Here is a 227234-nt window from a genome sequence, read left to right on the forward strand (position 1 = left end):
CCAAAAGTAAAGGGTGCCTAGCTGCCAAGAGGGCAGGTGTCCAACTGGGCAGGGAACGGTGCCCATCAGGTTTTGGTCTCTGTTGAGAGACAGCTAACAGTTGGCAGCCTGTAATACTGTCTTGCAGGCCTGAGTCACCATGCCCATGTCAGGGGTAGTAAAGCTGGAAAAAGCCTGTTTAGAATAGAAGGTCTGAGAAATAGTTATGCATAGAAAGAAGGTTTTATACCAACAGTTACTGTTTTGTTTTAAATCCATGAAAAGGAATTAGCAAGAAAAGTCAGAAAATCTTAGAGTAGATCAGTATGTTTTTCTCCTTATGTAATTCCTCCGAAATCTGGCAATGCTAAATAAGTACGTTTCTTTGCATAGATCCAATGAGACTGGTTCCTAATAATGGTTTTATTAACGAAAAACTTTGACTGGAGTGTCATGTTTTAAAGAGCCCTGTCTGAGCTCTAAAGACTTGAAGCCACTAAGAATGCCACAAAGAAAGCCTGGTATCCTGCTTGGGAGCCCTGAAGATGGCTGGCGCTGGAGTGTCAGGCCCATGCCCTACCATCACTGGCGGTTGGTAAGAGTAGAAGGGGAGCAGTAAACATGCCTCTGCATCCCTGCGGAACCCCCACACACTCTGGGCCACAACGAGTAGGAGGGCTACTGAGATGGGCCTTAAAGCCTGGAGCGTGGGCTCAGGTGGAGTTGCTACAGGTGAGGGATTCACCTAACTCAGCAGATACTGCAGGCAGGCCTGATGGCATCTGGATGGCTTGGCTTCCTGGCCCTACGGGGCACATTAAGGTTCAACCATGAAATTCCAGCAAAGATAGTCAGTTACCATTCTTGTTGTGTTTATGCAAACATCAGGACAGTAGATAAATTAATCTTGATTTGGCTTTTTGATAGGCATGGAGGAATTTTAAGAAGAAAAATCCTATTTCAATAGAAGTTGTTGAATCTAAAATGGTTTCTTTCCCTTCCACCGGACCATTTGTTAAGCTTATAGGGATAGTTCAGTTGATAGTTCTGTATGCCCAGTACGGGCCTCTAGCAACGGTGGAATAGAAATGCAGTCCATCTCATGATTGAGCCGGAAGTTCCAAGACAAGGGGGGAATGAAAGGGCGAGTCGTCTCGGGGCCTGACCACGCTGCTGGCGGCCTCGGGCACCGACTCCCCAGCCCACGGCGGGAGCCCGGCGCAGGCTGCCACCCGCCCGCCTCCCCCGGACCGGACCCACGCGGCAGCAGCGGCGGCGGGGCGGGGCACATGCCCTCGCCCGAGGAGATGGAGGAGGAGGCGATCGCCGACGCCCCCGGGAACGAGACGGAGGACGTGGACTTCCTGCCTGGGCTGGAACTGGTCGATCTACTGGACCCCCAGCAACCGGACTGGCCCCTGGAGCCCGGGCTCAGCTCGCCCTGGGCGGGGCTAGGACTGCACCCTCCATCTTGCCCTGGGTCCTCCATTTTTGGGGCGGCCGCCATGTGCTCAGGAGAGTGCCTTCTTCCCGGAAGCCCAGGCCCCTGCTGGCCACGCCCAGGACAATCAAGGGACGTGCGCGCCATAGAGATGACCTGACTCGCGCCTGGCCAATCAGCGGGGCCCACAGTCCCCTCTCCTGCCCTCACTCCACCCCCCTTTAAAACCCCCTGTCCCATCAGGCCTCTCTCTCTCTCTCTCTCGGCCACTGGAGCTTACCGTTACATCGGTGAGTGTGGCAGGGGAGCCAAACCCGGGTTTGAAATAGATGACTCTTTGCTTTTGCATCGGACTGACTGGCTCCCTGGGGGTCTTGGGAACTTTGAAATCTGGGCACAACAGAAGGGAGAGGAAGAGAGAGATAGAATGAGAGAGAATCATCCATCCATCAATCCGCTGCCTCCTGCACGCCCCCTACTGGGTACTGAGCCCACAACCCTTGCCCTGACCCTGAATGGACCCTTGGCCACCTGGCTCATAAATCAATGCTCAACCACAGAGCCACACTAACTGGGCTGTGCCAAATGTGTTTTTAAGAAAAATTTAGATGAGGTATGGCACCAAACAAAAACGGAGGAGCATCTTACGGTATGAGGGGAATGTCACCCCCAAGAATGCAGCTCTGGTCCTGTAATATGGCATTGCAAAGGGTTGAGCCGAGGCCCCAATTAGGATCTACTACTGACTTCCATGTAACTAATGTCAAAAACCATTTCCAATGCCCTTCTCCATTGCCCATGACCTCCTGCAAGGATTGGACAATCTATGGCTCATTTATATTCCAGCGGGAGCAGCCATGTTACCTAGTTCTGGCCAACGAAATGTAAGGGCAAGTAAAGGAAGCTGGGAAGCTTATGAAGGTTTCTCTCTCAGCTAAGAGAAGTGGGGGGAAGAGGAGTAAGACTTTGCAGCTAGCTGCCCCTGCTGCCTGTCTGCGATCCTGAACGTGTGAGCAGCGGCTGCTGGGAGCTGCTCAGCCCTCTGACAGCCATGAGAATCACAGAGCCGTCAACCCAGAGCCCTGACCTCGTGAGCCACGGAATGAACAACACCCACCAGCATCCAGGTTTCTTGTCGTGTGAGAAAAATCATGTCCTGTTGAGGCAAGTGCCAGTCAGACAGCCTGTCGTTCAGAGCGCCATTCATTCTAAATGGATGCTGAATGGAGGCACTTAACGATAGGAGAAAAAGGACAAATTGGATGGTCGTTGGAGATGGCAGCAGAGCCCAGGTTTTGGCTTCGTTTACTGAGCCGTGTTTTGTTTCCCAGGAGAAAGTGTCAGTGCCTGTGTCTGGACCAGTGGTTCTCAGCCTTGGCTGCACATTAGAATCAGCTGGGAATCTTTTTAAAATCCTGATTTCTGGGCCTCCTCCTCCGGAAATTCTGTTTCTTTGTTATGGGGTGAGGCCACAACATTAGTAACAAAGAAACAGAATTTCCAGAGGAAGAGGCCCAGAAATCAGGATTTTAAAAAGATTCCCAGGTGATTCTAATGTGCAGCCAAGGTTGAGAACCACTGGTCTGGACTGTGGAACCCCACTTTTCTGACCAGGTGGATTGCATTATATGTTGTCATCCTCGGAGGAGACCTTCGCCTGAAGAGTAATTAGCACTAATTAATCTGCTTCATCTCTCCCTGGGCTTCCTGTGGCACAAGGACTGAGAAGCAGCTAACCGGCTCTGGCCTGGCAGCTCTGCTGCATCTAGAAGTTAGGAGGACAGGGTTACTGCTGCCGGCCATCCACGTGAAAAGGAAGAAATCTCTCCAAATCCCACTACACTGTGTGGTAGGGGTTATGGAAGGTGAGTGTCCTCTACTGAAATATGAGTGGGTTTACACCACTGTGAAAGGATATGGCCCCAGCAGTGAAAACCCTATAAACAAGGAAGTATTTGTAAGAAAGTGAATGTAACCTTTAAAAGAATATGGAATACTTATACAATCAAATGACTTTTTTCTTTACAAAACAAATTGCTATTGAACTCCTTTAAATATTAAATCCCCTTGACGATGAAGGAAGAACTTTGACATTCTCAACCTAAACTGGTAAGGAACAATGCCAATCGAAGGCTAATTGGAAATAAAGACAAAGAAACTCCTAAATTGCAATAGGAGAGAGTGAGGCAATATTGACAGACTTATTCACTTGGGAAATACTGACTGTCTTCCATCTTTTTGCTGAGCTGTCTGGACATGGTCCCTGCCCTGCTAGAGCATGCAGTGGAACATAGGAGAGAAACTTTTAACCAGCGGGAGACTTTAATATATACCATATTTCTATGCAACAGTCCTCTGAAAGGAACAGGGTTCTAAAAGAGAAAAAGAGGATCCTAATTTAGACATCAAATAAGGTTTCTGGAGAAAGTGGCATGGAACATAGACCTGAAATATGACTAGGTGTTAGAGGAGAAGCAAGGCAAGCATTCCAGGTGGGAATACTCAACTTTACGGGAATACTTAGACTGCAAAAATATATAATTGAACCTGTAATATATTCATTAAACTTGACATTTGAAAGCAGCTGGACAACCCAAACTATCATCCACATGAATTTTATATGCCCTGGCCCTTGTCAGTACCAGTTCAAAGCTTTGGCTGTACCACCATTCTCTGGCCATTTGCACCCTCCCTCGCCCCCTCTCAGCCCCCAAGGAACTCATCATCTTTAAGCTAAAGACAGTAAATAAATGACAAGTGGCCTCTCAACTGATCATTCTGAGCAGTTGAGAAGTGGCCCCTACTAATTACCGTAACGTTTCTCCAGGAGTTGTTCTTTCTGACACATCTTTCACATGAAAAAAAAGAAAAGAAAAGGAGAGAATGTAAGAGAAATTAACGTCTTTGAATCTGAAACACAAAGATGACTCTTCTACACATTTTTAACCTTGGTAGATCTCTAATTAGATAGATCCCCAATATACTAGCATTGTGAATTCAACTCCAGAGAAAATAGCATGTGAATGCTATCTCTCTCTCTCTCTCTCTCTCTCTCTCTCTCTCTCTCTCTCTCTCACACGCACACACACACACACACGCACACACACACACACGCACACACACACGCACTCACATACACACAGAGGTTGCAATACACTTTGAGAAAATATTCTAAGGCTCAGCCCTAATCTTCCCCAAGTAAAGAAATGCTATTTTAGTTACCTCCAAAAAGAGGATTTCTACAACCTTCCAAAGTACTTCTTCTCAATATTATAAATATCCCCGAATTTCCAATGAAACATATACACTTTTAGTTTACTTGGTTTTAATCAAATGACCATATTTGTCAGTTCTCTATATATTTGGGGATGAAATATTGCCATTTAATTTGAAAAGTGTAAGTTATCATTCCCATTTCCCCCCAAACATTTGTCATATTTGCTATTGTATTTATTATTTGTAGTGCACCATAACAGTATAAGATTCTCTATGGTAAATAGGACATAAGAGAAAACAAGCAAACAAACAAAAAAGCAAACAATAAGCCCTTTGCTCTAAAGGAATTATCAGCAAGCACCTCCTGATCTCCCCAAGGTATCAGTTAGATTTGCTGAACAGCCATGATAAAGCACCAGGGCTCTTAATTTATTTCGCTCCATTAATTTTCTTCTATAATGTCAGAGAAAGCAGAACAAGAAGTGAGTGTGAGAAATCACATATCCAGGAAAGGGAACGTTAGCGCATGCATCTAGATTGCAGAAAGGCTCTTCAAGAAAAATTGGCTTCCTAGGAAAGTTTGACATTCCTAGACAATGAAATGCCCGGTATCGTAGTTTCTGCCCTGATCTTAATGTACACTCGAGGCTGTTTCATGAGAGGAAAGGGGAAGCGGGTTGGGGTTGGGGGGTGGAGGAGAGAGAGACCACACCAGTGCACCTCATCTATAAGTCTGGCATGTTGCCAGGCCCTACTATCCTTAGTGAAACATGGACTTGGGTTTGGCACGTATCAGAATGGAGCCGCAAAGAGCCAAGACTGGACTTCCCCACCTCAATCATGAGTCCCCTGGAGGGAATTAGAAACACATTTTGAAGTGAACATTGGAATCTTCCTTTTCATAGAATTGTGTACAATGTAAGCCCACGATGCTAGCCCTTTTGTAATGATCCTGGTTCCATATGTAACTATAGATTGCTACTGGTGATATTGTAAAATTAAACTTTTCATAGCCTGAATGTTTTACTAATCCTTAACTTAAAACCAACACACATGAGCGTTTTTCGTAGAGAACATTTAAAAGATTTAAAAGCTTTGAGCTGGTGACATAAAATGTTGAGAATGAAAGGCACTGAATGAATATTTTGCTTGTTAAGATAAAAGATGAGGAAATATTTGTTAGATTCCTTGATGACACTAAAAAATATGATCCATATCTTGCACATGAAAGTTTTTTTCAGCAGATTTTTTTGTTGTTGCTATTCTTGTTAATCCTCACCCAAAGATATTTTTCCATTAATTTTTAGAGAGAGTGAAAGAGAGAGAGGCTGGAGAGAGAGAGATGTAGAGAGAAACATCAATGTGAGAGAGACATATCCATTAGTTGCCTCCCCCACGTGCCCCAACTGGAGCCAGGGATTGAATCTGCAACCCAGGTACATGCCCTTGGCGGGGAATGGAACCTGTGATGCTTCCATGCGTGGGCCAACAGTCTAATCCTTTGAGCTATGCCGGCCAAGGCTCATCAGATTTTTAACTGTTTTATGCTTTACGGTGAGTGTTTATAGTTTGTTTATAAGTAAACAAAGTAGTATTGTCAGTGAGTGGATGGGAAAGTTAGATGAACTCTGAAATTCAATATTCCGAAGTCCACCTTTGCAATGGAGGAAACAATGTACTCAAATTTAACTTTACTCAGTAATAGATGCGGCATGCGGAGTGGACTCGGCCTTGGCGCCTTTGCTCTACCTCTCAGTTGGTTCTGAGTGCAAGTGGGGAACAGAGTCGCACTATATTAGGCTCCCTTGAACCTCAGCATAACAAGTTTAAACGAAGGGAGTTGCTTTTAACCATATTTTCAAAATGTTGTATAGAAATGGGTTTTGACAGCTCTAATAATCTAGAGCAGTGGTTCTCAACCTTGGCTGCACATTAGAATCACCTGGGGATCTTTCTAAAATCCTGAATTCTGTTTCTTTGTTATGGGGTGAGGCCACAACATTAGTAACAAAGAAACAGAATTTCTGGAGGATGAGGCCCAGAAATCAGTATTTTAAAAAGATTCCCAGGCGATTCTAATGTGCAGCCAAGGTTGAGAACCGCTGATCTAGAGGTACTCTTCAGCCATTCAAGTATTATATGGTGATTCATGTTATAATTAAAAAGCATCTACAAGTGTCCCAAGACATGGAATAAAAGTCATCTATATGATCAAGTTCCTTAAAATAATTGAGGTACCTGGCATTACAGGCTACTTGATCCAAGCACATCCATCAAGGTATTGTATATTATCTGGCTTCGAACTGTTACAAACATTTATAATAATGGAATATATTGTTTAACATGATGAAGTCTGAATGGGCTCATTAACTCTAAATTTGATTCAGTATCTCCATTTCTTTTCATTTGCAGAACCATGATTCCATAGTTCTATAACATTAGCTTAATTATGTGAGCAGTGAATCATCCCTAAACCTAGATTCATGTTTAGTTTGGTGCAAAATAAGTATTAATGTTGGGATTCTTATTTCTGAAATGCTTTTCTGAACAAATTCATTCATCTCCTTTATTTTTCTTGGGATTTCTAGAATACAGCACAATTAGAAATTGTAGAATCATGGAATTTTAGGGGTGAGGACCTTGGTGATCACAGAGATGAGAAGAATGTATTAAATGACTCATGAAACAGCAAATAGTCTTGCTAAATAGTTCTTGTCAAGGCACCAGAATTATAATCTACACTAATAAAAGAGAAACATGGTCATTGGCGTACTACCGCTACCCTTTTCATTGGCTAATCAGCGAGATATGCAAATTAACTGTCAGCCAAGATGGCGGCCGGCAGCCAGGCAGCTTGAAACTAACATGAGGCTTGGTTGCCTCAGTGACGGAGGAAACCAACATTCCCCTCCTGCGGCTGCCTCTGAGCTGGCAGTTTCAAACATTGTAACAAATACTGCCGGACTTCAGCCAGCAGATTCGCAACATTGTATACAAAGACCAGAAACCTACTTTCAGGAGCGGTGGCCTAAGAGCTGGAGCCAAGCCTCAAGCTAAAGCTGGCCCAGAATAAAAAAGAAAAAAAGGAAAAAAGGAGCGTTTGGGAGTTCAGTCACCCCCAGCCTGAAAACAGCCCTCAGCCCCTCACCCAGACTGGCCAGGCACCCCAGTGGGGACCCCACCCTGATCCAGGAGATCCTTCAGGGCAAACGAGCTGGCACCCACCCGTGCACCAGGCCTCTACCCTATATAGTAAAAGGGTAATATGCTTCCCAGCACCAGGATCAGCGGAGCCACGAGGCCTCCTGGCACCGGGATCAGCATGACAGGGGGCAGCGCCCAAACACCCTGATCGGCCCTGCTCTGTGTGTGACAGGGGGCGGGGCCACAACCTCCCCATCGACCCTGCCTTGCGTGTAACAGCGGGCGGTGACCCAACCCCCCAATCGGCCCTGCTCTGAGCCTGACCAGGGGCTGCACCTAGGGATTGGGCCTGCCCTCTGCCACCCGGAAGCAGGCCTAAGCCAGCAGGTTGTTATCTCCTGAGGGGTTCCAGACTGCTAGAGGGCACAGGCCGGGCTGAGGGACCCCCCCTTCCCCCCGAGTGCACAAATTTTTGTGCACCGGGCCTCTAGTTACATTTATAAATGCCAAAAAGGAATGAATGGCAAATATTACAACAAAAAGGTTAGAACTAAAAGCTGAAATAAGTAAATTATTAGAGACTTAAATTTAATAACTTAAAGCAGATTCATTAAAACCTGAATAGATAACTCAAAGGAAGCTGAGCATATTGCTGAGTATAGGCAGGAATTTACTTCCAGATGTGTGCATGCTCACTCCGGCCCTCACCAATCGCATGCCAAGCTTTCCCCTGTAAAACTGAACATGAATCTTTTTATTGTGATTTTTTGACATATTCCTACTACTCAACGTGAGAATGTTTTGCTTCTCCTTCCTAATGAATTACTTTATTCTTTCCAAACTATAACCATTAAAAATTACCCAAGAAATACTTATTGAGAAGTTAATCTTACCTTAGGTTTTCCCATGGGGCGGTACATCTTTACATTATTGGTTACGCTTGTACAATTCTTCTTCTAATTCTTCATGGCAAAGACATCTAGTACAAAGTTATATCGTTTCAGATCCATACAATTATCTGACACTTGAGATATGATTCATCAGGATACCAAGCAGCATTCTCCTGTAATGCAGGCTTCTAATTTCTCCAGCCCTTTCCTCCTAGTAGGTTCCTCTCTGTGCTTATTCTTGTGACAGCTGATTGGCCTTCGCCAAATAGTCCCTGACAGCGCTCCGACTTCCCTTTTCCGTATTTTATAGGACATTCGGACTAGTGGCCACAGAGCAGTGTGTTTTCCGATTTTAGCAGACGTTAAGGTAATGTGGAGGGCTATGAAAACACAGATTGCTGGACCAGCTCCATAACTCTCGGGCGGAGGCCTGAAAACTCTGCATTTCTAACTAGGCGATGCCCATGCTGCTGGCTGATCGGGAACCCAGATTCCGAATCTCAGCTGCAGAACATTGGGAAACCAGGGAGCTGCACAACAAGGGATTGTTGCAGATTTTTCACAGTTGTTGCCGAAAGTAGTTTGGGAGTTAAAAAAAACAATTGGTGTTTGCTGTGTCTGAAATGAAAAGGAATCAGGAAAAAAAGACAGAGCTGGAAGCATTTTCAAAGGCTGAAGACTTGCAAACATTGAGAGGCCTTAGGATGCCTGGAGCTGCTCTCCCCTCCCAGTGTCTGCCACCTTGGCACCCCAAATACAGGATATCTACCTTGTTTCTATGCGCTTTTCAAAATTATCCTGCTCTGCGTTGACTTGACCTTTCTAGAGTGTCATTCTGAAGGTCACGTTCTCTTTCTAGACGTGTTTGTTTACCTTTTAATTTCCAAGGTGTAGTTACAAAAACTGAAAGTCTGTTCCAGGGATGAATGCTGTTTTCCCCACTATGGTGCAGCTTTCCCAGAGTAGTCTGTGGTTGAATCCTGTGAGTTTCCTGCCCTTGCCTTCTTCCTCCCTACTTGAAGCCTCGAGAATAGATAAGTGAACAGAAAGGCGAAAGTCTGGATAATTTTACCTTCCCAATTCATCTCGAATGCCAGTGCCCAAATCACTATTAAATATTACCTTAGCAAACAGAGGGTAGAAAGTCATCTGGCCAGAACTAGAGGCAAAATCATAGGTTTCCTCAGGTTAGGCATGGGTACCTGAATTGTCTCCATATATGTCCTGGATCATTTATTTAAGGAAACAGTATATCTAGAAAGAGATCTAGGCATACAGCCAATGGATTCCAGCATTGTTTGCAATATTAAAAACCGAAAACAAGCAAAATGCTTATCAAAGTGGCTTTCTCTGGGGGCTCCATGATGTCACAGTGCGGTGTGGCCTGGCCTTGAAGGGGAAAATAAAGATGGAGAAGACACGCCGGCTCTCGAGCCCAGCTGAGAGGTGACACAACTTAATGAAGCTTCTCTACCTACCACTGCACTAGGACCAGCACTAAGTGAGCCGGTAGCGTGGACTGTTAGAGAGAGGATTGCCGCTTGTCCTCTCTTACAACCCCCCCACCCAGAGAGACTTTGGTCTCTCATATTTCTCTTCCCCCCTATAAATATCAGAAGTCAGCAAGCAGGCGGGTAGGTTGAAAAACCAATTCACAAACGTGAGATACCACCCTTTTCCAAATCATATCTTTATATTCTCCCTCAATCTTAATAGACGTCACCTGAAACATGAAAAGGGCGATGAGAAAGGGCATGTGGCCTGAGGCAGGGGTTGGCAATCCAGCGCCCAGCGCCCAGACCTGGTCTGCTGCCTGTTTTGGTGCACATTACAAGCGCCGTACAAAATTCATACAGAGGAGAGTTTGTAGATGTTTAAAGGTTGGGAGAAACTATGTCAGGAATATTTATGGCAAACGAAAATTATCTGCAGTTCAAATGTCAGGGTCTATAAACAAAGTTTCCTTGGCGCACAGCCACGCACATTCGTCCACACATCGTCCATGGCCTTTTCTATGCACTTTTGTGATCTTTCGTGTCACAATGGCAGATTTGAGAAGTTCCAAGAGAGACCCAGGGTGACCCAAAAGCCCAGAATATTTCCTTATCTGTCCCTTCACAGAAGTTTGCTGACTTGTGGTGAAAGGATTTGGAAACAGCCTGTTAAACAAAGTAACACCAACTGTTCTTTGCCGGGGAGCTTCCCCCTTTTAAAGTGCTAATGTGGCTTTGCAGCTCCAAACGGAGGCTAGTTTCTGCGGCATTTCCTGATCTGACAACTGAGGAGCCCTTCTTTTCATAGCATGTTTCATGCCGTTCATATTTTGAGAAACGCCAATCCGGGCAATGCCATTCTGGAGCACAGGCCCTCGACGTGGGGGCCCAAAGTGAAGAAGAAGGGATGAAGAGCTAAAGCTGAAATATCTGTGAATGAATTCGCAAGAATGGCCCAGATGAAACGAGAATTTGAATTCTAAGTGTCTCTCAAATTATACCCACAGGATGGATGGCTCCTACTAGGGAATATAACAACCGGGATAAACAAATTTGAGGAAATAATCTTTTTTATTAACAAATAATCCCACTATGCATTGTAAATAGAAAAAGAAAAAGAAATGGTCATTCTAAATAAGGGGAAATGTCACAGAAAAAAGTGGCTGTCAGTCAGTCATTTCAGGAGAACGTTTGGTAAATGTTCATGCTAAATGCACAAAGCGTGAGTTTTCTTTAGTTGCAGTTCCTCACGCACAGGAAGTCCGTAAATATTAGGCAACAACGGTTCCCATCACTTCACGTGGGATTTTATAACAGGATCAGGCTGTTCTTTCTGGAAAAGAGGAAAACAAACATATTCTCCTTTTGTGGAACAATAGCTACCTCCAGTGGCTGTCTTGTTATAATGCTTTATATTTCTTCAAACTCTCCTAAAAAATTATAGAAATGGAATTTCCAATTTTTTCAGATTTTAAATGTGAGTCCACTTATTTAATAACGATGTGTTGAGTGATTATGATGTTGTCGGCAGTGTTCTGAGAATTAGGAGGGGAGAGCAGGAGCCCTGGGCGGACTCAGAGGCCTGAGCCCACATCTGAGCCGCAAGACAAATATTATATCTAAAAGCTCTGACTCTATGTCGGCCTATGGGCTGAAAAGTCCCAGGTTCAATTCCAGTCAGGGCCACATGCCCAGGTTGTGTGGGCACCATCCCTAGTGGTGATGCAGGGGCTGGAGTCAGCCGATAAATGATTCTCTCTCATCACTGATGTTTCTATCACCCTCTCCCGTCTTCTCTGAAATTAATAAAAATATATTTTAAAAGCTCTTTGCCTCTAGACTGACACCTTTTGACATCCCTGAGCCTTGGTCTTCTCACAGCATGGTTTTGAGTAACAGTGAAACTATAGGCAGAAGCACTCTATATTATAATGTATATTGCAAATAAGAAATGCTAATATGTTATTATCTCATATGACTAGAGGCCCGGTACACAAAATTCATGTGGGGGGGTGGGGTGGGGGAGGTATCCCTCAGCCCAGCCTACACCCTCTCCAATCTTGGACCCCTTAAGGGATGTCCGACTGCCCGTTTAGGCCCGATCCCAGTGTGATTGGGCCTAAATGAGCAGTGATCCAGCCTAAATGAGCAGTCGGACATCCCTCTCACAATCCAGGACTGCTGGCTCCCAACCACTTGCCTGCCTGTTTGCCTGATTTCCCCTAACCGCTTCTGCCTGCCAGCCTGACACCCTCTAACCACTCCCCTGCCAGCCTGATCGACGCCTAACTGCTCCCCTGCTGGCCCGATACCCCTAACTGCCCTCCCCTGCAGGCCTGGTCACCCCTAATTGTTCTCCCTTGCAGGCCTGGTTGTCCCCAACTGCCAAGAAATTTGAGATACATGGGATCAGTATAGGAATGGGCAATAGAGCAGTTGGGGCCCAAGAAGAGGAGAAAATAGATTGCTTTCTGAAAGCTAAAATGTGACGTCAACTCTAAATGGACTGGGAAAAAGAAACGTGAAGTCTGATGAATTCCCTGAGCTGGGCAGCATTGGTTGCGTCCTCCTTCCCTGCTCTCCCCTCCTGGCAGCACCTAGTTTTGTTTTGGGGCTTGCCCTCCGATGCAGTGTGGGTCACTGGTGGCTGAGTCAATCACACTCCTATTCCTCAGTGAATGGATTTGGCCATGTCTATGTGACCCCTCCCAAGTCCGTGGGGTCAGAATTCTTCTTGGGGCCAGCAGCACGCATGGCCACGCTCAGAAAGACTTTTTTCTGGCTATTTCAAAGGGGTTTAGAAAAAGCCCCACACCCATTTTAGAGAAGATGTTGTCATGTCTGCGTGTGGCGCCTGAAACTCCTGCAACTATCGCTGACTGTGAGGGGAGACATGGATGACACCCTGGAGGTGACAGAGCAGGGAGGCCGGCGACACTGACGACCTGAGCCCTTAATGACAATGTTGCAGGGTGGGCTTAGCCAACCTTAGAGCTGTCTGCCTCCCCCTTGTGATGCCGAGCCCATTACTTTTAAGCCGTCTTCAGCTGGGGACTCTGTTACTTGCAGTGGAAGGCATTCTTACATATTCCTCTGAGGCCTCAAGGCTTGGATATGCCTGGACCTTGGGTTTCTTTCTTTTAATCATCTATAGCATACGCTCAGAGTTATAATTCAATGTAATGTGTACTACAATTTTTATATTAGTGAAACAACAGGAGGTCAGACAAAAGAGGAATCTATGTTGGTAAAATATCTGTTTGATGAAGGATGGCATCACCAGGCTTTACTTTTATGAACAGGCACACAGTTCTTATCCCCTTTCACTGTGTGCCAGGCACAGAGGTAGGATTACTGATAGGATTAACCAGTTAACTGCCACGCATCCAAAACGGAAACCATCCCCACACGCCACGATATTTTGAATTTAATTGCATCTATAGACGCTTATGGCATACAAAGGGTTAAGTAAGAGTCTCATTCTGAAACATAAGTCCTCATTGAATAATGGTTTTCCTCTCTTCCTAGTCTCTACCAACATATATCCTTTCATCCATCATATCTTACTGAGAGCTCACCTTCTCACATAAGCTTTCCCCAAATTAAATGCACCTGTTAATTTATGTCCCCTTTGCACTCAAGACTATGGCTGCATTAGATACAACTGCTTAAGTTTTCAGCTGCATACCAGCATATTCTGTCTCTCTAGATACACACCTGCTTGAACAAGGAGCTCAAGCAAGGAGAGATTTTGGCCTCCACTTGTTTGCAAGTACGTATGTTCTCTAACTCTTCTCAATTCTTCCCTAATCCTCCAATATTCAGCCTTGGATCTAAACATAGACATTACCAGGAAGTGGTGAGAACTGCCCGCCTTAGCAGCCCTACTATCATAATGGTGTGGAGCTGTACAGATGGGCTAATGAAGGTCAGAATGACCTTGCTCTTTATTATGCAGCCTGCAAAGTTCCTTTTTAGTTTTATAAAAACTAGTCCCTCTCCGTGAGTGGGGAGAATTTGGCTACTTATGTGGGAAGGAAATAAGTTGGAATTTGGCCAAAGAACAGATAGCACTATCACCCAGACTCAGAGTCCTGCTTTATGTCAGCTATTAAGGCAGAGTTTCCTTTCAACTCTGGACATTCTTGAAATAACTAATGGCAGAGACTTAATGAGTGCCTTTTATGTGCCTGGGATCATTCTAAGAGCTTTTCCATATGTGTACTCATTTAATACTCACAGCAAACTGATGAGGAAGGCATAACGATGATCTCTGTTTTACTCATAAGGAAACAGAGGCAGAGAGGGATGAAGAAACTTGCCCAACTGGCAGATCTGGGATTCAACCTAATCTCACTGCATAGCCTGCTTTCTTAATCATACATTACACTGTAGTGTGTGTTCCTTGCTGCACCCCTCTCCTAATTAACTATTGATCTATTCATGAGACATATAAGCACCTACTGTGTGCCAAGACTAGAAAGTTCAAAGACAAGTTAGACATCATCTCTGCTCGAAGCAGCACCACAATCCAGTTGGGAAACAAATAGAAAAATCGGAATCGGATTGAGGACCCAACATCCCTCTGGACGTTCTCTTCCTACTATGTCATCCATCCATTCAGTGCTTTCTTTCTACTGTAATAGATTAATGCTCAACTGATGCGTGCTTTTTAGCCATGACGACTTTGCTGTGTATATTAATTTACTAGGGCTGCCATAGCAGAGACTCTCTGGCTTGAAACAAAGTTTATTCTCTCACATTTCTGGGGGCTAGAAGTCCCAGATCAAGGTATCAGCAAGATTGCTCCATCTGAGGCCTCTTTCCTTGGCTTGTAGATGTCCATCTTCTCCTTGGGTCTTTACAAGGTCTTCCCTGTACACCTGTCTGTTCCGAAATTTCCTCTTCTAATAAAGACAACAGTCACATTGGGCTAGGTTCCAAACTAAGGACTTCATTTTAACTTAATTACTTCTTCAAAAGCCCTTCTCTCCAAATACAGTCATATTCTTAGTTACTGGGGGTTAGGACTCTAATATATGAATTTTTTTTGGGGGGGGGAGGGCACAACTCAGCCCATTATAGTGCATTAACTCCTCCTCCTCACCAACTTCTCCAAAAAGTGCTTTGACAACTTTAATGATTTTAAACCCCCAGCACTTGGAAGAATTAAAAACCTTTCTCAGCTCAAGGCAGGGAAAGAAGAACATAATTATGCATATAGCAAACTATGTGTATAATTAAGATGTTGTGAATGAGTCCTAGGGACATGCTTTCATTTATTCAAAAAACACTGCCTGAATTGTTTTCATAGGCTGATTTAATATTCTTCTCATTGCAAGATATTACATATATTACATATGTGTATTACATATGAAGTGAAGTTTATCCTAAAGACAAAAGATAGGTTGAAGTCCCCTTTCCTGTCCCCTTAAGGGGTTAGCATATCTCAAACACCTTCTGGGGCAGAATAAAATGAAGAGTTGCCCCTAAGAATGAGGATGAAGGAAATAGAAGGGTTGGGAAGACCTTAATACATAAGTTATAGTGAGGCCCATTACTCACTTCAGTGAAACTGAAGGCAGTGTTTCCTGGGAATAAATTTTACCTTTTTAAATAGTCACGGGATGTAAATTACAGCATAAGGAATAAAGTCAATAATACTGTAATAACTATATATGGTGTCAGGTGGGCATTAGGTTTATTGAGGGATTGCTTCATAAATTATATGTGTCTAACCACTATGCTGTCTACCTGAAACTAATATAAAATAATATTGGATATCAACTGTAATTGGCAAATAAAAAACTCAAAAAATTACCTTTCTATACAAATAAGTAATAAAAAAACAAATTAAGAAGTGGATGGTACTTTGTGATTTGGAATGTGCTGTATTGAAGTAACACAGTCATGTCACAGGCTGAAGCAATATTCAGATATTCCACACTCATTTCTTCAAGATGGTAGTCTATCCCCTCCCAGCACTCATTATTCAGCTATGTTCATCTCAAAACCAAGTAACTTTGAAAAGGAATTTCTTTTTTATGTAACTGGACAGAATTCCATAGTGTAGGGGTTTAATCCACCCTCCAGGGACATAGGCAATATAACTGAATTCCTACCTGAATTTCATCCTGGTGTTGTCTTACACACTGAAGAATCCCTGTGGCCTAATATAATCCTCTAATAAAATTTCAAAGCTTCATTTATTTCTAATGATTCATAGCAACATTCCCCAAACTGCTGGAGAGGGATTAATACATTGCATAAAAGCCATTGTTAAAAATTGAGTAAACGACAATTTTATCATGTTACTAAACTGCTTTCTTTGAACATAAATGAAAGGTTTATAAAAGAACACAAGGTAGGTTTACATCATGAATTTTTCCGATAATTAAATATTTCCCAACAATTGCCGTCTGTTAAGTCCATCGGAGCAGCTTTTCATTTCTGGATAAAATTTGAAGTTAGTATATTAAAAAAATTCTTCTGAAGAATTTTATGTTATCATGGCAGCACATCGCCTTCCTCCGGGATTTTTTCATTGCTTATCAATACAAACGTTATAAAGATTTTCTTACTCATAAAACCCAGAAAACTTTGCAAACAGAACCTTCCATAATCCTAGCACTGCTCTATTCCAAGGTAAAATGTTAGATTAGATAACTTGTAAGTTTCCTTCTGTTTCTAATATTCTTGCAATTTTCTGATTCTTCCAGATTACTATCAACCTAGCTAGAATAGTGTATTTTTTCTAAAAATAAAGAGTAAAAACTTATGTAAACTTCTTTTAAAGAAAAACCTGTCTTTAGCTCCCAATGTTGACTTAAATTACTTTATAATAATACTAGAGGCCCGATGCATGAAATTCATGCAAGAGTAGGTCTTCCCTTCCCCAGCTGCGGGCACTGGTTTCCCTCTGGCTGCCGGCAGGCACCCGGGACCAGGCTTTGCTCACAGCCCTGGCTTCATCTGGAAGGTCCTCTGGTCTAATTAGCATGTTATGCTTTTATTATTTTAAATTACTTACATAGGTTCAAACACCAAACTAGGGACATTCTTATCATTCTTATGCAACTGTAAAGCAGGAAAACTTATTTATAATCAAACAACAAAAGTTTGATTTAATATACCCGATCCATTCTTTCCAGAATTGGTTATTGAGTATGTACTATATGCCAGGAACTAACCCAGGTGCTGGAGTCACGGCAGGAAAGACCACAGACAAAAATCTCTTCCCTCTTGGAATTTATATTCTAGTGGAAGAGAGACAGAGAAAGACAATTTTTTAAAACATCAACTACATACAATGTTAAATGGAGATGAGGAAGTGGGTAATATAAGAGGAGTGTTCATTTTTTAAAAATAATTCTTTATTGTTTAAAGTATTACATACGTCTCCTTTTTCCCCTCATTGACCCCCTCCAGCCCGTCCCCACCCCCACCTCAGGCCCTCACTGCCTCATTTTCTGTGTCCACTCATTTTTAACAGAGGGCTGCATGTGCCAGTGCCAGACGTGGTGCATATAAGTTCAACTCACACTCTCTTTCCCAGAACTCATGGCTTCACCTAACACCGAGGAAGACTGGGAAGGTGGGAAAATTGAGTCTAGCTCTATGACTAAAGGAAGAGAAAATGCATTTTGGTGAAAACACAGCAGTCATGGCATGCTAATATTCCCTTCCTAAATTAAGCAGACTTACTCCTGAGAAACAACAGAACATCCCTTGCAGGTTTGAACCCACCTCACTGAGCTTATAGCATGGCTGAGACAGAGGCTCAGAGTGCACCCTCTCTGTGGGCGAAATCCCAGAGAAAGTGGAGAAAAGGGTGATTGATTGAGCTCTACTAATGCTTTCAATCTCATCTATCAGAGGACGGGGGAAGAGAGACTCCAGGAGTGCTACTCTAGGAAAATCGTCCACTCACAAATATGATCCTTTTTCCTTCTCCAGCCTCCTCGACCCAGCTGCCTGCGTAATCCTGTCGAACACAAGTCAGATGTTATCACTTCTTTGCACAATGCCTCCATCTCACTCAGGGTAAAAGGCAAAGTTTCTTAGAATGGCCTCCACGGCCCTTCCTGAACTAACTCCCCCACTCAACTTCCTTATGTCCTTGCCCACACTGCCTCTTCGACGTCATCTTTGCTCACTGCACTACAGCCACATGGGTCTCCTTGCTGTTCCCTGGATGCACCACATTTGCTCTCATGTCAAGGCCTCTGCACTGGCTGTTCCCTCCAAGGTGTCCACGTGGATCACCCCCTTATCTCCTCCTCCCAATGAGCAGTAAGATGCTAAAAATGTCTGAACCCAGATATATACTGAGGCATGTACGGTTGATGTGACATCCATCCTGATACAGATATGCCCTGAGACACACCTTAATTCCTCAAAATCTCCACAAGATAGAAAACATGGGAGCCTGAACCATAGCAGAACCCAAGCATTGTGGATCTTCCATAAGATCCAGTCATCCAAGTAGGCCCTGCCAGTGAAAGACTTCTATCCTGGGTGAATAAATGGGCTGTCCAGTTGATATGATTTATGTTTTCTCTTTTTTTGTCTATACACCAGAAAATGTGAATTTCATGTTCTTTTTGTAATATCTGGTTTTAAAGATTATTCAATTTAGTGTAACCTGGCAAATATAGCAAGAGCTAAATAGGCTATCAACCATTGGCTAGCCCACAGAAGTTACACTGTGATAAATTGAAACTAGACTATTCACAAGAACACACACATGTTTGTGTGCTAGCTCTCTCTCTCTCTCCTGTTAATTGAAAATAATCCATGCATATTTTAGCCATATAGCCTTTTGAGTGCCTTTATTTTTAATTTGCCTTAATAGCTTTATATTTCCTTATGGCCTGCCTCATATTAAGCTAGGTTTTATAATATTCTGCATTTTTTTGCATATTTTTATTAGTTTCATCTTATCAATTTGTATTTATTTCCATCTCAATTTGTATTTAATTCTTCACAGGCCTGTGTTTATTTTCTTTTTGTCACCTTAATATTTCAGAAACTATTTAAATTCTATACAGGCTTCTTTGCTATTAAAAATTATATTATACACCTAATTTGGGTAAAGTTCAGAAAATTAGTTAGTTAATTATAAACACTGACTAGTGTAGGAATTGAGGAACTGAGATATAACTGTTGTTATTCATTAATTATTTTAATCCTCACTCTCCCCTCCCCCCCGCCCCAGTTATCTAAATTATCTATGATTCTCAACCTGGCCACACATTACAAGTATCTGAGTTGCTTTTAAAATTACCATTGTGAGAGCCCCACCCCTGGTCAAGTTAATTCAAATGTGTGCAGGTTTGTGCAAAAAATAAAAATAAAACAACAACAACAAAAAAAGACTTTCCTGGGTGATTCTAACGTATAGCCAGGGTTTTGATTTATTCCAAAGTTTGGATCTGGACTTGAAGTGAATTGACAGTTCTCTCTCCCACAGCCATCACCACAAATACATCTGAGTATGTATCATAGGAATTTCAAGTTCTACAGATCCGTTTGGAGACCCCCAACAGAGTCCAGCCTCACAGCAGAAGAACAGAAGAGGGATTGTATAATTGTACTCGACCTGAGTAAGAGAATCATCCGAGCCACAGCACCTTAGAGCTGGAGAGATCTGGAGAAATCATCAGTCCGACACTCATTTTACAGAAGAGAAAATGGACTAGAAGGGGCTGGTCTGGCCCCTCACATTAGTTATGTGTAGCAAAGAGAGGAGAATTCAGACCAGATAACTTATATGAAAACTGACACAGGGACTGGCTTATGAGAAAAAAAAAATATTTTCTCCCCCTTATTCCTTCCCAGAGATTTTACTATGTGGCAAGAGAATCTGTCAATGGAAATAGAGTAATGCCGAACTCTTGTGATGGCTCTGTGGGACTCAAGCTCAATGGATGTTTAGGAATTAGTATCCAAAGTAATATACGCCAAAATGAGAGATTAGTCATCCTGCAGGCTAGACCAGGGGTGGGCAAACTTTTTGACTCGAGGGCCACAATGGGTTCTTAAACTGGACCGGAGGGCCAGAACAAAAGCATGGATGGAGTGTTTGTGTGAACTAATATAAATTCAAAGTAAACATCATTACATAAAAGGGTATGGTCTTTTTTTTTTTTTTTTAGTTTTATTCATTTCAAACGGGGCGGGCCGTAGTTTGCCCACGGCTGGTCTAGACCTAAAAAGAAAATTAAGCACAAAGCTTGGATTAAAACCCTGACACCTGTGCTGTTCAAGCCTAAGGCTGTCTGGCTGGCTGTCTCCCTCAATTGTGCTGATGGCTGTTCACTAGCCCTGCGGGAATGCACTTCGACACAGGGAAAATATTTATAAAAGTGTCCTTCTAAACAGCTGGCTGGAAAGGGCCGGAGGAGGGCCTGCATTCTCTCCCCTCTGGTATTTGACAAAGTGTAGTTTCAAGCTGCTCATGTCTAACAGCTGTTACGGATTGTCAGCATGCAATTCTCTGAGTGTCTTGGGTTGTAGATACATCCTCCCGCGTCCTGACTTTCTGGTGAAAGAGAAAAAGATTATATCAAAAAGGACCCCCAAAAAAGGCAGTTTTTAAAAATAAAGTAATAAATTAGAACAAAATCTGAATATCATTTGCAAAAATAAGAAGGAAAAAAGGAGTTGTGTTGTGGTAGGAAAGTTTTCTGTTGGTTTTGGCTCACATCCCAAGAGTTTGTATATGCTGACTCTCCACATCTAGTCTCTCAAAGAATTTCATGACACACTTGTTTGGAAGGGTTCTGGTTAGTGAGAAGGACAAAGAAGCCCAAATTAAACGTCAAAGTTGTATCGAAGACTGAACTAAGTAAAAACTCATTTGATCATTTGAAGGAGTGAAAAAAGAAGAAAGATTATTTTTAGCAATTTATTGTTCTGAAATTTGATAACTTAATCAGGGAATATAAGCAAAGAAATGAATATTATTAGTTTCATTCACACTCTCCTTCTCCCCCCACTAACTTTCCCATAACCTTCCATTTCCATCTGCAATAGTTGCAGCAGAAGCTACAGGAATGGTTGGACTCTGAAAGTTCATGGTTTCAGAGAAGCGATCCTGCTAAAATGAGGTTGAAGAAACAGCATCTGAGCTGAGGTGATCAAAGGAATTAGCTAGAGGCCAAAGAAGTGAAGTTACAAGTCAGAGTCAAGTTAATGAACAAGGTGGTGAATATCCAAGACAAAGAGAACACCCGTTGAAGAATACAGTCCTTAAGACCAGGGACTGGAGTCAGACTGCTGGTAAAACAAGTCCCAGCTCCTACACTTGCTACTTGCATGACCTTAGGCACTTCTTCAAATTTCTGTTTCCTCATTTGTGTAATGGGACCGGTGATACCTATCTCATAAAGTCATCCTGAGAATCAAAGAAGATAATCTGTTCTGTGTAAAGTGTTTAGAACAAATAGTGCCTGTTATATATTAAGTGCGCAAAAATTACAGCTCTTCATTACTTTTTATTACTCAACATGTTTATTGGTGCTCACTGTGGAACAGGCATTGTAGTAGATACTTGAAATACAAGTGGGAGTAAGACATTCTACCTGGAGGAGCTCAGCAGGCCAAGTCCTTGTAGAGCAAGCATGTCAAACTCAAGGGGCCCACAACGAATATTTTTGCAGCCCAGCCAAATGACGATAAGTAAGAAACATTTTAATAAAAATTTTGTAACTTAATTTTTACAATATCCTGTTATACATAAGTATTAATAACGAACTACAATTTTTGCTAATGACTGATTACTATAATCGTGTTGCATTCATTTCCCTTACGTGCCTTACACGCAGGCGCACTATTTCTCTCCACTAATACTAGCAGCGAATATTTTAGCAGCCGTTTGCCACGTCATTAGTCTTGGACTGACTTGTTTGGTGTGAGCAACCGGAAATATTTTGCTCTCAGAGAACAAGAAAAATAGGTTTATTTGTGTTACACTTATTAATTTGTGCAGTTATTCAGTGTCTGGTAAGTTAATGTTCAAGAAAAAAATATTAATTTTTATCAAAAGGTTCTATTATTTTATGTTAATGATTACTAATTTATTTCAGCCCTTTGTATTCCGCACGTCTCTATCAAGATAAACCTACGTTTCTATGAAAATTGAAGCTTTTTTTTTTTTTTTGCGGCCCACGTAAACTTAAACCTGGTTTATTTGGCCCGTGTTAGCCTTTGAGTTTGACATGTGTGGTGTAGAGTGAGCTGTGCTAATTGTGATGCAAAATAACCTGGTTAGGTCATCCCCTGATTGTGTCATTTCTATGTAGTATTTGCTCTCTCTGAACTCTTCTTATATGTATGTTTTAAACATGATCGTACTCTAGTTTCACAATTCCTTTGTGTGGTTATGTCTCTCTCTAAAACTCGATTCTAAACTCCTTGAGGGGAGAGCTCTGTGTATTCCTCAGCACCCAGCCAGAGCCTAACCCAAATCAGACAACCACATACACATAAATGGCAAAACTGACTTTCTTTAAACGCTTTAGACATGAAAATTTCTAGGCTCTGTTCCCTCCTGACCCCTTGTCCTGACCTCTCCTTGGAGTCTCTCTCACTCTTCTATGTTCCCAAGATAAGCTGCCCTTTAGACTCTCCCAGCATTCCTGGGAGGAGGTGTCACACTCAGAGAACATTGTGGCTCAGCACTGTTAAACAGCCCCCGTGGCAGCGCTGAGATTCTGATCCTGATTCATCTGCGGCCAAGCCCCTCAGCTCCTCCAAGCCAGCATGCTGTACATCCCCTCTGAGCACATATGGAAGACGGGGAAGAGGAAAGTATCTGCAGGACAGGCCGTGTGCAACCACAGGCTGCTACGCCACAGGAAACTGATTTTTAAAATAGTAATGCCAGCCCTTCCACCAAGGTAATGCGAACTCCTGTTATACGTGAGGATTATTCCTCCTTCTCAGACATGAGGAATGTATTTTTGAAGAGTTCTCCCATTTTCAGTCATGGGGATAGTTATTTAGGAGCTTAGTGTGAAGAACTGAACAAGCATCAATTTTTAAACATTGCAATCAATCAATGTCAGCTTTGAAAAATACCATATGGATCAAACCTTGCATATTGAAATTTCTTCACATTAAACTTTTATTAAGCCATTAAAATATGTATATGGAAGGGGAATTATATTTTCAAGTGTTTCTATTCATTTTCTAACATTTCATTTTCTACCATAGAATTCTGCCGGGGTTCTTGTCCCAGCATCAAGAAGGGTTCAGGAATCTGGAGAAGGCTGTGCGTAGATTTAATAGGAATCCAGAGACTAATAAAGAGTCCGGAGACGAGATATAATTTAGAAAGGCATTGAGGGTCAGAGGAACTTAGCTAAAGGAGCTAAGAGCCAAGATCTTAAGTCTAAGATCTTAGGTTCTCTCTTCGTCCCCAGGACCCCATGCTTTTTATTAACACAACTTGTCCTGAGGCGAGGCAGAGATATACACTTCAAAGGCTCAGGGTTTGGTACAGAGTCCACTGTCAGAATAGGGGGAATTAGCCTACGGCTGTTCAGGTGTTTGGCCAGTAGGAGGCAATAACATATAGATTAAGATGCCTTTTAGCTGTCTGGCAGCCAAGAATAATCCCTTTTCAGGTTTGGGGAAATGCCTTCAAACCATTCCCAGATGCAGCCCTGCTGTCATGCTGGAATTGGTCTCCGGCAGAATTCCCTTTGACCATGCAATGCCCATGAATGGCAAGGTGACAAAGCAGTGCCAGGGATGCGCGTATCATGGGGGAAGTCCAGTTTGCTGACACTCAGAGAAGTGGGACACTGCAGTTCTCTGCTGGGGCTGCTCTTCATTTCTGACTGGGAAGCTTACACATTGCATGCATTCAAAGCAAATCTGCCTCCACACCGTAAGAACACAAGAACACCTCCCTACACCTGTCAGCCTAAAGGTAAAAGCCAAAGGGAGGGGCAAGAGCATTTGGTTGACATCCAAAAGAATGGCTCTTTAGGAAGCACTGATTCAGGCAGAAACCCAAACAGTGTGCTGATTCGGAGGCAAAGGCGATGGGTATTATTTATGAGAAAGAGAAGGGCAACAATTTACATCAATGGCAGGAATTTCTATAGATGCAGATAGGCTGACACGGGGATGTTAATTCTAAAAAGTGTCTTTAATTTTTAACCCTGCAGTCATAATGTCTGCTTCCTTGCTATGTTTCCAGTTTTGTGGGATTCAGTGCTGCTTTAGGCCTAGCCCAAAGGTTATTGCGCCCAGTTTTAACATTCCAAAGGCTTGAGAAGTGAGATGTACAAGGCGGTTCATCTGGGATGGCAGCTCTGACTCCATTTTAAAGTGTCTGCATTTATATTATGTTTCACGCACCAAAGAGCCCTGGGGACACCCACTAATTCGATGTGGCCTGTGCTGCTTGGCTGAGGGAGAAAGTCCCTCCTTAGGCCCAGACTCACCACTAAGTTGTCTTCTGATGATATCTCAAACATGACTTTAGGGAGCTCCCTTCACTTTGAGGCATGACAGACTAAGGGAGGCCAATCTTTGGAAAAGCAATTTGCATCCTGGACGTGTCAAGAACCTGAAAAGCATTCATGTGCTTTGATCTGGTAACCTTCCTTCCCAGACACTTCGCTGAGACGAATGACCTGATTCTTACCCTAAACAACTCCTCCTACAATTTTCCTCTTCTCAGATAATGACAACACCATCCCACCAGTTGCTCAGGCTCTAAACTGTAGAGTCCTTCTGGAATCTTTTCTTTCATACCCCATCCCAGATGCCCCAGAGGATTCTGTTTGTTCCATCTTCAAAATATACTGAGGATCCAATCACTTCTCACCATGTTCATTGCCACTGCCCTGGCACAAGACTATCCTCTGTTTTCCAAATTATGGTTATAGCTCCTGATTGTTCTCCTTGCTTCTGAGCCTGCTCCAATACCATCAGAATAAACGTTTAAAACAGGTCAGACTGTGTCACTTCGCTCCTTAAGGGAAAATCCTCTCCAAAGGTTTTTCCACCCACCCCAGACTAAAAGCCAAAGTGTTCTTACCCTGGACTATAAGGCCCCATGGGCTCTCTGCCCCTGCCCCAGCCCACCCCCAATCTCATCTCCTTCACTCTTTCTCTGACACCTCTCCATCCTCCATGGTTTCTTTGCTGTTCTTCAAACACATTAAGCACAAACTTACCTCAAGGCCGCCGCATTTATGGTTCCCTCTTCCTGGTACAACCAGGCCCCCAAACATACACATGGATCCCCTCCCTTCTTTCAGGATTCTGTTCTGCAGTCACCTCATCAGAGCAACTGATCCTGATGTACAATAGCACCTTATATAACATAGGTCACCCTCACTCAGTCTGATGCCTTGGTCTTAATAGCACTTTCTGACATAATCTAAAACTTAATTTTTTTTTACTTCTCCCACCTCAGAATGTAAACTCCATGAAAAGGAGAACCTTATCCATTTTATTCCCTCTGGTATACCCAGCTTGGTGGTTCGAGTGAAGCTACTGGAGCAAAGGAGCAGTTGTGCTGGAAGAGAATCATTAGCACAAAGGTGGCAACAGATTAATATCCCCCACCTGCCCCCCCCCCCCAATTAATGGGCTTTCTATTTTATCATGAATTGGATTTCAGCTTCACTGAAGTAATGGGTAGTAGAAACCAAGATCTTACAGATTATCATTATTTTTTCCTGAACCACTTGAAAACAAGGTACAGACAGAATGCCTCATCACTACTACATACTTTAGGGCAGGGGTGGGGAACCATTTTTCTGCCACGGGCCATTTGGATATTTATAACACCATTCATGGGCCATACAAAATTATCCACTTAAAAATCAGCCTGCTATATTTGGTCAAACATTTAATTAACTCACCCCTAATGCCTTGGCAGGGCCCGACCAAATGATTTCGCGGGCCTTGTTTGGCCCTCTGGTGGATGTTCCCCATCCTTGCTTAAGGGTAATATTCCCACACAAGGACATTCTACATCAGTGAACATCCAGGTCAGGATTCAGCATTGATAAAGTGTTATCATCCAATTCACAAAGTGAACTCAATTTTTGCCAACTGTTTATTTTTCCTGCCTGGTCCAGGAGCCAGTACAGCATCATTTGTTGCTTTTAGTTGCCACATCTCTTAAGTCTCTTTTAATTTGGATCGATTGGTTCTTCCATCTTTCTCTGACTCTCATAAGCTATAAGAGTTTTGAAGAATACAGACCTTTCATTTTGTGGGACGCCTTTCATCCTGGGCCCACCAAAAGGTCCAGATCCAGGCCATGCATTCTTCTCAGGAATGTGACAGAAAAGATGCTGTGCCCTTCTCCACACATCGTAACAGGAAGGACGTGATGTGACCAGTTTTCCTGCTGGCGATGCTCATCCTGATCACTTGGTCAAGTTGGTGTCTCCCAGGGTTCTCTTCAGTAAATCAACCATTTCCCATCTTGTCAATAAGTACTTTTCAGAAGCTACTTTAAGACTAGGCTCCATCCTGCTTCACATCAAGCATCCACACACCTACCCGCACACCTTAGCACCCACTAAGGACTTCTGCCTGAGCCAAACAGCATTGCCAAAGGGTGACTTTCTATTTCCATCCATCTTAGTTGACATTCTTCCACAAGGAAGAGATATCCTTCCTTCCCCATTTATTTTTTTACCAGAGGCCCAATGCACAAAATTCATGCAAGGGGCTCGGCCCTCACAGCCACAGTGGCTTGGCTCGGCCCTCACAGTCCCAGCTTTGTCCAGAAGGTCGTCCAGAAGGACAACTGGAAGGATGACTGGAAGGTCTTTAGGCTGTGGGGCCTAATTAGCCTATTACGTTTTTATTATTATAGATTCTATCATTATTTATTTATCCCTCCATATTAGCATGGATTCTTGTTTTAACCTCTGGGTTAAATCAGTTAGAATCAGTTACTATCATTATTTATTTTGATGCTCAAATTGTCCCAGATTTGGCCAGTGGGAGCCCCATCCAGCTGGCTTATGCATCCTTTTGGCATGCTCTCGCCACGCTCTGAGAACTTCCCTCCAAGCTTACTTTGCACTTTCCCAGCCCAAGCCCTGGAATCGGCCCTGGTTCCTTTTAAGAGCATATGGCACTTAGAAGCCAAGATCCTCCGGCCACTGGATGTATCTACTACTTCTAGCCTCTGAGAGAAGATAGCTATGGTGTATATATGTATGTACTAATATAGATATGCATATATGTGTGTGTGTACATATATATATCCATATAAAATGATTTTACATTCATTTTTAATCCAATCCAACACCTTGGGGTTCTTAGTAGTTTTATTTCTTTCCATATTTGTAAACTCCGTCGTCAACACTAAGAAACCTGGCTCCCAGTATAGTCAATATTTCACTTATCTGTCTAACACCCCTGTACTTAATCAATCTCTGAGCCAGGATGCTGTCTCCTTGATCCTGCAACCTCTCCGGCTTCTGGAAAGAAAGGGTAAAGAGTAGCTGTGCATTCTTAATGACACAGACTCCTCCAGTGTTGTGGCTGGAGAATTGTTAGGACATAAGGAGGTTTGGGGAACCGCCTTGGTTTGCTATGGTATCTGGACAGAACCTAGTTGGGCGTGGGGAGACCAGGGGGAGCCAGTGGGCCTCCCTCATCTTGGTGGCTCGGAAATCAGGGAATCAGGCAGTCTCCACGTTTGCCTGCGGCGCCAGGCGCTATAAAAAGCACCATCCCAGTTGCCTAGAAGCCTATTTTCTAAAATGAAAGCACACAAATCCAGCACATCAAATGCCACAGAGACAAATTCTTCCTAGTAGTTCTTTTTGTGCCTGCTTCTAATTTGGATATAGCCACCAGCTATTTGCATGGCTGCTGGATAAAGAGAAGTTGCTGGTGAAAGGTCTTTAACAGAAACCTGTAAACGACTAAGGTCCTGGGGGAAAGGGACACTTTTGTCTGCATCGTAAATTGGGTCCTGGTTTGTCTGAGAAAGTGCCAGTGGGAAGTACCATGGGAACCATTGAGAACCCTCTTGCAAATTGGTTTAGATACTTTATACAGCACGTATCTCAAGTCAAGGAAACTGTTTGTGCGAAAGGAAAATAACCAAACATTTAATTGGGAGGGAATTGTGCTGTGTCGGTTTTAAGAACACTCCTCTAGAGGGGATGTACTCTCTGCTGACTGGTTGTGATCTCTCTGCACAACTGGAGAACGCGCTATAAACAATACTAACCCAAGCAGACCTCCCTTGCCTATTGCGGCTGTGAGGCCTCTGTTACCAGTCCTGACAACCAGAATAAACACAACAAAGAAACAGCTCACCCAGCTTCTCTTCTTGTAGAGTTGGGAACACTCATTCTACAGAAAACAAATGTCACACATTTGCGTCCAGAAGGGAGGAAAGAAGCCCATTCCTGTACTCACCTGAATAGAGTGGTCCCCAGACCAGCGGCACCACCTGGGAATTTGTCAGAAAGGCACACGCTGTCTGGAGCCCTGCCCTAGATGTGCTGAATCAGAAAGTCTGTGGCAGGACCCATCAGTCTGAGTTGTAACAACCCCTAGGTGATGCCGATGCACACTTACATTCGATCGTCCCTGCCCTAGATCTTCCAGGCGTGGCTGGGAAGAAACCCCCTGCCCCAGCTGGCCTTACCCTGTGGCCCTCGGATGGGTAACTACGGACAGTTGCTCCTGCGAATGGGAAGGCTGATTACAATAGGTACGTGTACACACACACACACACACACACACACACACACACACACACTTCGCTGTATGTAAGGTGCAGAAAGTCGTTCCCTTAAGCATAGGTCAAGGGGGCGCGTCCCTTTTTGCCTCTCCCGATGCAAATCGCATATGGAGTTGAATTTGAGACCCAGCAGGGGTCGCTGCTGCCCATAAAGAGAGACCCAGGGAGCTTGGCAAGCGAAGCCCCGAATCTTTGACATCACACTAAGCTCCTCCTTGCACGCACACATCACACACACACACACACACACACACACACACACACACACACACACCCATATACAGACACACATAGAGACCGAGTACTTCTCTCTGCCCGCTCGCACCCGCTACCGGGAGCCGGCCTCTCCCTCGGCAAGTGTGTCCGGCGTGGCTGCCAGCGAAGCGAGGAGCAGGAGCGAAGCGCCCGCAGCGCGACCGAGCGGCACGCAGAGGAGCAGCGGCCGGGACTCCCTGGGCAGCACCCCGCGCTCCCAGCGGCCGCGCCCGCCCCCGCCGGGGCTGAAGGGCGCAGAGCCGCCGCCCCGCTCGCTCTCGGCCCCCTGCCACCCTTATGAGAGGAGAAGCCCGGAGAAGGCGCAGGACGCTCGGCAGCTGGACTCCTCCGCAAGCCTCGAGCGCCCCCTCCCCCTGCTCCCCTCCGGCGCCCGGGAAGCGAAATGCAACCGCCGCGCTTGGGCTGAAAGGGGAAGGGGCCGGCGCCTCCCACCCGCTCGGAATCCGGTCCCCGCGGCGGCTGCGCGTCCCGGCCGCGGCCCCCCGGGCTTGGGAGTGAGCAGGGGCCCGAGCCGGAGGAGGAGGCAGCCGGCCCAGGGTTGGCCGGGGCGGGGGAGGAGGGACGGGGCCGGAGGAGGGCGCGGGGGGCGGGGAGGGGGCCGCGGCGGATGAAGATGGCAATGTCTCTCGTCCAAGCCTGCCGCAGTCTGGCTCTGTCAACATGGCTGCTTTCCTTTTGTTTCGTGCATCTGCTCTGCCTGGACTTCACCGTGGCCGAGAAGGAGGAATGGTACACCGCCTTCGTGAACATCACCTACGCCGAGCCCCCGCAGGACCCCGGGGCGGCGGGCGGCGGCGCCGAGCTGCACACCGAGAAGACCGAGTGCGGGCGCTACGGGGAGCACTCGCCCAAGCAGGACGCCCGCGGGGAGGTGGTCATGGCCAGCTCGGCCCACGACCGCCTGGCCTGCGACCCCAACACCAAGTTCGCCGTCCCGGCCCACGGCAAGAACTGGATAGCCCTCATCCCCAAGGGCAATTGCACGGACAGGGATAAGATCCGGAACGCGTTCCTGCAGAACGCCTCCGCCGTGGTCATCTTCAACGTGGGCTCCCACACCAACGAGACCATCACCATGTCCCACGCAGGTGAGCGTCCCGGGGGCGCGGGGGAGGGGAACCCCAGGGATGGAGGCGGTGGGCCTGCGCCTGCCTCCTGGCGCCGATCTGGGGAGTCTGCGCTTTGGCCAAGACGCGTCTCTGTTCCCTGGACCTACTAAGTTTCGCTGGGCGTCACTTTGTGCGGGTTACAAAGAACAAGGGTTCACTGAATTGGGGGACCGAGGGAGGGCGTTCAGGGTAGATAGATTAGAGCCGCTGGGACTAGGGTCGCTGAGGTGGCCTAACTTCTCGGAGGAGGACCTGAAAGGTGCGGTTCAGGGGCAGGACCCAGGTATTGTGCCCGGCGAGGGACGCCCCGCACCTGTGTGGACCGGGTAGATCTGATAACTGAGCCCTGCCCTCGCTGGGTGCATCAGGTATACGCCTCCCGTGCGTGTATCAGGAGGTGGGTAGGGTTACTGGCGCGAGCAGCTCGCCTCCTCTGAGAACTAGCTTCTCAAGTCAGGTTTCAGTGCTTCCGGGGAGGCTGGGCACCACCCCCCTCCCGCTGGCTTGCCGCACATCATACACAATGTTAACAGCCCTGTGCTCTGCCAGGCTGTCATCCGGGGAAGCTGACAGGCGGGCACGATGGTAAATAATAGCAATCCTCACCAAGCCAAGAAAGACATGGTGGCCATAAAGTTACGTCTACTTTTTCAGGATTGCCTTGTCCTTTGCTTGATTGGGAGGTTAAATATGTTTGTGCCAATAAGAGGATTTCAGGACAGAAAGGCTAAGCTTTTCTTAGTGATCGCAGGGGGCCAGGGCTAGAAAGGGGTTACTGCCCTAAAAGTGGCGCTTTACCCTGACTGACACAGCAGTGCTTCCCTGGTAGGAAGAACAGGAAGTCGTCTCCGGGCTTGTCAGCATCAGCAGCTCCATTTAGCGGATTCCCGGAGTCCAGGGCGCTGCTTGTTCCTATGTGCCCACAAGTGCACCCTCCTTCCACGGAGGAGTTCCTGGGCGGAGGCTGTGACAGCCATGGGGAGAAGGGAATAGAAATGACAGATGCATTTTCTGACTGGAGTCACTTAAGCAAAAAAAAAAAAAAAACCCAAAAAACAACTACTATTGTTTTCCTTAAAAGCCAGATATGAATAAGCAGTTATACTATTGAAATGGAACACCAAGCTTTGGCTACATTGGGGTGAGGGAGGGGTGCATTCTTTGGGGACAAGTTTTCATTCCAAGAGCTCATGTCACCTATTAGTGAAATATCCAATTGGTTTTTTTTTATTACCAGAGAGTCATCATCACTAGCCGTTTTTAGAAGAGGAAATGGTCAACCGTCACACAAGCAGGTGTGGACAGCAATGCTCCTAACACCTGGACCAGGAAAATGCAGTGCGGTAGTTAATGAAGAGGCAGAGAGGCAGTAAACTTAGAGGAGTGACAATCGTGCAGATAGGAATACATTATGTGCTTTCTCAAGCTCACAGTTTTGTAGGGGAAAAGATTGCATTCTGACCTGGAGTCATAGGAGCATTACTTAAAGTATGATATTCAAGGAGTTGGAGGACTTTGGGAGAGCACTCTAAGTCATGTAAAGTATCTTTAAGTAAACATATTTAGTATCTTAACTTCAACTGGCAGGGTGGTGGGAAGGAGATTATTTATTTATTTATTTATTTAGTCCTTTAAATGCCAAGATTGTTGGCTGACTTTGCAGGATTCTTTCAATGTTTCTTTGTGCATATGCATGAAATCTTAAACTTGGCTTCTTGGAACACAGACTAAGAGGCATCATTTGTTCCTGTCTAAAAAGTTCTGCCAGAACTGCCAACACATTGGATCAATTAATGGCTCGCCTGTTTTTAAAGAAAGCAGTAAGCTGATTTTCTACACAAACGATGCTTGATTAAGACCTCGTGGGAGTAAAGGACTTAGTAATAGTTTGAAAGTTAAAGACTAAACAATGCGAAGGAAATTATCTTCTTTCTAATTATTCTGTTTTTGAAAAAATGTGTTAATGCTGCGTCTGCTAATAGCCATGAAACTTCCCTAGTGCCGTTTGATGTATTGCCACACCAGGAGACTCCGTATTCACTTTACTCAGAAATTGCATTGATTTCTGCTAAAGTCTCATAAGTAGATACATGACCCAGCAGCTTGGCAAACCCTTCACTTCACTCTTAAATTCTTCTCCCTGAATCTCAAACAGAGCCAGCACTGGTCTGCTGTCAGTGTCTCCCTCTTAGCTCCCCAAGGCTTCCATTTTTCTAGTTAAATTTGAGTCTGGTTTTTAAATTCATTTTGGGTGCTAATCAGATCTTCTTTTGTGAACATGGGATTCAGTATTAAAAAGTTCACAAATGCAGAGAAGCCTTACATTTGTGAACTTTTTAAGTTAGTCACAAAAGAGTTAACATCAGCCTTCGCATTTTCCAAAAAAAAACCTCACCTTCTCTAGATCTTTTATTTTTGGAACTGATGGCTTTCAGGTTAGGAAAAGGTCTGAATTTAGAGTTATGCAACCCATCATGTAACACTTATGCATTATAGTGATATGACTCCCACACACCCACTATCTCAGAATTCCATGAAATGGAAATCATTTCCCCTTCACATTTCCATATAGCAGTTCTTTTACAATGTATTCCCTTTCCTGCTTAAATGATTTGGGGTTTCTGTCACTTCTGCAATTATGGTTTCTCATTCACAAAGACACAGATTCTCCTGGGATAGACTAATAGTTTTATTTTGTAACCAGGTTTTAAATCTTATTTAAAGTATGACAGCTTTATTGCCATACAATTCACATGCCATACAAGTCACTCATTTAAAGTAAACAATTTAATGGCCTTTACCATACTGACAGAGTTGTACAACCCTCACCACTAATTCCAAAAATAAACCCTATGTCCATTAGCAGTTATTTGTCATTACTAACCAATCTCCAAGTTCTAGTTAATCAGTAATCCACTTTATGCCTCTATATATAATTTGCCTATTCTGAACATTTCATATCAATGAAGTCATGTAAGATTTTTTTTGTATAACTGTCTTCTTTCACTTAGCATAATATTTTCAAGGTCTAGCAATACTGTAGAATGTATCAGTATTACATTCCTCTTTGCCAAATAACATTTTTTTGTATGTACACACCACCTTTTGTTTATTCATCAATTAATAGACATTTAGTTTCTTTTCACTTTTTGGTTATTAAGAATAATGTTCCTATGAACATCCATATACAAATTGTGTGTGGACATTTCTCTTGGGTACATACGAGGAGTGAAATTTCTGAGTCACATGGCAACTGTATGGTTTAACTTTTTGAGGAACTGCCGGATCATTTTCCAAAGCAACTGTAGCATTTCACACCCCCACCTGCAATGTATGAGGATTCCAGTTTCTCCACATCCTCATCAGCATGTGTTGTTATCTGTATTTTTTATTTTGATCATCCTGTGGTTGTGAAGTGGTGTCTCCATTGTGGTTTCAATTTGCAATTCCCTGATGACTGTAGTTACTTTCAACATAATCTTAATTCTTTCTCTGCTTTTTATTTTGCTCCGTTCCCCTTGTTAGTCATTTATTTGTTCTTTCAACCCATACACTTGTTGTCCTAGGGAAGAGAGAGAGAAAGACATTGGCAGAGAAAAGAGATCCATCTCTTTCAATTAAAAAAAAAAAAAAGCCCATGGACCAGGGATTTTATAGGTCCCCTATAAAAGGATGAGAGAAACTTGTCTTCATTGCTTTATGGAGCTTCTGGCACGGTTTGCCTTGTGAAAGTGACAGGGGCGTGGAGCAAAAGGCTATACATATAAGAATACAGCCTCCACCTAGTGAGAGCCCCGGGAGTGAACTTGCAGGTGCAGGCAAAAGCCATGAGACCCAAGTTAAGAAGTGTAGCCTCGAGAGCCGACCACTTGAGTTTGTGGCTTGGCTCTGCTACTTCCTCTCACTGTGCATCTTTGAGAAAGTTACTCAACCTCCTGGGGCTTCCGTTTCCTCACCTGGTAAGTGGGAGATAATACTATCTACCTCGGTTGTTTTGTGAAATAAATGGGTTAGCGCAATGCTTACATCTGTAGCTGGGACGTAGCCGTCATAAATATTATCCCTCATAAGCACTGTACACAGTGACACCGGGAGCCACAAACTGGAGCACCCAACCCCAGGGCTCAGGGGGCCCTGGCAGCCTCAGGAAAGCTCTTTATTTACCCTTTCATGCATTAGAGGCCAGAGCAGTTACGCCAGTCTTTGTGGTTCATGTGATTTGAGACAAATGTTCCAGCTCTTTCAGATGGTTGGTGAGCTTTTTAGGATTCTCCTGTTGCATTTGTGCTTTCTCTTGGCGTAAACTGAAATCTCATCATTGGCAGGACCTATATGATAAACATGGTGGGTCTGCAGGTGTGCGGATGCAGTGTCTGACTGAGTTGTGATATGGAAGAAATGGTGTGTTTCCTCCCCCCCCCCCCTTTTAGAGTGTGTTTGCCACCTTTTTATCTATTGTTCATACATAGTTAAAGGGAAAGGAGGAAACTAAACATCTGGCCTTCTAGGAAGACCTGTTGAGAGACTGGGTCCCTAATAGTAACTTAGGGATGGAGGGAGGAGATGGCTGCAGTAACTGTCTAGACCAGTGGTCAGCAAACTGCGGCTCGCGAGCCACATGCGGCTCTTTGGCCCCTTGAGTGTGGCTCTTCCACAAAATATCACGTGTGGGCGTGCATGTACAGTGCGATTGAAACTTCGTGGCCCATGCGCAGAAGTCGGTATTTTGTGGGAGAGCCATACTCAAGGGGCCAAAGAGCTGCATGTGGCTCGCGAGCCACAGTTTGCCGACCACTGGAGTGGTTCTCAACCTTCCTAATGCCACAACCCTTTAATACAGTTCGTCATGTTGTGGTGACCCCCAACCATAAAATTATTTTCGTTGCTACTTCATAACTGTAATTTTGCTGCTGTTATGAATTGTAATGTAAATATCTGATATGCAGGATGTATTTTCATTGTTACAAATTGAACATAATTAAAGCATAGTGATTAATCACAAAAACAATATGTAATTATATATGTGTTTTCCGATGCTCTTAGGCGACCCCTGTGAAAAGGTCATTTGACCCCCAAAGGGGTCGCGACCCACAGGTTGAGAACCGCTGGTCTAGACACTAAGCCCAGCCCTTGGCGAGGAAGCACCCAGGATGAAGTGTATCCCATGTATTCTAGGACTTTCTCCAAGGTTCGGGGAGAAAATGTGGGATATTTACTGAGGCTCTTTCCTGCGTAGGTGGGTGCTAAGAGCTTAATTCCCTGGTTCATGCTACATTTATGGCCATTACTTTAAATGCTAAAGTCCGCCTTTGCCTTAACTTCTACAAAGGAACTAGCTGCTATAATTAATCCCCCCCCCCCCCCGGGACTCATTTTTCTAGAATATTTTCAGGGTTTTATAAATGTGTGTGTTTTTTTGCATTTTCCTTTAAGTAATATGTTTGCATTAACTCTGTTTTCAGCCCTCTCTTTGGGTAGGAATACTATTGTTCATGTAGTACTTACTTTGCGTCGGGCATGTATTATGCACTTGATGAACGTTCGTTCATTCAATCCTCACAACTCTGCTGAGATAGGCACTGTCATTATCCCTGTTTCACAGACAAGGAAACTGAGGCCTAGCCAGGGGAGGTAGTAGGTGGCAGAGCTGGATGTGCAAACCCCAGCAGTCTGGGCTTGTAACTACTGCCCCATATGTCCTCTCTACTTGAACGGATGCTCTAAAAATTAGACGAGGCCAGTGGTGACTTAATCATGGATGTGGGGGAGGATCTGAAGCCAATTCCTTTTTCAGAATTCTTGCACGAGTCTACAGGCCAAATGCACCACCTTGCAGACGGCAGTTCTATGCTGGGAGAAGCGGGACCTTCCCTCTGATTAACCATTTGGCTCTGGATCAGCCACTTTTTCTCTCCCGGGTCTCAGTTTTCTCACTTCAAAAGTGAGAGGTGTGGTTAGTTGTTTTCTAAGCGCTGTTTGAACTCCTTGTATATTCCAAAATTAGGATATTTTTTACTGAAATTCAAATTTCTGGTGTCGCATCAGAAAATCCGATGGCAGGGACTTATATGCCTACGTGGCCGCAGGCAGCCGGAGCAGAGCTCTGGCCGGCCCTGTAGATGGTCAGCGTGCCCATTAGTTGGCCCAGGTCCCCATCACTTCCTATGGTCTGGCTCGTGGCCTGCACTGCTCATTGATCCCCTTGCCTCAACCCCAAGGCCATTTGCGGCCTCAGCTATATGGAGTCGAACAAGGGTTAGTGAGGAAAGTTTGCAGAAAGCAGACTTGGCCTGGTAAAGGCAGAAGTTCATAAGGCTCGAAAACTGTTTAGAAATTGAAGAGGTTTCCCTGGGAGGGGAAGCTTTCTCTTGCATTCAGGTGGAAATCAGACGTGAATGGTGCATGCTTGCTTGATGCAGGATTCGTGCAACAGGTTCTGACGGGTGATTCTGAAGGGCCTTTCCATGCCTGAAGAGCCTCCGGGTCCACTTCATTTTTCCCTTAAGATGCATACAGAAAGCTACCATTTCTGTGTGGTCTTAATCCCCCAGGCCACCACACTCTCTCCCGCCTCTCTTCGTTTTTGTGTGTTTGTTTGGCGCTAAGCGGTACCTCTTCACCTGTCTGTCTGCTGGCAGCCAGATAGCCAACAGCCAGGAACTCCAGACTCTGTTATTGAAAGCCATACTTCAGTGTCAGTGTGCAATAACATTATTGGCAGTGTAACTTAATATGGCCTGGGCATTTCAAGGAACTGTGTGCCTTGTTTACTCCTTGCAGGTCATCGAAATACATGTCTGGGGGATTTGAAAGGCATCCTGTCTCCTACCTTCTAATCTTTAGTACGGATTCCATCCTCATCTCTCTTGATGCCTCTCTATTCTTAAGACTCCCCTGAGGTCTCAAAACAGAAGGAATTTCAGGACCATGAAAACTGGAAAGGTACCTGGGACTTTGTAACTCATCTGTTTAGTTTTTCAGAAGAAATGAGTATGCCTCTGGTGCCAGGTTACTTTGTTTAGAAACCAGTCTCAACTTTGTAAAAGAAGGAGCCTAACCATTATTGTTTCACTTCTGGACATGAAACTCAGTATATAAAGAATTTGCTATTTTGCTGGTCCCTGAAAGTCTTCAGTGTATCCCCACAAAGAGATACTTGATCTTGCATGTCCTCTAAGGAGGATCTTAGCTGAATACTGACTGAAGTGGTGCTGAAATTCTGTGTATATGATCATGTAAATTCAGAGAGGCTAAATTTGAATTAAAACGAACCTCAAATCCTACTCAGGTTATCACAGCTCTTAGCGTTTTTATTGGTAATATAAAACCCAGAGAAATTCTGGTAGTTCTAGTAGATGAACACGTTGTCCGTAAGTATAATTTTTTTATTTTAAAATTTCAGGGATTGATCACTTGGCAGTTTAACATATGATAGACTAAGTGTGCTTTATAGATTGAAGTCAAAATATTAATGATGAGGATTAGATCTAAGTCTTTTTTCTATATAAGAGACGAAAATTAAATGTTTTTACTGCTTCAAAAGCATTGGTTATAAAATTATTCCTATAAGGTTTATTTTTAAATATCTTGTATATTCTATAATATTGTGATAGTTAGAAAATCTTTTTTCATGCATATAAGCATAACCAATGGACATAAGACACTGGGTGATAGGGGAGGCTAGGGGACTGTCTAGGGCGGGGGGATAAAATGGATACATATGTAATACCCTTTGTAATACTTTAAGCAATAAAAAAAAAAAAAAAGAGAGAAGGATAAAAAAAAATCTTTTTTTAGTAGAAAGAAGCATCGTTTATCAAAAAATTGAAGCTTATTTTTTAGATTGTCTGAACATTTCATAATAGAGATTTAAAAAAAAGAATTAGATGTATTTTTGGATGCAATATATGGCTTATCCATGTCCTTTCCAGGCAAAGATATACGAGTACATAAATTAGGTAAAATCCAGGAAATGTTTTGTTTCTTAACCAGTCAGCCTGATATCTCTCCATCGTAGATGGTGTTCTACACATACAGTCCCACTCAAGCACTATTGAAAAGTCAGAGAGTTGAGGTTTTTCAGAGGTGTTGACAGTATGCATACGCAATACTCTTTTCCCCCTTAAAATATGTCTTTTCTGTGGTCATCATTGTCTACAGAAGATATTGTCTGGCCATTCTATAGCCACAAACTGACTACACCCTCATCAGGAATGTAATTCAAATGATCCAAAGAATAGTGGGAGAGAAAAGATGTTTCCCCCTATATTTATCAAGGAGATGCTTGGAATGTTCTTCCTCCCAGATACCCACAGGACGGGCTGCCTCTGCTTCTCTCAGGTCCCTTCTCTATATGACCTCATCACTCAGGCACTCCCTGGCTACTCTACTGACAACAGCAGCGTCCCTCCCTCACATCCCATCCCCAGCGCACCCTACCCCTCTCCCTGCCCTCTCCCTGCTTCATATAACGTGTTTATCCCATCAGAATGTAAGCTCCACAAGCAGCAAAGCTTTGAGACATTATTTTTATTGTTGTTCATGGTAAAGTTCCCAGAGCCTAGACAAGTCCCTGGTGCATGGAATGTGCTCAGTAAATATTTATTGTTACGATCTGTTAAATAATCTGCAGATTGGAACGATGGACTCTGTTAATGTTAGTCTCTAATTTCCTGAAAAAAATATTCTATGACATTAACAAAAATTTTTTCTTAGCTTTTGACAGGGAAATTCTAATTTGAGTCTCCCATTAAAATGTTTAGTCCTCTTGTAGAATGTGGCATGAAGTGGGGGCCTGGTCCATGTTCATGGTCTAAGAGGAAAAAAGCTGTATTAAGTAACAAGCAGAAGGATCCAGGGTGTCAAAAGTTATAAACAAATACAATTCTGTGCATGTGTTTAGGGTCCTGCTGCTTAGATAGCTGGATAGATAGATCTATATAGAGATGTATCTATATATATGTGTGCCTTTTTAAATGAAAGAAATAAACCTCAGAAAATATAGAAACACTTAAAAAGAGGACGATAATGACCATCAATAACTATCCTATATTATTATTTTTCATTTTGTGGCTACCTATTTACTTTTATCAAACTGGTAATGTTACATATATGTTTAATAGCTTTTTAAAATGTAAAGCTATATTTTGACATTTTCTTGATGCTTCCTTGACATTTCTATGATGTTTCCACTTTTCCTCTACATAAACACTGCTGCTGCACCTACATCCTTATGTACCTAAAAATGGATGCATCTTAAGTCAAGTTCCCAGTTAGTCAAAGGCTCCTCGAGCGTGGCTGCAGAGCAGGTTTTAGCATAGCCCATTTAGTGAGGTCTTACCTCTGTGCTCACTCACTAGTGTGGCGCTCCTTCGGAGGAGAGAGGACAGCTGGCAGTTCGGTGCTGGGGTCCAACCCCAGCAGGTCCAGGGGTTCCCAAAGGCGTGGACGGAGTCGGCGAAGAAGGAAGGACACGGAGACAGTGTTCAGTTGATCAGCAGCCTAGCCAGGATCTCTAGCCAAGTTCTGGTCTCGATCTCCCGAGAGGTTCTGCTGAGGATCTCCAGAGAGGTTCTGTCCAAGTTCTCCAGTCAGGTTCAGTCACCAGGTTCTAGTCAGGTTCTCTTGCCAATTTCTGTAGTCAGGTTCAGTCCAGGATCTTTTGCCATGTTCTCTCCAGCGAAGTTCTTCTGTCTCTAGAGAACGTTCTGTGTAGGTTCTGTGTTCTGAATTCTGTCTGTTGTTGTCTTGTTGCATCTGTATTTATACCAGTTGATTCAATCCTATCAATCTCTATTACAAAGGTTAGGGCGTTTCTTATCTCCATTCCAGGGAGTAAAGATTATGTAGCTTAAGCATGATTGTTTGTAGTTAAAGTGATTAATTACCCGCCTGGCACTTAGTTGAGGGGTTTTATTCCCTCCCTAACTTCAGGGGAAAATCCCTACCTGGGGATTCAACCTTTCTCGGAGAGGTGACCTTGGTTAAAACACAGCGCCAAGAAGGTGAGCAAACATATTAAGAACCGTATGCCATATATGCCAGGTCCTTTGAAACAGCAAGGATGGACCGGCTCCCGGCAGTTCAGGGTACTGCCGATGGTGCTGCTGCAGCCTTAGCACAGCTTTTCTGCATCCCTTTGCTCCAAGGTAAACTAGTTGGCAGCTGAGGCAGAACTTGGAGAATCAGAAGAAATGAAGCCTCAGTGATAGAAGCATCAGAATTACAACCAGTGAAACCCCTGCCTTTCCCTTGCACCGAGTCATCTGTGGTTTATGTCTTGGGGATGTTAAATGCAAATTGAACAGGGAGCTAGTAAACCTGGGTCTTGGTTGTGGTTCTACCACAAATTGGCCTTACCGTTGGCAAGTCACTTCCCCCACTGGATCTTGGTTTAGATCTGTGACTTCCACCCTTGCTTCACATTAGAACCAAGGAGCTTAAAACTTACAGATGCCCAGAGATTCTGATGGAATTGGTCTAGTGTTAGGAGGGGACACTTCAGATGACCCTAATGTTCAGCCAGAGTTGATAGCCACCACGCTGAATGAATCTAAAGTCTTCCTCAGCCTCTCAGATTCCATGATTCTTTAAGTACTTAAAGAAATACTTCAAACTATTCCTTTGATATCAAAATCCTACATGAAAAATTTTAATATCTTAACTCTAGTGGTTAAAACTATGATGGTATGTTCAGTTAACTATTACCTCAAGACACGAATTAGTGATTCGCTAATAATAACCAGGTTTAGAGACCAGCAAGAAGGCAGATGGCAAATGCAGCAAGTACAGGGAAGCATGCACTTGTGTAAAACGGTCAGAAAGAGTACAGCAATGTGTCAGAAATGATTAGCATCGATTCCCTTCCTTCTAATATTTATCCCACCCAACAAAGATAGATGTTTGAAGTTGTTTGGTTGGTGAGAGTGAGATGCCACCCCTTCTGGGATGTGAGCAGAGTGGGGCAAGGGGCTGCCCAGAACTGGGGGTTTTTTCTGGGCAGAGAGGACCAGGGAATCTCAAGAAGCCTTGAGATTCCACCTGTGAAATCAGCCTCACACGTTATCCATCAGAGCTGTTGTGGACACCTGCACTAACTAATGCAGCAAAGGGGAAACTTTGAGCAGTTAATAAATGATTAGCCATTTACATTAAGTTCAGTGAAATTTTATTGCTATGTTCATTATCTTGATTGTAGGCTCTGGACATAAGAGGCAGAGATACCCCCTGGTATTTTTACCAAGTAGGGGAAGTACCCCATTCCACTTACCTGGGTTGTCATCAACCCAGTTTGGGAGGCAGTATAGGGTGATGGTGAAAAAGATGATTCTAGTACACAACTGATCTGGGTCTGCACCTGGAGAGAATCACCTCCCTGGGCTGTCAAAAGAAATATATTTGCTCCCAGCCAGCGTGGCTCAGTGGTTGAGCATCGAGCTATGAACCAGGAGGTCATGGTTTGATTCCAGGTCAGGGCACATGCCCAGATTTTGGGCTCAATCCCTGTGTGCAGGAGGCAGTCGATCAATCATTCTTTCCCCTCAGTGATGTTTGTATCTCTCTCTCTCTCTCTCTCTCTCTCTCTCTCTCTCTCTCTCTCTCTCTCTCTCTCCCTTCCTCTCTGAAATCAATGAAAATATATTTTCAAAAGGAAATATATTTGCAATTGCACTACATCTTAACACCTATATTGTCACCAGCTGAGTCCCAGCTATCCTGACCTCTGCCTGGACTGCTGGGCTCCTCTAGTGAGTAGGGTGATGAATTTAATACATATGCCTGGAACCAAGAGGTGGTTTTCAGAAAGGATGTCTTAGCTTATGCAAAAAGGGAGAGGCTTTCCCTCAGTCCTCTCCCAGGGGAAGAGAAGGTAACTGAGGAACAGCTCAGTGGCTCTTTAGAATGGCGAATGAACCCTCACATGGTGGCTGCTGACAGGCTCCCCAACTGTCATCTACTCATGCCACCTGAAGTTCTTCCGCAGGGATGCTCAGGCCCTGGTCCCAGGGCAACTGGTGTCCAACTGCTGTGCAGCCTGAAGCTCATGAACACCAAGGCACAGTCCGACTTTGTCCATCCCTGAGTTGCTAGACAACAAGGCCCTGGGAGATGGAGAGGGTTATGTCACACCCATTTGCATTTGAACTCCGCTGCCCCGGTGGCCTTGGAAATTGAACACAAAAAGTTTTCGATGACCCTGGGTTCCTGGTCTGTCCTTACGCCCAGATAACCTCCTTCCTGATGGAACATGAGCGCAGTTTTTGTCCTCCAGTAAGTACCCGGGGATTGCCGAAATATCTGAGTAGCCTTTTAGCCTCTGAACCAGTCGCTTTCCGGTGGGTTTCAAAGCATCCTGCCCTGGTAATAAGCAGCTGAGGAGTCATCAAAGACCTGAGGAGGAACTTGCAGAATGTTCTCACTGCTCTGCGGTGCCTTTTAATCCTGGTCCTTGGTCTCAAGTTCTGGCAATTCTGGTAGCCTTGAACTCCATTGTTTCCCCTTCCCAACGCAGTAAGGCTGCTGCTTTCTGTTTGGTCACTATGGGTAGAGACTTAAATTGTCAAATTACCTGAGGCAAAAAAGAAAAGCAGCAAATGTAGGGCTCACTTAAGTGTATTTTTCTCCTTTCGAGGATGTTGGCCTCTCATGCCCTATTGCATTGATTACTGTCATGATCTTTAAATAGCTATTTGTTTGATTTTCTTAACCCACCTTTTATTGTTGTTGTTAATGGGAGGGCTATTTTGTTACACTCTGCTCCAGCATAGGTAGAAGAAGAAATCACCCTGTTTATTTCTGCCCATGCAGTTTTGTTCCTAGGTTCACCCTATGATTGATGTTGCACCAATTCATGATCTAAGAACCCCTGTGTCACTGACAATGGACATGGTATTTGTTGAACTAGAAAAAAAAAATGAAGAAAACAAAAGCAGGATAATAGCAAGTAGGTTATGTAAGAATGAAGGCAGTTGGAAGAACTATGGAGAAGTATGACCTACCCCAATAGTTGTAACCAAATGTCCTCTCCGGGTCTGAAGCAGGCGCAAGCCAAGAGCACCACAGAGATGTGAGCTATTTTGGAGAGCATTTCACACCATTCCTCCCTGAATGATATGCTAGAGAGGGAAGTGCAACAACGTCACTGAGCGAGGAGTGCTTCCGAGATTATCGGAGGGGACGAAGAACTGGAACAAGTTAATACCGGGTGAACCACGCTGGCTGTGACAGAAAATGTGACTGGTGTGCTGGGATGTGTCAGAGGACACCCAGGAGATCTGAATGAAAGAATTAGCTGGCCACTGTCTACCTTGTCTCACCCCAGTGTAATGGCATTTTAATGATTCATCAGAAGAAAAATGTGTGTGACTGTGTGTGTGTGTGTGTGTATGTGTGTGTGTGTGACATTTGAATGGATGTTAAAATGGTTTGATCTTTTCTAGTTTTCTTGGCAATCCCACTCATATGGAAAGGATGGCAATACACTATACAGATAAAATCCCCCTTTCCTGGAGCCGAAGTGGCACGGGGTTATTGGCAGATGATGTAGCAGACCTCATGCTCACCGGCATATGGCCTCATCACCGGAGCATCATTATGTTCAAAAGGAAACTAACATTTCTCCAGAATTCACCAGGGGTCAGGCATTGTGCTAGCCCGTCACATCACTATTTGGACAGGCGACACTGTTCAGTAGTTAGAGCCAGGCTAGACCCAGGCCCAGCAGACACAGATCCTAGCTCTGCCTCATTATAATAATTAACCAACCTCCCTGCTTCAGTGTCCTTGTATGTAAAAAGGCAATAATAACAATAATAGGACCTATTTCAGGGGGTTCTTGTGAGAATTAAATGGGTTAATATGCATAAAGCACTTATCTACATAGTAAGCACTAAAAAAGCATTTGCTAATAAGAAAGCAGAGTAACAGATGGTACTAGGATTCATGTCTATTTTAATAAAAAGCCTATGCTTTTTCCCCCTATAATCTAGTGCTTCTACATGCTAACTAATATCATTACCCTGTAAAGATCACCTTAAATTGATGTCACCTTTGATTTCTAAGAACAGTGAATGCTAAGATAGAGAAAATATCTCTTTTTATTGCACTTATGTTTTTTCCCATTTGGGCATTGGCTATAGCATATTTTAACCTTTGATATATTTTAGTCTGAAAGACTAAACATTAAAATATTATATTCTTGGGTCATACTTAATATATTTGTCTCTCTTTGACATAGTACTTTTCTCTACTTGATTTCATTTATTCTGGTGGGGTTTTTTTTTTTAATCCTCACCTGAGGATATTGTTTCCCACTGATTTTTTTTTTTAGAGAGAGTGGAAGTGGTGGAGTGGGGGAGAGAGAGAGAAACATCAATGTGAGATAGATACATTGATTGGTTGCCTCCTGCATGCACCTGGGGCTGGGGATCAACCTGCAACCCAGGTACCTGCCCTTGACCAGGAATTGAACCCGAGACCCTTGGGTGCATGGACCGTTGCTCTAACAATGGAATCATACCAGCCAGGGAGATTTTATTTATTCTTATAATATAGCATTTCCCAGGTGAAAAAGATTCTAGTATCCCAGCCTACAGATGAAGGAGTTGTAGCTTACAGAGGTTAGGTTCTAGCCAAAGTAGGACTCAAATTCATGTCTTTTCACTCTTAAGTCCAGTGTTTGTCACTGTGTTCACAAACTTCCTTAGCAGTTGTGAGTTGAGCACTTACCATGCATAGGTGTATTAAACCCCAGCTATACAAAGATGAGATACCACCTTTTTCAATACAGGTTACCATTTAGCAGACAAGAAGGGTACAGTGGATGTGTGATATTATTAGTGTGAACAGAGTGCTATAGGGACATCCAGAAATAGCCTCGAGATTTGAGGGAGGCTATGCAGAGGAGGTAACATTTTAAAATAAGTAGAGTTGTGTGAAAGGCAGAAGATGAGAGCACTTTATGTAGAGGAAACCATTTATTTGATTGTTGAGGGAAGGTGAGCGGCCCAGAGTACAAGCCAAGGGATCATATGGTGAGGTGAGACTAAAACACAGTTTGAGACGGGAAGGGTGCTGAGGAAGTTGGACATTTCCTATAAGTGATAGGAAATCATGGAAGGTTTTTTGGCAAACATTGTCAGAATTCTGTTTTAGAAAATAATTGTGCTAGCGTACTGAAGTGTGTGTATAAGAGACATTTTTTTATTTTTTATTTTTTCAGAGGGAAGAAAGACTTTATTTTAGTAAATAAAGAAGCCATTAAACACTGGAATTGTCTTTGGCTCTTGGTCAGAGAAAGCTTCATAAAAATAGCAAACCTTAAGAAGGAAATTAAGGCAGAGAGTTTTGCTGAGAGGACAAAACCACGAAAACAATATTCAGATACTTATCTGCAGAGCGTAGCTGTTGGACTGGGATTTGGTAAAATCCTACCTCAAGGTTTTTTGTTTTTGTTTTTAATTGATTAAGGTATGACATATGTGTCCTTATCCCCCATTGACCCACCCCCACCCCCTCCACTCATGCCTTCACCCCCCTGGTGTCTGTGTCCATTAGTTAGGCTTATATGTATGCATAAAAGTCCTTTGGTTGATCTCTCCCCCTTACCCCCACCCTTCCCTACCTTCCCTCTGAGGTTTGTTTGATGGTCTGATGGATGCTTCTCTGTCTCTGGATCTGTTTTTGTTCATCAGTTTATGTTGTTCATTATATTCCACAAATGAGTGATATCATGTGATATACTTTTCAAAAGAGAACATAAGGAAGGCCAAGAGACATGTGAAAACATGCTCAAAGTCACTAATTATCTGAGAGATGCAAATCAAAACGACAATGCAGTACCATGTAACACCTGTCAGAATGGCTATCATCAACAAATCAATAAATGACAAGTGCTGGAGAGGAGGCGGAGAAAAGGGAACCCTCATGCACTGCTGGTGGGAATGCAGACTGGTGCAGCCACTGTGGAGAACAGTATGGAGTTTCCTCAAAAAACTAAAAATGGAACTTCCATTTGACCCAGTGATCCCACTTCTAGGAATATATCCCAAGAAAACAGAAACATCAATCAGAAAGGAAAAATGCACCCCTATGTTCATAGCAGCACAATTTACCATAGTTAAGATTTGGAAACAGCCTAAGTGCCCATTAGCAGATGAGTGGATTAGAAAACTGTGCTACATCTACACAATAGAATACTATGCTGCTGTAAAAAAGAAGGAATTCTTACCATTTGCAGCAGCATGGATGGAACTGGAGAGCATTATGCTAAGCAAAATAAGCCAGTCAGAGAAAGAGACATTGGTTTTAGAGAATGTTAATTATGAGGCTGTTAACAATAGTCTAGAGAGTTCAGAAATAATTTCTAGAAACTGGTGTGTGAATATAAGGGCAGAGTAAAAGTGATATATTTGTAATGGGTGAATGATTTATGATAGTATAAAAATTGAATATAAGAAAAAGAAGAGGCTTGGAAGGAAAATGTGGATTCAGTGTTAGGCGTGTTGCATTTGAGATTGCTGAGGCTGGACACAGATGTTGGCACCACTAACATAGGACAGATAGTTGAAACTGTGAGACTGGATGGGAGCAACACTGGAAGAGGTATAGGTAAGGATAGACACCTGGGGTGGGGTTAGGCTATAGAGAACCATTATGGGGATTGGGAATAGAAAGCAACTTTTTGGTTAGAGGAAAGCCAAAACAACTAACATTTTGGAAACCTAGGAATGAAAGAATTTCAGTAAGTAGGTACATAACAATGCCAGATACTGCTAAGAGATCAAGAGGCTGATGGTATTGGATTTGACGTGCAATGATGCACTTGAACCCAATGATATCAAAAGTCCCATTCAGTTAACATACTGGCTCTTTGAGCTTCCTCTAGATTCTCCCAAGAGCAAATAATAATATTAGAACAATTTCTGGAGAAATTCTTCAATTTCTGAAACCATTACTAGAGGCCTATTCTTGTTTATCTATGGGCATGAATTTGATACTGTCATTGCTAATCCTGGCATTTAAATCTCCAGAAACAAATTTGTTAATGGTTGGGTTGTATAGAATTCAGATAACTATATTAATTTAACCTTCTAAACAATAGGCATACATGGTAGGGATTATAAAATGAGTGCATGCCTGGCCAATGTGGCTCAGTGGTTGAACGTCAGCCCATGCACCCAGAGGTTCTGGTTTGATTCCTGGTCAGGGCACATGCCCAGATTGCAGGCTTGATCCCCATCAGGGGGCATGCAGGAGGCAGCTGATTGATATTGATGTTTCTCTCTCCTTGATATTTCTCTTTATCTCCCTCTCCTGTCCTCTCTCTCTAAAATCAATAAAAACATTTTTAAAAAGAGGGCAAAGCATAGTCAACATATTAATATTTGGATGCCAAGTCATAGTTGGGATAACTAATGTCTGGGGGCTGTAGTTGATGTATAAAGGTACGGGTGTGTGTGTGTGTGAGAGAGAGAGAGAGAGAGAGAGAGAGAGAGAGAGAGAGAGAGATCACCGTGATGGTGCTGTATATGAATGATCATTGTAAATGCTGGCATTTCAGCAACCATTACCTTTTATTTGCAAAAGAGGCTAACAATTTGCGCTCCTCTTATTTCTGCACCCAATTTGGATTTGGGACATTGAATGGAATCATCAAGCTGTTGTTGTTGCTGTTATACACAGTATCATTTGTTGAATGAAGGCTTATGAGAGAGGAAAGCAGTGTTTTGCACAAGCTTGAATATGTACGGTTAGTGTATAAAGAGATCTAAGGGCAACATCTAGTCTTTGGAACCTCGCAATCTTTCATAATTAACTCTTTTCCCCCTTAAAGAATATAAACATGTCATAGCTCTTCAGCTGCCAAGTTGCTACTCAGCTCCAACTGCCATTAGCTCTATTGGAGGTGATTCAAAACAGAAGGCAGAGGCTTCTGCGATGATGTAGCGGTTGGGATGACGGCTCTTGTGGTTGTGCTTGGAGCCCATGTAATAAGGATGCGCAGATACTTTCTTGATCCTTATGAGTGGCCTCTGTCCTGAGTCGCAGGAGCCACTGTTCTCTCAGTGCTGTGAGCAGCAGCCACCTAACATTCTCCACCAGCTTCGGGGGCGAGCCAGTTAGGAGATGTGCACAAACCAAGAGAACTTGGCCTTCATTCTTTTCTTCTTGTGCCCCCAGACCTCATCACCTCCTGCTTCTTTTCACAACCCCTGATCAGAACATGCTGTCTCCATTAAGTATTTCCTTATTGAGGTGTAACCTTGTTAAATGTTTATGTGTTTATTCAGAATTGAGGTAAAACACTACTTCCCCCCTGTAATCTTACTGCATGTCCTTTCGTAAAGACTAAACGGATGTCTGAGACCTTTGTGTTTGTCGTATTGTGTAAATGGCATCATCCTAGTATCTGAGGGAATGGAACTTGACATCTTAACCTCCCATACCAGTGTTCCTAAGACTTCCTGTAAATAGGGCAATTTAATTACATTCCCACCTGTCTCAGTAACCTTTTATATTAGTTGTTTTTCTGACTGCAATTCAAATAATAAATTTAGAAGGTTGGGCAACACTCTTACAAATGAATCAGAAAAGAAAAATATTACAATTCACTGCATAGGGGTAGCTATTGTTTTGCAAAACGTTTATTACATACCCACATATGTGTGTGAGAGGTCACCCTGGATTTAAAAGCTAAGGTCTTCGAGAACATCCTAGCGATTCATGATGGGTTTTTTGCTCTGCTCTAAAAAAAATGCCCCCAACGTTCAGCATTATGATCCGGGGTCATCTCCCCTGTCCCCCGATTCCCCCTGTTGCCAAGACGTTTGTTAATACAAGCTCACACACAAGGGCTTCTGAGGAAGGGGTATTCACAACCTCAGGGCTGGACTTTCCCAAACCAAACACCCTCCCTGGATTGTGCAGAGGCATTTGTAGTTTTTAGCGGAGACAGAGGGCCATGCGTTCACGTGGGGGTAGGGTCTCCAGCAGTGTTGTCTCCTGTGAACCAGCAAATAGGATCCAGATCCTCTAGAACCCTGTGAGTCCAGTTGGTGCAGGCGGCCCGTCCGGGAGCAAGGCTCTGTGCTGTGACCTCCCAACCACGGAGGACGGCGAGGTGAGGGTACTAAAGTTGGTCTCTTCGTTTTCAAAGTGTCTGAGGAATGGAGGTGAGTGAGCGTATGACAGAGAATCAGGGGGACAAAAAGGCCAAGCTATGGACTGGAAGCCACAACCCCTCTCCTCTCCCCAGGCTATGTTTTAGTCAATACCTCGTGAGGAAGCACGCACCGTAGTAACACCAGAACCACACTTGAATTATCTACTGTTTTTATTATTCAGTTATTTATTTTGCTTAAAGGCCCTGTTTAGCAAGCCGTCTGGAGTTCGTCCATTGTATGAGATGCATTTTTCCAAGCCTGGTGTGATAAGTTTGGAAGTCAAAGGCCCTCCTATTCAATTATCAGCTCAGCAGCCGTGACAGGTACCCCTGTGGTCACAATCACTGTGTGGGCGTCCAGCTGAGCTGGGAAAGTAGAGTGGTTTCCAGACAGGGTTATTTTTGTTTGTGGACACTGCCACTTACATAGGAATTTCCCAGCTATGGGGTGGAGGTGACATTATCTACTTCTCTTTTAATGTGAAAACAGCAACCCTCCAACTGCTCCCTGGTGTGGGAGGGAAGGTAGAAGGCGGATAATGGCAGAGTATGTGTGCTGACAGGCGGGCTGAAACGTTCATGGCCCTTAGGAACGGAAAGGATTGGGGAGCAGTGGCTTAATGTATGCACTGTTGCTTTTCCTTCTTGTTTCTTACATTCTGTCTTTTGACCACTTTCACTTTCCTAGATGGGTGAACTAAGCAGTGAAATCCTAATCGATATTTTTTTCTACTTGCTGATAGTATGCTATAGTTTTAGCAGAGAAATGGCTCGAAAAGAATAACATGTGGTTTTGGTTATACATCGTCTGTGGGTATACTTGAAAGCTTATCCAAATATATCTGTTTCCGGGCAGTACCCTCAGTCAGTGACTCCCAGGTTAGATATCACTGAGGCTGCTAAGTGTCAGCAGGGGGAAAGGGGGAAAGGTTGTGTGTCTGTGTCAACTTGCATTGTATTGATCAGTTTGTAACGTGAAGGTTTGAACATCCCTGACACCATTACTTATTTAATAGCTGATATCCAGTATTTTAGATTTTCACTTTAGACAAGATAGGAGAAAATTATTACTCCTTCCAGTAGTGCAAAAAATTCCAGAATCCATTCCAGAATATTTTCTCCAGTTGAAGGTGAAAATCTCTTACCCTATTCTTCCAGTAGAAAATTATGTATCTAATTCTTTATGGAAGTCACTGCCACTGCCCTGAAGCCTCCATAGGTCACAACACTGACAGACTTCAAACCAGTCTTCATCTTGAGGGGGCAGGGACACCCCTCCCTGAACTGAAGTCCAGGTCCCTAATGCCAGAGAGGAGAAGATGATGGGGAGAGCCACCAAGTAAACTATGATATGATGCTATCTTCTTTACAATTTTGTTTTGTAATTATTGTCAGATATTTTTATACTTACTTAGGTACTAGAGGCCCAGTGCACGAATTTGTGCACGGGTAGGGTCCCTCAACCTGACTGGTGATGGGGGCCCATCGGGGACAGCCTGCCAGCAGGAGGGACTATGGGAAGTTGGCTGTGGAGCGCACTGACCACCAGGGGGCAGCTCCTGTGTTGAGCATCTGCCCCCTGGTGATCAGTGCACATCATAGCAACCGTTCGACTGGGCTTGTGGTCACTTAGGCTTTTATATATAGAGATAGATCGTACTCCTAAATCACTCATATGCATACATTATGGGAAAAATATAAGCAAAATAAATTGGTTGAGCTGGTTATTTTATAAAACTTTTTCACAATGAGTGCAATACCTCCAAATCACTTTTCAACTCAGAGCATCAACATCCCTGTTTGCTCACACTGTTATCATCTGTGCCATCAGAACTTTGAGGATGCAGGATTTTATAAAAGAGAGCTCTGCTTAGTCCTCTGGGGTTTTTCCCCCCTTTCTGTGAGAGTCAGTGCTGGCACTTTCTTAATCTTAATCTTAAAGAGGGTATCAAAATGTTTTCAGACGATATTCAGCACTTACATTCCTTCCTGAGGTGAACTTTCAGCAGTTTTCTGAAAATGCCTCCAAGGTGTTGCAGGGTGGAATAGCGGTGTGAACCATGTCCCAGCTGCCACCTGGCTGACAGTAATTTTAACATGCCATCCACTCTAAGGGGCATTTTGATTTCATAGATGTTAAAAGGTTAAAAACAGTGAATCAATGAAGTGTGGAATTTGCTATCATAGAAAAAATCTATGTATCCTAAAAAAATCCCTTGTAATGTTTATGCTGATAGCACAGAAAATAAACCTCTAAGGGATTTACCCTTATGTAGTTATTGTGCATGGACAGTTTTATAAAGATGATTATTGTTTCAGAAAGTGAAAAATTGAAATTGCCCACATGTCCATAGATGGGGGAGTTGGTGAAGCAAAGCAGGACACGGACGCTCCAAAATGTGATGGCCTTCGGTGAGAGCTGCATGTGTGGGCACAAAAACATGTATGTGGTGTTCTAAGAATAAAGTGTATAAGAAATTACTGGTAACTTTTCTTTTTCTTTGTTTGAAGCTTTTATACAGTATCTATCATTGGAATAAAAGAACAGTGCTCTTTTCTTTTTAATAGGTCCCAGCCCCCAGTGGAAAGGGTTCCAAGTTTATTGGCATCACATTCAGAGTAGGTTCCCGCAGATTATGTAGTGTGTGTGACGCTGAGTAAAGGGACAGATGGCGGATTAGCCAGACGCCCAGGAGGGGCCGTGTGGGGCAGTGCAGGTCGTAGGAGGTTTACTGTTTCTTTGTTTAAGGGTTTTGAGTACCTGCAACATCCAAAGCACTGTGATAGCTGGTCTGAGTTAAAGAATGCTTACAGTAAGGCAGGTGCATATACAAAATGCTCTGCATTTCCAAGGAGGAAGAAATTCATTCAAGTTTGGGGCTCATAGGAGGCTTTCTGTAGGAAGTGGCATTTGACTTAGAGCAAGATTGGGAGGGTGTTGAGAATGTGTTGAACCATATGAAAAACAACAGAAATCCACTTATGCAAGCCAGAGGCTTTTTAAAAGTGTTACTTTTTTCAAGGTGAATTTCTTATTAAAGTACAACATGCATATATAAAAGTGCCCAAATCATAAGCACACTGCTTGATGGATTTTCAACAAGCGATCAAGCCCTGATTAAGAAACAAAACACTAACTAACCCATTCGCATCCTTATGCCCCTTCCAGTCATTAATCTTCTCAAGAATAACCACTGTCCCTGCTTCAAATTCCAAAGATTAGTTTTGCCTGTTTTTAAATGTACATACAGAGAAGTATACAGAATGTGCTCTTTTGTGTCTAGCATCTTTCACTCAATATTGTGTGGTCAGTTTTACCCCTGTTGTCACTGGGTAGATGTAATAACAAACTCTACTCAGGTATAGACTTAACCTCCTGAAGGCACGAAAGTGCCTGAATCGTATTTGTAATCGCAACATCTGCCGTCATATTGGCTTAGACTTGGCACTGAGTAAAGGCTTGTGAAATATATGGGTGGCCGCCTGAAACAAATTAATTTTCTGAGCCAAAAAGCAAGCAAATGCACTCAGCGAGCAGTTATCAGTAGGTAGGGTGCCTGGCACTGCACCAGGTGCTCACACAGGTCCCTTGTTCTACGGAGCTCACGTTCTATTTGGGGAGAAGTGAAAGACTCCCCAGCAACACGGTCCTGCATATCGTGGTCTGCTTTGGTAAATAATGCTTTTATATTCAGGCTGCTGTCTCAGATAAAGACACATGAAAAGAGTAATTGCATCACATTTTCCACTTGCTGAGGAGATGGCTGCATTTCAATGAAGCCCGAAAGATTTTCAGAGCTGGAAAGAGCATTAGAGAGCATTAAGTCCCACATAAAGAGCTCGCTGTGGTTGTCGGCCACTGTTACTCCAACAAAGGAATTTGGAAGTCACTTAGGGATAAAAGAAATACAACACTGATGATTCTTGGAGTTCCTTGGAATTCCAGGCTAATTGGAGGCTAATCGGGACCTCCGCATCTCTTGCCTGTGTAAAGGAGTATGCAGTCTTGTAAGTCACCGTGTTACCTTGCCCAGAATAAAAATGAAAGGATTCTTTGATCACAGTACACGTAAATGCCATTTAAAAAAAAAGTGGGCAAGTATCGCTAGAAAGACTTTAAAGTACGATTAAATATGGTATCTTTATTTTTAAGCTTATTATATGACTTTTTGCAGTGTAGGAAAATGAAAGCGGTACAAACCTTTTGTTCATCCTTAGCACAATGAGCAAGCAGTAAATGTGGCCACTAACCCTCTTTCTACCCTCCCCCACTTCAGAGGAAACTACTGCTAACTGTTACATGCCTGTCTGCACAGAACTCTTACTTTAATTACAAAATGTATCATGTATGCATGAGTGCGTGTAACATGCATGTAAAGTTAAAGGGTAATGATAAAGAACTACAAATAAATCTATTCCCAGCACTCTGTATATATACTAACTGGATTATTCATAAGTAGCTCATTAGAAGCCCCTGGTGCCTCTCCAGGATCACATGTGTCTTCTTCCCAGAGGCAGCCATTATCCTGAAAAATTTTTCTATTATTATTTTGTTTTCATTGATTTTATTTATTTTTATATTTGCTTAAAACTGATTTTATTTTTGTTTTTTAAATCTTTATTGTTGAAAGTATTACATATGTCCCCTGTTTTCCCCATTGACCCTTTCTAGCCGGCCCCTGCCCCAAGCCTTCACCACCCTATTGTCTGTGTCCAAGGGTTTATTGATTTTAGAGAGACAAAGGGGGAGAGAGAGAGAGAGAGAGAGAGAGAGAGAGAGAGAGAGAGAAACAATACATTGATTTGTTGTTCCACTTATTTATATATTTGTTGGTTTATTATTGTATGTGCCCTTGCTGGAGACTGAACTTGCAACCTTGGGATATCGGGACAATGCTCTAACCACCTGAGCTACCCAGCCAGGGCTATTCTGAAGTTCTTAAATCATGCCCTAGCTTTGTTGTTTAATCCTTTCATATGCAGCCCTAAAAAATGTACATATATATATATACACACACAAATTGTATACAACTTTATAAAACTAGCTATTTTACTTAAATGGAATAATTTTTTCTCTGTGTTGAATTACTCTATTTGCTCTGCAGGTTCCCTCTTTTAAAGGGTAAAACTCTATCTTTGGTTTTGTTTCCTGGAGAAAAACTCTAACCTGGATATTATCTTCTAGATAAATAGCTTGAAGGGATATTTGAGAATATGTAGCATTTTACAAACGCAGAGGAATGAGAAGATAATATTCATTTCAATTATTTAGGAGACAGTGATAGTACTTCAGGTCATGGAAAGAGTTATTTCTTAAGCCGAAGTCATTGAATGGTAAACATACAGGACTACTAAGCTGTCGTTTTTTTGTCCTGTGTTTCCGATTCATGCCTAGGGATGAAATGGACTCATTCCACTTGAATATACATTCTCCTTAAATTTAAATATGATTCAAGTTAGGTGCAGTCTTACTCATACCACCTTATACTACTTATTAAGAGATGGAAATTAGGTATATATGGCAGAGAAGGGGATGGGGCACTTATAAAATATGTTTATTGCCAAAGAGCATGTTTTAAATTTTTGCTCAGTCTTCATGTATGCATATTTTAGTAAAGCTTTAGCCAGTTGCCTTTGTAGCTTTCATAAATGTCTGGAAAGATAGCAGGATCGTGTGAGGGATTTGGGCTATGCAGTTCGTGCACATGCATGTGAATTGTGTGTCCACATTCTGTCACACTAGCAGAAAGAACTCCACAACCAACTCTGTGCCCGTCCTCGGGGTCCCGATGCATCTGGGGGGAAAGGAAGGAACAAGTGGAGAGGCATAACAGGAACAGTGGAGATGTACTCCTCCCGGGACATGGGCTTCCTACTGCCCAGGGTCCTCCCTGTGCCCTTCATACACTCATGTGTCTTTTACGATTCTGGGTCTTGGATGGTTTCCATATCTCCCATAACTTCAGCTTTGTAACTTCCAGAAAGGCAGGGCCAAAACTCACTAAAACCATTGCCACCAACATGTAAACCAAACCTGTTCATAGTTCTTTCTAAACAATAGAAGAGGAAGAGGAGGAGGGCAAGAAAGAAAAGGCTTAATTTAGGACTGAGAGAGTGGCCTTTAGCATAAAGCATTCTCACAGAGCCATTTGATTCAGTGTGTGTGTGTGTGTGTGTGTGTGTGTGTTTAGTGTGGTTATCGATGATTTTCCTGTTTGTGGTAAAGAAAAAAAGTCAGTATTTAAGGCTCTCAATTCCTAATTATACAAATTCAGAAGAGCTGGTTATTTTCCTGTGCTTTCTGGCTTCTTGATAAATCTCACTATGGTATGAGGGGGAGCTTTATGGTACTGTTAGTGGATTAACCTTCTTTCATGAACCATTCTGATGGTTCATTAGGAATATGCCTTTTATTGCAGAGGGTCTTTAAAAAGTCAGAACACAAGAGTACAGAACACAGAATACAGGAATATTCTTAGTCTATATGATAACTATCTACAGAGGGCTTAAAAGAGGTTGGGAACACAAGAAAAATGGTGTATTACTTATTACTGTCTTTTTTTCAGATTAATTATTGTGCCCAATAATTAATCTTTATAGAAACCTTCACCTGAAACTGAAGGGAAACCATACTGAGCATCGTATTTGCAATTGTAGCTAACATGCTACTGGAAGATAAGTTTGCCCAATGTTCTTTGACTTGGCAGACAGCCTGCTCTATTAGGCACATATTCCCCCTCGCATTGAGTTAGAAAGGCAGAGGCAAGGAGGTAGAAAGTCGGGAGCAGGAGATCTGCCCCCAAATCATTCGTTTCAGGACAGGAAGACCAGAACAGTCAGAAAATGCTAGAAAAACCATTCATGGTGCATATGGCTGTTGAACAAGAATTGAATCAAATCCCTCAATTACCACGGTCATTGGTTTCCAAGTTCTGTTGTTTCCCCGAAGCTAGGCTCATACCGTACACAGCAGAGCAGCAGTGACGGGGGAAATCACTATCGAATCCCTCAGTTACCATGCACATCACTTTCAGGCATTTTTAAAGAACCTTCAGGGAACATGGTCAATAATATGTCTGACTACTCTGGATCATTTTAGTCCCTTTTCTCTGAACAGTTCGAACAGCAGAGGGATGTGAAGCTCAAATGATGGTGTGGCACCATGGGGCCATGTGGGGGACTGAGCAGATAACCTGAACGGCAGATAACCATGACGCATGCGTTGGGGGAGCAAACTGCATTTGGTTTCTTTGGTACAAACACATAATTATACTCCAACAGTGAAACAGTATTGAATGCCGAGTGACCATAAAGTTCTGAGAACCCTGAGGCACAAGTGGGACAGTTTATGGTTTTGAAAATTAAGCAGAAATCCCCACAGGGAGTAAAAATTGGAAAGAAAACTAAAAGCTCTTCTATTCTCCTGATATTAAATGGGGGCATACACAAACATTATTGAAGGGATCCGTTTAAGGGTTGTTTTTTTAATACACATGAAAATTGCCTATCTCTAAAGGAATAATTGGTTTTTGGAAAACATTATCAATCTATTTCTTGCTCTAAGTATAGATAGGTAACTCCCCCCCGCCACCCTCTGTCTCTATCACACACACACACACCAATAGTTCAATTAATTTTACTTTTTTCTAAAGGTCTTCAATCTCACAGACCTCTTTGCTTGTATTTCTACATTATGCTTTTAGATAGTATCCAATAAACTTTGGAAGGTAAAATTTCACTCCTGTAGTAGGGAAGTTTCATATGTCTAAAGTTGCTAAATATGGAACACACAAAATCCCTCCTGGGCTAAGATTTGGTTGACAACGGTGTTTTCTTGTCTCTGTGCAATCGAAGCAATGGTCCTAGGTGCTTCCATGTGGAGCGGTGTGGGTTCTTTTTTGTCTCATGTGCGTCCTGATCTCCCTCAGTAGACAGGAGAAGGCCTCTCCTAGAACTCTCTCTGCTTAGAGTGAGCTGTGTGGCAGATGGAGTTACAGAGGGAGCTCAGAGAAGATACAGAAAGAAGGCTGAGGAAATCTCCCCTAGGTCAAAATAACAGCTCAACAAACACCTAAATATCATGTATCCTAATGACTGATAGGGCTGTTTGTGAAATAAAATAGAGCTCCCCAAATGCTGACACATCCTTGGCCCTGGCCTTTTTTTCCACAATTTGAGCAGTAATGGCTGCTTGCATCTGACAGGGTCTGGACCTTCAGGGCTGACAGCACTGAAGGCTGTAGATAGAACAGCAGGCCCTCCAGTGGCTGTGACTTTGGTGTTGTGTTAGAGGTGCTGTGCCATAGGGGGCCACTTATCCAAGGGAAATATTTAGGAAATCCTGCTGACAACCTTCATGGTAACAACCACATGGGATTCATGTTCCAGCAAATAGGTCACTTGACCGAGAGCCATACGAGCAGATCATGTTTGGTCATCGGACTTCTTGCATGTGGCCCGAGAACTTTCCATCCTTGTGGCAGTGCTCCCTGGCTTCGGAGAGATTCTTATTGACTTCCTGTCACCGTGTCGCTGTCCCTTCGCCTTCTGTCCGACTTTCCCAGCGGGGCGTGCAGCTCCGGTATCCTAGTCTCTCCATCACGGTCAGCCTGTCTGGAAGTCTCTCTCTACAGCCCTCCTCAGAGCTGAGCCTGAATTGTCACCGCTGACACCTGTCCCCTTGCTCTTTATCACACAAATATAATTCTTTCAGAGGCAGAAAAGAAAAAGAAGTGCAATTTTAGGTAAGTAGTTGCTACTTCACAGAATAGAACCTTTCTTTGGAGTTGTTGTGAGAAGAGAACACATTTGAGATGAGTCAGGAATATAAAGTGAAGCTAATGAAGAAATTAGACATGTTTTAAGCTGTCACAGAGCCACACTGTGACAAGAGAAAGGAAAATTTAAATTGATACTAGCAGCTGGAACTGGATTGGGTGAAGAGAGCAAAGTGGCCAGAATGAGGACAGGCAATTTCAAAATTGATGGTGAACCACAGGTTTTGTTTTGTATTTGTCCTTTGCAGCAAAAGCAAAACCAGCAGTAGCAGACTGGCTGAGGCATCCTAGTAGAGGGGAGGGGAGAGGACAGATTTTGGAGGTGCCTGAGAGAAGAGGCAGGGACTTCCTGACAGATTATGGAATGATTTGCAGATTAATCTTCCTGCTACAGCCCACTAATCCCGCCTCCCTGGGAAGAGCTGTTTTTCAAGGGAGAAGTACTTTTTCAATTTTTGTTTGTTTAAAATGTTTACTTACATATGTCTTTTTTTGAAGTAGGAATCTTTTTTTCCAGTTTTTTGTATAATATACACTTTGAGAGCAGCATCTGTCTTAAAATTTTAAACAATGTATGCGGGAGTCCTGACTATACGTTGCTCTCCGTATCACATACAATCATCGCGGCAATGCTCTGGACTCAGTATTGCTTTCCTTGCCATTTACCTGTAAGGGGCTGAACCTCAGAGAGGTTAGCAATTCACTCAAAGTGTCACAGGCTTTCTGGTCCAGAGCTTACAGTTCTGACCACTACTACCCAGGAGCAGGAGAGCAGCTAAAGGCCAGGCATTAGATCTGTACTTAACAGACCTGTCAGGAGGTACTATTCACCCCATTGTACAGGTGAGGGAAGTGAGGCTCAAGACAGGAATGCATAGTAGGATTTTTAAATTGTGTCTGTCTCTCCCTCTAAATCATTCTCTTCCTAATGATGTTTGTGGTGTTCAGCAGATGTTGACCTAATAACAGCAGCTACTTGTACAGGCATACCTCAGAGACGTCGTGGGTTCCACACCACTGCAATAAAGCAAACTAAACTCTATACAGCAAGTCATATGAATTTTTTGTTTTCCAGTGCACATAAAAGTTATGTTTTATACTATATATTATTAATTGTATAGTAGCATTATGTCTTCTAAAAATGTACATGCCTTGATTTAAAAATAAACAAACCTTTATTGCTAAAAAATGCTAACCATCATCCAGGCTTTCCATGAGTCAATCTTTTTGCTGTGGAGTGTGTTGCCTCCATGTTGATGAAAATGCAGTATTTGCTTCATGCAACAAAGCAGAGCCCAATAAAATGAGGTATGCTTGTTCTTTTATAGACTCTACTGTGTGCCAGGCATTGTTCTAAGCACTTTACGTATATTAACTCCTTTAAAAAAATGATCCTTCGTGATAAGTACTCTCACTTACCATCCCTTTTCTTCAAATGAGGAAATTGAAGATGGGAAGGTTAAGTAACTTGCCCAAGGTCACACAACTATTAAGATGTAAAACTGGAATTTGGGCCCAAGCAGTCTAACTGTAGCAATTGATAACTTTATACACACTCCTCAAAGAAGGAAAATGAAAATAAGAAAAGAAAAATCAAAGCCACCTTTTGGCTTTCTTGGGAGTTTTAGTGGCCTAAAGTTTTTTCAGAATAAAGCAAGGCTTCATTTGCTGATTGAAAATAGGATAGGATGTGTGGGATGCAAGTGCTGCAGTTGGGGAGAGCAGAAAGTCAACCTTTTAAATATATATATATATATTTATATAAAAACACATATATATGTTTTTATTGATTTTTAGAGAGAGGAACAGAGAGAGTGATAGAAACATCCATGAGAGAGAAACATCATCAATCAACTGCCTCCCGCACGCCCCCTGCTGGGGGTTGAGCTTGAAACCTAGACATGTGCCCTGACCCGGAATTGAACCTGGGATCTCCCAGTGCACAGGTGGCTGCTCAACCACTGAGCCACAATGACAGGGCACAAGTTAACATTTTTAGCAGAATTGACCTCTCCAAGCAGTCTCCACACAAAGAATGCATCACAGCAGCGATATCCGCCTTATATCCTTTACAACAAATTAGGCAAGTCTATCAGCAAATTGCTTCTATTAGAACCTGGCGAAACTGAGAAAGATGATGCGAAACACCACTTCATTAAATGGCACTATCTAACCCCATGCTGTCACTGGGAGGTGGGCTGAGATATTTTGCATTTGAAATGAAAGAGACTTGTTATGAACCTCTCTTTCATCTTAAACTCCTTTTAAAACTATTTATAGACATAATCTGCTCTGATTTTGAAAGCAGGCCTGGTAATAGTTTAATATGGGATAGAGTGAAATCATTTCCCTTGCGAAACAGCAAAACATGTAAAATGTAGGCCCTCCCCTCCAACATCCCTTTAAAAAAAATCCCACAAGGTCTTCTGAGATTTGAACTTGAGTTTCTAAAGAGGAGAAGATGGATGCCTTTTCCTTTCATTCACTGAGGTCCATGTTGGCCTCAGGTAACCCTGTCACACTTCACATTGCCCACTGACCCAGGGCATGGTCAAGTACAGGATCTACAGTTGCATCGGGTCTCATTTGGGACCAGGATAAACTCTCAGAGAACTGATTTATGCTCTTTGTGCTGCCCTCACAGTTTCCAAGCATGACCACATTTTATTAAAAATTGAGAGCAGACTGTTGTGCTTCCCTTGGGATGCTTTGGTTTCAAGGGGGAGAATGATTCTTTTTTTTTCCCCTGGCTAAAATCTCAGAGATTGATGCAGGCTACAACTGCTGGTTTTTCTTTGTGCTGTTTTAAAATTGTTTCAAGAAAAATCAAAGACTTTGTAATTTAGGTCAGAGAAACAACTTAACTTCATGGTCAGGGAGCAGGACCAAGCCCCAAGTGCAGCCCGTCCCTGGCCAGGTCTGCAGCCTCGGAGGGCCGGTCGCCAGTGGGTCTTCAGCAGCGTGCACAGCCAGGACAAGCAGCATCTCTGCAGGTGCTGACCCCTGACACATGGTGAGAGCACCAGCCTGGCTGGTCCTGCTTAACCAGGGAGGGGAACTAAGGAAAAGAAGGCTAGAATCTTCCCCAGGTTGTTAACTAAACGGTGGTGGGATTTAGTCTTCATGGCCTCTGTTCTTCTTTCCACAGTCAGGAAACTCCTCTCTCTCTCTCTCTCTCTCTCTCTCTCTCTCTCTCTCTCTCTCAACAAGTAACAAAAACTCATAGACACAGACAATAGTATGGTTGGTGGTACCCAGAGAGAAAGGGGAGGTGAGGAGGAAGAGGATCTAATATATGGTGGCCAAAGGAGATTTGACTTTGAGTAGTAAACACACAATGCAATACACAGATGATGTATTATAGAATTGTACACTTGAAACCTATATGATTTTATTAACCAATCTCTCCCCAATAAATCTAATAACAAACTAAAAAAAGAATTTTAAGCACTTTTATTTTTTCTTTTAAATCTTTTTTTAATTTTCAATTACAGTTGACATATAATATTATATTTGTTTCAGGTGTACACCCCAGTGATTGGGTATTATAAAACTTATTAAGTGATCATCCCAAGAATTCTCATACCCATCTGACACCATACATAGTTATTAGAATATTATTGACAAAATCCCCATGCTGTACTTTACATCCTTTATGACTGTTCTGTAAATACTAATTTGTACTTATTAATCCCTTCACCTTTTTCAGCTATCCTCCCAACCCCCCTTCCCATCTGGCAACCATCTAAATGTTCTCTGTATCTATGAGTCTGTTTCTGTTCTTCTTGCTCTTTTATTTTGATTTTTAGATTCAATTGTTGATAGATATGTATTTATTGTCATTTTATCATTCATATTTTCTTTATTTTTCTTCTTAAATAAAAACCTTTAACATTTCTCATAATATTGGTTTGATGGTGATGAAGTCCTTTAGTTTTTTCTTGTCTGGGAAGCTCTTTATTTTGCCTTTGATTTTAAACATTTTAAAATGCATATGCAGTGAAATTTACTTTTCTTGTACAGTCCTATGAGTTTTGACAAGAGTTATGTACCACCATCACAGTCAAGATACAGAACAGTTCCATCACCTGTCAAAATTATCTGTATTGCCCTTTTGTGGTCAAATTCTGCCCCACTCCCAACCCCTGGCAACCACGGCTCTGCTCTCCACCGTGTTGTTTTTCCTACTGTCATACTAATGGGATCATACAGTATATAGCTTTTTGCATCTGGCCTCTTCTACTGAGAACACTGCATTTGAGACTCATCCCTGGTGTCCTGTGTATCAAGAGTTTGTTCTTGCCCTAACCGGTTTGGCTCAGTGGATAGAGCATCAGCCTGCAGACTGAAGGGTCCCGGGTTCTGGTCAAGGGTTTGTACCTTGGTTGCGGGCACGTCCCCAGTAGGAGGTGTGCAGGAAGCAGCTGATCGATGTTTTTCTCTCATTGATGTTTCTAACTCTCTATCCCTCTCCCTTCCTCTCTGTAAAAAATCAATAATATATATATATATATAAAGTTTGTTCTTGAGCAGTATTCCTTTTTGTGGATGTACCAGAGTTTGGGTAGTCACTTATCCACTGAGGACATTTGGGTTTGGGTGGTTATAAATAAATAAGGCTGCTATAAACTTTCATGTTCAGGTTTTTGTGTGGACATCTTTTTTCACATCTCTTAGGTCCCCTCTCACCTTTGAATAGGCCTAACTCATTAATTTTTATCTCCCCTTTTTAAAAATTAAATTTATTGAGGTGACATTGGTTAGTAAAATTATATAGGTTTGAAGGGTACAATTCTATGATTCATCATCTGTATATTGCATTGTGTGTTCACCACCCAAAGTCAAATCCCCTTCTATCACCATATATTTGACCCCTCTTACTTTTTACTGCTTCCCTGATTCCCTTCCCTTTTGGTAACCGCCATACTGTTGTCTGCGTCTAGGAGTTTTTACTTGTTTGACTTGTCTGTCCTTTTCCCTTTTCTTTCCCAATAAAGGGAAAAAGAAGTGTGGTGAGCATAGAGAACACCACAGCTCTAGTGCAGGCGATGTTTCCAGGTCCTTGGCTGCTGCTTCTCAAGCTGTACCCAATAGACTAACATTTGGGGGGTTGAGAGGCAAGAATAGTAATTCCATTGATATCAGGTGACTGAAGTGGTGAATTAGACTGAGCTGTCTTCTTTCAAACAGGATCATTTTGACCAAGGGAAGGAAATGCCATTCACTGGCATATGAATGAATTCAATACCTAAATGTAAATAAAACTTAAAGCAAAAAATAAAAAAATCTTATTTAGTGCTTATTATATGAAATATTTTGTGAATTATATTTGTGTTTTATAGGCAATGTGTTTTTCTTTTCAATCAGAGACTTACAAGTAAAGATCTCGAGAGGCCCAGCATGGCAATTCGGTAAAAGTCTCAAAGCTGATGGTGTAGGGGAGGGAAGTCAGGAAGGGCGAGTCAGGGTTCACCCACACAAAGACGCTAAACTTGGCAGAATGAAGAATAAAGGAAGAATAAAACGCACAGTTTGAAGCCTTGAAAGAAAAACACATACTGTCGAGGTGGGGAACCCACCCCTGAGTGACTGGTTAAATCCAATCAGATTTGCTTGTGTTTTAGAATCCATGGTCTGATCTTATGCTCTAGGTCAAGGAAGAGATATTAGTAATAAGCATCTGTCTTAAGAGAAAAGAAAAAATGAATATGAATGATACAATTGTGTGCTATTTATAAAAGCAGCTTTAGTGTAGAAATGGGAAGAAGGTATAACTAAAGGCTGGTGGAGAGGAGAAATTAATTTGGAGCAAAGAGCAAAAGGCATTGGAGCAAAGCTTGCAAGGCCTGGGAAGCCCTGGAGATTGTTTGACCTATGCCTGTCAGCTTATTTTGTGCAAAGTTAGAAAACTTAAAAGAAATCGTAAAAGAATAGTTCCTATTTGTAATTTTATAAAAGATATGTAATCTTTTAAAGGGTAGCATTTCCTCATACATTTTTATGAAAACAACTGACTAGATAGTGTAATCATTTTTTTATTAGATCTTGAAAAATATTTTTAAAAGGAAATGTTCTTATGCTAGAGATTTTCCCACCAAACCTCACATAAGAAAAAGTAAGAAGGAATGACAAAAGATTGTTTTAAGTACAAAGAATGAAACTACTTAGGAAAGCCCAATGGAAAATTCTTTAAAGTCCTATTTGGATTAGATGCAACTCAAGTTGTACAGAAAAGCTCTCAGTCAAAAGTAATGAATTAAAAACTACATTAGAGCCCTAGCCAGTTTGGCCCAGTGGCTAGAGTGTCAGCCTGTGGGCCCAGGTTCGATTCTGGTGTCAAGGGCATGTACCTCAGTCGCAGGCTCTTCCCCGGCCCAGGCCCTGGTTGGGGCGCGTGCAGGAGGCAACCAATTGATGTATTTCTCTCACATCTATGTTTCTCTCTCTCTTTCCCTCTCACTTCCACTCTCCCTAAAAATCAATGGGGAAAATATCCTCTGGCAAGGATTAACAAAAAATTAAAATTAAAAAAAAACTACATTAGAGGCAAAATAAAACTAAAGAGATTTTTTAAGTGATTTAATATAAAGGCACAGATCAGGGGAAAATATAATAACATTTTGAACTTTTGATTATTAGAATGAGATTAAAGGGGATAATTATAGTTAGTAAACAACAATAGACATTGGTTCTGACTTCAAGTTTTTAGCTATTATTTAATGTTTTGTTTTGAGGGTTACTTCAAGATGGGCTTCCTTTACTTGGCTGACATTGGTTTAGATCTGGGTTGGCAGACCATGGCCCTTTCTGAGGCCAAATACAGCCTAGCGCCCATTTTTGTGAATAAAGGTTTATTGGAACACAGCCACACCCATTTGCCTCACTGTAGTGCAAAATTGAGTAGTTACGATAGATTAGATGGCCCACGACGCCTAAAATATTTACCTTCTCACTCTCCAGAAAAAGTCTGCCCACCCTTCCTCTAACTAGGGCTTCCCTTATTGGGTGACTTTGGTCTAGATTCAATTCCTGGGACCAAGATTTTTTTTTAATAAGTTTGGTAGGTTTTAGTTTGTATTTATTTTTTTTATTTTATAACTTAAAATTTTTTTCAATTACAGTTTACATGTAATATTATTTTACGTTGGTTTCATGTGTACAGCATAGTGGTTAGACAGTCAACAGTGTTCCTCCAAATATTTCCAGTACCTGTGTGGCATCATACAGAGTCATTACAGTATTATTGACTACATTTCCTATGCTGCACCCTACATCCCTGGGACTGTCTTGTAGCTATCAATTTGTACTTCCTAATCCCTTCACCATTTTCTTCCAAGATCTTGATTTTCATTCAGAGAGATTGAGCTGCACTAACAAAGCTCATAGGAGACTGTATTCCAAAATTGAAAGCACTATACCTGCTGCAATAGTCCCTGTGGTGCTGCTGCATGGCTGTGGGTGGACAGGTGCTGAGTGCGAATGCCCTGGAATCTTAGTAGAAGCTGCAGGTCATACAGAATGCCAGGCCCCAGACCCACTGGCTCAGAATCTGCATCCTAACGAGATCCCTGGGCGGTTCATATGCACGTTGGTTTGGATGCCACTGCCCTAGAAGTTGCTTGAATTATGGCAGAATCTCTCTCTTTTTTAAAACTTTTTTTTTCTCTCACAAAGAAACAAAATAAGAGTCACCAAGAACCAGCCCTGACATTCTGGCTTTCGCGCTTTGGGACCGCACAAATGCAGCGTTGTCCAGACTTCAGATGTGGTGGATGGCCTTTATTCTGAAAGAACAAAAGCTCCCATCACGCTTTCTTTCAATTGCAATGTCTGTACTTCCTAGAAATGTGTAGGTGGCTCTGCTGCCCGCAAACATCTCCCTCTTAACACATGACCTTTCAAGAGCCGTAGGATGTTGTGTTTTCATGGGAGAATGAAAGGTTATCACACTCAGAAACTTCATATTTAGATTTGTACCATATTTTAGTACATTAATTAAACTCTAGGCCTAAATGTTTCATGCTTTTTCTGGCAATAAATTTCCTTCCTCCCTCCTCCCTTCTTCCTCTTATTGCCTCCCTTTACTTGCTTTCTTTCTTTTTACTTCTCCTTCTTTATTTATTTCTCCCTTTTGTTGTCAATATGCAAAAGTCTCTCTTAAAAATTAAACTGGGAATGCTTCCCAACTTTCTTATTCTATTTTTTTAAAAAGACAGCATTCATCAGTAATAACTTGGGGAATTTTTTTGTTGGCTCAATCTCAGTGCTAACACTTGCCAGATAAACTTCCCAGCTACATGCCCTTTATTGAGATTCAAACCCACCACCCTTCTGTGCCGGAGCCATCACACTAACCACTGAGAAACACTGGCCAGGGCCTAGTCTGATTATTTTCAATAATCATTTCTGTTGCTGCCATGTAAGAATTAGGTAACATTTACTGTTAGTTATTGAGTTCCTTTTTCCAAGTATCCTTTTCTTTGAGTATATTTTATTTATCCCCAGGATATGAGCAAATAGCTCAATAGCTCAAATTTAATTTTCTGAAATGGTAGAGAAATAATAATTAAACCTCCATGCAGTCATAAAAAGATGGAATTTTAGTCCAATATCCATGGGATCTTACATGAATGCACATCCATGCTATAGCAACACATGAGGGGAGGTGGAAAACACCATTTTTTCCCTTTATATTTCTCATATTTTGACATAATTTACATTTACAAATGCAAGGCCAAAAACAAATGCGTCCTTCCTAGTTATAGGTTATTCTCGATACCTATGTTTAATTTTAGATTTGGTTGCTATTTATCACATATTTGACAGTTAAGTAACCCTAATTACACAAAATCTTCTAAACTAAAATGGATTTAATTTTATAGTGCTTTATGCCAGCTTTCTCAGTCATGAGGGTGAATGTGTTTGCAATAAAACATAGAATTATTTGAATTGAAATCTATTTAGAAGTAATGTAGGATGGCTGTGGAAGCTTCAATAAAATTCTTTTGTAAGTACACATAATTTCCTTCTTCATATTATGATCAAATAACTCATTTGGAGATAAAGCTACCTCTTCACAAGGCAAAATATACATCCAGAGTTTTATAATATCAAATAAAAATTATGTGTTGTTATGAAATTTAACCAAATACTTTTATTCTCTAAAAACTAAAAGAATTGGCTGAGAAGTCAGAAATATGAACACTAAGGAGTGTTAAAGTTGTCCTTTTTAAAAAAATCTTTATTGTTTAAAGTATTACATATGTCCCTTTTTCTCCCCCATTGACCCCTTCTAGCCTGCCCCCATGCCACCCCCACCCCACACCCCAGGCAGGTCAAGCCGAAGTTGTCTCTTTTATTCTCATATTTTTATGTTTATAAAACATCATATAAAAAATATGTTTTTTATTATCTTGTGAACTTCTCCAAAATAGCCAGATTCTTTTAAATCTTAGATTTTTAGGTGAATTACCTCAGCTTTCCATCTTACTTTGCCTACATAGCTAAAGCTCAAATTGCAACCAGAATTCTTAATGAATAATTGATGGTATTCAACAGAAATGTTTACAATGGTGGGAAAAGGTTACTGGAAAAAATATGGAACTGTAACTGGGATGGATTCTAAAGAGAAATGCAAAAAATTGGGCCCTGGAGTAACACAGTTACTGATGAAAACACACATTTTGTTAGATTAGAAGAATATATGACTCTGAGGCTGAAAACAAATCAGCAGAGAACTTTCCATTTGATGATTGATTGGTCAGTCAACAATATATATTTCTAAACTTTGTGAAAATGATGCAAAACCCAATTAATTGAAATTTGTATCTGGAAGCAATCAAAGGATCATAGAATAAAGGTGAGGAGGCTAAGGAATAAGTTATTTGGCTAAATGTATGGCCCCCTAGATATATTGTTGGTGGCCAAGAAAATCCCAGTGAGACAGGGGACTGCTCAGAAGGAATGGGAACTGCAGGGCAGGACAGACTTTGGAGCCAAAGGAAGTTTCATGGGTTTAAAGTAAGAGAACAAATCACATGATCCAAGGTAGTAGCCAAGTGTTGTCCCCTATTGCTCTCCAAGCTCTTCAAAGAAATCTAATGCCACCAGGCTCACTGAGTTCTGAAGGGGATGAGATTACAGTCCTCTCCAAATGTTTAATGACATTTTTCTGTTGTCTTAGACCTACCTGGGCTCCTGCCAGTTAACACAGTCATCCAGCCAGCAGCCATGCATTCAGTCATCCAACATACTTTTATCATCTGTCAACTCTATGACCTCAAAGCCCATAAGGACACTGTTGGTGCCTTCAAGAAGCTCACACCGTCCATCAGTGGGGGTGACTAAGGCACAGGGGAAACCCAATGGTTAACATTTATTAAGTATGTTCCTGTACACCAGTCTCTGTGCTACATACAATGCCTACTACATTTTATTTAATCTTCACAACAATCCTTTGAGTTAGCTGCTGGTTTTTCCCCACTTTAAAGATGAGGAAGTGGAGGCGTAGGGCAGTTCACTGACATTGCTAGTAACCAGTGGAGACTGGATTGTGATGCACTGAAGTCTGGTTCCAGACCCATGCTCTTCCTACCACTACGTGGAGTTAGCAGGATGGAATTCTATGTAGCTATTAAACCTCATGATAATGATTATGTATTGACCACAATATATTCGCATTATATTTTGTGGGAAAAAAGCGGACTAAGGAATCAGAGGGTATATCATATACTCAATTTTTAAAAGCCACCAAAATATTCACAGTATTGTCCCTAGAAGGTGGGATTAAGGGTAAAGGTTTTTCCCTTTCTCCTCCTCCTCTCCCACCCCCACCTTCTCCTCCCTCTACATCTCTCTTTTCTCCCTTTCTTCTTCCTTTTTGTGTTTTCCAAACATTTACAACAAATGTAGTAATTTTACAAGAAACCTGTTATCAAAGGTTTCCAGCAAGAACATATCCCCTATATACGAAAAAAAAATAGATGTTCTCTCATCTTAATAGCAAGGCATCTGTTTGGCATATCAAGATCAGAATATAAATTGGATGTACACATTTAATTGGTAATATGTACTTTTTACTTTGTGTACAGATTTGTTTCATCCGGTAGATCATGGACCACAGCCCTAGTGACTTCCTATTATTGCATAATTATTTCCATTTTATTAAAGGGTAAGTGATGCTTGTTTATTAGAAGATCTCATGGAGTTATGGCCAAGGTAGTGAAGTTTAGTCTTCATGCCACCACTCTCAGAGCAGAGGGTTTGGCCCTGTTGCGGGGGCAGGATGTTGGGGCGTGGGGTCTTGCCCAGGGTTGCTGTGTGTGTTGCTGAGAGGGCAGATACTGGAATACAGGGGCTCTGTCAAGTGACTGTTGATTCCTGGAGTAGAGGTGAGAGGTTGTCAGGACACAGGGGAGTCCAGTGGAGGCCAGTGGGGTGGCGCGGAGGAAAGAGAAGAGGTGGGGGGCTGGCAGAGACAGCGCTCAGTGACTCTCCTGCAGAGCCTTTATGAACACCTACTGTGTTTTAAAGGCCCAGAGACATACTCATCAAGCAGACTGTTTCTCCAGGTTCTTTTTTTAATGTTAAAGCTCCTTCATAGAAAGCAAATAGAGCACCGTGCTCTTAATTACCTTAATGTGAATTATTCGCTTTGTGGATTTCAAAAGAGAAATATTGACCAACTTCTTTCGTTTTCTCTGCATATCACTGAATGTCTTGCTCCCAGAATTATGACAATGAATTTGCCAAATGGATCACAACTTTATTCTAAAACCAAACAGATGATTTTTCAGTGATCTGTTTTCAATCACCCGTCCTCTTGTTAGTCTTGATTGGCGACTATAATTAGTTGCTTCTGCCACCATCGTCACATCAGTAGCTCGAAACACCCAACCGGGGAATCTGAATGGTTGAGATACCTCATCCCGTATTAATTTCAAATTAAATAACCCAATTTGGCTCTCAGAGCCTCCAATTGGACAATGTATTCCCTTCACCCCTGCTTAATCTTGACAACTACCTCACTGGTTGTGAAATGTTGGTTTATTTCATGTATAGAATTTAACCACAGATTTTCATGTTGGCAAACAAAGTATTTTTTGTTGTGCATTTTATATAGGTAGATTTTCTTCTTTCTTCAAACCCTGGGCCCTATGTACTGTGATAGTCAAAGTAATGCAAGGCTATATGAATAAGTTATAAACTCTCTCTGAAAGGTTTAGATCTCGATTATGTGTTCTTCCTTCTGTTGCATGTTTTAAAAATGTGCCACAAAGGCCTCAGGCAGAGGAGAGAGGAGGGGAGCGGCAACCCAAGACTCTTCATGAGAAGATGTAGCAAAGGCTGTCAGTGCTGACTAGTCAGTCACATCCTCTCACCAGCCCACACTCTTCTATTTCGAGGGCCTGGGCAGGTGTTGTAGGTATTATTTTTTTAGGGGGTGGGGAGGGTTATTATCTAGAATACATTGGCTGGAAAATGCTTTTCTCCAGGTTTAAGAGTTCTTTCTCTTACGTATATTTATATAATAAAAAAGAAAAAGAACATTAAATTGTAATTAGAAAAATATTTACCCATAATAAAAACCCCAAATTCCACAACCAGTTTCATTTCTTTGTCTGATCTTTGTTTCAAACATATAAGTAGTTTTTTACAATTTTAATATACATATGCATATGTGTATGTTTTTTCTACTTTTTCCTTAATATTTTATGTGTTTCTTCACATTTATTAATTATGCTTATCTTTTTAATTGCAGCATGATATTCAATATTTATACATTTAAAACAACAATGGAATCACTGAACATATTTACTAGTGTTGTTTTCTCATTGGCAAATATCTCCCCAGATGTCATCAGCAATGGATGAATTTAACTTTTTTACTCTAGTCCAATACTAACGACCTTTATGATTTAAAAAAATTTTTTTTTTGCTGAAATATTTGCTGGTGTAATTCTCTTCATTTGTATTTCTATAATTATTAACAGTGTATTTCCTCTTTAGTTAAATTTCTGACTCTCTCACCCACTTTTATCCACTGGGATTTTGATGATGATTTTGTTTATTTTTAAAATATGGTTTATTTTACTAGAAATTAATCCTTTACTAATTATAACTGCTGTAAAAAATTTTTCTCTTTCTTTAAGCTTTTTTAATCTTAATTTTGTTGTCCTCTTAGCTCTTATTTTTACCATGTTCCTCTCAGGTATGCCACTTTATTTTTTCTCTAGACCCCATATCCGAAGATTTCTTTAGGCTTACGTTCGTATCCTTAATTATGTTGGCTACACTTTTCATTTGTTAACTCTAGTACCTATTGATAGACTGTAATTTCTTTTTCACTATTAGCAAAATACAAACCTTTGAAATACCTAGATCCTCCTTATTCTTCCCTTTGCTTCATATTTTTAAGATATTTTTCATCCCTTAGTTGAGGCACAACTAATTAACAACATTTCATAATACCTGTCACTCGGAATAGGTGCCGACCTTGAACAGCTGGCTGGCCCTGCCGGTGGCTGGGTATCTGGCCTGACCGCTGCTCTTGTTTGGAAAGTCTGCTACTGCACCCCTTGTTCTTAGATCTTTATCAAAATGGAGTGTGAAAAGTGAGAGAAGAATTATGTGGATTTTCAGCCAGCTTGGTATATTGAGGTAGCTTCTACAAAACTATGTGTAGCAAAGAAGCAACTAGGAAAGATACCCCCTTTCTTTTTTTAAAATTAAATATATATTTATTGATTTCAGAGAGGAAGGGGGGAGAGAGAGAGAGAGAGAGAGAGAGAGAGAGAGAGAGAGAGAGAGAAACATCAATGATGAGAGAGAATCATTGATCAGCTGCCTCCTGCATGCCCCGCACTGGGGATCAAGCCCAACTGGGGCATATGCCCTGACCTGGATTCGAACCATGATCTCCTGGTTCATAGGTTGATGCTCAACTACTGGGCCACACCAGCCGGGTGGGGAAACCCCCTTCTTCATCATATAATTGCCACGGCCAATTGTTTCTCACCTGCATGTAGTTCTGACCCATCCTGAGGGCTGCATGCCAAGGTGGTCTTCTTGTGGGCTTTGTTGCCCAGCAGTCCATTGCTGGGTCATGTTCTGTTTGTAACATTCCTTTAGAGCATGGCTAAATGGAGACCTTGTGCTTCATTATACTTACAGCAGCTTTTTTTTAGCTTCTTTTAGCTTCCCTTAGTTTACTGCTCAACAGTTGCTGTGAATCACCATGCCTCCTCCTCCCCACACATTCTCAGCCCCCTGATACTGTTACAGCAAGTGGTAGTTCACTGGTTCCATTCAACACTTTGTTTTTTGTGGAATCTGAACTGTGACTTTATGCGACATGGACGAAGGTGCCCATGAAAGCGAAGACAAGGGTGCAGAGTAGATCTTGGTCTCTAAAGACTCTAAAGAAAGTCAATACTCTGGTGTCCATTTTAAATTAATTTGATAGAATTTCCTGTGTTTTGGGGTTGCATTTGGGCATTTAAAAAATATTTGGCCCCCATTTTCTGTTTTTCAAGGTTAAATGACTTTTAACAATACCCATTGATACACTACTTGAAAGTACTTATTTTTGATGAAACGTTTATCCTGTGAGTCATCATCTATGTGTGCATCTATCTGTGATCCGTTCTGGGAATGTGCTTAGTCGCACACGCCAAGATCCTTGACCGGGTCTAGCCTGTGCCTTTTGCTGCTACAGATGGAAACCCCTTTGACAGCGGAGAGCTGCAGGCGTGCAGGAAAGGGTCAAAATTCCTTCAGTGGGAAAGATGGAAGGCATTTGATATGTTCAGAGTACTGTCACAGCAATGTAACATATGTAAAAACAAGCAGCTTTTAAAAGCCAATCCTCGCACATGTTTTTTGAACTTTTTGAGATGTAGGCAAGCTGTGAAATATTAAAGCAGGGAAATACACACACACACACACACACACACACACACACACACACACACTCCACACACTGCTCCCATGAGCCTGGGAAGGTCTGGATTGGGCTTCAAAACTGAGTTTGAGTATTTTTTTTTGCGGGGGGGGTGGGGGAGGGAGTTTAGTTTTTTCATTGTTGTCTTGGACAAATATTAATATTAAAAAGCAAAGAAAATGATCCAAAAATGTATTGCAGACAAGGTGAAATAAGCAAGATCTCTCCTTTTATCCTCACATGTGTCTAAAGAATGACAAATACACATTCTCTTACTGAGGCCCAGTAATTGTGAGGCCACGTGACGGCCTATCTGGCAGTCATTCCCTCACTAGTGGAATGAATGTGGCGAAAACTGAGCACAATGAATTGCCTTTTGGTTTGAATTCCTCTCCAGCTGGCCCAAAAAGTAATAAAAACGGTCATGGGAACAGAGCAACACAGATGTTCAGAAGCTAAGGAAGCAGTCAGCAGTTTGCAAAGAATTCTTCATGCACTGTGCTTCCAAAGATATGGAACCAATGACTCACTGAAGTATAAACTTCAATTTTGGCCTTGGTGGGTGTCAGTAAATAACAGTTGTATGAAAGCAGCGTCTACTCTGCAACTCCCTCCCAGACTTGTGGTTGTGCGTTTCCTAGAATGCTCCAATAACAAGTTTATATATGTCCCAGGCCTTGGCAACCGAAGAGTGAACTCTAGTCTGGTCATGAATGTAACAGAAAAGAATGCGTTCTATTTAAAGAGGAGTGTTGGTGTCTATTTCGGTAGGAGACAAAATTTGAAAGCTTCATAGAAATATAGTTCCTCCAGCCCCTACCCAAGGTTATAAGAAGGAGAGACAAAACCTTATCAGCAATCGCTCAGGCCAAGCTGATGTTTGACAGCATTTTACCTGCTGCACAAAAGCCCATCTTAGGATCATAATTCATTCCAGTATTTTCATAACTCTAAACATTTCCCATTTCTATGCATCTCCTGATAGTCCCCCTGCATAATTCGGTCCTTCTCTTTGGCCTTCCTGTTGTCTTTTTTCCTCTATATTTTTCCCCGCAAAAAGCTTTGTTTCATTTGGTCCAGTGCATGGGAGAGGGCTTCAGGGTGGTTAAAAGAATGGCTGGTAGTTTCGGGAAGAGGCTCAGGTAAAAGCCAGACGCCAGGGGGATGCAGAGGGGCCCCTCAAAGGCCTCTGGGCTCCGAAGGCTCCTACTCCTGCTTGAGGGAGAGCCTTTCGAAGGCTCAGCTCCCCCTCGGGGCCGGGCAGCCTGTGGATGTGAGTCAGGTGTCTCCCAGCTTCTTGATGAGTTTCACCTCCTCACCCCGGAAGTGGTTCTCCAGGGGGTCGCAGAGCTGAGGGTCTGTGCGGGTAGAGCCCAGGGCCTGCAGCTCCAAAGGGCCTGGTCCAGGTTCCTCTCCAAGGCCAGGGCGGCTTCCAGGGCGTCCTGAGTTTTGCCCACTCATCCTGGAAAGGCTTCCGCCGTCCTGTGGCCACCGCGCTTGTTTTGCAACTTAAGGGATGCTCAGCGCCTTCAGGCTTCTTCTCCGCAGAAGTGGCCCACGCCCTGGAGAGCCACATCGTCCAGGTCGAAATAGAAGCCCCGAGAGAGGGAGGTGTGGGAGGCCCGCAGTGCAGGCTGGCCAGGCGGGTGACCGCAGCCTCCGCCTCGGTGGGATAATTCTGAGGAATTTGGGAGCTCATGGCTGTCCGGCAATAAGGAGCTAAGGTAGGACAAAACCTGGTGTGCTGCCTGGTGCCAGAGGTGGTTCTGGAGGTGGTGACGGGATAAGACGCAGGAGAGTGGCCCGAGGCTGGAAGAAGGGGCGTCCCTGCGTCTGTTCCATCCAAACACTGTGGAAGCAACAGACAGATCCGGGACCGCCGAGGGCACTGCCCCTTTACATTTTTGTAAGTTATTTCAGTTTGAAATATATTGCAAAAATTTTATACTTAAGGAAGAGAAGAACTCTTGGGGGGATTATTTATCTAAAAGTGGTTATAATAGTGGATAAGTATGTTTTTATAAATAAAAAGAGAAGAAGGGTCAACAGCTTTTAGGTTACAACATCAGCATAATTGCTTGAAAGCAGGGACCTGACTTACATAAATGTTTAAAACCCAGAATCCAAGTTATAGTGGTTTGAATGGAGTAGGACCCTAATAAGTGTTTACTGAGTTTAATGTAGAGTTTGTTGAATTCAAAACATTGATTTTAGCAATGCTTATCAAACTTCTGTGGCATGCAGCTGTACACATTGGAGAATGAACGGGCTGGTATGACCTTCTGTTTAGGGTTCTGTGAATTCTCCTATTTTGTCTTAAATTGTTGCATTCTCCACTAGTGCATCAGTGTTGGGAACTGAGTAGAGTGTAATGATTCAGAACATGGCTTGCATTCCTGGAGCCAACACTTTTTATTTTAATAAAATTATATCCTTCAAGAAACATGTATAATCTAAATCTTGACCATTTAATAGCCCATAAAGCAGATTCATTTACTGACACTTCCTAGCAGCAAATTCTATACATAAGCACTAACTAAAAGTTCAAAATGTTGGTATTTTTAAAGGAACTCTGGGTCTATATCCAAATCCTGGCAATGGAGACAAAAGTACCAATTTCATGTAATCTAAGCAGTAATACATGAAAAATGGGTACATAAAATTTCAATGGCCATTCTCACTCTCTGAACCTCCCAACTTTTTATATTTTATGATTAGTAATAGCAGAAAAAGAAAACTACAGAAAAAAATCTTGGACTGGAAAATATTATTTTTTTGCATCTAGATGTAATCAAAGAACATTAAAAACCATTTAGACAGATAAGAAACCTCCTTCTACTAGTCCAAAGTTAGCACATCCAAAAACTAGCATTTATAGCTAATCCCTCACATGTTTGGGGACTTTTATTTGATAAAAACAAGTTACAAAATGTTGAAGCAGAAACACACACACACATACACACACACACACACACACACACACAATGTGCTCACAGGAGCCTGGGAAGGCCTGGACTGGACTTCAAAATTCTGAAAAACATCTTATTGGCACATCAGTTAATGTCAATATTTGTTTGGGTTTGAGAATAAGAGTAATCTGGTAACATATCAATCTATTTATTTTTAACTATTTTTTATGAAGCACTTCCTATGCGCTGGAACACTAGGATATGTATTTTATGAGCATTCTCTCTTTTAATTCTCGCCATGATTCTCTATGATTACATTCCAACAGAATTCCCATTGTATAGATAAGAAAACTGGCAGCTTTGAGAGGTTAAGAAACTTTTGGCCAGGGGCAGTTCTGTATTTGTGCGAGAAGTATGATTTTTGTAATTTGGGTTTAAGTAGGATATTATTTCTGCATGCATTTCTTTGTGCTGTTCCACTGTCATCTTTTCTCATAATGTACTTTTATTCTCCCTCATCTGGTGTCCTCCTCTTTGCCCTCTTGCCTTTCCTTACCCGGGTGATCATCCCACCATCTCTGATGTCAGAACACTTTATTTATACCTTGGTATGGCCTTTGCCATGGTATGTTGTGATTTAGCTGTTTAGGTAAGACATTCATAAGACTCGGTTTTATTTGTATTACAACACTTAACACAAGAGGCTGTCGTTCATTAGTTATCTATCTCACTACCTGGGCTCTGAGCTGCTCAAGGATAGAAACCACTTTCAGATCTTCAGGCTTAATACTACATAGTAGGTGCTCAATTAGTTAGGTGTTTGTTTATTGTTGAAACAATAGCCGACATTCACTAAACAGTTTGGTAAATGTTTTGGAGAATAGTGACCCCAAAAATGAATGACAACACTTTTAAAAGTTAAAAGTTTTGCCCTAGCCAGTTTGGCTCAGTGATAGAGTGTTGTCCTGTGGATCAAAGAGTCCCAGTTTCGATTCTGGTCAAGGGCATGTGCAGGAGGCAACCAATCGATGTGTTTCTCTCACATCGATATTTCTCTCTGTTCTTTCCCTCTCTCTTCCACTCTCTCTAAAAATCAATGGAAGAAATATCCTTGGGTGAGGATTAACAAATAACACACACACATACACACACACACACAAGTTAAAAGTTTTCTCAGCCAGGCACATAAGGCCAATGGTATTTTTAGGATCCATTGATTGAAAATACATAATGATCAAAATCTATCACACATTTTGTAATATTGAAATGTACTTGAATTTTGTAGGATACTATGTAGTCATTTGAAATCAGTGTTATGTGTATAAATGTGTATATTGTGAGTTCACCTACTGACAGTCTTTATTGGGCATTTCAATTTGTGTACTTCTTATACAGGCAGAAAACCATTGATATGTGTTTTTTAACACCTCTCCATACAGGACAGACCAATGGTTTGCCTAGGACTGTCCCAGTTCATGCCCATTGTTCTGGTGTGTGCCTTGATTTGGGCAATAAATTATGTGACCACTCTACCTATAGGCAGATATTTGCATTACATTTCTTTTATCTTAACCCAGATAAATTACACATAAAAGAGAAAGTTGGAAGCCTATTATTTCCATCTCCAAGGGCATTTTCTCCACTAATATTGTTAGTCTGATTTACATTTTCTTCCTTGTTGAGCTCAAAGTAGAATATACTTTGCATTTTCATTTCTAGCCTTTGATCAAATGTATATGTGTTTCTGTGTGTGTTGCATTATTATAGTAAGTTAGAAAATAATTACTCTCAGATCATATTTAGTTAGTCCTTTCTTCCTCATTTTCTGGAGTGACCTGATGGTCAACAAATCTCACTGGTTGTCTAATTCACTTCTACATAGGTCACATGTGTGCAGTTGGAGTGTGTGTGTGTATGTGTGTGTGTGCGTGCAAATTTTAAGAACTATTACAAGGTGGGGAACATCCATCGCTGAGGCCATATAAGGCCTGCAAAATCATTTTAAAAAAATATTTTTATTGATATCAAAGAGGAAGAGAGAGAGAGAAATAGAAACATCAATGATGGGAGATAATCATTGATTGGCTGCCTCCTGCACGCCCCCTACTGGGGATGGAGCATGCGACCTGGGCATGTGCCCTGACTGGGAATTGAACCATGACCTCCTGGTTCATAGGTCAACACTCAACCACTGAGCCATGCCAGCTTGGCTAGGCCTGCAAACTCATTTGGTCTGGCCCTGCCAAGGCATTAGGGGTGAGTTAAATGTTTGACCAAAAAAAAGCAGGCTAATTTTTAAGTTGATGATTTTGTATGCCCTGAGAATGATGTTATAAATATCCAAATGGCCCTTGGCAGAAAAAAGGTTCCCTGAACTCTTACAAAAGATTCACAAAACACATTCATTTTATAATGCACACTTTACTCCCCAGTCACCACGTAGACACAACTCAGCTGTTTGCATCCTTTCTGAGGGTTAACGGTGTCTTGGGTGTTCTTGAGTACTAGTTATGGGGACCTCACCCCTGAACTCTGAATCTGTCATCCACATTAGAACTTTGAGTCACCACCCAGAGTCACCTCCCTTTTCCAACAGCCTGGATGTCTTCCATGAGGCAGTTGCTCCCGTCTTGCTTCTGGTCCTGTTCTCCCTCCTCTATTGTTGGGGCAGGAGGGCTCACTTAAGACCCCCTGCCTTTAGGGAGTAAATGTGATCTCCACTCTTATCAATTCTTTCTGTTCTATGACCAAAGTCTCTGCTTCTCCTTGTGTCTCTTACCATCTCCTACTATTCCAAGTCATTTCTCTGTTCTTTTTGCCATCAAAATGGGAAAGAAGTTATTTTTTTAAAGCTATTATTAGGTTATCAAATGTCAGTCTGTTCAGGCTGCTATAACTAACTACTGCAGAGTGGATAACTTACAAACAGCAGAAATTTAATTCTCACAGTCTGGAGGCTGAAAGTCTGCCGGCATGTCTAGTGAAGGTCCTTTTCCAGGTTGCAGACTTCTTGTATCCGCACTTGGTGGAAGGGGCTAGGCTAGGGAGTTCTGTGGGGTCTCTGTTAAGGCATTGATCCCATTCATGAGGGCTTCACCCTTGTGACCTATTCTCCTCCCAGAGGTCCCAGCTTCTAAGACCATCACACTAGGTGTTAAGATTCCAGCATGTAAACTTTGAGGAGACACAAACATTCAGACCATAGCATCAAAAGAAGTTGCCAGCTCCATTCACTCTTCAGACTTCTTCCTTGATTTCTGGGACTAAATCCTCTGGACAGGGTAGAAGATATTTAAGTGGTACCACCGAAGGTCATGTTCTGAGGCATGGCTCAGAGTATAACATGCACCCCAACTGTCTCCATCACTTTCCCGAGAGATTGAGGGGAGTCTTGCCTTCCCTCTTTGTTTGAGAGTTTTACTTTCTGAAACTAGACCATCAGCCAGGCATCCCCTTCACCTGGAGCACCGGGGGTACACGTGTAAACAGAATCAGGTGTGACTAACCCGATGTCCTGAATTTCTCAGGATGGCGGTAGAAAATAAAGTCTGCCTTCTTTGCATGTTATAGTTATTTAACACAGAATTTAAATTCAGTAAACTATAAATATTTGAACTCAGCAAAAAAAAAACAAACAAAAAAAACACCAGTTATTTCTATTTCGGCATATTAGTATATATGATTGTTTACATGTTGGTTGCTTTAAAATGTAAATTTCTCTAACGGAGATACATCTAGGTGGAAACTTAAATATTTTTTTGTGAGACTCTGGTTAATTCTACAAGGCTGTGTACATGGTGCCCACTAACTGATTTGCATGGTTAATCTTCCACTGAATGTCTTTTCTGAAATACTATACAAATGATATTGAATTTGGCTCTACCCACTTTCCCAGGGAAAATGAAATCAACTTTTACAGCTGGAAATAATTCAGTCCTTGGCATTGAGCGCCTTAACTTTCTCTCTCGGGAAAAATGCCTTTTTGATCTAACAGTTTATTGTAAAAATATGGTTCTGGCTTCTGTTTACATGATGAAAAAATAAAATGAATTATATTATTTTATTGGAAAACTGGGATTAAATGTAATTCAAAGTAATTTGGAAATTCCAAATCTTGTTGAACTATTTCATTTCCTTCAGGAGAAAATGCAGATCTAATATTCTCATCAGATTATGTTTGTGTTTTCTGTCTTCTCCCAAATTCTCATAATGAAATTGATTTCTCTTATTGTTATCAGCTTATCCTCACATTAACATATTTCCTTAAACATTATTCAATGGCTTTTTCCCACATCATCATGCATTCCCCCTAACCCTCCTTCCACCTCCTCCCCACCCCCACCCCCACCCCACAATCACCACACTGTTCTTCATTGGCTTCTTAAAATCTTTATAAATGATGATGTATTGACTTAAAGTAGGTTAATTTAGCATACACTGGCTGTTTAAGTGATGTGCAGTAAACTTATGGGTGATAGATACATTTATGCTTTCTAAAAGAGCGAAGGGATGATTTAGTAGAAAGACAATAAGCAAGAGCTATCTTACCTACTAAAAACAAAGCAAAACCAAAAACATGTACCTTTAAGGTAAGATAAATAGGTTACAACATTCTAAGAATATGCTTATCTTGAGCTTGCTGTGCTGCTTGATATTAGGATATTGGTTTTGAATACTTTTTTAAATTAAATGTGACATCAGCATCATCAGTATTTTTCAGATAAATTTATAAATCACAATTCTAACAAATATGTTGCAATTGGGATTTTCCTTAACAAAACAGAAATAGAAAATGTGGCCATTTTGCTATAGAGATTCATCAACCAGCTAATGGTTTTCCCCGGGTGTGACCCATTGGTTCTCTAACATCCCCTAGGATTGCTTACAAGTTACTTCCCAAAGTGCAGGAGTCGTTCTCAAAAACTTTGAGTCATATTATTGCTCACAGAACAAAAATACTGAGTTGTTCAGTGGGTATAGAGTTTTAATTTGCAAAATGAAAAAGTTCTAAAGGTGTTAACAACATGAATATACTTAACACTACTGAACTATACACTTAAAAATGGTTAAGACAGCCCTAACCGTTTGGCTCAGTGGATAGAGAGTCAGCCTGTGGATTGAACTGTCCCAGGTTTGATTCCGGTCAAGGGCATGTACCTTGGTTGTGGGCACATCCCCAGTAGGGGGTGTGCAGGAGGCAGCTGATCGATGTTTCTAACTCTCTATCTCTCTCCCTTCCTCTCTGTAAAAAATCAATAAAATATATTTTTTAAAAAATGGTTAAGACATAAATGTTATGTGTTTTATGTATTTTTTCCACAGTAAAAATTGAAATATTAAATTTAATATTTACATATTAAAGGCAGTCATGATCTGGCCTCTCAACTGTCTTTCTTGCATCATCCTTTGTTCATTCATTCAACAAAACTTTGCAAGCACCTGTTATGCTTCAGAAGCATACAAAGCACAGCAATGGAAAAGATCCAGCCCCACATGCAAAAATTAAAATAAAATATTGCTAGAGTGGAAAGGACTTCTATGTTCTTGTTCCTTATGCTTTTGCCATAGAGCTTTAATACTTTGCATGTACACTTCACATTTGCGTACTTCTACAGCTTTGCTTATCATAGTGTCTTAGTCCTAGCTGCCCTCCTGCTTTCCACACGCCTCAATGCTTATTCTTACCAATTGACAGTTCTTTTTTAAAGAATCCATTAAAAATGACCCGAAGATAAAGCTCTCTCTTTGGCAGCCATGTTGTGTTGTGCTATGTAGCTCTCCTTGTCTTCTGGGCCTGGCCCAGTGATTGGTGCAGTGCTGTGCATGTACTAGACACAGAAGAGGTTTGCTCCATGAAGTGACATATTAAACTATCTTAAATTCTCTTCTTAATACATACCAAATACATTGTTTTCATTGTCTAAATATTTATTTATTTATATTTAATTTGTAATTAAAATAATTTACATAAACTTATGTTTAACATTTATTTATTTATTGTAGTCATCTTTCTTTTTTTGGGTCTGAGGTTCAGTTGCATACCACTAAATGCCTATATGCTTCATTACGCTTATCATGTGTACTTAAATTCTCTCTTATGAAGGAGCTGAATCAGTTCAGGGACATGGCCTTGAGAAGAGTAATTAATGAGGCTCATTGCTTTAGAATGCCATTTATGAAGCAATAGTGCCATTTTGTGGGATTTAGATCTATTTTACTACTTAAGGCTTAGGAATACATGTACATTTCCCCATTGTTATTAAATGTATAATTAACTTCTGATGTGTCTTCTTCTTCCTTTATCCACTAAGCATCCCATAGCATTCTTCTTAGCATAAACTATAGGAAGGGCTCCCATGTCCATGACATTGAAGGCTGTGAAGGTCAGCATGAGCTGCAGCAGAGCAGGGCTCAAATTTGGAGCCTCTTGCTTTCTGGCTCACACCAAGAGGACTAGCATATGGGCATGTGCCAGTTTCTGCATTCCCCAGAGCCAGAGTGAACATCTAATTTTAAGTAAACATTGTCAATTATTCCTTTTTTAATTTCAGCTTTATTGAGGTGCAATTGACATATAAAATTGTAAGGTATTTAAAGTGTACATCATGATTTGATATACCTATACATTGTGAAAGGATTCCCACATCTGTCACCACATGTTTATCTTTTTTATTTTTTTTTTCATGAGAATATTTATGTTATACTCTCTTGGTAAATTTAAGTTTCGTTCCTTTATTTTTCTCTCAGCTTTGGAAGGAAGAGTGCCTAACCACCTCAGAGTTATTAAAACATGTTGGATCTGTGGCTTTTTGAGTCAAATTATAGAGAGCTGGTTAAAGGAAAAGATACTTTCATCACCTCACACATTGCATTGATCAGCTGAAGAGCAACCAGCACTGCCTTTGGGAGTCATCGGATCAACTGTGGTTTCTTTGACCCGCCAGGACTATGTTTTGTTTTGTAAATTTTTAAAGTTTTCATTGTGGTAAACAACATAAAATTTACCGTTTTGAAGTGTACACTTGAGTAGCATTAAGTATGTTTACATTGTTGTGCAACAGAACTCTCAAAGTTTTCATCTTGCAAAACTGAAACTCTACACCCATTAAACAGTAACTCCCTTCTCCCCTTTCCCCAGCCCCTAGCAACCAAGATTCTATTTTCTGAATCTATAAACCTGACTACTTTAAATACTTTACATAAGTGGAGTCATATAATACTTGTGTGTTGTGTGTGTGTGTGTGTGTGTGTGTGTGTGTGTGTGTGTGTGTGTGTCAGAGAGAAATGGAGAGGGAGAGAGAGGTAGAAATATCAATGATGAGAGAGAACCATTGATCAGCTGCCTCCTGCAAGCCCCACACTGGGGATCGAGCCTGCTACCTGGGCATGCGCCCTAATTGGGAATCAAACCGTGACCTCCTGGTTCATAGGTCGATGCTCATACCACTGAGCCATACCAGTTGGGCTAATACTTGTGTTTTTGATACTGGCTTATTTCACTTAGCATAATGTCCCAAGGCCCATCCATGCCATAGCATGTAACAGGGTTCCATTGTATGTATATGCCATATTATAATCATCTCTTCATCTGGGGATAGATACATGGGTTGCTTCTACCTCTTAGCTATTGTGAGTGATACTGATATGAACATGGATGTGCAAAGATCTCTTGGAGATCCTGATTTCAATATTTGGGGTTATAGAAGTGGAATTGTTGGGTCATATGGTAATTCTACTTGTAACTTTTTGAGAATCTGCCATACTGTTTTCCATAGAGGCTGCACCATTTTACCTTACCACCAATAGTGCACAAGGGTCCCGATTTCTTCACATATTTGGTGATACTTTTCTAGTTTGGTCTTAATAATAGCCACCCTAGTGGATGTTGAGGTGATACCTCATGGTTTTGATTTGCATTTCTCTCATGATTAGTGATGATAAGCATCTTTTCATTATGCTTGTTGGCCATTTCTGTACCACCTTTTAGAAAATAAAATATCTATTCAAGTTCTGTGCCCATCTTTAATTGGGTTATTTGGTTTTTTGTTATTGAGGTGTAGCTCTTTAAATATTCTGGGTATTAACTCCTTATCAGACATATGATTGCAAATATTTTCTCCTATTTTGTAGTTTGCCTTTTCACTCTGTTGATTAATAGAACTGACATTAACATTTGATACTATAATTTGTATAGAAATTGTCTTTGGCTGGTCTGCTGACATGTAACCAGTAACCTCTTCTGCCCAAATAAGTATATCTGACCATGAAGTTCAGTTCTCTGTTAAGGTTATCCAACTTCCATAAAATTAATCACACTAGTAAGGGCAATGCTGTAAAACTTTTCTGTGCACTAAAGCTTTAATGGAAAACTTAGCATTTTCCTTCTTGTAACTGCACTAGCATGTAAAGTGTTAAATGGTACTCTGGTTTAAGTTCTCCATAAATGGGTCAATGATTGAAGTGGGAGGTGCAGGTAGGCTGTTTTCCATAAGTCTGGTGTGACTGATCCTGAGTTTGTGGAGGAGGATGGCTGGTTTATATTGTGTGGCCGCTTTCATGGAACTTGAGAAATTATGAGCTATGCCAGTAGGGACAATCTGAAAGTTACTTGGAGTTGCATGGGAATTCAGAACCTGTTTCTATATATCATCAAGGAAATGATATATACTAAGTAACCAGGATAGAATCTAGGGACAGTATTTGCCTTCTTTTTTTTTAAGGAAATGTATACAATCTATGGTTTCTGCAGAACCTTTCCTTTTTATCTCAGGGAATATCAATGTGTTCACAAGTTATATATAGTCAACCTCTCCATTAAAATGCAGCTAGCTATTAGGTGATTGCAAGAACAGCTGTGAAAGTATCTAGGCCACCCATTCTTAGAATCATATGCTCCCTAAGTAGCCACAGAGAAAGCAAGTAATCATTCATGATCATGGTGTATTTTAATAAATAATGTGGATTTAGGTGAACATTAATGATATTTTTTATTGCCAATTTCTGAATCTTTCCTAAATTAATTTCATTGTATCAGAGAAAGCCCAATAAGTAAATGGTTATTTTTTAGGATATGAGCTTTACTGACAAAGTTTATTTTTAATGTGAAATGGTATTTTTAATATTGGAAAACATGAAATTAAGTGAAGTTTCAAGATTATTCTTAGGAATTTTATAGTGTTTTAAATTTAAAAAGCACTTCATTTTCATTGTAATTCTAGCACTAATACTAAAGTCCAGAGCCTTAAATACTCAACAGTTCCTGCTTGAAAGTAAATTGCAAAATCACAATCAATATTTAATTTTCAAGAAGGATATTAAGGGGCATGGGGCTGTGTTGTTGATTCCTTTTATTACTTTGTCATTTTTTTTAATGTTCTCTACTGACAGTAAAATTCATACTCCATTTGTCTAAAGAGTCATAAAGCTGGAATTTCCTAAGAGCACTGTATATAATGATTATGGCAAAATTCCAACATTTTCCAGTGGGAAACAGGCTTTTATTCTTTTTTAAACTGTCAAGCTGTTGGCAAAAGCAAGCACTCCAGTTAAATGACTAAGCAAATGGTTTCTGAGACATGCCCCAGTCCTTCAGAAGGATCCATAAGAAACATCTGGCTAAGTGACTAAACTCCATTTGTGGCCATGCATATCAAAGATTAATCATCAAGGATTCTGACTAATTCCAGCCACTGCCTCTTAATGGGTGCCAGATGTGAACCCATCAGCTTTTTTCATATGCCATCAGAAACATTTGAATGGAGCAGTTGTCTAGCGCTCTACGGACTAATACGATTAATTTTAAAAAGGGGTTTGGGGGTTCCAGCTTGTCCTAACACTGTGTACTCACTATGCAAAGTGAGATTTCAACAGTGTATCCATCAGTAGCAGAGTGTTCTCAATCTTTTGCAATCCGTCATCTGTTAGATTCTAGCTTTCAATTCCTGTGTGTGTGTGTGTGTATGTATATATGTATGTGTGTGTGTATATATCTTTATGAAACAGGATTAGACAAAAATATTCTAAGCTCATTAACTAAGGATCTTTAAGAATGCTAGCAGAGAGATTAAAAATCAATTTCTAATCCAAATGTCCATGAATGAGAGTGGTTTAAAGCAATTGGAATATATCCATATATTCCATGCAATGGGGGCAGAGAGGGGTGCTCTGCTCCATTCAGCCATTCAGGGTCAAGGTTGATAGGGGCCTCACCTTCCTCATTACATGACTTCCAAGGTTGCTGTCTGTGTGGACATTCAGCCAGCAGAAGGGAAAAGAGAGGGAGGATAAATGTGGAAGGTTGTTGTGGGATAGCCAGGTAAGTGATACATATTCCCTTGACTAAGATGTAATCACATGGCCATATTTAATTGCAAGGAAGGCTGGGAATTGTAGTCTATGTGCCAAGACAAAGAAGAAGCAAGTTTAGATACCAACAACCCAACCTCTGCTACAGAGGTGGTGGAAGCTAGGTAAAAAAAAGAGCATTTCCTTAAATTCCTATGAGAGTGTGTGTGTGTGTGTGTGTGTGTGTGTGTGTGTGTGTGTGTGTGTGTGATTTAAACAATGTAAACATATGACCTATTCAAAAAATGAAATACATTTTTCAGAAAAAAAAACACACAAAATCATTGTCTAAATAACACTTAGAGCTCCTTACCTAATTATAAACCATGTACGCCAGACAATGTTGTTATTTATCATAGCTTCTGAGCATGCTCTAATTCCTTTTTAACCAAGCTGGTTCCGGACTCAGGGTGAACTTCTCCGTGACCTGGTTCACTGCATTTGGGGTTTGTTTTTTTTTTCCTCCTCTCATCTCAGTTGATAGGCCAACTGAAGAGGAATGGTTGTATGATAACCAGACAAGAAGGAAGTTCGCCCTGGCTGTGGTTCACTGGGGAGAGCTTCCAGCCACACCCATCCTGCAGACCCTGCTCTCAGATCTCCTCAGGGAGAGGCAGCCTTATGGGCCACATTTGCAACCCAGAAGCCTTACTCCTCATTCCCACCGCTCGAATTTCTTCGGAGTTTCATATTGCTCCTCATCGCAGGAGCCACACTTTTTAGACTATCTGATAAGATTTCGATCTGACATTTGCCTGTTGCCAGCTTTACATCTTGCCATTTTTTATTTCTTTTTAGTTTTCCCTGTGCCTGAAACCAGTTTCTCACACTGATATTCCACAGCAGGTTTTTCTGGGAGGCTTTATCAGGTGTGCTGTAGACAAGATGTACTACATTAGTTCAGAAAGTACTAACACATTTGGGAAACATTATTCTGCATTCTGCATTTCCTCTCAGAGGTACGTACGCACTGAACTGCTGAGAAGGTCTGCAGCTTAGATGCTGGTTTAATTTTGTTCATCCTGGAACTTACATACTCAGTGGAACATAGGAAATGCACTGTGCACCCTACCTAGGGGTCCGTGGGCACAATGATGCACGGAGCATCAAGTGGGATCGCACTAGACACATGGAACTATGGAGCACTTGGCCCGGGCCTCATACTTTATTTCTATTGGACAGCACTACTCCAGGATTTCTTGTGGCTTCTTCGCTGAATTCTATTACAATTGTATCCATTTTAAACAATTGATGCTTGTCTACACTAATAAAAGAGAAAAATGGTAATTGGCGTACGGCGATACCCTTTTCATTGGCTAATCAGGGCTATATGCAAATTAACTGCCAACTAAGATTGGCAGTTAACTGCCAACAAGATGGCGGTTAATTTGCATATGTAGGCACAATGCAGGGAGGCGAAAGGGAAAGCAGGAAGAAGCCCCCTGCAACTGACAGTGATGGGAAACGCAGGGGGGAGCTAAGAGCTGGGGGGCAGGGCAAAGGCGGCCCTGGGGCCGCCTTTGCCCTGCCCCCCAGCCATGATCGGAGAATCAGGCGCCTTTTCCACCCTGGCCAGTGATAGCAGGAAGTAGGGGTGGAGCCAGCGATGGGAGCTGGACAGGGTCGAAGCTGGCAGTCCCAGGACCTAGGGGTCCCTTGCCTGGGCCTAAAGCGAAGCCCGCGATCGCGGGGCCGCTGCAGCTGCGGATCCCGGCTGCCCGGGCCAGACGCCTAGGCCAGAGGCGTTAAGCCTGGGCAGGGGTGGAGCCTGCAACCGCGGGGAGCTGGGGGTCCCCTGCCCAGGCCTGACACCTCTGCCGGAGGCCTCAGGCCTGGTCAAGGGGCCGATCCGGTGATTGGTGATTGGAGGGTGATGAGGGTCAACTCCTCTGGCCGAGGCCTCAGGCCTGGGCAAGGGGCAGAGCCAGCAATCGGAGGGGTCTGGGGGTCCCCTGCCCAGGCCTGACACCTGGGCCAGAGGCATCAAGCCTGGGCTGGGGGCAGAACCAGTGATGGGGGGAAATGAGGGTCCCTTGCCCAGGCCTGACGCCTCTGGCCCAGGCGTCAGGCTGGGCAAGGGGCTGATCCTGCGATTGGAAGGTGATGGGGGTCAACGCCTGAGGGCTCCCAGTATGTGAGAGGGGGCAGGCTGGGCTGAGGGACACTCCCCCCCACACACACACACACCCAGTGCATGAATTTCGTGCACCGGGCCCCTAGTTTATATATAAACCCATTTTTATCAATATGTTTTAGTACTTTTTTTTTTAGCAAGGGTCTTTTAATGGTAAACTTTGAATCTTTGTCTAAATATGTCCTTATTTTAACATATTTCTTAAATGGTAGTTTACCTAGTTATGGAATTGTAGATCATCTTCTTCCAGCTCACTAATCCTCTCTTTAAACTGTATCTAAATGAATATTTAACCCAATCATTGAGGTTTTTATTAAGTGACTTTATTCATCATTTGTAGTACAATTTTGAATTATTTGTTTTCATCTACCTGGTCTTTTTTATGTGAACTTTATTCTTTTTACTGTTTTAGCTGACTCCTTTTATGACTTTAATGTTTTTGGTGCATTTATTTTATAAGCTCTCTTTGTTATTTCTTTGATCAGAATTGCGTGAGGAGGTCTAATCCAGCTGTGGGTTCTGTCAGCTAACTCTTGCCCAGCATGCATTGTTTTCTCATTTGGTTTATAATTTGGAATTGTGAGCTCATGTTTGGTGGCGCTTAACCAGTTATAGTCTTATGTGCCCTGGGATGAAGGTATAGCCCCCATGAGATATCTTGTGTTTGCTTCTCCAAGCACCTGGTAGTATTTCTGGGAGTTACTGAAACATACATGTTAGTTTAAGTTTGAATCCCAAGCCCAAGTGGGAAGAGACCCATATGAACTTTAACAGGAGACATCTTTCCCCATTTATCCTTATTGTCTTCCCCTGTGATTAAAGGAGATTATTTCCCCTGGTTCAGTGTTCTCCTGTGGGAAACACATTCTGTGGTCCCATTATTAGAGATGGATTTCAACTCCAACTCATGTCTTGAGCATCTGCCAAGCCTCCGTTTTTTTGTGTGAAAGCCAAACTTCTCAGTTGCCTGGGACCAACCCATTGGCAGCTCAAGTACCACCACCTACACCTCCATCTACTTTTTGGTTCTAGAAATTTTTATGTTCCCACAATTGTAACTATGCATTTCAAAGAATGTGTTTCAGCAAGCATTCCTTAGGGTTTTATAAGAGGTGGGTTTACAGGGTAATTATTCTGCCATATTGCCATAAACTGTTAACGCATGTTAAGTGAGTCGTGGTCTGTGGATGAAGCATAAGAACACTCTGTAAGAGACACCAGAGCAAACAGATAAGGGAGGCAGGAGTGGTTTGTTATCATTCAGTTTGTCTAGACAGATGCTGTCTAACTTGGTAACCACTAGTTCTCTCTGGCTGTTGAACCCTTGAAATGTAGATGGTGACTTGAGACACGCTAAAGGTATAAAATACAAACTAGATTTTGAAGACATGGTACAAAAAAGAATGTAAACTATCTCAATTTTTATGTTGATAATGTATTGAAATGCTGTTTTTATATATTGGATAAAATAAAACATTAAAATTAATTTCAGCATTTTTTTAATGTGGCTACTAGAAATTTTTAAATTTAATTTGTGGCTCCCCTATTTCTATTTGGAGTACATTGTAGGTACACAATAAGTACTGGTTGAATAAAAGAAGAGTACATTCAAATTGTCTCTCACTGTTCCTGAACATGGTATATGATGAGACCCACAGTACCTACAAATACTTCCCGCCCTTGCTCTACCATGGACCCAATTCTGATAGCAAAGGGAGGAGTGTGAGGTGAGAGAATAGAATTTAGTTCACTGCAATGTAGCAAATTTAGGTGGAGAGCAGTTGGAGGAAATGAGTTTAGTAAATGCTTTTGACAATCATTTGATTAGAACAACACACCTTTCTTTCTTTGGTAATAGTCTTCCATATATATATATATATATATATATATATATATATATATATATATATAATTTTATTGATTTCAGAGAGGAAGGAAGAGTGAGAGAGAGAGAGAGACAGAAACATCAGTGATGAGAGAGAATCATTGACTGGCTTCCTCCTGCACGCCCCAACTGGGGATCAGGCCTGCAACCTGGTCATGTGCCCTGACGGGAATCAAACCTGTGACCCTTCAGTCCGCAGGCCGACGCTCTATCCACTGAGCCAAACCAGTTAGGGCAAGTGTTCCGTGTTTTTGTCACATTTTGTTTAGATGATATAAAAAAGTTTTGACACAATATATAATGAATGAAAAGCACATAAGAAAAGGAATCTGAAAAAATAAAATAAAATAAACTTTCTCAATTTGATAGTATTTTTTTCTCAACCATTTTAGCCAATCTGCTTCCCTAAATCAGTATTCATTCATTTATCACGTGGGTGCACAGAATGAAAAAGAGAGTGCTAGCACGTGGGAAACACCATACACTTAAAATATGTGTTTCATTCCAGGTTCATTAAACTTGCTCAGTGATTGAATGGTATTCTGCCTTTAGGTTGAGAAATGAGCTGTAACTGTAAAGTCAGACAACCAAACAAAAAATTTCCAAAGGCATCATCGCACTCCGATCTGTGGCTAGTCATTAAGCCAGTAATGTGACATGTTAAGGGTGTTTTGCCATATTTTGTCTTTGTCGCTCTGTACATTTCACAATAGCCCTTCTAACAAAGTCCATGTGTTTTTCCTAAGTGGTCGGGTCGGGGGGAGTAAAATTATGAAAGAGGATCATAAGCTAACAGATCTGAGGCTTCCAGAGAGCTGGTATTCCACCAGCCTGCAGAACAACCCCGGCACAAGCCTTGGTTCCAAGTTGCGTTTCAGCTGACTGTCTCCAGAGACCACTTGTGCCTGTGCAAAGAGGCCTTCCTTTCTCATTGTCCCTTATTCTCTTAAATTGGCACCGGTGCCTTCGCACAGGGGCTGGGCCTCCAGTTGTAGTCACTGTAGCTGCCATCCCAGGAGCTGTGCAGATGAGGAATGGGCCATGAGTTGCAAAGCAAATTCTCCTTTGTCCACTCACTTCAGGGGGAGTTAGCAAGCTGTGTGTCTCAGCTAAGGTATCATGTTTTCCCTTTGAGTCCAACCGCCACAAAAGTTTCATGTACAGTTTCTTCTTGCGTGGAGTACCGGTGTGGGCACCAGGGACAGATGGGCTTTGTCCTGGGGTGTCACTGATAACCGGATTCCCACCTGGTGGGCCTTTACCTATAATAGTGGGACACATCTGTTCCCCAAGGGCCTGAGACAGGCATATGGAGCAAATGATGAAAGCATTTGGAAATGGAAAGTACAGCCGTCTTTGAAGTGGAATTATCTGTAACTTTTATCAGATGCCATCCTGATTCCATCCATATGCTTAGTGTTCAGTTCGCAGGCAAGAAATTGTCCATTTGCTACCTCCATTGTTGCCCAGAGGAACAAAACGATCCTAAAGCCTAATGGAGAACCAGATTTAGTGATTATGCCTCTTTTCTTCCATTACCTCTTGACCCCCAGACTTCCGATGCCACTCACCAGTGTTTGTGAGCAAGATAGCTAAATTATCTCCGCTGGAGTGGAGCAGCTGAGCCGGGAGGACGAAAACGTGTTTTACCTGTTCAGAGCAGCTTAACCACAGTGCCTGTTTATGTTCGTGGCCAATGTGAAGGGTCTAGTCTAGCCAGGCTCTCATCCGCAACCCTCCCTGGATCTTACCCGATAATCTAATTAAATGTAACAGCTTAGATCATGAAGAGCTGCTGGGGGGAAAAAACCATCACCATATCATGGGATGATGTGTACTAGCTTTAGCCTGACTGTCATGGGCCGGCTGAGCTGAGTAAATAGGAATGAATGTACGGTTGGCCGTGGTTCATAGGGTTTGCCACATTGTCCTGCTTGTTTAGAAAGGTTGGGGTTTAGAGACCCACAGCCTCAGCATGTACAGCCTTTAGCAGTGGCTTGACCTTAGAATGCGGTTGTACCACGAGTGCATATCACTGATCCAAGTGAAACTCTTCATTACTGGGGACGGGGAGAGGGGGAAGAAGAGAAAAAAATATTCCCACAGACCACAGAGTCAGTGCCAGTACACACCACAGGCAATGGAGCAGTCAGGCCGAACACAGAGAAACCCACAGAAAGCATGCATGAAAGATTTGAAGGGCTTTTCTTGCCATTGTCCAATAAAACAAAATAAAATGAGAATAAAGCAGCAAGCCCAAAAGAAAATCTCCAGTGGCCATGGAGAAGAGGGTGCTTTGTGGATGAATAAGCTGCATAATGAAGAGTCTAGAGAAGCGCTGGCTGTCTGAGTTGAAGGTGGTGATAAACTTGCCAAGCAAGTGGTCCAGTCGACACCAGCCAACTACTTCCATTGTCCCTATGGGTGGTTCAGGGAGTTTGCGAGGCTAATTTTGCCTTACACGCTGAATTTAGAACCTAACCCTAAGATACTGAACTATTCAGTGTATGTATTTAAAGCTATCAACTTGAGAGGCTCCATCAAAGGACAAAAGCAATAACCTTGCTCCGGAAACCTTCTATAATGTAAATACCTGTTGTTCAGAAAAACTATTTGAATTGGTTAGCATTAAAGGCACATGAGAAACATTTGCTCTTCCCAGACTTGGGAATGTAGAAAGATTTTCACATGCATGTTCCAGATGGCAGATTATCTGAATTGCAGTTTAGTTCTTAAACATATGCTGGGGAATTTGGTGGTGGGGGTTGGGAGAGTAATGGTAATGATTATGAAAATGTAGCACATATTTCTATTCCAGAGCACAGCTCACTTGAGAAGTCACTTTAAAACACTATGACTTGGTCTCAGATTTTCTTAAAGTAAAATTTGCACTCAAATGAAAGTGATCGAATTGTTGATTTTCTTCATCTAAGAAGAACTAAATGTAATCATCCAGGCTCTTAAAAAGTACGATAGTGACACTTTTAAAAATAACTTGCCCAAAGAATGTTAGAAGAAATGCACTTCCATGAATAAAATGAATTTAGGATTCCCTGAAACATAATTCCTTGGGTTTTTATATCTGGGGGAAATTGTTTTAAATCAATTACATAGAACTAGATGCCAATACCTAAAATTATTTTCATTTTTTATATATATTTTATTGCTTTTTTTACAGAAAGGAAGGGAGAGAAATAGTTAGAAACATCGATGAGAGAGAAACATCGATCAGCTGCCTCCTGCACACCCCCTACTGGGGATGTGCCCTTGACCAGAATTGAACCTGGGATCCTTCAGTCTGCAGGCCGATGCTCCATCCACTGAGCCAAACCAGTTAGGGCTGAAATTATTTTCTTGATGATCATAAGGTATTTCACTTCTGACATGGATCTTTTCATTATAGACCATTGGTCCCCAATGTGGGGCACACACCCCACAGAGGGGCAATTTGATTTTTAAGGGGGGCAATTTGAGAATGAGTTATTAACAGTGAATGAATTATTTGCTTTTCTTATGGTTCTAGGGGCCTCATATACAGTATATAAATATATACTATGACATATTTATGCATTTCAGTTCTCTATTATGATTTGAAACTTTATTTGCTATTTTTTCATATCCCTTCATATTATCATTTTTTTAACAGTTTCTTAGTGATTTCTTCCTCAGTATTTCAACAGTCCTTTCGTTCTTTTATTTTTCGCTTTCATGGATGCCATGTTCTTTGGAAGCTTGTTTAGACCAAGTTAATGGCCTTTTAGGCTTCCTCCATGTGAATAGGAGCTTACTTTTTGAATAATAAGAATTATTTGTCATGGGCGGAGAGGGGGCATCAGGATTTTAGAGAGGCTTAGGTGGGGCATGGCCAAAAAAAAGGTTGGGAACCCCTGTTATAGACCATTGTTTTAACTTACATTTTGAAATCCATGAATTGGTTTCTCTTTGTAGACAAGATTAAAACGTTAATGTGGTCTACACAGAACCAGAATTATGTTTCAGGGAACCCTGGATTCATTTTATTCATTGAAGTGCACTTCTTCTAACATTCTTTGAGTAAAGTTCTTTTTTTAATATATTTCTTTGTTGCAAGGTTGCCTTCAAAGGATGTGTTTGTCACTCTATACATGTATAGAAGGAAACCCCCAGCAATGCTGTATAACTGAGACAGCCCCTAGGAAAGAGACTTGTGCAATATTTCAGTGAATATATTACCTTCCCCACTTTATTTCTTTGAGTCAAAAATATGGGATCAGTAGTTTTAGTGGCAATTTCACTTTCCTTTCTTTAAAAAAAAAGTGTGCATGAATGCAATGGCACCATGCTGAGGGGGTGGCAGGTGGCATCTTCTCTTCCCCCAAGTCCTTTGTGATTGCTCTGGCAGGCAGTGGACAGCTGGGAACCTTTCTGTGCATCCTGTCTCTTGGCTACCTGTCCCTGGACCCCTTGGTGAAGATGACAGAGGGGAAGCTCAGAGGAAGGCATGTAAGGCCAGGAGTGTTACTTTGACTGTTTCTTTTCTTTTTTAAAAAATATATTTTACTGATTTTTTACAGAGAGGGAAGGAGAAGGATAGAGAGTTAGAAACATTGATGAGAGAGAAACATTGACCAGCTGCCTCCTGCACACCCCCTACTGGGGATGTGCCCGCAACCCAGGTACATGCCCTTGACCGGAATTGAACCTGGGACTCTTCAGTCCGCAGGCCCACGCTCTTTCCACTGAGCCAAACCGGTTTGGCTTTGACTGTTTCTGATACAGGAAATGTAAGGGAATAGAAGGGCAGCTCTGGGATCTGTGGGCGGGGCCAGCAGCATTTAAAGGGACACTGAGGTGGACGGAGCCAAGAGTGTCCCTGGAATAAGCGAGAGGTCCTGCTGCAAAGGGAGAGAACTGGTCTAATTAAGGAAGAAGGTGTAGAACAGGGAGCATTTACTAAAGATGTCTTTAGGATGAAGAAAAGCAGAGACTAAACGAAGGCAGTCAATCCCTTTTCTCTCTACCACCTCATTCTTGCTCTAATAACAATTTTCACTAGGTTTGCCTTTGAAGATCCAAGTATTCTCCTTCTAAAATTATATCATTTCTTTACAATATGGTTGTTGTGGTTTCTGTCACTAAAGCATTGACACTATCAGAGCCTCTCACGTCTTAACATCCTTAAATTTATTGATAAAAAATAAACATTTCTCCCAATTGGAAGGACCACCTGGCGAGGATATGTTTTTATTGATTTTTTTTTTAGAGAGAGAGGAATGGGGGTTTGAGGGAGAGAGAGAGAGAGAGAGAGAGAGAGAGAGAGAGAGAGAGAGAGATTGCTTAGGTATGTGCCCTGACTGGGAATCGAACTCATAACCCTTTGGTGGGAACCCATGACTCTTCATTGCACAGGATGACGCTTCAACCAACTGAACCACGCAGGCCAGGGCCCCACCTGGGTTTTTAATTGTGCTGGTCATTTGTTTCTATATGTGGTGTACGCATCTGTGTAAGAGACAGCTATGGATTCACATTTGCTCTCAAGTAGCTCAGACTCCCTGGGTTCACTTTGAATGAAAAAGAACCCAGAAACTCTGACTACTTGTGATATTTTTCATAAGCTCTTAGAAATGTTTTAAATCTAACTTTGTAAGTAAGCTCCTTACAGCAAAAATTTCTCCTTTTAAAAAAACAAAAACAAAAACTGGTTTTCCCCTGGAGCTTCGACTCCAGTGCTTAGCGGGGAGTAGTGTCTCAATTAGATGTTGCTGTGAGTTGTTTGCAGACAAAACAGAAACTTACATATCCCTCCAGTTTCTAACATGGGTGTGTCTGTGACAAGCAGCTTTGTGTCGGTTGTATTCTTGAATAAAGAAGTTAGTGCATCTTTTACATACAAAAAGAAAAAGCCACAACACTTTCTTGTACATATGTACACACAGTCTCCATTTTTCATGTGAATCTTTGCATTTTGCTGCTCTCTCTCTCTCTCTCTCTCTCTCTCTCTCTCACACACACACACACACACACACACACACACACACACACACACACACACAAACTCAAACTCAAACTCAAAAAAATTGTAATGCTATAATGCAGGAGGAGAGAAGGGAAAAGCCAATTTCCTTGCCCATCAGTACCCAGCTGTTACATTGAAGGGATAGGGAAATTGAATTCCTGTGGCTTCACAGCCAGGTCTGGAGGGCAGCACCCGCCTCCCAGCCACACCCCACCACCATCCCCGCTGGCCATCCAGGACAAGAAGCCCTGAACTGTTTGCAGACAGCTTCCCAGTGTTCCTCCAGGACAAGCTGCCTCCCTGGGGAGCTTTAATAGCTCTTTGTAGGGCTCCTTGTTATGATTTGAATTGTGGCTTTTGAAAGAAAAGATCCTTTCTTTCACAGTAACTTCAATGTGATTGGCAGTGATTAGTGAAAAAGTAATATCTAAAAAGAGTAGCTGTGCTCAAAAAAGAATGAGGTTAACCAGTATGCAGCTGTGGCCTTAGATTAGGAAGCCTTGGAGTTCTATTTAATAGCAGGAATGTTCTTTGTTCTCCAAATCACCAGGTACATCCCTTGATAAGCTTATAGAAATTCCTTTCACTCTAAGAAGATTTTTGTGTGCATGTGAACCTGAAGTGTGATTTTGTATGCCCTAAGTCAGAATTTATAATCACAGAGTGAATGAGAGTCACTTAGATTCTAATTTATCATTATGGACTTACTTTTGTGATAATTGAAAATTTCGAGTTGACTGCAGTGAAGAGAAATATAGAGGACAGGAGAAGACAATGAACATTTATTGGCTATCTTGGCACTATGCCAGGTGCTTTTATAGAAATTATTCTATTTAAATCTTACAATTTGTAGGCTTTGTGGTATTAACCAAGCCCATGTCACATAATGACAGAACTAAAATGGAAATCATATCTATTTGACTTCAAAGCTTATTTTTGAGTTATTGCGGCATGCTGTCTAGACAGGGAGTATATTACAGATTTTTGTTTTTCTCAGAATGAGTAAGGAAAGAAATCAGATGATCTGTCAGCTGTGTTTTTGAGAGAAGGGTGGATTGTGGGAGAAGCAGAATCTGGAGTGGGGGTAGACCACTCAGTTCAGTTGCCAGGAAGAGGTCTTCTGGTGGGAAATACCTTTATGACTTTGGGCCTACGGACTGAAGTGTCCCAGGTTCGAGTCCATTCAAGGGCACCTACTCGGTTGCAGGCTCAGTCCCTAACCCTGGCCAGGGCACGTGTGGGAGTCAACCAGTCAATGTGTCTTTCTCACGTTGATGTTCCTCTCTCTGTGTCTCTCCCCCTCTCTTCCACTCTCTCTAAGAATCAAAGGAAAAGTACCCTCTGGTGAGGATTAACAAAAAAAACCTGACTATCTCAGATATCTGTTGTTTTCTTACAAACGTCTATATTTTAGGCCAACGCTATTCTCAATACAGTATAAATTCAAGTATGCATACCTTTTGCTTTAAAGGAATAAATACATAAATCTGATTTGTTCTCCTATGTTTTACAATCTCAAGTGCAATTCTGAAACTTAAACATATGGAGTTAAGAAAAATCTCAAAAGAGAAAGATTTATTAATCTTCAAAGCACTTCTTCCTATTTAGAAATTTGCTATTTAACTAGACCATTGGGTGCGAATGAACATCACAGCTGGAAATTTAGAACCTGTGCTTTCTCAGTGCACCTTCTTGTCCCTGAGGCAGAGATAAGATTTGAGTAGGGCCACAGCCTCAAATTTCCAAATGTCAAGTAAAACAAACAAGCATGTATTGCCTAATCAACCCTGTCCGGTTCAATCACGTGTTACTGAGAGGATTCAGTATGAAGGAACTTGACATTTGTCTCTGGTTTTAACTGTGTTCCCTCCCCCAGCTTCTTGTTGCCAGATGTCATTCTGCCAGGGATCATCTTGGTCAATTCTTACTGTTGCCACACACAAGTTTACAGGAGACTACAAACCTGACAGCTAAGCTAACCAGTGAGAGACCAAAGGAAAATCCACCAAAAGTAGGGCAGTGTGTGTACATCTCGTTCCTCCTTACTCTTCATTCTGGTTCTTAAAAATAGAAGCCAAAATTTTAGCAAATTCTAGGAATGAAGTGCTATTAGAAAAAAAAGCGAAAGAAATAATCCTTTTTGCTCATAATATTTAAGATGTGACCAGAGTCAAATGTGTGCCTCTATCATAAGCACGTGATGTACTCAAGTTATGAATGGGTTGTGTTCCAAAAATTAATTTGTTAACACCCATGTTAATGTAGGCACATTTCTTGCAGGTTTCATCTTCAGGAAACATTCAATTCAGGAAACATTTCCCAGTGTAAGTATGTGGTACAGTGCTTGAGCTCTCATCCCACCTTAGAGAAGCCTACTGCTCCTAGAAGTCTAAGTGCTTGGTAAATAAATACGTCCTCTCTTACCAGGCATGAGTGCGAGTGCGGCACTGGTCATACCTGGGTTGCTGTTTCTCTGACTCTGACAGGCTCCATCTCCTTTGCTCAGCAGTGCATGTGGAATTCCTCTACACTTGAACCCAGGCTGCCTCTTCCTCCCTCTGTGCCATCTACCTAATCAACTTTGTCCACGTCCGGGCTTCAAGTACCATCTACATTCTGACAGCTGCTAAATGTAGATCTCCCCTCCTGAACTTCTCCACAGATCATCCACAGTATCTGTATGATTTCTCAAAGTCACCTCAGACTCAGCATGTCCAAAAACATGTCTTCTCCCCCCGACCAACTTAAAAATGGCTCCACCATCTGTCCAGGTGGGTGGGTCATTCTTGGCACCATCCCCTTCTCATCCCTCAGGCCCCTATAAGCGCTGCCCATTGTAACTTCTAATCTCCCCATTTCTCTCCAATACTCTGAACATTCTGTGCTCTTTCCTGCCATGGAGCCATTGCTCGTGCAGTTTGTTAAAATAAAAAATCCCTCACTTGAGCTTTATTTTTATTTTAAAAGAAAGTCAACTGCTGTAGTCAATGATTTGTTGATTCATTCAAGTCTAAAGAGAGAAGAATAGAAAGTAGAGTTTTGAAGTTTTCCTGCTGAATACCAGGTAGAGAGCAATTTCCTGTGACAACCAGGATTAATGGTTGTATTAGAAAGGCAATAAGTTGAAGCCCATGTGGCTCACATATGGACAACTTCTTAAAAAAAAAAAAAAATCTACCAAGGACAATTTGTAGTTACAAAATACCCCCCAAAAAAGTTACTATAAGACTCTAAGTTATTATAGAATCAATGACACAAGGGTCACTGACCAGATTCCTGTCCCCAGACCCACCTGGGTCTGTAACCTCTTACCTTACTGGAGTATTCTTACGAACAGCTGCCTTTTAGCAAGTTTTCATCATTCTATTAGCCACCTCTGAATAACATAATGTAGAAAACGATAGATATAACTTTAAAAAGTTCAAGGACTTAGAATTTCCTGCCTCCTCATTTTCCTTCTGCTCCCACTCCCACCTCTGCTGAGAAACCTAGTCATTCTTCAGAGTTCAGCTTCAGTGTCAAGCCTCAGAAAGCCTTTCCTGACTCCTGGCCCTGCCCCAGGCTCCTTCGTAAAACATCCTCAGCGAGAATCTCATTCCTTTCCTTCTTGATAGCTATCTGAGTTTATAATTGTACAAATATTGGTGGATGCCTTTTTATTAATATATGTCTCTTCCACTAAAATTTAAGCCCCCTGGATGTAGGGAATGTGTATTTTTTGTGTTCACCATCATTACAGTCCCAGAGCCCAGCATGGCACGTTGTAAATGCTCAGTAGACATGTGTTGAGTGCTGTTGAATGAATAAACTGAACACAGTGCAGAACCACGATGGCAGATAGAACATCTCTTTGAGAAACTGCATTCAGAATCCTAATTGGTTTCTGGTACACAACCCCACACCTTCCACTCTCTAGAAGAACCATCCTTCCTCCCTGACCTTGGGGGGCCTCTGCTATCTGCAGGCACTTCTGAGATCTACACAGCTGGTAGTATTCTGATGGCCTAAATTATGACTTACCAGAGCTATGGCTGGGGAAGCAGAAAGGTAAAAGTGAGGAAAGATCTGGAAAGGCAACATGATGGAAATAGAGCGCTGGACAAGAGTGAGGCTAAAATCCTTAGCTGTGAAGGTAGCATCGTTTCACAGAGAACCTTGTAGGATGGCTTCCCTTCTCTCCAAAGGCTCTGGTGGTTGAACTGCCCCTTCAAAGACCCGTCTCTATTAAATGGAAGACAATTCAATCTTGCAGCATCTTTTGTTTCCCCACGCTGGGTCACCAAAGGCACCCAGAACTTCCTTCCTTCACTTGGATTTAGGAAGCTGTGGGGAGAACAGAATGGTGTGCCTGACTGTGGACGATTGGACTGTGGTCAGTGTTACAGACATAGAAAAAGGCAATGGGAAAGGTGAGGATCCAAGAGAGGATTAGCCATTTACCTCCTCAGCCACCAATCTCCTCAGCAGACTTCAGTGAACTGTTTGTCCTGGTAGTCTGCCAAGGTTGTAATTCAGTCCAATATCAATCTGTGTGTTTGGAGTAGGGGACACTGCCTAGGTCCCTGAGAGAGTTACACCGTATGGTGCATGTCCTTTTCTGTGATATAAATGAATCCTGAAAGCTAGCACCCGTTGTAGCCCTGTTTTGTATGGTGTGCTACACCCTAAAATCATTCCCATGGTCCTTTCTCTTCTTGCTTCTCAAAATTCAGTAGTTCCCTAATTTTTTCTTTTTATCTCTCATACTTGACCCAATAAATAATAAGTAATTTTGTGTCTCCTCAAGAAAAATATATCTATCAGGGCAGAAAGAGAAACTGAGTCTCCTAAATGAATGACAGTCACTTTAGAGTGGTGGTGGGAATCCTGCCAGTTGGTTCATTCTTTCAACAAATGTCTTTTAAGCACCTACTATGTGTCAGGCAGTGCTGTAGTGCTTTAGGCATTAGGTATACGGTGATGAATACTACAAATAATGTTTTTTCCTTTTGGAATTTTGAGAGCTCCCCTTGAAGAGCTTAAAGGACATAACTAGAACAGCCCTGTGAAATAGTCAAAGCCGACGTACCTCCTCATTGAGAACATGGTGGCTCCATGTGGGAAGGTGCCCAGTTTTCTTTCCCTCTGCAGTCCTTCACCTCTGCACTACATCTGACTTGCTTATAGGCTGCTAGCCCTGTTTGCAGTTATGCCCCTTAGTGCATGCAGCAGTCCTGCTTAAAAGGTTTAGCAATTTTTTGGGGAGATTAGGCCAAACGGTATTCTTTTCGATGCAAGCCCAGAGAGGAGATGCATTCTCTGACCCGAGATGCATTGAGTAACTCACAAGGGAAGCATTTCTATAAGACAGAAATAGTGGGTGTTTATGTAACCACATCATTTTGACCCACGCTTTTAATCATTCGGTGTGGCACAGTTTAAGATAGTGAGGAGAGGAAGGAGGTGGGGGAGGGAGTTGGATTAAGGGCTGACATCATATGCAAATCAAAACAATGAGGTACCATCTCACACCTGTCAGAATGGCTATCATCAACAAATCAACAAATGACAAGTGCTGGAGAGGAGGCAGAGGAAAGGGAACCCTCGTGCACTGCTGGTGGGAATGCAGACTGGTGCAGCCACTGTGGAAAAAACAGTATGGCATTTCCTCAAAAAATTAAAAATGGAACTCCCATTTGACCCAGTGATCCCACTTCTAGGAATATATCCCAAGAAACCAGAAACAGCAATCAGAAAGGATATATGCACCCCTATGTTCATAGCAGTACAATTTGTAATAGCTAAGATTTGGAAACAGCCTAAGTGCCTATCAGCAGAGGAGTGGATTAGAAAACTGTGATACATCTACACAATGGAATACTATGCTGCTGTAAAAAAGAAGGAATTCTTACTATTTGCAGCATGGATGGACCTGGAGAGCATTATGCTAAGCAAAATAAGCCAATCAGAGAAAGATAAATATCACATGATCTCACTCATTTGTGGAATATAATGAACAACATAAACTGAGGAACCAAAATAGAACCAGAGTCATAGAAACATCAAACAGACTGTCCAACCTATGAGGGGAGGCAGGGGGTTAGGGGGTAAGAGATCAACCAAAGGACTTGTATGCATGCATATGAGCATAACCAATGGACACAGACAAGGGGGTGGGGGTGAGGACACGTGCTGGAGGGTGGGGATGGCCGGGAGAGGTCGGGGGGGGGGGGCGGGGGGAGGAAGAGATTTGTGTAATACTTTAAACAATAAAGAATTTAAATTAAAAATTAAAAAAGGGCTGACATCATAGATCTGTTCTTAGAATGAGAGGGTGTTGATAGAACCAGGGAGGAATCAGATAACCTGTCCTGGTGTGAGCTTAATTGAATACAGTAAAGACTGTTATGCATGCGGCTTGGACAATAAGCAAATTCAAGGAATTCCCTGGTGAAAAGCATTTCTAACACTCAAAATTGTAACTTCAATTAATGCTGCTTTCAGTGTATAATAATCTGTGATAAAATTATTTGCTTTCTTTAAGCAGAGCTGAGATGTTGTATTTTTCCAAACTAAAGTGGGGACTCATACACAGAATGATTTCAGGTGATGTCTTAATCCAGGGGTCCTCAAACTACAGCCCGCGAGCCACATGCAAATACAAATATTCTATTTGTTCCCGTTTTGTTTTTTTACTTCAAAATAAAGTATGTGCAGTGTGCATAGGAATTTGTTCATAGTTTTTTTTTAAACTATAGTCCAGCCCTCCAATGGTCTGAGGGACAGTTAACTGGCCCCCTGTTTAAAAAGTTTGAGGACCCCTGTTTAATCAATATTGTAGATAGAAACATATACACATATAGGTATAAACACACATATATCATTCACATCTAATTTATTTCACAGATGTTATTTATTACTATGAAAGTTAGTTTCATAAAATTTTGTTATATTTTTAATTCTCTTAGAAGATTATATAAACTGTTGCTTTCATTGCCTTTTACAATTGAGAAAAATCTCTGTTGTAAAATTACTGAAACGGAAAAGACAGGAGAGAAAAGAGTGGTGAGGATAAACGAGGAGGGAATATTCCAAGAATGAGCAAGAACTTGGAAATATAAGATAGAAAATAGCCAAAGAGAGAAGTATATATAAAGCATATCTAAAGAAAAGAAAGAAAAATTACTCAGAGAACTAGGCTTTGATGGAGTAACACAGAACTCAATTCATTTTTGAGGGATTTCCAAGATGGGTTGCATTTTACAACCATAAGCATAGTGGGAATACAATCTCTTAAAAGTTTTCCATAAGCATATAGATATGGGAAACACCTGGCCTGTGTCTTAGTGGGTTAAATCTGTGCACTGCAAACATTTTTCCAACATAATTACTCAATTGTAAGTTAGGTCAGGTTAATTTATTTAATTTCTTTTCTGTGTAGCAATTTTCAAAAGGTCACAGATAAATTAGTACTGAATGAGTCATTCTGATAGTTATTATAGCTTAAGACTTGTTAAACTTATTTATATTTGTTGCCATTTGTAATTCTAACGAGCTGAAATAACTTTTGAATAAGGATGCCTATGGCCAGGAATTGACATTTATGAAACCTCCCAAACAAAACCATGTTTGAAATACAACATTTTAAGCAACTACTCATTTGGATGTTTGATTCATTTTTTTTAATAATTGTAAAAAAAATTTCCTCATTTAAGGTGTGGGGAGGCAAATTTTTAACTAATCCCATTACCTCTGTCTTTACCTAAGCATGTGTCTAGAACAAAGATAAAAATTTTAAGTCAGTGTAAGCACTTATTTTTATCTTGAAATTGACATACTTTTCAAGATCTTCTAACTTGTGCATGAAAATATTATTGCATTTACTTTTAATATTCTTAAAGAGTTAAATTAGTCTGCCACCTGCATGGCAATTTGATGTTGCTCAAGTTGAAATATATTTGTTGGTAAACCAATATGTCTGTGTGCTTACGGTATTCAACAAGGACTCAAGGGATAACCCGCTCTTGCATCCAAAGTTCGAGGGACTTTCCAGGTTTAAAGCTATAACCAGGAGTCTCCCTACATGTACTGACCGAAGGAATCTAGAATGTATTTATGAAATTTGTGCTTAAATATCTTCTCTTTCCTGTTTTTGAGCTACTTAAGTAGATAAAAGATTGCCCTGTGTTCAGAACTATTCACTAGGAGAGATTCGGAGGCAGAATTTTCTAAACCAGTTCCTTGAAGAGCCTTGCTTGTCTTCAAAAACTGGTTTCCACGTTCATTTCAACTCCTACTCTGATAAAGCTCTTTCGTCAGCTTTGCTGGGAATGAACACAATGGGAATGGGTCTGTCCAAGGTTCAGGATGAGTTCAATGTTATGAAATTGTCACCCTCAATCCCGGGCCGTATTTTCTCTTATAGCCACATCCCCCAAATCTTGGTAGCAAACCAAAGTGCCATTCTTTTAGCCTCCTTGTCATTAAGAAAATTATCCCATGCCCAAACCATAAGGATATCTGTTCCTAGGTGTTGCTATGTCATATATACCCTTGATAATAAGAATTCAAATCTTAGACTAAAATTTTTAAAAAAGCATCTGTGCTTCAGTAGGCTTTTCAATATTGCCCTTTCACCAGAAGAGCATTCCTGGAGCTTTCTCTTCCAAGTGTTGGATTGCCCACCAGCAGAGTCACTTTCCTCTTTGGTATCAATGACACCTGAGCAATGTGTGTTTTAGTGATTGGCTTAACAACGCCTCTCTTGCTTTGATAGCAACAGGAGTTGTCATAGTTGTCTGTGTGTGAGATGGAGTGCCTCTGTACTGCCCTGTTTGGGAGTGTCAAGGTTTCTGAAAGGTGGGTTTTCAGAGTAGTAAATTCTCAAGGTTGAGCATGTTCTGCCTTGAGAAGGCTAGCAGAAGTCTGTATAAGAAAGATTGTGTCTGCAGCCGCATCTTTGTGAGGCTTAGAGATCTAAGTAGATCTGCTCACACTGATCTAAATACAATTTTTCTCTTTAACTGTATTTCTTGTGCATATATAATTTCCCTAAATTCCCTAAGTAGAACCCAAAGTTTACCTTGCTTCTATAATAGCAATATATATTTTATAACATTTAGTATGTTAAGAACTTTTTTTAAAAAATATATTTTATTGATTTTATACAGAGAGGAAGGGAGAGGGATAGAGAGTTAGAAACATCGATGAGAGAGAAACATTGATTCAGCTGCCTCCCGCACACCTCCCACTGGGGATGTGCCCGCAACCAAGGTACATGCCCCTGACCGGAATCGAACCCGGGACCCCTCAGTCCGCAGGCCGACGCTCCATCCACTGAGCCAAACCGGTCAGGGCATGCTAAGAACTTTTATAGTCATACTGGAGGCCCGTGCACTGATAAGGTCCCTAGTAGCTGCCAGCTGCTGGCCAGGGCCTCCCTCCCTTCCCCTGGCTTCCTGCCACCACTGGGGCCTCCCAGCGCTAAGGAGCAGTGAGCCGAGTGGTAAGGAGCAGCGAGCAGGCGGGCAGGGGTCCCAGTCTGTGAGAGGGATGTCTGCCTGCTGGCTTAGCCCACCAGCAGGCAGACATCCCCTGAGGGGTGCCGGACTGGGGGGCTGAGGGACCCCCCCCATCCTAGTGCACGAATTTTCATGCACTGGACCTCTAGTAATAATAATAAATTATCAAGTGTATGTAAATTATTATTAATAATGTATAATTATAATATATAACTAATGCATACTTAAGATACAATATTATTATTTCATCATAGAGATAAAAGAACTGAGATGCAATGAAATTAAATGCGTGTGTCACACAGCCATGAATAACAGCAGGACTTTAATTTTAACTATTCCAGATCAAATTTATTTTCCACTATCTCATGCTATTTGTTAACACTGAGTAGTGCTGAGCACTCAATAAAGAGTGGTAGGTTGATTCAACATAAGCTTCCATCCAGATAATCCAGGTGAAAACCAGATGGGTGACAGCCTTGAGTGAAAAATCCACCCTGCTCTCTGCTCTGTGAGCCTGACAATGAATCATTTTGCCCTCCAGGGCTACCTTCAGGGAATACTTAGAAACCTTTTTCATTTTTCATAGCCTAGATTTCCTCAATCGCAGTCCTTACTTTTTTTGGACTTGATGCCTTCTAAATGTGGCTTTTGTTGTGTGGCCGGCCACCACAATAAGGTCACTCACTGTTCAATATTAGCTAGTAGCTTCCAGCTTCGGTTTGTTAGGGCTGTTTAAATAGGCAGTGGATGCCGAGACCGGTTTGGCTCAGTGGATGCCGAGACCGGTTTGGCTCAGTGGATAGAACGTCGGTTTGCGGACTGAAAGGTCCCGGGTTTGATTCCGGTCAAGGGCATGTACCTGGGTTGCGGGCATATCCCCAGTAGGAGATGTGCAGGAGGCAGCTGATCGATGTTTCTAACTCTCTATCTCTCTCCCTTCCTCTCTGTAAAAAATCAATAAAATATATTTTTAAAAAATAATAATAATTTAAATAGGCAGTGGAGGGAGGGTGTGTGTTGAAGCAGCAGCTCTGCCACCAACATTTATTAAGAATTGACCTCCTGATGAGTTGTATTCTCGCCTTCAGCTTGCATCCTTGGCCCGATACACACACAGATCAGCCCAGTCCCAGACTTGTCTCTCCTCCCAGATTCTTTGGGCCCTTGCCTTCCAGACATCCCAGTAACTCCTCTGTGTGGGGAGATGTTAATCTGCCTTCAGTTTACCACACTTGATCCTTGGATCTCCACTCCAAATGTGGTTAATTGGCTGGCTCCTTTTTTTATCCTTTCTGTGAGCAGGTCTCTCAGAGTCTGGAGGCACGCATGCATGCCTCCGTGCTGCATGCGAAGGTTTAGGGAGCTGAGATGGAGCGAATAATTATTTGGAAAGCTCTTACATTCTCAGAGGCTGGTGGCAGCTATTTTTAGGCCCTAGGAGCAAATTATCATTGTTATGCCAACAAACCCCCACACACGCAACCTTTTTCATGCCAAAACAGACCAGGCCTATCATCCTTCCTAGCCAGCATTTTACATTGAGTGAGTGTCACAGCCTTAGTTAGAATTCTGTCCCCAGGATCTTGCTCATGTGCTAGGATTTAGGTTTGGAGTATTGGGTGTGGGATAGCAGCTAGTGGGGGCAGGGAGGAGAGGGGGACAGGGATTAACTATCCTTCTCAACTTTGAAAAAGAATGACTTTAATATTTATTGAAATTAGCCTCTGGCTGAAGTCAGTCTATTCCAGCAGATTGAAGGCCTTAGGGAAATCATAAATCATCTTACTTCTCCAACCATGTAAATACCTGGGAAACACAGGGGCCTTCACTATAATCTGGAAAGATCAGGTTCGAGTTGCATTCCTCCGGGGGTCCTCCTCTAGAAATATGTCTGACTTCCACCTTCAGTCTGGTAAGCAGAATAATGCTCCCCCACCCCATCTCCAGAACCTGTGACTATGTTGCCTTATATGACATAAGGCACTTTGCAGGTATGATTAAGTTAAGGGTCTTGAGATAGGGAAATTATCCTGGATTAGCCAATGTAATTATAAGGATCCTTAGGCATGAGAGTCAGAGAGAGAAGAGGAAATGTAACAAAGGAAGCAGGGGGTGGAGTGATGTGTCCACAAGCCAAGGAATGCAAGCTGGAAAAGCCAAGGAAAAGAGTTTCTGCCCAAGAGCCTCCAGAAAGAGCACAGCCCTGCTGACACTTTGATGTTAGCCAGTGATACCCTTTTCAGACTTCTGATCTCTAAAACTGTGAGATAATAAATTAGTATTGTTTGAGCCACTAAGTTTATGATAATTTGTCACGGCAATGGGAAACTCATCCTATAGAATAAAAGGCTAATATGCAAATTGTCCCTTCAACTGGGAGTTGGACCAGGGGGTGGGGCTGGCCGGCCAACTGCCCGTGGCCCCTCCCCCCGGCCGGCCCGGCCCCAACCCATGCACAAATTGTTGCACCAGACCTCTAGTATACTCATAAAGGTGATTTGACACCCTGAGGGAAGATGCATCACTCCCAGAGCATGATCTCTCATCTTCTCCACCGGGTCCCTTGCTACTGTGAATCAAAGGATGTCCCTTGATTCTTGTGGTGGAGGAGACTGACTACCAAATCCCAGCTCTTCTCCCTCAACAAGAAGAAGAGCCCCTCACCATGCAGAACTGACACCATCTGCCATGGTTGTCGGTGGGTCAGAGACAGGAGAAGGATTTCTCATTCCCATACCGGCTTACCCTTTGAAATAGCTATGTCTGCGTGCCTCCCCCCCAACCAGGGAGGACCAGTATCAGAGAGCCTTGTCATGCTGAGAAAAGCATCACTCACAGCGTTAAAGGTGGAGTGCACTGTACTTTTCTCTCAGCTGCTTTGGCAATGACCAAGCTCCTGTCCTGCTACCAGCCTCGGGAGCAAGGCCAAGGCCAACACTCATCTGAGGTGCTACCACCCCCTGTATGTCTCCCACACCTGCCCCGAGATACAGCTCAACTGTGCAGCCTTCTGCTATATCTTCCTTTGTTCTTCCCAATCCTTGGTTAACTCTTTATCTCATTAACCCTATCCAGTTTATCTGAAAATGCCTATGTACTCAGATGGAAATTCTGAAGGCTAAGCATAAGGCACTTAAAAATATACTTAAGTATACTAACATTTTAAATAAATGGAACTGAGGTTGGAATCATTACTGCACGTTCTTTTGTGACAGGGAATCTGAGAACTTGGAGAATTTTTCATATTAATAAAATCCCTCCCACCTAGGAACCAGACAGATTGACTATGTTGTATGTATTTTCAGATGGCGTTTGGCATTATTTTAAGAATTTTGGTTCTTGGGTGACCCCTTTAAGATTTGCACTGACGTTAAGAGCATTCCCATGATTCCAGTCTTTCCACACTTGGAATAATTTATTCTACCACTGTGCTTGGAACAATCAACCATGCTTTTCTTGACTCTCTGAATTTATCGTTTAGTTACTATGATTCCCATATAAATTGTTCTCACATTTCAGTTAGAATTTATTGATTTGCTTCAGATTTTGAAAGCTGTTTTATCAGTTGCTAAGCAACCCCAATATGCAACTGCATTTTGCCTTTTGCCTTCACTAGAATCTTATTCAAGGCTGAAGTCTTGACATTCAGAGTGGAATGTTTCTAGTGAGGAAACAGAGTTTTATGGTTGGAATCTGTTGGAATGGTTGTGAGGCTCCAGAACTAATATTTGCAAATGATTTTCCAAATCAAAGTTATTAATGTGATGAAGAAAGCCATCATTTTGTTTCACTTTGGAGTTGTTTATAAAAGAGAGAACAAGTAATAATTTCCAGAATAAGCCAAGGGAAACGATTAGCACCAAATAACGGACACTCTGTGTAGACTGTGAAGACAGCATATGGACAGCCTGCGAGGGTGTCGGCACAGGCCTTCAGCTCCGTGGTGGATGCAGATTGTACACATGTTACACAATGGATATAAATTATAAAATAAATGACTGCACATGAGCAGGGTTTTTTAAAGTAACCTATCTAGAATTTGGAAAATTCAAATAAATGCTGAAAAACAGGTCCAAAAGAAGAAAACAACAATTCTTTCTCATTAGTTCTTGACTTTTTGTTGTTGTTGTTTTTTGTTTAGTAGCCACAGTCTCTTTACATAAATTAGTAGTGACATCAGTCCCATGTCTAAGGACTCTCTCTCTCTCTCTGGATGCAAAAATGCTCTTACCTTTTGTATTCAGCAGCGACCCAGAACTGGCTGGGTCTTTCTAGAACCAGCCCATCAGCTTTCACACATCCTTTGCTTCAAGTACTATCATCTCCAAGGCCAGATGCTCAATAATTAAGAAGCATTCAAGAGTTGTGTTTCATGTGTAAAAAACTAAAAAGGAGGTAGAAAGATGATGATTTGCTGCTTCAATTTACACATTTCCTTACAATATATATCGTTAATGGTATTACAGGATCAAAGCCCAAGAGAGAATTATCTAATCACTAAGAAAAACTTTCCAAGCCAAAAGCTTTTCTGAAAGGCAGGTATATTGAGCTATATGCACGTGAGAAAGGACCACCAGCAGCAGCAGGGCTGGATGGAGAAGACATGTCCAATATTCTGAGATTATCGGGGTTTTATTTATTTTTATTTTTTTAATTATATTTTTATTGATTTCAGAGAGGATGGGACAGAGAGAGAGAGAGAGATAGAAGCATCAATGATGAGAGAATCATTTATCAGCTGCCTCCTGCACACCCCACACTGGGGATTTAGCCCACAACCCAGGCATATGCCCTGACCTGGAATCGAACTGTGACCTCCTGGTTCATAGGTCGACGCTCAGCCACTGAGCAATATCAGCTGGGCTGACGGGGCTCTTTTATACAAACTGTTCGGAGAAGAAAGATACAAGTTGCTTTGAAAGAATTTACATTGGCTCTAGATAAAACGATGGGAGAAGGTGTAGGGGGCTAGTTCTAGGACAGGTGCAGAGTCTATAAGGGAACTGTGTTTGCTTTTGGGGGTTGCTTTGGGCAACAGTCCAGAAATAGCACGCATAAGCAAGATGCAGTGGCACCTGGTGGTTGGCTTCTTGGCTATTCTGTCCAGATGACTGCAGAAATAGCCACCTGGATGGAAGTTAAACCAAAGCTTGGAGGTACTAGTATATTTAGGAATGTTATCGGTCTTTTGTTGGTTTCAGCCTGCAGCTGTTACCTGATTAACCTCTCTTGTTTCTTCTGTCCACCCTCCAGTCTTCTATAATTTAATTGAGGACATTTCAGAATTTTCTTTTTGTTGATACGAATATTTAAATGATTTTACTTCTTCCAGGAAGCTTAGCTTATGCAAAATAACAACATTCATCTGTAAGATCATAATTTCTCTGTTAGCAATCAGTTACATTCATCTTTCTAAGCATTTTTAAAAGCTTGCTTCCAAGCTGCCACAACCCCCTTTTTGTCTTGGTTAAGTCTCTGGGCCTCAGGTTTCTCTTTTGAAAAATATGGAGATTGGACTTGACAGAGGGTCGCTGGGTGGCACCCAGAAGTAGAACTCTGTGGTTCTGCAGCAGCTTTTCATGGCTCTGTCCACATCTGGAACCTCTTCCAGTGGTCGGCTGAAAACTGGTGTTTTCTTTGGGTGAACAGATCGAGTGAGCAGGAGCCAGAAAGCCCTCACCACCAGCCTCACCATTATAGCACACCCCTGTCTTCACATTCCTGTTGGGTCCACAGTATCTGAGCATAAAGGCTTCTCGGTCCTCTTTTCCAATGATGATGAGCTCGAAAGTTAGGGGTTAAACAAAAGGGGGTGATTCTGGGAATGTTGCTGACACCAGGCCTGATCCTCCAGAGGTCAGCATTGCTTGGAAGCAGTCAGGTTTGGGCAGCAGTGAGGCTGTGTGGAGTTTCCTAGCTCTGGAAACTAAAATAGTAAACTTTAATTGCTTTTAAGAAAGGGATTTCCCAATCTGGATCTGTAGTAGAGGGAGATCTTCTAATTTTCAAAGACTACTGAAGACGACTTTGGAGAATATTGAAAGGAAGCATAGAGATGAGTCCAGTGAAGTAATGTGCATTTAATAGTTGTCCAGTTGTTGACCATAAAACAAAGGTTGACTAGAAACTTTATCACACACACAAGAAAGATTTATTTGGGAAAAAGAAAGGATTTCAGTCTGGAAAGTGCAGACATGGTGATCCCTGCGCAAGTTCTGCCTGAAACAAGAGGAAGTACCTTATAGAGGGGAAGAGGAAGTCAAGGGGAGGGGTGGTTCCAACCCTAGAGCTATGTTTAGCATAGGGTTCTTCCTGTAGGGCCCTAGCAGTGACATAGAGTGTGAGAACTCCTCCCACAGGCCTTCCTGATTCCTGTTTAGGTTAAGATCTCTGTCATAACTTCTTTAAAATACATTTTTATTTATTTTTGAGATAAAGAGAGAGAGAAGGGAGAGGAAGATAGAAACATGGATGAGAGAGAAACATTGATTGGCTGCCTCCTGCATGCCCCCTACTGGGGATCAAGCCCACAAGCAAGGCATGTGCTCTGACTGGAAATCAGTGGCCTCCTGGTTCATAGGTCGACGCTCAATCACTGAGCCATGTTGGCGAGGCCTCTCTCATAAATTTTGATTCAGTAAGTTGGCAATTCCAGGTCACTTCTGCCAAACAAATAAGCAAAAATTGTGAGAAGAGATGCTTCATGTATATTTCCCTGTTCTATACAATGGTACATAATAGTATGCCATAAATATCTGTAAGTTCATTACATCTAAGATATTGTGATTGTTAATTGTAATTTTAAGTTCTTGCCATATATTATTAAAATAGTCTAATGGAGAATAATTGATGTGATAGTTCCCAGTAATTCAAAGCAAAACAAAACACTAATCCAGGTTTGCTTTGATTATCTATTTCAAATGAAAAATTAAACAGTTTTTATTTTATACCCCCTTAAGAGAATAAAATGAGTTGGACCATTAGTTGCTAACCCCTAGTTAATGATCATTTTTTCCTTTGAAGATTAATGTTCTATTTATCTGCCTCAGAGATTCCTTTCATTGACTAATGTGCAGGGGAAAGTTAACCCTTTCATGTTGCAGAAATGACAACTTGCTCAGCCTGGGCCTCTTGGTCCTCAGCTATTTGGAGGGGTCTGTGTAGTAATCGGGTGCTCTCGGTTGTCCAGAAGCTCAATCTTTGTTTCTGGGCTCCAGTGGAAGCCAAGGCCGGTGTGCTCCTTCCCGCCCCCACACTACCTCTCTTGGTCAAAATGCAAGGTTTACACTGCCTGGGACCTTTTAAATAATTGTTTGGTAGATGACATTGATGATAATAATAACTTAATATTTATTGAGCACTTAACTATGTCCTGGGTTCTTTATATGCATTATCTCATTTAATCCTCACTCAATCCTTTGGATTAGTCAGTACATTTACTATTAGAGTTTTTGAAGATAATGAACCTGAATTTTTTAAAATTAGGAAATCTTCCTAGGTCACCCAGCTAGAAGTTATGCTAAATGATTCTGCTTTTTAATTTCATTTATTAGAATATTAGTACGAGAATAATGCTGAGGTATTTTGGTCTCTCAGAGTTTCCTATCCTGTGATTCCACTGGTCTCCTCCTTAATGAGATTTACATGTATATTGGTTTTGTTCAAACTAAAATGAGAATTTAAAATATTTTATATGCAAGCAGATGGTGCTTTAAACATGATTATTTGCTTTAATAAAAACTGAATTGGCCGTGGCTGGGTGGCTCAGTTGGTTGGAGCATTGTCCCATACACCAAAAAGATTGCAAATTTGATCCCCCATCAGGGCACATACCTAGGTTGCAGGGTTTGATCCCTAGTAGGGGGCATATACAGGAGGCATCCCATAGATGTTTTTCACATCAATGTTTCTCACATCGATGTCTCTCTCTCTCCCTCTCTCTCTCTCTCTCTCTCTCTCCCCTCCTCTCTAAAAATAATAAACATATCCCTGGGTGAGGATCAAAACAACAAAACTGAATTATTGTAAAAAATCAATTTGGTATTCAATGATTTGTTTTATTTCAGCCTGAACTCTATGATATCATTTTTAACCATTTAAAATTCTCACGAAGACTAGAAGTAAGTTTTATTTTAAGTCTGATTTACTGACTATGTTCTAAGAAAATGCCACAGTGAGGCTATAAATAAAATACCTTATTTTATATTTATTACTTCTCCTACAGCTATCATAAATTCATAGAAAATTCTACACATGTGTAAACCAGGAAAAATGAATTTTTTTAAAAGTGTGAGTCATTGATCATCTCAGATATAGGTGAGGAGCCAATATTGGTGAGGTAATTAAGTTACTAGAACCATCAAGGAAAATAAAATTGACTATATTTAGCACCTCCTAATTTTTTTAACTCATAAAAGTTAGTTGTTATTGATTGTCTACCTCTGGTTGTAATGACGAATCTTCACTTAAGGGGTCCAGTGCATAATTGAAATGCACTTCAGTCACACCCAGTGTTTGACATATTTCAAGTTTTCAGCAAAGCTTTGGGGGAGCTCAGATTAACCAGCTTTTACCCAACAACCAGGTGAGCCTTTAATATATTGAGCTTAGAGATCTTCTGGAGAAATCATGTCAGTTAGCTTGCACTACAAATTATTAGTTTGGTTCCCAAATAATAAATGTTTACACTCCTAAGCTAGACCTACTCTGAATTCATTTTTATCCCTGAAAAAAAAATATTTTTTTACAGAATTAGACTATGTTCCAGATAACATCCTTCCCATTCCCAACAAGTATAGTAGTAAAGGGTTTCAGGAAAAGCACATGGTTCAGGATAGCACTAACCTCTCCCTGGAATAGAAAAGCTAACAGAACACACTTAAGAGCTATCTAGCATGATTGCTTATTTATGGCCAAAGGATGGCTTTGTAACCACACATGCAAAGCAAGCAACAATAATTTTGCTTGGCATGGACATTCTTTACTGAAGTGTACACAGATGGAAACACAAAGGGTGAATTTTACAATGAACTCAAATAAATAAAATTAAATTGTAGATCACTTGAAAAATTGCATGGCAATGTAATGAAGTTTAATGACTCTGGTTTGGAACTACCTGTTTACATAATGTGGGAGCAAAGGGCAGAAAACTCAGCCCAGACTGCCTTTAGCAAAATAACTGCAAAGTCTGAAGGTTCTGATTTCAGTTATGGCTTGATCAAGGCTCAAGTCATGTCATCAGATGATTTTTGTCCTGATTTTTTGGCTCTCCTCCTGTACCAGCCCTTTTCCCAGTCTTTTCCCCTTGTGTTGCTAAGATAACTGCCACAACTTAGCCTGACAGATAATCCTGTTTAAGACCAGCAGAGAAAGAGGGCGTTTGCTTTTCTCTTAATTCAAATAAAAGCCCTGTGTGCCCTGATCATACACAGCCAGGGGCTATGCCCAGGAGGGCACTGTGCACTGACAGGATTAGGCCTGTGTAGTTGCGGATTCCTTGTACCATGAGAAGGGTGGGGCAGAGGCATTCCCATTTGTCTATTTGACAGTAATGATACTAATAAAACTTAACATCTATAACCTGGTTTTTATGTGGCAGGCCATATGCTAAGTGCTTCACTGTGAATTGCCTCATTTACTAATAGGACGGAAAAGTTCCCTCTGACGGGCATTTTTCTCAGTGACTCCGGCAGTAAGATCACTAGCTGAGAATATGAATGGGAAAGGGCATGCCCTTCTAATGTTTTCCCCTCCACTTAATGTACTAATTCTGTAAGATACTCTTTATCACAGTAAGGAAATTTCTTTATATTACCCTTAATAAGAATCAGGAATGGGTGCCATCCTCAACATACAGTTTCCTTCTCTAAGAAGCTGGTTGTTCCCACATCTCTCTATCTAAAGTCAGAGAAAAGGGGAGATAGGGCCTGGGGTGCACATACTCAGTCCTGTATGGATGGGACCCTGGAGTAGCTAACATCATCTCCACTCCCATCTCAGCGACCGAATATTAACCACAGAGCCACAGCTAGCTGCAAGGGAGGGTGAGGATTAGCACCTCACTGAACAGCGCGTTCCCCGGCTAAAACACGAACACTGTTGAAGTATAAGAGATTGGAGGACAGCTAACTACACAAGATAATCATATGCTTTGTCCCTTTAATTTTTTTGATGCGCTACAAAACATTAATATATTTTCTAATGTTAAATCACCCTCACCTTCCTAGGATAAATCCCACATTGGTCAGGAAGATTCTTTTCACTGGATTGTTGGAGTTGATTTGTGAATGCTTTATTTAGGATTTTGGCACCTATATTTACTAAAGTATTTTTAAACTAATGTAGAAAATTGTAATACTTTACATGTATATGGTACTTTGCAGTTCCTGAAATCATTTCACATATGTTATCATCATGAGAATTGATGGTTATCAGGAGCTATTAAAAAGCAGTATATAATAAATGTGTAAATAGAAAACATCTATAAATGGAAACTGCCTTTTCTTATTATTACCTAAACTCTAAAGGGCTGTCAGTGAGACTAAAGTAAAGATTAAGAGAGAAGAGGATACAGAGGACTGAAAAAAGGTTTTTGCTCACAGGAACTTAGGAGGGAGTTACCAACCCCACCCCCAGAAAGCACAGGGAGGAATGGGGCTGCTGGCCCTTTAAATGTCTAGCCCTGTGCTGGTGTTCTAGACATTCTATCAATGTAATGTTTAAACAACCCGGTTCTGAATTTATAAGTAAAGGATTTCCTGGTTATTAAACATTCTTTCTTAACTTTGTTTTGATTTCTTATCTGCACAGACTAAATTAGGTCGTGACAACTGAGCTCTCTCCTGGGGAAAGGAAGCACTGAATACACAGGGTGCTCCTGCTGCCTGTCTGGCGGCCAGGTCGCATGCATGCCCTGGTCACACAGTCTCCGCGGGGTTAAGGAGCTTTTCCAGAATACACAGCAATTACATAACAGTGATCACCCAGGAGTATAAAGTGCCTTTGGGAGGAAAATACATGGCCGGCTGACATAATTTTGCAAAAAGAGGCAATTGATAACAGATTAGGCATCACAGTAAACATAGAATTGCCCAGATAGCAAGGCCTGTTTGTAGAGCTGACCCATACAAAATATACCGTTTGTTCACTGCTCTTGCCTGAGACTCAGAGCCTCTGGTGTGCCATAGGTTAGGTACTCTAAGATCACTCAGCAGAGCTTTCAGCGCTCTCTGCCCCTCCTCAGCCCTCCCTCCCTCCTTCCCTCTCTCCCTTCCTCCCTCACATGCACCCTCAGAAGCAATGACACCACAGTGTACCTGGGAAGAACCTGCTGGCTTCTCCTGAGGCTGGCTGCACATTCCAAAACGAAGCAAAGATCAGGGAATTGTCTGATAAGTCACATCGGTGCACGTCCCATTGGAACAATTCGATCCCACAGTAGCTTTTTGCCCTGGACTTTGTGCATTGATCCAACTGGTCAGATAAGTCATCCAAATCTACTTTCCTTTGTGCTGTTTGGGGAAAGCCTACGTGCCTAAGTTCTTAATGACTATTTCTTCTGGGATAAATGCACACCATGCACAATACATAACCAAAAGTGCATGGAGAAATACCCCAGAGACCCATCTATTACTTACCATCACCGGCCCTAGAAGTTGATTTTGAATATGGATGATGAATACAGTGAAAGTCCAGGTGACTAGAACCTCCCAACTACCATTTTCCATCTTTCCGAGGGGATGTCATGTGTCACGAAGACACAACAGTGGTATGAGCTACACAGGTAGTGTAACTAAGCACCTCAGTTAAAAATAGTTAATTATACTTTACCCTACAGGAAGGAAAAATGTTTTCTCGGGTTCCTGAAAATGGATGATGAGTAGTTTAGAACTTCTTGGATGTCCAAACTTTGGTTGCCTATTTTTAAAATGCTGAGCTGGGGTTTGAAACAAGCTGTTCAGTTCCAGAGCCCAACTCAGTACCATTAGGCCCTACGGTCTCTTCATATGAGTAGATGAGAGGAAAAATGTAAGGGGAAAAATTAGTGGAAGAGGAGTTAGGCTACCAGATAGTAAATTTGCTAAAAGCCTGGACAACTATAATAGCCTGATGTGGGTTCAGCGAAAAGTAGGTCAGCCTTTCCGTGAAGTAAAATCCAAAGGTAGATCCGAATATATCTCAGAATTTAGGGTAAAGGTAAATTTCATCCTAGCTGCCTCCCCTCTGCCATCTCATTATAAGAGCTCAATACATGTTGTGTTGTTGTCAAATCACATTTAGGTTGTTCAAGATTTAAATGTAAAAAGTAAAACTAAAATGTTTCGAAAAGCAGTTTTAAATGAGTATTTCTGTCATCTTTGGTGGAGAAGCTTCCTACGCAGAGTGTTGAAACTAAAAGCCATAAGGAATAGAATGGTAAGATTTGACTACTCAGAATTTTAAACCTGTGCAAGTCTGAGCATACAAAGTCTTATAAATAACCCCAGATCCTCTTCTCAAAAAGTATCTTATTCTAGAGCTTTGAATAGATAAGCTTTAAAAATGTAAGCAAAGGGATCGATTAAGTGAAAAGTTACGAATCTACCCACCATTGAAATCTCTCTAAGGTGGCTACAGCACCAGGATGAGCCCCACCAGGCCAGATTAGTCCGCAACACAAAGAAGTTATTTCTGTAGAGACAAAATCTGCTGGCAGCCGTAATCCCTCCCAAAACCTCAGACCACATGCAGCCATTAACCAAAGTAAACATGGAAAGAGGAGCATTGGAATTGTCAGTAAATTCTGCAGAGTTGAAATTCAAGCCATCAGTTTCAGTAATTCCCAGAAGTTGACAGCTAAATCTAAACACTGTGTGGCTTTGAGATTTTACAGCTGGGCCCATGCAAAGGTTTCTGGAATTAAAAAAAAAGAAGAAGAAGAAGAATATAACTGATGTAGCATACACAGACACCTTTGTATGTCATTAGCTTTTAAAGTATTTATTTAGCCCCAGTGAATAAAGGAATCAAGGAATGCAGGATTGAAAATCTGCGTAGAGATCAAAGTCAAGTGAAGGCACTAAGTAGCTTCTAAGAGACTTGTACCATCCTGAGCCATGGTAACATGGCAGTTTTGTCTGATTGGCCGCAGCCTGTGAATAGGCCTGCTTTAAGCAGCTATGGGGGTGTTTAATTTTGTCCCTAAACTGCAACATCCTCATTGTAAATTTGCTCTCTTTAATTTGTAGTGACCTCAGGGAATAGGGTGTCTCCGTTGGAAATGGGGCCCAGGAAGAGCTCTGTGGGCCTAAATTTGAACGGGGTGATCCCTGCGAACCTATCCTAGTGAAATTGATATTCACAGTGATGTGCCAAGTTGGTTCATTTGGAGCTGGTCTCACCTCCTTACTAAAGACCCCTTTGTAGAGGCCCAGAACTCCTCACCGAGAGGCTGAGCCTCACATAGTGTCACAAAGAATAGGGACAATGACCCAGATAACTCTGATCCAAAGAAGTTGCCTCTCTTGCTTCAAACTATCCAGTAATAGGGGTGTTGTGGTTGTGGGGGAGTATTTGGGAGTGGAGATGAAATAATCCTGGAGTTATCTATTCAGCCTCCATCTTCCCTGGTTTGGTATGGAGACGCACAAGTGGTTTACATTGAACTAGGTAAAATAAGCAGAAAATATTTCTGAGGCCATTTGTTTTATGTTAACAGATCATGTTAGAGCTTGTTAAGAAACTCTATTTGGACCCAGTGATCCCATTTCTAGGACTATATCCCAAGAAACTGGAAACACCAATTAGAAAGGATATATGCATCCCTATGTTCATAGCAGCACAATTCACCATAGTGAAGATCTGGAAACAGCCTAAGTGCCCATCAGCAGATGAATGGATTAGAAAACTGTGGTACGTCTACAAAATGGAATACTATGCTGCTGTAAAAAGGAAGGAATTCTTACCATTTGCAACAGCATGGATGGAACTGGAGAGCATTATGCTAAGTGAAATAAGCCAGTCAATGAAAGAAAAATACCACATGATCTCACTCATTTATGATAATAAAGACCATTATAAACTGGTGAACAAAAATAGATACAGAGGCAGAGCAGCCTCAAACAGACTGTCAAACTACAGCCGGAAGGCTGGGGAGGGTTGAGGGGTTGGAAGGGGGGTAAGAGATCAACTGAAGGACTTGTTTGCATGCATATAAGCATAACCAATGGACATAAGACACTGGGGGGTAGGGGAGCCCGAGGGATTGTCAAGGTGTGGGGAGGCGGGAGGGGGAATGAGACATATGTAATACTCTTTGTAATACTTTAAGCAATAAATAAATAAATAAATAAATAAATAAATAAATAAATAAAAATAAGAAACTCTATTTGGGGTAGCTTTGGGTACTCACTGCAGAAGAAAATTGACTTGAAAATGATAAGTATAGATCTGTGATCAAGTATTCAGAGTGTCTGAGTGATGGAAAGAGAAAAAGGTCGCAGACAGATGGCAAAAAACTGCATTTGACCTTTGTGCCATGGGGTCAGAGTGCCTTTTCCTCTCTTCAGGGGGCGGGAGGGTTGTGAAATGCAACTTAGGGCTGTAAACTCGGACTGGTTGGAAAGCGGCCACCTTTATTTAGCAGGGTCAGCAACACCTTGGACAGTTGAAGGGTAGGTTGATCATGACCTCGCTGCTACCAAAATTATGAGTTCATTTTAGGTTCTTTTCTCATAGTCAAGACAGCAGCATCTCAAAGTAGCTGAAGAAAGAAAACTTGCTTCAGTTTCTGGCTGTTCGATCTTAGAATTGCACCTGGATATTAGATCTGGCAAAGAATCATCAAAAATAATGTCATTATGTGGGTGTATGTTACTTTATCCAGACATTTCACTTTTACTTTCCTGCTCTCTCTCATCCCCTTACCCTCGTCCCTCTCACAACAGGCGTAGAAGACATCGTGGCGATAATGATTCCTGAGCCCAAAGGGAAGGAGATCGTCAGTCTGCTGGAAAGAAACATCACCGTGATGATGTACATCACCATCGGTACCCGGAACTTGCAGAAATACGTGAGCCGCACGTCAGTTGTGTTTGTCTCCATCTCCTTCATCGTCCTGATGATCATTTCCCTCGCATGGCTGGTCTTTTATTATATCCAGAGGTTTCGATATGCAAATGCCAGGGACAGGAACCAGGTGAGTAGCAAAAAGTTTTTCTAAACTTAAAAATTATTATAAAAATAAGACATGTTATTGTATAAACTTAGAAAATCACACAAACTACTAAGACAAGACCAAAATTACCCTAGGATATCCCATCTCCAACACTCAAGATAAGCACTTAATATTTGCTGCATAGTTTTTCAGATCTTTGCCAAATACACATATTTTGATGTTTTATTTATTTATTCTATAAAATGGAGGGGCTTTGTCCTATATACCTAGTGCTTATCTTTATTTAGGCACATAATAAAAGGAAAAAGGGAACGTGAGCTGAGATTATGCTAATAGTGGCAACATGGTTTAGGAAGAGCCCAAATTTCCTCCCTGTGGATAGAAGAAAATGAGGTAAATAAAAGCTATTTTAAAAAGCAATTAATTTTTGAACAGATAATATATACACATGGTATAAATTGCAAAAGGTATAAAATGATGTAAATGCAAAGTAATTGCCTTCCCATGTGTATCCCTTAGTTACCCAGGTCCTCTTCCTGGAATTTCTTCTCTTCTAGAGGTATTTCATGTGCTTGAAAATGCATGTGCATTCGTGTGTGTGTGAACAAATAATAGTACTCTTAATTCTGTACCCTTATTTCTCACTATATCTTAGAGATTAGTTTATATCAACACTCAATCCAAGCTGCCTTCTCATTTCTAATGCCTGGATTACATTTCATTCTCTGTGTATGCTGTATTTATTAAACCAGCTCCTATTGATGGACACGTTTTCTCTTTCTAAAAAAAGTGTATAAGTGACACTAAGCACATCCTACTGATTGAATTTGTTCCTTTCTGGCCTTAGAAGTTAAGATTGGTTGTTAAGTCCTTTCTAGTATCCAGTCTAAGACCCCCTGACTCCGGGGGCTCCACAGAGGAGGCTCAGGGTTCTTCTACTCAACCATCACCTCCCTTCTTAAACTCTGAGATGGAGAGCCAGGGTCCTGACAGATCCTTTTTAATTTTGTTTTATTGATTGATTTTGAGAGAGAGGAAGAAGGGAGAGAGGAAGAGGGAGAGAGAAACATCAATTTGTTGTTCCACCCATTCATGCGCTTGTTGGTTGATTCTTGTGTGTATCCTAACCAGGGATCGAACTGGCAACCTTGGCATATCCAGATGATGCTCTAATCAACGCAGCTACCTGGTAGGCCAGGGACATGACAGGTTATTGACCTGAATGCCAGTGTCCACTATGGGCAGCCTCCCTTCCCCTCCAGGAGGTGAAGGAGCCATGTGTCCCTCACTCTCCAGATGCGCCACTTTGGCAGCTGCTCACCCTGCAGATGCAGCGAGCAGCATTCCTGACACGGCTGTGGCAGGGGAGCCTGCCTGCTGGTGATGCTCGGGGACATTGTCGCTCTGTCTCCTAGGATAGCCCATCTCCGACACAAAGACGGGGCCTGTGTCCCGAAAACCACAGGACTCTCAGGAGATGGCGGCAATTTCAAACATGGGCAGATCAGATAAATGATGCAAGGCTCTTTTATGTTTTTCATAAACAATGTTGCCTTTGAGGCTAATCCAAGGAAACCAGACCTGGTTTGTGTTGTTTTATGTGAGGCCTGGTAATGACATTCAACCAAGCTTTCTTGAAAGAGATACTCCTCTGTGTGAACACTTTTCCTAGTATTTGCGTGTGCATGGCCCATGGCCCCTTGATTTCATTTGCACATTTGGTCCTAAAGTTATGCTGGAACAAGGGAAGCAATGGTATTTAAGACAAACTTGAACACCACAGGGGAAGAGAGAGGGAAGGGACAGGAGTATGCCAAGCGTCCCAGATGCTTCTGTCTCCTAAAAAGTGACAACCAACTCGGTCCCTGAGGTGTCCCTGCAGAAAGTCCAGAGCCCTCGGGAGGATGGAAAGGCAAAATGTTTGTTGTATCTGTGACCTATTCAATGAGATAATTAGCCATTGACTTGCCATGTTTAGATCATTCAGGTCCCAAGGATCGTTGCCTCCCGGTCTTGCTCTGTGTGGGAGAAAATCCTGACCTGGTAAAACTGGAAATGACATGACTCCACATACCTGGTTTTACTAATGAGGGGAACTGGGGTCCAGAATGTGGAAGTGACTTAGCCAAAGTCTCACAGTTAGTGACAGAAATAGGACTGAAAGCTGGATCTTCTAACATCCAAGCCATTGCCTTCTCTTCTACAACACCTCCCACAAAAGATAACCCTGATGTTTCTACCTCATGCCATGTGTGCACAGCTTTAAGCCATCACTCTGTGAGGTCACCAGGCTGTCAGGGCAGCCAGGCTGATTCTCTTACCCACTTTACCACATTTACGGAGTGGTGACCTACATCATAGAAATCAGCTGAACTGGTGTGCAGTGATTTCTGTTGCATCAGCCAGGCCTGGAAAATTCATTGTTGTGTATTAGAGCAAGTGAGGGAAGTGTCTGAGTCACCCGTGGCCACATGAGGTTCCAGATGACTGGGACCAACTCTGTTTATGTTTACAGTGTCCTCTCTTCACCTTAGGACATAAGAACACTTTGTTGTTTTTCCACTTGGTGGTGGTGATGAGAATCATGATGATCAAATACAGCTGTCAGTAAAAAGGGGCAAATATGATACAAAATTATCCAATCAGATGAGATGGAACGTAAACTCGATTTTGATGCTGTGTTGGTGTCCTTATGTTCCCAGTTTGTTTTTAATCATGTTCACTGCACGTCTGTTTGTAACACAGAAGGGGACAAGAGGAAAGTGTCTTCATTTTCTCCATCTCCTAAGGTCACTAGCTTATGTGTCTTGGGTTGAACTGGAGTCTGCCATTGTTTGCCATCCTTGTTGGCATTTATATAGAACTTTCTTCTTTTAATAAATGGTTCTTTTTTATTTTTCATGAAGCCATTTGTCTTCACTACTGTCAAGGAACCAATAACCTTGGTAAATGCTTTCTTATACTCATTTAGATTCAATTGACGAATAAATGTAATTATTAAGATGGCCCAACTCCTGGTCATCTTTAGTGAAAAAGCATGATTTGGATCTAGTGGGTTAGAGAAAATCTGTAGGAGCCCCTAGACAAGGGAGAGGAATCACCCTCTGACACAAAAGGCCTCTAGAAACTTGAGGTGATCCCTAAATGTATGAGGTGGCCCCTAAATGTACAGAAGTGCAGTGAACATGATTAAAAACAAAGTAGGAACATAAGGACACAGATACAGCATCAAAATCGAGTTTATGTTCCATGTCATCTGATTGGATAATTTTGGTCGCTAAGTCTCCCATTAGCAGCCTGTTCGTCTGCATTTCTGAGAACCAACCACAAAGGAAAGGATGCTTTTTGTGACAGACTTCTGGTTCCAACCCCTAGATTCTCTATTCAGGCTCCACACCAGGCTCAGTTTGAGCAGGGCCTGCGGTTTTTCTCTCGTTTATTCTTGGTGCAGTTAAGAACCCAAAGATGGAAGAGACCAACTGCAAAAGCTACAACGGCTTTAGTCGGACCATTTCATTAAGAATGTTTAGGTTTTCACTCATTATCTCTTTAGTTTGCATTTTGGAAATCCAGTAATACTGGTTAGAAAATTGTTGCAAGTGAGTCAGTGTTTTTATTTAGAAGTCAATATTCCTGGGTCATTTTTGTGTCACTTAAAGAGAAATACAAACATGTGCATACTTACACAATTTGACTACATTACAAAACTTTATGGTGCTTTCCCCTTTTTTGGTTAATCTAGGCTCCTATTGAAAATAGCAATCCACAGTTTTATAACTATTATCTATATCTCAAAAGCGGACTTTTCTGTATTCCCCAAGGTATCTAGAACATCTCTGCCCCCAGCACGTTGGACTTTCTTGTCCTTTGTCAGCCACTCACAAAACATTACCGTTTCCCTCCTGAAAGGAGGTGTATGTGAATTACCATCTGAAATGAGGTTGGTCTCAAGGCGCTCCAAGGGAAAGGAATACCCTCACACCATTTTTCCAGAATGATGAGGAAAACATGTCTTCCTTCCTTTGTGAGTCATCTGATTTCTCAGGACTTCCAGGGAGGAAGACCTCTTAGACTTGGTGTTGAGAGGACTTTATCATTTTCTCTTATACTCGAATTTCTCCATCTGCTAGTTCTGCTCATGTGAGAAGCCCATCTCCCAAATGACTTTATCCTCCACTGAACTCCTTTAACCTCCCAGCCCTCAGTCACCAAATGCCAGTAATGGAATTCCTCTTTCTAATCCCCTAACCATTAACTCTGCTATTAGCCATAATCCCTGATACCCTAATGTCAGCTTACATTTCCTGGATAGACAAACCATTTTCTTTTTGTTTTTTATAAAGGCAGCTTTCATTTTCCCTTAAAAGGGTATGGAAACAGCTTTTTATTTTTCTGGAAGAGAGAAGGGGATTTTTTTAAAAAATACCCCCTTTTTATTCAGATATAACCAAAAGCAAAATAAAATACATGGACAAGGTAGAAAGTAGTCTTTGAATTTACCTTACATGTTCACATTTAAAAAGGACATATTTCATTTGCTTAAAAAATGATTTTAAATAAATTTTGAAAACATTATTTCTGGTTCACCTCCTTAAAAAAAGATGGTCTTTCTTTGAGTATAATCCAATACCATTGTTTGAAAATAATTTTTGCTGCCTTACTGCTCTGCTTTAAAAATAAAAAACAATGTAAGTGATGAAATTGGGGCCATATATTATATAATACAAATTAAACACAATTACAGAAATATCTGAATTCATAACTTAAAATTAAAACAATCAGTACTTGACTGTGGGCCCAGATCTCTTATTCTAAATATAATATTCTATAGGTTTTCTGCATTTACTCCCTTTAGCAAGTAGCATCTTCTCCATGTCTTTCAATTCTTGCTCCTGTCTTCTTCAATGAAAAGCAGCTCTTAGTTGCGACAGGCTGGCCTTGACAAGGTCAGGACCATAGCTTTGCTTACCTAACCACATGTATCATGGTTTGTCCATGTATTTTCACATTAACTGGTAAATTTCTCAGGTTGTTTTCTCTGCTAAAAAATAAAAATAAAAAAATAATTTTAAAAAGACGGTCTCTTGGTTTAAGATTTTATTCACTCACCGACCATTAAGGAAGATTCCACTAGATAGTAAACTACAGAGAGCAGAAATTTGTGTGTTTTCACTACCATTTTTTTTTTTCCAAAACCCAGAGCTTTTGAAGCTGGGATGAAGTATGTGAGCTGAAATATGTATTGAATGACCCACTGTCAATTACTGAAGGCAGCTCTATTCATATTAATGGGAAGCAAACATAAATACAGCCCTGTCCTCAGGGAGCTTACATGAGAGAAAAGTAACGGGGGTTGATCTTTAAAATAGTATATGTTGTCACAGGGCTATGAAGCAGAGGGACAAGGTGCTGTGAGGGTGTAGACAAGAGGGGTCTTTTCTCCTGGAAGACATCTGGGAAGGGCTCCCCCAAAATGACGTGATTTGAGACCCAAGGACAATTAGTCAATAACTAGAGGAAAAGAGGAGGGAAGAGAGTTGCATCCTGTTTAGTTTTACCTCAGTTCTTTTTTTCTCTTACTCTATGTCCCCCATTGATATTTATCATTAGACTCTTCCTATTTTTCCTGCCAATTTAGTTTGCTGTCTACTCCTGGACTTCTGCATAAATCTCAAGTGTATATGGGTGTCCCTTTAGGAAACAGCCAAAGTTTATTCTCCTGTTAAAAATGCCGGTGATTATTTTAAAAACTAAAAATGAAATATCAAAAATGGAAGTAAATTAGCATGGAGAATATCTCCTTTTCTACTTATTTACTGTAACCACTGTATGTATAGCCCAGCTGGTGTTGCTCAGTGGTTGAGTGTTGACCTGTGAACCAGGTCGAATATAGTATTTCTTGATGTGGGTTATGGTGGTTGCATAGGGGTTTGCTGTATAATTATTTGTTAAACTAAACATATTTTTATGTATTTTCCTATACCCATACCCACACTTAAACATACACAAAGGAGGCAAAATAGGCATGTAAGAACGCGATGTAATAGGATAATACAAACTAAATATAAACCTAGTTTGAGTCTACATAAGTAAAGGATATTCTTAAAATTCCAACCGAGTTACGTGCCCTTGACTGGAATTGAACTCTGGGACCCTTCTGTCCATAAGCTAATGCTCTATCCACTGAGCAACATGGCTAGGGCCTCAATTTATTTTTTTGGTAATCTGTATAAATGTAACCTGCACTAATGTCACTGGTCAGGATCTTTCCATATCATATGCCACTTGCTTAACATGGGGCATGAAGACCTTCTCTCTAATAGACCTCAATTACCAGAGCCACTTTGTTCAGATATCACCACCCCATCTCTTTCAGACATCATTAACATTCATGCCACTCGTGCATGATTTCAGATATAGCTGCCCTGGTTTATTAAATGTTATTAGAAGCAAAGTCAAGAATTACAGGCCTTTATTACTAACCAGCAGCATTTGCTGTTTCAGCGCCGACTGGGGGATGCAGCGAAGAAAGCAATCAGCAAGCTCCAGGTCAGGACCATCAAGAAGGGCGACAAGGTAACAGCCTCTTTTCTTTGCGTGGGGAGCTGTTCAAAGCAGCTCCTGGCTTTACTGGCCACCGAGGTGGAAGAGAGAGAAGGATGGGAAAGGGGGGATGTGTGCTAATAGTTCTCCCATAGGCATCTGTTATTTTACCCATCTTTATTAAATAAATACTAGAGGCCCTCAGTCAGAGAAAGATAAATACCACATGATCTCACTCATTTGTGGATTATAGAGAACAACATAGACTGATGAAAAGGGACAGACCCAAAGACTGAGAAACAGCGATCAGGCTATCAATCCCCAGAAGGAAAGTAGGGGAGGGCGGGGGTAAGGGGAAGAGATCAACCGAAGGACTTGTATACATGTATATAAGCCAAACCAATGGACATGGACAACAGGGGGATGGGAGCATGAGTTTGTGTGGGGGGGGAGGTTGGGGGTTAATGGGGGGGATGAGGACACATTTGTAATACCTTAACTAATAATATATATATATATATACATATATAATAAAAATTAAAAAAAAAAAATACTAGAGGCCCAGTACACTCGTGCACGGGTAGGGTTCCTAGGCCTGGCCAGCAATCAGGGCCAATCTGTGGAGCCACTGGCCGGGCAATCTGGTGGGGGGGCGGGGGCACGGGGGGCACTTGCACCTGCCTTGGCTGGCCTGGGGCCTGCAGGCTGGGGGCAGCTCCTGCATTGAGCATTTGCCTCCTGGTGGTCAGTGCACATCATAGCGACCAGTGGTCCTGCTGTTCAGTCAATTTGTATATTAGGCTTTTATTATATAGGATAATTTAAAGCCCTTTATAAAATGTATACAATAGGACAGCAAAGTAGTTGGGATAAAAAATATGAGAAATTTAAAATTAATGTAGGAAGAGCAGATGAAGCCAGGATGAAATTAGTAGACAATGCATTACCTAAAATGCCTAACAGAAATGGGCCCCAAATTTAGGTGGGCGCTTTCTAGAAGCCAATGCAAAGAAGGAAATCATATTCCATTTTCAAGCAGTAGCTAATTACCTTATTCCAGTGTCCCACAAGATTTTTTTTTTTAAAGATGGTTTCTGTATTAGGACTTGATTCTTTGCAAAGAAGACAATGTTCTGTGCTGAAGGATGTCCTCCACTACAGTAAGTGCAGGAAGCATATTTAGTGCCTCTGAAAGCTAGTGTCTAGAGCCCCAAAGTCGTTGCAGCAGCCTCCCTCACTGTAGCAGGATGACATAAAGCCAGAAGCAAATGCATGTCTAGAGGACGGACAACAGACCAGTCAGTCCATTCCTGCGGCCTCTGAGGGCCTCTCTTCGCCCAGGAGAAATTTTAAAGCAGTGGATTGCGGACATGGATTTGGAGCTCTTGGGAGCTTGTAAGGGATTCATGACTCAACATGTATTCCAGGTGGTTGTCTCTAGTCTGAATAATTGATTTGTCTCCCTAATTATGTGCTGCTGTTTTTCAACTATATAAAAATTCTGTTGAGTTTATTATGATAACATTCATTTAAAATCACTACTGAATTGAAAGTATTTTTCCATTACTTTTTCCCCTGTAACAGAGAATAATAAAAGAATAAGAGCTATTATATAAGTAATATTTTATGGGGTATTAAGGAGATTTATATACTTGGGGAAGTCAGAAATACTATTTTAGCATTGTGTACATTAGATTCCTGAGGAATGGAAAGATTAAATATTATTCAGATACTTCTCCATAAATGGTATTTCTCATCTTCGAGTTTTTGCTGTGTCACCTCTAATTATAATAAGTAGCATTATTAGTAATGATGCAATTTAAAAATTGTTCCACTTGCAGTGGAGCCCAGAGACAAAAAGTGGAGATTAGAATGAATGGAAACTAAGCCAGTAAATAGTAAATTATTGATTAAGAAAACTGACCCCAAGACCATTGAAGCCTGGCCCTGAGGCATGGTCCTTTGGCGTGTTATTTGGGTATCTTTACAAGAGTTGAAACTACAAAAGTAGGCTCACGTGTGCTTTCTGTGTTGCAGGAAACAGAGCCCGACTTTGACAACTGTGCAGTCTGTATTGAAGGGTACAAGCCCAGTGACGTGGTCCGGATCTTGCCCTGCCGGTGAGTCACCAGGATGCCTGGTGTGACTGGGGCGAGTGTGGCGAGTGCCTGCTGGCCTCTGGCTCAGACCTGCTAGGCCCATCTGCCCAAATGTTTCCATGTGTCACTACCAAACAACCGGAAAGCTCATTCTTTCTGTGTAACTTTTCTCCTGATCCTCTTTGCTCCAAAGGAGGTATACCTCTAGGAAGTAGGACCTCATGATACAGTTTGATAGCACGGATCCCAGTACTAGTTTTCTTTAATAGAAGATTTGTGATAGAGTCCAGTCTTGATTTTACAGTGCTACTTTAATTAAATGAGTAAAATCTTTCAAATATTTTATGAATGATCAGCAGCCAGGAAATGGTCAGGATTAAGTAGGAAACCAAAGGCAGATTCCATTTCTCTTTATTTGTTTGGTTTGGGGGGGGTGTTGTTTTTAGGGGGGCTGGGGTATTTTTGTTTTACTAACAGGAACAGAATGTGACAGTCAGTCCCCTGCCAAAACTTCTAGAATCTATAGGAGAGAGTGCTCACAAGTGTAGCTGGAAAAGCTCCCCAGGTGATTCTCACGCAATCCTCATTCCTCTCGCTAATTGATATTTACTATTAAGGTGTCTGAATTCCTTTTATACTGTTAAAATTAAACACATTTAAATAACTTAATTAAATTATTTTAAAGTTGCCTTAAAAGCTGTCCTCCTATAATTAAAAACCTTTCTGCATCTGCTCAAGTGTCCTAAAAATAAAATTAAATTCTGCCTTGAAGAAATGGTCTTCACTTGAAAAGACTGGCTTTAAAGAATCTTAAAATACTCACGTAAATAAAGTAGAAAAGTACACAAAGATAGAAAACACCCAAAGATACAACACAATCCATTTCATCATAAAACAATGCATCTTATAAAACTATTCATTAGAAATACAAAAGAAAGAAAGTATGCCTTTGGAGGAATAGGTTTAATAATCTCAAAATGACAAAGAAGTTACAGAGAAAAAAAATCACACCCAGGATACTCAAATAAATGCAGAAACCCTCAAGGGGAATGAATGGGTTGTACTTGAAATGCTTTTAGGCCAATTGATCATTAGGAAACCGGGCCTGAGGAAGTGCACCCTGGTGGCCCCAGCCAAGGCCTTTGAGTGGGATTCCTCTCCTGAGTTTATAGATGCCTGACTGTCTCTAAGATGAAATCATAAGTGAGGCACATAAAGACTTGGTAGTTTCCTTCATATGAGGGTACTAAACATAAATTGGCTCTCTAAACATTGTATGTGGCGTTTACTAGGTGACTTCTAGAAACTCTGCAAAGAGTAGCAGTATGTGAAACTCAGAGAGCCTCTCAGTGTAGCATCTTTTCATCTCTGCAGATTTTACTCAGGATTTTATATATCCTGGTAGTTATAAGTACGGAAAGTGCTTTTCTTTATTTTATTTCTTGGAGACTGTTTAGAACCTTGTCAGGCTACTCCTAATAAAAAAATATTCAAAGCAGCCCGGTCAGTGTGCTCAGTGATTGAGCATCAACCTATGAACCAGGAGGTCACGGTTCAATTCCCGGTCAGGGCACATGCCCAGGTTTCAGGCTCAATCCCCAGTGTAGGGCACACAAGAGGCAGCTAATCAATGATTCTCTCTCATCCTTGATGTATCTCTCTCTCTCCCTCTCCCTTCCTCTCTGAAATCAGTGAAAATATATATTTTTTAATGTCTAAAGCAAATTAAATAGCAACTTTTTCCTGAGACTCCAAAGAACTTTACAAATGTAATTAAGAAAATATGTTAGGGGGGTGAGGGCATGTGCTGGGGGCTGGGAGTGGCCGGGAAGAGGTCAAGCGGGCGGAGGGAAGGAGACATATGTAATACTTTAAACAATAAAGAATTAAAAAAGAAAATCTGTTTTAAAAACTAGGTACAGCATTACTTTAGCTCTGTAATTCATACAGTGTAAAATACCTCGTTCATTTACAGTTCTGGCATAAGTGTATTCCATGTTACTACATACAGTTACTAGAGGCTACATACTAGCCTAGTCATAGACGTACCACAGTTCACTTCACCATGTTCCCGTGTGTAACACCTGGCTGATTGCAATTTGTAATTATGACGAATTACATGGCTTTAGCAGTATTTAGATTGTCATGATATATCAAGCCGGATCTCCTTTTACTCTAAAATATTTCGGAAATATTAACCAAGAAAAAAAATTTATCACACACACAAAAATAAAACTTTAGGAACTTTCATTTTTTTTTTTGGGGGGGGGGGGACTTTCATTTTACGTATACTAACCCTTGCCCCAGGCTGGTTCAGTTTGGCCTCAAGCTTTCCCCTTTTACATCATTGTTTGGTTCTCAGCTTATTCCTTGATTCTTTTTGCTTCAAGCTCCTTACTGTCCATCTGCTTTTATTTCCTTACTGTAGGCCCTCCTTTAAATAGTGAACTACATTGAGCATTCCCAAACATAGATTATACTTATGGCTGTTTGATCTTAGACTCGCCACATGTATTCACTCTTTGAAGAGCTCATACATTTTTTTCTATGCTGACTTTAAAATCAAGATATTTGTATGCCTGTTGCTGGGTTCTGCCAGACAGTGTGCAGTAATGGATGTTATCCAACAAAGGCACTGGCATTTGCTTTTTGCTAGGTAATTTCCTTTGGGGTATTATTAAGCCTTTGTTCCTATGAACTTCATAGACTCTCCCATTATTTCCATTCTGACTCATACACAGAATTCTTTGCATCTCCTTGGAGTAAAAACTGTTTCCAAAATGTTCCAGTTTATTGTCTTCCTTCTCTGATACTCTTTTCTGTGGCCTCCTCGCCCCTGACACGCTGGGCATATCTCTGCTCTGTTGTTGCTGGGTGGGGTGTCTTTCCATGTCACTCAGGAATGTATGCTCTTGTACCACCATATTTTCAAACTCATTCTCTTGTTTGTTTCTTTCCTTTGTCTCTTTCAGAGACCCTTGCATGAGTAAGGAACTAATAATGATTTCCCTCCTATTTGTTGTCATGGTAATGATTAAAGTCATGCACAGACATACCTACCAGCTCCAAGAAGAGTTTTAACAACAGACCTATGCTATTCAGAATCGATTCTTGCTTTTATAAGTGCTATTTTAATTAAGTTAATAAACTCTTTTAAAATAGTTTATGAATTATCATGAAAGGATCGATAGCCAAAATATGATCAGGAATGAGAAGGAAGTCAAAGGCAGACTCCATTTCCCTTGATCTTCTTCGGTACAGGAATAGAATGTGACAGCACCACCAAAACTTTGGGAATCTAGGAGAGGGTGCCAATGTTGTGTGTTCTGTGCTTTTAAATTAGCCTTGACTTTTGTTAACAGGAGAAAATGTCAATGAAGGGATTTAGATTTTGATGCAAAAATCTAATTTATCTAACAAACGATTGGTTTGTACATATTCAATTCAAAACCTGACAAATAATGATAATGGTACATATTCTACTGTTATTATTGCTATTGCTACAGTGTAAGGGGACATTACTCTTATCATCATTATTGGAACTATTACTGTTTCTAGTACCATGGCTACATCATTATGACTTTGATTCTTTCCTGTCTTTCTGCAGTAGTCTTCTCACTAAGCTCTCTGTTTCTACTCCTGCCCCTTAATTATTCATTCGGATAAGTCTATTTTTAACTATCTGGCTATAGACTAGATTGACTCCAAGTACTCTTCAGCAAGTACAACTTTAAATTCATTTAAGTGTATCAGAATTATGACCAAAAAATGAGTTGAGCGAAGATTAATTGAAATATACTTCAGTCTTTCCATTTCTTTACATTCTACTTCTGCAACAAGGGAGATTCACAGAAAACTAAAAACATGCATTATTACCTGTTGGCTCCTTACAAGGGAGATTGAGTTGGCTGGTGCAATGGCCATTGCCTTCATCCCGGATCTCTGTATGAATCACCCTTGGGAAACCTGCCATGTGTGCCTTAGTGGTTTATACTCTTCTCCATGGGGACTCGCCACAGCAGTTCATGTATGGGATAACTACATTTATCCCAAGCGAGGGAATGTTTTCATATTGTGGGTACTGAACGGTGATACTGTCCCGATTTCTTTCTATGCTTACTCATGGGAAGCTAAAAGCCCAGTTTGTGGCCCACACACATAGCCAAAAGCTATCTTTGCGGCCTCATCCCTGACTCTGCTTTATGCCTGCATTCTTAGTTTTCTTTCTTCTTTTGCTTTTATGACCTCTTCTGGGATATCTGTATCTCCTAAGTCTTCTTAAGTCCTTTCTAGGATAAACATTTTCCATGTCTTTAAACTTTGTCAACATTGTTTTTAATTGTTTATAATATCCTATATAGCATAATTTATTTGATTATTTTTGGACATTTCAGTTGCCCCCCCCCCCCCCCCACACACACACACACACTTTTTTGCTGTTATAAATAAGCTGTCATAAATAGCTATGTGTTTAGACCTTAGTTCACATTTTGGCATATTTCTTTTTTTCTAAGGTTAGGTATTCAATAACCTAATTGTTTTTCATAAAGTTGTGCTGAAAGAGTTTTCCAGCCAGTCAGAGCTAAGAAGCTTATTCCAAGCGAAGACAACTCGTGGTAACCAGGAATTGTTAGCTTATACTGCCTGTCAGGATGGCAGAGGAGCAGGCTGGTTCAGATCACTTAGGACCTGATTGCCCAGCCAAGGAGCCTGGACTGTAGGCAGGTGCTGGGGGCCCTCTGAGGGGTTCAGCTTATGCCACGTGCACAGCACGCTGACACCATGTCAGCGTGGCTTGAAGGAATGTGACTGGAGTAGGGAGGCCAGTGAAGAGACCGTTAATCTAAAAATAAAAGGCCAAAGTGAAAGGCAAGAATCATTTATTTGAAATTAAAAGAATAATTATTCTGGAAACACTGATTTAGGCAGAAACCCAAATAGTGTCCCAAAGAAGAAAGAAAAGTTAAGTGCTCTTAGAGTAAAAAGTACATTCTTGAGAATTATCAGTCCTGCATTCTTAGTGCTATAGGATTGGTCCAGGATGGTTATTAGTCATATGTCAGATGGTCTGGATGATGGATACCAGGTGGTCCGGAACTTGGGAACCAGGAGGTCTGGCCTCATCCAGTGGTCTGGAAAATGGATGTCAGGTGGATGTCTCTGTGAGCCCTGCAGGGGGTAATCAGGTGGCCTGGATATGGGAGTCCTGCAGGGGGCAATTAGAGTGTTAACTTATCTGCAGGTCCAGATGTATATCCGGGGCATCAACAAAGGACTGGAAAGTTCAAACAAGTATTAAGTTCCCAGGATAGTGAGAACAGGAATTGAGTCTTTCTTCATACCACAACTTTCATAATGTTAATAATCTTAGCAGCTCGGTTAAAGTGACTCCACTTTATTCCCTGTCTTCACTCTTCCCTTAAGACTATTGTAACACTGCAGCAGGAAGTGCTGGAGGCCTGAGTAGGACTGTTGGCACTAGGAATGTAGAGAGAAGGGTCTAGTCAGGAGAGACTCAGAGGGAAACCCAGCATGAGTCCGCTTTTGGAATAGTTGAAAATGGCTGCCTATATCGGTTGGTGACTGGTAGATGCATCTATTTGTGTTTAAAACATGCTCAGAGAGATCAACCAAAGGACTTGTATGCATGCATATGAGCATAACCAATGGACACAGACACGGGGGGAGGGGGGGAGGGCCTGAGGGGGAGGGGGTCGGGAAGGGCAATGGGGAGATAAGGACACATATGTAATACCTTAATCAATAAAGAAAATAAAAATTAAAAAATACATATCCTCAGGTGAGGATTAAATAAATAGATAGATAATGTTACTTACATTTAAAAAAAACAAACCTGCTCCTATCTTTTTTCATTCCAATTCTAAACAATAGAAGAAATCCAACAGCTGGCACACTATTGCGTCAAAACCATAACAGAAAAACAGGTTTTAAGCACTAAAACAGATTTCCTTTATCACTTAAAACACATGAGGACCAACTCTGGCCTATCTTTTGGCGACTTTCTTCTGAGTTATCCAGCCCCAGAACAATCCCACACCTGGGTCATTGAGGCACACTTGCATTTTGGATAGATAATTGTTGGATTCTGTGCTGCCCTTCCTCTTTCTCTTCTCTCCATTTTAGGAATGAGGCTTAATTTCAGTTGTACCCGTTTAAGAGCTCTCCTAGTAATTCAGGACATGCAAGATATAATACCGTTGGTTTTTTTCTTTGAAACTTAAGCCTACATTTTACAAAGATCTAAACAGGATTCCTGCTGTAAGAGATGAAATAGAGATTTAAACACAGTAATATGCCAGACTAAAAACCAAAAACAGAATAAGTGGTTACCGTTAAATTGCAGTATAAATTAACCGTGAAAAGACAAATGAAGCTTGTAGGTGCCAATTGGGGTCATAGATACCCTAACTGGCATAGGAATTCCTAATGACATTTCAGTATCTGAGTCAGATAGCACCTAAAAGTGATAGGCCTGAAGACTTGGAAAAGGAATTTTTTGAGGACAAAGCCCAGTTTTGGTCTCCTAGCTTCTTTGAAGGTCTGTTAGCTACAATTGACAAAGACATTCATAAATCATCCCTATCCAACCAATCAGACAGCCAGCTACTTCTCTTTTTCAGTTGATGTGACTGACATATATTTTTAACATGAACCTGATTATTAATTGACTCCTCAAATGCAACCACCCATTAACTCCTGTCCCCAAACACAGGTGACATTTTCTTCCACCAGAGAAGCAGCTCTGGGCGACATCTAGTAGAGAGGACATGGCAAACAGTACAGGGATCCATTTGTAGAACTTTCTGAACAAGCAGGTATGGTAAGACTTCCAGGCTTGCCTGCCAAGGCCCAGCCTCGTTAAAATCAAGTTAATGAGATGTGCTGAGCTAATGCAGGTGAGCGCACAGCAGTCCACCAGTGAGTGGCTGTTTGTTCAATGCGTCCCGGAGCATTTCCTTGTTCTCAGGGGTGCTTCCAACAAACCCACCTGGGCAGTCCGTAGCCTCACCTGCCTCACCTGAAACTCTGAAGCGGGATCCATGTCTTGGATCCTTTCATGATAACCCAAGGTGACTTCTCAGTTGGATCTGATATTTATCTGGGAACTTCTCTTTTTGGGGGTGGGGGACAAGAGACTCTCCTTGTCAGACATGGCACGATCATTATAAACAGTGGTTCTCAACCTTCCTAATGCCACGACCCTTTAATACAATTCTTCATGTTGTGGTGACTCCCAAACATAAAATTATTTTTGTTGCTACTTCATAACTGTAATTTTGCTACAGTTATGAATCGTAATGTAAATATCTGATATGCAGGATGTATTTTCATTGTTACAAATTGAACATAATTAAAGCATAGTGATTAATCACAAAAACAATATGTAATTATATATGTGTTTTCCGATGGTCTTAAGCGACCCCTGTGAAAGGGTCGTTCGACTTCCAAAGGGGTCGCGACCCACAGATTGAGAACTGCTGATTATAAAGAACATAACATAAAGAAGGATTATAATCTGATGTAAAAATGGGCATCACTTTAACATTTGACAACTCAAAGCATCACAATCAAGTTTTACTGAAAGCACTAAAAATAAACACTAGCCCCTGAAGCTGTTTTCCCCAGGGACAAGTCTGATTTTTAGATGAGTCAAATGAACTGAATGTCTTTGTGGGGAGAAAATTCCAACCTCTTTATGAGTAAAAGAAATTTACAAAATGCTGAAATGTGATCAGGATGCCGACGATGAGTCCTATAACTCGTGAAGTGGAAAATAAAGGGGCGCTTTCTACCCGGACAGAAATGGTCTGTCCTGACTTCACCCCGTGTGCCTGTGACATATCTTGATTAGGAACAGGTTTTTTTCCAAGTTCCTTTTTTTGAAAACAGTGATAAATGTTGGCTGGTTTTCATAAGGTTTGACTCAGGCTTTCAAGCCCATGTTATGCAAGTTAGATTATTGGGCATTCTGTTTATATAGAGAGGTGATTTTTGAAATAACTTTCAGGGTTTTATGGCTAATACATTTTGAACATAGAGAAAAGTATAAAGATGTAAACAAGAAATAAAATAATCTCACCACTGAGAAAGAAATTATTATTCATATTGGTCTATTTCATTTTTTATAATGCATATATGTAAATACCATATATGTTGTTATACATTGTATATTGTTAAATATATACCATGTATTTGTTAAACATTGTAGAGTCAGAACATTAACACAATTTTTATTCTACTTTCTTATTTAACATTAAAAAGTAAGCATTAAAAAAAAAGTAAGCATTTTCACCCAGCTGGCATGGCTTAGTGGTTGAGCATCAAGACCTGTGAACCAGGAGGTCACAGTTCAATTCCAGGGCAGGGTACATGCCTGGGGTTGCCAGCTCAGTCCTCAGTCCGGGGGTGTGCAGAAGGCAGCCAATCAATGATTCTCTCTCATCATTGATGTTTCTCTCTCTCTCTCTCTCTCTCTCTCTCTCTCTCTCTCTCTCTCTCTCCCTTCCTCTCTGAAATCAATAAAAATATATTTTTTTAAAAGTAAGCATTTTCTTGGGCAAAGGACCTAAATAGACACCTTTCAAAAGAGGACATTCAGAAAGCCAAGAGACATATGAAAACATGCTCAAAGTCACTAATCATCCGAGAGATGCAAATCAAAACAACAATGAGGTACCATCTCACACCTGTCAGACTGGCTATCATCAAGAAATCAACAAACGACAAGTGCTGGAGAAGATGTGGAGAAAAAGGAACACTTGTGCACTGCTGGTGGGAATGCAGACTGGTGCAGCCACTATGGAAGACAGTATGGAGTTTCCTTAAAAAACTGAAAATGGAACTCCCATTTGACCCTGTGATCCCACTTCTAGGAATATATCCCAAGAAACCAGAAACACCAATCAGAAAGGATATATGCACCCCTATGTTCATAGCAGCACAATTCACCATAGCTAAGATCTGGAAACAGCCTAAGTGCCCATCAGTAGATGAATGGATTAGAAAACTGTGGTACATCTACACGATGGAATACTATGCTGCTGTAAAAAGGAAGGAACTCTTACCATTTGCAACGTCATGGATGGAACTGGAGAGCATTATGCTAAGTGAAATAAGCCAGTCAATAAAGGAAAAATACCACATGATCTCACTCATTCATGGACAATAGAGACCATTATAAACTTTTGAACAATAATAGATACAGAGGCAGAGCTGCCTCAAACAGATTGTCAAACTGCAGCGGGAAGGCCAGGGAGGGTTGGGGGGCAGGAGGTAGGGGGGTAAGAGATCAACTAAAGGACTTGTATGCATGCATATAAGCATAACCAATGGACATAAGACACTGGGGAATAGGGGAGGCTAGGGGACTGTCTAGGGCGGGGGGATAAAATGGACACATATGTAATACCCTTTGTAATACTTTAAGCAATAAAAAATAAATAAATAAAATAAAAATAAATAAATAAAAATAAAAATAAAAAATAAATAAAAAAATAAAAAGTAAGCATTTTCTATAATTAGAAATTATTTTAAAATATCTTAGTGATTGCAGAGTAGCCCATTATTGGAGTTCAGTTAACTGCCTTCCTATTGTTCAGCATTTAAATTGCTTCCAGTTTTCATCATTATAAAATCATTACCTTAATTGTTTTTATATATTTTCCTATGTATATATCCCTTAGGATACATTGCTAAAACTGAACTTACTGGGTCAAAAATGATTTTAAAGAACCTTCATAAGTTTTGTCCAACTGCTTTCCTGAAAGATAGTATCAGTTTACACTCCACTGAATGGGTGTGAGTATGCTTATATTAGTGTCACTAGAACCTTGAACTAGAACCATTTTAAACATCCTTCTCATTTGATAGGCAAATATGAAGGTAGCACTAGTTCTTTTTCTTTTTATTTTAAGGAACTGCCATGGATATTCAGAACCAAAGGCATATCCTATATAATAAAGAGGTAATATGCAAATTGACCATCACACCCTCGCACAGACAGGATGGCCACCCCCATGTGCTCACAAGATGGCCACCACAGATGGCTAGCAGTGGGGGGACCAGGCCTGCAGGGAGGGCAGTTGGGGGAACCAGGCCTGCAGGGGAGGGCAGTTGGGGGAACCAGGATGGCAGGGGAAGACAGTTGGGGGTGACCAGGCCTGCAGGGGAGGGCAGTTGGGGGTGATCGGGTTGGCAGGGGAGAAGTTAGGCGTCGCTCAAGCTGGCAGGGGAGTGGTTAGGGGGCAATCAGACTGGCAGGCAGAAGCGGTTACGGGCAATCAGGCAGGCAGGCAGGTGAGTGGTTGGGAGCCAGCAGTCCCAGATTGTGAGAGGGATGTCCGACTACCAGGCCCTGTGGGATCAGGCCTAAACCGGCAGTCGGACATCCCCTGAGGGGTCCCAGATTGGAGAGGGAGGGTGCAGGCTGGGCTGGGGGACACACCCCCTTAGTGCACGAATTTTATGCATTGGGCCTCTAGTGTGTGTGTGTGTGTGTGTGTGTGTGTGTGTGTGTATACACACATATACATATATATTCTAGTATATATACATGTATATATTCTAGTATATATATAAGTTTATATACATATATATTCTAGTATATATACATATATATATATTCTAGTATATGTACATATATATATTCTAGTATATGTACATATATATATTCTAGTATATGTACATATGTATATTCTAGTATATATACATATATATATTCTAGAGAGAGGGAGAGGGATAGAGAGAAACCTCCATGAGAGAGAAACATCTATTGGCTGCCTTCTACACGACCCCTACTGAGGATGGAGCCTGAAACCCGGGCTTGTGCCCTGACCTGGAATCAAACTGTGATCTCCTGGGTAATGGACCGATGCTCAACCACTGAGCCACACCAGCCAGGCAACGTAGCACTAGTTTTAATTCCCATGTTTTTTATTTCTTTGAGATATTACTGTTGACTAACAAGCTCTTCATATATCTAATCTAAATTTTCATTGTCTATAAGATGCTTGTAATACCTTAATCAATAAAAAAAAAAGATGCTTGCCAATTTTAGAGATGTTAAAATGGGGATGTAGAATGGGATGGCCTAGAATTGATAAAATGTGATATTAACTATTTTAAAATTTTGATATTTTCAGTAAATAGTGCTTTTCTCTTTTAAATATTTTACTTTGTTTTGATAATGCTCTTTGATTAACAGTAAAAAAGATAAAATATATGAATTTTATCTTTGTTCATTTTTATTTTTTCCTCTCTATGCTTCCCTATCAAGAAATTTAAAAAAAAAAAAATGGTTAACTACATTTTTTTAAATGTATCTGAAATTTACATTGGTGTGAAGCATTCCACTCAATAGTCATTGTTTATAAAAACCATTATTTATAAGACTCATACTTTCAGGAACATAACTTAACATACTCTGCCAAGTTAAAAGTTATATAATGTGGTGGGAGTTTAAAATGGCACAATTGCTTTGGAAATTTGACAGTTTCTACTAAAGTTAAACACATACTACCCATCTATCCTAGCAGTTCTACTCTTGGATATGTACCCAGGAAAAATGAATGCTACGTTCACAGAAAGACTTGTACAAGAGTTGTCATAGTACATTTATTCATAATAGCCAAAAAGGAAAACAGCCCAAATGTCTAACAGAAAAATGTATAAACAAATTGGGGTACATATATGCAATGGAATATCACTCAGCATTAAAAAACAATGTATATTAATAAGTATACATTAAAGCACATATGAACCTGAAAACATTATGTTGAGCAAAAGAAACCCAGCAAAAAAAAAGAATATACTTTATGATCCCATTTATATGAAACTCAATCACAAACAAAGCTCATCTGTGCTCACAGAAGTCATAATGGTGGGTACATGGCAGAGTGTGGGTACTGACTGGTGAGGGGGAGGAGAGGTCTCTGGGGAAACTATATCTTCATCTGAATAGTATGTACACTACAGTCATGGAGCTTTCTTAAGATTTAAGCAATTTTTATACCTACATTTAAAATAATGGGGAAAAATTTTTAAGTACTTTGAACTTTAAAAAAAAAGATAGTTCGCATTGTGCCTTAGTCAAAATTACATAAATTTTAAGTTCAAAGTGTGCTGATGGTATTTTCTAATAATTTTTCTTTGATTACTTTGGATTTGTATGTGTACCCAGCCAAACATTAGATACATCACTGAATGTCAGGGATGAAAGAAGGAAACATAAAAGGAGATGGCAGGGCTGATAAATGATGTCTGATGTGTTACTTTCTGTCGTCTGCAACAGAGCAAATGCCGCCCTAGGAAAGAAGTCTCGAACTGTAATAACCTTGTTAAATATGGCATTCTGACTTCAAATGTCCTGATCCCTGGTTATATTCATCAACTAGACAGACGGGAGGCATGCCAACCAGCTTTGCTGCCCCAGCCAAGTGATATAATTAGACCAGGGTCAAGTTTTCAGCACGGAGCCTCCCTCCGCCAGAAACCAGAGGCGCGAGTGACACTGGCTATGAAAGGAGGGTTGAGCAGTGCCCTCGGAACTTGCGTTCCCCAAGGATCGATTTCGTCCACTATAGCTAAAAAAAGAAACACAGTTTAGTAGCAGGAGGATCTGATGCATTGTCTTAGTTTTTTAAGTTATGTTGGTTTTTCCTCACTGCTATTTAAATCCAATACTATGGGTAACTGGGTGAAAGAAGTGGCTCTTTATTAAAATACTAGAGGCCTGGTGCATGAAATTCGTGCACAGGTAGGGTCCCTAGGCCTGGCTGGCGATCAGGGCCGATCGGAGCCTTCTGGCTGCCAGCCAGGGCCTTCCTTCCCTGGCTGCCAGCTGGGGCCTTCCTTTGTTCCATGCCGCCCCCTGGTGGTCAGAACACATCATAGCGAGTGATCGAATTCTTGGTCCCCCAGTAGAACTTCTGAGGGGACAATTTGCATATTAGGCTTTTATATAGATAGATAGATTTTTAACTTTGAAAAGCACTCTACTGTTTACAAAGCTCTTTTGTATATAATAGCTAATTGGTATCACAATTATATATAATTTTATATATATGTTATATATATAATATAGATAGAGTAAGTATCATTAATGCCTCATTATTTTAATTTAAAAAAACCAACTTAATTCAGAGAGATTGGTCACAAGGCCCAAAGCAAAGCCATGTTTTCTGACTTCTGAGCTAGCCTTTCCACTGTACCACTGGCTGTGGCTCTGACACCTTGGCCCCACCCTCCCCCTGCCCCATAAGGGTGCTCTGCTGTGCTCTCAACTCTCTGGAAATACGGTTTTGGCTAAAATTCTGCCTCAGAAACTCCCATCTCCCTCAAAGCCAAACGTCTAAGGACCCCATACACACCAACTTCACTCTAGCCCGGCCTTAAGGATTTCACTTTCTCCATAGTGAGTCCAAGCTTGTTATTATGGGCCTGAAAACACCCTCCTTCCTCACAGAGGTGGTGCTTGTGCTAGAGGTGAGCAGTGATTCACTGTGGGGCATTCTTTTTCCCCCTCCAGCAGGTGCACCTGCTCGCATAGCCTCTTTGCTTGCCTAAACAAAGTAATTATGTTTACAGCAACAGCCAGAATATGGTCGCTACTGGTTCTGTGTGACAGCTCTTTTTCCCCTTTCCTTTTCTTCTTTTTCTTTTTCTTTTAAATAATGTTCATGTAACCTCAAAAGAGGGAATCCGGGAAATGCAGTGTCTCATAATTGGTCCAAACACTTCAGACCAAACCCAATGGCAGAGTCGCCCCCACAGCGGAAGGAGTTGGAAGGAGTTTATGGCAGGAGGGGCTGTGCCTGCTTAACTGGCCTGATTCACACCCAGCCCAGAACACAACACGGTGATCACTGTAAGGACTGTCTGCGGAGGGGACAGAGAGAGAGGAGACAGTATGGAAGGGAACCACTTAGCGACACAAAGTTCATCATCATGTTCTTTGATGGCCATTTCCCCAAGGGGAATGAAACAGCTTTCATTGATGCCAAAGGGAAATCCAGGGGACCCTGATCTCAATGGCAGGGGGCAGGGTCTCATAGCCTGCAAAAGGGAATGAGATAGAAAAGCCCTTCCTCCTCCACATGGAGAAAAAAATTGTCATTCAATTGGGGTGGGATTTACACATACAGGCGAAAGGACAAGAGAAAACAAGAATCAATAGATGGGCCCTGGCTGGTTTGGCTCAGTGGATAGAGCGTCGACCTGCAGACTGAAGGGTCCCGGGTTTGATTCCAGTCAAGGGCATATGGCCAGGTTGCGGGCTTGATCCCCAGTGGGGGGCATGCAGGAGACAGCCGATCAATGATTCTCTCTCATCTTTGATGTTTCTCTTTCTCCCTCTCCCTTCCTCTCTGAGATCAGTAAAAATATATTTTAAAAAAAAGAATCAATAGCTGGGGAAATGGGTTAAACTGGATTTTCAGTGCTGCTAAAACTGTGAGACCGGATTTTATTATTCATCATCCTCTCTGCATCATTATGCAGCTGTAGACATCATGTTTTGTGAGGTGTTTAAAGAACACTTTCTAAACGTTTGCTTCCCTTTGGTGAATTAGGAAGGAGAAGAGTTTGATCGACCCCCTGTTGTACTTCCAATTTGTTAGGATTGTTAAGAGATAGAATATCTTGTCCTTTTGTTCCTCTGATGTATTTCCTCACCCAGCTTTTGTTAAAACATGGGAAGGGACAGTGCTCTACTGAGAATTGCACAAATAGGAAGAGTTGAGATTGACTTTGCCTTACAGATGTTTACTAAACTGGGGGTGCATTGCACTAAATTCCAGAGTCTTCCCCTATTCTTTTGTTTATTTATTTAGTCAAGTGACTTCTATTTTTCTTTCCATTTGGGGGTAGGGGGTTGCAATACAATTATAAGGATATAGTCTTCATATTTGATGGTTAACAAAAAATATGCTAGAAATATTAGTTAATGATCAGCATGATCACCCTATGAGTCATTTCAGCACTTTTTTTGTCCTTAGTTCCTCCTGTGATTTTTTTAAAATTTTGAGTTACTTGCATTCAACCTTAGAAAGTTCATTCTAAAGAGTAGAATACAGAGTAATAACATCTAAAAATAAGATGCAGCCCTAGCCGGTTTGGCTCAGTGAATAGGGCATTGGCCTGCAGACTGAACAGTCCTGGGTTTGATTCCAGTAAAGGGCACATACCCCAGTTGCAGGCTCCTTGCCAGCCCCGGCCCTGGTCAGGGCGTGTGCAGGAGGCAACCAATCGATGTGTTTCTCTCACATCAGTGTTTCTCTCTGTCTCTCCCTCTCTCTTCCACTCTCTCTAAAAATCAATGGAAAAATATTCTCAGGTGAGAATTTAAATATATACATATATATATATATATGTGTGTATATATATATATATATAGAGAGAGAGAGAGAGAGAGAGAGAGAGAGAGAGAGAGCTAATATGCTAATTAGACTGAACAGCAGAACGACCATCCAGACAACTTTCTGGGCAAAGCCAGGGCTGTGAGGGCCGGCCGAGGCCCGAAGCCGTTGCATGAATTTCATGCATCAGGCCTCTAGTAAATAAATAAAAACAAGATGCAGTAGTAGTATTGATAAGATTAACGGTAGTTTACAATTAAGGAGGGCCAAGACTTATGATTTAAGCTTTGTGAGCATTATTTATCCCCTCTCCTTCTCTCTCTCTCCCTCTGTCTCTCTCTCTCTCTCTCTGTAACACACACACACACACACACTCACACACACTCACTTACACACACACTCACACTTGTTCACTTGTAAACTCCATACCTATAAGATAAAATTTCACCAATGGGGGTCTGAGTCTTGGAGACGTGCCTAAGATCAAACAGCCAGAAAATGAATCCAGGAGTGACCTCTCAATGGCCTTGACATTTTAGTTCCCAGGGAGCCACTGAAGGGCTGTAGCACTGCCTTGAAGGAGGGACCTTGTCTTATTCAAATTCATACCCAGCTCCTAGCACAGAGCAGACTGGAACAAGGGGGTGACGTAACTCATACTTTATTTTAAAAAGATAAATCTGGCAAGGAAGAGTGGGCTGAAGAGAGCAGGGAAAGACTGGTGGCATGGAGACCAGTTTGGATGTTAGTAGAATAATACAGAAAAAAAGGTCATGAGATTGTGAAAGAGGGAACAGCACTGAGAAGAGCAAAGAAATGAATGTGAAAGATTTTTAGGAAGAGTGGGTCCATGGGACTGGGTGACCTGACCATGTGCAGGCAGGGAGGAGTGCCGGGGCCTTTGATAAATACCCACTAATGCAGCAAGTATTTCTTCTCTGTGTGCCAGGAACTATTCTCAGTGCTGGGATATAGCAGTCAATCAGGCAAAGGGGGTTTTGCTCTCATGGAGGTAATCTCATTGGGGGATGCATCAGTCAGGATGCCTAAACATTATATCCCACTATATATTTTCAAGGAGTTGGCTTACGTGATTGTAGGGGCTGGCAAGTCTGAAATCTGCAGCGCAGGCCGACAGGCTGAAAACTGAGCAGCCATTAATTATGCCTCCTTGAGCCAGAATGTCTTCTCTTAAAAAGGGTTTGCTCTTAAAACTTTTCAACAGATTAGAACAGGCCCACCTAGATTGTTTTGGATAATCTCCTTTATTTAAAGTCAACTGATTATACATACTAATCATAGTTACAGAATATCTTAGATTAGTGTTTGGTTGAATAGCCTGGCCCAGTTGACACAGAGCACTAACCCTAACCATCACAGAAGCTGTAAGACCAGTGCATGGAAAGAAATCACTCAGGGTGCTAGGGAGGAAGTACTCACTTCGGTGAACTGGATACTCAGGGAAGGCTTCTCCATGTGAGTATTAGATCTTCATCTTACAGATGAGGCAGATGAGACTTGGAGATATCAAGTGACTTCTTTGAGCTACAACAGCTAATGAGGGGGCCTGCCCTCATTCCCACTCCAGTCTGTGTTCAGGAGACACAGCAGAGCCTGCCTCCCAGGGTGGTCAAAGGGGCCAGAATGTTTGACTCGGTTCCCAGGAGGAACACCAGGTGGTGAGCAAAGTCAGATTAGGAACTTGTTTCCTGAAGGTAGAGCCTGAACGTGGGGAGAGAGGTATATCTTGGGGAGAGGGGTGGTTGTGCAGGCAGGACTCTATCCAGCCTCAGCCCCTCCCTCACTGTGCTGGGACCACCTCTTCCAGTGCCCAGCTCAGGGCTTTTGTCCAGCCAGTGGTTCTGCTTAAATGTCCTCCTTCCTCTCCCCTCCAGTCTTAGCTTTGGCACCTCATCGGGAAACTCTCCTTGTTATAAATCCTTCCCCACTCCTGTTCTTCTAATGTGGTACTTAGCACTGGTGTCATTAAGCAGTTTATTTTATATTAGTATTTTATTAATGTCTGTCTCTCCTGTTATATTCCCTAAGGCAGTGATGGCGAACCTTTTGAGCTTGGCGTGTCAGCATTTTGAAAAACCCTAACTTAACTCTGGTGCCGTGTCACATATAGAATTTTTTTTATATTTGAAACCATAGTAAAACAAAGATTTATATTTTTGACATTTATTTTATATATTTAAATGCCATTTAACAAAGAAAAATCAACCAAAAAATGAGTTCGCGTGTCACCTCTGACATACGTGTCATAGGTTCGCCATCACTGCCCTAAGGGAAGGGGCCAAATCTCTGTCATGCCGACTCCCAGTGATGAGCACAGTTCTTGGCAGACACTACTTGTTGGACGAAGGTGTGGGTGAGAGAATGAATGAATGAGACACATGCCTCCCAAGCAGCGAATCTGCAGGGCATTCTAAACAGTAACCTGCAAACACAAGGACACATCCAAGTTGTCACTCTCCTTTTTGCTAATCACCAATCTGAAGACATCCTCTATACAGCTAATCCCATCCTTGGCACATGGCTACTTCCCAAGTTCAGTTTAAAAGGCAGCCCCTTCCTGCACAATTCTCTAATTTGAGGCAGGGAGGACGTTTTAAGCCCTTGGCCTAAAGCCATACAACACAAAGAGCATTGTGAGAACTGTTAGAATGAGAGATGAGAAGGGAGAGCGGGAGTACTCCAGGGTTAGGGCACCCCTGAGGAGAGAGGGTCAGGCATGGAGGCACTGTCCTAAGGAAGCCCTCACCCTTAAGACAGACAGTTCTCTCTCTTCTTGCCCTAGGCAGGCACTTCTGACGGCTTCTGCCCGTGATCTGGATCTTGTGAGTGAGAAAGCAAGCTCTGACTCCAACAGTGTCTGACAGAGTGACTCTGAGAGCCAAGTGGAGAGGCAGTTCAGTCGGGCGCCCTCCCACATCTACCAAATGCCCCCTCAGCCTGCCCCCAGATGAAAGCTCAGAGAACCTGGCGCCCAGGGATGGAGTGGAGTTGAGCACAGATGTCAGCTGTCCAAACAGGAAAGGTTACCGCCCCTTTCACTCTGGCTTCTGACTTGACAACCGGCAGCCTTAACGACTAAAAAGGTCATTTGTGTTGTTAAATGCTTCCAGGATCTCCTCTGCCCTTTATGTCAGACCCCCAAATATTAATGGAAAGGAGCCCGACCGTGGGAAAAGAAATTCTGGAATTCTGCAAACGTAGTATCTATCAGGTGACCCTGAAAGGCCTGTTCAAGTTTCTCCCCTTGTGTTCTTTCTAGTAAACATGCTTCCTATTAAGAAAGAGAAGCTTCTCTCTGTTTCTACGCTTTCTGAAACTTGGAGACCTGTAGGACACTCCTGGGATCCAGACAGAGTTTGACTGCACCGCCGTAGGGGATGACAGGACGCACATTGGTCCAGGTGTTAGGAGACGGAGGTTCGAGTCCTGGCTCTGCCACTGAGCAGCTGAGTGACTTTGGAGAAGCATCTGGGCCCTACTGGACTAGGGAGTCTCTGCAGTTGCCGCCGCTCTAAGCTGTATGGTTCTCATTGCAGGCATCTTTTCCACAAGTCCTGTGTTGACCCCTGGCTCCTAGACCATCGCACCTGCCCCATGTGCAAGATGAACATTCTTAAAGCCCTAGGGATCCCGGTAAGCACAGCACAGCCTAAGCCTCGTCGTGTCTGTCTTTCTGCGTTACCCCCGGAGCAGGGAGAACACCTCACGCCTGGCTTTCCTCTGTCCCCTCAACCCCATAGCCTGGGCGTCGTCCGATGAGGCCCAAAGGGAATGCCCATGTCTGAAAACACTTGGCCTTCTCCCCGTGTCCATTGTCTGTGTCTGCGAGTCCAGGTGCTGCTTGTGCCGCTTCTCCTCCAGGCTGCAGTGAGTAGATGCAGGCGGGACACCAGCAGAGGCCCCATGAGCCAGTTGTGCATTGATTTCCTCTTGTGTTGTGGCCCCTGCACTGTCATCACAGAGGTCTGCAGGCCACATTGTCTGATCGTGCCCCAGTCCCCTAGCGTTCAGAGGAAACGAGCTCTTCCCCACACTGGGCGGGGAGAACAGCTGCTGGGACCCTGGCTCAGAGCCGCTGCTGAACTCAGATCTGTGGAGACCTTGAGCGAGCAGGACACCAGAGCCAGAACCACTTCATTCTAGTGTGACCCTCCAGCTGGTGCCTCCATTATAGGCTGTATAAAATCAAATCTCTCTGCCAGTGCGAAGAGAATCCCACCAGCTGGCTGGCTTGACACTCCAGGGAAAGACTTTCCCAGGCCCATGGCAAGTGAAGCCCACGGACTGGCGGTTGGTGAGACAGCAGCTGCCATGTGAGGGCAGGAAGCCAGCCAGGCCACCCAATCCGAGGGCTGCACAGAGCGATGTCAGAAAAACACAGGCACTGGCTAGAAGGAGCTAGACAAGCAGGATGCAGAAACCGGCCTCCCCCTCCCCTGCACGGTACTGCAACCTCCCTGTTGTCACTTCTCACTAATGGCAGAGAACAAAGAGAATGTTAATGGTCCCAAGATGTCACTGGAGGAGGAAGGAGCAGGTCAGATATCAAAGGTTTTCTTTAATGCCGACGGGCTCATTATTCTAGGACTATCAGAGGGACTCTGCTGGAGAGGGCACACCTGAGGCCTTAGGGGGCTGTGCATTGGCTGAAGTTTCTCCCCTGGACCAGCTGCCTCTGTGCCAGCTGAGTGCCGGTTTTCACGGTTGTTGCACCAGAAACAAATCAGCTGGTGTGACTGTATCTTTGAATTAGATTTTGAAAGGCAATGCATTAAATTCTCAGACCAGGGTTGTAAATGCATAATGTAGTCAAGGTGAAAATCAATTACTCTGAACATGAAACATTAGTTAACACCCAGCATCTCTACCAGATGCTGGTGACTTAGAAATTCATCTCAATGCTTGCACTTTTCACAACTCCTGGCCGTAACTGGATCTTACAAGGGAGGGGGGAATGTATGTGTATGTGTGCTTGCATGTGTGTACGTGTGTCTTGGTCTCTGACACCTTTAGAATACGTACTCACAATTAGAGAGCGTCACATCACCTGGCCTCGCTCCTATTGCTCAGGGTACTTTCAAAGCTCCTAAGGGTCGATTCCAATACTCCTTCAGAACCACGAAGCCAAATTTTGTACTAAATAACTTTGACTCCAGACTTTTCCTGGGGAGGTTCAACTTCTCCAGAAGCTACTTGTAAATGAGTTGAGAATACAGCTATTCATTGTTTTTAAAAGAGAAGTATTGGGTGGCCATTTGGCTTATTAACAAAACGTTTAGCATTGTGACTTTTAGCAGGTGGGCCTTCTGGCCAGGGTTTATACGCAGGTAGGATTTTACTTAGCATGCTTGGCTCCTGGAAAAATGAACATTGGTAGCATCTTTTGGGTTTTGCCAAGGATTCTTAAAGGCCAGGCGAACAGGAACGTGACACCCATCCGAGCTCGCCCCAGAGAACAGAACATCCTCCATGAGGAAGGCACATGGCTTACGCTACTTCTCAGCAGCACCAAGGCGTATGACTCCCCCCTCGCCCTGCCCCCGTGCCTCCCTGAGACTTCTCTGTTTTTGTCCTGGTGGTTGATACTGAAGTCTGGATCTGGGGGAAATTTTGGTTGTGGTTTCCACTCTATCCTCCATCACTGAGTAGCACCATGCCTAAATTATGCCAAAGAGATGAAATTTTTACTCCATTCTTAGAACTTTCCATGTCATTGGCCAAACTCATAACCTTCTTCAGTCCACAGGCTGACGCTCTATCCACTGAGCTAAACCAGGTAGGGCCTCATAACCTTCTTAGTTAGAAAACACTTCCTATAGCTAACTGAAAATCCTTTTTATACAACTTATGGAATTGCTTTACGATCTTCCTAAACTCCTATACTCCATTTCCTCTCAATCAAGGAAAATTAAAAAGCGCCTGTCACTCTGGTAATTGGTGCTTGTTGGTCCTCCATCTCTGTATCCCTTACGTATGCTAATTGTTCAGTAAGTGTCTGTGGCACATAGCCCTTCTGAGTCTGAAGGCTGCCAGTCACAGAATCATAGTTTATGAAATTCACCCTGATCCCTCTTTGATCAATGTCCACTCACCAACAACTTGGTTGTAATCCTGATCAACTAGCTAGTCCAAATACAGGTGGCAGGATTTGGGGGGGGGGGGGGTTTGGTTCTGTTGTTTTAACTGAGTATCCTTGTGGCTGCCTGTGCTTAAGCAAGCAAATACAGACAGTCCTTGGGTTATGTCAGACTTGATGTATGTCGTTTCGTGGTTACGTCGCCATCTCCCATTTATTTATAAAAAAAAAAAAGTTTCGTCATTTTGACGTATGTACATATGTGCTTTATGTTTCTTATTATTTATTTACCACAAGTAAAGGTCAGGAATTATTATTTTTCTTTTAATTTTTTTTTAATGTTTCACTTCATTTCTGCTGTGCATGTGCTCCATGTGAGTGACGTAGGTGCTTATGTAGGGGGGTTCCAACTTACGGCGAAAATCGCATTACGTCGCGCCATAGACGTAACCCGAGGACCTACTGTAAATATAAGTTGAAAGCTAAGAGCTGGAAACATTTTCATTTTGTAAGTGGATTTCTCTAAAATGAACTAAAGAATAAAAGCACAGCTCAGGGCTCATGAAATTCCCATTACGATGGGCATAGTTTTTCATTATATTTTACCAGGAGAAACAGAATACTGAACTGAAAGGTAAGGGGGGGGGGTCCTTTATTGTCAGAAGTGTTTTCATCTCTTTATCTACATTATGGTGCTTCAGCCTCCTTTCTGTTCAGTCAGGTCTACGTGTCCTGTAAGATGAGAGAACGCAGGTTTCAGTGAATACGCCTATAATGTACCATATAAACTGGGCTTTTCATATCCCAGCACCTTCTCCCATCACTCTTATCCAGGTGTGAATAGGATGACTGCTTGATGGCAAAGACAGTGTAGCTGGTATATTCACGAATCCCTGACTCTTTGGCAGTTGGTTGTCTTGAGGAGTTTCCCCATGCTAACCTGAATTTGAATACCTATACCTTGTTCATTTTCAGATGATATTTGACATCTTTTACTAAACATTACGATGATAATTCCTCTTAGACGATTATAAATTGGGTTTCTTTTCAAAACCTGCTATTTGATGAACCATTTAGAGCAGATATAATCTATGTGAGAGTTAGTAAGGCTGATGTATTCAATATTATATCTAACCCAAATTATTTGTGCCTGCTAACACTCAGTCTCCGTGAGCTAATTCCGTCCTTCTCTTTCCTCTCCTTCCTCTATTAAAGATGTAACACTGTTCTTACTAGTCCACAAAGTAAAGGCAAACACCCTGCATCAAAATTGATAAAATATGTTTTTAAATAAAGAAAAGAAATAAAGGAGCAATATCGACAAGCAAACACAACATTTTGAAAAACATGTCAGTTGTTATCACATATATGATTGCATTCAGATGCTTATGGCACACTATCCTCACTGGGAAACCTTTTCCTCCCCGATACCCCACACAATGGGTTTTGCTTAGAAGCATCTTTACATGGTATTAGGGAGGGGAAGAAATTATTTTTCCTCCTACCTTTCTAGGTTCTCCTGCTGGGGCTCTGTAAATGAGACTCATAAAAGATTAACAAGAGAAAATCAAGCCAACATTTATTAACACATGCACCACACCTACACATGGGAATGCTGAGTGATGAGTAACTCAAAAAGGTGCTTAGAAATTGAGCTTATATAGCATCTTCAAAAAAAGAGCAATGAAATTTTAGAGAAGCAACAAGACAAAGGAAAAGAACTTCAGGTTTCTAGAACAGCAGATTGTGAGGAGGTAAATATCTTGGGGAAACTAAGGGCAGATAAGGTCATGTTCGTAAGGTTTGTTTGTGCAGATCCATTTCAGAGTCAATTCCCAATCACTGGTGATAAGAATGTTCTAACCTTCCTGATACAGAGGGGGCACACATTTACAAATGTATGTCCTGCTTTTATGCACATAGAGGAAGGACAGAGAGCATATCTTTATGTCCTTCTCAATTATTTGAGTTCAAAATAATCCTTATGCCAACATATGGAGGGGTGGCATTTTCTGCTACCCTTCAATAGTGTACCTTACCTTTGAACAGAACTTGTCAGTTTTTAAAATATTTTTTCAAATCCTCTCTTAATGTAGGGCAGATTCTAATGTTCCCAAGTTTTCAGAGCAGTAAACTGAGACTCAGATAAAATTTTCAAATCAACATTTTCTGACCACTTACTAATTGTCAGGCACTAGATGATTCACGAGCAATATAATGTAGTTGAGTTACTTTAAAAGGCTTGTGTCTCACTTATATGTGGAATCCACAAAACTGAACTCATAGAAACAGAGAACAGACAGGTGGTTGCCAGAGGCAGGTGGTGGAGGGTGGACAAAATGTGTGAAGGTGGTTAAAAGGTACAAACATCCAATTATAAGATAAATAAGTTCTGAGGGTGTACAACATGGTGACTTTAGTTAACAATACTGTTTTGTATATTTGAAAGTTGCTAAGACAGTAGCTCTTAAAAGTTCTCATCACAAGAAAAAATGTAACTAGGTGAGGTGATGGATGTTAATGAAACTGATTGTGGTGCTCATTTGGCAATATATACATATACCAAATCATTATGTGTTCACCTTAAATTAATACAATATTACAATGCAGTATTACATGTTAACTATATCTTAATAAAACTGGAATTTTAAGAAGGCAGACTAGTAGAGTGAGAAAGTGCAGTGACCCATAACAGCGTGGGAGAAGTAAGAATAAGGTGTTATAGTACTGAGGATGGCTACCTGGGAGGGAACACTACTTAGAAAAGTTGATATTTGGGCTTGGAATTGAGGGGTGATTAGGAGTTCCCCAGGTGGGTTAGTTTGAGATCTTGGGATGGGAAGGGGGAGCTGGATGATTGGGGCAGATGTCACCCTGAGCGGAGGAACAGCATTAGCTCAAGCTCTGAGATAGGGAATATATGGTGTTCGGTGTGTTTCCAAAGGCTGGAGGTGAGACCAGAAGAGTAGGCTAGCCGAGGCTATAGGGTGCCTGTGTTGCCACACTAAGATTGTAATTAATTCTTTAGGAGAAAAGAATCATATCTGTGTTTTATTTTTGTTTTTTTAAATGTATTTTATTGATTTTTTTACAGAAAGGAAGGGAGAGGGATAGAGAGTTAGAAACATCAATGAGAGAGAAACATCGATCAGCTGCCTCCTGCACACCCCCTACTGGAGATCTTGTCTGCAACCAAGGTACATGCCCTTGACAGGAATCAAACCTGGGACCTTTCAGTCCACAGGCCAATGCTCTATCCACTGAGCCAAACCGGTTAGGGCCATATCTGTGTTTTTTAAAAAGAGTGCTCTGTTGAGAAAGTGGAGAATGAGATGTACTGGGAGGAAACTATAGGGAGATTAGGAGACCAGTAATCGGATGAGAAATGTTCATAGCATAATTGCTCATGATCAGTGTCTCAATCAGTGAGTTTGGCAGTTCAGTCATTCAGTGAATTGACTTTCAACAACTTGAGTTTCAATGACTTGATTCACTTCCAACAGAGACAAAGAAGCAAAAAAAGAGAGAGAGAATACAGAAAAAAAGGGAAAGAGCTAAATTTGAGGGTTTTGTGGAGTGATGGAGATTTCCAGCTGCTGGAAACACAGGTTGGTGGTCAGAAGACTGGTTTAATAGCAGAAACCTAGGACAAGAGTCCAGCACTTTGAGTTTTTTGCTTTTTGCTCCCAGTGAGTCATGAGCTATAAATTTTCTCTTTTAATGAACTTTTAACACAACATAATCATTGTCAACCCAGAATTCCCACCTGCACACCTTGTTCTTTATCCATTAGGGGTGCAAAACCACTTAATTATCATCATTCAAGACAATATTGATGTTCAGAACAGAGAAAAAGTAATAATAATTAATAGCTATCTTAGTATTTCTCAAGCCCATCTTTCTCCAACACCACCTTTCTTATGAGTTTGGGTGAATGTATAGCAATTGAAAGTCATTTTAAAAGCTGCTTGTGAAAGAGATATAAATATATTCAATATCACTTTAAACAGCAGAAGTAAAACCAACGAGTAAAACTTGCCACGTTCCCCAATAGTGGAATAGTCTAGCAAAGCTGAGCAATACAGGCTGCCTTGCAAAGCAGAGAGCTCCCGTTTCTATGTTGTACAAGTGGATACTGGAGGAAGAGTCCTGCAATGATGGGTAGTTACACTCCACGGTCTTACCCTAGTGTCATGATTCTAAGATTTTCATTTAGCTCAATTGCATGTTAAATAAATAGGGCTTTTTTTCAATAGCAGGTTTTTGGATTATGTCTAACAACAAAAAATAGCCTCACCTTGTAGTGTGTGTGTATGTGTGTGTGTGTGTGTGTCTCTCTCTCTCTGTGTGTGTGTGTGTGTGTGTGTGTGTGTGTGTGTTGAATAATTCACAATTCTATATCCCCCTCTCATGTCATCAGTATTTGCAAAGAATGCATGGATCTTTTGTAATTATAGTGCTACTCCTGGGATTAAAACCTTGTATGTAGATCAAAATGGAATCTTTGGAAAGGAAATTTTGGAAAATGTTTTTCTGTTCATTACATGTGGACATTTTTAAAATAAAATGGTTCAGGAAGAAAGCAGTAAAGAACTTGGTTTTCCATCAGGACAAAATATCTAGGCTGCAGACATTTTGCCTCTAACTTGATGACACACACTGAGAACAGATTCTTTTCTGCTCCTGTCAGCCCAATGCCGACTGCATGGACGACTTGCCCACCGACTACGAGGGATCTCTGGGAGGCCCACCAACCAACCAGATCACAGGTGCAAGCGACACGACTGTAAATGAAAGTTCAGTCACTTTGGACCCTGCTGTTCGGACTGTGGGAGCCTTGCAGGTGGTCCAGGATACAGACCCCACCCCGCAGGAGGGAGAAGTTATCTTTTCTACTAACAGTAAGTTCTGTGCTCAGTAGTGCCGTATTCAAGAGGGCTGTTGCCTTGTAGGAGCTGGAAAAAAAACATTCCCTCAGGAAGACCAAAAAAATTGCCAGGTTAAACAATTATACCTGATAGGCCTTTAGAAGCCCGGCTCTTGCAGATCCAGCAGGGCAGACAGCACACCTGGCTCTGTCCTGCCTGCCCGCACACTGATGCCAGCTCTGCAGCAGGTAGGGCGGTGGGTCTGGCCTCAAGAATGGAGGGCAGGTGAGAAAAGCAGCTGTTGGGGATGCTCAGTGGGACTGAGATAGGGCACAACCCCCCTCACGCCTGTGCGTGCGTGTATGTGCGTGTGTGTGTGTGTGTGTGTGTGTGTGTGTGTGTGTACTGGTCTGGACTGCACACAGGAAAGTGCTCTCCCTTGCTGCCACAGGACTCAGATGTAAATGACACCCAATTAGAAGGGCATTTTCCCAGTACAACCTAAGCCCCTGTGCATGTGGCATATTAAAATACCGTTGGGGGTTTCTTTCCCAACTCCTGCATAAACTCTTAACTCAATACTGTTCTGTTTGATGATAGTTGTAAAAATATTGAAGATTGAAGCAAAAAATCTGAAGTATTTACTCATCACTTTAATACAGTAGAGATAGCTTCAGGCGTTCTGAGAAAGCCAGCCTGCAGATTTACATAGGTTGAAGGTTAAAAGGGGGGATGGATAGTGTAAGTTTTAAATAAGGTGTATTTCCTCCCTGGATAGAAATAACCAATTCACTATAGAAAGTTTGGAAATATAGAAAAGCAGATTAAAGTATTTTAAGGTATTTCCTTTTAAATGTCCTCTTTTTTACACATTTGCCATGTTTATACAATTTATAAACCATTCATGCTGAAATTCAAAGATATGCACTTTTCTAATGAAGAAGCATAATGGTCTTCATTGTTAAAAGATTGAAAGATGAAGAAAAGAATTTTAAAAATTCAAAAATCACTCAGTACCCCATTACCCAGAAATAATCATTCTTAACATTTTGGTGTATTTCCTGATCATCTGTTATGATCTACTTGAGGCAAAACCATAGGGGCTGACCGTTGAGTGTTGTAATCAAAGGACTCTCACAGGACCTGGAGAGAAAGCAACCTCAAGAGGAACTTGGTGATAAATATCTGTGCATGCAAGGTTTATTCATTTTGGGTAGATAAGTGTTTTAACTTGACTTTGAGAGGCATAAGGACCACAATATTGAAACACTCGCCATTAAACATTTAAAGTCCTTAAAGATAGGTTTTGATCCCTTTGTTTTGAAGGTGTAGAGTGGTGCTGCCTAATGTTAATAATGCAAATGCAGTTATACGTTTTCTATAACCACACTACAAAAATGGGTGAAGTTCATTTTAATTATATTTTTAGCCCAATATATCCAACATATTTTATATTTTTTGGTACTAACTGAGAATCTGGTGAGTATTTTTTATTTACAGCACATCTCAGTTCTACCAGCCATGAATCAAGTGTTCAGGAGCCACGTGTGGCCAGTGGCCCCATAGGGGGGGACTCATTTAGAATCCTAGTAATTCAGGGATGGGAGAACCTTGAAGGTCATTTCATTTATTTTTGCCATGATAAACTTCCAATTTTTACCATGAGAAAATTGTGGCCCAGAGGAGTAAGTGGCTGATTCACATCAAAGAATAAGCTCTCTTTTCACAGCACGAGATTATCCTATACATTTCCAGTCATTGGGCATCTTCAGCTACCATCAGGTACATCCATCAGTGGCCTCTGTGCAGTATACAGGGAGGACTGATAGAATGTTGCTAGCAGCTCAACAACCTTGAACACATGAGCCTTTTTTGAGCCCATGAGAAGAACCAAGTCCAATATGCATTATTGTCCTTGCAGTGAAATGATTTTTTAAATATTCAGAAGAAAATGTGTCCTCTAGTAGATTCCTTATTTTGAAAAGTGACTACATGCTTCATACATCTCAGTAAATCCCAGGTGGCAAATGAAGAGGCATAACATGTGGGTTTAAAAAAAATCACAAATGAAATTGAAAATTATGATCAGTATCCATATAATTTATAATCTGTAAACTGTTTTTGCCCAACATAGACTCCAAGTGTTCAGGTCATAGCAGGCGTTCAGTAGATGTTGATTGAATGACCTGAGGTGAAAGTGTTCAGTCTAAGCTTGAAACATGGAGCCCCTATTCACACAGAAGGAAAAATGACAGGTAATTTCAAAGGAAGGTATTGGTAGAGATGCAGAGATATCAATCTTATAGTATAGAAACTGAATTTTTTCACGAAATATTTTTCCTAGACCATTTATTTATGATTGCTTTGATTTATGGGGATTTAACAAAATAGTTCAAATATAATAATTCTGATTAAATGTTAATGGTTTGTACTATTAACCAAATGACTGTAGATTCCTTAAGGGGAAAATTCTCTGCTCTCTACAGGTTTGTAAATTGATTGCCTTATGCCCTAACTCAAATAAATAAACAATCACAGATGCATGAATAAGTGGGTGAAAAAATTCAAGTTCTCATCAACATTATTGTAACCAACTCTCTAATACTATCCAAAAAAAATTTGGATGGAAAAATAAATGTAGTTGTGATTCAGTATTGCTACATGTCACAGACCATTGGGGGTTGGACCTGATTTTTCTTCACATTATCTTTTCCCACCTCACATCTCTACAGACCCAAGAAATTACTAGAAAGTAAGGAAATAACAGTAGCTAATAAATATATAACACCAACTATGCAACAGGCACCCTTTAAAACCACTTATGAAATTAGCTCACAACAACTCTATGGGAAATATTATTTTTAGCATTTTACTGATGCAATAACAAAGGCACAGAGAGATTGAAGTGACTGGCCCACGGTCATAGTGGCAGGGAGAGCTGGAATTCAGAGAAGCCTCTGGCCAGAACCCCATGCTAACTACTCGATGCTCAAAGGTGCCCTAGGGGAGAAAATGGACACAGATGGTCACTCCCTTCTCATTTTATTTATTCTTTTCCTCCATTTTTCTAAACCTCTTAAAGCTCAATAATGTGTGTAGCTCCTACTTGAATCCTCATTCATCCCTCCCTCTGTTCATCCTTTCCTGGCAAAGACTCTTCATGGGTCAGTCAGATGCAGGTAAAAGTCATCTCAGCACTTGGAGGCAGGGAGGGGGGTCTAACAGATTGCCTTTAGAGGAAGATGGGGAAATCTGGTGCTAAAGGATCATCTTTAGCTCCCAGGAAAAAGAAACAAGAAAAAGCATTGACACAGCAAAGGAAATCCCGACTTGTTGCAAGTCTGACATTTGAGAGAAAGACATTCTTTACGCATATCTTTAATGTTTCTGACATTCCACTCTGTATAATCTCACGTGGCAGTGCCAGCTCACAGTGTTTCTCCGGCGCCTTGGTGAGTGCAAGTGGCCATTTGTACGAATGTCCTGAGCTCACTCACCACTGTCTACCTGCCTGTCTGATGGCACCAAAGCTGACGTTCCCCTCCGATTCCCCAAGCCCAGGCTGCAGCTGTAGGACTTGCTTCAGGAGGGGAAAGTCCCGTAGCCTCAAAGGAAAACACAGCTGAACAAACAGCCCTGGGTGTTGGGAGATTCCAGGGAGGAGCTAGAAAAAGACACGAAGAGGAAGACTACCAACCCCTTCCCAAGACACTCAGTGTGCTCCACGTCTTCTCAGGGGGCCGGAAGCCTTCCCTTTGTCTCTCAAGGAAGTTGTGGGTGCCACCATCCATGTCCTGTACTGAATCTACACAACCATCTAATCGTGCCTCTAGATCGTTACCCATTCGCCCTTCCTTCACCTCAAACTAGAAGGACCCCCCTGTCAGCCCATGGGTGGAGAGTGGAGGGCGGAGGGAGCTGGGGCAGAAAGAGACTTGGGGATGACAGAATCAGGATGCTGTAAATCTGCCCCAATACTCTGAGGAGCACATGGCATAATGTGTAAAATCTGGTCTTCTAGTTTTACGGAAGGAAGCAGTACACGTGAGTTACTGCTAACACTCAGCCTGTTTAAATGAAATGTGATATGGGATTCCTCTGAGAAACTTCCTTTGCTAACCTCCTATCAACTCTGATCCTTGGGGGCGAAAAGTGTATCTAATATGTTGGGCAAATGTCATTTGTGATGTAGTCAGATACCTCTTTGTTGGCTGCACGGCCACAACTGTGTTGAGTGGCTGTAATATTCCCCAGCCCCTGGGTGAAAATTCCAGCAAAAATTTTCTGCTCACTCTTAGGTAATGGACAGTTCTAAGAGACCCTTTAGATCTCAAACTCAGACAAAAGAATTATTTTTCCTGCAGGGCCCTTTCCCTTGTAACAATTCCCATGGCTCCAGACAGAAGGGTCTCTATTGCTTACCCAGGAGGCCTCTTGCAACCCCTGGGCATCCAGCAGTCTGCTTGCAGCCTCTGTCTGCTGAAGTGCCGGACCCATCAGGAGGTCCTTAGGGAGAGGCCCAAGTGGAGCCCAGTCCTGCTCGCTGTCCCACGTGGCCTGCTCTAGGGCACTCACACATCACCTGCCCCGACAGCCCTCTCCAGTACAGCGCCATTCCCTGGCCCCTAGCGCCACCTGGCCATCACCTCCTCTCCCAGATGCCAGGCAGGAAAGAGACCTGAGTCCATGTCTGCCTGCTTTAGCTTTTCTAAGACCGAGTCAGTTCTCCCTGAGCCCCACCTACAGGGGACATAGTTCAGCATCCCCGGGGTTCCCACACTGGGTGTGGGCTGGGAAGGAGCCCTTCCCACCCCTCTGGCTAGAGCAGTGGATTCAGCAGGACAATTCTCTCTCCACGATCTCTTTACCAATTCCTCACCTTCCCCCCGCCCCCCGCCCCCCGCCCCCCGCCTTTTTATTGTCTCAAAATGGGTGATGGGGTCAAGAATCACAGACCTGCTTCCCTTCAGATCCCTTGTGCATTGGGCAGTGGGCAGGCAGCAAAGGTGGGAGGTTGGAGAGGCTGCCTCCTTTGCTGTCCACATCTCTTCAGTAGAAATAGAGGCAGGAAGCATCCCTTGAGTGTGCAAAAGGGTGAGTTCCTGAATGTCTTAATAATCTTCACCAGAAGACAGTCAGCTACTAAACCACCATCCCTTTGCAGAGAACCTGGAGATGGGTCAGCCTTTTTTTGGGGGGGGGGGGGGGGCAGGGAGGTTCATACTCTTCAAAATGCACTCACGAGGACAGAAGTAATTATCTCAGCACAGCTGAAACTAAAGCCCAGAAAAAGAGTCATTAACGACTGTCACTGCAGTCACCAGGAGTCCATGCCGATTTTGAAAAGACTCCCAAAGGCTGCATCAGAGTCTCTGGAACGAGCCACTCTCTCTCATTTGAGGGACTGACTATAGGCCTCTCTGGGGATTCTTCATTGCTAAAGACACTGTCTCTTAAATCGGGCCAGAAATGCCATCCACTCTTGCCTTTCTAAAGTTCTGTGTTTATTGTTTAAGGAACAATTCACGAAGCCTTCAGAACATCTATGTTCAAAACTTGTCAGTGCCCTGGCTCGCTCTGACCGCAGCCTGAATGTGAAAATAAAAGAAAGCGTGTGTCTCCAGGACTCTTCCAGGAAACTCCATCCTGAGCCTCTGAGTCCAGACAACTGAGAGGAAAGGGGAGGGTTGGTGATGTTCCTGCATCACATTTCTGCTTCAAAGGCGCAGCTACACTTTGCTGCATTTGCAAAGCAGCAATTTCCAGGTTTTATGTGACTGTTAAATATACTGTTGCATCCAGAAATAAACACACCTCAAGAAAGCATTCCACTGTTTACAAGGGAGAACAAGAGTGAGTAGCCACATTAGCTTTTTTGACTGAAATGGCAAAAAAGCTGAAATGGCGAAGTGGCTACTCCTGACCGGGGAAAATATGCTGGCTGGATCCAGCTATGAGAATGGTCTCCCTTGGTGCCCATAAAACTCACATTAGCCCCGACAAGATTGACTGCTGTGATCTGTGAGCATATTCCATTGTGTCAGCCAACAGAATCGGCCAACCCTTCAAGATTGCAGGCCCCACTGTCATCTCCCCTTCAGGAAATAGCTAAGCCATGGTGGATGACTTTACAAAATGAAGCATTTGCAGATTGTGACGCTGCTCCCCATGTCTCATAATGTGCCAGGTCCCCGAAGCAACATCACCTCCTTCTTTCTGGGCCCTCCAGCTCAAATGACAGCTCCCACAGAGGGACAGCTGTTCTGAAGAGCAAAGATCGTTGCAATAAGCACATGCCTTGATCATCAAGTGACCCAGATGGCAACTCTCCAATCGACAAGCCACTGGGTTTTCCATAATAACATTCCTCCTGGATTAAAAACACTTGTCAGTCCAAGAAAGCCCACAGGGCCAGCCTCCCAGGGTTTTCCTGTCTTATGTGTCTGGTGCCTCTGACAAAGGATTGAGGATCTGCAGACTCTCAGACAGCCTAGGAGAAAGTTCATCCCTTTAGACCACAGATATATCACCACTTGGAACACTCAGCTCGGACATGACACACGCTATCCTCTCGGAAGAAACATGTCTTCCTGAAACGAAGTAACTCAGCCAGCGGACTAAGCTCATCCCTTTCTGGGAGATTGTCTCGTGTTCTGAGTTACTCACTGATAGCACCATCTCCCAAGGCTGTCTTGCTTTGGTACGTGCCGTGGCTCAGCAGCTGTCCTGAGATGAGCTGGGGAAAGGGCTGTTGAGCAGACCTGCATTTTACCAGACCCTGTCACACTGAGCATGGGGCTCAGCAGGGAGGTGGCAGCTAATGGCAGGAATCACAGTTGGCCGGTCAGCACTTTTTCAGTGTTTGAGCAGCATGAAGTGTAAATAACATAAAATTTCTCTTTCTGTTTCAATTCTATAACAAATCATGGGGAGTTTCATTATTCAGAGATTGAGAAAGCAGAAACAGCTGAAATGCCTTTTGGATGACATAAGGATTGGCTCTGAAAATTCAGAGTCTCAGGATTCCGTAAGTCTAAGTATTTCAGAAATGAAATTCAATGTCCCGGGGGATGTGGGGGGGTGTAACTACCAGAACATTACTGGGGCTACTTGAGATAAGATAATATCATGGAAGCACCACTAGCCAGAGGCAGGAAGTTTGGCCCTTAGTCCTGATTTGGCCTCCAATTACCAGTGGGCCCTTGGGCAAATTGATTACCCTGTCTGCACTTTCATTTCTTCACTTGGGTCACTTTTACTAGCAGAAAAAATACCTTTAATTTGTCGATTGATTGTTCTTCCTAAGATCTCAAAGAATAATTCACCCACAGTATCTTGTTCGGCCTGCATAGCATTCTGGTACAGTAGAAACAAACAGTATCTATCCCCAAAGGAAAAACCGAAGCAGAGGAGGTACATCGAGTTTCTGCCCTGGCTCAACTGTCTCTCCAATACTGGACCACATCGTTAAACATGGTCCCTGCAAAGAAATGCCTGAGAAGCTCACTTACTCCAGACTAAGAGCACAGAGTTAAAAATGGAATTAAAAGATGCCCTATGAGGTGATTTAGACTCAAGGGCATCAGGATTGGTCATCTTGGTAAAGGAATCATCTAGAATCGACTGAAGATTTCTGGCAACACAAAGCCGATTGAACCCACAGGCTTATCTCTGCTATCTCACCAAGTCCTGCCAACCTTGTAAAAGGTATAAACCTGCAAGGACCTAAAAAAGAGAAAAGATTACAATAGACAATACAGATGTCAACTCATTTTGGATGGCAAGTGTGTGGTAATTCTCTTCGTGAAATAGGAAAAGCTGAAATCTCAGTGCTTCCTAAGGAGAAACCAGTAAGAAGCAGGTGGTTTTGCCCTCAGAGCATCAGGTCCCCAGGAAGGCTGCAATAAAGAGTGGCGTTCAGAAGATCGTTTGAAAGACTTTGTAGAGCATTTATGCCCCCCAGGTTCCCTCCGCATCCAGAGCCTTCTGCTAGTTGCCCTAGGCCAGTGGTCGGCAAACTGTGGCTCGCGAGCCACATGCAGCTCTTTGGCCCCTTGAGTGTGGCTCTTCCACAAAATACCACGTGCGGGCGCGTACATACAGTGCGATTGAAACTTCGTGGCCCATGCGCAGAAGTCGGTATTTTGTGGAAGAGCCACACTCAAGGGGCCAAAGAGCCGCATGTGGCTCGCGAGCCGCAGTTTGCCAATCACTGGCCTAGGCCCATATTGAGGTCCCTTCCCCAGTTGGCAAGCCCCACCCATGTCCACTTAATCACAGTGCCTCATTTGTAAATAGAAATGGAAAGCAAGGATGGCTAGAGAGTTGAAAAAAAAAAAACACAATCTAAAAGAGAGAACATAATGAATAAAAATAAATTTCAAGGAACCCAAAATAATTCAGAGCACAGAATTCTATAAACCATCATTTGTATCCTTAGAGATATGAGGTAAATAGTGCATCCATGGGAAAGAAACAGATGATGGGAATTTTCAGAGAATGAGGAAGAGGTCTTGGAAATTAAAACATATTGAAGAGTGAAAATTCAAAGATAAAATACTATTTGTCTTGTTAAACTATGCTTGTGGTGTGAAATAAATTTTTTAATGAATCTGATTTTAAATTTAAAAATAAGGAAAAACAGAGTCAATTGACTTGCCATTGAAGAATTAATCCACTAATTCAACACACATTTTGTATTAGCATCTTACACCCCGCCTTCAATATGTGCTTTGTCTCGTCGTGAAAATTATGACCTTGTATGACATACTTGGCTTCAGAAATTGTGTATGATACCAAACTTTTCAGAGTGTTTCCGTGTTGCATGCTACGTTTGTGTTATATTTGCAATGCACTGGTGTATAGATTTATTTTATAAGTTAGTGACTTCAGTTTTTACAGTGAAATTACTTCCTAGTGCTCAAGCCAATGACATACAATTACCCTATATTCTTTCTACGCTATTGCTCTGGATAGTAAAACAATCACCAAGCCATGTTCATTCTTCCTTTAAGCCTCTCTTCATGTGCCATTTCCCTCTGCCACTGCCACCCTTCAAGACCTTATCATCTCTTACCTGGATTTTTGCCATGACTGCCATTTCATTCCCCTGTTTCTAGTCTTGCCATTCCCAGTCTGTCTTGATCCTGCTTCCTCGATAATCATCTATAGAAATCTGATCTTAGTTCACTGTTTTTTTCTCAAAACATTTTTATCACCTATCTCAAGCTGGCTAGTGGAAACAAATCAGTAAGCATTTGGCCTCTGCATCTCTCTTTGTCTTTCCCCCACTTCCACCTGGCACATCACACAGGAGTCTTTCTAAGCCACTGGTTCCAGATACACTGTCCCTGACACATTTCCTTCCACCCACCAAGCTGTACATACCCTTCTGCTGTGTTCTCTGAGACGTCTTCTCTGCTACTGCAAGTAGGATCTGGTGCTCTCCTACAATTATCTCCTTTCAGATAGTTAGCTCTGTTATTATTCCTTGAGAAAGCATGTGTTACCCCACAGAACGTATAGGTCTTCATAGAATTTGAACCCTGGCTTTTCACCTTCATGCTCTAACTGGATGCCATAATCTGTGCTAGTTTATGGCATCCAGTTAGACTCAATAAACAGCTGAGTGAATGAATGAATGAATGAATGAATGAATATGTTGAATTTTAAAGGAAACTAACAGTAGCAATAATTAGAAATGGAAAAGACTACATTGCAACATATGTTTTCATTTTGTGTGCTAATGAAAATAAAATATCTATACATATATACATATAGATAAATTCTTCCAAGGCCCCAGCAGACCAGCCTCCCTAGAGCCAGTTCCTATGGGACGGCACTGTGACCCTCCCTACCCCCATGTCACAGGAACACAGATGCCAAGCTGTGCCCCCACCATGAGGAAGGTGGGAGACTAATGGCTTGTAGGAATGGATTGATGATTTATTTATCACCATTGATATTGGACTACACGGTAGAAACAGGGAATTAAAAGTGGTGGAGAAAGATGAAGCGGCAGAAATAGCAACAAAGCGAAATGTGGTGGGAAAAGGCTCTCACGCCTGACTGTGCATCAATTTCTGCAAATGCCCTGGAAATATCATAAAACCAAGTGCCCAGAAACCACTGCAGCTTAAATGAAGCTCTTCATTTTTGTTTTATACCATTGGTGCTATTTGTAACATTAACCCATATTGAATCAAAATGACCCTACTAAGAGATAATATGGCCTTGGGAAAGCCAGATGACTTGGACATTGAATGGATCTGGGCTCAAATCCTAGCTGGCCACTGAATTAGTAGCCAACTCACTTAACCTCCCTGGGGCCTCAATCCCCCCTTTTTTAAAATTCTCCAAATAAAACCCACCTCACAGTTGAAATGTATCAATGTAGATACAGCTGCTGGCTCAGTGTCTGGCACTCAATAAATCATAAATGTACCCCTGATCCCACTGTGCACATCTCTCCCCCTTGTGAACAGACACATCCCAAGTTCCCATCAGTGCAACTGAAATGTCTTTATATAAAAGTATCTCCGCAGCACCTTTCTCAAATGGATTCCAAAGCCTGGGAGCTCTAGGTTGTATCCTCAACCATTTGTCTGTGGGGATGAAAAATGACATTACCTTGCTTGACTTCGATTATCACAATTACTTTATGTCCTGAGCCAGAACTGCATGCCCGCTTGTCATTATTTATCTTTTTCATTGGTTGATCATTTGAGTACTACTGAGTTATAAGCTGTAGTCTCTTATTACCATGATCTCATATACAATGATGACATCCTTACAACACCATTTACAGAGAAACCTATGCACATCATGAGGCAGCCCATCAGTCAATCAACAGCCCATTAGTGTCCATTCCTAGAAAGTCATAATTATGTCTTCCTCCACACGGCTCTCTATTGGTTGTATTCCAAAGGCAGCCACCCTACTTATAATCTTAATGTTTTGAGCATGAAGACCTCAGACAAATGATCTGTTGAGAAACTAATAATTTCAGATTGTCTAAGTCTTGATGTTCTTTTTGTGTTTATAAGTGTAGCCTTAGAGGACAGTTTAGAGCAAAAATTTTGGAAGTACTCATTGATATAAACCTTCAAGTTTGCAGCAATGGAGCCCCATACCCCACATAGAAAATCCACAAGGAAACATTTTAAATGTGAAGCATCTAACTCAACAGCTTCTTATAGAGTGGTCTTCACTGCACTTCCTTCCCCTCTTTAGCAAAAAAATCTGCAGGGACATTTCTGGAGAAAATAAAATAGATTGTGGTTAAGTGTTTCAGCCCAACTCCCCTCCCCATCTCCATGCAGAACACAGCTGTGGTGATGATCAGTTAGGTCACACTGAACTTGGTCTGGATAAGTCTGAGACTGCCAGGATGAGAGGTAGACTGTCCCTCCTCCTCACTCTGGAGACTTCCTGCGGAGCACACACTAGGACACCGGGTGAGAAGCAAGCCAAGCTCCCTACACATGCATGCACACGTGTGCACACATACCACCAGCGTGAAAAGCTTGGAAGCAGCAGCACCATGGGCCGCGTTCTCTTATGATAACAATTGGCTGCGCCTGAGTCGGACAGCACCCTGGAGACAAGGTGTCCTCTGCCATTTTCCACAGCTTTGCGACCCGAAACTGAGGGACAGCTTCAGGGCAACAGTACTTCTCTCATATGCACTGATGTCTAAGGGACAATCATTGTTGTGAATTGTCCTGCTAGGTCTCATTCAAATAAGACCAATAGTAAAATCATGCAGCACACTGCATGTGTGCTTATTAAGCAACAGCATACACAGTTAATAAGCTCACTAGTAACTAATGTTCACAGCAGGGAGGAACAATTAGTAGATTTATAGACTTAAGCTCCATCGAAATTCTTTTGTCAAACAAATCATTCATTTATATAAAAACTTATGCCTTAATCAGAGCTGTCGGTGCTAGAAAGGATTGGCGGCACTTAAACTCCTGCTGTGCAACAAGAACAGTAGAAAGAATTTTTTAAGGAAAAAAAACACATTATAATAACACTGCAACTGTTACTTAAATATGGAGTTAATTAGAAAATTGGAAAGCAACGTTTGAGCAGAAACCCAATGGATTAGAAGGCATGTCTTCCCTGTTATGAAGTTAGGGAAAATTCGTGCAATGGAATAAACACTTGTGTGCATGGGCACACACACAAACACACATAAATGCCTATGTTGAAGCATGCATGTATGTGCACATGTGTGTGTCAAGAACACACATGCACCTAATTACATATAGAAGCATGTATATACATTCATGTCTCCAAACCAAGTGAAGCCTGTGTGCGTCCCTCAGACAGTACTTTACACACACATCTGCACGTTTGTGTGGTCTACATGCACGCCTGCACACAGACATATGACTCAGCACCATCAACTCGGTGTCAAGGCGTTAACATGTCTCAGCAGGAAGACTTGAAGTTTCTGATCATGACTCGATTAGTCCTACAAATGGAACTGTAGTTCCAACTGAGCTCATCGGAGAGGGGACAGCTCCCAAAACAAACCTATAGACTATTCTATTTCATTATTGGACTTCAAGGCTGTCTAATATCTAGAAAGAGTAAATGTGCCCCCACAGGTAAGGCAGCCCTTCATTTGAGGTTCAGTGTGTTCCTAGCACCTGTGCCCTACAATAGACTCACACACTCTCTGGCCAAAGCACACATGTACGTGTCTGTGTCCACAGTGGAGGACAACGTCAGCTGATGAGGCGTCAGAGGACATGACCAAATGGCAAGGGCACTAGGACTTTACTGGACAGCAGAGAGAGGTCTTGAAATCCTCATGCTAACTTATACCCCTGAAAATAATATAAGTTCTCGGCAGTAGAGCTAAGTCAAGGCCCAGCCCTGCCACCTGCCGCCTGTGCAACCCTGGGTAAATTGCTCAACCTCTCTGAGCCTCCATTTCCTCATCTGTAAAATGGAAGTAGTAACACCTCAGGTGTTTAAATGTAAGAAAACTCCTTAGAAAAGTGCCTGGCTCATAATAAGCATTCAGACCTAGTTACTTACAGAGGAAACAGTAGAGGGAAGTCAGACATTATTAAACACATATGTTGTGCCAAGGATCTTGCAGAGAGCTTGCTTTCTGTGTTTTATTTCACTTTTGCCATCTTTATCACTCTTTTACATACAAGGATTTGAAGTGAAGAACAGTCCAGGAAACTCATCAAAAGTCACACCTTGAGTAACTGGCAGGCAGGGGTGAGAGCTCTGGTCACTCTCCAAAGCCCAGGTTCGTTTCAACACAGTGGAGCTTCTCGGGTGTGGCCTGAACACCTACCTGGCTGGAATTGCAGTGTAGACCTCTGGCCTCACCCCAGATTGCTAAATCTCAATTTTCAGAGGTGAGCTGAGTACATTCATTCTTAGCCAGCTCCTTCCACAAGTCTTTCTAAAACCACACTTGGAAAACGCATGCCACTGCCCCAGAAAGCCTACCCAAAGAGGACAGACCTGGGCGGCATGCACATCCTAAGTGTGGTCTTACCACTGCAGTCCGTGTACATTCTGTCTGTGTCTATCCTATGCTCATCCTATTCAGGGGCATTGGAATTGGAACATTCTCTTCAACCCAACCAACTTCACCTAGTTCTTGTTGTCACAGTTTTGGGGAGTCCCCAGCTGAACCCTTTTGTGGGGTCTACCCATGTATGCAATATGGACAACCACTGGTCACTGTGGGGAGGATCCAAGTCCCAGAAGAAAAGCCATAGAAAATACAAGTATACCCCTAGCTGGTTTGGGTCAGTGGATAGAGCATCAGCCTGTGGACTGAAGGGTCCCAGGTTCAATTCTGGTCAAGGGCACATTCCCGGGTTGTGGGCTTGATCCCCAGTAGGGGGCGTGCAGGAGGCAGTCAATCAATGATTCTATCTCATCATTGATGTTTCTATCTCCCTCTCCCTTCCTCTCTGAAATCAATGTGTGTGTGTGTGTGTGTGCACGCGTGTGTATAGCATAATATGCTAATTAGACTGGACATCCTTCTGGACGAAGCTGGGGCTGCAAGGGAAGCCCAGGTTCCAGGTGCCAGAGGGAAACCGGCGCTGGCAGCCGGGGGAAGGAAGGCCTACTCTTGCACGAATTTAGTGCATCAAGCTTCTAGTATATATATGTGTGTGTATATATATATATATATATATATATATATATATATATATTTTTATTCAGCCCTGCCTTGTTTGTGGCCTTCATGGAGGTTTAATCCTGGCAGCCAACATTGCTGTATAAGGCAGAAGGGCACTCCTCTGCACTGTTATAATAATTGCTCCTTTGCACATGAAACGGTGTGGACCTGACCTGTGGTTCAAGCACTCACTGACACTTGGAGCATAAGCATTGGCGCCAGCATCACCTACTGGTAAAAGGAGGTGCTTTCTCTGGAGATTCTAGAGCAGGGGTGGGCAAACTTTTTGACTCGAGGGCCACAATGGGTTCTTAAACTGGACCGGAGGGCCAGAACAAAAGCATGGATGGAGTGTTTGTGTGAACTAATATAAATTCAAAGTAAACATCATTACATAAAAGAGTATGGTCTTTTTTTTTTTTTTTTAGTTTTATTAATTTCAAACGGGCCGGATCCGGCCGGCCTGTGGGCCGTAGTTTGCCCACGGCTGTTCTAGAGTTAAGTCTTTGGTCCAGCAGAGCAGAAGATGCATTTGGAAAGAATTGCAATTGGTTTTTTCAGATATATAATTTTACCAAGGAAAGAGGCCTTTAGTGTCATAAAATTAACTGCTGAGCAAAAAACAGATAAGGCAACAAGGTTACTATATTTTATAGTTCCTTAGGACTCCTGGCAGCTAAGCTCTACTAATTAATTAGTTGGGCACAGCTAAGCAGCATTTTATCTTCCACCAAAGGTACAGGGTAGATAATATATTTGGAGAGCTTAATACTTGGAAGGTGGTAATAATGGTAGGAAGTCTGTCTGTGTCAGAGGTCCTCAAACTTTTTAAACGGGGGGCCAGTTCACTGTCCCTCAGACATTCCACACATGCGCACTGCGGGCCCGGGACGAGTCGGGAGTCGGCTGCTAAGCAGAACAGGCAGCGGCGGCAAAAACACCGGGCGGGCCGGATAAATGTTTTCGGCGGGCCGCATGTGGCCCGCGGGCCGTAGTTTGAGGATGTCTGGTCTGTGTTATTGTTTTTCTATCTTGAAGAACAATTACAGTTATGGAACACAGGACCATGACTTAACTCTCATAAGATATACCGCTCATTGCTTAGAGTCAAATGTTTTCTCCTCCCCGGCACATTGCTGGGAATTTGCCTTTACTTTGATGCATGTCTATGCTACGACATCCTCGTCTTTTACTTCCAGGGTTCCCTTGTGCCTACATATGCCTCCTCTCTTAGAGAAACCCTATGTCTAAAAATTCATCCATAAAACAGAAAAATATACTCACCCATGTGGCTGGAATTACAAAGTTTTGAAGGAAAAATCTTCAAATAGTCTCAGAGAACTCTCACCCAGCTCTCATGCTGTCCACACCCCCTGCCCCTGCCCAAGAGACTTTCTCTTGGGGGAGTGGAGGAAACAGAGGCCGCCTGGGATTTACTGGGTTCACTAACAGGCTCCGCAAAGGTAAAGTTCTCAGGACCCTGGCTGCTTTTTGCCAGCCTTGCAGACCCCCAGGGTGAAGGTGTCTGCTCTCCCTGGGGGTTTCTGGGAATTGAGGATGATCCCTTGGTAACCATGGAGACTCAGCTGCACACCAGATGAGCAGCAGGTTATGTGTGATTTGAGCATTTTTGGATTTTAACCGCTCTGCGCCGTATTTATCATCATTGACAAAGCATCCCACTTTACAGGGCACTTTAGAAATAGTGTGGGCAGCTGTTGTTCTGTGGAAACGTAAGACAAAATATTTGCAAGAGGGAAAGAAGTAAACATTGACGACTGCATGGCAAGACCTGTCCAGCAATAGAGCACCTCCTTCTTATTGGGACGCAGGCTACGCTTGTGGCTGCAGAGTCTTCAACAATACAGGTCCCAAAGCTTCCTTGGTTGTGGGCTACTGAGAAATACTATCAAAATGATCAATGCAGTCTGCTGCCGTAACGGGTCATGGTGAGGCAGGAACTCTGTCCTGGACAAATATTTAGGCCAACTATGGAGTTAAGGGTGGGGCGGGGGGCAGTCATCATCAACATCAGTGATCATTTCAAGTAGCAGCAGCGTGGTCCTTAGAAACAATCAAAATCCAGACTCTACGTGGGCCATATGTTGAAATGACTTTATGTTGTGCAAAGCTCACAAAACACAGTGAGAATACTGTAACTAGTGTTAGCCTCATCCCTGTCCCCAGCAGGTGACTGGTCATGGGGCAGGGGAGGGAGAGGCTCCCCACCCACAAGAGCCCAGCTCGCAGTGTGCCCCTCAGTCTGTGGGCAGGGCAGGGGCGGCCTGCCCCGCCTGGCCCCAAACCCCATTTCCCCTGCTGGTGTGTGTGCTTTTGAAAAGTATTAAGTTATGGAAACCCCTCGGGGCCCTTCCTGTCCCCAGCACTTCTTTGTTATACTAAAGTTTATTTTAAAAAAGAATACTGTAACTAGCGAAAAAAGACATTGTAAAGTACTCTGAAAATATCTGTAAGACCTCCACAGAAATTAATCTAGAAGTCTATTTCATTAAAGCCATTTTACCAACAGTATCAGGGATATGCGAGTAGTCTAATATTTATTAATGCCTATACTGAGGTAGGATGAAACTACCTTTGAAGAAAGTTAGATTCTAACAGATGTGTGCAAAGTAGAGGTGATTTTGGCAAGTGCTATTTTTTAAAAATAGGTCTCATTTGCCAATCTGCTAAAGTCTCTGTCTACATAAGGGATTTGTGGAGTTTGTATTAGTTTATCAGAGAGGAGAGAGAGGGAGAGAGAGAGAGAGAGAGAGAGAGAGAGAGAGAGAGAGAGAGAGAGAGAGAGAAATGGTCACTCGGGGGCTCATGCAGGAAATAGTAAGACCTTAACACCCCTCCTTAAATTCCAGAAACTCCCACTGGGATTTGTTCAGGGAATTTGGCCTTTTGAACACAGATTCAAGGTTATTAGGATGAAATGCATCTGTCTTAGATTTCCATTGTTACTACTGGAAAATTACTGGTTTTTAAGTCCTTTTCGTAAGACTGTGTTTATCATTGATATGCTCACCCAGTCACTATGGTCCAACCATAAAGGGTACCTTTTCAATTCTCACCACTCCATGTTTACGTTTAACAAGCTGTTGGCACAACAGGCAGTTTAGCCACACCCACCTGTGCTGCCATAGCAACAGGCTTCCCACAGGGAGGAGCTGAGCCTAACTCTGAAACCGTGAAAGAGCAACAAGAATCCATAAACTGACCTTACAAGATCCCTCCTAAGGTGGAGGGGCTGGGAGGCAGGAAAAAGATTGCTGGCCCGTGCAAATAAATGAAACCGTTTTCTTGCTGTGTGGTCGAGACCTAGCTTTTCTTTGTCTATTCTAAGGGCTGGCCTTGCAGTCTTAGTGTAATGTATGCTATGTAGCATTGATGTCAATATTTTTAGCCTTTAAAATATCAACACGATATCTTCACATGTTCCCATTCATTTATTCATTCCAGTGATAACCATTACATTTCTTTTGTATTGAATTTATTAGGGTGATATTGGTTCCATTTGTAAAGCATTGGGGATGGACCTTCAGTACAGTCTATGCAAAAGTGCCCATCCTCTGAGAGCAGATAAGGAACCCACAGCACCTGCTAGTGAAATTGAACAATGTTTATCATGTCAGTGTGAGATTAGGTCTTCTAGCTCCTAAAAGGGCTCTTCCCAACTCTCTTATTTCCCCTTTGTGAACACACCCTCAAACGTTTTTGTAAAACACCATACTCTCCTCTGATAAACATAAAAACCTTATCCCTTCTCTTGAGGGTTTTGAACCCACATCCTCCCCCAACCTTGCCCTTGAGAGTCACTGCTACTGGACCCCACCTGTCGGGAAGATTTTGTTGAACTTTAGAGTCAGTATTTTTAAAAGATTACATTTTGGCATTGTCCAGATATGAAATGAAATCGATACTGTATGGGATGTTTTTCCAGACACACTATCGTATCTGCCTCCTCACTGATTAAGTTGGTGGAATGGGTTCATCCAGCTGTGGCCGCCAATAGAAGAGCAGCTTTAACAGGATCACTATCACGGGCTGTTTTAGTAAGTGTTTCTCTAAACCAGAAACTGGGCTCAGTGCTTTATAGCCATTAGCTTATTTGACTGACCGAGTGAGTGATGGATTAAGGAAACTTCCAGCTTTATCCGCTTGCTTATGAAACAAAGTGACAGAAGACGCAAGAGACCAGAAGAGCAGAGGTTTCTGTCTTTGAGGGGCAGTATGGAAGGCAAAGGTGTGGCTGAGCTTAATGTCTCCCATATTTCCTGTGCCCTTTCACGGGCCCTCGCCTTGTTGAACAGCTTACCTCATTTGTATCTACTTTATTCTCACCCTAAACCCGTGGCACAGAATCCCCATTGCCTGCCCAAATATTGGTTACAAATTCTGGTTTTGTTCTAAACACAAAGAGCTGGAAATTGTATTCTGAGAGCCAGACGAATGGATGCAGTTATGATTTTATGACATGTGTGACTGGACCACTGCTCTTGCTGTTATATGCTTTAGAGACAATCCATTAGGCTTTTGTAGACGGCATGTAAACACATACATTTATAGGAATTTCAGAAATATATGGTGGGATATCATAAACCATACTCCAGGTCAAAGCATCAGGCCTCCTTTCTTTAGCTAAGAGTGAGGTGCTCAGTTTTTCAAGGTGTATTTGTGCCCCAACTTGGAGCCCTGTCCTCCTTGACCATCCCCCAAAACACCAGGCTGTGACCAGTTCTCAAACCTGCCAGAGGCAAATGAAGCAGCCTTTATGGCAGAGGTGCCGGCAACCAAGGGTTCTTCTAAACGAAGGACTTTCAGTCTGGAGGCTTTACGAACAGGTTTCTCGCGTGCTTTCTGGGAAAACCGATGGTCAGAGCGGTCATAAATGGCCACTATATTAAAGACCTTAAATCAATTGTGGTCATAGAGCAGGATGATATAAAATGAAGCCTGCCATTTGAGACCCAAATGTGCTCATAGCAATGTACCATCTGCAGTTTAGCACTGAGCTATTCATTTACCTTATCATTTGCTGATGCTCTTCTTGAGGACTGATATGTTAGCAGCTTATATTTAAAATGCTTCTTTCCTTTTCAAAATTTATATGTAAGAAAGTGTGTCTACTCCTGTTCTCTCCTCCCCACCCCCTTCCAGGGAGAGGTGAAAGCTTCCCACTGTGCTATGTCCTACGGTTTGACCTTTCAACTAGACCTGTTTCCATCAGAGCTCTGTTCTCTAGTTTCTTCTGGCGCTCACGCTGGACTATCTTGTAACAGGGTGGCATTTGTACAAGCAGCAAGGATGAGGCTGTCACATGGCAAATGAGCTCTTTATGAAATGTTGATGCATCAACTACATCCAATAACACTGAAGAAACAGAATATTACAGAAACAGTGGGGTAGAGGCCAGGGAAAGAGAGGATACCCCTTGTCTACCAGCACATTAATTGACAAAGGAGGAAGCCAAGAGGCTTGTGGGAAAGTCTTCAGTAAATATATGAAATAAGTGGGCATTATCTGGCATAGCATGTGCCAGACACACCAGGAAGTGAAGCAGTGAATTGTAATTATTACTATTTATGGATAAGGAAGCTGACATTATTCCTTTTGCAGCAGTTTATCTAAGCCAATACTTCTTATGCACAAACATAATATAATCCATGTATGTTAAAGTCAGGACACTTTAGGCCTGCATTCAAATCCCGCTTCGGTTTTAGTACAGCCTCTCTCTCCAAACCCATTGCCTGTATTCCATGAGACCAGCAGGGAAAATGGAAATCACTCTAGGTATTTATAAGTAGGGGGATTTACTACACATCCATCAAAGCTCATCAAATCATACACTTTAAATAGATGCAATTTATTATAGGTAAATTATGCTTCAATAAAGTTGATGTACAGAGAGAAAGAGAAAGAAAGAAAGAAAGAAAGAAAGAAAGAAAGAAAGAAAGAAAGAAAGAAAGAAAGAAAGAAAGAAAGAAAGAAAGAAAGAAAAAAGAGAGAGAGAAAGAAAGAAGAGAGAGGGAGGGAGGGAGGGAAGGAAGGAGGGAGGGAGGGAGGGAGGAAGGAAGGAAGGAAGGAAGGAAGGAAGGAAGGAAGGAAGGAAGGAAAGAAGGGAGGGAGGAAGGGAGGGAGGGAGGGAGGGAGGAAGGAAGGAAGGAAGGAAGGAAGGAAGGAAGGAAGGAAGGAAGGAAGGAAGGAAAGAAGGGAGGGAGGAAGGGAGGGAGGGAGGAAGGAAGGAAGGAAGGAAGGAAAGAAGGGAGGGAGGAAGGGAGGGAGGGAGGGAGGGAGGGAGGGAGGGAGGAAGGAAGGAAGGAAGGAAGGGAGGGAGGGAGGGAGGGAGGGAGGGAGGGAGGGAGAGTTCAGAAGCCTGGAGAAGCAAGAGGGCATTACCCAGAGCAACTGAGCACACACCCCTGTCCTGCTGCTGGAGCGCTTTTGCTTCTGCTGGGGAAACCACAGGCACTTCTGCCAACTGGGGGCTCAGGGTCTTCCTCCCTCCAATGCTGTTGAAAGCATTGCAAGCACTTCTGGAGCCCACAGTGACCTGCCTGACCCAGAAGTACAATAGCTTCCCTCTTCCTCCTGCCTTCCAATCTCCTTGGCAGGACCTAGGAGAAAGCCAGCTGGCAAGGGAGTCTGGGAAATGTAGTTCCCAGCCCTCTAGCCTCCCTATGAAACAGGAAGAGGGCAGAGTACCTACCAGCTACATCTGACACATATGTATCACATAGCTTATCATTCTCCATAACCTAAGCTACACCAAAACCAAACCATCCACATGCCTGACATTTGCTCTGTTGATACCTAGTCATGCTGGTTCTCCTGAAAGGAATGTCATTTCTCCTCATCTTTATACTTAACAATACTAATCAGATCTCTCCCCACTGGTTTACATGTCACCTACTTTATAAACCCTTTTGGCGACCCAATCAGAGGTGAAATTTCCCCACCCCTTATTTCTTGCCATTTTATTTATTCCTGTTTTTTAGCACATATCACCTTGTATTAAATGTGCAGTTACAAGTCTGATATATTTTACTAGATCAAATTCAACTTAGAGGCAGAGCCTATTTTAAGGTAATCTTTATCTCCTGCAAAGCTCATCAGCAGTGCCATGTACCTAGTAGGTGATCAATAAGTGAATAAATAAATGAAGTCTCTGGATAATTTTATACAATTGCAAAAATGGGTGAGTCTGCATGATCTCTGCCTGTCCCTCTAATTCCATCTGGCAGCTTCCTCTTTCTCTTTTTTTTTCCCAATCATATTCACATTTACAAGAACCTTCCATACACCAAATGCTATGCTTAATGCTTAAGGTTTTCTGTAGGTTTTTGTAATTGGGATTGTAAAAAAGCTACTAACAGTGTAAATGTCCACTAGATTTTGTCCCTTTTGCTGCAAAAACTATGTGTAGCTAATGCAAATATCACAGTGTTTCTTCTCTTGGCACTTAGGAAGGAATTACTCAGTGAATGAACTGTTAAGGAAATCAGTAAGGAGTTTGAGCCATTGAAGAAAACATTTCTCTTGCTTGATGAAGTGTCACAGAGAAAGAAAAACAATGATGAAGAGAGAAAAGACAAGTGAATTCAGACAATTGTGACCTAATTTAATATACAAACGTCCAGGGAATTCTCCTTTTTCCAAGTCAGCATAAAAACAATGTTTTAGACCTCCCCATCTAAAAGGTGAGGAAGAATTTTCCTGATTTGAGCTCATGAAGTTTATTTTTATAACTATGAGCAGGAATTTGAAAAGGCAAAAGTACCAGTGACATCCAAATGATTTCGGGAGTCACTTGTCCGAATGGATGAGTTTGCATCATCAGCTGGGAACGCTTGGTTCCCAGAGGTGGCCAAGCCTTGTCTGTGAGAACAGCTTGGCAGCCAAATAGAAATCTGACAGCTCTGCCACTCGGGAGTAGCATAGCCGTCAGCAGCACTTGTTCGCGTGGAGAGGATTCCATTTCTGCCCCTTGCTATGGACTTGACTTTGGACATGTTGACTTCCCCTGTAAAATGTGAAGCAGTCACTGGGGGAACCACATGCCTACTTCACAGTGTCGTTGTTGGGATAACCACATCGCATATGTGATCACTTAGCACAATGCCTGACCCGGAGGGAGGAATCAGCTGTCATTGTCATGATCGCACAACCCAGAGTGACCCAGAGCCCTGCCATTCTCACAGCAGAAGCCACTCACGAGAGGGAAAAATGTAAACCAAATCAGAAGTTTATCTCCTCCGAAATTCTTGTTAACAAAATAATTGGAAGGAGTACATTTCCTTATTGAAGAATGAACTTTCCTTAATGAACTTGCCCACGGAGATGATGACGGAGAATAGGCAGTGCCCCAGCCCTAAGAAACCGCAATTCTGAGACGAGATGCAAAGACAGTAGCCTTGTCAGTCAGCCCCTCGGCTTGCGCGTCTCCCCAATGGTGTTCTTGCGTAACACAGCAGGGAATGGAAATGCTGTCCTATTTTCAAGGGGATCAGCATGGGTAGCAGTGGACAGAGAGATGCTATTCTTCTTTGGTACCTTATTTTTCAAGTGCATTGGGGTGGAGGGAGATGGGCTTCTGTGTGCTGCAGAGCAGTGACCAGCATGTGAACACCAAACCTGCTGGAGAATCAGGACACCTGGGGGATTGTACTCATCACCAAGTATTTCGCCTCAACACAGAGAGCACTGTTCCGAGGGCAGTGTTTGTTACTTCCTAACAGAGGAGGGCTTATTCCGGCCTGCCACCGCCTATGCCTTCTTTCATAAGGCAGGAAGCAGAGCAAGTGTCAAACCTCATTCTGGGAAGGATAACTTTCTGCTTTAGCTTTGAATAACCATCATAAAGAAACAGTTAAGGAGGAAAACACTGACTTCATGTGAAGTGAATAGAACACCATCAGTGACATGGAACCAAAATGTGCTTTAATAAAACAGCCAAGCCACTCTGTTGCAGACGAAAATGTGTTCTTCAGTTCACCCAGGATGCAAAAGCTCTTAGTGAATGCTTCTTAGCCTTGTCTGGTTTCTGTGAGAATCTGGTAAAGGAAACCCTGTCACCAGAAAAATGCATATATGCACATACCCATAAAAGTGTGATTGTCATTCTAGGTACCTGGACTCCCCTGAAAGCCCAGTAATCTTTTGGTTAAGACTCTCAGCTCTGTACTGTAGATATGGTCAAGTTCATGGACTCTGGAATCAGACAAGGCTAGGATTTCACCTGCCCTGCATTTTTAACTTTTTCAAGCTTTAGTTTTATCACCTAACTATGGAAATGATATCATGTACTAAGTACTCAATAAGCACTAATATTGTTATTAATTAGTAAATACAAAACTTGAGCCTCTCAAAGCCAGAGAGGAACTTCAATTCATTTTCACTGCTACAAACATTTACCAATGACAGGATTCTAAAATGAGAATGTGGACCATGGCATGGGCCTGAGCCAGAGAAGTGATAGAGACAGGCCAGGTATGCCCCAGGCCAGACAGGACAGACCTCAGGGTCCTACAGTCTCAGGTTGGAAGAAACTTCAACCACACCCTCTGCTATAGACAGTGACATAAAACCCACAGTTGATTGCAATGCTCATTTCACAAAGGGAGACCTCTGAGTCCTTCAGTAACATTTTATCTATTAAAGAGGATGGAGATAAACCAAATGTATTAACAATTTGTGAAATTAAATGGGGATGAGAGAGGTAAAGAGGATATGGGGACTAAATGGTGATGGAAGGAGACTTGGGGTGGTAAATACAATACAATATACAGATGATGTATTCTAGAACTGTACACCTGAAGCCTATATCACTTTATTAACCAATGTCACTCCAGTAAGTCCAATAAAAATTAAATAATAATAATTTATGCCAAACCGGTTTGGCTCAGTGGATAGAGCGTCAGCCTTCGGACTCAAGGGTCCCAGGTTTGATTCCCGTCAAGGGCATGTACCTTGGTTGCGGGCACATCCCCACTGGGGGGGCGTGCAGGAGGCAGCTGATCGATCTCTCTCATCGATGTTTCTAACTCTCTATCCCTCTCCCTTCTTCTCTGTAAAAAATCAATAAAATATATTAAAAAAATAATAATTTATGAAATTAATAAAACAAATCCCACCACTCAGAATTTTTTTGTTAGCCACAGTTAAGCTATTGCTTAAATTTACTTAGAATTAAATGTGGAAATATACGAAAGCATTGTTATCGGTCAACAAAGTAGGTTACAAGGCTCCATTGAGAACAGTATTTTCTGCTTACCAGCTAATCAGATTCTCTTTAATGCTGTGATAAAGAGGTTCAAAGCTGAGAATTAGATGACTTGGGATCAGTCTTTAAATCCACTCTAACCAATGAGATACCCACAGTATCTCATTTCCTTGGGTATAGACTGTAACGGTGAGTCATTACCTATAGGAGGTAAAGAAGCAAAAATATATTTAAAAGGCCCAACCAGCGTGCTCAGTGGTTGAGCATCGACCTATGAACTAGGAGTTCACTGTTCGATTCCTGGTCAGGGCACATGCCTGGTTGTGGGCTCGATCCCCAGAGTAGGAGGTAGTCAATCAATGATTCTCTCTCATCGTTGATATTTCTCTCTCTTTCTCCCTCGCCCTTCCTCTCTGAAATCAATATATATATATTTAAAAGAAAAAACAGAAACAAATCAGTGAAACAATGTTCTCTATTTTCAGGCTCTTCGGGAGCTTACACCCCCCCCCCCCCCCCCCCGCTGTGCTCTGCCTTCTCCCTGATATTTGAAACTCAAATGTCTACACAGGCCAAGCAAGTAACATGATCCAGTGTGCAGACTGTTGGCCAACCATGGTGCCCTCGAGCCTCTTTGCCTTGAGCTAAGGGGGACAGCCCTTACCCAGTTCACCCCAGTGATTTCCATCTGGGAACTGAGCACGTGTTGCCACATTCTATTTTTTTTCTTCAAGATAAAATTCAAATATAAATTTGTATGTGAAATAACCTGACTTAAATACTGGTAACTAATTCACACTTTCAAAGGAACACTGTATGGGCCAAACAAATTATCTCGGAGGCACCAGTTTGAGTTTTGCCCATAGGTTTTGATGTTCCTGGGAGCTCTACCCCTGAGTTATCTTTTCATTCTACAGTCTTTTTCTAGAAAACCTCGTCTGCTCCCATGGTTTAAAGTATCTTCTCTACACTGAAGCCTCCCAGTTTACTGACAGTCACAGCCTCTCCTCTACACTTCAGACTCTACATCTAGCTGCCCATTAATTCCACAACAACACTGGCTTTCGTATGGGCACCTGAAGCATCGCACATGCAAAACTCAACTCTTTACCTATCCCCACCTGTTTGGCTTCCAGTTTCTCCAGTTCAGTAAAAGTACCTGTGTTGCTCAAGAAATGTAGGAGCCACTGTTTCTCTTCTTTTGCTTGTCCAGTCCATCGCTTTTCTGTATATCCTTTTTCTCAAACCCTTTTTAAATTTATCCTCTTATCTCCAGTCCTATTGCCACAACAAACCACCATTGCGTTTCATCTGTTTTCCACAATAGTTTCCTCTGGCTTATCCCTGTCCTTTGTCCCACCGGTCTATTCTTCACTTAACTGCCAGAGTGGTCTTTTAAAATATTAAGTGGATCACATCACTCCCTGTTTAAATGCTCTCTGTGTCTCTACAATGCATGAAACCCAAGAGAAGGAAGTGTGTCAAGTAGATAATGTACTATTGTGTAAAATGGACTGAGAGGGTTTTTTTTGTTTTGTTTTGTTTTTAGCTGAAAAGCAGTACTAATAATACCTACATGGAAAGGTTGTTGTGAGAATTCAATAAAGGCCACTGTTATTTCCGCATTAGTTTTATATTGGCCTTTGCAGGAAAGAAGGTAAAAATTACATTGTTAATAGCTACTTCACACTCACCTGCAGAGAACCTTCTAAATGTCTTAGTGACAGCGTTTTCCTTTGTATGATCGCGGTCTCAAAGAAAGACATCTGCCTTGATTAAAGGATAAAAACCTGCTTTTAAAAAGTATGGAGCAGACCAAGTTCAGTTGAAAACATAGGGCACAGTAAGGAATAATTTCAAATGTCTTCAGATAATTTTTTAATGTTTTGAAATGAAAAATGATTAGATAATGTGGTTGATGCAAATGTCATATCATGGAAAGTGAACCCTTTTTTTGCAAATCTCTATTTTTATTGATTTAAATTTACCTTTGCCTTGAGCTGTGCAGGACGTTCCCTTTCCAAAATAGCATCATGACTTCAGCGGCCCATAGTTTTCGCAGTTCCCATGGCCCCTTTTGCTTTTAATTCACACATTCCAGTTTAGAAAACACTACGGTGAGAATGAATGCGAGAAATCTACTGAGGCTGGTGGCTAAGGAGCCAGAAGTGAAGGTGAGAAGCTATCTGAGCAGGTGCAGTGAGCTCTCTCTACAGAACTCTAAGTCGGCTGCCTTTTTTCCCTAGATTTATATGAAAGTCACAATACCACTGTGATGAGCTCTTACCTGTACATGAAATAAATTATATCAGTGCAAAAGTTTTATAACCATCAGCCATCTTCAGTACTTAGACATTTTGTTTGGTCTTTTAATTGCCTATTTATCTTGCAGGATAATTGAACGTACAAGAACTTTTGGCTGTAAAGCTGCCTTTTCCGCAGCTGAGCTCCCCTGACTCCCCCGTTCATACTCCCTAGCTTGACTCTGCATTCCAGTCATACTTAACTATGATCTGATGTCCAGCTAAGGGCTCCCTATCACCTCCAGACATCTCGATGTGCTATTGCTGTGCTTAAGATTCTTCCTTCTCATGCTTCTGGCTAAAATATGAGTTACCCCGTAGAATTCAGTTTAGTCATTGCACCCTACAGGAAGCCTGCTTTGATTCAGCAAATGGTTATGTAGCCCTCTTTCCTGCTGCTATGACACCAGCACAATGCTTATCCCATTGTCTTATAGTTGACTAGCAGCTACTGGTTGGCCTGCCTACTGGACAGGAATCATCTCACTCTCAACGACATCCTTAGCACCTAGCACAATCCTTAATACAGAGTGGGGACTCATTATGCCTTGAGTGAGTGAATGATATTTGTGCTTTGCAGAATGTTTGGGAGTAAAACTGGAAAAAAAAAAAAAAAACGACAATGAATATGTCTTAAAACTTGAGACAACACTTAGTAGCATTTTTTGGTTTCCTCACTTCTAATTAACTTTCCATGTCAAGCTCACTGTATAAAAAGCTTTGAATACATTGTCTTTACTTCTCAGTATACTGTGAGCATATTCTAATGTAACAACAAATTCTCTGGAAATGTCACTTAAATGGTTGTAACAAGATGTCCTTTAGAAGTAACATAGTTCATTCAGATATTCTCTGTTGTTGGACTTGGTTCCATGGAATGTTTTGCTGCTATAAATAATGATTAAATGAATGTTTTTGCGTCTGATTATTTCTCTATAATACATTCTGGAAATGTAGTTACTGGGTGAAAATTTCACAGTTCTACATGTAATCTATCAAAGTGCCTACCCTTAACTAACTATAAGGCTATCTTTTTTAAAAAGTCAAGATTTCAGAAACAAAAAGAGTAGCTCATTTTTACCTTTTATTTATTGGTCATTTTTATTATACTCCTCTGTGAATTGTACCATAGTAATCTGCCCATTTTTCTGTTATTCTGTTAGTTTTCTTATTGATTTAAAAGCTCTCAATATGTTTAAAATACAGTCGTTTATAAAATTTTTACAAATATTTCCAGTGTGATATAGGCCTTTTGATCTTTCTCTGTGTTTTTTAATTTTTATGCACACTTATCAATCTTTTCTTCTGTGAGTTGCTCAATTGTTTTTTCTTATAGAACTTCTTGCCCTGTTTAGATAGATATTTTCCTACTTTGATATATTTTCTTCTAGCTTTATTACTTTTGTTTACATTTAACTTTTTGCCCCATTTAGAATTTATTTTGGGTGACAGTACGATTCTAACTAAATGTTGTTTTACACAAAATAATCAACTTTTCTAATATCTTCTCTTGACCTTCAAAGAAATGCTATTAAAGACAATTGTACTAAATAAAAAGCATCATCTAAAGACGTAGCTCAGTGTTCACCATGCACTTTGCTCTCTCCTCCCAGGTGAGCAGGAGCCAGCTGTCAGCAGTGACTCTGACATCTCGCTGATTATGGCGATGGAGGTTGGACTATCTGATGTAGAACTTTCCACCGACCAGGACTGCGAAGAGGTGAAGTCGTGAAATGGCGAACACAGAAGAAAGGGATGGTAGGACCCACGGGGAACGGGGGGAGGCGTGCCCGAGACTTGGACCAGGCACACACACCTCAGAACACCTCGGCACCGGCAGGGCGCTCTGCTCAAGAACGGTCACGAAAAGCAATATCCAAAGCCCAGCTGATCAGGATGCAGTTTCTCCGTCTCTACAACAGCCCGCGGCCTTGGCAGCTTGGAAGTGGAAAGCTGGTGTTCCCTCCCGGGCCCTTGCAGACACTGAGGCCCCTAACAGACTGAAAGGACATTTTGGGGGCGTCTCGGTGTTCATTTCGGTTTCTCCCAGTGTTGTTTCCTTGTTTTGGAATTGTTGTTTGATTTCCTTGGCAGTTTCTTTTTAAAGACTGTGTATAGTTCCCTGTAGGTCCACTCCTTTGTTTTTCCTTCGATCCACTCCAGCTTTTACATGGAGCTGTGTTTCGAAGCACCCATCCTTGCTGTGATCAGTCCGTGTCAGTCTCTGAGACTAAGGACTTTGACCTCTCAGCATGAGTGTGCACGGCTTTGGGAAGGGCCTGGGCACCTGAAACAGGCGAAGGCCAGCTCTCATTAGGAATCTAAATTCTTTTCAATGGATCTTAACACTCCCAGCTGCCAGAGACCCCAACACAGAGCTCTGAATGTGCTGAGGCCGCTGCTCATTCTGCTCAGCAACATCATCACACTGGCTCCCGCCTGCCAGGCTCTGCCAAGGGCCATGTGACACGAGAAGGAAGCTGTAGGGAGGCAGTTTAATGTGTCTGGATCTTACAGTGTGTGGCTGAAATTCTGAGCTCAGAAGTCCCCTCCCGGCGTTAAGGCCACTCTCATTGGCTGTAGGACTCGTAGCTGGAACTACGGGGCTAGTTTAAAAACCAGCTACCACCCATTCTTCCTGAAAGCGAACTGCCTGTTGTGCTGGCTCCCCGGAGGCTAGGACAGGCTTTGTTACCCCACTGGCTTTTGCAGGAGATGGAGGCTTTAGGAACGTCAGCTTCGAACCTGGTGTCCACCACCATGGGGGTCTCACCTTCATTCCAACACATCTGTTACACCTCCCCAGCTCGAGGGATGTAGGTGAATCCTTTACAGATTGTTTCACAGGTCTCCCTGAGGGTGTCCAGACACCAAGTGAGGAGGGAGGTAGGAGTTGATGAACCACCTGGTCTAAAAAGTCCAGCACGGGAGTTGGCTAAGTCCAAGTTTCTCCTGACTGAGAGAGACAGGGAAAGAAAAAGAGGCATCTGCATTTTGAAATGGTTATGTTTGTATCTTTCTTTGTAACTATGACAGAAATGTGCTATTTTTTCCTGTGGGCAATTTTGTAATCCATGTAGACTGTCGCCACACAGATGACTAAGGTGGTGAGCAGTCTCCCTGGACAGCCACGGTCACCTTGTCCTCTGCAGGAGGCTGACCGGGACAGGAAGCTGCCCCCCCTGAGTTCTCTGTGCATCGAGGAGGCTTTTCCCTCTCCTCGCACTAGCACTCGTCCAAAAACAGAGTTTGGTCTGCATGCGGCCTTGCTGCCTGCTGAAGCATAGAGTGTAGGTCAAGGGACACTGCTGGGCGCTCTTTGCCACCACCTTTGACCTTTCCTACTTGATGCTTCCTACTTAGGTAGCAAGGCCAAGGGAAATGATTGCCACCTTCAGAGATAACCCATCTGTCTGGGAGTCCAGCCCCTCCTGTACTGAAATCCAGGGAGAAATGAGGGCGGCGCTGAGGCAGGAGGCGGGAGGCCCAGGTGAGCCGCGTGCTCGCTGGGCCTCAGCCTCGTCCTCTGCAAAGTGGAGGAACTGAACAAGGTGGGCCCAAGGCCCCTGTGGCCTTAGGACCGCCAGTGAGCAGTTGGCCAGGGGACCTATTTGTTGCAGGTAGCGATGGCGGGTAGCCCACTTTCCGCCTTGGAGAGGCAGAGGCGCTGGGCGTGTAACATAGAGGAACAGCTTTGGGGATTTGCACGCCTGGGTTGCGAGGAATGAACATCTCAGTGATTGAAGTTTCCGGCCAAAGGAGGAGTTGTTTGGTTTCACCTTGTTCTCAATCTGCTGTTAGTCACAGAGTTTGCCTTCTCTGGACCCCTCAAAGCCTGGTTCTCAGTGTGCAATTCTTCATCTCCAGGTGTTTCCTTTCTCAGTCAGAAAGGGCCTGCAATACCTACTCCTCCTTCTGTCAGCTTGGCCCCAAACAAACTTCAGTGATAACTTTAGTCAAGTGGACTTAGAAGGGTAATTGAACAGAAGAGAAGAATGCATTGTATTGCTTACCCAGAGAGAAAATGCCTGTGGAGTGCATGGTCCTCTGACCATGGCTCTCTCTTCCTGCCATGACCAGGTGCAGAGGAATCGGTTGCATGTGGCTGCAGCAACCCCTAGAGGGCGCTGTGTAGATGCTGAGGGCCAGGAGGCTCCCTGGAGGCCTGTGGGCCTGACCCCATGGAGGCTCTGCCGCAAACCCCCTGAGTCTGCGAGGTTCTCCAGTTACCAAAGGTCTGTCTCTGGAGATTCTTCCTGTAGCTTTTTAAACAATTTTTTTAACCAGCATAGAAGGATGCAGAAGAAATGGAAACAGCCCTTCCCCCACAGTGTTCCTCACCACCTCCCACCAAAGACCTGGGGATTCCATGGTTCATGGAGGGTGTCAAAAGGTTGGAGAACCCTCTGCAAGTATATGCAAATTGCGTATTTGCTGATTTGCATTTTTCTGTCGTACGTGTCTAGACCAGCACCATCCAATAGAAATGTAATGCCAGTCACACGAATGATTTTAAGTTTTCTACTGGCCACGTTAGAAAAAGTAAACACGTAATAATAATTTAATAATATATTTTTTTGAATCCGATATTATTGTCTCGACATGCAATTCATGTAAAAAGAATTCATGAAACACCTTACCTTCTTGTCCATACTTAGTCCTCTAAAGCCGTTGCATAGTTTACACTTGTGGCGCATCTCAATTTGGATGAGCTACCGATGGGACAGCACAGGTCTCCGGCTTCCACAATAATCTCACAAGGTTCCCGACCCTTACAAAGGAAAAAGGTGAAAACCTAATTACCTCCTCAGAGAACTAGACTCCACCCAAGTTGCCTGATCAGAGGCCCCGAGATCCGTTTGTTTTGTAATGGATAGATGTTCAGGCCGCCCTTTCTGAAATATCTGCTTCGACTGTCTCACCACACCACTGATGTCCATTACCATTTGCTGTGATTTCTCTGACCAGTTGTTTTGTAGGAAGTCACACAAGCCATGTTGATTTGGTGCTGAAACTAAAGGATATCCCTCACTCACTTCCACGGCAAGCCCTTAGACTTGAACCAAAGAGAATCCCAGACTGGAGTCATCCAACTTGACCTCAACCCCTAGCTGTTCTTCTTCCTCTAGGAGTTGCTACCTCCTGTTGGCTGGTCCCTTTGGGAGGAACTTAGCCCGGATCCTGAAGACAGCACCTGCATGTTGATGGAGTCTCCAGGGCTTGTCACCCCTGCAATGTCAACTGCATCATCTAGGCAGGGCGAGGGGAGAGTTTGAGATGGTAGAAAGTTACTAATGGCAAAGGCACCTACCTATTCTGACATCACATAGTGAGCATCATACCCACGGAGGCAAGTCTCCATCCAAAGAGGTTTGTTTATTTTGTCTTGTTTTCAGCATTTCCCTCATTCTGGTGGAAATGTCTCTGGAAGTTCTTGGCTCTGGGTTTGCTTGTATGGAAATCCATGGTGCCCGTGGCTATTTCCATTAGTGCTCTGACCTCCCTGCAGCCGCTATGCTTTCAGGACCGAAAATGCTGACAGGAAGCCTAGCATAGGATTCTTCCTCATTTATTTAGTTTTCTTTAGGTGAAAGTTCTCACCGAGCATGCAGAATAAATGGCATTTAGTTAACTATTGAGTGCTTCACCTTGACTGCACACAAAGAAACCCCATGAAATCAAAGTCTTTCAGAAAATCTGAGATGTAGAGTCACATCCTCTGTGGAGCGAGGACCCAGCTTTCTGGTCTCAGGGTCCCAGAGGCAATGTCCGGTAGCATGTGTTATGTGCGCTGACTTGGGTTTCTTTCCCTTTTCTGTCTCTGTGTCCATCTTTCTCTGACTGCCTGTCTGTCTGTGTATGCACACCTACACACATCCTTCTCTCCTCTTTCAGAAAAAACCTTGGTGGCTCCAGACCTACAGAGTCACCAATGTGATTACCATCATTAGTGTTGGTGTTTTCTTCTTATTCATGACAACATCTATAGCTGCACTTCAGACAATACCCAGTTTACTCTAAAGGCAAATTAACTTCCTCCTTAAAGGAGCTAGCCCCATTTTCACTTTCATGTCTAATTTTATCACAGACCATCTATAGCTATTGCCTTTTTCTCTCAGGCTTCCTTGCTAGAAAAGTCTCCCAGGCAAGTAATGGCAAGGAAACAACTCCAGAATGCTGTCTAGGTTTAGTATCTCCCACCTCCCGCATCTGTGACCTTCCTGGCTCACCCCAGACCCCAGGAGCTAGGGTTTCTTAGAAAACTGTGTGGGCCATACCGTATCCGATGGTCACTCTGCTTCCTAACATTGTAGCACAAGAGCTTGCTCTTTGTAAGTGATCTGAGAGGCCACCTCTTCCTTAAGACTGAAAAAGAGACCCAAAGAAACCAGCTTCCTGGTGGATACCACCCGCAGGGGGTGGGAGCAGAGGGTGGCAGGATATGAATAGGGGTGTTCTTCCCAATAAATGGCTCATCTCCTGGGTTTAGAGCCAACCTGGCTCATGTGTATGTGTGTGCACATATGTGTGTGCATGTGTGTGCACGTGTGTGAAGGAGTTAAACACTCATGATTGCAGAGGTTTGGATTACCTAAAAACTAAATTAATTCTGAGAAGTAGGTATGAGTTTCTCATCACTTACCGCTTCCCTTTTCCCATTTTGCTCCCCAACTCACAACCCCAGGCCCTTTGTAATAGGAATGATCATTTGTAAAGACCCTTAGATCAGTAGCCACACTTTTCCATGTTGAGTCTTCTGACAGCACTGAAGTGTCCCCCCAAAACTAAAGAAGTGATTCCATGCCCCAGATGTGCACCTTTCACTGTCCATCCCCTGAACTGCACACCAGCTTGTTCTGCAAAGTACCTGCTGATGTTGTTCCCGTCTCTGCGTTCCTCCCTCTGAGCTATGCCTGCTGCAGGGCTTCATCCGTGGCTTTCCCCAGGAGTCTCAGCGATCAAAGACCTTCTCATCCTGGTCACTATTGACGTTTGCACGTACTACAGAGTCCTTCGCTCTGTGGCCACCGGATCAATGTTTGTTGATGATATGATAAGGCAAGTAATTGCATTTCTCAAAAGGCTGCAAGTCTAAACAGAGTGCAGGAGAAAGATCTGCGGAGAAGGTAGCTCAGCCTGAGTTATCCATAGTCGCTGCCTGGTCTTGTCACCCTGAAGGAAGCGGAGGGCTTAGAGAAGCAGGGACAATGTGGGGACCGTGTGTGCTCTATAAACCAAAGACGGCTCACCATCCAAATGGACACATGCTTCTTCCATTGGTCCGTCGCATTGTCTCCCAATGTTCTCATGAAGAAAAGGGAAGGTGTGTCGCCTCATCAAAGGAAACCGTGAAATCTTCATGGGGTTTCTTTTGCACGCTGGCAATTGACCTTGACCTTTCTAATTCCAGAAACATAAAAACAATGTCTTGTGGCCTTAGTACCACAACATCTTTAAAGTCTAGTGGACAGTCCCCTCTTCCCTCAGAAATTTTAGAGAAACCGAGTGCTTTATTCAACTCAGAATATTGTTCTCTTGAAGAATGTGACGATTTTACACAGCCAAAGAATTTCCATGTACAAGAGCTAGTTAATTAGTATCCCACTCTTTTGAAGAAAATACCAAACGATTGCTGTCAAAGAAGGATGATTAACAGGAACTCTGCTGTCTGCGTTTGTGTTGGTATCTACGGCACTTACTGTTCAGTGGGATGTTATTGTGAGGGGGCAGAGCGCCCTCTGCTGCAAAATCACCATTCTTTCAGCCGATTGATTTGACGAGAGTCATCATTTCATCAACACCTAGTTGTTTGCCTTTTATTATCCAGTTCCCTCGGTAGTTGAGAATTTGGTTTATCAAAAGAGAAAGGACTGTCACAAACCCTGAAAGGTTGAAAGCGAACCCCACTGAAGACCTCACTGCCAGTAGCCCTTCCTTCTGCAATATGTTGACAAGTACTGGGCTCTGTTTGTAACAAGAGGCCTCTGGCTGGAATGTTGGTGCAGAGTTATAAGGCAAGGGCCTGATGGTTTTGTAACTTACCTTGATTCTTGTCCAATTGCAAAAGAAGCTCAATAAACAGACTTCTTTCATATGAATGTAGATGGTATGAAATATGTGTTTTTGTATGTGTACATAATAATATATTGACTTCCTGCTTTCACATTAGTAATCTGAAATGGTTGTACCATTTTATAATTAGAAAGAAATGTAGGGGTGGGGGAAGGTGGAAGGGCTATTTTTATAGTGGGATGTTCCTTATATTTAGAAAACTTGAAGTAATTTTGTATTTGTGAAAAGTTACATTCCATTCAATTCCTGAAGAGAAAAAAAAATAATAATGGGTCTTGTTCTTTAAAGTATTCATGAGCTGGGAGAATGATGATCCTAGTTTCCAGGGGAGCCTTCCAAGAAACTTGTATGACACCCAATTCTGTAGACTGCAGACCATGACCTGCAATTGCCAGTTCAATGTGAAAAGGGGAAAAAAATTTATTTTAACCCCTCTGTATATTGCACATTATTCCCACCAAAAAAGACATCTGCTACAAAGAATGCACTTACCATTATGAAACAGTCCAACATGGCATCATAAATCCACCTCTAGTAGTTCCCTGCTAGCAAGAAAGAAAGAATCCAATGGCTTTATCTTTTTCTTTCTAAACATGAATTGTGTTTTTATTGTAAAATGAATGACGTCACAGATAGAATTTGACTTCACTTCCCCAGGAGGTCTCTCTGGCCCGTCTGCAGATCATGCCCATGGTGGTCCCGGCCGACAGTCCCCACCGTCTCCCTATTCAGATCCTGAGACCGAGCTCCCCGGATGATCTGCCACGTGACTCAAACCCACAGTGATTCCTGATGGTGTTTTCATGGGTCACTTTTAATTTGGACTTTGGTTTTCTCTTCAAAGCTGAAAATTTGAGTAATGGATTGTGTATCTATTTTACCCAAACATCATCTTCTGTACAAAGTCACGGGCATATTTAAATGATTAGTTAAGGCAGTGTAGTTGTTGTTTATTTCCTGTATAAATCTCATTTCTTCTTCCCCACCTCGGGCCCCTACCTTATTCCTTCCAAAGCACTTTATATCTCGAAATACAAAGAAGTTTTAAAAAACGGTCTTTAAAGGGATTTGTCTTCTGTTAGGAGACATGAACTTTTCTTTCCCTTGATTCTATTCTCTGTGTGCTTGGAGAGCATAAACCTTTTGTCCCCTACTGGGAGTGGTAAAATGTTAAGGATGAGAGTCCGGAAACATTCAAGCGTACAACACAGCTATTTTTGTTATATAGAAGACTATCGTGTAAATAAGTGCCATCGTGTTCTTATGTACTGGTTTTTTTAAAAAGTGCAACTCTAATGATTGGAAAAGGATTGTGAATTCCAGGAAATTTCATTGCAAAATTTTGTTTGGTTTTGTTTTTTAATAAAATGGAACTAGATGCTGGTGTTTGTGTCATCTGTATTTCCTCACAGTGTTGCCTCTTCTTGAGTTCCAGAGGAGTCCTGTGGATTTTGGTTTTTTATCTTTTTTATTATTTATTTATTTATTTATTTTTAATCCTCACCCAAAGATATTTTTCCATTGATTTTTAGAGAGAGTGGGAGAGAAAGGAAAAGACAGAGAGAAATATCGATGTGAAAAAAACACATCGATTGGTTGCTTCCTACACATGCCCGACCAGGGCCCTGGCCAGGGAGGAGCCTGCAACCGAGGTACGTGTCCTTGACCTGAATTGAACCTGGGACCCTTCTGTCCACAGGCCGACACTCTCTCCACTGAGCCGAACCAGCTAGGGCTGTCCTATGGATTTAAAAACCCTGATATATTTATAAAAATCTTGATGATCATCATAGAAGGAGAGATTTCAATAACTTCATTATATCTCTCCTGTAAGTCAAGCACTAGGCACCTGACCTCCTCGTAGCTCTTTGCATCTCGGTGAAGTGATGAAAATATTTTGAACAATTCAGAAGCGTGGGGGCTAACTTAGCTTGCGGTGTGTCATGCCGGGACTGAGCCCTATTGTCTGATCCATCTGGGGCAGACAACCCTATGCAGGGTTACACCCAAGGCCCACCAGTTGCGCTGGGTGGCCGGGCCCCTTTTTATATTCACTTGTACATATCTAAAGGATTTTAAAACAGCAGTCCTTTTGAATTAGCAAGAAAAGGAAATGCTAAGGAAATAAGAAAGACGGAGCCACAGCCTGGGGAGGAAGGAAAAGACAGGCCCCTATTTGCTGTTCACTCAGTTGAAACTGCCAGGCCCCTCGGTGGCCCGTCCAAGGTTGCAGCACAGCCCCTGGAGGCGCAGGGGGGTGGACATGCCAAGTGCAGCGCAGCCTGGCCAAGCCTGCTTTCCACCTGGCCGGGTGCCCCTCCCTGCTGTGGGCTGCACACAACCTGCTGGCAGCCACTCAAACTGCATGGAGGGTGGCAGCCTCCTGAGCTCTCCGCTCCCCACCCGGGAGCTGCTGTGCCCACAGTGGAAAACATCAGTGCTCAGGGCTGTGCTCCCGGGGCTAGTCCACACCTAGCTCACAGCAAGGGAGATGCTCTGGAGGGATTGTTAGTAACAATAAGGATCACAACACATGACAAGGGACTTTAAGCTTTGTTTACGCTTACAACAGCGCCATCTTTCTCTGCCCAGACGCCTACTGTCTGCAATGAAGCTAATGTCTGGGGCCCTGACGCTGGTTGCACACAGAGTCCCAAGGTCAATTCATTGGGGGGAAAAACGCTTCATACAAGACATAGGAGCTATTAAGAACTCTCAAGAAGGCTTTTATGAAGTCACCGATGTAACTTTGCATTACTAGGCTTTTCTAAAGCTGATTGAAGACGGAAGCCCTTTTTGAAGGGTTATATTTCCCAGCACTGCATTGGACAAGACCATTGTGTGGAACGTGTTGATGCTCAAACTAGAAAGAAGCTATTAGACCTGGTTCCCCACCTCCCCGTCTCACATGCCCCACAGGCCGTCTGGTCTCTCTCTGGTCCCTGCGCCACGTCTGGCAGGGGGAGGTCAGCCTGGAGCCGCTTCCCCTGGATTGGAGACGCCCCAGGAAACACGGGATGGGCGCTGCTCGGGGACGTGCGTGTGCCAGGGAGCACCGGTGGCTGCGGAGCTCACAGTCACACTTTCTCGGGGAAGTAGGGGCCCTGCCCACTCTGGGCCTTTGTTTTGCAGCATCTTTATCCTTTTGAGGATGGAAAATGGAAAAGTGCCCAGAGTTGTGTAACAAGCCAGCCAGGCCAGCTTTGCACCCTATTCTTAGTCTGTTAACACCTCAGGGGTGCCAGGAGCTAAACCACTATTCAGGGAGCAAAAAATGTGTTTGGTCTTTTCTAAGTCTCGTCAGTCCTCCTAAGCCCACGTTAGCATCCCTACTGCTCTCCTTGCCTTGGCCGAGAAATACATGCGCCAGGTTGGGGACTGGGCTGCTGAGGGGAGAACACAGGTGTTTTGTGTTTTTGTTTTGTTTGTTTTTTGTTTGGGGGGGTTTTGTGTGTGTTTTTTGTTTTGTTTTGTTTTGTTTTGCTCAGCGATGATTACAGAAGAGTGAGAGTACCAGCTCCTGAGAAATTCAAGTGACAATTTAGGAGCTACTTTAGGGCAATTGCTCCGTCACCCATAGTGATCCAAGCACAGAAAGTTAATTTACCTCGTATTTCATCACACCCGTTGGTATGGAGTCTCCCTCAAATCTCACCGTGACTGTCTGTCCTTGGCGGTGAGAAGAATTAGGGGCTGTGAGCTCTCCGTGGTGCCACCTAACACCAGGGAACCCTCAGCTCACAGAGGTGAGTTCTCCCTTCGCTTCTTCGCGTCCCAGCGCCCTGGCGCAGGTGGGATGCCACCTGGAGTCCAGGCAGTGGGGCCTGTACTCGCTGGCACCCTGGAGGCAGAAACTCCACTCCCGAGCTCCTCCGACCTCTCTGCTTTAGAAGACATGCCCGCCCTGCCCCCATGGGGACATCCCCAAGGTCTGGTCAGAGCCCCTAACCTCAGCACCCCCTCCGCGCCTCCCGCTAACATTCCTGCCCTCTTTGTTCTCCAGGGTCGTTTACTGAACAGGGGAGAAGCCAGAGCAGCTCTCGCTGGCGGGCAGCTGCCTTTGGTTGCTATGAGAGCTGTATACACAACACAGCTGCCACCGCTATTATAGATCTAGTGGGAGCCCAGGCGCTCAAATCCCTCCGAAACACACACACAATTCCAAGCTTTGGAATTGGCACTAGTATCTATAAATAAATGTGAGAGCAGCAGAGTTGATTAGCGAATGTAAGGATGCAATGGAGTCAGGCCTGAAGATACGCTGGGCCTGGGTCTGATGTTATACCCGCAAAATTCCCAGCGAGTCCAGTCACACATAGCCTCTCCTTTACAACGTGGGATATTAAAAGTGGACCCCTGCCTCTTGTCACGTTCCCATTTCCTTTTTTCCATTCCCTTTGTTTGAATGGAGGAGGAGGGGGAAGAGGGTGTTAGCTAAGGCCAGGGTTAGAGCTGGAGCGGGCTTCCTGACCCAGAGCCAGAGCTCTCCCGGCTGCACCACAATCCTTCCACCAACGCAGGCAGCTCCAGGCTGCTCAGAGCTCTCAGGAGGGGAAAGCAAGCAACACTGAGAGCTGGACTTTGTTCCAGCAACGGGAAAATTCTTGTACAGTCAGGAAATACTCCCTGAACAGCAACAATTCTAATCTGCAAGCAGAATGGGATGGAGGGAGGTACGGTATGTGAGAAGGTACAAACATACATATTCACGCACTCCCACACTCATTCACTCTCACACACACCACCACCATTACTACCGCCAACACAACCACACACCACTACCACCATTACTACCACCAACACAACCACACACACCACCACCACCACCATTACTACCGCCAACACAACCACACACACCACTACCACCATTACTACCACCAACACAACCACACACACCACCACCACCACCATTACTACTGCCAACACAACCACACACACCACTACCACCATTACTACCACCAACACAACCACACACACCACCACCACCACCATTACTACCACCAACACAACCACACATACCACCACCACCATTACTACCGCCAACACAACCACACACCACCACCACCATTACTACCGCCAACACAACCACACATACCATCACAACCACAACCCGCTGGGAGTCCCAGCGAATGCTGTCTCCTTTTAGCTTTGCAAGAAAGCTCGTCACATGAAGGTCCCAAGGGGGGTTATGTTCCATGCTGTCCTCCTTCTGGCCCCTGCTCTGGTGCTGAGACGTGCTTGCTGAGAAGTGCAGAGGGAGGACTTCTTTCTCTTATATTATGGGGGGGGGGCCCTACATGTCAGAGAAACCCCACAACTAACAGGACACTTGAAAACGTGGGGATAAAATACCTTAAATCTCCTAAGATGCCTAGCTCCACTGGTGGAAAGTGGGAGAAAAGCCTGGAAGCCAGAAGCTGGAAGGAAGGACCATCTGGAGGAGAAAATGACCAAGAAAGGGAGTTTGCCCTGGGCGCATGTGCTGATCCCCATGGTCCAGGGAGCCACTTTTTTTTTTCTGTGAAGGGCCTGATAATCACTATTCCAGGCTCTGTGGATCACATATGATTCCTATAACTGTCTTTCATTGTAGTGTTCAACAATCCTTTTAAATTGGACAGACTGTCCTTCACTCAAAGGCCATGCTAAAACAGGCCAGAGGAAGGGTTTCCAGGGACAGGGACAAAGTCCAGGGTCAGAGTCAGAGACCTCAGCACAAAGCCAGCACCCACTGTGGCGGGTAAGTGAGGCACAGGTTTAGGGTAAGGTGGTCCCAGATTGGCAGCTACACTAAGTGTTTGGTAGAATCAAACTCATATCTCACTGAAGCTATGCTTCCTAAACCCAGATCTCAACGCTTCTCACACACCAAGCTTCAGGAATATAAACTCAATCAAAAACCTCAACAAAGGCCTGGCCGGGTATCTCAGTTGGTTGGAGCATCCTCTCCATGTGCCAAGGTTGTGAGTTCAATCCGCGATCAGGGCACATACAAGAAGCAACCCGTGAATGCATAAATAAGTGGAACAATAAATTGATGTTTCTTTCTCTCTCTCTCTCTCTCTCTCTCTCTCTCTCTCTCTCTCTCTTCCTCTCTCTCTTGCAAATCAATCAATAAATAAAAAGAAATTGTTAACGTGGTACATTAAAAAAAAAATCTCAACACAACACATAGAGGAAATGAGCCACTGGGAGAAAGAGAGTCCAGAGTCCTACTCATAAACCTTGACAACATGGGAATTATCTGTGCAAGATAGAAAATCCATGTTGAGCCCTAGCCGGTTTGGCTCAGTGGATAGTGTGTCGGTCTGTGGACTGAAGGGTCCCGGGATTGATTCCGGTCCAGGGCACATGCCCTGGTTACAGGCTCAATCCCCAGCAGGGGGCATGCAGGCAGCAGCTAATCCATGATTCTCTCTCATCATTGATGGTTCTATCTCTCTCTCCCTTCCTCTCTGAAATCAATAAAAATGTGTTTTTTTAAAAAAAAAAAAAGCAAAGAAAATCCATGTTGAAAGGAGCCCTCCTGGTGACTCCAATGCACTATAAAGTTTACAAACTACCGCTGTAGTCATTTCAGACCCAACAGCAGGGCCCCAGAAGCAGAGCTGGACTGGAGAGCAGGTGGCATCATCACTTTGGTTGGGCTGCTTTGATCCTATGATGGTGGATTTGGAGGAGACTGGATTTCATCAAAAAATGTTTTATTGCTTTGTACTGTTCACCTTGCCTACAGAGAAGGAATGGTCTGGGTTATCCCGCAGGGTCCCATGGGATTTAGCCCGCATCTCCCACCTCCCTCTATCTGAACGTTCTCCCCGGCTGCCAAGGCTGCCGTCACCCTGGAGCTGCTGGCTCAACACTGGATCCCCGGTGAGGATTGTCAAACTAATGGCTGGTCTGGAACCATCTCTCCCCAGGGAAAGGCCCACAGCAGGGAGACCACGCTGCACAACGAGGGGGCGCCGCTCCCGCCGTGTGCAGCCTCTTAGCCCCAAGGCCCCAAGCCCAGGCCGGCATATCAATGGAAAGAATGGCGTGTTTGGGAATTGCTGGCTCTGAAGAGTAAAGTCCGCAGTGACTTTAAAATAAATACGCAGTGCTCCTGAGTACTGCTCTCATGTTAATGTTAGGAATACTAGCAAACGGTTGAGTGTTAGAGTGGGTTTAGGCATGTTTATGCACCAGGCACTCAGTAAGTGCTTGTTATGCTTCATGTCCTTTGGCCTTCACCATGCCAGCTGAGGAAAGTACTGGTATTCTCCCCATTTTATAATTCAGTTAGTAAAGCTTAGGAAGTTAACTTGCCCGAGATCACACAGCTAATAAGTGGCAAAACCGCTCACAAATTCAAGCCTTTCTGTCTCCTAAAAGCTACCCTTCACCATCATATTACATTTCCTTCTGTCTTTGGAAAGGAAATTAAGCTGTGGAGTTTCTCTATCTCCATAACATAAGAAGAAAGATATTTAAATTAAAAGAAGCAAGAACAACCACAAAGGAACTTTTTTAAAAATATATTTTATTGATTTTTTACAGAGAGGACAGGAGAGGTATAGAGATTTAGAAACATCGATGAGAGAGAAACATCAATCAGCTGCCTCCTACACACTCCCCACTGGGGATGTGCCCACAACCAAGGCACATGCTCTTGACCGGAATCGAACCCGGGACCCTTCAGTCCACAGGCAGACGCTCTATCCACTGAGCCAACCCGGTCAGGGCCACAAAGGAACTTTGCAGTGGAGAAATCCAACAAGCACCGCCCCCCTCCGCCCCCCCCCCCCGCCCTCCCCTCCCTCGCCAGCCAGGCGATCAGAGCTCACCTCTAAGCTGTAAGTCATGTCAATAGTGTGTTCCCAGACATGATGGGATGAATGTGCTCTTCTTCCCAAAAACATCAGATGCATCCACATGGGGAGGGGGCATTCTAAATGCATGACCTGTAGTCTCAAACTGTCAAGATCATCAGAAACAAAGTCACAGAAGCTGTCTGAGATCAGAGAAGCCCAAGGAGGGCATGGCGAGGAAATGTAACCTACTCTCTGGAATGTGATCCTGGAACAGAAAAAGGACATTAGGAGAAAGTTAGCGACATGCAAATAAAGCCTGAAGTTTGGTTACTAGTCATGTACCAATGCTGGGTCCTTGACTGTGGCAAATGTACCGCAGTGATGTCAGATGTTAACAATGGGGGAAACCAGGTGTTGTGCTATCTTTGTAACTTTTCTGAAAAACTAAAACTACCCTAAAATAACTTCATTGGAAAAGAAAAGGAGATGCTTTCATCAAATAGGAGAACCCATTGGATTACTAGAGGCATGAAAATTGGCTTTTGATCATATTGTGGAATTTTCTTCCCTGGAAATTATAGAAATAGTAGAGAGAACTCAGTATCTTGAAAAGGTTATATTTTCTTCTTGAAGTAGGAGAAATTGGATTATTTCTCAACATCAAATCCAGTTTTTAGTTATTTTTTTCTGTGAATATTTGTATTTCTCCCTCGTTCTTCTTCTTTTAGTTATTTTATTTTTAATTTAAATGTATTAGCGTAACATTGGTTAATAATATCATATAAATAGCAGGTGTACAACTTTATAATACAATTGTATACTCCATTGTGTGCTCACCTCCCAAAGTCTAGTCCCCTTTCATCACCATATTTTAACCCCCTATACTAGAGGTTCTCAACCTGTGGCTCGCGACCCCTTTGAGGGTCAAACGACCTTTTCACAGGGGTCACCTAAGGCCATCGGAAAACACATATATAATTACATATTGTTTTGTGATTAATCACTATGCTTTAATTATGTTCAAGTTGTAACAATGAAAATACATCCTGCATATCAGATATTTACATTACGATTTATAACAGTAGCAAAATTACAGTTATAAAGTAGCAACGAAAATAATTTTATGGTTGGGGGTCACCACCACATGAAGAACTGTATTAAAGGGTCGCGGCATTAGGAAGGTTGAGAACCACTGCCCTATACCCTCAGCAAGACTATAAATTTGTGACTTGTATTCATTGCTACAATGACTCTTTAATCCATAGTAATTGGAAAATGTGCCAAATGAAAAGCTAATCGTTTGTAATTATGTCAAACTTACTGCAAAGGTAATAAGTAAGTTTCTTAGCTGGTGCACAGCAATTACATTTAACATAGGGTGGGAAAGCCACGTAGACACCAAATACACCAAATGTTACAGAACACTTACCCTTTGTGTCGGTATTTATTGCAGTTTAGCTGTTTCTCCCAGTAGGGGGCGCCATTGACCATCAAATAGAAACAATGCCCTGGCAGAGGAGGACAGAGGTGCAAGGCTTCCACCTTGAAGTTGACAGGATAACTTTGAGGGAGAACAACCATTCCGAAATCTTCTCCAGTAATACCTGTACAGTAAGAAAGGGGGAGTTAGACAATACCAACCAACCACAGCTGGGGAAGGGTGTGCTTCACAGAAGGAAGAATATGTTGGACTGTACCAGATAACAGCCCCTTGGGCCTACACATTACTGAAGCCAGGTATCTGCCACTCAATGAAAAGCAGGTTAGAAATGACAAAACTAGAAAGATTTTATATTAAGCCAGGCCTGTGTTCCTAAAAAAAAAAATGAGAGCGATGTTCTGAGTATCGTCTGCTCATTGATTGCCCATGAGTGTTTTGCTCCACATAGCATTTCCCAGGGTAGTTCAAGCACTTGATTCTTAAACGCAGCAGCATGAGAAGCCTACACACACACACACACATACACACACACACACACACACACAATTAAGAGCCTTTCATGGCCGCCCATTTCTATTAAGCCCAAGTACAGCACAGAAGCCTTAACATGATCTTGGTCCCGCATGATCTGGTCCCTGACACCACCTGCAGAATGATCGTGTGCTGCTCCCCTCCATCCCTGTACCCGCCCCTTCCTCTAATCACTGCCTGTTCATCCTGTGGGTCTCAGCTCAGCAGCCTTCCCTTGGAGAGACCTTCACCCCAAGCCTAGGTTAGGTAGCCCCATGAAAGGCTTACAGAGCACCTTGTGCTTCGCCTTTGGAGCCCTACCGCTAGGCCTGCTCCATGTGGTAAACACAGCACTAAACAGTGCCAGCGTTAATAATTCATGCAAGCCACGGTTGGACTGGTATCAATTCTCCTCTCTAGATCACACATTCCTTGGGATTAGGGTGCAGTTGTTGTTTTTTTCTCCACATGTCCCAGTGCCCAGCACAGGGCCTGCTTTAGAGTAGGTTTTCCATATGTAATTGTAAAATAAATGATTGATGGAACAACCAAGTCCCCACCAGCTGCCCAGCTCTCTCCTACCTGTTTTTACTCTTTTCACCTAAAAAGAAAAAACTTTTCACCCAGAAATTAGAACTAGCATTATTTGGGTATTATATACCAGGCTGTTTGGGAGATTTGGGGAAACCAGTATCAGCAAAGCACTTAAATGATAGCTATAAAATATGGAGGAAAAATAAGAGATATGAATAAGAGATAAGATGACTTAAAACAAACATGTTGTCGTATTTGACCCAGGTCACCAGAAGGGCATATTTTATAGAGAAACATCTCCCAGGAGGCCTGTGCTGATAGGGAGCAGGTTAGCACCTCTACATGTTCGTTCGGGTGAGGCTGGTGCTTATTATTAAACCAGGGAACCTGGAAAACCCAGCTCAGCCTCTACTTAGCAAAGCAAGGCCATAGAGAGAGAAACATATGGATGCCAGGGAAAGCAATGTTCAATGCAAGATTATATTGCGCTGCCCTGGACCAATTAGAATACTCTTTGCTTAGGTTTCACTGTGACCTCAAATGTGTCCTATCTTTGGCCCATGGGAGCTTCTTGGAGTTGGCTCCTAAGTCCTTCTTGCATGCTATTATTCCCGGCCTTCGAGAGCTTCCTCACTGTCAAGCATATCAAATTTCCCAGAATTATCAAATCTACTTCCTGCCCCAAACACGGAATCAACCATACTTCTAAGAAATAATACGTCAAGAAACAATCTAGGCACTGACTATGCTCATTGCTACCAGCTTGGTTATTGTTTCTATGCCTCTTCAGTGGTAGATACATGTTTTAAAAGAAAAAAATATCTCTTGAGTTTATACTGACATTTCCAATTCAAGTTTAGTGTTACTAAGTTTTCTAATAAACCATTTTTCTATTACATATGTATGCATTTCCTTAATTCCATGATGAGAATTCTGAATCTCAAGGATACCGGTAATGATAGAATGACAATATCTACTAAATATTCATTTATCCCACACTACATAGATAACAGTCTCAGAAAAACAACACTTAGATTTCAGAATTTACTTCTGATGAGAAGCCCATTCCTGCTGACCTCAGAGGAAGTGAAGCCAGAGAGACTAACAATAAAAGAGAGTATCTTTGCCACAATGGGTAGGTTCTATGACATTTAGTCGCTTAACAAAGCCCATTCTGTTCTAGGAAATGCTGAGTTAAGTTATTCAGACCAATGCTTCTGGTAAACAAAACAAAACAAAACAAAAACATTTACTTTTAAAACGAGAAAAAGCCCTGGCTGGTTTGGCTCACTGGATAGAGTGTCGGCCTGGGGACTGAAGGGTCCCAGGTTCGATTCCGGTCAAGGGCATGTACCTTGGTTGCAGGCACATCCCCAGTAGGGAGTGTGCAGGAGGCAGCTGATCGATGCTTCTCTATCATCGATGTTTCTAACTCTCTATCCCTCTCCCTTCCTCTCTGTAAGAAATCAATAAAATATATTTTTAAAAAAGGGGGGGGGAATAAATGAATAAAACGAGAAAAAATATAATTAAATATAGACAATATATAGAATATATCTTAAGACAATCAAAGAACTGACAAAATAGGAAGGAATTACTAGGTCCACAGTAAAGGGAAATCAGGATCCCAGAGGTGCTAATAAAAACAAAGCCTTGCCCTAGCTGGTTTGGCCCAGTGGATAGAGCGACAGCCTACAGACTGAAGGGTCCCAGGTTCGATTCCAGTCAAGGGCACGGGTCTGGGTTGTGGGCTCCATCCCCAGTAGGGGGCATGCAAGAGGCAGTGGTCAATGATTCTCTCTCATCATTGATGTTTCCATATCTTTCTCCCTCTCCTTTCTCTCTGAAATCAATAAAGATATACTTAAAAAACAAAACAAAAACTCTACTCTGATCCTTCACCTGGAGGTCTTCTCGACTGCAAGCCCTAAAGACTTAGGGACTAGCCTATGGTTTGCTCTGATTATCACTTAGGATAGAGGTATCCTGGCCTCCTGCTTCTTCTACCATCGCTGTGGTTCCTGCTTGTACATTACATACCTAGAATGTCCCCTCGAAGGCTCAGGAACCATTACAGAAGAAGTGGGCATGTGAGACTGTAAAAGCCAGATAAGAGGGGCACGATGGGCACACAAATCTAACTCCATCTTACAAGCTCATCTTCCTTCTTGATTGACCAGAACCCAGTTGCCTGATATTCCTCAAGACTGAGGGATGATCACAAGAAAGGAGGGAATTGTAACCAATCAGGAACTCAGTTTCTTTAACATGACCCTTTCTCCTTTCTATCCACTCCCTTCTTTAATCATTAAGTCCTTAAGACATCAGATTCTGGTCAGTATCAAGCTGTCTTAAGAACAAAGCCTCAGATCTGTTGACACAAAAACTAACGATAGCATCTTGACTTCAGCTGCTATCTTTAGCCCCAGACCCATGAAATGAAATGACCCAACCCGCGGACCACACCCACACAAAACCAGACAGAAAAAGGCCAAGGCCATGGCTGACGTGAGGACCTGATACAATGATCAACTCCTCCCTGCCCTGGCCCAAATCAATTCAGTAGAGCCCAGGACTCCAACTCCTTTAGTCACCATGGTTGGTGATTTTTCCCGTATGTAACCCATCCCCTGGGAGCCTGCAGGGAGCCAGGTCCTTGAGCACTAGCTTACCTTTGATACTCCCGCATTGGCATCACTTCCTCAACCAATAAACCCTTACTTTCTTGTCTGCAACAAGCAAACAGAAGCTTCTTTTTGAAGTCTAAATAGGAGATTCACCTGTTCCTTCATTCCTTTAATTATCTGCATGTGACATGGAGCCACTTCCACGGGAAGACCAGGTCAATTCAAATAAATGGAGGACAACCTCGGCCGGACAAGAAGCAGAAGTGAGGGGAGGGGGGGGCAGACAGAAAAGAGAGAGGGCGGAGATGTGGGAAGCAACAATTGGGTTCCCCAAGAAGTTCAGGAAGTGAGCTCTGTGGAATGAAGCTGCCACAGGAGCAAAGCCTACTTCTGTTTTGAATCATCCACTGGATGTGTGAACTTTGTTCAATTATGAAAAAAAAACTTGTAATGGCCCCCCACCCATCAAAATGGTAAAGGCTTAGCTAAAGGATTAAGCTGAATTCAAAACCATCAAGCATGGGCGCGCAAAGCGAGTCAGACACAAGTGAGAACAAAGTTAAACCAGAAAGGGGAGGTCAGCCAAAGTAGCTTCACTTCCCCTAATCACTTCCTAGTCTCTGCAAGGCCTGGAAAATGGTGGCACTGAACTTCCTGAACTTCTTGGGGAACCCAATTGTTGCTTCCCAGCATCTCCTCATTCTTTGGGGGATGAGGGGTAAGAGCTACTCATGCGGTTCCAGTTACACACAAGTCTCTCCACATGCCCCAGACTCCCACCCCCCTACTCAGCCTCTGTGGGCAAAGATGCTGTGAGACAGAGTGAAAACCAGATGGCTGTGGGGTGGGCGACATGGCAGAAACAGAGAGCAGGAGATAATGAGGCCCACACATCCATCACTGACCGATTTGGCATTTACTAATCACATCTCATTTCTTGACCTTATGAAAAAATTAAATCTAATTCCCTTTTGGAGAACCAATAGCCACAGCTAAGAGCATCACTGGTTTTCTCTGTATCTCTCATCCTTCATGAAAATGTTCCCCAGGCTGCAAAGTCTGGCCTGAAACGGAAGCCTGGCCTTAGTGGACTCCATTCATTCATTCAACAAAATTTATTGAGCACCAACTATGTGCCTGGCACTGCTCTAGGCTTTGGGTAAAGAGCAGAGAAAAAATAAAGATCCACACCCTTGTGCAACTCACTGAAGCAGAGGGAAGATAGATACTTGACAATAAAGATAATAATTTTTGCCGAAACCGGTTTGGCTCAGTGGATAGAGCGTCGGCCTGCGGACTGAAAGGTCCCAGGTTCGATTCCGGTCAAGGGCATGTACCTGGGTTGCGGGCACATCCCCAGTGGGAGATGTGCAGGAGGCAGCTAATCGGTGTTTCTCTCTCATCGATGTTTCTAACTCTCTATCTCTCTCCCTTCCTCTCTGTAAAAAATCAATAAAATATATATTTAAAAAAAAATAATAATTTGGGAGGTAATACGTAATATGAAGAATAAAAAGCATAGGACAGGGACAGGGGAAGGGGAAGTGGGTGTGGGTGTTGAGGCATCTTTGCATTGTGAAATGGGATGGTGAGGATAAGCCTTGCTGAATAGGTGAGCAGGGACTTGGAGAAGGTGAGAGTTAGGAAAGTAGCAGCCCTCCTGCCGTGAGTGAATATCTTTTCAGATATTTCCCCCAGGGCCTTCATGACATAACAAGGAATAAAGTCTGTAATGAAGTCTGGCTTCTTTTCCCCAAAACTAATAGAGAAACCATTTCAATCTTAAGAGGCAAATAATTACTACAATGCACAACAAAATTTCAAGGTAACCCTGTGACATTCAAACTTAGACGTCAGAGGGAATTAGACCTGAACAAAGCTCCTCATTTTTCTGTGTTCCTCTTTTTAAATTCTCTGCTTCTCCCTAGAACCAGAGAATTCTCGGGCCACTCATGTATGAGGATCAATAACTATATGAAATGAAAAAATAGAGCCGTCTAGAATCTAGACTCTAGATAATGATCCAATAAACTGTAGATACAGATCCAGCATAAACAAGACTGGAACCGTCATGAGCCACGACAAAGTCCTGGAGAAGGAGCCGTTGGTCAACATGCTCTGTACTCCAACTGCCCTGGACCGCTGGCTACTTCTCAAGCACACCAGGCTGCCCCATAACTCCATGGCTTCCTCCGTGCTGTTCCCTTGCGTGGACAGAGCCTGGAACAAACCTTTCCTTTCTCACAGCCCTCATAAGAAACTTGAAAGTTCCCTGCAACATATATTTCAGGTACAAATGTAAAGAAGGACATTATTAATATAAGACAAGTGATTAGGAAGCTCCTGGGATCCGTTTCCTACATCTGAATGTGGCTCTCCTCCGCTCCAACCTCATGTGAAGGGACCAGCCCCTCTCACAGTCGCTCCAGTGTGAAGTAAAGCTCAGATCCCACCTGTGAGGCCAAAGCCATGGGGAGTCCCCTGCAAGGTCCGGGCCTCCAGCTCATGATGAAATATGCTGTGCACAAACCAGAACCAAATGAAGGGAACCAAGCCAACCACAGTCAGAAAAACAAAAGGTGCTCTGACTCATAAACAAATGTCTTTTTTTCATACACGGCCCCTGCTTTTGTATGTTTGAAATGGAAACAGCACACTTGATGCTGAAACAATGTGTGCAGAAAGATCGCACCGCTCCTTGCTTAGTGAATGCCTTGAATTATTCTTGGTAACCACCCAACTGGTAGGAAATTCTCCTGCCTGGCCCTGTGCCTGGCTGTTCTCCTGTATTACTGAACTGACAGTGAGCCATTGCGCCAACAACAGCAAGGAGGGAGTTCACTGCCAAGGTCCAGACGTCACCAGTGAGCAGGCCCAATGGTTTCACACCTTTACCCACATCACTCATATGAGCTTTTCACCTGAAGACAACATGGGAGACAAGTGGGGTTTTGGAAGACAGTTCTAGGAGGGACACGCAAAATCTGTCATTCAGCAAGAGAAGAGGTAGTTGTTTTGTGACCGAACAGGGCCAGTGAAATAATGGGGCTACCAATGACATTGTCAAAGGAGAGCCATCTAGTTAAAGTGACCGCCACAGATGGTGTTGAAGGGAAAAGAAATCAGAAAAGGCGGTGTTGAGAGTGACCAAGAGAGGGGGGTGGGCCACACCCACTTTGCCTTGTGGTGTTTTACAGAAGATTTAACAGCTTCAGGTGGGCTATTGCTTTCACAACAGGGAAGCTGGACTTACCTGCACCAGACGAGGAGGATAGTCCCAGGAGGAGGCAGCTAGTTCATGGATCGGGACGCCAGTGCTCTAAGATGGAGCAGTACTGACACAGCCAACGGTATGCAGGGGATTGGCCAACTTCTGAGAAACATACACCACAATCACAGCCTAAGATTTCTCACAATGCTTCATCATCCCACTGGCGACATTTTGGTCTATTTTCTGAATTACATCAAAGAGAGGAAGCTCAGTTTTTCCAGCTCTAAATTTGGTTGATAAGGTATGGATAAAATTGCATTTTAGAAATGATTCATGAATAACACTGGTAGCACACTATCCCTGTGGGTACGGGAGGGAATACAGGTGTAACACCAGGACTGGGTTTAGGCAGCCTCTGTCTCATTAGTGGCTTGAAGAAGATACTCAGGTCTTAGTTTCCTCATCCATAAAACATGGACCATGCCTTCTTGCAAGAAGAATAAACATGAAGGGGTTAGGTCAATGTGCTCTGTGAGTTTCAGAGCATTACAGAAATGTACAGTTATTAGTAATAGCAAGAAAGGATGCTTAGAAAATGCTGACAACGATCCCCAAGAGTCTCATAATAGCAGATACACAAATTAATACACCTAGCTGATCTCCAGGTGTGAAGACATCCCTCCTAATAAAACCAAATTCAGACACATACGTAGAGTGGAATCCTAAAAATATGAAGTTCATTTTTCAACAGCGTTATCTTTGGAGGAACTTCAGGGAGAAAAACATGATGCATCTCTGCAGTCTTCTCTTGGAAGTGCTCATTTACAGTGGCATGTGCAAGCTTTGTTGATAGCTAACCAGACTGGATCAAATGAAACCGCCGAGCCTTCAAACTAAATTGGAAAAAGAACAACAAGCAGTCTATTCAGTGGTGTCATTACTTAAGATCGGGCATAAGTTGATGGGTATTTAAGGCACCTTATTTTGCTGATTTGATAGAACACATTTATCTGGTTCATCCCATCCACTTGGGTAGCCTGCTGTCTTCCGTGGAACTTCCTGGGCAGGAGGAGCACCGCCCAGACAACCCCTATTTACAGCTCTTGGACGTTTGTTCCTTCCTTTCCTCTACGCTGGCTCTCTTTCAATGAGGATGCCAAGTCCAATGAGGATGCCTGTCCTCTACCACCAGGTTGGACATCGATGTGACACTGAGCCTGCACAGACCTGCTTTAAAACAGCCCTGCGGGAGTGGGGAGCATGCCTTCCTCTGCCAGCCCCTGCCGCCGTGATCCCAGAGACACACCCTGGTTTCCCAGTGCCCTACAGTGACCTCTATGTGCAAACCATCCTTTGCGTTGCTGCTCATCGCCCTTCTACCGAGACTCAGGCACAAGTCCACAGTATTAGCAGGAGATGAAACTCTCAGGTAGAGCCTATACTGCCCCCCATATTCTCATCTCCTTGCTTCTATCCTGATGCTTCCTCGCCCCTTCTGACTACCATTACTCCCTAATAGTTTGCTGTGAGGAAGCTTTGTGTTTCACCATGAAGCTTTCACTAAGTGATAGTTGGAACTCTTTTGTCACTCGTTCATCACTAGCACCCCATGTCTGGTACACCCAGGGGGCAGCCTGGTGGCAGAGGCTGGGTGGCCAGAAGGAGGGCCAAGCAGGAGAGGAAGTGCTAGCCTAGAGTCTAATAAAGCTGGAACAATTCCAGGATAGATGTAAGATTTCCATCATTTATAGGATTTTCTTCTCCTAGTGCTAAAATCTGAACCATGCCCATGAGCCACAGTGCACTGATGTCCTGAAAACCGTTCTTTGCATGCACTTGGCCAGAGTGAATTCCAGTCCCATCTCTTTCCCTAATCAAGATATTAAGTTCTGCAAAGCAAAATGCCCAGGCCCTCAAATGGCCCTGGTATGAGCATAACGCTCTGAACAGGTGAGCAAATTCTTCCCAAAGAAAAAGTAAGCGTTAGGGAGATGAGCGTGAGTGGGGAGACATCTCCATTCTGTGGTATCCAGGTATCCACAGGACACTGCAGTGTGTGTAACAGAAGCTGCTGTCATCATCCTCTGGATGTTTGCCAAGTGCTCCATCATCATGTCCCCAAGCTGCTCTTCGCCACCAGTAAGGCTCTGTGGGAGCCATCTGCTGCGGGGAAATGCTGACTCCGCTGCTCGCAGAACTTGTCACTGTGGAGAGGACGGGAGGCCTCCACTGGGAAGGAGCGGCCCAGTGCTCGCCTGGTTTCCACGCTCGCCCCACCCCTTGCCTGTAGCCATCGGTGTGCTCAGCACTAGTCTGTTGGCTTCCAAGGCGGATCCAGGAACTTAAAGCTCCTGCGTGGCAGGGAGGAGGGTCTTGTTGGTTTTGTGTTGTGTTGTTGTCCGTTTAGCGTCCCCCATCAGAGCAGCGCCTTGAAGGGAAGTGCCTGGTGGAGGAGGAAAGCCGGGGAGACTGTCCCTCAGCTGCAGAAGGGACAGTTGAGGCTCTGCGGGGTGCCAGCGCTCTCTGCCCCCGCAGGCCTCTCTGGCTGCATGCCAGAGGCAAAGGGCCCTGCAGGGGCAGCAGCAGGCCGGCAGAGGAGCCCCCCAGCTGGGTCTGGGGGAGCCAGGGACTCTGAGGCTCCCTCGGCAGCTGCCTCTGGGAGAGGTGCCGTCTGTCTCGCCAGGAGGTTTGGCCATCTGTTGGTCTTCCTGGGAAAATCGACAGTCTAGCCCTGCATGGCGCCTCTCCCTTTGACCTTTTCCCATTTAAAGAACTTGCTTTATTTGTTTTCTGATCTCATTAGGAACTATTTCTACTAGGCTTGTCCCCTAAAGCCTCTGTATGTGTTAGTCAATCCAGCAGGCGGTGCGGCTCCCCTGTTTGAGAGGGAATGTCTTACCTCTCCCCTCTCTCCCCACCGTGGGGTTAATTTTATGTGTTAACGCGGCTGTGTGGGTGTTTCTTTGGAATTAACACTGAAACCTGTGGACCCTGAGTTAGGTAAAGTAACCTCCATTCTGTGGATGGGCCTCATCAGACCAGGTGAAGGCCTTTAGATTCAGCGGTTCTCGGCCTTCTGGCCCTTTAAATACAGTTCCTCATGTTGTGACCCAACCATAAAATTATTTTCGTTGCTACTTCATAACTGTAATGTTGCTACTGTTATGAATCATAATTTAAATACCTGATATGCAGGATGGTCTTAGGCGACCCCTGTGAAAGGGTCGTTCGACCACCAAAGGGGTCGCGACCCATAGGTTGAGAACCGCTGCTTTAGAACAAAGACTGACCTTCCCTGAGCAAAAAGGAGTCCTGCTAGTAGACTGTCTTTGAATTTGCACTGCAGCTCTCCCCCGAGTTTCCAACCTGTAAGTTTTGGTCCAGAATTGTGTGAGACAATTCCTAAAAATAAATGTCTCGATAGATAAACATAGATATAGATAAAGATACACACAGAATATACTGTATATAGTATATCCTGTTGGTTCTGTTTCTCTGTAAAAGCCTGACTAATACCCCTGTTCCTCTGTTCTGACTGTTGACTGTTCCCCTCTGGTTGTGAGGGTTAGAAAATCACACTCAGAGGCCGAACTGAAAGCATGAGAGACAAGGCCTGCTGAGCCAGGGCAGGTCCTCGCCCTGCATGGCTCCGCACTGGCACTGAGGCATGGTTTCCTGGTGCATGCCCACCCCTCCCACCCCTGCCCCCAAGTCAACAAGCCATTCTGAGAACCAGTTCTGGGCCCAGCCCTCAGCTGGACCTACCTGGAGCTCACAATATAAGGAACCCACCACTCAAGTCTTCTCAAGGGCCGAGACTCCCCCCTTGAAATGCCTGAAGAGCACAGGAAGCAAGGACCCCTCTCCGGGTGTGGTGTCGGATGGGTCTAAGACGAGTTATGAGAGTGTGCATGTGCGACCTAGCACACGTCATGCAGGGCTGGGGACAGCAGAGGCTGCTTTCTCAGAAGGGCTGGCATCGGACTGCGTCTGGGCTGATGGGTCGGGCTAGAATGGGTGGAGAAGAGCCAGGAGAGGACCTTTGCTTGGTCAGGGAGGAAGGAGGTGAGATGACGGCAAGAGATTTTAAAATGCCAACTACCAACCAGGCAGCCAAAGTGCTAGGTAAGCTTACTTTTAGATTTGATTTCAAAATTAATGTCTATTCACATGGATTCCAGTATCTTATTCTGTGGATCACGTAAGAAGGTATTCCACCTGCAGCCTGTAAACCTCAGAGAGAATGTTGATCTTAATACCAAAACGTGCATTTCCTAATGCAGCAATATGTGAAGTCGGATGGTGATAGAAATTCTCACAAAGTGACTGAAGCAAAAATACCCACCCTCCTGAGATGGCTTTTCTCTTCACAGCCAATGTCGGCTTAAAATGCAGGTGGAAACTACCACAGGGGAGACTTGTAGGCAGGTCCCTGTAGTGTCTCCCACCTGCCCTGTGAGTAACCTTAGGGGCTCTGTCCTTGACCCTCAGCCCACAGCTCTGGGGCCATAGGGCAGATCACAGCTCAGGTTCCCAGTATCTGTGACCTTCCCCACAAAGTTCCTCCATCTCTGGGCTTCATACTCTGTCCCCTAATATAAAATCTGCCCTGTGTTATTTCTGGTCTGCTGACTTCACTGGTCACACTGACCGGCAAGATTACCTTGACCAAACTGTTTAGGTTAAGGGCTAGTTTCCCCTTCCATAAATGGTGGTGATAATACCTGCCTCGCAATGTTGCTGTAAAGGTAAGTAGCACAATGGATATAAAACACTGAGCCCAATATTTGGTGCATAGAAATGTTAGCAAATGTTGATAACATTACTGGACATTATGTGCCCAAAGAAGAGAACTGAAACCTCGAGGAGGAACCCACAGAGCCAGGTTGCGATGCTCGGTTCTCTTCTGATAGAGCGTCCACAACCTTGTGAAACAAGTAGAGGAGGTGAGACCTACCCTCCTCACCTACGCAGATGTCCCTTCACAAACATCATGTTATTCTAGGAAGCAGAGAAGACATCTGCAAATCAGAAAGGACTGGACACTTGAGCAGGAAACCAGACCCAGAAAAAAACAACAACACATATATATATATTTTCTTTTAAGTACACTTTTATTGATTTCAGAGAGGAAGGGAGAAGGAGAGAGAGAGAGAGAAACATCAATGATGAGAGAGAATCAGTGATCGGCTGCCTCCTTCACGCCCCACACTGGAGATGGAGTCCACAACCCAGGCTTGTGCCCTGACCGGAATCAAACCGTGACCTCCTGGCTCAGAGGTCAGCGCTCAACCACCGAGTCATGCCGGCCAGGCAAGGAAACATATCTTAAATTGCAAATAAACATTATCTGCATAATGAAAAATGGTCTGGCCAGCGTGGCTCAGTGGTTGATCATTGACCTATGAGCCAGGAGGTCAGGTTCAATTCCTGGTCAGGGCAGGTGCCTAGCTTGCAGGCTCAACCCCCCAGTATGGGGCATGCAGGAGGCAGCTGATCAATGAATATTTCTCATTGTTGTTTCTCTCTCTCTCTCTCCCTTTCTCTCCCTTCCTCTCTGAAATCAATAAAAATATATTTTTAAAATTTTTTCCTTAAAAATAATGCAAAACGACCTTATCACCATCTCAATGAAATAGGGGAGAAATCCTGACAAGTGTCTAGCAAGCAGGAGATGGTGCATGGCCATGAATTTCTCAGTGCCCTTTAACTAAGGCCATGTTTAATGTCACCCATGGTCTAGTAACAGGGGTCCTCTAACTTTTTAAACAGGAGGCCAGTTCACTGTCCCTCAGACCCTTGGAGGGCCGGACTATAGTTTTAAAAAACTATGAACAAATTCCTATGCACACTGCACATATCTTATTTTGAAATAAAAAAACAAAACGGGGCCTTAACCAGTTTGGCTCAGTGGATAGAGCGTCAGCCTGTGGACTCAAGGGTCCCGGGTTCAATTCCGGTCAAGGGCATGTGCCTTGGTTGCGGGCACATACCCAGTGGGGAGTGTGCAGGAGGCAGCTGATCGATGTTTCTCTCTCATCGATGTTTCTAACTCTCTATCCCTCTCCCTTCCTCTCTGTAAAAAATCAATAAAATATATATATATATATATATATATATATATATATATATGAAAAAAAAACGGGAACAAATACAATATTTGTATTTGCATGTGGCCCGCGGGCCGCAGTTTGAGGACCCCTGGTAGTGTGCCCTCCATCATATGAGTTTAGAAAATGTGATAGTATCTGTAGGTTCCCACAAGGTCAGTTTCTCTGACCTATTTTCTCCGAATGCCTTCAGTTACCCATTTATAGACTTTCTTACTATTTTTAGGCTAAGTTTCAGGGAAAAAGTTTGGGGGAGGGAATTCTGTTCTACTGTTGGCTACTATCTAAGTGATTGTTTATTCCCAGTGAGTTTAATTTAGCTGCCACCAGTTATACTTGAGAAACAGGGAACTCTGTTTTCTATTTCTAATCTTCCCTTTGGCTAACATCAAACAAGGTCTGGCCTTTGGCTCTTGCCACTGTGATAACAGCTCTCAGCTCCACCTTTGGTCGTAAACAAGCAGTAGCCACCACCAACACCCCCTCCCATTTCCACTTACCTGTTCTAATACCTGCAGATGGACGAACATTCTCCTAGGCATCAAACACTCCCTGACTCAAACATAACTCACCTGCCTCTCTGCTAGGCAGACCACCTCCTATGCCACCTAGGACCCCAGTTTCCAGGTGGGACACCAGGACGGCCATCTATGACGGATGACTGGACGGTAGCACCTGGCAGAGGGGCCAATGGGAAGCTGAAATCCAGCCTGTACCCAGAGAGGTGACTTTATCCAGGTCTCACAAAAACACTGCCAGTGGTAAAAGGCCCGCAGGACCATGGCAGATAACTTTATCTGTGCAGCTTCTTCTTTCAGTCACATCTATTGGCTGCCAAGTCCTGGAAATTATACCTTCTTATTAATTCCCACATTGGGAGTCTCTGAACAGCTCTGTTCAGGTGCTCAGTCCTTTCTGTCCTAGACACAGCATTCTAATCGAAGGGTATCAAAAGCACCCCTAAAGGGTAAGTCAGCAGACCTGGGATGGGCCCTGGGTTCGCAACACTAGACAGCAAATAATATACCCATTCTACAGACGAGGAATCCATTTTTACCCAAAGGACTAAAGAGGTGTGCCTTGCATGACCGAGCTAGCAGGGAGTGTGGCTGAAATCCTCAAGGAAGGCGTGCCCCAACAATGCGCGGCCTGGTCCTCACAGTGAGGAGGAAGGAAGTAAAAGGGCATGAGGGGTACATGGGGCAGGACTCAGATTTTCACTTCCACATTCTGAAGGTTGGTGCAAATGAGGGGAAGCCAACAGAGCAGGCGTAGAACACAGCGGAAATGATTAGCTAGCCAAAGAGCCAGGCTGCCCCTGGGCCCCGCCGCCCCCCTCCACACCTAGCTTAAAGCTGAACTTGTTAGGGGCAGAAATAGAATATTGGGGACTAGCTAGTAGTTATAAAAAATGTTAATCATGCTCTGTTAACCGTGATTTTTTTGTTCTGATTAAAGAAAGCACATTCTAGCCTGGCTGGAAGTTGTACATCCCCAGAAACTGGGAGTCAACCTTGGAATTCGGTTCCATTTAAAAAGAAAGATGAATAACCTTGAGGCCCGAAACAATGGAGTCCCACCCCAGCCAGCATTGCCTGTAACACCCATTTTGCATACCCATTCTTATTCCTTTTGCTATTGCCACATGTAACCCTTGTCCAACCACCCTAAGCAGCTGGTGGGGTGGGGAGGGGGGAGGAGTGGGGGGGGGAGCGGAGGGGGGGCAGGGAGTACAGAGCAGATTTTCTCGACTGACCTGCTGCTCTCCCACATTTGCTCTCCCGCACTGCCAGCATTATTGGAATAAACGTTCATACATGATTCAACCCTGTCTCTGCTGAATTGGCTCAAGTAGTGACAGGCAGGCTCAGGAGGGCAGTGTCCCGGGAAGTTCCCACCCCAAACCCCCTTCCGTCTCCTAAAAGGAAAGGGGTAGTTAGACCCAGAAGGTTTGCCCTAGGTAAGCCAAGTCACATTGGGAAAATGCACTTCATTTCACACACCAAATCTACCTGAAGACCCCCAACGTATTATTCTGAGAACGCCCTGAGACAAAAAGGATAGGCAGGAAGACCAGAAAAGGTTGAGGGCAGGAGGAAGAAAAGGAGGAAGAAAAGGGCCCAGAGAAAGTAAAATTTTATTAAGCCTTACCCAACATTGGGGTCCGTCATTCAGAAAAAAAAGCAGATAATATGCTAATAACTATCGCCTGGCCAAAGTGCCCCCCGCCCCCACCCCCCAGCGCCTCAGTGTGACCCCGGTTTGTCCTTCATCCGGAGAGCTCAGTGGTTGCACTTCCCATATTCAGTGAAAAAAAAGATGAAATCCTGGGGGGAATGAGAACACTTCAAGGGCATGTGGAGATGGGGAAAAGCTGAATGAAAGCAGCACTGACAGTCCAGGATAAACAAAGCTGGGCTCCAGTGAGAGTGGTAAGGGTGGATTTGGCGCAGTAATAGTCACTGCAATGGGGAAAGTCCACGTGAACTGAACTCCTCTTGGCTGCCTAGGGCAGGAGGCCTTTCAGAGGTGGGGTGTATCACGGAAAGGCACCACGGAGGGCTAGGAAGAGCAGAGCGTGGGTCCGTGTGCCTAGGCGACCACTGTTTATTCATCAGTACTCATGCAGAGGGCAAACGCCTCTGGGGGGTTACGACAGGAAGCCAGGACATAAATTACAGCATAGTGCGGAGTGGGGGAGGGGGGTGAGCAGAGAGTGACACTGCCATCTTGAATGTTTGCATCTCTGAGAGGTCCTTGGAAAGACAGTTCTGGGTAGTAGACGATGCATGTCTCAAAGGGCAGAGACGGATCTGTAATTGCAAGCTTCCTAGAGTCACTGCCTTGGGAGGCGGTTCAGCAGCCTGTCTGTCAATTTCCAGTTTGGGCTGGAACACACTGTAAATGCTCCTGGCAGCACTGAGCTGTCTCGCGTGGGCCCTTTGAGGGGGGCTGGAGTCATCCTGGTGATACGGGATTTGGGGGCAGGATGGTTCCCGGGCTCTTTGTCCGTCGGAGTCAAAGAATGAATCCACGGATGGAAGATGGTATAGCAAAGGTGGAAATTTATTGAAGAACAAGTACAGGCTCCCACGTGGGGAGGGGGAAAGAGTCTCACAGCACAGACACCCACGTGGGGAGGGAACCCCTCCCCCCCTTTATAAAGGCTGCAGTTCCTGTGCCTCAATATCCCCTCTGATTGGCCACTATTCCCCTTTGATTTGGTCACTATAGTAACTTCTGAGCTCAAAGGTCAAAATCTCACATGGGACATGTGGGGCTCTCCTTCTTTGTTTTGTAAATATAGACCTTTAGCTACTCCCAGTTCCCTTATCTTATGGAAGTGTAACCGCTGCCTCTCCCTTGTCTTATGGATGTAACCTTTGTAGCTCTGTAGCCCTGTGTTTCTTCCATGGACCCCCTTAATCTTAAAATTCCCTAAACCTGCCTTTTTCACCCCGAAAAATTTCTATTTCACTGAGGATGTGGCCTTGGGCTGTTAGAAACCATGCCAGTGTTTGCTCAAGTCTCTTAGTACCTGGGGAAGGGCGTAGTTTGAAGGTTTATAGGCCAAGTTTATCTCCTTACAGCCACAATTTTATTCATTGGCTTTGTGAGGAAGACATGAAGCAGAGGAAGGGATTCATCCAAAAGCGAAAATGAGAAGCGGGAAGAAGAGGGACCAGCAAGAGGGCCCTCCGATACCTGGCTGGCTCCATGGTGAAGGTGAATTCAGTTCTGACTAAGCTGAGGGTCTGCGACCCCTCTTTGCAGACTTCCCAGGTCCGAGACTCCCTGGTAGTCTCAGGTAGAAAGTTACTTCCATCTTCTGTTCTATGAGAGTACAGTGTGTAGTCCAGACACAGGGTGGCTCCAGGGCCCTCAACCTGAGCCAAACATGGACCCAAGGCCCTGGTGGGCCTACCTGGATGGGTGTTCAGTAGTGCAGCTCCTAGACGGCTTAGTTCCTCTGCTGCTTCTGTCTCCTCCCAGCTAAGAGAACTCAGTGAATATCAAACACCCTCCCTCCATGAGCTCCAAGACGATGGCCTGCCCCGGCCAAGGCACCTGATACCCGCGGAGTGCATCCGTGGACGGGTGCTGGCCTGAGCCAAGGCTACACGAAAGGAAGGAGTGAACGACAGCCGCATTCAAAACAAACCCTGGGCTAAAAGAGCCAGGAAGAAGGAACGGGCAACTCAGAAAGTGGGGAAGATCCCCGTGGAGCTACGGTGTTGGAAGAGGAGACACCCGACAATAGAGCCGGAGGCTGGGAAGGAAGCTTCCAAGGCGCTTAGCAGATCCTAAAGTCATCCCACGGAGCCATTAAAAGGCAAAGCAGACTATTACCCAACAAGCCCTGTGAGTAACACTACTTAGTGCTGAATAGATTTTTCCCCCCCTCTGGGTACAGATTCCAGTTTTCATCCTCATACTAAAACATACACAGTGTCAACTCAACTCAAGGTGACGCTCCTCAGACCCTCCCATCTGTTACAGAGGGTGAGGTGAGAGAAGAGCCAGTTCTAGACCCCTCCCCTTATGCCCCATCCCCAGCACCCAATCTAGAAACAAACTAGCCATCACCAGCAGTGTCCAGAGCCATTTAGCTTAATCTTTTGTTTATATTTTTTCTGATCTTTAGGGAACAATCTCAACCTATTTTACATAATTTTATTTTACTATATTTGTAAGATTTTTTGAGCTGATTTTTTTATGTCAGAAAACATTATTAAGGTAATCTTAAGAATTATTTTTGGTTTAACTTATTGGGTAATTGTCATTCTTTAGCTTTTGCATATATTATTTGATTTTCTTTACCAGCTCATTTTAAGTCTTCATTTATCTGTGTTCACCTTGGAAAATGTCTTTAGAAAGGAACAGATACCGGCCAACACTCCAAACCTGGGGATAGAGATGTCTTCTCTGTACTAGTGGGATTTAAACCGGCACTTTCGTACTCCTGAGCAGGTTCCCATGGTGATCTCAAAGAAGACCTAACTATAGTCAGATGGGAAACCCGAAATGCTGCATTTTGAACCATCAGGTTTCTTGGGAGACACTCCATCCAACATCCCCAAAGGAAATTCGTGGAAACTATTGAAACGATGGGATCATTTAGTTCCCAAGATGATTCCATCTCTGTCTGGAGATTGTTCTAAGTACTTCAGACCAAATCTCCATCCTAATAGGCTGGAGGTCAGACCTGGAGAAGGAGGAGGGCCAAGGAAAAGAGAAGTGGCAAGACCAAAGCAGAAACAGGAAGTGCGCGCCTGATGACAGCTTATTTGCGTCTGGGGTTGCGAGCCCAGGCCCTCTCTCTTCGGGTTATCGGAGCACAGACAAGGTGGCTGGTCCTGGAGGAGGTCTATGGCATCCGTAGCCATCATAGCTGACAGCGCCTTCAAAATTAAAGAGTCTTAGAGCAGCAATTCATAAAGGAGGAGCAGTAGTGAATTTCTGTACGTTCTATTTTTAAAAAATAGATAACTGCCCTTATACTGGCTGTCTTCTCTTATGAGTCTTCAGTGGTTTGATAATTAAAGGTAATTTTTTAACATCGAAGTACTAGTTTTGAAAATAAGCTAAGCACAAATCCAATTCATTACTCTATTGAGATCAATAAAGAATTCATGAATTTTTTATTGCAAGAGAGAGTTTCTTCTTTTTAGACTAGTCTTTTTGCTATGTTCACAAATCTTGAGTCAAAGAAACTTCTAAATATCATACAATAAAGTTCTGGAGCACAAATAAAAAGTCCCCCAAACAGAGTTCTGAGTTAATGAGGGGTTTTTCTGTTGGGTGTGCTACACATCACAGACACACAGCCCTTGCAGGATGCTGGTGGCCTTTGACTTGGGCAAGCCACAGCACTCCATAGCACCCACTCCTGCAGCCCTGATGTGCTCTTCACCAACGTCACAGGGGCATGGCAACCCCCCTTCCCACTCATCCTCACTAGAGAGAGAAGCACAGACCCAATGGGCTGGAGACAGACCAGAAGCATATGCACAGTTCTAAATCCCCACATACACATGCCTGAGGGTGCCCTCCAGTGACCAGCCTCATGTGACAAGATGTCCTAAACCTAGATGCCCTCTCTATGGTTACTCAAGACCAAGCAAGTGTACTACACAAACGGGACACCTGCCATTTCACTGACTCACAATAATAGCTGGCATTTACCAAGCTTTTCCTATGTGCCAACACTGTTCTACATATGCTATACGTGTCTCAAAAGAGGATCAATAATTTGCTAAACTGACACAGTTAGAGGTAGTCTAGCTGGGACTGAAACACCAGCAGTGTTACTCCAGAACCAGGTGCTTTTCATCTTTACATCATTCTCCCTCCCTTCTCTCTTCCTCAGTGTCTTCCAGTAATAATAATAGTACCTTAGTATAGGATGTTATGAGGCTGAGAAAAAAATGAAAACCCTTAGCATGCTGCCCAGTACAGAGTCAAAGCTCAGTGAGTATTTGTTGCCAGATAACCTGCCCAAAGCCACAGGGATACGTGGCTGAACCAGGACACCAGCCTTTGAGCCTGCTCCTGGAGTCCATTCTTAACCCCGCCAGTCCTGCCGCTGAGTCGCTGACGTCAGGTGCTGTGCCCTGTGCCCTCCCGGGAACAAAACCCGCACTCAGGAAATGTCAGTGGTGTCCTATTCCCACGTCTCCCTCCTCCTCTTCGCCGAGGGATGAACCAAATCACAGAAACACTGATTTAATAAGATAGTGAGCAACTTTGAAAAGAGAAGTGTGATCCAAATTCCACGTCATACTTAACTTTCTCATGCTGACACACGAGACAAAAAGTCAAGTATGTGAAACAGAAGACACAGTTTTTAAAAACATATCATGGATTTGGCATCCTCTTCCTTCCCCATTATCATCTGGCCCCACTGTATGAAGACCAGCAGGATGGGAGGCATTCCTCCTTAGTCACGCTGTGTCATGCGCCGGTGCCAAAGAGGATGCCTGGGTTACTCACACACTCACAGTTCTGTGCTGGGCACTTCGCTCACTGAATTGTGCAAGGACAGCGTCTGCCGTCAGCATGAGCATTCAAGCTTCAGTTGTGAAGGAAGTTGGCAATCATCTGATCTGTCTTTAGTAATTTAATGGTGCACTTCTGGGTTTTTTCTCCTTAAGAAATCTCGTGGTCTACATATTATGGTAGACAATCACCTGACTTTGTCCTCTGATTTTCTCACGAGGAGATCCGTCTGGCCATCTTGGCATATCTAGATTGCAAAGCAAACCTTAGATATATACACAGAGAACAACTCAGCAGCTGCATCCTTCCAGGAGAAAGCTAGCTCCCCTCTAGGAGCCCATATTGGCATTTCTGGGTCTTGTTCAGAGTCTGGGCTTTGGGAGAAAACAGAGGATATGCTTTTCATGCTGAAAATGGGATCTTTGCTTTATTTTCCTCACAAAAGCCTCTACTATTTGTCTACCCCTTCCCTAGGGAAATAGCTGTAAGATACTAAACATGTACTTTTCACAGTGCATAGTAATTACAGGAGATGTTCCAAATTGGCTCTGCACATGCCCAAATGCTCAAAAGTGCGATGGAAATTATAAAATGCAGCATAGTGACAATTTTAATCTACCCCCCCTCAGGAACATATCAAGCTACTGCAATCTCAATTTTGAGGAATGATAAAGAAGAGCACAGCTGATTTAGACTTAGGTGTTGGGTTGTTGGCTCTGCTCTCTCACTAAGTTTTCTCTGACACTGGGATCTCAGCAGAAAGACAAATCACCACTTATCATGTGCCTTCAGGTCAAAACAGCACATTTTAAATGCTTCAGGAGAAGGATTGGCTTGGTCTGTTTACACATGTTAGCCAAACAAGATTGTGAATTCCAGGAGAGCTGAGGGAGGCTGTGTCTTGACTCCTGCCTGTAGTACTGGGCCTGCCTTAAAGTAAGGCTGCAATAAATGAATGAATGTGCCAGTGTTTACCCATCTTCCAGGGAAAAGAGCACTTGGCTTTGCAGCTGCTCTCTTAATCCTCACATTGTAAAGAAGCGTTTTTCTGGTTTGACTTCCAGAAAGCAAGCAACCAGGTAGGTAAGCCGGCAGGCACCTCTGTGCACTGAACTCCTTGTGAGTAATAATGTCGTATGTAGCAATTCCACCTGTAGTCCCAAGTCTAGTCTTCCCCAAGCTCCAGTTTAACTAGGAGAAAATTCTGATCGTTCTGAATTTATTAAATTTGAACTGTTCCATTAAAGAAGCAGGAGGTCAGGTTTCAATTTCCTGCCAGGGCACATGCCTGGGTTGTGGGCTCCATCCCCAGTGGGGGGTGTGCAGAAGGCAGTTGATCAATGGTTCTCTCTCATCATTGCTATTTCTATCTCTCCCTCTCCCTTCCTCTCTGAGTTCAATAAAAATATATTTTAAGAAAAGAATATAAAGATTTTTTTTTTAAAAAAATACCTACTGTGTACCAGACACTATGTAGCTGTTTAGGATACAAAAGTAAGAGAGAGAGAGAGAGAGAGAGAGAGAGAGAGAGAGAGAGAGAGAGACCACGGGCCAGAAGTGAGGAGGCACAAAAGAAGAGTATGTAGCCTCTAGTCCGAATAGAGGTTCCCAGAGGTGATGACTCCTGCACTGGATGCTGATAGAGTTATCAAAGCAAATACAAGGAGAAAGGAAATGTCAGGCTCGGGATACAGTAGAGTGAAGAGAAAGCATCTAGAGACGGCGTGAAGGGGGTGGACGTCAGCATCCAGAGCAGCTGTGTTGCCAGGGCACAGACTAGGATGAGGGAGTCCTCAGGGTGAGGTCCTTACAGGCCAAGCTGAGACTTGATTTGGAAACCCGTGGGGAACCACTACAGGATTTCAAGTGGGTGTGTGGCACCCTTCTGAGTTGCCATGTGACCTCTAACTCCCCCGTTGACCTCTCATTTTCCTCATCCTTCACCTCTGGGTATTTCTCATGCATGCCGGGTGTGCTTTCCATGCTCTGGAAAGCGCTGGAAGCAAAAACATGACCAGCTTAGACAATCAAGCCTTCTCCCCCAGACACTTCGTAAATTAGCATATGGGACAAGATCACTCCCAGTGCATTATGGTTCACAGGCTAGAATGATCTGATAAAACCAAGGACAAGCACATGGAAGATGCACATTCAAACTTTGTGCTTAACAATGGGCTTAATCCCACTAAGACCCAAGATGGATAAGACGTTCATTCAAAACTTAACTATCATGTACGGCCATTCCCATAAAAGTACCATGGCTGGCAAAACCTATCAGAACAAATAGTTTAGGCAGAAAACTGTGAACATACCGTTTTAAAAATTAAATATCTATCTCATGAACTTAAAAAATAGTTCCATGAGACATCCGTTTTCAAATCATGTTAGATTCATGAAAACTCTGAAGCAGCTGTGCATGTAGGGGACCCTCTGCTTCGTGAGCCTGGGCCTGCCCTGTTTAGGAAACATTGTCTTCGCCTTGGCAGGAGCCCAGGGAAGTTTACCGAGAACTTTACATAGGAACCCTGCATGTCTCTTAAAGGGGAAATTACAGTCCTTGGCATTGCCCCATTTGTTTCCTTTCATCAGTGAGCAAGATGCTGGGGTAATCACTGACCTGTTTATACACAATGACGATTCTTTTCAGTGCCTAGTCTACACATCTGGAAGAAAGGGGAACATAATCAGATCTCCCTGCACCCGGACCAGCCCTTGTACCGGGTGAGAGGAGGAGGCCAGAGCTGCAGTCTGCTCTGCGGTGTAACTCCACATGGGGAGGAAGCATCAAAGAAATCTTGGATCCAGAGGCAGAATCATGTTATCTCAAAATACCACTTAGCCACGGGAATAAAGGAGGGGTCTTTGTCCACTCGTGTTTATATGCACAGGTCGATATTTGCAAAGTTGTTTACCAAAAAGCCAATTGTTATCTGTAAATGGTGAGATCTCTAATAATCCTGCTAACAATCTCTTGCCAGTTTGGCTCAGTGGATAGAGTGTTGGCCTGGGGATTGAAAGGTCCTGGGTTTGATTCTGGTCAAGGGCACATGCTTGGGTTATGGGATCGATCCCCAGTGAGGGGCATGCGGGAGGCAGCTGAACAGTGATTCTCACCATTGATGTTTCAATCTCTCTCTCCCTCTTCCTTCCTCTCTGAAATCAATAAAAAGACATTTAAAAAATATTTTTTTTAAAAAACAATCTCTAATGGTTACCTCTAAATGGTCTTTGGGGGAAATTTTACTTTCTCTCTTATACTTTTCTATCATGATCATTTTTATAATAACCATCTATTCTTTTTATAACATGAAAAAAGGGAACTATTTTCATCTTGGGGGGAAAAAAGCATTATTGTGTCCGTTGAAGGCCCTATATATGTAATGGAAATTGTAGTAAAATGCAGTCACATAACTATGTTCCACCCCAAATAAAAACCAGTGCAAGACACTTTCCTACAAACATGTTAGATGAGGTTGTGGAGAAATAGGCACTGCTCCATGCGGCTCCTGGAAAGGATTGGAAGCACCTCGTTGCTGGGCATGCTCAGAGGCCCTGTGCTAAGCCTGGGATTAACACCATCTTCTCACAGCCTTGGCCTTCTGGAACTCACAGTACATAACTTTGAAGTAGGCAAGTGTCTCCCAACCTTCCTTGTGGTCTAAGCTCTTTACCTTATCACTCTTCCCCACCCATTAATACTTGCCGTGACAGAGAGTTAAGCAGCAAACAAATCTCTGCTAATACCTTGCTTCATTTTTTTTCCTTCTGAAGAGGTTGCTGTCTTCTTTCCTTCCTTCATTCTAGGAACTCTGATGCATTTACACAGGTCACCTGGCCACAGTATCTCCAACATGGAAAGAAATAAAGTTTTATTTCTTCTCAGTTTCCAGAACATCTCAGGATTCAAAAGGTGGAGTGATCCATTGAATGAAGGCAAGGTAATACTATTACAGTGTTGTAATGTACCCCTCGAATCACAGAAGGACGAATCAAGAAGTCGAATTAAAGAGTCACATTTATTGCAATCCGGGACTATGAGGGGGTATTTCGGCTCTCCCAAATCTCATAGTGATAAGATGTCCGCAACACCGGGTTTATATAGGCAAAGATCACAAAGGTATTGATTACATCCCAAGGTTTGGAATGAGGAACCTGATTTGCAAAAAAGCAGTTTACAGAAGCAGAAGCAGCATGTTATCTAAATTATATTATCTAGAGCCCTCGGGTCTGGAATGAGGAACCTGGTCAGACTTAAGCATGTTATCTAAATTACAGTTTTTGGGTCTCCAGAACACTGAGTCAACAGGGGACATGTTAACTGGAGCCCTCTGACCTTGGGATAATTGTGCTGTCCTTCCCAGGTAAAGGAAAATGTGCTTTCTAAGACCAGAATGACCACAACCAATGGGATAGTCACATTACAATCAATAGGGTATTTAATCGAATGGGGTAATTTATATAATTCAGAAAATTAAAATAACTTTTCTATTATTTAAGCAAGCAAACAAGTACAGAAACCAAACAGCAGGGTTAAAGTTAAACTATAGTTTCTACCTGAGATGATTGCTACCATACTTCAACAGACCAGGACCCTTTCCCTCCAATCACACCCTATGGAGGGATGGTCCTGTCTGCAGACCCGTGCAGCCACTTAAAATGGAAAGAACCGAACTAGGGCTTCTGTATCATCAATTAGCTCTATTACTTGCAGAGTAGACATTTTAATGACTGGCTGATCTAGTTTTTCCTGCTGGATTAGCAAGCAACTCAGATGCATGGTATAGGTCACTCTATCAGATATCAAAGCTACTGCAAAGTCTTGGATCTTGGAAACAATATTACTCTTGCCTGCCCGGACAGGCCATTCTTCTCCTTCTACCTCACTGGACACGAGACATTCCAAATACCCTACTGGAGCTACTGCCCTTCCAGGCTAGTCAGGGAAGGTCTGGGCTTTTGCTTTTTTTTTTTTTTTAATAGTCCATGTTAACATGTTACCTTTAGCTAGAAGGCTAGGGGAGGTGTTGCCTTCTCCCAGGGAAGCATTAGCGTTTTATTCTTCTTCTGGGTGAATTCTCACTGTGGGAACTCTAACTGAATTTTCTACTGGCCTGACCACACCTGGGAGTACTGGGCAATGGAATGCTTGGTAAGACTAAAATTTTGCAGCTTTTAGCCCTACTTCTGGGCCATGAAGGGAGGGCACAGCAGTGGGAGGGTAAGGGGTGTGGGCAGAAATCAAGTACCCTGAACTCCATGGTATTTCCAGGGGTGGGCAAGTCCCTAGGGGGTAAAGTAGAGGACTTACTGGGAGAAGGGTGAAGACAGAGAGGAAAATACATCACTGTGAAGGCGAAAAAGCAGAAAAGGTGGAAAAATGATACACACGAGGGTGAAAAGTGCCAAAGGCAAATTTACTACCGACACAGTATTGCTTTATCAGACCTGTCTATTTGGTAGAAAACCTATTGATTGCTCCAGGGTGGGGCCATCAGAACTCTATCAGCCTTGATACTTTCCCTTTGGGGTAGGGAAGAGGGAGAGATCTCAGCAAGCCACAAAGACTACCTCATTCACCCCTATCTTATCTAGGCATCTGTTCAGTGCTTTTCCTCTTAAATGGTTTGAGATAATCCTTGGACTTAATAACAATAAGAATGAATTGAAAGCTAAAAATACTCATTTCACTGAGAAACTGGTTGGATTAGTTAAGTTCTCTGAATTATTTCTAGTTCAGGTATATTTGATTAAAAAAAAACAAACATGCCCTAACCCAGTGGTTCTCAACCTTCCTAATGCCTCGACCCTTTAATACAGTTCCTCATGTTGTGGTGACCCCCAACCATAACATTATTTTCGTTGCTACTTCATAACTGTAATTTTGCTACTGTTATGAATCGTAATGTAAATATCTGATATGCAGGATGTATTTTCATTGTTACAAATTGAACATAATTAAAGCATAGTGATTAATCACAAAAACAATATGTAATTATATATGTGTTTTCCGATGGTCTTAGGCGACCCACAGGTTGAGAACTGGTTTGGCTCAGTGGATAGAGCGTTGGCCTGCAGACCCAAGGGTCCCAGGTTTGATTCCGGTCAAGGGCATGTACCTTGGTTTCGGGCACATCCCCAGTAGGGAGTGTGCAGGAGGCAGCTGATTGATGTTTCTCTCTCATTGATGTTTCTAACTCTCTATCCCTCTCCCTTCCTCTCTGTAAAAAACAAACAAAAAATCCCCACAAAGCCACATTTTAATAAGTGAGCAGTTAGCAGTACGGAACCAGCAAGCTGCCATAACCTCTTTATAGTTCCTTTTTAAAAAAAATATTTTTATTGATTTCAGAGAGGAAGGAAGAGGAAAAGAGATAGAAACATCAATGATGTGAGAGAATCATTGACCAGTTGCCTCCTGTATGCCCCATATTGGGAATTAAGCCTGCATGTGCCCTGACCAAGAATCAAACTGTGACCTTCTGGTTCCTAGGTTGAAGTTCAACCACTGAGCCATGACATCTGGGCACCTCCTTGTAATTTCTATGATTTTTTGCAATATCCTTCTACTACAGGTTATCACAATTCATTATTATAATGGAAGCCCTGATTTTCTGGAGAGAATGATCTCTAATTCTTTCAAGAAAGTAGAAAGCAGCTAACAATTAAAAAAATTTTCTCTTTCCTCTTGGTGTCCAATCTTGTGTTCAAAGCAGGTCTTTGTAAAATTGACTTGGATTTTGATTATTAATTTTACATTTAAATATTCATGAAGACAGAGATTTTGTAGGTTTTGTTCACTTGCTTTCCCAGGGTCTCGTGTATAGCAGACATTCAACAATTACATGAAAGAATTACGTAAATAAGCAGCATTATGGCACCAATAGATAAAAATGCTAATCTAATTTCACACTTTAGGGCTAGAGTAGAAATGTCAAGCCACAACATTGAGCAGAATAATAAGGACACTCCAAAAGATAGTAGGAAGGCACTCAGAGTTTATAAAACCATCAGTTACATAAAATGAAAGATCATCTATGGAAGCAATTAAAAATATTAAGTTATAAATATATATATATATATATATATATTTTTTTATTGCTTAAAGTATTACGAAGGGTATTACATATGCGTCCTCTTTTTTCCCCCCCGCCCTTG

The 227234-nt window shown here is 42.7% G+C and overlaps 1 protein-coding gene across 2 annotated transcripts; it reads left to right on the forward strand.

Annotated features, from left to right (window-relative positions):
• The first annotated feature begins 29169 nt into the window (after positions 1–29169).
• On the forward strand, positions 29170–192232 carry RNF150 (ring finger protein 150). 2 transcript variants are annotated; one of them, XM_059697969.1, is made up of 7 exons: positions 29170–30278; positions 120873–121123; positions 127592–127678; positions 129683–129765; positions 148676–148772; positions 155906–156116; positions 184395–192232. In XM_059697969.1, the coding sequence occupies exons 1-7, from the start codon at positions 29798–29800 to the stop codon at positions 184511–184513; spliced, it is 1329 nt and encodes a 442-aa protein (XP_059553952.1). In that variant the 5' UTR covers positions 29170–29797; the 3' UTR covers positions 184514–192232. The 2 variants fall into 2 exon arrangements, with proteins under 2 accessions (XP_059553952.1, XP_059553954.1); XM_059697971.1 differs by having other exon boundaries at positions 29171–30278; positions 127607–127678.
• The last annotated feature ends 35002 nt before the right edge of the window (positions 192233–227234 follow it).

This window comes from Myotis daubentonii, chromosome 5 (genome assembly GCF_963259705.1).
Source record: "Myotis daubentonii chromosome 5, mMyoDau2.1, whole genome shotgun sequence".
Lineage (NCBI taxonomy): Eukaryota > Metazoa > Chordata > Mammalia > Chiroptera > Vespertilionidae > Myotis > Myotis daubentonii.

Excerpts from the sequence above, each read along its gene's own strand:
- RNF150 (XM_059697969.1), top strand. The coding sequence starts at position 29,798 with ATGAAGATGGCAATGTCTCTCGTCCAAGCCTGCCGCAGTCTGGCTCTG. Across the intron at positions 30,279-120,872 it reads CATCACCATGTCCCACGCAG|GCGTAGAAGACATCGTGGCG; the intron begins GTGAGCGTCCCG and ends CTCTCACAACAG. Across the intron at positions 148,773-155,905 it reads TTAAAGCCCTAGGGATCCCG|CCCAATGCCGACTGCATGGA; the intron begins GTAAGCACAGCA and ends TGCTCCTGTCAG.